At 39.9% G+C, this 204,338-nt stretch overlaps 2 protein-coding genes and 2 long non-coding RNA genes across 18 annotated transcripts; 1 reads left to right on the top strand and 3 right to left on the bottom strand.

Moving 5' to 3' along the window:
* Positions 1-43,797: 43,797 nt before the first annotated feature.
* On the bottom strand, positions 43,798-81,229 carry LOC136103622 (uncharacterized). 4 transcript variants are annotated; one of them, XR_011739783.1, is made up of 5 exons: positions 81,071-81,229; positions 70,354-70,457; positions 66,110-66,203; positions 49,889-49,952; positions 43,798-46,288 (listed from the first exon to the last, which is right to left on the bottom strand). It is a non-coding gene; the product is annotated as an uncharacterized lncRNA (long non-coding RNA). The 4 variants fall into 4 exon arrangements; XR_010651649.2 differs by lacking the exon at positions 81,071-81,229 and adding an exon at positions 72,270-72,647; XR_011739784.1 differs by lacking the exon at positions 81,071-81,229 and having other exon boundaries at positions 43,798-45,072; positions 46,207-46,288; positions 70,354-70,782.
* A 74-nt stretch (positions 81,230-81,303) lies between these two features.
* Positions 81,304-110,790, top strand: SNX7 (sorting nexin 7). Of its 3 annotated transcripts, XR_011739780.1 has the most exons (11): positions 81,305-81,585; positions 87,225-87,407; positions 89,274-89,384; positions 89,803-89,967; positions 90,996-91,197; positions 93,072-93,271; positions 96,335-96,421; positions 102,228-102,380; positions 105,706-105,834; positions 106,816-106,913; positions 110,393-110,790. XR_011739780.1 is itself a non-coding variant. In XM_065841995.2 (9 exons), exons 1-9 carry the CDS (start codon positions 81,400-81,402, stop codon positions 110,471-110,473), a joined length of 1,368 nt encoding a protein of 455 aa, XP_065698067.2. In that variant the 5' UTR covers positions 81,306-81,399; the 3' UTR covers positions 110,474-110,790. The 3 variants fall into 3 exon arrangements, 1 of the variants encoding a protein (XP_065698067.2); XR_011739779.1 differs by lacking the exon at positions 105,706-105,834 and having other exon boundaries at positions 81,304-81,585; XM_065841995.2 differs by lacking the exons at positions 105,706-105,834; positions 106,816-106,913 and having other exon boundaries at positions 81,306-81,585.
* PLPPR5 (phospholipid phosphatase related 5) lies at positions 102,484-189,747 on the bottom strand. 10 transcript variants are annotated; one of them, XM_071810389.1, is made up of 8 exons: positions 188,994-189,336; positions 168,836-168,968; positions 166,296-166,546; positions 157,335-157,511; positions 155,522-155,641; positions 140,587-140,688; positions 105,361-105,428; positions 102,484-102,743 (listed from the first exon to the last, which is right to left on the bottom strand). In XM_071810389.1, the coding sequence occupies exons 1-8, from the start codon at positions 189,222-189,224 to the stop codon at positions 102,659-102,661; spliced, it is 1,167 nt and encodes a 388-aa protein (XP_071666490.1). In that variant the 5' UTR covers positions 189,225-189,336; the 3' UTR covers positions 102,484-102,658. The 10 variants fall into 10 exon arrangements, 9 of the variants coding, with proteins under 9 accessions (XP_071666490.1, XP_071666486.1, XP_071666488.1 ...); XR_011739781.1 differs by lacking the exons at positions 102,484-102,743; positions 105,361-105,428 and adding an exon at positions 144,243-144,458 and having other exon boundaries at positions 140,597-140,688; positions 188,994-189,331; XM_071810384.1 differs by lacking the exons at positions 102,484-102,743; positions 105,361-105,428; positions 140,587-140,688 and adding exons at positions 153,988-154,538; positions 189,672-189,747 and having other exon boundaries at positions 188,994-189,182.
* LOC139828307 (uncharacterized) lies at positions 110,789-116,229 on the bottom strand. Its single transcript, XR_011739785.1, has 3 exons — positions 115,952-116,229; positions 114,995-115,260; positions 110,789-114,114 (listed from the first exon to the last, which is right to left on the bottom strand). It is a non-coding gene; the product is annotated as an uncharacterized lncRNA (long non-coding RNA).
* Positions 189,748-204,338: the final 14,591 nt, after the last annotated feature.

Raw genomic sequence — 204,338 nt, 5'->3', positions numbered from 1 at the left:
TTCAAAACTTCGATGGAAAACATAAGACACGTGAGACAGTATATTATTTTGAATGGAGTTTCTGGAGCAGCCAAAGTTTTGAGCTCATCTACTGCTCTCTCTCTAGTTTGATTCAGAATCTAATTTGTCCAAAATTTCAACCGTGATGAACTTTCCCAAAACAGAAGCAGCAAGCTGCTTCCCACCATCACATACTTGGCCTATATCCCGTCTATCCATATGCAGCAGATGTAAATATAATTTACTGGCACAAGCAGCTTTCTGCACATGGCATCTTTCTGAGTCTTCTTTAGTATCCATGTGAAGAAATAAATGATTATATTGATGCACTCAGAGGACCCAATAGCGCTTCATACTGACCTATAAATGGAGGTCTTTCTTCTTATGCATCGATCAATAACTCAAATAATTATGTCTCATATCATTTTGCTGAATTGTTAACAATTCTAACCAAGGCTATAATGATTCCTTATAGACAACATAAGTCTTACAGGAGCCACATTTTGCTGGCTTCTGTATATTGTAAACCCGCACATATACAGATTTAGTGCAAGCACCAGTTGCATCATTTAATTTAGGACCTGGCCTCTTCCAGTTGTGCCCAATCGTGGCAAGTAAAGCTCACAAAGTCTCCTGCCACATTAAGAGATGCTTTGGAGAGCAGACTGGAGCAAATACAGACAATATTTCTTTTTTCTATCCTGTGGAAATAAAATGGTTAGTAAGATGGTACCTTAATCTGGGAGAAGGCAACTATAAAGTCAGAATGAAATATTCTCAGTAGAGACAACCTGTCTGGTGGCAATGGAAAATCCTGCATGTCAGCACATTCATTCTTGGCTTTATCCTTGTTCACTGGATGTGACTCAAAGGAAATGCTGGGCTTCAGTTTCTTCATCAGCAAGATGGGGATAATATTTCCACTTATGCAAGTCACTTTAAGTGGAAAGCACTGCATTCATGCAAGATAGCTTTATCGTGCCAGTACACCACAGAGTTTTTCACTTTCTGCCTGGAACATTTCATAAAAAATCCCTCCACATATGGAGCAGAACAAGTATTGCAGACTGCAGAAAATGTGATTTTTACGGAGCTGACAGTGCCACTTTCATTTGTGTATTTTCACGTTTCAAATACAGTCAGGTTTGGCAACGAAATTCACGATCATCTGGTGGCTTTTACAAAATGAGCTGACCATGCTGCTCCAGGTTTCACCGTCCCCATCACAGCCCCCTCCACAGCAGCCCTGGCCCCTGCCCAGGCTGGGGCAGCACCCGCACAGCCCCAGCTGCTGCCTGGGCAGCAGGACAGGGCTGGCAGGCACCCAGCAAAGCCCTAAGCCTCACACAGGGGTTTTGGAGCAGAGACAGACTGTTTAGAACTTTAGATTTCCCTCAGCAAGACAGTTCTGCAGCATTGATTGTCATTCCACCACTTGTCCATAGCAGACAGAGAGAGATGCTCTAGCACCTTCCTGCTTTGCTGCACAGAAATGGTGAGACCTGGGGCTTTGGGCAGGCTGCAGACCCTGCCCTTCACATGCCCGGCACAGCCTCACCTCCCCATCAACCACAAGGGAGAGTTTTGCTGTGCCTGGCTCAGCACTGCACTGTGAGGAAGCACACAGCCCTGCTGAACAGCTACCCGTCCCCTTCTGGATGTTAGTACAGTGCTTTGTTAGTGTCAGAAGATTGATATATTCTCAAATAGTTCAACTTTCTGTTCTTCCTCCTGTATGAGCTTGGAACAAGACTGTAAACAAGTATCATATATTGCATAGCTATCAAAGAAAGAAGAATTATATTTTAATTACTGTATTTATCTCAGAGAACACAATGATTAGTTTTTCTGATGAAAATAAATGTAATAAAGGCTAACAGACTTTTGGTAGTAGAGCCATTAAATCTTCCATCTAAATACAGTCTAGATATCTGGGGTGCAATTAGGACAGCCGTGCTGAGTGCTTCTCGGGGTAAGTGTGCGGATGCACTCTAACCTGAATCTAATTCTGCTCAAAGGCCAAAGCAGAAAAGCGCTATTTGTGTTGTAATGATTTAGCAGAAATGGGCAACATTATATTTCTAATGCCTTTTTGTCAATGAGCACGTTAGGACTTTCAGCGCCTGCTACTCAAGACCTAATTGCTTTTAGCAACTCTTTCACAGAAAATACATCATTGTGGCAAATACAGTGCTCATGTGTGAAGCAGTCAAACCCAAAGCAAAGTTGTGGCTATCAGGAGGACATGGCACACAATACAAGAGCTTTCATAGTGAACTTCGAAATTCAGACATCAGTATTAGGCCTCCACTTGTAAAAACAGAGCTGAACAAATAATTCAGAATGAATAATTTATTTGATTAATTTTGTCTCTCCTTACTCAGGGAATATATATAAGCCAATCACACCATCTTGAATTTGTTATTCAAATGTATTCAGTGACTTTCTTTTCACTATAGTTTTTTACTCTATGGATTAATCAGAATATTTAAAATTAAAAATACACAGTTTTCCTGTGATTGGCCAGACATGCCACATGACACTACTTTTCTTCTGTGACAAAGTGAGTATGCCAGCACTTCTGGAGTAATCCTTATGCATGCAAAATTGAAAATTCAGTTTTGACAAATATTTGCATGTGCATCTTTGGAATTCACATACTGCCAAGAAAACTGTCAGTAAAATTCAGCACCTCTTAAATTTGTAAAATGTGAGAACTAAAACATGCATTTTAACATTTGCATTTTTTTTTTTTTGTTCAGTTTCATCTGGAAGTTTTAGAACATTGTATTTCCTCTGAAAGAATGCAGCATTGCCTATCAGGACTCAGTTATCATTTTGAGCCACTTGTCTTCATATCATTTGGCTCAGCCCTAAAACACGGAGTTTTCTAAATGGGCAAATGCTGTATGCATTATGTGCGAGGCCTTCAAAAGTCAGAGTGGTTTTGCACTGAGGGATTGTATGCACATTAATCCTGCATCAAATAATCACTCAATTATTGAATGATTTTTATTCTCTCACCAGGAAAAAGCAGATTTGAGAACAACTCAGTGAAAGTGTAAATGATGATGTTAAGACCAAACATGGGTGAAGAGAAAAGCCAGTCTACCAGATAAAATTTTCTTCTCAACTTTTTGATTAAGAGCACCTATTAAAGGAGCCATCATTTATCAGATGTGTTATTTCATGCAGCACCCAAGTTAGGGATTCCTGGGAACCTCTTATGCCACCTCAGACCTCAACCCTGTGTATCTGTAAACACTTATAAGCACACCTATGTACTTGAGGTAGCAATTACCCAGCTCTGGTGTAACAGATACAGGGGGTTCTACGCACATGTGTGTGTTTGCCTGAGAACTAATGTAACTATCTGCAGGATGTGGTAATATATGCCTTGGTTTATCCTTAAACAGCCTCCAAATGTTCATGTGCAAGGACTTGAAAAAAATCTAGGGTCTGTCTAATCTTCAGTAACACCTGACCCACTGTTGACTCATGATGAGAGTGAAACAGAATATAGCTCTAATCACACTTTGTAGAAGTATTTAGGTGGAAATTCTGCCTGCAGAGAGATATTTGTTAAGGTACCTGTAGCAACCAACAGCAGAGCCTGGCATGACCGCTGCTGTCCCGGCCACATCCTGCCACCTACACAAGGCCACCGTGTCCTTTCCTGCCGAGGAGAGCCTGTTCCGCCTGGGCCATGAGGCAGCTGGCAGACTTTTGGGGCACCATAAAACAGCAACAAACAAAACCTAGCTCAGAGAGTGAGAGGGTTGCCTGCTGGTGAAGACAAGCCAGGGGACAGCTAGCTGGCTCTGTTGAGCCAGCAAGGACCACAAGTGCAACTAGAAAACTCTGGTGGTTAGTAGGGTATTAACTCATTGAGTAAACAGAGCTGGTGCTTCAGTTACCAAACAGGATGATTTAGATGGCTTAATTTACACATCACAGCAAACTTTTCCTACTACAAATCAATAAATTTGGATAGGTTCTTAAAAGAGTCAGCAACATGCTCCTGCATATATTTTTTTAAATAGGTACAAAATTCCTTAATGAAAGACAGAATCCCATCATAAGCTCAGTTTTTAGTTCACCTGCTAGTTGTATTTACAAGGAAATATGAATATGTTAAGGCCTGGAGCTAAGCAGCAGATTTGCAGCTCATTTCTGCAATCAGTAGGACTGCAGGTTCTCACAGGCCCAGGTGTAAAGCCCCCTCCTGCCACCCCACAGTGTCCCAGCACAAGCAGAACCTGCTGAACATTCACAGCAAGAGCAAAGAAACACAGCTGAGATATCCTCTGTGTACACCTCTGCCCAGGGGACAGGCTTGTGGAGGAAGGGATGAACAGATGGACGGAGGTCAACTTCTGATAGGAATAACCTTTACCAAGGTCCAGCACACTGTTTCTGATTTCATGTTCTCCTCCTTCCCTTTGATCTGACTGGGATCAGAAGTAAAAGTCCCAAAATGCCACCAGCAAAGCTCTCCTGGCAGTGAAGGTGTGCACAGGTCCCAAGAAAGCCCATTCTCACTGAGGTACCAAAGCAATATTGCCAGTTGAAGATTAAAAGCATTTAACATAGGCATCCTGGCACTCAAGGTCTCATCTGAGCCAAAGCAAACCTCAGGTGTTGTTGAGTTATCCCCATAACTGACCAGGACAGATGTAGGGTGGCTTTCCACTCGCACCAGCTCCTCTGCTTCCCCCTCATTTTGGTGCCTCCACGTGTGCAGCCACAGAGAGAGGACTGACCTTTCCAGGATTTGAGGAATGGGCACAAGCTGGTGTGGAAGTCTTGCAGCTTTGCTGAGTCATGGAAAAACGCTGCACCAACAGGTCAGTTGAGTGTGAACAGGGCTGTCCCCAGGCACGCTGTGGCAGTAGGGAGTGCTTCCAGCAGCGGCTGCATGCAGGCATGGCACAGCTCAGGGTCCAACCGCAGGAATACTCTGCTCAGTCCAGTCCTTCTGTGCCCAGCTGCACAAAAAAGAAAACAACAACACACCACCAACAACCAGAATTTAAAAAGCTTGAGAGGGAATACTTCTGTGCTTGTAGCTGTGCAATGACTAGGAGCTTTGAAGTTAATTTTTAAGCAGATTTATTTTCTCCTCTGCTAAAATAAAGAGTAAGTTTTTTAAACAGAGAAACAAAATGAAGGCAGAGGATGGAAAAAAAACATGGTTACTCATGCCAAAAGCAAGAGAAGTGTAGACAGGGGTCCTACTGCTTTTGCTACTGGAGCAGGAGTGGCCTCTTGCTCTTGGGTGTGTAGGGCCAGGGGAGCGCAGGGGTTTGCCTGGGCTTGGCATGAGCTAACCTCGGGTACCAAACAAAATTTGAACCCCTTGGCTTGCTTTCTCCTGCTTTTCCCAGTGTGAGTTACCACCAGGCATCTCAGGGGAAATACTAACATCTCCTCATTCAGGTGCAGTGCAAGACCTCTTCTGAATACCGAGGACATCCTTTCTGCCCTAGCAGAGGAATGGTTAGGGAGCTGAGGAGCTGGAGCAGACTCAGATGATCACACCTTCTCTCCCCATTACCTTGGGCAGGGTTGTTAGCAGCCTCAGATCTTGGAGCAAATGCCCCTTGCCGAGCACTGCTGCAGCAGACCTCACTGTCTCTGCAGGTCCAACCAGCCCATACCTTACCAGACTTAGCAGAGACCAGATCTGTGGGTGAAGAACCATGGAGGTATCTCTGAAGAACAGCTCAACCCTTCATCCTGCTCCCTGCCCTGCATACATGGCCCCATACAGAGCCTGATGAACACAGCTTCCTAACTCAGACCACTATTACCATCTAGAAACAATGCAGATAATTAGTGGATAGAGAAAAGAGGCCCCTTTTATGGTCACGTTTCCTGGCAAGGTGCTACCCTGCTGTCCCTCATTGCTTTGCATTTCTTATACTTAATTTGTTTTTTATTTAATTGGGGATTTTTAATATTTATTACTCATGGCTGAATGTTGGGTTATGATATGTCAAACTTGACAAAACTTCAAGGAGAAGGAATGATAAAAAGTATCTTGAAAATCATATTTGCCCCTTAATAATTTAATTCTGTAGAAAGGGAAATCAAAGCATCACAAATTGATTGCTGTGAAACAAATTACAATTATTTCCACACATCCAAATAAATCTACTAATTTTAGGCATCTAACTTCAGGCATTAGATGAAATATGCAAATGCACATGTTGAAATGATGGCCGTGTCTCTAGAGCTGCTCACTTATTTCTCTGTTCTTACTAGATGCTCAACAGTTTCAGACTGCTATTGAGACACGCAGTAAATTAGCTGCTCTTATGCATTGCCTGTTAAAAATATTAAAAAGCATGGCTGTAAAGCACAGCTGACTGTTCTAGGCATCCAACACTGGCTTATCCTTTCTGCAAATGCAGACTCTAATGTCCATTGTCGCTCTCCCCAAAACTGCTTCCAATTAGGTCATCCTGTTCTAGCAACCATTAACAGAAGCCCTCTGCCCTGCTCTACCTTTTAGAAAGACAGTGGCATGCAATGAAGTGTCCCTGTTGAACACAAGTTTTCCACATTCATTTTACGAAGTGTACTTGTTCAGCTGTCACACTGCTTCACATAAGAGAAGTCATCTGATATTGTTACTGACATGCTAGTCTAGTATGGCATTTAATATTAGGCTTTATATAACTCACAGGGATGGCAGAGCAATCTCAGGTAATCAAAATAAATGAAGACAGCCTGAATAATGCATTTGTTAAAGCTAAATAACATACAGTGGACACCTTTAAAGTGTTTTCCAGGAAAATGTGACTCAGGTGCAATATTGATTGAGAAGATAAAGACAGGTGTTTTCAGTTCCTATGTTATGGAAGCAGAGAGGACTTTGATAATGTAACAATCATCTTTTGTTATTTTGCTGCAGTCCAATACAGCTAGAATCAATTTTTCATTGTACTCATTTACTGGAAAAGGGGATAATGGCAAGGACAACACAGCTTTAATAGAAAGAATAAGTCATGATTTAATTCAGATGTTGTACTACAGATACAAGTTGGAAGATATATTTGTATATACAGAAACAGTACAAAGAAGCCTGCATGCTTTTGAATAGAAGTCATGGCTCTGCATTTCTATTTATTGGTAGTTAGGTGGAATGATGCAGCATTATCCTGACAGCAATAAGAAGCAAGAACCTTTTAAAGTGGAAAAAGATAGCAGTAGGATTATGAGCAATCTTTATAGAAAAATAAAATAAAGGGCAATAGTAAAAGGGCACATTTGAGGTCTTCATTACTATTCGTATTTAAGTAAAAATGACAAGCAGAAAAATCCAAAGAAGGGCTAAGTTAATAATCAATGCAATGCTTTTCTGCACAATTGGGATCTTTCTCAAAGATCCCAGGCATTTTTTATAAATTTTATTCTCACGGAAAGTACTCAGGGTGATGATAAAATGATTTTTTTTTTTTTTCTGGCAAAATAGATTGCTTCATGACTTCTTGAATGAAACACAAATCTAAGAGTGATAGTGTTCAGGGCTGGATTAGTCTCCTGGGGTTGCATCCAGTGTATGAAATTTCATAGCTTTTCCAAGGAGTTCAATAGTGCTCTTCTGTGGTGAGACACTGCTGAATGACCCCTGAAAAAAACACCCAACAGACCACACTTCAAAACATTACCACCAAAAGCTGTCAGGAGTTAATTTAGCCCAGGTACAGCCCAGAAATATTCTGCATGGCATATTTCTGAGCAGCGTTCATTAGACTAGCCTAAATCTGAATTTCAACACAGACTTGGGAGGAAATCAGGATCTAAAGTTAAGCTTTAGAGCTGGTTTCTCACTCTGTAATAGACCTGCAGCTGAAACTCAGCCTCTCCTTTTAATGAGCATATTCTGCAGACAAAAGCAGTAAAAATCCTTCCCTGGAATTTTGGGTTTTTCTTTAAAAAGACTCTGGTCTAGTCCTAACTCCTTGTAAGCTGAGCCCACATTCCTCTCTGAGGAGCAAATAGAGAAATGAAGGGTAAAACAAGAAAAATCAACCTCTTCCCCAGCAGCCACAACCTCTCACCAGCATTTCTGAGTCTTTCTATAAGCTGATGAGAGAAATCAGACTCAGCTGCATCTCAACTGGAGCAGCTTAGGGAGACATCTCCAGCCTCCAGAGGACACCTGGGATTTACACCAGTGACCTTGCATCATCTCTGTACAGCTCCTGAGGTGCTGGGAAGCCTTGGGTAGGTCCTTTTGCCCCCTACCAAAGGAGGTACCTGCTGAGTTATTAGTGGGCAAGGTGCAGGGAGCTGCAGGGCCCTGGTCAGTGGAGGATCATGGTGTTTCTGTAGGATCCTGCAAATGGAAATACTCTGCAATGTGCAGAAGATGCAACATGAAAGCAGCACAGGAGAGCAGCAGCTATCCTGCCAGGCAGAAGCAGAGCCATCCAGTTTGGCACAGCTTGCTGCTCAGGGCTGATGGGGGCACTGCATGGCAAACAACCAGGATCCCAAACATAATGAGATTGGCCTTAGACTGTAACAAGATGCCCAAAACCTGTTGATGTTTATAAGCAATCCTAAAGAAAGCATGTTTTTAATTTTCTTTACTGTTTCTCAGCTATTAGACTGAGACTTTATACTTTCCACCCCAAGCCACAGGGCAGGAGCTCTGTGAAACCCTGACCTCTGGGACTCACCTGCACCCAGCTAGTCCAGCTGTGCCAGAAATCCCCCAGAATGGCAAGATCCTTGAGGAGGACTAGTGACTACAGATCTGCTGACTCTAGGGGGGTTAGGATAACGGTATGAGGATAGCTGTTGTGTTTGCCATGTCTTCATAGTCTTTGAGTGTGCTGCCATGGGAACAGAAGATATTTGATTAGGTTTTCCCTGGGCTGAGAAGAGACCAGCATGTCAAGAATACTGTACAAGAGGTCAAAAAAGCAGTCTCACTGCCTGCCCCCGGACCCCGCAAGGCCTTCATTGTTGACCCTTTAGTGATCCATGTTGCTTGAATTGTGGCATATCCACCACCTTTTCCTCACCATCACCATCCATGGCTAGATGTCCTCCTGTCACACATCTGCGGGGATGGAGAGCTATAGCCCCTCTTTACATGTCCTTTTTAAGGTCTTGAGGCATTTGGAGGAATGAGCTCACTGCCTATCCAGCAGCTACAGTATCACCTGACAATGGCAAATGGCCTTTCATATATGTGATATATTCCTTTTAACAGGGAAAGGGAAACCTGCTCTTCATCTTCATTAGAAGAAAAATTCCAGCATTCTCCTTTTCCCCATCCTTGTAGATAGAGGTGCCTTTATGGGTAAATTTCATTTCTTCATCACTCCTTTTTTCTCTTCCTCTCCATTTTTCAATTCTGTCTCCAGTGTCTTTCAGCTGGTTAAAGGTTTCTTGATGCAGATGCCTACTGTTTACTTTAGAATTACATGGTCCATGTATGAATTTCCTGCAAAACCAGATTTTATTTCTTGGGAGGAGTTGGCACTCAAGTTAGCACTGATCAAATCACCTGAACTCACAAGTTCAATTTTTTCCTTAGCCTTCTCTTATTTTAGAATATCTAACCAGCTCTGATCTAGCAACCACCTGAGTGTGGTGAAAACCATGTGCTTCCAAACAACTGCTGAGCTCCCAAGAGACTTTCTGTGCATCACATAGCTAAGCAGAGGTAATTTTAAGATGAAACTTAACACTGCAATACAAAGATTAGGTAAAATCATTAGTAAACTCTTCACACCTTGGTTCTGTGCCACTGTGAATGCAGTCTGTGATCTAAAGCGTGTTAGCAGGCATGCTTCTGGGCTAGAAAGAATCAAAGATTGACTTCCTTACATACATAGGTGTTTCCATTTCCTGGCAAGAAAATAAAACTGATGCAAAGTACACAAAGGACCCCAATATCAGTGAGAATGTCACTAGTAGCGTGATGCATTAAAGAAGATCATTGTAACAAATCAAGTTCCTAAGCGTGACTTTCCCTTTCATGCAGAGAATAGACTGATTCGTTCCCCAAACAATGGGAAATTTCACGGCGGCTCTGGAGCAGATTGCTCTGTTTGCTCCATTACGCACAAATCAGCTTGCCACATTCAGCAGCAAAGGCAAGGGCTAAACTCATCTTATTTATTGTCCACAATTTATGAAAAAATAATCTAGCTGATAGGAAACTAGGTGCTTCAAGAACTTGCTGAGGTGAAAGCATTTCTCTGTCAGCATGGATTCAGTTTCTGTACACTACTATTTTCGCTATGTTGATCCTTCTAGGAATAACTGTGAAGACTTTACAGGATTCCTTTTACAGCTAGAAAAAAAAACCAAAACAACACACTTAAGTTGTGCTGTCAGACTGTACCTTGACTTGAGTTACAGATGTCAGTAGGACATGGCCATTGCATTTCGGGGCATAGGCAGGCCTGTTGTATGACATGTGATATCAGTAGTTCAATGACAGTTGTGGATGCTGAGAGGAAAGTATCATTTCTGCATACATAGCATTTCCTTGCATCCATGTCATACCTGTTTTTGATACTTCTTTTGGCTGCCACCACTTGGCACTAGTACACCATCATCTAAACATATAAACATATAAAAGTACATGAAATGTATTGCACATCACCCATTCAATGCTATCCATGTCTAATGCCAATGCCTTCTGATTTCATAGCCTTAGGAAACATTCAAAAGGTCAGCAAGTGGCTTGAAGCTGTCTGAGACTGCAAGGGAAGTATCTCCAAAGCCTAGCATACATAGAACCCACAGGGTTCCACATTCAACTCCTTTCCACTGTGGAACCTACCAGCCATGTAGTGTGAACATGGCAGCTGCTGCTCTGCAAGAAGAGCCCACATTAACCCACTCCATGCCAATACTGCCATGCCAAAGGGATTTCTTTTCACAACACCATTGACAGAGGGAGATTTCAGGCTCCCAAAGACCAGCTCCCTCTGCATCTTGTTTCAATATCACTGGATAGACTGCAGGAAGATCATCCATGAGACATTGCTAACTGCTCTTTTCCCAAATGATTTTAGTGAAATTTTGTGCCTAGGAAAAACTATACACATAAGGAGATCATTCTTCAACCTGATTAGAAAACAGGCATAAAAAAATTTGATGTTCACTTCGATCAGGAGAATAAGTCTTTCAGAGACAAGTTCTGAGGCTCTTAATCATATTGAGTATAGTATAATCCTAGAAAAATCCCATGGTAATCCATGTCTTTATTAAGAATTTTTTCATTGTTAATACACCAGATTTTGCTTTTACCTGGTTAGCGCTCAGTGATTATAACACAGACATAGTGCTTGCATATGAAAGAGTAAGAAAGGAGTGAGTGTAAAAGTCTATAGAGGAAGGATTGAGCATGGATGGATGTTTGCATTGGTACACAGTATTAGAAATAATTGTTTTTAAAAGCATTCAGGTGCATCTCATTTTCTTCCATGTAACTAAAAAGGAAGCAGTTGATTTGCAAGCTGGGATTTGAAATAGCTGATAAAAAGCCAGAATTTTTTTTTTTATGAAGTGCTGTTCAACAGCTGCAGCATCATGCAGTACTTGTTGGGCAAGTACCAGGCTACCTGCTTAATGTCCAGAGACTGATAACTGTTCCAAATTTGATGAATGACAGGTTGCAAAGGTACACACAGTGCCTAGAGTACAAACAGGCATAGGGATGATATCCTTAAAAAAAAGTGCAAGTATTAAGTCAAAGCTGATCAACAGGCTGCTGTGTTACTCATTGGTTATTTTGGGGGTTCTCTGCAAAGAAAAGGTCCTGAAGGCAGCCTGGCGAGTGTCCACTAGTAGTTGTCTTTAGAAAGCTTCTCTTTGACAGATTCTGGACAAAGTCCTTCCTGAGATATCCAGAGCAAACAGAAGGAGCCAAATTGCATAATAATCCGATATTATATCCCAGGCATCCTCTGATCTCTCCTGTGGAGCCAGTCCAGGCTGCTGCCATCCCTCCCTGACACTGGACAAACAGGCCTGTTCTTCACATCCCTTTCCCTTGCAACAACACAGCTGTAGTTTCTACAGAGGACACTGGTGACACTGAAAACCAGTAGTGCTTATTCCTCTGTGGATAGAATAAAGTGGATAGTCACAGTTCCATCACTTGATGTAAGCACCATTTTTGGGAGACCTGGTCTACCTAGCGTGTGATGACCAGATTGAGAAGGCTCCTTCCATAAGTACTTGCTCTAAATTGCCTTGCAGAAGAGATGCATCTCCTGAGTCTGAGAGCCCAAGGAGACTAAACTCCTATTTTGAGCTTGAGCGCAGTCCTTGCATGCATGATTTTGACTGCAGTCATACTGCTCAGTAGGGCTACATTGCAAAATGAAGATATGACTGTGTGTGGGTTGGCAGACCTGTGTCTTCAGTAGTTGTGTTACCTCAAAGCATAACACAAAGGTGTCAGTCATCACCAGTGACCAGGCAAAGCAGGCACCGAGGCCCATAGGGTGTGCAGCACTAGTGTCTGCGCTATGCAGCTGCCCTTGCAAACGAGGTGCTGTTGCACTTTCAATTTATTGTACAGACACAAACCTGATGTTATTTCATGGGAATCCTGTGTCTGCCCTGAAGAAAAATGTGTGTGGGAGACTTCATGCATTTTGCATCTGTAGAAAAACACAACTAGAACTCTAAAAATACCAAAACAAAACCCACACCAAAAAAAAAAAACCCAAACAAAACAATTCCAATGAAATAAAAGATGGCTTTGAGATAGGTGTATGTTTATATACACATACGTGTACACACAAACAGAGCATGTTGGGTGAAAATTTGTAGCCAAAGCAATAAAGTCTCAGCACCTCTGGACTTTTCTTCTGAAGAGCACCAACACTATTTCATCAGAATAAGCATCCCAGGGAAAGCTGTTTGACTTTACTGGTATTATCTCCCACTTCACTTCCCTAATCTTTTTGTTTTCAGTATTGTCAAATAACAGTGATGCAGAGAGAGATGGAGAATTGTAGCATAAAAGCCAGTTTCCTCTGTCACAGCAAGTGTTATCCCTAAGGTCAAGGATTGTCTGAATCAATAACACACCAATTTCAGTAGCCCCATTTAAATGGTGAGTCAGTTCACATAATCCAACCGCATGACAGACGAAAAAGAATGGTTTAGCAAACACTTTGCAGTCATCTGTTTTTTACAACTTAGTAGTAGTAAATTATTGGATATCAGTCTATTGTGGCAACTATATATCTTTACACAATAGCAATTTTTCTTATAATTTTCTCCAGGTCAGTGGCTTATTGAGTATTTTTATATATCCCATACTTATTTTCAAATACCATTTTAAAATAGGCACTGGAATTTTTCTAGCTACAAAAGTTTTAAGGGACTAAATCCAGCCAGAGTTCACAAGAGCATTTCTCAGGCAAGGACAGCTGATACAAAGAATTTGGCTGCCCCACTAATTCAGAGCACAAATTACTTACCTCCTGCCCAGTCCTAATTTAGGAACAGCCTTTGCCTTCTGAGTCAATTGCATTCAACTGGACTGTCCTAGCCACACATGCTTCTGTTGAGACTGTTAATACACACATAGTTAACATAGGAATTTCATTTCATTTAACCAATTTTCTATCAGAGTAAAAAATAACTTCGCTGCATAATTACACCTTCTTCCACCAAGAGCAGCTGAATCCCACTGGCTGCTGGGGCACAAGGAGGGATGGGAGCCCCACAGCACACCATGGCAAGACCTGGGGGCAGTCAGGAGGGGAACTGGCACTGGGTAGGCCCCCTCAACACATCCTGCCCTTAACAGTGGCAAAACCCACCCAGACACCCCCCAAACAGGCACAAACCTGCAAAACCACAGCCCCCCCCCTCCCTGCAGCAGCTCTAGGTCACAGCCACACTCCACCCACAGCACAAACATCACTTGAAGTTTTAATGCCTCTCAGATGAGCATGTTAAAAATCAGTATCAGCTGGGAAGGAAACCCTACTTGAGAGATTTAGCAGCTAAACCTTTCTTTCTACAGGAAACGCCACCTTCTACCTAGTGGGCTAGAAGTCTCTTACCAAAAAGAGTTACCAAATATGTCTCATGCAGTGAAAAAAATACCACTGGTATAATGAAAAAGAAATTACATAAAGCTACTTTAACTTCTTTGAGAGTTTCTTTGGAATTGCACAAAGATACCATCAATACTTCATTTAAGTGTTTGTGGATCAAAGGCAGAAAAGCAGTCAGTGAACAGAATAACAATACCTTTTTCTAGTACATTGTAAATATGTGTGGTATGTGTTTAAGGATTTGCTCTAGGATCGCTGAAAAACACATGTGAATTTGAATAACATTACTGATGCTCTAGTACAGAAAATTCTACGCTTGTGTCAGAGTGACTCTGAATCAATAGACTTAACAAGCACAAATGTGCTTAAGATTTGGCCTTCAGCAGCCCTCATGCTGCACCCGTGTTGCTGACAAACAACAGGCATTCAAACAAGCTTGGGGAAGAGCACAGCTCCACACACCCCTGTGTTCGGGGCTGGGAGATTTTGCTGATGCTGAGGAGCAAAAGGCTGAACAGGGTGTGAACTCTCTTGTATGGCATGTCTCTTGTAAGGGCAAGCTTTTTATAGGTACCATGCAAGTGACAGCACACTTCCTATTTTATGCAGTACAAGAAAAACATCCCTTCTTAGAATTGAAGAATTTTGGCCAGCCGCTACAGAAGGGCTTTAAATGAAAGAAAAACCTAAGTCAGTGCTGGCTGTTAAAATAGAGAAAAGAGCAGCATTGCAATGCATGTCATACAGCTCTGGACATCTGAAGAAGTGACTTTTTTTTTTTTTACAAGGATCTTAGCAGTTTCATGTGAAATAGCAAGTTACATTTAAACTACTCTTTTCCTAAATAGCTGATTTTACAGGAACATGAAACCTCATGGGAAACAGTCAACGCATAAGTTTCTGCTTCCCTGTTGAAACTTGCCAGCAATGGAATATATTGTGACACCCCATCTCAATCACAAGGAGACCAAAACTGACATTAAATATGATGCAGGGTCTGACTAATACTAGGTGAAACCTAACACAAACATCAAACTGTGAGGATTTTCAAGACTGTGCAGGTGACACAAAATTTGCTAGGAATATTGTGGTTTAGCTGTGGGTATCCGTGAGCATGTGTTGTACTTTCACTGCAGCCAGGTCACAGCAGCCCAAGTTTCCTGCTCATTTTCAGCATCTATAAATCCTAGAGATTAGGAGCTGCTTGGTAAAGCCATGCTCTTAACTCAATTGGCTGCTTTGGCAACCACAATTACAAGTTAAATTTCATCATGCTTAAAAATAATCCTCTTTTCCCCCCTGATCTAAGGTTACCAGTCTTAAAAGAAGGCAGTAAACAATAAGAAATGCAGGAATGCAAAGCCCTAGGCTGGGACATAGGTACAGCCCCTGCTCCTCCTGCCCAGGCATTGGCCCTCAGCTCCTCCGGCATCAACAACAACTTCATTGGTGGCAGTGGTGGATTCATGGCTGAACCTCAAATGTTTTCTATAGCTCCTGTAGCAGGTCTGTAAGCTCCATAATGGCCAGAAATGCTCAAAATAGCAGTGAATTTCTGGAAAAATGAATATTTGTGTCACATTCCTGCTAGGGCAGCCAGAAGAGTTGGCCCATGAAACTGTCCTATTGCTGCTTTACACTTTCTGTCTGCTTCTTTAAATTAGCACTTCTAGAAAAAATGTGCATTACAGCCATACCTTACTAATTTTTAAGAAACAGAACAGAGTCACTCTTTGAGCTGGTCTCAAAAAAAACCAAAAAATAAATCTTAAGAAAAATCACCTAATGAGAAAATCGCTCCAGCTCTTGAGAAGTATGAGTGGTGGTGAGATCTTCCTTAACACCCTGGCAACGGAACTAAGGACTAACATCATCAGTAGGAATTCAAGTAGAAATAAGTGCCTAGACCAACTTAACAAAAAGCAGGGTGAAGAATGCAGCCTTGTGACTTTAGATTGTGTGCTAGATTGCAAGTCAACTATTTAGAGTGCTATTTTCTTCTTCCCTCTCAGCTAAAAACATATGTATATAGTGTAGAGTTATAGCATCATTAAGGCTAGTCCACTTCTGTCTTTTTAGAGACAAACTTTTTGCTTCCTTTTTCTTAACTCCTAAGGCATGTTGAAACATTATGGACTCACAATTAAACTTTAAAACAAAAATATGAAGTCTCAGTCTTCACAAACAGCTTCACTTTTTTATTGTTTTCTGTCATCTACAAATCTGCACTGTGAAGAAAGGAAATGGCATTAAAAATCATCACCACGTCTTCTGAACTCCACATGGTATAGATTATTTAACAAAGTCTTGCTGCTCTATCAATAATAAGAACCATTCTTGTGAACAGTACAGTGCAGCATAAAACTCTCTCACTTTACAGACTGTGTGGTACCACAATGTCCAATTGCTTCTCAAAAGCTACCCACACCACTTCATCTCCACATCGCACTGAGAAAAAGACAAGGTAAGCTGCTGTTTGCTTACTTGTGCATCTTCGGTTGTTGACTCTTCTCCAGTGTGACAAAACCAAGGAGGAGCATATTTCACATGTGAGCATTTTGCTCTTTAAGAAATAAAAGGTCAAAGGGTAGCAGGCAAAAGCTATTTGCCATTCAGTTCTAATTTCCCTCATAAATTATTAAACAATCCCTTATGCATTTCCATCTTTGATAGTCTTGTGGCATGAAGTGTAAGTCAATGGATAAGCTAATTGCAATAAGCAGAAGTGGTATTTAATGCACTGGACACTTTCAACAGCAAAGTAGTTCTAATTAGTGTTTCTAACTGATGTGACAGCAGTTTACAGAGCGCCAAAATAGTTCCTCATTTGTCAAGTGGGTCTGAAGCTTATGGCAGCTTTCTGATCATCTCCCTTGCCGCAGGACCTGAAAGCACCTTCAAAAAGCTTTCTCTCATTGATCTTTAGTCAGATGCTGACTGAAAGGCACACAGCTTTGCCAGAAAGAAGATAGATGCTGCACCAGCAAGAAAATGTCACTTGCTTAATGAAAAAGGGTATCTGCTCATAACCCCTCTGTCCACATGTATATGCACACACATGCACATACACAAGCCCAAACGCAGAGAGGAGGAGTGAAGAGAGGCATTTTTATTAAGCATTTGAATGTGTGTAAAGTACTGTCTGCACAGACTTATCACATCAGATCATATATGACATCCTTATCTATACACACATGGCATCACAATCTCCGACTGGAATGCAGAGATTTTGAAAGGTGCATTAAGCTCTTCCCACTAGACTTTTCACTGAGTATTAGGCATGCCATGCATCAGATGAACTTCACCATTAGTTTCAAAATACAAGAATTTGCTTTCCTCGACTATGATTTTTCTTCTAATATACTGATAGTTCAGCTAACCTGCTGTTCTCTGAGGGCTGAGGCAGTAAATGATGACATCAGATAAAGAACAAGTATTAGCTGAATACAGCGTCAAAAAAAATCAGAATTGTTTTCCCTTTGTTACACTTGCTTTATAGCCATCATTAAATAACTAAATATTGTGGTTAGCTATGGGATAAACTATGACATTTTCTTGTGTAGCTCAGCCAACGTTTGGAAGGGCCCTAAACATGAGAGGAAAGGAATGGGGACTTCGGAAAACCATAAATCCACTGCCAGCTGGGTCTGTCAAAAGCCACTCTTCGCTTAAATACATGAACTAGATATAACAGGAGCTGTGCTGATGTGGTATGACCAGAATTCTTTTGGTGGTACTGTGTATGAATTATCACCTTACTTGAATGCTGGAGATCCACCACTTCTGTGATGCATGTTTTAGAAGCCTCCCAATCCCTGAAAACAAGAAGGGGATGAGCAAAGAACTGTAGCAAGACATCCACGTGGTATTCACACTGCTGGGCTACGCATCTCCCCAGTGCCCAAACCAGATGGCTTCTGGCCAGGTACCTTGGCTCCCAGGGTTGCTCTGGCAGCCAAATATCTGGTGCAAAGCAGCATCCTTGCCCAGCTGTCTTGCCCCAGCTGTCCTCCTTTGCTGGGTTTCTTGGGAACAGTGCTCAAAAGCCAGCAGATATTTCAGAAGTGCTGAGTAGAGCATCCACCAGTCCATTAAGGGAGGATAGGACTACTTTTGGCTCACTGCCTTAGCATAAGTCAGACTTGAGGAATACCCTGTCCCATTGTCCAGCCTCCATGCTTCCTTAAAACAAAAGCTGAATTGAAAATGCATCATTTGTACCATGTGAGGGTTAAACCTGTAAGAAAGGAATGAAATAGTAATGGAAAAAGCATAACTACAAAATCATCATCTTGAGAAAGAAAAGAGCTTTGCCATTACATTTTATATCAAGACTGAATCCTGAAACTGAAACGTCTGTTTCCACAGGCAGAAGACTCAGTATCTAAAAATGGTGATCAAAAGAAAACCAAACAAAACCCCATTTTCTTGCAGCACACCAGCAAGCTTTACTTCAGCAGTTTTTCAGACTCCAAATGTTTGGTGCAGTCAGGAGCTATTTGACTGATGTCAACTCTCTCTCCCAAGGCTTATACCCAGCCTAAAAAAACCTCACAGGGTAAAGATGACTTCTAGGTTTTCTTGATTTCTAGGTATGACTTTACTTTTACTAATTACTAGAGGCTTGATGTGCCATCTAACAGCTTTGAGGCAAACATGACACAAAAGGATGCCCAGCTGAGGATAAGGCCCACTGTCCAAAGAGACGACCACTATCTCTACAGATATTCTATCATTTGTAAATATGTTGTTTGACCAGCTGAAGTAACACTACAGATCAGTCATGGAGGCCAATATAGGTAATTCTCTCCTCTTGCAGGGGACCACAGCTCATAAAAGTGCGTGGAAGGTGATGTCACTTAGTGCAGCACAGGCAATTAGGAGTATGAAAGGGACTGGGTCAGGACACAAGTCAGAAATAATAGAGAATGTGCACTAATTGGAGAAGCTTTTTATTTTATTAGCACTTCCATGCCAAATTAGTCAAATGGCTTAGGCACTTACAGAGGTGACAGTGAAGTATGCGTGCTGTATGCCTGCTGAGCATAAAGCCATGTGCGGCTTCACCTCTCACTACCTTTATTTTCTTCTCCCTCTGCTTTCTGGACATGGAACCCTGGGTCTCATGTAGTCCTTGTCAGTGTCTGCCCTGTCACCTTTCAGAGCAGGTGATTAAGTTTACCTAGTTAACAAATACGTTATTAACTAAGGTACCACCTGAAACTCATTGAGCCAAATCTTAGTGACTGAACCCCAAAGCAGTCTGGCTTTGCTGTGGGGTAAGAGAGGCAATGCATCCTTAAGCCTGTAATGCTGCAAAATCTGCCTGTCCCACCCCCAGACTCTGCACAGCCCACGATAAGAAGTGAAATCAGTGGCACCTCAATAAACAACATCTCAATAGCCAAATTACAAGGCAGAAACCTGGTCCAAACCAAGTAAACATTGGAAGATATTGTCACCTCTATCAGATCACAGGTCCTTCGCAGAGGCAGAAGAGCTGGTGGGACAGCCTGTGGTTACCAAGGAAGTGTTTGCATTTGCCCTTGTTTGCTCTAATTGAAGGCATTTTCATGCTGGCTTTCAGGCTAGGCAGAGGATGATCACTAATCCTTCCTCCCTTTGAAATTCTCATACCAATTTTCTAAAAATGATCCAGAATTCTATGCAGCTTTGTTTAGATGTAAAAATATTGCCAGAAAACTTACTTTTGTAATGGAAGTGTGCTCTCTGCTTCTTCTGATGTTTATAGTTTTGAAAAGCAGATAGATTGTGGGTGATGGCACAGGAGAACCTGCTTCAGAGTCTTGGCTGCTCTTGCTTTTCATTTCCCAAAGAGCTTTGCATCACACAGGACAGAAGAAGCCAAAGCACCACCATTTTACTACAGTTTAGGATATGGTTTTGGAGAGAGCCACATGTCATGGGGGGCAGGCACAGAAGCCCTGCTATATAACTTTTTCCATATTTTAAAAAATCTTATTCTCCTGTTTAGGTCTCAGACCTCCATAACAGTTCTCATCTTTCCAGTCTCTGTTTTAATTATTGCTCTTGTATTTTAAAATTTGTCCTTTTGTCATTTGATCCACTTACTGACTTTTTTTCTCTGATCCCATTCTGTGTTGTCTTAGTGAGCCTCCCTATCCTTTTATCAACTAATACCCTATACTTCCACACTAATTTCTTACTAAACAATAGCTCTTCAGTTTCTTTTGTAGCTCTGGATCTGTTATGAATATTAATAGCTTCTTGCAAGCTTTATTATTTGTGAGAGAGGGTGCTGGTGTTTGAACTGTGGCTTTTCCTTCAATACTCTAGTATCTCTGCAGTTGGGGTTTGGGTCCCTTTTATGTTTTCCTACCAGATTCCTTTCTTCATTTCCATCTTACCCTTTATCGCAGAGTTGGAAGCCATGGAGGACCTTTAAGCATTTTTCTTTAAGAAAACCTATTCATATTGGCATAGTCTACAGTGATTTCTGCCCTCATTGTGGACTATTTTCTGTGCATTCCCTAAAGGCATCAAGCCATTCAGGTGGTAGCATGTAATTTGTTTTGTACTGTGGAATTCCTGCCATGCCTATATGTATTTAGACCACAGGCAAACCAATAAAGTTGTCATAGAAACAAAGCACTTCATGAATAAATCAATTCATAACAAACTTGTAAACTTCGAAGAACCCACTGTGCTTTAACAACACATCTATTATATATACACACTAATCATGTTTGTAATGAACAATGTATATATACTACACATGTCCATTTGTTTTGTCCTGTTGGGCATCTTATAAATATTTTTAACACTTTCTTGCACGTTGTGCGTATCTCCACAGTATGGAAGGACAGAATTGGATGCTTGCATAATAATGTAGCAGCAGGAAATTTTCCATTTCTTTTTTGATGTGCAAGTTGTAGGTTCAGAAAACTCTGAATGCTTTTTTTACCAGCCAGTGAGGATTGAAAGTATCAGTGCAGTAAGTCTTATTCTAGTCAGACATCTTAATGGGGCTTCATCCACTCCTCATGTAATCAGAAAAAATCCCAGTCAATGGGAGCCTAATTAAAAAAAAGCAGATAACATTGCTGAGAGCTGATAAGACAAGTGAAAGTTCAGAGGCTGAGAAAATCCTGCCTACTTTTACTCCAGTTTAGTCTCACTGTATCTGAGGTGGAAATGCTGGAAGAACTGATCATAATATAGTCTGGATACTTCACCACTTTGGACATCATGCTTTCACTAGTACTTGGGTGAGATGGCTGCAAAATACCACCTGATCCATACAGAACTCCATTTCCTGGGTGGAAATGGCCAGGCCAAACTGCATGGAGATTTTTTTGGAGTGTCCCAGTCTAATGGTCCCCTGATTTCACATGGATATTCATGTAGTAAGGCAGGATTTGCTGTGAGTTGCACAGCACATGTGAACTCCTAGGTATCAATGCAAAGCCAAAGGAGAGCTTTTCAAGTATACAAACAAGATGAAAGAACTAAGTACACATTTCAGGATGCAGGGGGAATAGAAGAAATAACACTAATTACTAAAGGAGAATTATTCGCATTGAAATTAAGGCTGGCTATCTTCTTGCTGATAGATACACAAGATTCAGATACATCACCATTAAAAAAAAGCAAAAAACAACAAACAACATCAAAACAAACAAAAGTCAACCAACCAACAAAAAAACCCAAACAAACAAAAAACCCAACAGCCAGTATGAGGGCTCAGAGACTGCAGCAGGTCCCTCCCCAGCACCACACCTCTCCAATCTCTGCAAAGGGCAAGCTGAGGGGTCTGCTACAGGGAAATGCCAATCTGCCTTCTCCATACAGCATCACCAGTGGAAACAGATAGGAATAATGGGCTGGGTCTTAAGCATCTATCCCAGAAAATGTCTGCCTGAATAACAAATTAATAGCATAAATCGGTAGTGATACATCAGAGCACATGAATCTGTCAGACAGAAGGTAATCTCATTCTACTCATACCAGTAATTAAACAGTAGGTTATACTTTCATATCCCTCTGTAACCCATTAATGTTATGTAAACTTGGTTACAAATACCATTAACTATATATACATCTCACTTGAAGGAATTATTCTGAAACAGCAAGGAAAACCCAAACAAATTGGAGCAATACGTTTTATAAATACAAGTTCAAAAACATCTTTTTTCTTTGCAAGCAGTTGAAGTGCTTTTACTAGCATCTCTAGGATATTCACTAATTGCCTAGAAGTTAAGAAAATTCCAAGTATTTTTTTTATATACTGAGGTAAGTACAGGGACACAAACAAAGCAAATAATTTAAAAAGAAAACTCTGCGACAAATTTAGGTGTCCTGTTTCTCTGCAGAATTCTCCTATGTCCACAATGGGAAGGCTACAATAAAGAACTTAGCTCACAGACATATGCTGCAGGTTGGGTGATTTTTTTAGAGTTGTCTACACACAAAGCAAAAACTCCCAGTCAGTCAGTGCCATCCAGGAATATGCTATAGGGAGCACAACTCAAAAGCAAAAATCAACTGCTTTCGAATTCACAGAGTCTTCTTTTAACTACATATTTCATAGATATGTTATTTCCATAGAACAATACATTACCAAGTAATTAGGTTCATTTATGGAATCAAATCAAGGTTGTCTACATTTCTGCTGGGTAATGTTCTCACAAACAATCCTCTCTCCTGGCTCCTCTGATTATTTTATGATTCCTCTTGCTTCTTGTCAGTACAGATTAAAGGTAACACATACTGCTGGGAATAAACATAATTTTCCAGCAGTAGCATTTTGTTTTCCTTAATAATTAACAAGTGCTGCTGACTAACCTTCCAATATAAAATGTGCACCTTAGTGAAAGGGAGTGGACACAGGTTAGAACAGCTCACTTGGGATATCAAAATAAGAAGTGTGATTAAAGCATTAAAGATTTAGAAGCTGACATTAGGGGATGAAAGGTGGAATTACTGTAAATATAAAACTGTTCAGCATTAAATGGAATGTGTTGCACTTGAAACAGTCTTTCAAAGTGCTAACATTTCAGCATTAATTATTAATAGAAACTGACAGCTCGTTTTTAATTTGAGCCTAATGACAAGGTTCCTTAAGAGATAAATACAACACACTGGCTCAGAGGGTTTGTGGATCTTTTGAAAGGTTCTCTAGGCCTTAATCTGTAAATTCCTTATAAAATAATGGTTGTCCTCAGAGGTAACTATCCCCTGGTGACACCCAGCCTGCCCCTGGGACACCAGCAGCCCCTCTGCAGGCTGCTGTAGCTCTCCTCCCCTCCGGATGGACTTGGAGCAGGTCCCAAGGCACACCAGTGGTCTCTCCTCACCCCCCATCCTCTCCTGGCAAGAGCTTTGGGAAATAAGTATCTAGTCTTCTGGGTACTTTTCTTACCAGACCACAAACATCATGTTCATCTACCACTAATCACCTAATGTCTTTAGAACAACTACCCAGCTCCTTTTCCCATGTATCATCATTTTGAATTATGTCATCAAAACAATGAGTTTTACGACTCAGTTCTGATCCCACCTCAGTCACCATCACTCAGAAGTGAAGTAATTGCAGTCAGGGATACCATGAGGACATATACTAAAAAGAAAGGGTAGGAGCCCAGGGTCAGGCTGGATACAGTGCCTTGGGTCAAACCTGCTGTTGCTGCATTTCCCTCATTGATCAGAATAAACTTTTGAAGTGTCAACTACCAATAAAAATATCATTATTTTATTTCTGCTACTGAAACTTTTATGACTATATTCAATGCAAAAAATGCAATTTTGATATGAAATGGAATATAATTCAATCACATATTATATAGAGAAAATGATATTAAATAGAATTTCTGTTAATAGAAATATATGTAGTAACACCTCAGAAGCTCCTTTGAGACATTAGAAATCTGCTAGGAGTGTGAAGTTCTAAATAACCAGCCAGAACGAGGGTCAAACTTAGCTCATTAGCTTTGGCAGGTGTAAAGGCTCATGAGTGACAGCATACTTTCCCTCTGGCCTTGCAAACAAATTGCAGCAAGGAGACTAAGGGAAGATATATGGCCATTGCATTCCTACAAGGGGAAGTGAGAAATGGGAAAGACTGAAAGAAATTGGATGGGGCAAGGAGTAGGGAAAACTCAACAAAAGAGAACATCCCATGGTTTAGGATATGGTTGAGAAGAATGTTGAGAAGTAAGAAAACAGAAGGAACATGCTGATAGTTTTATCTGCTCTTACTGACACATACAGAATTCCTTAGGGGCTGGAAAGAAATGAGGCAGTTTGCAAGCTGGGCTTTCACTGCGCTCAACCCTGTCACACAATACGACAGGAATTAACTTGTGTCTATGAAAAAGCAATATTTGGCAAAGAAGGGCAGTGAGGTCATGAAGCTGTCAAATTAAAGGACATTCAGAGAAGAAAAGCACTTGCATACTGGTTTAATTCAACCATCAGCATAATGAAGAATAAATAAAGGTAATAAGAGAAGGAAATAAGAAGTCATTGCTTGAAAATACCTTGTTATTTCACTGGAAAGCCTGATGATATGGATCTTTTTGGGTTTGGCTTTTCTGTTTACTGAGTGCTTTTGTTCTGCATCAAAGGAATGTGTGCTAGAAGTAGCATGTAAGGACTATCAAAGTTAAAAGGCAACTTTGGGGAAAAACATTTAGCTAAAATACTCAGAACCTCACTTCTGGTGCTATCTTCAAGTTATCATTCACTCAGTTCCTTTTTGGCATATGCAGCTCCTCTTCGATAGCTTACAGGAAATCAGATGAAATCAGATGCTTTCCCCATTAGTGCCAAACAATCTCATTCTACCTGTTCATGGTAGTGTCTACATACGGTGTCTCTGGAGTAATTAAAAATACAATTTGGGAAACAAGTTTTTTTCATTTTGTTGAACTGTCTTGCAGAGAGTGTTCCTATGCATGATCTCACTCAACAACCAAACACCTGTATTCTCATAAGCAGAAAAGCTGAGCTGAGAAATGCTTTTCAGTTTATATACAAAATAAAATTTCTAAATTCACCCAGATGAACCATTTAAAGCAATTTGCATTCCCAGATATTGCTCAGGACTATTTGCCATTTAGGAGTTGTTAGAAAAGTATGAAATATGCCTAATGAAACACACAGCTATAGAAAAGTCAAGGCTTTTTTTGTAAGCCATTCTTTAATGAAAAATGAAGCATTTTCTTGTAAAAATGTTGCCAGTGTGTATATTTCTAAAGCATATCAAGAAATGTACAATCAGAAACAGCATGCTGTTCTATCTTCTGCTCATTTCCTTGAAAAAGTTACTGTCACAAATAGAAATGGTATCTGAAAAGGCTCAGTGAGTGCATCTTTTCTAGGAAAAAGAAAAGATTTCCTCTTCTTGTGAAGATTTGATTCCAGGGATGACAAGGCAGTTTGCCATTTCAGCATGTCTCCTGATTTTTAGAAAAGGCAGGAAAGACAGCTTCAAAGGCTTAGCTCCCAAATATGAAACTCTTTTGTAAATTTGCCTCTTAACTCCTAAATGTCTGTCTTAATAAGATAGTTTCAATACATACATATCACTTGCAACATCAGGATTCACATACAGGCTGGATAGTTGCTTTAACAGCCTCGTCCCATTTCAGCTTTCCAAGAGCATTCTGGGCTCCCCTCAGCATGTTTTACACATACCTCAATCACAAACTGTGGGTTTCCTGCACCCCAACACGAAGACACCTGCTCTACATAACGGGACCACACATGTGCTATGCCTTATTTGGGGGCTGCTCTTACTACAGCATGTGTCAGTACAGTCACTTGCTACAAGACAGGATTTAATCTGTATTTTGACCACATAACAGATGCAAACCAGAAAAAAAGCCATAATATACTACCTACACATACCTCTTGGAGTCTACACAGCCTGCTCCTGCAGAAAGTGTAGACATCCCATCTTTATGACATTTAAAATAAGGGCAGCAAGTACTGATTTTGCACATATCTTAGTACATCAGAGCCTTGCAACATTCTCTTGAGGGCTTTTAAACTAGCAAGGCATACTGTAATTGATCTGCTGTGCATGCAGACTAGAAAATATTCTAAATTTCTCACCTCTCCTTTCCTCTAACCTCACAACCACCTTAACTGAACTTTTACAGAAGGCAACAATGTGACTTTGAACACACAAAAGAAATGGCAAACTTTACTGTCTCAGGAACCGCAACAAACCTTGACTGGCAGAGACTTGAGCTCTTTCCTGACTTTTCCACTACATGGGACAAACCACCAGCAAACCTCATGTATACTTACAGGGTAATGCCTCATGCTAGGATTTAAGAGACAGCAGCAGCTCTAAGCTCATAAGCAACAATATTTTTCAAACAATACATCCATCAACAAAACAAATATAAAGGGTAGTTCTGAAAACAGAAAGCATTGTGCTCAGATTTCTCATTTCTTTTCAGCAAGATTCTATCTTGTGTTTTTCTATACCTACAGTGGTTTTCCATGACAGGTAAAATTGCCTCATTAGCCATCTCCTTGCTTACATTACACAGTCCTCACTCAAGGCCAGACCTTCAGCCAGCACAGACCCAAGCTACATCCCTTGATGTTACTGAAGCTTTTCTGATGTGCTGCAGATGGAGATTCGGCTCCTGCCACACTGGTGTATGTGATAGCCCTTTTCAGTACACGATGCTTTATGGAGGCAGCATTAATGCAGACACGGCTCCCTGCTCTTTGAAAGGCAGACATCTCCTACAATCTGACTCCAACAATTTATATACCTGAAGGGACCCTACTGAAATGGCATCAGGACCTTTATTATTAATTTGTCTTGTCAAGATTAGAAGGTGTGCATTTTTGAAGTAGCATACAAAGGCCATAGTAATGTGAGTTTAACAGGCTCTGCCAAGGAAGGGTAGTGCAAACTGCATGTTTCAGGCACTTGGCAATAGGCTGTGCAAGTCTTTTGGAAGTCATGAGACATGCGGAGTGAGAAGGTGATGAAACCAAGGCATCACAAGACAAGTCTGGTCCCTGGAGACAGGCAGGGAGAGGCACAGGGCATTAGCCTGGGAGGAAAGGCAAGAAGCTGACTCCCAGTCTGTGGTATTGGAGGGCAAAGGGGCATCAGCATGATGTCTGGGAGAGAGCTGAAGCTGAAGACCTGAACATTTGGGGTGGAGTATAGAAGAAATTGGGCTGGGAAGCTGTCAAATAGGGGCAGTAGGTTAAATCACATAGGAGGAGTTAGTAGAGAGAGAAATGGTCCTGTAAGCCACAAGAATCAATAAAATAGAATTTAAAAGGGAAGACGCTGCTTATAGCAATGATGACTAATAAAAATTGAATGGGACAATGAAAGCTAAGATGGAGCAAAGCAAACACATATCATTGCATAAATAGGAAGCTCTAGTACATATCTTCTTGGAGATCAAAGAAAAAAGCCAACATTCACCGAGTGTAAACTGATACAGCTCCACTGAAAGCAAAAGATACCCTTCTAGTCACTGAGTCCCAGTGATGCCTTCAGACTTCTTTAGGCTTCTTGTAAACTGCCCCTCAGTACTTTATTAAATATATCATATCACACATGCAGGCATACAAGGTTAACACCGTGGTCTTCCCCTCAGGTTGAAGAAGCGTCCATAAATTGTACTTGGGTAGGTGGTAGAAGAGGGAGAAAATACTCATATTGATTTTTTCCATTACTGAGATATGCTTCCATAAAGAAAAAAATAAGGAGTCTTATTGTGTAATTGTTCAACATAATGATTTACTGTGCAATACAGCAAAGCTTATCATGTAACTTTGTTGTGAAACTCCCTGATTTACTGTGAACACAGCAGAGCTTATCATGATGTAACTGTTCTGTGGGAAAGACTTGGCACCAGCTTTGGATAAGGTTTCACAGACCATTAATGATGACTGACAAGTTCATTTCCAATGAGTTATAAAAGAGCTCCCTGCATCATGCTGTGTGATATTCAGATATTTTAACTTCAGTGCTGTATAACCACTCCTTACTACCAAGAAATTACCAAGCAAGCACATATATTATGAGACTGGATTGGTTTACATTTCTCTTGTGTTTTATGCATTATTGTTAGAGTCAGCCTTCACATTTTCATGGTCTACAAATGAAAAATTGAAACATTTCACTTCCTTCAGATTGGACTGGGTGAGATATGCACAACCCTCCAACCCAATTATGAAATGTTAAATGTTTTCAGTTTAAGTAAAATATTTTCAAAACAATAAATCTGCATTTTTGAAGGCTGGGTGATGTGTCTGTAAAATATAAAGTGGATTTCTGACAAGTCAGATAAAGGCCAGCATAAAAATAATATAAACACCATTCAGCTAACTGCTCACCTGTTTTCCTTTTGCTTTGCTGGGCTTAGCAGTGTTGCATATTCAGCTTGGGTAAATGTGATAAACCCCTGTTCTCTGTGGAAATCCTATACCTGAGATGTCCTGCCAATAAAATTGGAGTCCAGTACTTACTGCTGCAGGTAAGAGTGGAGATACCATCAGATTTGAGTGGCTCTCAGCCAGTGTCATGCTAGAACTACACAGAAATAACAAGCCTGCCTTTTTTATAGAAAGTATCAAAAAAGAATGCATGAAAATGCCACTTGAATTACATGAACAATATGTTGGATGTTAAACGCAAAACTGAAGCAGTCATCAAGCAGCTACCAACAGTTCAAGCCTGTTCACTGTCAAATATGCATACAACACAAGAAGATAGGACTGAACACTTGCTGAAGCAGTCTGCAGGGGCCAATGGCTATTTTAAATACTCATTTCCTCCCTCTCTTTGTAAACAGTAACTTGGGGATTACACAAGATCAGTTCTTCATCACATTTGACCACACTATGAACTGTGCATTATTCTACAGTGGAAGAGCTCACACATTGATCTTGTAGCATGAGTAAAGGGAATATCAGAAAATGCCTAGCTTTGCTTTACAAGCAAACTAAATTGACTGCTAAGGTGTTTCTCACACTATGCTAGCCACAGTCACAAGAGGAGTCAAAGCAATTAATTTCTAAAAAAAAAAAACCCAACCCACCCAGTTTGCATTGTTCTTGTTGTGAAAAAGCATTAAAACAAGCCTTGCACACTTTAAAGCAAAGAGCAGTGAGCCAGCATAGCCACAGAACTACCCAGGCTTTTTTTTTTTTTTTCCTCCAGGAATCAGTAATTTACCTTTCTTATTCACACTGGAAAACAGAAGGATTTCAAACTCCTGTAATTATCTTTCAACACTGTACAAGGCTGAGGATCTGATTTCACTGACTACGAAGGGGACCAAAGATCATGCTCCAGCTTAAGCACATGACAAACTGTTCTAAGAAATCAGGACCAAGGAAGAGCATAGCAACGTCTGCTGCAGGTGCTTCCACAGCATCATTTGCCCTCCAGCCTCTTCATCTGCTAACATGATTCACTGCTGCTTTGCCACCGGACTGGCTGACCTATTAAAAATGTATCTGGACATACAGCTGTACCCTGTGATGTACAGTTAGTGATGTTCCACCAGGCTGATTTAGGGCACAGGGATATGCTTATCTGGAAAGGTAAAAATCACAAGGCAGGAAAGGAACAGCTGGCAAGTCTTAAAGACAAAGGCGAGGCTCTCCTCAGACACTTTTCCTGTATAATTTATGCTGTAGACATTTTAGTCTGTCTAATTGCCCCATTTCAGTCTAATGTCAGTTAATCAATGACTTTTGCATAGCATGGAGGTGAACTCTGGATGCAGAACAAATGCATAAATTCAGCCTGCCTTTTTGCAGGCTCCGCTTATGGAGCTTCATCTTTTGCATTTGCTTTCTGGAGTTAATATTTCTTCTCTTTTGACTCATCCCCAGCGAGCACCCACGCTCTCCCTCTTTTGAGTCAGTGTTTTTGTATTTTTAAATCACGATTACACTTCTGTAAAATGTAGATTTTTGAAGTACCTCACCACTCCTTTTTACTATTATTGTTTGATTATCCTGCTATTTTTATTTGGAAGGTCTGCTTCCCTAGTCTACCCAGGTGGTAAGATCCCAGATGTATCATGAAACGAACACAGTGACTTTTTGCCTTGATTCCAAAGTTTTGTTTTCATGCCTTTCTTTCCTTTCCTCAATATATTCAACAGTACTTTAAAAATGAGAATATATTGTCCCAAGAGCTTGGAGGTACCAACAAGTTTATGGAGGTTTTTGTTTGGTTGGGGTTTTTTCGGTTTTGTTTGTTTTAATCTGCTGAGCTAATCTACATAGAACAGTTGGAAACAAACAAACAAAAAAACATTTAGAAATTATGTCAATTAACCCCACATGTAGATACCCTGAAGGAGAACACTACACCTATCCCAGATAGGCAGACACCTGTTTTTCCTGTAAACTCACCCTATCAGAATCCTGAGAAATCAAAATTTTTCAGAGGCAATTTGGAAAAAATTGCCAGAGCAGTAGTTTAAGTGTCTGAGCATGACCCTTGAAACCAACAAGAAGTTTTCCTCTGTCCTCCTTTGGACGCTGAATCAAGCCCAGCATAGATTTGGACAAAAGGAGATAAAGTATAGGAGAAATAGTTGGATGACGCTGTTGTTCATATTTCTTCCATACGGTGCGAACTCAACACAAGGTGCTTTTTCTTCCATTTCTTTAAATGGCCTACATATTTGAGTTGTTGTGTTTGAAATTGTGCCACAGGTTTCTTAAGAGCTGGATATTTATTGAGGAGAGGTATTTAGGGGAATTTTAACCTGATTGATTCTGCTGCAAATTGTTGTAGTTCTTCCCTTGAAACACTCCACAGGATTTGGACTGATTCATTGCCTAACATGCTGTCCTGAAGAGAGCAAGCCGAGACAGACCATCCAGCTTCTTTTCAGGTCTCAACCACCACATCACCACACCATCTCTTTTGCCATGACACACACAGGAGGCATGGACCCTAAGAGACTCATGTTTTGATTTATGAAATTCCTGAACAACAACCTGGGTTTGCACACAAAGTAGGTAGACACAATGTGAAGCAGGTGAGCAAGCACATCAGCACTGGTTACCACAGAAACCCCTTGGAAACAGGAGACTGATAGAGAACAGGAGCCCAGCAGCAGCTCTGCATCAGCTCAAGCTTCAGCCAGCTGTTTCCTGGAAGGAACTGCAGCTCCTGCCCCCATGTTTCTGGGGCTCAAAAAGTTTTGAAAACTAGATATGAAAACTAGTTCATGTCCATGTGAACCAACTTGGACACAGCAATTGCCCTTGATATTAGATCTAACTGCTTTTTTACTCTCCTGAGAAAGTTCAGCCTTGTAATATAAAATAGGGAAGAGAGACATAGGGCAGGGCAGATTCCTCTAGATTAAGAAAACTCTATTAACAGATTTATTTACTTTGACTAATGCATGTCGTCTTCCAGCAGGGAGGCAGGAGGTGAGGGCAGTATCAGGGCTGACAAGGAGAGCAGTGCAGCTTCAGTCACAAGCCCCCAGCATCAGGCAAGCTCCTGGTGATGACGCTGGTCTGAGTCCAAGCTTGGTGATCAGTCCACAGATCAGGGTCAGACACATTCCATATATTGCCAGGCACGTACATAGGGACAGGACAGGAGGTCCACACACAGTCGAGTACAGATGAATACGGTGCATGGACAGAGAGCTAGAGAACAGCATCCCTTCAGCATTGCCCAAAAAGAGGTTGTCGGCTCAGGGCTGAGCTTAAATAGTGCTCCTGGGAGGCCCCAGGTGAGGCTGGACAGGGCCGTGAACTCTAATCAGTGCCTCAGGGCACCTGACACCTGATTCATTGTTTCATTTCATTTCATTTCATTTCTAGGCACATTTACAGCAAATTAGGGATTTAGACTGCATTATACCACATGCCTAAAAGAAAAAAAGAAAAAAAACAAACCCAAACCAATAGCAAAAAACACCAAAACAAACCCCAGGTACCCCACTGAAATTATTGAGAGTCTCTATTAAAAACACCAGCTGTGATACAGAGACTCAGACAGGATTTGAAGTTTTATTCGATATTTCCTCATCGAACTCAGCATTCTGTTCAGAGAGCTACAACAGCGAACGATCAAAACCTCCTCTTCTTTACTACAACAGACTATTGTACTGCATCACATTGTTGCTGGTACAGAAAATATTTAATATCAGTTTTGTAGCTGTAAATTACAGCTCTGAAATTTTCCATATGTTTTCTCCAATACACATCGAACTCTTATGTTCATTGTTCCAAAATAGGTGGAATTTGCCATAAAAGGTATGATCAAGATCCCACTAACTTAAAACTGCCTTTTTCTTCAGCATGAACAGAATAGGACTACCTGGGGATATTTTTTTCTGTTGCCAAAAGAGAGAATCAGACCAATGATAGTTTAGCTCATCAGGAAGATGTATAATGTATTTTATCTTCAGTTTTTGAGAAAACCCTGTGTCAGAAATCTGTGTTGTAGGTGGAATAAATTCACTGCTGTATAAAATTAGAAATTATTCTGAGATCACATGTAAAACAAACATGGTCAACAGTAAGGTTGTTTTAAAAGCTATTGGATTTGAGGCAATATTTCTCTTTGAATACGCCATCATTAGTATTTTATTGATCTAAGTGTTCTTGGTATTTCAAAGGCTCTGATTGCAATTTTCTCAAAATATGATGAAAAAAATCTATTGTGCCAATTATATGAGCAATCTGAAGTCTGTAGTGTGCATTGCCTTTACAGGACAAAACAGTCACAAAAGGAAATAAAGCCAGTGTCAATCTTTGATGAAATTAACACAATTTAAAGCTGCTCCAGGCAAAACAATGAAATCTGTAATTTATCAGCACTGGATAACATCACCAGGAGAATTATTTAATGATTAACTACAGTGGGCTGGAGCCTGGGGTGAGGCGTGGTGGCTTACGGCTGCACTTGGAGCGTGTTCTGTCTCTGAGCCGAAGCAACCATCCATTTCCATGTGAGAACAACCCCCAGCAAGGGCTGTCACTAAACCCCAGCCGTTCCTCTGCACGGGACCCATCCAGGGCAAGGGAAGCATGGAAATGAACTCTTTCCACCAGCTTTGTGAGTGTACAAGTGCTCTGGGCTGGCAATGAAAGAAGTGCTGTATTGGAACAGCTTTAAATGCAAAACCAATAAAAGCATTCACCATAGGAAGGGCAGAAGCTGCTCTGTCACTGATGCAGATTTTATCATTGACCCTTGTAGAGGCAGGATTTCACACCAAGTATTTTTTGCTATAAGCAACTGAAAAGGTGAAAGAGCTACATGCTAGTATTTAATATTGTAGTATAAGTACTGGCAAATCACATTTCTGCACTTCATGGGAGCAATCTGCTTCTGTGACTGAACAGATTTCTGTGGCAGAGCTCAATGACGGGGTCCAGAGTGACCGGGGGAAGCCATGGGGAGAGGTGCTATGTTTGCCACCCTTCCATGGGGTGCAGAAACACAGATAGCACTCCAAAGCTGGAGACCAACAACCTGTCTGTACCCTCGGAAACAGTGAAATCGGGACTTACTATTAAGCTACTGGAATCACAGACAGGCAAAATGGATGTAACCAAGAGCAGGCAGCCTTGGGAAAGATCTAACATCTCTTGTGAGCACACACACACGCTGCCCTCATCTCGCCCGTGCTGGGTGGCTCAGCCTCGGTGCCCAGTGTGGGCACTCACCTTGAGCTTCTCCCCACGGGTTTCACCACGCCGGTGTGGGAAGGCTGAGCTGGCCCAGCAGTGCAGGGCACCCACAACCAGCACCTTGTATGGCTGCCCGTGTTCTGGCCAACCCCAGCACTGGCATGTTGGTACCTCAGAGCACAGTGTCCCCAGGGGCTCACTTGCAGGGCCAGACAGAGAGGTCTGTCCTGAGGTCACCCCCAAAGCAGCTGCTCTTGGGGCAGCTGGTGTGACATGTTTTGCAGCAGGTGAGATTGCTGTAGACCTGAAAGGGATGCATTATAAACAGTATTTTTGAAACTGAAAGAGTTGTTGTTTTTTTTGGTGTGGCTGAACTGCTCCCAGCTGAAGCCTGAGCTCCAGGTTTGGACCTGGCACTGTCACTGTGGTTTGGCTGCAGGGCCACCTGCATTTGCCCAAGGTTGCTGGCTTGATCCTGGCATGTCTGTCATCACGCAGCTTTAGGATGAGGATTCTGATTGTAGGTGTGTGGAGACTCCACCAGGTTGGAGTCACAAATCCTTGAAGCAAGTGTATTTCCTCTCCTGGGAGCAGCACTCTGTGAAGCTATGCCTCTGCATGGCTTTCTACAGCAAATGAGCATGGGAGATACCTAATTCCCTTTATTATATTTTGTAGCCTGAAGACAGTGGAAGTGTTGAGCCAGAAATATCCTAGATCAACTTCTGCATCATGGTAATCAAACAGTGCACAGGCTGTTGATTTAATGATGCATTTTTGCTATAGAGATGCTATGAGTATGTAATGTATCTCTATTTTTAAGTATTATACTCATCATAACCCATTGGGATGTTAGCTGTGTTGCTTTGGTCATTTTGTGTCTGAATTCCCTTCAAATTTTGTCATTTTTATATATCCACAGAAATGTCTTCAAACTCAGATCCTTTGTCATCATAACTTCGGTGATGAACACCAACAAAGTTCTTGTTGCTACAATTAACAGAAATAAGGCTGTAAGACTATCTACAACCATATCCACAACACAGATCGTACTATTCCCCCTCTAAATCTTGCTCCTGATTAAAAGGGTGGGTTTTTCCTGAAGAATATGTTGTTTTCCTAGTTTGCTATTAGCCTCCACAAATGACTGTGTGATGCAGTTTCGTGTCTCCAAGCCTACAGTAAATGAGAAACATTTTGTAGAATTTTCTTTTGCTCTTGAATTTTTCAACATGCTCATGGGATAAGAATGTAACAAGACTGCAATAGAATTTTATAATTGGATCAAAACACAGTTCACCCACATATGAGCTGGATTGGTTGTGATAGATGTCAGGAGAAACTCTAAGGCAATACTAAAATTCTTTTATTCCATAACTGCCAAATAAAATAGTACTAGAAGCCTGTGAGCAAAAGCCTCCTGGTTTGGCTAGGTTTAAATAGGAAAAGAGCAATCAGATAGTGGATGGGGCATCACTGAAATCAAATTATGTGAAGCCAGATGATAAGATTGCTGTACCATCCTCCCTGCCTCCATTTCTATTTCAGTTCTGAACACATTAATCATGGCTAGACCATTTGCACCCTGAATCCAAACCAGATGTGTATCCCATCTTGGGGAAGAACCAAAAGCTGAGACCTCTTTCAGCTGTGCGTAATATCTGCATGCAGCTCCTCTAGCTGCTATCAAGACCATATCAGGTCTGGTTTACCACCCAGACACATGACTGGCCAGGGTATGCATGTCCTTCTGGTTTTTTTTCACTCCAAAGTTGAAATACTGACTTGCTTGCTTCCAAGGAAGCAGCAGTGACCTTGCCTCAAGGGTCTGCAGGAGCTTACCTGGCTCCACCAGCCTGTGCTGAGGGGCCCTGCTGGCCCCACACTGTGAAACTGGAGTTGCCAGGGTCCCCCTGCCCCAGTTCTGCTCCCACAGCCAGAGCTGCTGCCTTCCCCTGGCCCCACTGCCTGCCCAGCAGGCTCTCTTCTCTGCACCGTGTACCCCCAACCTTGCGCGCTGTCGTATTGTCCCACACAGCCCCATGTGTCCTGAGCCAGGGAGCCAGGGCGGGCAACCTACAGACAGCTTCCCTTCCCACGCTGGACACCCAGCCCCCAGGAGCTGTGCACTGAGCTACCTTCCCAGTCAGTCCAAGACCTGTCACCAGGTGTTCATCTCAGCTCCAAAAGCACCAGTGGAGTGAGTCAGCAAGGACTGAAATGCTCCCATTTCTCCACGAGGCATGAGGAGAGGCTGTGCTGAAGCGCCCGTGGTCTGCCATAACACCCCTCTGAGAAGCATCCTCGGAGGAGGTCAGCATGGTGTGGTACCACGAGAGGAGGATGAGCTCACGCCGTGCCGCCTGTCGTGTGCAGCAAAAGCCCCGTCTGTCTGTATTACCCTTTCCTCTGCGGAGATGTCATCACTCTGACCCGCAGCCCCTGAGGAAAGCAAACAAAAGCAGGGAGGGCAGAGCAATCGTCAGGTCCCACTGAAGCCCCAGTGCAGCTCACCATCATTGTGTGTGGTGCCTAGATTTTCTGTCACCAACGCAAGATAATTAATTAGATTTAGACTAGATGAGAATACATTAGACACAGTGAGACACTACCTTCCTGCCTGTCCATCCTTGGAAGAGCTGGGCACAGTTTCTTTCCTTATGCATATTCCCTTAATAATATATTTGTCACAAGGATTCTTCCTACACCCATCTGGCATATAGATATTTTTCCAAATTTGTCGGTTTTTATGTTCCAAAACCTATTTTACTTCAGATGCTTTCATAATGAAGCAGCAAAAGCCTGCCAGAGCTTGATATATGGAGCAGAAATCACATCTGTGCCAGGCTGTTTTCTAATCAGATAACGCACTGAATACCTGCAGTGCTTTTATTTCTGGCCTTTGAGTAGATGTACCTGGGTGACTTCTGGTCCTAGTCTAGCGCTGCATTGAAAATTAAATTATGAAATACCATTCTTAATTTTAGCTTTCAGCTAATTTCATGCTTTTAAAGCAAAAGAACCATCAGAATTGCCTAGTGGCCCTCTGCACAACACAAACCTTGGAAATTCATTCTACAAGTTGTGCATCAGCCCAAAAACCTGTGCTTGAACCAGAGCATGCCTTTCAGAAGGGCACATGCCCTCATTTCTCCTTTTAATGCTGTTATTCGCACCACGTAACTCAGACATCTGCTATGAGTGAGCACTGGAAGTGGTCAATAAGGTGGGGACTTCAATGAGTCTATCGGGCCACAGACAGAAGGAGAAAAAGAGTTGTGATGTCCCGTTTTCATCAACACTATAAGTCTGTGGTGGTGCAAGGAATTTCACTGAACCTGACGGTCACAGGGAGGTGCTTCTACTTTTCTCCAAGCTTTCACCTGCCCTGCTGTGGCTTGGCTCCTAGCCACTGCCTGGCTCCTCTGCATGCACACAGCCATCAGGCGGGATGGATTCTGCAAGAGATAATTTCATCTGAAGCCACATTAACTCCCCAGACACAGCGTCTGCTCCTCATGGTACATCCCAGGAGAGGCTTCTCTGGCACAGCAGAGACAGGAAGGCTGATGGTTTGTGGCACTCCCCTATGCCAAATCCCAGGAGAGAGTTCCTCCTACTTTGAATTTCCTCTCTTCATATAAAGCAAAAGGACAATCTGAGGCATTGCTCTCAGTATAGTTCAAAACACAGTTTGAAGTGTGAATTTTTCAATATTTGAAGCTTTGGCTTTTATGATTTATTTATTGATATTCCAGAACAAGCATCACAGAGTGTAGCTGGTGCCTATTCCAAATACAACAACAGCCAGTGAATGAATAGCAGTATTTTCACAGACATTTCGTCCATTGCTATGCAGATAAATTTAGTGTCTATATAATAAGCCAAAGATACCAGCAGATAAGATGAAGTATTTTGGAGAAACACTAAAAAAACCCCTGACTTTGTAACATAATAGTTCATATTGTTTCATTTCTGACAATCGTACGTAGTTTATGAACAGAACCTGGCTTTATAGCGGGTGTGACTCAGGCGTAGGAGGTGTGCAGGGTTTGCTGTCTCTTATCCCTTGAGTCCACCTTGTAATATTGCTGGTATCCGTGTGTAACAGATAGTGTTGTGCACTGGGCTGGAAGATAATAAATAGATGTGAGCTGATGATTTACAAGAGGGTGCTTGGAACTCCTGGAACCACTAGGGAAGGGAAACTGTGCTGGTACAAGGTTGTGCTGTCAACCTCGCAATAGTTTTTCCTCTCTCCTGAGGGCAATTTCTCCAAGATGTAACTTGCTTCCTGCCTCATCATCTGGAAATTCACAAATCAGAAGAATTGTGGTTAATTACTAAAATGGCTGATCCATAGATTCTTAGCTGTCAAAGCCTAGGGGGGGAGGGGTTTAATTGTTGTTTTTCTCTGAAAGGATTTCTCCTAAAGTGGTGGAATAACTCAAATTAATGAAGATTGCAAATAGAAGACTTTTGTGATTATTTCCAGTTGTTGAAAGAACTGCTTATTTAAAATGCATTGCTTTTTTATGTGAAGAAACTTATATTTCTCCAAACAGCCAGAATAAATTTAGCCCTAAAACATTCATAACAAAGGATGAATGCATATTCAGGCTAACACTGTATCTGATCTCTGATCATACAGTAGTTAAGTTACACAATCACAGTGATTTATGGTACTAAACTGTGGAGCCTCATATCTGCAGGGGTGTGGGTAAAGGGGTGGAACCCTCATCAATCAAAAGACTATACTTGTTCAGCATTGGGAAAATTAAGGCAGACAGTAAAACGCATGAAGTAATATAAAAAAAAAATGAAATCAGAATTTCTATTTGCATAGTGTTATTAAGCAATACGGCGCTGATCCACCTTTTCAAAAAGCTTGCCTAGAAATCCACTTATTACTTTGTACCACTTGATATATGTATTCTTCATATTCATGCTGAGGGTATTTGGAGAGTAGTTATATAATACACATACTGCCCTCGACTTAAAAAATAGGATTACAAATAATGGCCATCTTTGCAGTTTATTTCAAGACAGAGATAAAACAAGAAAGAAAAAAACACATGCAATTTTTAAGTGCAGATTTCTGCAAATTTCACTCATTTTATTGACAGTGCTTTTCTTCCGATTCACTAGTATCAGGTAGAAACAGTCGGGCATAACAAGGGGCTAGCACAGGGGAACCGTATTAATCAAACAATGTTTAAAAAAAAGTTTAATTAACTGCATATTTTGTAAAAGCCACATTTCATTACTGTTTGTTAGGAAGACGGAAGCATGCACTGGAAACACTAATTCTAATTATTACTTCAAGTAGGAGTTTTTGGCACAAGGTCAAAGAATAATAGAAGAATGTGTGAATCTGTGCTACAGCGCAGCAGTAAGACTAATCATTTGAATAAAGCCAGTTGCTTTTTCTTGGACTGTCTGTGTGCTGTTCAATGTTCTGGATGAATCTAACACAATCAGCCTGTTCTCTGGTGTATATCCACTTCCTGCTGACTCAGGGCAGCTTGCCTCTTCTGCCATTTATTAAAATGAAACATTCCTATTAAAACACCATTTTTCAGAAAGATGACCAAATAGATATTAGTAATTACATTATTAAAACTATTTTGTTTAAAATGAACTGTCACACTTGTGTGTTGCAAAGCAACACAAACAAATCTATTTCATTTAGTGAGAGATTGCTTTGAAGAGCTGGATTTCTTTCTTTCTATTAGAAGGTATTGCAGAGGGGATGTGATGTGTGCTCCAGGAAACCGACAGCTTTTATAGCTATTAGAAAGGAAGAATACTGTTTCTAGTACTCTCCATGGCAAATAATGTATAATTCATGGATTTCATTAACATGCAAATATGATCCATGGTCTCCTATGTTTATATCTCCTAATAATCTATTAATGGTTTTAAAAGTAAAGGGTAATAGAAACACTTTGTACGAGCAACATTTACTCATGGTTCTCTCTGTTTTTCTCTAATTGTATAGTATAAGCAGGTACAGAATTAAAACAGAAACAAGGGAAATTAATTAACCTACGATTATCAAATAAATATTTATTGAACATAAGTTCACACGCCCAATAAGCTGTGATTCTGTAGTGAAAAACCCCATTATCATTAGATGTCAATATGCCTTAGAAAAATCTGTGCTGAAGGATGGAGTGGTGCTTGTGTCACAGCTATGGCATGAAATGACCCCTAGATTTGGAAATAGCATTTGTACTGGGATTTCAACACCCCCATCAAAAATGGGTGGAACAAGAAAACAAAAAGGATCAGATTAATGTTGAGGACTCAGACTTTTACAGTTTTCTTTGCAATAGCAGAAGGATAGGTAAGATTTCATCCTGATGCAACCTTGTCTGGCATTTTTAGGATCAGCTATTTTCCACTTCCATATTCTAACCGAAACTATAGAGTTGTCAGCCGGAAAAAAATGCCAAAACCCACTTCCTGCTATTGTCAGAGCAGAGTTTATACAGCATTGGCGGGCAGATAGTTCCAGATTTTGATTTTTTTTTTTTTTTTCACGCTCTGAGCACTTGCTGCTTGCAGGTTTGCCTGCTTTTCCTCCTACTCTGCAGTGCTGTCTCTGTGCCATTGGACACCCCCCCCTGCTCCCGAGTGCTGCCGCCCTCCCCACCACCCCCTGCGTGTTCGGTACCCCAGCCTCATCGCCCAGCCCCCCGCCCTTCCATCCTTTCCCGCTCTGAAATGCCACAGAGGGATCTGCCCAGGTAGTGATTTCACTTCTGCTTTTATCATAAACCACACAAAGAGAAACAGTGCAAGACATGGGCACATCTGCTCTTTGTAAAAAAATACATATAAAGCAATGGTGCTGTAGGCAACAATAAACCATTTTAATCAACTAATGGAAAGAAACATCCTGCCAAGGACAGTTTCAATAATTTTCATATTACATCCCATAAACATTGGACAGTATTTTAGACCTGGGTCAAATACCTTTTCTCTGAGGCTGAAAGAGTTTCACTAAGGATGAGAAAAGAAAAAAGTGTCAATCCTCACAGCATCTCTCTTTATTTTTCCTCATATCACATAATGATGGGAGAAACAATGGACTTCTAAACATTTATTAACCAATAAATATTTGGCCTTTTTAAAAAAAAAGTACATATAAGATGTGGAAGCCACTTATTTTGCCAGGTACTTCCTTCTGATGATGCTGACTTCCAGAGAAATGAGAACAAATTACTTTGGGCTGGAAAACACAGACTGGACTTTCACTCAGCATCCTTAGCTCGCCCCCTCACTAACTCTTCAGCCTGCAGATCCTGACCACGAGCTTGTGGCAGTATTTTTATCTTCTACTATGATGACCTTTTTTAGGTTAACTGTGACTAAAAAAGTCAGTCTCTTCTCTGCACTGTGGTATGTCACAAGCCTGTTACATCTTCCTTCTCTCTGAAGCACAGAAGAACACTTACACGCTTGTAATCCTACAGCTGTGTGAATTTGGGAAGCTGGGTGGTGGGTCTGCCAGGAAAGAGGCAGTTCAGGAAACAGTTTATACACTATTCACATTGACCTATACATGTAGAAAAGAAAATTATTTGTTTAGTAGAAGCTACCTGTCAGTATAAAAAAAACAAAACACTATCACATCCACAATGCAAATGCATCAATTTTACACAACAAAAAAAGCCTGTTGGTATATACACTTCACAGTTCATTACGAGTTTCCTTAATTAAATGAATGTAACAAGTTGATTAGACTTTAGAAGCTCTGAGAAAAGTCAGATCCACTTACACTGAAAAGTCGGACTCAAAAATAAATTATGCACAGTTGATTAGACTAAGACAAGCATTTCTCAAACATTTCTCAATACTTCAGAAAAAGTGACATATTGAACTCTATTTTACTGTGAGGCTCAAAATGGCAATTAACAGTCTTAAGCTGCATATAAAACCCAGTATGAACCACGTTTACAAGAACATTGTGTGTGCATCAAATTACGTTATCTTTGGTTTGAAGAACTTAAAAATAATTGCCAATAAGTATTCATGTATAGGACCAGTTTTTTGAAACAAGTTATTTTAATTACTGCTAGTGTCAGGAGTACGTGCAGGCAATTTTATTAGATTTAATACGTTTAGTGAAGCTCCCTGAACTGTAGCTGGCTTATTTCTGTACAGGATGAAATATTAAATATATCTTTATTACTCTTCCTTTCTAATACTGTATTTATTTGTATGTGAAATCCCAACATTTGATGCTTTTGTTGCTTTAATAGAGAATATATCAGTATGAAGCAGAGTTATATATTATAAAAAATAATCTAAACCTCATGTACATTTGGGGGTTTGTATACCACACTTGTAACATAAGCACCCATCAAACTGCACGCCTTTAGGTCCCTCCACATTTGAACCCCCTGGTGTTTGAACCTGGTGTTTGAACCTGGACCCTGATGTAGCAACGTACAGGAGCTGTTCCATGAACGGATGTGGCTGGGAATAAAGGGAGAGGGGGGGAAGGTCCCTAAGAGGTGAATGTCTTGGTCCTGAAAAGTGATAGAAATCCTTACTGCTTTTACGTCATTCGGTTTTTCACTTCTGGCAACATTTTTCTCAAATATGGTGTTTCTCAAACCCTCCACGTCCATATTATTAAAAAAAAAAAAAAAAAATCAAACAAATTATATCAGCAACTCTGTCATGAAATGATGCTAAGAAGGTCATTTCAAGATATCCATACATCCATGCAATGTCCAACGTTGCAGTGACAGTCCAACCATACAGAGAACTGCCCAGCCCGTGACACACCAGTAGGTTGTGCTACAGCTGCCCAGCAGGCAGGTCCCTGTCCTTCCTGGCACACGATGCAGTGAATGAGCCCCAGCACAACGCCATTGCCACCAGCCCTGCGCCCACGGGACTGGCTGCTCGAGGAGCATGGCAGTAAAGGTATAACAACGTGGCACTTCACAATATGTCACATCACCTAACTCCAAAGGTAGACAAATTCCTTAATATGCATTATCTTGAACTTGTCAATCCCATGTGAAGGTTTTAGAGACATCTGCAAACAGTCTTAATTCACGGAACACAATACTTATGCACTTTACTGGTGTGATATAAATTAGCAGTTTCCCACTCTTCATTGCCACAATAAATCCACACAGAAAGAACTGTTGGTATATACAACATCAAAGAGCCTGAAATAGAAGTAGTGAATTGCAGTTATAAAAATAAATTTCTAAAAAGAAGAGAGAAAAGGAGACGAATGTTCTAATCTTACCTTCATCATAATCTTATTAGCATTTCTCAGTGAGTAGTTCAAGTATCAGTCTATACTCTTATGAATCTGTCTCATAAATATGTCAAGTGCAAAGTATAGTTATTTTAATAGTCTGTGTTGGTGGGCCATCATGGATTTAATTAAGAGACAACTAGTGTATGAAATATGACACAAAAGCACCAAACTAAACGGAGAAGTGTTTTACTGCAGATTTAAATCAGGGCCACAGAAGCAATGATGATCTGGCCTTAGAAATTCTACTTAAATTTAATTAATGCAGACCAGCACAGACCTGTCCATATAGGAACAAAAAAATTGAGGCATTAAAAATAATGATTTAACCTATACTGTGTTATTTATAAAGACATTTGCATTATCTCCAACTGCATTATGTTATTTATAAATGTGTGTTGGTTTGTGGCTCTTAAACTAGTTTTAAAAGGCTGGAAATGAAAGTCCAGTAAAATTGTTAAAATATTACTTTCAGCTACCCCTTTTTTGTGATGTCTCCAAAATTAAGCCTTTATTAAGCTTTCTGCCTTATTTTGAAGGGTGTCAGAATGCTAAAATCGTTCTGCTACAAAATTGCCAATATCTCTCCAAGGTTGCGATGAAAACTGCATTATTTTCCACCTAAATCTCCTCTTTCTCCATCTTCCCAAAAAGCAAGACTATAGTCAGCACCGTGAGCATGCAGCATTAGATCTTCAAGCACTGCACAGTTGTCCCTGCCATCATTTTGGAGCACTGTTTTGACTTCATAGGAGATTTGGCAAGATACGATGTTTTTAAGAAGCAATGAGTTTAACACCATTTTAGAAAGAAAGAATCCAATAATTCCATGAAACTATTCCAATATCTCAATCCCATCTTGCAAAATCATTGCCTGACAACAACCTGAGCTGCACTGCAGTTGAAAGCAAGGCTTACGATTGATTACTAAGGGCACAGAAGCAGACTCCGAAAGTATACAGTTAAGTATATGCCTGTCTGGCTGTAAGAACTGATGCCTTAGTCAGCTATAGGGACTACAACTATACATTATTTTCATGTCTATTTTATTAATCTGATCCAGCTAGTACTAGCTACTACATGTTAACTTGCTCAATTCAAGCGACTTCCACTCATTGAGATTAGAATAACCTTTAATTAGTTAGTTGCTCTAGCACACAGGTAAAGTATTCATAGGTTTTATTAACCTTTTATTACTTAAGGAGAAGAAAAAAAGCAGTGGCCAGAAAGAATCATTAAGTGATCTTCATCCCTGTTTTCAGAAACTCTGAGCTGTGGACTCGAGCTGCTCTCCAAACACCATAATTTGGACTGCCAGGAATGTAATAAAAACTGTAAATTGACACAAAAATGAAAGTGCTTGGGAGAAATAAATTCATAACTACTTTTATTTTTTGGTGAAGAAAACATCAAAGGTTTGCAACTCAGCCTGGAAGGCAAAAATGGATAAAAGGATAGTGCCTATAGTTTCAAAATATTTTTCTCTTTAATGAACAGTTGAAAATATCCATAAATCTCTCACAGTATCACTGTATTTAAAAAGCAGTCAAGTCTTTTGTGCCTGACATGTTTATAGTAAATCTATTCTCATCTGTCGTGTTTGCATAAATTGTCCAAAAGTTCATCCTGTCTTGGCTGTCTTTCAGTATTCATTAGTATTGAAGTCATTTTTGGAGTAAATGAAGGGAAAAAATGCCCAGAAATTGAAATAATGCATAGAAAGAACCAGACTTCTGATGACTAACAAGAACAAACACAGCTTTATTCAGCTAAATTCACAGAAATCTGTTTCTTATTGCCAGGGGTGAACTAAACAGTATGAGTTGTGTGTGCAAGTGCGTAATAAATAAATATAGGCAATCAGGATGAAATTCTCAATAATATATGATAAGGTCCCAAATAGGTATTTATACGGACACCTAACTAATCAAATAGCTCCTGTCAGAGGTCTGCTGTGAGACATCACCTGGATTTAGCATACCTTTACACCTTCCTCTGATCGAATCACAGTGCAGAAACACACTGTCAACCCCAATCTTTCAGCTTCTTCCTCAATTAAGGAGACATCTACAACAAAAATGAAGAAAATAATATTGAAGAAGTACTGCCATGTGGGTACAGCCTGAAACAGGGAGCTGGCTGAAATCCCTGGGGAGGGATGGAGAGAGGAGAGGTGCAGCACAGCAGAGAGCCCCCATCTTCCCATGGGAGAGAGGGCTGGGGTGCCCCCAGCCTCCAGGGCTCATCCTGGTTTGGCTGTCCCCCCAACTTCAGGTTTCCACAGCACTCACAACCTGGCCCTTTGGTCTCCCAGCTACAGTGGTTGGACACCCCCATGTCCCCAGCCTGGTGGGTGTTTGCAGGAGGCAGCGCAAGTGCGGCCCCCTGCCCATCGGCAGGCAGGAACAAACACTGAGCTTTCATCTTCTCAACAAACACTCCCAAATTCAAAAGCTTCCACTCAGAAATAATTAGAGCTACTTTGGGCGGCATTGTAACTGAAGCATCTCAACAAATTTTAGGTTACTTTTAGCACAAAATATTCACTCAATAAAAAGCGCTGAAGATCAAGGACATCATTTGCTTAGTGACTCAAGTAATCAAGAGGTGAATAGATAAGAAACAACTGTACAGCTGCATCGCAACTAAAGAAACAAGGGAAAACAGAACTTTGCAGTCTAGACTCCCATGGAATCAAATCTGAAGATGTGCAAGGAAAAATCTACCCCAGTCTACTCCCTGGACATCATGTTCATTACCTTATAAAATAACAGGGCACTATATCTCTCAGCCTCAGGGCATATTTTCTGTGATTGCCATTAAAAGTCTTGTTGACAGTGGGGTTTGTTCACTGAAGCGCGGACATACAATTGTTTTGCAAACAGTTTTAGAGTAACTTGTATTCACAGAAAGCTACCCACACTTCTGTATCAAAAACTATTTGCAGAATTAAATATTTAACGAACAAGTTTGAGATCTGCAGGGATTAAATTAGTGAGATAATTAACTCAATATTTAAGGTTAATGTTCACAAGTAGGTTAATTATATACTTTCCCAAATTTCTGTTTTCATTTCACTCTGCGCATATTGCAGTAACAGTGAAAGTGAGACCACACTTGCAGAGAAGGCAGGAAAGGCAGCACGTATCACCAAAGGTATCAGAGACTAAATGCACACTTCTGAGGGAAATTTTCTCTCACATAGGTCTTAGAGCTTTATAATCTTCATGTTCCAGCAGTTTTCCATCTTTTAGGTTGAATTCCCTTGAATAACACTTCAGATCTGTATTTAAAAAAAAAAAAAAAAAATCCAACACATTTTCTACAAGGCTTGTGGGATTTCTTAGCTTCAAGACTTCAAGACTTCATACAGCTCTCTACAGTTAATTACAAAAGAGACTGAGCTTAGACTGAATTCAGTCCACATGCACAGATCCTATGTACAAGACTGCAGACCCAAAGCAATGTACAGAGCTGGAATTCCCCCTGATGGGACTTCAGTGACATTACTTCGTGCCTACTGCAATGAAAACAAGAGCAAAATTTGATGCAATTATCAGCAAGATGGTTGTAGAGAATCAGGCAGAGAGTCAAATATTACAATAAAGTTTTTTTAAGCTACTTAGTAGTTATTTGTGCAGAAGCAATAGGACATAGCCTCTGGATTAATTTACACAAAGTTATTTTGCAAACAAGTCAAGCCAACGTGAACATGGGCTCTGAGGAACCAGGAAGCACAGCCGTGTAGATGGTGCAATTCTCCTGGCCTTGTGTTCAGTGACAGACTAAGGCTGTTTGGAGGAAACATGATGAAGTTTTCTAGTAGCAGAGCATAATTTTTCAAATCATCTGAACACTGTTGCCTCTTCTGCCTGACAGAGACTGTCCATTTGTCATCTCCTCAGTGTACCAGAGCCCAGGGCCAAATTTCCCAAACCCTGACAGAGGGGTCTGATGGACAAAAATCCCAGATACGGAGTTGAGCTTCAAAATTTCAGCCTCTAAAACAAGTGAAGGCAAGAGCCAGATACTGCCAAACATTATGGTATTTCTTATACAGATCTTGTTTAGGCAGTACGTGTTATTTGTAATCAGTACATCCACCCTAGCAAACTTTACAAGGTTGCTCCCCTTTCTAAATAGACGAAGTGTAAGACACTGCAGGCCTCGCAGCCCAGCTGCCCTCCCCCAGTGACACACAGCCTAGTAAAAAGTTCATATATCCATTTTTAGCATCCTTCCATACGGGAAGTTGTTTCCATTTCATGTTCGATTCAGGGATGCTGAAGGCATTGATGTTGGGGTGCCCATGCTGATGAACCACCTGGGCTCATGTTCTGCCCCCAGACCTCCTGCACAGTGTCATCATCTGTCACCACAGGGTGACGGGCAATTCTTGAAGATGTCGCGCTACCCACTTATGCTAACACAACCCCTGGTGTCTTTGTCCTTCAAAACAGGGTCCATTTCTCCCCAGGAGGAGGGTATTTCCTGGCTTTTAAATTACATCTTCTCCTTTTCCTCATGTTGACTTTGGGCCCTGCCTTTCCTCACACAGAATCCTCAGGAGAGCAAACACTGGTGGCCATTCGCAGCCTCGTCCAGGTCCTTGTTCCCCTCGAACACGGGGTCATAAAGTTGTTGTTGGAGAAGGCCAGCAAAGCCATCACTCTTCAGGGGAAGAGGGAAGCCATGACTGTAAAGGACAGTTGAGTAAAATGGTTTGTGCCAAATTTTCTCCTCCTTCCATTTTGCTGAGCAAAGGATGGATCTGGAAGTCTTATCACTATCTACAGAAGATGTGCTTTTATATACCGCTACGACTACAAAAATCAATCTTGTGAGCAAAAGGATTTGCCTTTTAAACTAGAGCTAGCCACAACAGCTGGCTTTCAGGTTGTGCAACATAAGAAACTCACATCACGCTATGTTGAAAATTTGAATTGTTTTCTGATTTTTTTAAGCTGCAAAATTTTACCCAGCTTTATATTTTTTAAAGTTTACTTTATTTTGAATTTTTAGTTTTATTTCAGTATGGCGCTGTTATTTGCTAAATTATTTGATCATTTTGCCACAGCATTACAAAACACTAGCTTGCTGACGCCTGCTGGACCCTGCTGATAAGGAGGCTCACAATAAAGAAGCTGGTGAATATCAGTCTCTGTCCTTTCGAAAAATTAGTTAAAGTAATTTCACATTTTTACTTTCCCAAAAAGACACTGCAACCATTTCTCTTCCTCTCTTATTTATTGTTCACCCCACCGCAACATAAACATATGCTTCTCTATCCCGCTTACCTACTGCCACAGACAGAGCCCTCTCTGTGTCATTTCCGTGCTGAGCACAGAGGTGGGGATGCTCTGGGCTGCACTGTATTTGCAACACCGACTGCTGTGAGTACACACACAAGTAGAGCAACTGATTCTTGAAAGGCAGTTAGATACCCAACCAGTAATTGTGTGCACAATTACTGTGATTACACACGTAATCATGGTCATTGTGCTTCCAAATGATGCATATGTGCTATTCTAAAAATTCGTTGCTGTATTACTAAAATTAATGGGAGCTTTGCTGTCAATTTGAATTGATGGAGGATCAAGCACTACATATTGTAGCAACAGACTTAATATATTCAAGAGCAAATGCATTTTTTGCATCCAAAATGCTAAATTTTCAGTGTGTATTGAAACAGTAAAAGAGAGGTGAAGACAGTTGCTTAGCATATCTAGGTATATATTCATTATGCATTCATTAATAAATGATCATTTTTGAATAGGGTTCTGGATTTGATTCAAACTCCACAGACATTAAGAGGAAAACAGGGCTCTGGATCAAGACTTCTTCCTTTAATGTTTCCAATTAGCTCGGGTTATACAGCTGTGTGTGCATTAGTTCACGGCAAAATCCTTGCCTCTTGGCTGTCTTGTCTTTCAAGAGTTAAACAGGATTTTGCAAAGAAGATGCTGTGCGATACAGTAGGTATGGTGATATGTAGTATTTCACATCTAGTCTTTGTCCGTGTTCTAACGATGTGCATTAAATGTCTTACTATTGTCTCTTTTTCAGATTAGTTTACAGCCCTGTAGGTTCCAGCTGTTTTATTCTGAAACTCTAAAGCCCTATCACTAGGGAGTTCTGTGTAATTGCCCATAATATGCACCACATTATCCATTTCAGGAACTGTGCTGAAAGACAGCAGCAATAAGGGGTTTTCTAAAGGCAGTCTGGTTTACACTAATGGATCTAACAGGAAGGAAATGCAATTTGAAAGAAGCTGATGCATATGTTCTATTGTTGAATATAATGTTTGATTTAATTATTAACTGTCTGTGATGGAAAGTCAGATCCTGCTCAGTTCTGCTTACAGTTTGGTACTCTGCTACCAGTGAAAACAGACAAGATTCAGTCTAAGGATTTAAAAATTCTTTTTAAAATACTGGTATTTGTGCTTTTATAAAATATCAGCCGAGGAACCTCAGTCACCTGCTTCTTCCACACAGACTTGCTTTCTTTTATCAAGCTAAATGCACAATATGGAAGCCAACTCTCTTTCCGTTTTCACTTGTGTAAACCAGGAGACTGTCAAAGTTAACTATCTGCTGTAATTATTTAAATAAATATGATCCAAATAGAGTTCATTTTCACTGCTGCTCATGCAACAGACCCAAGTGAATTTTTAGGAAGGAATTAAAATGTGCTGGCATGACTTCACCTATCCTTCTTTTATCAGGGATGGAGGATTTGGCAGACAATTTCAGTCCAATTCTATAATTTGTGGTTTGTGATTTCTAGTAAATTGTTGCACTGTATTACAAAGGTCCCTAATTCCATGTGTAGATGTTAACACAGTGTAAGGAATGAATTCATTATGAAGAACTCTTACCTGAAATTCCATTATCCTTTCCTCACCATGGTGACTCCTATCAAACTCATTCATATAACATAATCTGGAAAGAAAAAGGTATTAATGCTAAACTGCTGCATTTTCAGCAGAGTTTAAAGGTAAAAATCATAGCTCTCCTGCTTGATTCAGACAAAACCAGCAGTTTAACAGCACTAGTAAACAAAAGAACTGAGCAACATAATTTCAGTTTTATATTTTGTATCTGTCTGGTGAGATTACCATCTATCTTAAGCAGATACAGGACTGCAGTTGAAATTAAACAATAGTAATGAAATTTGGATTTTGTCCAGAATTATCTTCATTGTTTGTGAGAGTAGCTTCCACATCATTATTTGATCCATAATTTCTCATCTTCCGTTAAACACATCTTCCTGCATGCGATGCCCACAGCATTAGCTCTGTGGGACACATCTTCCTTTGCAAACTCCAAAGGGATTGGTTACTTTTGTCAGGAGGGTAACAAAGAAATGAAGTTCCTAGGAGACACAACACCATGGCTCAAACACCTAATTGATTTAGACAGCTTAAGAAAAAATAGAGACCCTTTCCACAGCGTATCTGCATTCTCGGTGTCAGCAGACTTCAGTCAAAGACTATGAAAGAGCCACTGCAGCAAAATCCATCTCAGATTCATGTGGAGACTTCTGCTTGTAATCTGTTCTCTGTTGTAAGGATCTGAGCAGATTTGAGGCTTTTTAAAAACCTCAACAATTTTGAATGTTTTGGTTTAGAGGAGTACCTGAGAGCTCAGATCAAAATACATCCAGACTGCTTTAGCCCACGACTCCCATCAGAGCAGATTTCTGCTGGGTCTTTCCTGGGTCAAGAGCATCATAAAATCAATCTTCCGTAGGCTGCTTAAAGACTCCTGCTTTCAGCCTTGACAGAAACCAACAAATGCCAAGATGTGAAATTTCTTTCAAAAAGTTAACAAAAACCTGCAAAACAGGTACGAGCCAAGGTCAGCTCTCGTTCTGGCTAAAGCTTTTTCTTAGTTTCACTGTTACTCCTACTCCTAATTAAAAGTTTATTGAAGCACTTTGCATACTCCAGTGTATTGAAGAAGCAATTGTTGGAGTGAAAAGAGAAACTGTCAGTTCTGAAAATAGCTTGGACTGCTCATGTGTCATTCTCAGTAAATGCTGAAATACCAGAAAAACATGGCTCACACTGTGGATTGCATCAGATACCCACGCATGTATAAGCAACCCTCTCCCCACCCTCTTCTGAGGCTCATTTTTACAAAACACATGGTTAGAACTGAGTTGTGCTTTCTGCCATTGGTGTAAGCTACAATGGAGCAGAGCACAAAGGAAATTTATTCCCCCAGTGGATGTAGGATCTGCCTGTAGAGCTCAGTGTGAGAATTAACAGACACCTGTGGTAACCAGCACACTGCAGGGGAAGGGGGGAGACAGGCTGCTTCATTTTCTTGGATCCCCTGACCAGACCTCAGGTGAGGCCATAGACGTGCCGAGCATTGGATCATTTGCCGATCAGGAATGCAAGCTTTTCACCCAGGAGCTGGGAGCTCAGCCTCCCGTCTCAGCCCTGCCAGGGCTCATCCTGCCTGGCAGCCCCAGTGCACCTGTACAGAAAGAGTTGGTGCGACCAGCCTGCCCACCCCATCCCTTCTCTCCATGTGGCTCCCTGCTCTACTCGGGCTTTGTCTCCATCCTGAAATACCATCCTGTGTTTGCTGGCTAAAGCATGTTCAAGAGGGAGACTGAAAAGTGTTTCGGTGACTAGACAGAAGGGCAATTGAAAAAGGGTGCTGTGGGAATCATATTCATAGGGAAAAGGAACGGAACTCACACAGGTGTTTCTCCATTTCTGCTGTGACTTTTCTAGGCAGCAAAACAGGTGAGTATGCTGCATGCTAATCAGGAAAAAGAACATCTGAAATATGCATCTGCACATGAGCATCTGTGCAGAGTTCCTCCAAAACAGTTCTCAAGTGCATTTTTTTTTCCTGTGTGGGCCTCTTTAGTACTTAGTTGTGCCAAGAGGCTCATTTTGTATAGGTGGAGAGACCCCTATCCACCAGCCATCAGGGAGTGCTATTAATATGCAACATCTTGAATGCATGAGCTGAGTGACAAGCTGGCAGAGTTTGAGACTGTGCAGTCCAAGTTTGTGTCTCTCCCTGAAGAGGTGAAAAGTCCCTTCTAAAACTCTCTGCCAAACTGTGCAAGAGATGAAAGAAAGGAGAATGGGCAACCTATTTTTTCTGCTTCTCTCTTCCTAATATCTTCACACTATCATTTCTTGCCCCTGACCACAGTTAATGTGAACGACCGATTTGAGATAGTTTGCTACTGAACTTCAATATGAAAACAGAACACAATAACAGAGCTATTGAACAACTTTTTTTTTTTTTAACTGACTGTGGAACCAATCAGAACTATTTAGTAGACTTTTTATGCATACACTGTCTTTCGGATGTACATATCCTCTATCCTCTGAAACATCCCTACAATAGTGAGCTAAGTTGAGGTCTTGAATTTTAGGCATATTTGTACTTTTGTTTTGGTCACCTAGTGTCACCACACAAGTGTTAAGGAAGTTTTATAAGCAGTTTCTAAACAAGTTCTAAAAGAAGCAGTATACCAAATAATTTAATAAGCAATATTTCCTAGCACAAGGCTCAACTCAGCTAGTTTTTCAGCCTGACTAGGAAGAAGGGACACCTGTAATGTCTAATTATGAACTAGCTACAGTTTGATCTAGGAAGAGTAAATAGGTATTTCTTATTCTAAAGATGGGGAAGGGTGCAGCAGGAGCAGTAGGAATCTGACAGCCACCATCCCCAGCCCTAAAACAAGCTGCTGCCTGTGCCTATTCCCAGCCATTCAGTGGGGCTCGGGAGCTGGATTCTGCTTAAGCACACTACCTGCACCTGCCGAGATGTACACCTGTGCCCACCTGCACCAAAACACACAGGATTTTCACAGCATCATAGAATAGTTTGGGTTGGAAGGGACCTTCAAAGGTCATCTAGTCCAGCCCCCTTGCAATGAGCAGGGACATTTTGTTATCATGCAGTGTGACCATGCTGTGGCTTGTGGAACCAGTGCCTTAACACAGATCTTTGGCCATCACCAGCTGTTCAGCTTTGGGGTGTTCAGAACGAATTAGAGAAATAAAGAGTCAAAAATTAAAATTTGCTTCAGAATCTTGTGATAGAAGAGACAGAAGAAAACAGATGGGCCCGCATGTATCCACCCAGCCTAGCGGCAATGTCTGCTGTGTGAGCAGAGCTGAAACAAGCCCAGCCCAGAGACCTTTCCTTGCTGCAGCCATTCCCACCGACTCCATGTGGCCAAGGGAGGAATTGGCTCTCCACCCCTCTGTGGCAGTGTGGAGTTAGGATCTGGTTTTGCTGTACCCGATCCCAATCAGCCGGGGCCTCACAAAACATGAGTTTCCAACCAGCAACTCCACAGCAGCATCCTTGCTGGAGCCTGGCCCCATCAGCAAGCAGCTCCACGCCAGCCCGCACACAAAGCTAACAGGAACGGCAAACTGGGGTTTTCAGACACCAGCTGTTACCCTGGCATCATTGCCTCTCTCTGCGCATGCCTTTGCCATTCCCTGAATCTCTGCCTGCTGCACAACTCTTGGAATGAGTTAAAATGACTTTTGGGATGTTTTCCTCTTGCCTTAAAGGGCTCATCTGCTTTGTTTTTCCCTCAGTCACAGCAGAACATAGAAAATGTTCTACATGGAAAATGTGAAAAATGGTTTCTATGTAAATTGGAGGTAATGTCAGCCAAATTAATTTGTTAATTTAATGTCTAAAATCATTTTATATTCCCCATTTACAAATTTATATTCTTTCTTATGGGAATGTATTTTCTCCATATTCGATCCATTTTTTAACTGCTCCAACCATTTTTCACCATTCCACAAAGTAGGTTCATTTACAAATGATGCTTATTAATCAAGAGAAATTTCACCTCTTACTTCTTTTTATGAGCTTGAAGTCCTATCCCTTTTCTGGGAACATTATGTAGTATCTTATCAAAAACTCCTTTCTATTCAGGGATCAGGGCCCATAGGGAAGGTCAGAAGAATTCTGCCAAAGAAGTAAATTTACTAGCCACAATGCATCAGCTTGAGGAAAAAACAGTTACAGTCAGTGGAGTGATGTAGAACAACTACAAATACATACTTTTATAACACCATAGATAATATAACCTTGTTTAAAATTCTTTTGTGCAGATTTCTTAAAATTTAGGTGAATTATTAAGACTCTCATAAAATAGGCAATCTATTAATAGAATCGTCCATGCTTATGCAGGAGGGGCTAGCTACAAACTCTCTGTTGATACTTTAAATTTGGGAAATATTTTTTTTATCAGCTTGCCCATACAAATAGTGTGAAGATTTTCCAGGATAAGAGTCACCCGGGTAATTTAAACTTTTGGGCAGACACGTCTCTGTTGCTTAGCACATGTAACCTCCCCAGATCACAGACTGATGCTAGGCACAGGTCTTCCACAAAAGAGAAAATCAAAGCTTTGAATCATACATTCAAGAGCTACTCACTGAGAACTGACATAATTTTAAATAAAATTCCTAGGTATTGAATAAACACCAAGCAGCACGGATGCTGGCAGCAGAAGGTGGTCGGTACCCTGCTTGCCACCTCAGTACTGGCCCCACATCGCGCCGTGTCTGCAACAGGGCAATTCCAGCTGTGGCAGAGCCGGCTCGGGAGCATCCCCCAAGCAGACAGACAAGCTGCCTCCCGTGACAGGCAGCACCAACCCCTGCCCGCTGGAAAGGCCCTGCCTGCAGCATCAAGCATCCTTTTCCCAGGTACACTGTAGTTTTTGCTAGCTACGCACCTCTGCGTATTACCGATATCCTTACAAACATCCCGTGCTTTCTGTGAGCCGCAGTGGCCTCACACCAGAAGGCAGAATCGGAGAGAAAACATCTCCTCGGAATTAAAACACACTGTCTCAGCCCCCTGCTTGGCTTTCCCATGGGGCAGAGGCCCCCAAACACTGCATGTACCCACAGGCCAGGGGCTGTTTTAATGACACCAGATAGGCTCCACTTACCCTGCTGAAGGTGTCTTCTGATGCCAATACAGTGGGGAATAACTTTCCCACATGCTGACTGTCAGCAAGAAATATGTGTATTTCCTTAAAATAATAGAGTCCTGAAAATAAAAGGATATTGATTCAGGCTATCTTGTCAATCACAGGAAAAAAGAACAACCCAGCTAGTATAATATAAGGAGAGTTTGTAAAAAAAAACGTGCCTTTGTTTCTAAAGACTAGCAGATACAGCTGGTTTTAACGTTGGTTGGATAGACTACGAGATTCCAAAAATTTCATCTGAGATAAAATATTTTGCCAGAGAAAAAGCAAGGCCAAGAGAACAACTTTTCCACTGGATCAAAATAAAATGCTTTAATCACAAACTTCATTAGTGCCTTTGAAGGCAACAGCAGGAAAAGCTGAGCAATGTGCTATGAAACTGGACTGAGCTTCGAGGGCACCTGGTACCTCTTGCCTTGTGCGGGTCCCTCAGCTGCTGTTGTCACTCGCATATTGCCCAGGTTCTTAAGGATGCTAAACTGATGAGATACGTGGTTGTTTTGAGATGCCACTGACACGAAAGATCAGCAGCCTTCTTCAGTTTGGGTCTTGCCATGCTCCCCAGCTCTTGCAGCAGGAAGGATGCCACCAGCCTCAGCCATGCTGCCTCCGCCAATGACCCCCTGGACCCAGTGTCCAGCACGAGCATTTGCTGCCAGCCCTGCAGCACAGGGGCTACTGGCACAGGGCTGCACAGACAGACCCACGGCACGCATGACTACAGAGCCTTTATATTAAACAGGGCTTCAAAGCTGCAAAAATATTAACACTCACCAAAAACATAGCAGCATAAAGGTCCTTTCATAGCTCTACACTGCTCTTGCCACAAGCTCTAAGTGCTTAGTGAGGAAGTGACCTTTACGAGATTATTGTTTATGATCTCTTGGTGTGTGCCAGTATAGGCACAAAGAGTATTCCAATTTATTTAAAAGGTTACATATCAAAACTGAATATGCAGTACAACTGTGTTATCACATTGTATAGCTTTTAAACAGGAAATCCAAACCTTGGCATGTATACCTTCTAGGCACTGGGGCTGGATTCCCTCAGTATCAAAACTAAAGATGGCAAAGTAACACGTAACAAAATAATTTATTCATTCTTCTTTTCTTGCTTATAAATTGTCTATGAATCACTTAGAAAACTCCCCAAATAATCCCTGGCTTTAAATTACTCACAAATTTCTTCCAATAAATATTATTTTAGCTTGCAGAATATTTTAACATGGGATTCAAGGAACTCAGCACCTTTGCGAGCAAAGACTGTTCACACTGAATAATTTAGTTGTCTGAGTTTCAGAAACCTGATCTGATTTCTTTTGAGCTGCACAACCCTCTTAGGGTACCTTATGCATCATAAACAATCTCCCCCTCCCCTGCTGCTTGTTAGAGGCACGGCTGTGCCTGCTCAGGGAGCCTGACCCAGCACTGCCCCTTACCTGCCCTCCACGCCACTCCAGTAACTAGGTAGGAAACCACTCCCCACCTCTGAGAAGTGTGCTAGTGTGTACTTCAGTTGTTTGCTCCCCAAGTAAGAAAGTGCCCTGAACCAGCCACAGGGAATGTGCCTTTCACTTGACAAGGTAAAAGATGAAGTCAGGACACATTTAGTCCATCAAAATAAGAGGTTAGACTCTTGTGCACAACATTGGAGAAACTCCCAAAACAAAAAACAAACTACAATTAGTAAGTCCATCTCTAGACTGCAGTTATTGATAACAACACCTCCCACCCCCTGCATGTTCAGCAGCACATCAGGCTGGCAATTACAGGTCCAAACCCTGCCCAGGGTGTTCACCCCCGCAGCACCTTTCCCTTGTTCGAGGATGAACTCCCCTTCTCCAGATGAGCCCGGGCGTCCTGCAGCACCTCCATGGGCTGCTCCTCCCAATGTCCCCCTGCACGGCAGCTCCATGGAGCAGCCAGGCGCCCGTCCTTCCTCTCCTCGTTTCTGGGAACACAAATGTCAGTGTGCCAAGCAGGACACATCCCATCCTCCCGCCCTGCCCACTGGGGTAGGTTCCTTCCCCTGCTATGAAAGCCCTGCTCAACTGTTTTTTTTTTTCAGTTGTATTGCTTAGTAAGAATAGCCATTTTGGCTTCAGGTCTTCCTGCAAGTCACAACGCACGCAAGACTATGCTTAAACTTGGCAAAACACGAGAAATATTTTATACAAACTTCTGATTAGAGTTAGGACTTCTTACCTGAAGTTAGCTTCTCATTAAAACCACACACCACATTTTGGAGTTCCAGTGACAATCTTTGCACGTACACAAATTTTTCTAAGTTACCCTAAACTGTCAGCCATTGTATTCCATCATGATTCTAGTGTCTGAAATGGTTAAAAAAATCCCAACCAAGCAAGGAACAGAAATCCAACAAAACAAGAAAAAAACACATGCAAACAAAACAACAGCAACAAAAAAACACAAACAAAAACCCCACACAAACCAAACCAACCAAAAGGAAGCAAAAACAACATAAAACCACACACTTGGACATAATCTCTGTACGTGACAGCAACAATCTCCTGACAACAAAAATGAGGAGAAATTGGCCTTTAATACTCACTTTAAATTGAAGTACAATGTTCAATGCACAAAAAAAAAATTCCTCAAATAGAAATTTGAAATCTGCACAGTTTCTTATTTTCTTATATCTTCTAATTTGTTTCTGCTTTTAGATGAATCCTGCAATTCACAAGGTAAAGGTTCTATTATGCAAAGCACTCCATCCAGCCAAAATGTTCCTGAAGTCCTTCAGGTATACAGTCCCTTAGAATAGATTGCAAATACCAGGCAACACGATGTGAAATCCAAATCTCACAATTAAATATACCACTGAAAATTTATTTTCTGCAAGTATCTGAAAAGTCTAATTGAAAATTTGCTTTTGCAAATATTCATGAAAGATAATTTCAAGTGCTTGTATGCTCATAGAGAGCAAATTCACAAAGAGTCATAGACATGATCAATTTGGAGTTCATTTCTGAATTTAAATGAATATTCATAGACATTTTTAACTATTCCTTTAACTTCAATACAGACTGATCAGCTCTCCTTTGCACCTAGTTTTTATTAGTGCAAATCAGAATTAAAAACATTGAAATCAAAAGTTAAGCATGTCTGAAAAATGCTTAAAGAAGAACAGAATTAAGCCACCCTTTCTTATCTTCAAAATGGAATAAATCTAGCTTCCTTTTTTATTAAAATTGGAGAATAATTTGTGATCTTTTGAAGTTATTGTTCTGCTGTCAGCTAAAGCTATTTATATGCTTTGATACTAAACATTCCTTTACATAATGGTGTCTCTTCGTTCCAAACCCTTAAAAATTATTCATCTGCAAATACTTCTTTCCCCATTTCCTTGGATTCAGTTTAAACGAAGTTTATAAAACTCTCATAAAATATTCTATTTCAGCTTGCTTTCAAATGCTACAAAGCTGAATATTAAAAATTCTTCGAATTATGAAAAATTTGACAATATCAAGAAAAAGAAGGAAGACATTTTGGACAATAAATTTAAACACTTGCAGGTCAATGAGTTATTGAAACAATTTCCTAAAAACTAGCAGTAGTCACATTTAGTCAGATTACTTATACACTTCAAGTTCTCACGTGACCGAAGAACTCGTGGGAGATGATAATACACTAAAATCACAGTGTTTTGAAAAGCTTTTGTCCTGGAACTTTCTTTTCTTCACATCTTGCAATTTATTCTTCCTTGGTTTGAATCTGAAATCAGTAGTTCCTCATTTTATTTGACTCCAAATTTACCTGAAAACACTGGGATGACCCCTGAAGCTGTTTGGAAAGACGGAACTGTATTAAAGGTCATGTTTTCAATGATATTCTAGGTGATTTAGAAGTATAAAGGTCTATTGACCTATAGAATTCAAAATGTCTCAGTCACTTCTAAAAAGGGCATAAATCTGGACTATTTGGCTCTTTTGACTGTCTTACCATTACTACATCGAAGCGATGCACAATCACATACATTGAGTTACATCACAAAAACTAACAAAGATAATTATCATAGAGCTAATCATGTTTGTGCACTACGATGTCAAGAACAAGCTTTTTCAAAAGCCACTGATAAACCTGCTGCCCAGCATTCCTGAAGAGTAACCGATCTGTTCTTCACCATTTCCCCTGGAAAGCTGAAATGATGTAGAATAGTGTCTTTTAGGAATATTTTCTCCAATATCACAGTACCTTCTAGAAGTTACAAATGCAATATTTGCAGTTGCTATTTGCATTTATATAGAGCTAGTTGCTTCTCTACAAAAGAATTTTCTGGAAATGGTGGGCAACAAAGTGAGAAACCTAAAAAATCCAAAATGAAGAAGAGATGGGCTTTTTTTTTCTTTTCTTTTTTAAACCATTTTTCTTAGATTATCCTAACATCTAAAATCAATATTTTTCTCCCTACTTATTTTCTTCAGTACTCAGCTTCTGGGCATGCTTTATACAAGGCAAAGTGAAAGGCTTGGCTTTGAAGTCACAGAAAACTCACTCGCCAAGTGCATCAGCAATTCACAGAAATACACATGAAGGCATAGAGCGGAGAATTGGTACAGATCAGAGAAACTACACAAGCTGCTATATCAGTTCAGCTTCATTTATTAAAAGGAATCGACAAGACACTCTGTATTGGAGTCTCTGCTATATTACTTACAGAACAACAGGTCAAACTTTATGAGAAATTTCTGTTGCTGCCTTTTGTGGATGCAAAGGTCTTTAATGCAGGTGGATCATTAAACATCCCTGAGATAAAAACGTTCTAATTCTATCCAGCCTGACTGCTCTTCACCTTTATTTCTTCGATCATATTCATCCTTGTTGCAATATTAATTAACTACAATTCTGAAAATATAATCGAAACATGACATTTCCTTAAGTCCCTTTCTATTATTAGAATACTGAGACATGCACATGCCTCCTATGCTGATTAGGTAAGATACATCTTAGCTGAGGAAACTGGTTTAACACAGGTTTTAACTCAGTCTGTAAAACTCTGCAGTATTCTTTCCCATTCAGTACAACTAATTTTCATCCTTGTCCTCTTTGCTTCCTTGTTCACCCCACAGTCATTTACTCAACCATGGGGTTGTGAAGACTGCAGTAGCTGTTAGTCTACAAGAAGAAACTCTTATAGTCACACCAAATATATGATATGCAAATATACCATTGTAATTAATCTGTTTCTTTAGGCTAATTTATATTTTAATGAATTTGGTCATTGGGAATTGAAATACTTTAGCTTCAAAAATAGAGCTTGCAGAAAACCTTCTACTGAAATACATAATTTTCAAGCAGGTTTCCAGCCAGCTCAAATCATTTTTGAGATCCTTTACTTAGTGAACCAACACTGCAATAAATAAGACAGAGATATGACTTTTGTATAATAGCCCATAATTTTGTATACGAGGTATCGGGATAGCAGAGAAAGCCGTGCACCACCGGGGTAGTTAGACAAGCTATTTCTCACGTACAATGTAGTTATAAACCACATTTTGAAACTATTCTAAAACGTCTTTACAATTATTTTGTAGCAGGAGTAGCTTTTTTTCAGAAGAGAATTTAGATTAATTTAAAAGGTGCCATCAAGCTTTAACAGCCAAGTTCTAGTCATAATTGGGAGACACAGGCGCAGCTCACGTGTCATACAGCCGCAGGAAGGGACTGATGGGAGCCATCACACAGTGACACTGGTGGGTGTCCCAGCCTGTGTCATCAGAGCTCATCTGAAGAAGAGCACCTGTACCAAAACCCTCACAGATCTGAAAGAACCGTATATTAAGCAGAGTCCTTACACTGGCATAGGACACAACATTTTGGTGGGAATATCCAGCACTCACTTGGTGAAATGAATTCAGGTATTAATGACATTTCTTCGGGAAGGAATGTACACCTTGTTCACACTGGATGTGGTGCCGACTAGCCACTGTCTTCTGAATTCACACCCAAGCTTAAATGCATTAATTTTCCCTATAGAAAAACACTGAATCTGAGTTTTAGCTAGGCTGAATTTAGCCTGACATCTGCCAAAACTAGATCTTTCCATTGACAACACTCAGTTACAGGAAATCCGAGCTTTTAAAGACCCCACCCCCCCTCACAGTGGGCATTTTAGAGCTCTCCTTCGTGAGCTGGGGTTTGCCGATCTCTGTGCTGCTGGACAGCTCACAGTGTCATCGTCAAGCTACAGTCGCGTGTGGTGGCAGTTGTTGGCTCTTTAAATAGATTACTTCGGTTTGGATGGAAGGAGCATGCAGATTCAAGATCACAATCAGGAGGATGGGGAAAGACAATGAGATTAAGAGAGATATCACTAACAAACCTCACACAATGAAAACAATGGCAGTAAAATCGCAATGACAGAACAATCACTTATATCATATCTGTTTGAGAGAATGTCGATTTTAAAGGTGTAATCAGATCCATTTATTGTAAAGACTAAAAAAATACCGAAACTGCAAAAGTGAAAACAAATAGATCCTTTGCTGTATTTTAAACCAGTAGCATAGCTTTAACCAATTAGAATGAAATCCATCTTACAAGAAATATCTAATTAGATATGGTAAACTTATTTTATTTTAAAAGAAAGACATTGATGACTCCTAATTATACACATACATGTTCTCTGAGTAAATGAGCTACTGTCTAAGCCATCATGCCGACAGTGTCCTTATACAACAGTGTCATCTAGTGGTGCCGACCGGAGCCTGCGCAGCGCCGGGGGGAAGGTGGTCCAAACGAGAGGTAATAAATAACACCGCGGCCGGTTTTTGTTTGTTTAACAGATTGCATTATCTCACATAACAAAATACTTGATGGTTTATTATGTTCATGTTAACGGCAGGCCTTTCAGCATACTGGCGGGAGGCATGAAGGGACTGATATTTGGACACTGGGAGAAGTAAGCTAAAAGCCCATCAGTTGCCAGTCCAACGGCAACCAGGGCTGTGCCAGGTGCCTTCAGCCATGGCAGCGACAACGACAGGTTTAGGCTGTTTCTCTGCCTCGAGGTTTGTCCCCCATAGTCCTTTTGGCCCAGATTTATATTTCTAGTTGGGGGTAGTTTTGTGTGACCTGTGTGTGTGCAGCAGGGAGCCCATCCCGGAGGCTCCATGTGCCACACAGCCCCCGGCTGCTCCACAGCCTCCCCTTGCCAACAGCAAATGGGGAACAGGAGCCCGCGGCTGCTCCCCGCATGACTGAAGCAATACACGTCAATTCATGCCCTCAAGTCCGCAGTCCCTCACATCGACCTTTTCTGCCCATTGTCGTATGCCTCTGTTGTATTCCAGAAAGCTTTCTAAGACTTTGCCATGCATCAGCCAGCTAACTGTGCACTGGGTGAGAACACAGCGAGCCTGGGCTGCCTCTGACTGTGACACTGGAGACTAAACACCCAGTGGAATACATAATTACATTTTACAGACGTGCATCCTGGAAGGATTCGTAATTAATGGGAAACAGAAAAATCTGATGTGATGACAACATGCCCTAAAAGCAGTGCATTACGATGGTCCTGGAAAACCTGCCATCAGCTGAGCCCTATATCTACCAGTAAATCTTATTTTCTGGAAAAAAAACCCCTTATGTTCTGGAACTAGCTGGAAGTCCTGGATCATCGCATTGTGAGAGTACAGTCCTGCCAGGACACCTACCGCAGGCTTTCATGAAGGCCATGTTTTTAAGGTATATGCCTCTGAGATCCAACGCTGATGACAATGGTCAAGATGTGCAAACCCAGATAGCATTTCTCAGCTCCTCTCTGTAACAGGCTGCTCCTCTTCCCAGAAAAGCCTTGGTGCCTGATACCAGCAATCTTGACAATTCAGACATCACTAAAAGGTCAGATTGGCACGCTATGATCTTTGAGATAACCAAATAAAATTTACACTCCATCTCAATTCACAGGAATGCAGTATTTTTTCCAAGTCTACTAATTGAAACACATTCCTGGAAGACTTCAGCCTTTATTTCTTGACAAATAAATATAAAAATTGCGATCATTAAAAGACGGGATTAAATTCAGAAGATATTTTTGAGTATGTTGCACAAAATTTTCACAATACATTATGCACAGATCTCCAGCACCCAGTAATTACAACTATTATTGTCTTATGTTTAACATTTTCTTTGCTCAATGACACTACGGAAAGAAATAAAATATTGTAGAAATCGGCTGTTTTGTCAAGCTTGTTTGGAGGTAAGAAATAAATAAAGGGCTGGATTTTATGCACCAAATCTGATGTTTAGTCAGTGTGGGGTTTTCTCTATTCCTGGCTGCTGGGTCCCACTCACCCAGCTTTTTCTCTCAGTCCAGCACTCCTGAGAAGGGCTGCACTAAGTCAGCATTCTTCGACTGGATTGTTCCAGTGATCAATAGAGAAAGGACAATGATTTATTTATAAAGCAGCAATGCAGCACTGCAAGAATTAGTTCTCTTCTGGAAATGCTTCCCATTTTATGCATTTCCTACATAAAAGAATGCACAATAAACTTCATTGTGAATTGCAGCAGAAAACACATTTTATCTTTATCCCTGATTTTTTTTTTTCTGTTTTGTAAGTATTTTGTGAAGTTTTTTATTTAAAGCTTGTTGTGTATTGATTTAGCAAGGAATAGGTAATAGCCATTATCAATTTTCTCACACTGAGATGTCTTGGTAGAAAAACAATTTTATAACTAGAAACAGAAATGACTGATCTATTGGCTATTATGAGCTATTCTGATTATATTATACATAGATAATATAGCTGATATATGTCAATAACATAGGCAAGTTTTGTATTTTAGATATGCTTCAACTAACATTGGTAGTACTGTTAAGCAACAGAGAGGTCCACATCACAGTATAATATACTAGAAATAGGTACTTTGCATAGGAAACGGGATATATGTCTGAGAGTTCCTTATTACGTTGATTATTACATTCGGGAGAAATAGCATTCAGTATTATTATGGCAGGTTGAGAAATAGAAGTGTATCTGAATCTGCAAAAAATACAGCTCATAACAATCTGGGCACACATCTGATGTTTCACAAAAAAAGTAAATGGGATAGAAAGTATGTTTTACATCTTCAAAAAGAGATATTTTTCCCCCTTTTGGGTTGTATGTTTCTTCATAATCATCATTTTGCAATATAATGTTAGAATGAAGCACAAAAGGGAATTTTTTCCCAACAATTGGAATTGCCATGGCAACACCCCAGATCTCAGATAAAGTTTGGTCCTGTACCGATAGTCACATTAGCATTTGTTTTTCTGCTAAGTGCAATACCGCATGTGAAAAGCACTTTGGTCTACTAGTTATATATAAGAACATGTAATTTGATTATTTCAGAAATGTGAACTGTAAGATTTCAACAGCTCCATAGAAAGCTTCATCTTTAAAATCACATATTTTTGAAATGACACAAATCATCGAAAGGAAACTAGGTATGGCTATCAATATTCAGAGTAGCTGTTTGCATCTCTAGTCTCAATTATGCTGAATTTGAATAACTGTCCACCGTCCCCTTTCCAGCAGCATTTAACATTCCCAAACACGTTAATCTTCAGTCTTTGTATTCACATATATATAAAGAAACAAAGGAAATTAAGTGACACCTTTCAGCTACTAACGAATCAAAGGAAACTATTTTTCCCAAACATCTTCATGAAGATGATTTCCTTACACTACTGCAAATAATCAGTTGAAGGTAAACACAGATATTTATTTTCTGACACTCCAAAATCCTATCCAAGCTATAGAGAAATTTAAATCCTTTAAATTAAAAGTATTCTAACATATCCACAGAGCACATACACGGAAACTTATTTAGGATGCGTTCAGGAGGTTTTTGTCCGGTAACACCACCCTGTAGGCTTGTAGAACAATCTACCAGAAACAAAATACAGAAGGAGAATACACGACTATTTGAGCTGAAACCTGATTCCTCCCCAAGCAGAAAACAAAACCAGAATATACTTTCTATCAAAGCAGCACACAGTTCAGATTTCAATTACTGATTTTCTCAAACAGTGTAGAGACAAAGGCTTTGTTTTCAAAAAAAATTTGCTGGAAATATCTATGAGATAACCGTAATTGTTCCCAAATAAACTGGCTAACAAATAGAGTGCCAAAGTACTTACTATGAATTTTAACAGTTCTGATGACAAAATAAATAGTACAGAATGCAGGATGAGACAAAAATTCTGTTGCAAAAATAAGAGATTTCAGAAAGATTTGATTATCTGTCATTGGGCAAATGTCATGAACCCTACAAACAAAGCAATAAAAATACGTGGTCTAGTATATTCAAGTGGGTATCACATACTCTGTAATAAATACAATAAAGAATATAATAGGCAATGTTTCCAGCTGGAGAAGGAATAACTCAAATGCAAGACCTGCCTCTCCTTTCTCTTTAAGGGACAGCTGGCTAAAGAGCATCGGCTGGGAAAAGATCTTCCAGAAGCACAACATTAAACAGGGCAGTCATAGCTGTCACTGGGAAGATCCTAAATTCTAACATTTTATGAGTATACAGGGTCTACTTGAAATATATGTTGGTGTCTGAAATGCTACTATTTTCCTGTTCATATTGTAGATATAGCTTCATGGCTCCAGGATGACAAGCTTAGCTCTTCAGACAAAACAAACAAAACCACATGCATACACACACACTAAACAAAACAACAATAAACATACCAACCAACCAAAACCAAAAAACCAGTGACTAAAACGAAAAAAACACCACCACCCCCCCAAAAAAACCAACAACCAAACAACCAACCAAACAACCAAAAAACAACCAAAAAAACCCCCAAACCCGAATACATGCAACAAGCAGCAAATTGTATTTAAGAGCAGAAAAGCTAATGACCAAAACAATGTGAAAAAAAAAGCAGCTCAGAGCCAGATACAGTAAGCTGTCATGAGGCTCAATTTCCAAGCTCCCAGGAGAACTTATTGAACTTATTGGGGCAACTCCTTATTGGCTTGCCCCAAGAGGTGTACATTTGTCTGTACTGAGAACCTTGATGCCGTGACACACTTGTGTCCTACCCAAGACACACAAGTACTTACAGTGAGGTGAGGAGTCCTTAACCACTTCTGAGATCAACAACCTCGAGAGTTGCAAAGGCCTTGTCTGATAAATCATTGTGTCCCAGATGAGGTCCTGTGAAACCAACAACATGTGCTGCATTAGAACCAACTTAAATGCAATTCATTTTTAGTATTTACTGGTAGACACTGGGAAAGAGAAGGGAAGTCCTTACTACAATTCTTAAGCATGGTGTAACTTTTCTTTATTCTAGTGATTTCTGTTCTGCAGAACAGGCAGTTAGCTTGATGGTGCAGCAATCATTATTTGGGTTCACCTGTTTTAATGCACAGATTCTCAATGAAGAGACCTTTCTTATATAAAAGGCACATCATTTCTGTTAATGTACAACATCTTCCATTCTCCCAAGCAAGATGTTTACTTCGAATGGGAAATATCTAGGATTCAGTTGAAGACATAGGTATAGTTTGAATTTGCTTTTCCGGATTTCAAACTGTTAGGCATGAATTACTGTTCCCTATGACATGAGGCAATAAATGAGTTAAGCTGTGAAAACTCAGTATTTTGGAGACTGTAAACCAAAACAGAAAACTGGGAGGGACCTGGGAAGAAAAGACAGACAGCAGTGAATCTATACCACTGAGCATCTCTGCGTTTTAAAGCCTTTCCTTGCTGCAATTCTTCTAGTAGTAGTTCTTTGAAGAGAATACTACGCAGGCAGCTGTGTCACTGGTAGCTCTGTCTGCAACCATGCGATTTTACTATGCAGTGTTGTGCTTTAATAGTCATTTGAAAGCATTATTGAAATATCTCACTGCACATTACAATGACTCTTGTACCAGTAACTAAAGCTCTAGTCCCCAGGATGTGCCATTTATTTCAGTGGAGCACAGCTGCACCAGAGGAAAAAGCCTGGGGCAGCAGCAACAGAGCAGCAGAGGGAAGCAGCAGCTTCTGTTTGATGTGAAAAAGGAAACATCTCTTTTAAAGTATTTATTTGCAAACACCTTGCACAATTACAGACATTTCTAGAGCAGTGTCCCATTTGTTTGATTTCTGAATTAATTTTTCTTCAGGTGTTTTGATGAATTTACTGCTCTTTTCCTTTGCAAATAAATCTATTCCTTGTAAAAGAAGTCTAGCAGTTCTGCTTTTAGTATCCAACATGTCCACACACGGAGGTTACACACCACAAAAAACATATGCCCCTTTTCAACTTGCACTTGAGCTCTAACGGAGAAAATGCATCAAGTCTTTGAAATGTCTTTCTTCCTATGCAAAAATTTTGTTTTCATTTTTTCCATTTTAAAAAACCATTACTGAAATAATAATTGAAAACAAAATTTTTGAAAACTATTTCAATGAGGTTTTACAGCAGGCACCATAAACAGTCACAATTATTTCCGTAGAGAAACACAAAAAGGATAAAAACAAAATGCAAGTCAATTCCAAACCCCCCACTTTGTCCTAAAAATCAGAATTACATTTCTGATGGTTGCAAATTTAGTAGGTTGGGCTGGGAATCTACTTCTCATGCTGTCAAAATCGTGTGTTGTGATCTGGAACAGGTCACTTAATCTGTAGCTGCTGTTTTTCTTCTTCCTTAGCTAATTTATACATTGAAATATCAGGACAGACTATAACACTGCTGCCGACAGAGCACATAGAAAAATGAGGCATGATCTCTTAAATACAGTACTCATTATAATAGTGGCACTGGAAATGCTTTACATTTTACAATGCAAATAAAAACATTTTCATTATAAAGGTTAAATATACACGTCACAGAATTACATTTAAGGGCAAGCAAATACACGAAAAAAATCAACAAGAATCTGAATGATGATTAAATTTTATGGGGTAAAATTTTGATTGTGAAGGATAATTTCTGCTTAATGCATAACGGATGCTATGGTGTATTCATTTGCATTCCTCAAATGTGTACATTTTCAGTGTGTACAGTTTCAGTAATTAGAAAAGAAATTTGGATGCTAGTTTCCATAAATAACAAAAATCAAGATGCATTTCTGTCTCTTTTTTTTTTTTCAGACTTCTAATTTTTTTTGTTTCCTTTATGTGACCTGAAGGGATTAAAGTCCAAACCACCCACCTGGCCCTATCCCTGCAAAAATAAGTCACGTGACATGTTGAAATCTTAGAGTCATTAGCTATCTGCAGACATCATCTCCAGCAGTGGAGTTAAAAAAACTAAAGAGAAAAAGACAGAATATATCTGAGGGTAAAAAGCTTTTGTGGGTGTTGATGGAAGTATATGGAAGAAACCAGAAAGAACAGTGGATAATGGAAGATTGCTAGTGCAGGTAGTGGGCTTATCTGTATGACAAATTGATGAAGAATGAGGAGGAAAACTATGTTGATTTAATGCTGGCAATTTGAAGCATAGGCTGCACAGCTGTTTCAGACAGAAATACCAAGATAAATTCAGAAGCAACCCCTGCTCTGACAGATTAATAAAATACCAGGAATTATTCGAGCTTCTTAGAGGAAGGGATCACTAAAGAGCCCTTCGAATACCCAAGATATTGCACATAAGAATAAAAGAACAGCTCATCCAGCCCTTGCCTGCCTGTTATCAAGAACATGCTTTAAACTGATAGCCAAGCTTTTCTAGCAGACATGAAAAAAAAACATATTAGAAGTGAAAAATTAAAGAAAGAAGTGCTACTGATACAATTTTAGGAAAAAAAGGTCAGTGGTAGAGCCTTCAAACAGGACACCTAAGAAAGGTTTACCTAAAATGAGAAAAATATGCCATACAACCTATGTTTCAACTTATTCTTCTTAAACTCATCACTAACAATAGCAATGTTTATCCAGCTGATGGAAAATCCAGACTTTTACACTCCAAAAATAACACAAACCAACTCTGTGTAAACATTTTCACTACTGCTTTAAGCATGTCTGTGAACATTGAGCCCTTCATTCTCTGATAAAATATGAAAGACCACATTTCCCAGAAAGAGGGGCTTGAAGAATCCTGGTTCTGCCAGGTGTTTCACATGTGGACTGCATCCTCAACACTAACAAGGTTAGTCTACCTGGCCATTAGAAAATATATTTCAGCACATTTTACTAAACAGCCAGCCATGCTTCTTGACTGGATTTCTGAGAAAAAGTTTAATTTACTGGGATTTTTGTCCAGTTCCAAGGAGTCCAGCACTCTCAGAAAGGCTACACTGAATCAGCAGCTTTCCACTGCTCCAGAACCCTTTGGAAAAATAACATGGATTAATTTACAGACCAAAAGATCAGAGCTGAGAGTTAGTTCTTTGCTGGGAGAGAAGCTTGCTATAGAAGAATGTTTAGGAAGTGGTAAGACTACAGAGTAGCATTAACAAAAGGAAGTTTGTTTGTTTTGTTTAAAAATAAATAAATAAATGTTTGGTATCTCTCCCCTCCTCCCTCCCAAGAAGGGAACACTTCTTTGCAATACTTCAGTGTGATGGCTCACTAATGAATTATTTACAGAAAGGTAGGACTCACTTTCTCTGCCAGGGGTTACAGAAATGTCAAGTGAAAACACATCAGTCTGCCAAGAAATACCAATGGTGTGGAATAATTCTACTGGAGATGACACAATTACCCCTCTAATGATATGAGCTCTTTTGATGAGTGTATCTGAACTACATTCCTACAAAAGATGCCAAGCATTACCAATAAATTTGATAGTGAATTTGGGGAAAACTTAAAGATTAAACAAGTTCCTCTGAGCAACTTTAAAATCCATGCTTTATTTTTAATTTATTAGCATTGCCTAAACTTATTATTCACCACACAGTCCTCTTCCAGCACTATTTTTAACAGCATTAGCACTCTAAGCACTAATTTTAATACTAAAATGACCTGTGTTGTAAAACTGCCCACCACCTCCTCATCTCATTTCTGGGAAGAACTGCTTAAGCCTCAGCCCAGCAGACAGTCCCAAGGGGTGGGGAAGAGCAGAGGTTGCAGATTGTGACTTGCTCTCTGATATTTGACTTAAGCCTATTTTTCCTGCAGCCCCTGTAGATGTAGTAGAGAGAATGTGTATTTAGGATGCTTTTTGCCAGGCTCTTGGTTCTGGTGACCAAGAAGGAAATTATTTTATTAGAGAACATATTGGGAAAGATCTGTTATGGTTTTTCAGCTCATTTACAACATAATTACTTAAAAAGAATTTAGAAATAAATCTATTTTTTCTACAGAGTTTGCAATTTACTACTTAAATTAGGCTTAGTGCTAGTAAGAGGTCTAAAGCACATACCTTCCCAGACAAAACTTGACATTTATCTAGTGGACTTGATTCTTACGGGAAAATCTTTGTAGACTTGAGTGTGCTCTTAACTCTCTTCTTGAGGATGAGAGAGACTGTAAAGATAATTTCACAGAGTTAGCTGCATTCATAAGTCAGTTGGAGGAGAGTCTCACAGAAACTCCACAACTTGTTCGGCACCTACATACAGTTTTGGTACTTTGTATGAGAAAATTGCAGCCTACAACTTAAATCCCTGTTTGTGCAAATCTTGGTCTGCCTAGTATGTATCAAAATTAAGTTATACGCATGGAATTAAGGAGAAATGCTAGACTGACCCATGCTCAGACACTTGAAAAAAAGATGTCCAATATGACCTAAAGCTACAACATATTCAGAAGTGTTTCAGCCTGCATGTGGTGTAAACTGGGGAGCAATGCCCTTAAGGATGCCTGGTCCCTGATGAGGGTGGGTGTGTGCTCCTGACAACAGCAGCTCCGCGATGGTCTCACGCTTATAATCAAAGCTTGGATCAGCCAAGCATTGCGAGTACAGAAAGGATTCCCTTAAAAATTTATTTTAAAGCCTCAAGGTTGGACTAATGCACCTATAACTATCTGGATAATTTTTCCTTCTCTCTGTTCACCGGGTATTTGCTGTCATATGGTATCAGATATGAGAGCCCATGAGCCAATCCCTCCCTCTGTCTGGTCAGGAAACTGTTGGTCTCTGCCCTTCCCTGCATCAGGTTGGTTGTGTTCTGCTTGCATCTCAGTTGCATTGATTTTTATTTCAAAGCCTCTAGACTCATTCCTGCTAGGCAACCTCCATTTTCCACCACAGTCAGCATCATCGTTTCTAATGAAGACAGAACAACGCATTTTCTTATTTTTAGGGTCATACCTTTAATCTCTGAACAGTGACCCCACGTTGTTCTTAGCAGTTTGTTTCTGAAACTTCTTGCGTAAGGCTGGGTAATTTCATCATGTTTAATAAACAGTGCAAGGTCTAGCTCCACTTTCATTCAATTCATCTTATTCCTGTCCTGTGCTGCTTTATCTCTTTTGAACAGATTCCTTTGCCTGTTAGTCCTTTCTGCAATTTTTAAAAATTCTGTTAACTTCTTTTTAATTATGTGGATATTCATCCAGTTAGACTCTTTCTACAAGGTTTCCTTCTTTGTTTTAGATATTAATTCCAGATAGTTTTCAAATTTTTGAGTAAGAAAGTTCCAGAGCTCTTCCACATTCGAGTTCTGAGCTTCTTAGTTAAATTGATTCAATCACTCACATCCACAGAGTATCGAATTTGAAATCCTTAGTTACAGACCTATTTGTTTTAATCTTGTCATTTAATTTCATCTGAATCATTCTTCAATCAGCTCATCTAGAATATCTTAATTACTTAAATGAAACCTTCAAGTTGGCCTCTTATCGATGAAGTGAAAAAACTGTCAGCTATTACCAGCAGAAATAACCAGTACTATTAGCATTTGTTCTCCAAGATATACTGAAGAGTTAAATACTCTCATATGTGGGGCTGCCCACCCATATGGTCACAACTCCTGGTAGTACTTACAGCTTTAACCACAGGCAAAATGCTAAAACATAAAATGCTTTTAAAAGTCCAACCCTACAATATGGTACAGACTCACAAAAATTAATAGAATGTTTCCAACTATTGTTCCCTGACTTTGAAGTGCTTTTCATTCAAACAGCATAGCTACATCATTGCTACTTCTTTATTTAATCTACCTCGTAAATTAACATGCAATTTTATCTGATTTTATTACCACACCCTGTTCCACACCTGTTTTTCCATTACATACTTGTAATCCCTCCAACATGTCACATCTTGCTGGTCCAGCTCAATTATGCTTGCTTACAAACATTCTAATTACTCTTTCCTGACTACCAGTTTTTACCCACCTGACAGAATAAGATCCAAGAAGGAATCCGTCCCTCATGTTGCAGAAGCTGGACCACCTGACTGTTCTTATCCATGTCATTATTTTCTCTTCTTGCTCCTGTGCTTCTGCTCGCTACTATCTCCATCATCACTGGGAGACACTTGAATTCACTTCTTCTGTTTACAGGAGAAAGGCTGGGCAGTCCAAAAATCTCTCAGCCATACCCCTCATTTCTTATTTTCAGACTCATTTTACCAGTTACACCAATCTCAATCCCCAGAGGCAGATTATCAATGCTATTTCCTTATTTTCAGCTTCTTCAGTATGCAGCAGTACACGTCACTATTTACCTTTTGATCAACGGTGAGATTATTTGTAACCATTCCACTCTCCATTTTGGTTACCTAAAAACTGCCCAATTAATTTGTAAATAGTTTCGGTTTTTTGTTTTTTTTTTTTTATCTTTTTCTTTTTTTAAAAAAAAAAAAAATTAGCATTTCAGGCTATACTTTTACTGGAGACTCATTGTTTCAGCTTCTGCACTGATCTGAACATTACTTGCTTTTTTGTACTACAAAAATAATAATGAGAAAAAATGTTTTATTAACTAGATCATACTGTTATATATGTTGAGTAACCACAGGATTATACAAACCTTTTTTCATCTGGGTCTAAGTTCATGGCTACCATGTTTGCTTCTATTGTTTCTTTTAACCTCCTATCAGGCATGTATTTGTGTTCAGGTGTGCATGTAAAATTAAGAACAAGCATCCATACACCAGCAGCACATTTTCACAGGAACCCTGGGCGAATTTCTTTGTTGCCTTGTGAGTAATTTGCATCGGTTTTGCTAGAGCACAGGAATCATGAATCTTCTTGGGGCATGCTCCTAAAGCACTAAAAAGGCACAGAGATATCAAAGGAGATTTGCTCCAACCTACCCAATAACTCTTATCAAGCAGAGAGGATAGCTGAAGGCAAGAATGGCCTTCCTGTGCTCCAGCATTATATCAAAGATACTTGTGTTGTCCAAGTAGCATAAAGCTTCAGACAAAAAACACACAGCTTATCAGGAATTACATATTTTCGGCAGAGTGGGAACCAAATCAAAGTCTCCAACATCTAATATCATTCCTCCTGGCAGTTTGAATGGCTTTTGAAACATAGAGATGCAAATTCATGTGAAGGCATCCCTAAGCTGTTCCAACCTGCTAAAGAGCTGAAGTGATTCCCAGTTGCTTCAAAACCAGATGAGTTTACCCCCAACCCTTTCCCCTGAACTCAGCTGTTGAGCTTGCCCAGCTAAGAGGCAGTCTAGGAGAGGCTACAATGGCTAAACTGGAGTTCCTTTTGAGCAAACCCAAAGGTGTTCTCAGAAACATTCTATATGGAAAATGAACCCTTTCCACTAGTTGTTCTCTGTTCATTGCCATATCTAATAAATGCCTGTTTTACTTGTGTGTATCACATAAGAAAGGTTACCAGTCCAAAATTCTAGCTTGTTACATTAGTTTCATATACAATTTAGAAATGTGTACAATTAGGTTATGTGTACAATTAAGTCAACTTAAAGAGGAATTCTTACAGAACATCAAATCAACTACTGCAGCATTCATGGCCACAGGCTGAAAAATGCAAGCTAGTAGATAGTCATTTGCTGACTTAAGTGATGACATTAAAAAAAAAAAAAAAAAAAACAAAAAACAACAAAACCACAAACAAAAAAACCCCACACATATTATTCTGTTAAGGCTCCAGAATTTCTGTAAAGCCAAAAATAGCATGCAGCTTTGCTTCACAGGTAAGGAAAGCACAGTTACACACTTAAAGGAGAAGGAACTGACCTCTCTGATTTCCAAACTTTTTCACAGTATGGAGTAGGTTATGTGTAAATATTGCATCACACACCTCTCAAATTCTTCTATATTCTTAAGTATTTGCCATCCTCCTAGCAATCGCTTATCAGAAAGATTAATAAAGAAGAGAACTTTAATGTATTTAAGCTTTCATCTAACATGACAGGATTTAATTCCTAGGAGCTGGGGAGGTACACCTACTCTTCCCTGCAGTTTCATCTTGCCTAACATCTTTTCTCTTTCTCTCAGTGGAATACAAGTGCCAGTGCCACCTGCCATCTAACTACAGAGTTCACTGTAACTCACCAGAGTACAGTATTTCTATGACACAGTCCCTCCATAAACCTTATTTTAGACACAAGTTCTCTTGCAAAACCACTGGCTCAACATCTCAAGTGCTCTGCTCAGTGCACTGGCTCATCCCCAAGTGCAAAACCAGTTGAATAAAATAGAGATCTAACTAATCCCATTGTTTTCCCTCTAAAATACAGACAAATCTGGTCTTTCTCATTTTCTCACAACCCAAAACAAAACTGCTAACAGTTATTAAATAAGACAAAACTGCAGGAAGCATATGACTGCTTGTGCTGCTACTGTAAATTTCATCTCTCGGAATACTTCCTTCCCCATCTGATCCAGAGCTCCTGCAGCTGCAGTCTGACCTTATTGTCTGAAGTCACTCTGTGTCTCTGCATAAAGTATTGAAATTTAAATAGTTTCCTCAGCGATGGTTTTCTAGAATTTGGCAATGGTTCTTCTCAGTATTTGGAGACAAATACTTCTTGATTTTGGAGACAAAGCCTCTGAAGTTATAGACAGTACAAAATCACAGAGACATGCTAAGAAAGAATAAAATTTAAAAAAATATTATTCTTGGGGCTACAAAATTAATGAAGTCTACTCTCCCGTGCACTTGTGCCACACCTCACTCACGTGTTCACTATATTGCTTTCCCACCGGACACATGACATGCCTTAGCTGATCCTAAGCAAGACACGCAGCTGTGACAGAACAGGTAGGAGCTGGTTCCTTGTATTTCATCTGTTCTGAGCACATGGAAACAAATACCCGCTGGCACTTTGCTGTTAGCTAGGAGCAGCTGATATTTTTAAGCACAAAGCTATTTTTCGGGGTTAAATATAAAGTAATGGAATAATAGTAGATCTACCAGACCTAGCACACTATCTGTTCCATATGTATGTAGGCTCTCAGGAAAATTTTCAGTTTTCCCAAGTTTTGCCTAAGTAAGGTGTAAGAGACCAAGCCAAAATGTAAAAAATACTCTTTCATCTATAAATCTCTCTCTGCTCTTTTGAGGGGTTAGCCATCTCTTTTAACAGTGTTGAAACTATTTTGAGCTACTCAGCAACTTTATAGCAAATATTGCAAGGAGAAGTAGTATCTTCTTTTGGACAAACTGCCAAGTTTTCACACAAGGTCTTTTTCACATATTACTATTTGATAAGGAAACTATCCTAAAATATTGTAAACATAGTTGTTTCCATTCTAGGATTATCTCTTCTATTTCAGGCAAGCTCAGTGCTCACAAGGTACCCTAATATTACTCCTTTGTATTTTTTATTTATTCATAAGCCTGCTCCCCTGTCTAACCATATTGTCTGATAACATACCTTGCTCTTATGGTCACTTCTGAACCTCACCAGTTTCCAGATTTTTAAAACTACATCAACTATTAATTGACACGCATCATTTATTTGCAAGGACTTAATAACAGCTCCTCACAAATCGACAGCAGCCTTTGCCTGATGGGTTGCAAAAAAACCCAGTTACACTTTGTGTAACTTGCAAGAAAAGCTATCCAGGAAATAAATTCAGAATGTACACCTGGAGACACTGCAGTTGGCCTGTCAGGCTGAGTGGACCTCCTTCCAACTCCAGCAGACTGTAATTGTTTACTTAACCTGGGTATTGATTGTACTTACACTGCTGGCTCGCTTCCTTTGGCTGCAATCCTCATTTTGGCAGTTTCACATATATCACTTATAAATTCCTCTCTGCAGCCACGTTGTTCACATTCTTTCCTCTAGATCATAACCCACGATCTATGACCACACTTTTATTTCTGCATTATGATTTTTTTTTTAATATTTTCTGATCTCTATAGAACAAAAATGGGCAGCTCCTAGTAAGAATGACCTTGAACTGCTGTCCTTTACAATTAGTATCATACAGAGTTTTATGGAAGAAAACAGCTCAATGATGCAAGATAAGACTGACAGATTGTGTGGCGGTGTAGCTGTAGGATGGCTACATACATATCATTTTCTATCAATAAGTATTATAGTGTTACTGAAGTCCCATGCAGATCCCAATGTCACATCAATAGTTCAGGCATGAATTTGAGGACTAAAAACCTTTCATGTAAAAACTTAATAGTCATCCTGGTAGTCATAAACTAAGATATGAGGCATATGAAGTTTCTGTCTAAAAAAAAAAAAAAGGAAATCTACCTAAACCATCAAAACAAAGATGTCCCTCCTGGACTGGTTTCAGTAGGCTCACCTACCTGCTAGCTCCCTTTGGTAAAGTTTTTTTAGGGTCACTGAAAGCCTGTGTGAATAATAAAAGATTGCTAAATCCATATAAAGTAATTCTATAAAGGCCAATAAACCTTGAAATAAGGGCAAGCTCTGTGCCTAAGAGGTCAAACAATGATCACAGATTTGCACAGTATTTTCAGAGCCTGTTCATTACACTGCAACAACTGAAATACAGAATTCTTCAATTTAAATGGGTTATAAACAGATATCTGTAAATGAGTAACATTCATATCACCCACTGTCATTTCTTTCCAGTTATTGAACAAACAGGGTCACACCTGGTCATTAATAAACAGGTTAACTGAGGTCCAGTATTAATCTGTTTCCTTTTACCTAAAGTTCAGACTTCCCAAACTAGGCATCAGGATAACTAAAAATAGAAAGAACTCAGACCCGTATATCAAAGTAATGCAATAAACCTTTAAAGGCATGTTAAGTATTAATATATTCATTGCATACTTTTGGACTAGAAGACTCTAACATTTCATGCAATGAAGTACAGATTGCTAAATATACTGTGGATCAAAAAACAAGAACAGCAGCAATTATCTGGAAACATGAAACCATTACTTCAGCAGAAGAGACAATGCTAGATTAGAACAGATGGACTCTGACAATAGTGCGAAGTATTAAAAAAAAAAAAAAAAAAATCAATGCTTTCACATCCAATGAAGCTTGGCAACTGTTCTGAGATATTATAAAAATTATGAAACCCAATAACACTTCACCTGGAATATTTTCATGTCTAAAATTTGGCAGTCTCACATAACTTAAAAGGATAGCAAGTCTCTAGATATCGATCAGGGCTTTGTACAGCTCCAATGTCATAAAAATGATCTGCAGCTATAAAAGAGATAACATGATTATGAGTACACAACCTTGTAATTTCCTTTGGGCAGTCAGAAAGCAAAGACAGTCTGATAGTCTCTGAAAAAAATAAGCTTAGAAAATATCCACTGTCTGACAGATAAATTATTTTACAGTATTCCAATTAAAGCACCTTCCAAACTGAGAGTAATAACAACAAAAACGACAGAAGAGCTCAACAGTTACCTTTCAACCAGAACACAAGGGGCAGCTGAAAAGCTAAGGAGCTCACAACTTACCCAAGAGCTTTAATGCTCCGACTCCTTTGCCAGTTCAGGTATGGAACAAAAATAGTTAACCTTATTTTGAGCCATTATATGGAGCTTGGTATAAAGCTTGTTCTAATAAATGGTATGATATGAAGGTCAGCCCTTAATTCACCATCAAAATATCTTCTGGGTGTAAACATAATGACTTCTGCTTATACACTACACAACCCCGACAAGAATGTTACTTGACAATGCATTGCAGGCCTAGAAACGTTCTCATTTGCGTCAAGGTGCCCAATGTCAGCAGATTCACTAATACGCTTATTATTTTGCACTGCAGTGGTGGAACCAGAGTAAAACATCACAAGCCCTCCATGCCTCGCTACCGCCTGGCCAGGGAGCCAATGCAATAAAACAAGATTTAATCCTGTCCATATCACTGTGCAGTCGGTGAAACTCGACAAGTCAACATTAAGTATTCAAAGCGGTATTGTGGCCTAAAGGGATCACATGCAGCCTGCACATGAGAGCGAAGGAATAGCTTGGTTCTGCTTCGGTGTTTGTAAATTTAATTTGTTCAAGAAAAAGCAGCTCTGGAAGGGATTACTAGCTAGGATCAACACTCTTACCAAAGAAAAAGGGAAAATGCAAGTAGGAATAATACTGACATTTTTGTAATACAAAATAGCTTTTTTGGGCTTAAGTGAACAAATAAAAGTTGGAGGCGATTGCAGCTCAGCCCTGGCATATGCGAATACTCCACTCGGTGTTCCTGAGTATGAGGGCCTGGAAAGGTGGAGCATTTCAGGAAGATTGTATAAGTATTTAGAAAACACCATATTTTACAACATGTTAACATTTACTTAGCAAAATAGTGTTGAGTATTGTCTCTGTGCAATAACTATTTATTTAAGTATGTGGAGCAATAATATTCATGGCCTAACACCATCTGAAATATTGACCCCTGACTATTGCTAAAATCTAGTTCCACAGGCTCAGGGAAGGATATTTGTGGTTAAATGTGTAAATCCCAGGTGCCCAGGAAACACAGAGCCTGCCAGCATACACACATTGAAACGAAGAATAACCAAGATCAACAGCAATGCACTTTTGAAATAACAGTACAAGAGAAACCTGTAAACCCCCTCTGGTAACCATAGCTCCATGTCTATGCGACCTGCAATACCTCTGAATTGCACAATTATTCAACTGCCTCGAGTCATCACTGGTTCTACAGCTGAAACTCAGCAACAAATTCTTGAGTCTGTAAAAAGTTCTTTTTTTGCTAAATATTGCAGAGGAGAGGTGCTGGCAACACCACTCAGCTTGGGAGGGAAGGTGCCCTGATGTTACTTTTACTCCCTGGGCCCTTTCACTAGAGATTAGGGACAACTGGAGTGGAGGGTGGAGAGCGCAAGTGAAAGTGATGGCTGAACTGTCTCCTGTTTTGTTTCAGCAGAGGATTAAAACTCCAAATTATGGTTAAATGTAATGCATATTTTCCTAGAGTGAAGGACAATGAATACCTTTTCATCACAGATTTGCACTTCACATATAAAGCACAGAAAGATAAGCACCGCCAGCAAGGAATCTAAAAATATGTCTTGTTAAGCTTGATTAATGAGCTAATAAAAAGGCTATAATAAGAAAAAAATCCAATTAAAGCATCTTGTGAGATTTCTCTCAAACAGAAATAAAGAACCCAAGAGAATGGTAAAACTTTGAAAAATTAGTATGAACCAGATGACAGCCTTAGTATTGAAGCCTACAGTACACCAGATTTATACTTTCTTTGACTGGCTGTTCTTTACTTATCTCTGATGTGTGCTGTCTGGAATTCTGATTCTCTATCAGAATTCTTTTATTTTGTTATTGCCTCACAAGTATAACATCTGAATTTAAATACAGACATATTAAAAACTCAGGCCTTAGGTGCGCTGTATGTACTTTATTCAGAAAACAGATTTTAACCCACTGGAGCATACTGAGCCATTGGCGAGCACCCAGGAAAGGCGCGTCCCATCTCGCTCTGGTGGCTGGTCCAGCGAAGAGAACAAACCTCCCCAGCAAGTGCTCCTCTGTCACCCAAAACGTGTGAGGCCACTGCTGTGTAAAGGTCCATCGCCCCCAACCCACCATTCCCTCTGAATTTTAGGTTTTTCCCTTTAAACAAACATGAAAAGTATCTTAGTGTACATTCGCTAATTACACAGACATATTCTTTTTTCTCTTTGCACAGTTCAATGAATATTTATTGTTTAATTTTTATCTCTTTCAAGTTGCGGTTCGAGACTTCACTGAAAAGCATGAAATACCAAGTAAATTTCCTCATCAACTGCCAGGAGTATTTAACAAATGAACACTTTTGAAAATACTTTCACTTGATGATGGGGTTTGCCTTTTCCAGTTTGACAGCGAGGAAATGAAGGTACACAAAGATTATGTTGTACCTGCCTGTACCCGCCCAGGACTCCTGATGTCTACATTAACAACAAGCTCCTGTTGAAGTGAGACATTTCAGATGGAGCTGTAGAGACAGACGTGCCTTGCTCTTCACCACACAAACGCTGGCCTCGGTAACCTGCCCCGTGCTGCAGAGGAGCTCCAGTGTTCAGCACAGATGCTTTTTGCCTGAGGTGGCACCCACTGGAGGCTACACAGTCTTCCCCTCCCTTCACCTGCCTACTCACTTATCACATGCCCCTGGCTCCTGCAACTAGTAGCACTGCTCATTGCATCCTATTCAACATGGGCAACTTCAAAATCCCACAATTCTTAAGTTTTCACTTTCTGCAGTTTTACTATTCTAAAACATCTGGTGTCCCTCTCTCTGCTCCTCTTCAGCGAAAATGCAGTGCCAATATCGTTCTCACAAGTAAATCTCTGACCCCAAAGTAACCTCTGGCTTCGGTATCAGAAAGCACATCAGACTCCACCAGGCTTGCATAAGGAAGCCTCCAGCTACAAACAACGCAACAGAAGGGCTGGCCGAGGTACAAGGGAGGCCAGATGCAAGGTCCTTCCTGGCTGCTGCCCCGGTGGTGGGGGCACAGGGTGTCCAGTCTGGCCACCCACCAGGAAGGAAAAGACCGACCCGGAGAGAGGAGGAAGCCTGGGCACACCCGTCCCTGCGGGCACTCTCGGGGCTGCCGAGGCCACAGCTGGCGGCTGCGTGGCTCCCCCAGGCTCGGCACACGCTCTTTCCAGTGACCCGGGCCAGCAGCAGCGCTCACCGAGCCCGCACTGGGCGGCTAACCCAGCCCGGCTGCCCCGGCCGGCCCGCCCAGTCCCCCAGCAACCCTGGAAACAGCCAAAGCGGGGAGGTACCGACACGTGGACGAGCCCGACGCCCCCATGAAAACGGCTGTGGCCGTTGTGAGCATCCGCCACCTCCTCCCCGCCAGCGGCCCCAGCCACCGTCCCGCCGCCGCCGAGGGGCCGGCCGGCAGCCAACGCCCGCCCGCAGCCACATCCCGGCCCGGCGCCGCTTCCTCCCGGCCCCGCAGCGCGTCCCTCCCGCCGCCGCCGCTTCCACTCCTGCGCACTGGGCGCGCCCCCCGGGGCGGGCCGGGGCCGTGGGCGGGGGAGCGGCGGAGGGCCAATTGCGGTGCCCCGGGGAGCGGCTCCGGCGGCGCCGCCCGCGCTCGCAGAGGAGGATGGAGGCAGAGGGCCAGGTACCGGGGCCTCCGCTCCCCCCGCCCTCCCCCGGCGGCAGGGGAGGGGCCGGGACCGGGACCGAGCTCCCCGCCGGTGCCCCCGGCGCGGCACGGGGGCCGCTGCTCGCCGCCGCCGACGTGCTGGCGTTGGACGACGAGGAGGACGACCTGGAGGTGTTCAGCAAGGTACGGCAGCGCCCTCCGCGGGTCGGGCCGCTGCCCCGCTCGCCGGTACTTTGGCCTGCCGGGGGAGTCGGGGCGGCGCGGGAGGACGGGACGGCCCCGCCCCGGGCGGTGGCAGCGATCGCAGCCTCTGGCCGGCGCCTGCCCGGGCCGCCGCGCTCCCCGCGCCCGCACGGTGCCGCGCCGGTCCGGCTCTCGGCCGCTGCCCGAGCAGAAGCCGCCCGGGGCTCCGGGGCCCCCCGAGCGCTGCCCCAGGCAGCCCCGCGCCCCCCGGTCCGCCCAGCGGAGCCACGGGCGACTTCTTGGGCATGAAAAGCGGGTTTTGTTACTTCAGAGGAGTTGTGCAAGTCAGAACTGCGCTTACCTTAAATTTGCCAAGTAATCTGGACCCGCTGTAACCTCATAACTTATATTTGTCATGTACTGTGCATGTATCTGTAAATAAACAGTCATATTTAGTAATTGCAGTTGTATTTAAACATAAATATTTCCAAGTTTCAGTTTGAGTTTTCTTTTAAAAGATGAAGGAAAGTCTAGCACTTTCACATAGGAGCTTTGAGAAAGTAACATCTGTATTTTGATGAAGGGAATACGAGTGTAACTGACAAGGTCCACATTCCAAAAGCACACAGCCAGGTACAGGGACATCAATCTTGCGGATACTGCTGATTTTAATTAAACCAATGAAGTGTGGCATGACTACCACATATATTGTTTCTCAGTTTGTACTGATTTGTTCAAGGTGAGACTTAACTCATGCCTTCTCAGTTATAAAAGAAGAGAACATGTCTGGATCTATTTGCCTTATCGAGGCAGCATCTAAAATATAACATAAGGACACAGAGAGCTAAGGTGGAAAAAAATATCTATATGGGAGCTAAGGCCCCATTCACCTTCTGCAACTTCTGAATTGCTGTGTGACAGGATGTGTGACACTACAGAGAAACAGAGATGTTTCCTGTCTGAAAATGTGACACCAAATTTATTTTCAGTAGGACTGGTTGTCACATGAATTAAATGTGTATTTTTTCATATTTCTGGAAACAAGACATTTTTGGTATATATGAATAAAAACACTAGAATAAGAGATTCCTTCTTAGGAACTACATATTTAAACTTTTGACTGTAGTAAAATGCTCAAAATTCATGGACTTTAAGGCCAGAAGGGACTATTTACATGATTTAATGGTCTGTAACATACAAGAGATCAGGCTAAATCTCACCAGGTTATCCGCGTTTTTCTGAAGCATAACTGGGGTCTAGCTAAATCATTTTCTAAGAAAGCACCAGTCTTGACTTGGCATAAAGAGATGAATGATTCACTGAACTCACATGCAAAAGCAATGTAAAAATATAATTTTAGTTGTTTGTTTCTTACTTTGAATCCTTTTGTTTTTACTAGGTAAGCTCAGGCAGGTCTGCATGCAGGCATCTGCCTATCAATACAGCATATCAACAGTTACGCTGCTTGCTTGACAAGAGCGATGCTCCTTTGGAATAAAAAAAAAGTGTAGTTGATACAAGTTGCTGCTGCTATATGGAAAGTACTTATCTTTAAATTTCTGCTACCTGCATTCCTGCCAAATATTTCTTACTTATATTAAATCTTAACTACTATTGATGCATGCCACATAACTTATTCCTGCAAACAAGAAAATTTGTCATTATCTGAAAATACAGCATTCCTTCTGCAGCTTGGACACCTGCATTTAGTGGTCACATATAGACCAGAAACTCACTGTTTGCTTTCAGATGCAATTTGAGGGCTGATCTTTTGAGCTGATCAAAATCTCTGAGGTTGATTTGGGATTACACCCCCTTTGTTCATGCGCCATACATTGCAGGGAAACTCACAGGCTAAACATAACTTCAGACTAAGTTTTTTAAAACCCATTTTTACATAATATACCATTCTAAGACCACCTTGTTTTAAATTGTGCCTTAATGAGGTTTCTCACACCACAGTCTTTAAGGTGGTGGTATAGCATTTGCAGGCCAAGCAGGACAGCAGCAGCGCAAGGCTCAGCGCCTGACATTGACTTCGTCTGTCTCAGTTTAGTCAATGAAATGTACCAGCTACCAAAATGATGAAAAATGAGATTCTTAAAAATTGTCAGCCTCAATACCCTAAGTTATTACTCAAGATGTAAACACAGGGCTTTTATTCTATGAAAATGCATAGACATTTAACATGATAGTGTCATAAACCATTGACCCACTATCCTGTGACACATCTTGAACATTACAGACGAGGATCTTCTTCAGCAGCTCTGATAAAGCATTTCATGATGTGACATGCATTTCACTTTATCCTAGTTTCCGTTACCATGGAAAAAGGTCTGAGGTCTTTTTAGCAGAGACAACTTCTGCTGGTTGAGTTATGAGTCACACAACTACAATGTTTTCAACCTGCTTTCTTCCATTAGTTTCAAAGTATAGAGCACCACACGTATCACAATACCCATTTAGTTAATTTTTCCCTTCCTTGTTAACTGATACCTTGACCTAACATTGACAAAGCTGTCAGCACTTCGGTTAATACTTAAAATCTTTAGCAGGTCTTTCAAACTCTGTTTTACAGGATTTGTCTCCATTTAATAATTACAGAAAACTTAATAGTATTTCTGGAAAATATGTATGTGCCACTTCAGAATTGCATAGAGGCTAATTTTTCTTCCAAAGTGAGTTGGTCAAAGATTTGAGACTGATTTATAAGTGATTTTTTTGGCCAAGGAACTATCCTGTCTTCCTAAATCTGCTTCTCTGAAGAACGCTCCAACAACTAAGCTATTCTAAGACAAACTGTGCCACCACATCCTTTATCTGCAGACCTGCTTTGTATCCCTGGCCTCAGATAACTGCGAGCTCTGGATCCTCACTGGCAGGGTGGGATGGATGAGGCACGGAGGCAACCCTGAGTCAATGATCTGCTCTGGGGAGGAGTGGTGTTTAGGCAAACCTCTGGGCTTAATGTCTTCTACCAAGAGCTGCAGGCTCAGCTGTGTGCTCAGCCTGCTTTGAGGCTGCTCCTGCTGTGTGAGTCTTTTCCTTCCCTTATTTATTTTGGAGTCTTACTGACCAGTTGCAGCCAAATGTGTGAGTGAGACGGGGTAATTGCAAGTGTTAGAGGAAAGAGACCCAGAACAAAGCCATAATATAGCCAGGAGCTCATTGATTTTCTCTTTGGTCTCCTGGCCAGTAAAGCACAGCACACACATCTCTGCCAATTGCTCTGTCAGGAGTGAAGGGGCTTGGAAGGGAGAAGGGCAGGTAGCTGGGGCAGCTGTGGGAACAGACATCATGATTTGGGACAAGGCCCTGATGCTCTTTTCAAGCTATACAATCCAAGAACTAGAACTGTCTGTTTTTCCTGTGCCACAAAACCTCTGCCCTCATTTGTATTCACACAAAACATAGTTCCAACCACAAAATTACAGCTATAGAGAAAATAGAAAATTATCTTTTTTTTTTACCTTGTTTCTGTGATGATGGACTTCTATCACATGAACCTCGAGAACTGCTGGAAGTAAACCTGAAGTATCATGAGGATAAAGAAAGAGAAACAGATGTTTGTTTAAAACTCAGATGCATTCATTCATATGCAGATGAACACTAGAGCTGTATCACAACAAAACTGAAGACCTGCTTATCCTATTTTTTTTTATTGCCTGTGTTTTGCTTCACAAACCACATATTCATAAGCCTTTCCATATAAAAATATACTTTGTGAAACCTGCCTGTATAGAACAAATTTTAGTAGCAACCTAGAAGGAGGAATGAAACATTATGATATTAATGATCCATAGAAAATTAGAAATATGAAACACATTTGCCTTCATCCAATTTAGGCCTTGCAGAGTCATTATTCCTCAAGTTATATAGCCATTCAAGTCCCTTACATGCTCACAGGCTTTTATTTTTTTTCCATGTAGAAGTTTACTGTTGCTTCAGCGCTTCGAACCACATGGGCCACTCTGAACTATCAGACCTCCTTCATATGTAGAGCACAGCCAGCTAGTGCTAGCAGGCACTGAAAACAGCATCTCTATTTATCCAACACCTCTCAGGACACTGCAGTCCTACAGGAACAGACTGCTCCAGCATGGGTCCCCTACAGGGTCATAAGTCCAACCAGAAAACCTGCTCCAGTGTGGGCTCCTCACTCCACAGGTCCTGCCAGGAGCCTGCTCCAGTGTGAGCTTCCAACAGAGCCACAGCTTCCTTTGGGAACCTGCTTATGCTGACATGGGGTCCTTTATAGGCTGCAGGTGGATGGTTATCTGCTCCACCATTAACCTTCATGGGCTTCAGGTGGAGATCTGCTCTGCCATTAACCTCTACAGTCTGCAGGTGGATCTCTGCTTCACCATGGACCTCCATGGGCTGCAGGGGCACAGCTGGCTTCACCATGGGCTGCAGGAGAATCTCTGCTCCGGTGCCTGGAGCCCCTCCTGCCCTCTTCCTTCACTGACCTGTGTGTCTGCAGAGCTGCTCCACACAGTCTCACCTCTCTCCAGCTGCAGTTGCTGGTGTTGCCTGTCTCTTTTTAACCCTTCTTAAAAGTTAGCCCAGAGGTGCTACCACTGTCACTGATGGGCGTGGCCTTGGCCATCAGCAGGTACATCTTAGAGCCACCTGGCATTGGCTCTGTCAGACATGGGGGAAGATTCTAGCAGATTCTCATAGAAGCCACCCTATAGCCTCCCCACTAACAAAACCTGGCCACGCAAGCCCCATACGTTCTTTTATGGTGTTAGTGAAATTATTTTCCCAGTCACTGTACCCTTCAATATTTTAGATTAGTAGATCTCATCCAGCCTTGCATCTAAGGAAGGAAATGAGATTTCTTGCTTCTTTCCAATTTACACTCCATTTCTCAGCATTTGAGTGATCACCATTGAACACACTGAGCAGAGGCAGCTGCTACGGGGACACATTCTTAGAGAGCTGTGGTGGAAGTGGTTGATGCTATCAAATAGTGGTTTGCCACTTCAGCAAATGAGTGGTTTGACTTTTTTTTTTTTAGAAATTAAGCAGCAAATTCATACTGCATCCTTAATTACTGTTTTTCTTTTAAAAAATATTTATTTTTTGTCTCTGTAAATGTTTTCAATTTCAGATTTTACTTTAAAATATACGCAGACTGAAATATCCAATTCCAATAAAAATTTTGGTTCTGATTTTGTCTTATTTTCTTTTTAAATAATATTTTTTTAAATCCACCCTGTTCAGGTTATTTCAGATAACTCAAACTTCACAAGTCCTGAGTAACTGGCTTCTGACAATATTAGTAATGCTGATAAGTATCCAACACATTTACTGGGTGTCAGGATTCATAACTGATTTTACCATTTATAGGCAAGTTCTCTTTCTAACTGTGCAGAACATTATTCCCAAACGGCAGCATTTTGCTCTTTCGTCAATTTCAAAACAAATCTCATTTCTTACATCCTCAATGAAGGAAACACTGAAAAGGATAATAGATTTGCTATGTACTATACAATTCTTTCATCTGCTCTATGTTTTATCTGTTTTATCAGATTATTTAAAAGTTTGCCATTTTAGCATCTGAGACGTGTGTTTGGATGTGTGTTTGTATACAAAGACGTTTTGATATAGATGTTCTCATGTCTTATCTGTAGGATACATCACTGACTGAGGTAAACTCATTCAGTCCTTCAGTGCCAATATCCCCCTCATCAATGATAAACCAGTATAAATTTGAGGATGAACCAGAATTAAAAGATCTCTTCATTACAGTCGATGATCCTGAAAGCCACATTACAGCCATTGAAACATTTATTACATACAGAGTAGTCACAAAGGTAAGCAGCTAGTCACGGCTATAATAGCTTACATTGATAACAGCAGTAGCATTTTCACTCTTGCATGCCATTCTCTGGGATATTACTACCTTTAAATTACACTCTGATTTTGCCATGTGTTCTAGACCACTAAAACTGTATGAAACTGTGTGGTAAATTGTGGAAAAAAAAACAGTAGAAGTCTGCATACATAGATACTTAGGTTCCTTATGCTGAGAAAATAGCTAATTATTCTTCAACAGTAAAATCAGCTCGATGCGACAATAACATTTTCTGTGGTGATCTTCAGCTGGAATATGAAAAAGCAGAAGGACTGATTCTGTTTGAAGACACTATATTAGCCCAAGTATTTATGACTTTTGGATCACTTGCAGGCTACCAGTCTTCTGTCTCACATAAGTGTTACCTGCTATAAAGTCGTTGAATTCCACTATTTTCTAATTGCAACATCCCTGATCACATGGACACTTGTTTCCCATTTACAGTTGCATATGATTTCTGGGGAAACTCCCACAGTCCTCCAATGAAAAAGTAATACTAGGAAACAGCTAAGTGTATTTTTAGCTGTCCTGAATGCAAATTATTTACTGGAAATAAGGAAGAAAGTCAGCCTCATGAGACCAGCCAGCTCTTCTGGGATCACCAGCAAATATTCTGCAGGCTGCATTTTGAGAATTGCTCTGTTAATTTATTTTACTTCAAGTCCTTTTAAAAGATTCATTTAAAACCATATTTTCAAATGGGAATTATTCATCCTTAAATAAGAGGAGATATCAATTCGCCATAAAATATTTAAAGAGTAGGAGGAGAGCTATCGTCATTAGCTTTCTAGCAATAATTTTCATTTTATGCATGTTTTTATAGACGAGAGAACATTTTTTCTTCAGGCAACTGTGGAAGGGCTTTAAGGTGGATTGCTTTTGCTTTTTTATCTATTCTATCCTTTCTTATCATATTTAATTTGAAGTGCTGGTTGGTGATGATAAAGTAATAGTATTCCTCCCACATACCTTGAAAAATTTTTATTCAACCCTCAAAAATGTATAGATTACAAGAGCATGTTTTGAGGTTTTTAGAATTTACTTGCATTGCATTATAAATCTCTGTGCAACAATGAATGGTAAGCAGCACTCATCACTTCAATGCCTAAAAAAAATGCTTATTACAGTGTTGCAAAATTGTCAGACCATGAGATTTATTTTATCACTGCTCTGTCTTCTAGAATCAAGCCACAAAGAGTCCGTGTTTTCATTAAAGGTTTGTTGGCAAGTTCTAACGAAGGGCTATGAAACTGGAATTGATGAGAGAACGCAGAATCCACTAAGCAGTACAGGAAGTGTTATTGCTATGATATGCTGAAGTTTCCATGTTTTGAATGTGGGGATTGTTGACCAGTGTCAGCAGGTCCCAAGGACATGTGTCAGCTATTTGGGTTTTTTTCCCAGAATGCTAAAAAATGCACTTTCCTTACTCGTAGATTACTAATGGCTTTACAAGAAGTGCCCTACAAGTAACGAATGTAACTGTGATTGCTAGAAGGAAAATGCCACACTAAAAAACGATTGAAATCTTTTGGAAACATTGTGGTAGGCTAATTATTCTAAGCCACTCTAGTGTGCAGTTTAGTGCTTGCCTTTTTTTTTTTTACAGTAGAACTCTGATTTCTTGCTAAAATGGGACATGTTTTATCACTTCAAGTACTTTATCATTGCACTTTGTAAAACAGCAAGCAAATAAAATGGGCAAAATAGCATCATGTATGCATTCCCTTCAAGCACTCAGTTTTCTCCAAAATCTAAAACTACTTTGCTCTTTTTTTTCTGGTATTCTAACCTGGGCCTGTTTTTTTTTGCCTCTGGTTTTCAGACTTCTCGTGGTGAATTTGACTCTAGTGAATATGAAGTTCGAAGACGATATCAGGATTTCCTTTGGCTGAAAAGTAAACTTGAAGAAGCACATCCGACATTGATTATTCCTGTTCGTTTGCTAAAACTTAAGTTATCTTTATTTGTTTGTGCGGTGGCTCCAGTTTTATACAGAGATGTTTGAGGTCATTCTTCAGTTTCTGAAGTCTCACAAACTTTAAACCAGCCTATTTTCATTAGCCTTACGTGATAATTAAAAATCCCATAAAGATATTTCTTGTTTGTAACTGTGCCATTAGCAGTAATTTGCAGTAATGTATGTCCTTCCTTCTTAGTTGTACATGTATTCTTCAGCACTGTGTGCTACAAGAACCATGTTATAGCACTGCTGAATGAGATAACTTTATAACAGTTAGGTTTTTACATGGTGGGTGTTACAAGGTATACTATGATTTTTATTAAGCAGAAGAACTATTCTAATACCCTTAATATTATGAAAATATACAATATATCTATTCTTTTTTCCTTAGCCATTGCCTGAAAAATTCATAATGAAAGGAATGGTGGAACGATTTAGTGATGAATTCATTGAGACTCGAAGAAAAGCTTTACATAAATTTTTGAACCGTATTGCTGATCATCCAACTTTAACTTTTAATGAAGACTTCAAAATTTTTCTTACTGCACAGGCCTGGGTAAAATGACTTTATTTTTATTTACAGTTATGTGAAACCACATCTTGTGTTCACAGCGTATATCAGGAGTCGCCCTAGTTCAGTATTCAATAGTGTCCTCCCACAGTTTGTTATGGGAGCGTCAGAAGACGGCAGGGGATTTATGAAATGTTCATCCCTCACGATAAACTTTTCTCTGTCCTTCTGGTAATCATGCGTGTGGCCATAAATATTGCTGTACCTTCCAGGGCAGGTTTGGTTTTGTTTTGTTTTGTTTTCTCTGCATTATGTTTTTTTTTTGTGGCAAATTCACAATATTTTAACTCTGCTTTTTGGTATACACATAAGCCTCCAAGATTATATGAAAAGTAGTATTTTTAAATTAATTATTGTTTTGGCATGTCACTGTCTTTTTCATCTGCTTTTTCTTTAAAGTTATACTAGTCTCATAGTAGAAAAATAAAGCCTTTGAATTTCCTGTTGTAGTTTTGCAAGGTGTGTCCATCCGAAAACTGGAGTTTTGTACTCAGAAAAGCTTACCTCTGAACTTCAGCAAAGGTTATTCCAGCAACATATAAAAAGAGTTACAAAAAAATAGATTATTACTTCTTCCAGTAGGAACATTGTTTGCTCTCCTCAGTGAGTTATTTCTGCACTCATTACCCCTGCTTTCCTGTTCAAAAGGCTAAATTCCAAACTAGCTAACTCACCCTAAAGCACGAAATGGTAAAGGTTCTTTGCCATCTTTAATCATTCATGTGAGAGTGTGACACGTGGCACATGTCGGTTTGCCCAGAAAGGCTTAGCTAATACATGCTAATACAGGGTTCTGACCCTGGTCTGGGAATTTTAAAGATTTATACACTAAAAAGGCACACAGAAGCTTATGTGTATATTTTTGGGTTTTGCTGGTTTTTGTTTTGTTGTCGTTAGTTTGTTTTGATTTTTGGTGGTGTTTGTGGGTTTGGTTTTTTAAGCTTTAAAGTATGCATTATTTTCAGAGAATTTTAAAAGTCCTTGGAAGTGAACACGGCTTGTTCTGTGTTTAGGAACTTTCCTCGCACAAGAAGCAGGGTCCCGGTTTGCTGAGCAGGATGGGACAGACCGTCAGAGCTGTAGCATCTTCAGTAAGAGGAGGAGTTAAAAATCGTCCTGAGATGTTTACAGAAATGAACGATTACGTGGAAACATTTAGTCAGAAAATAAATGTTCTAGACAAAATAGCGCATAGAATTTACAAGGAAGAAAGGGGTAAGTAGAAAACAAGTAACAGTTTTAATGATTTAAGAAATTAATATATTGGAAAAGTAAATTAGTTTTCATTGTGCCAGGCAAAATACTCTGTCAAGCAAGCAGGGCAAAATGGAGATTTGTATTTACACTGTGCTTTTCATAACAGTCGAACTTTTGGCAGAACTTCAAGTTACTTTGAATAACTTGTTAACGGGAAGTGTTTTAACATTTCATTGATAAGGAACTTAGAAAGAATAAAATATAGCAAGTATGGCTATCTTTTTACCTGTGCTTTTCGGAAAGCTCCACGACCTTTTCTTTTGTGCATTCAGTGGGATACAAATAGTAAGAGTTGCACTGTTTGTGCTGTCTCGTACTGGCATAATGCTGTCTAGATTTCAGATATCTAAACATCTCTCTTTTGGTTTAATTCTGTACCTTTTTTCTCTGTTAACCCAGTAGATTTTTTTTTTTTTTTTAATAGTTTTACTGTTGGCCATAACTTGTGTCATGAGAAGCTGTGCCTGTTAGAGTTTTTGTAAGAAGGATGACTTAATCTCAGTTTTCTCCTTAAGTAACAACAGTTCGCGCACCTACTTGGAAAGCTAAATTACTGACTTTCTGAGATGGACTCTGATCACAGACTAGGCCTGTTCAGTAGAACTTCCACTGGTCAGCACTTGAGGAATGTTATTGTCTATATAATATAATTTTAAGAGCTGCACTGTGTTCTTTTATAACAGAGTCCTTGTGCTTGCTCATGCAGTACCAGATCTTGGTGTGTCCTCACTAAACTGGAGAGGTCTTATAAAAGGAAAATACATCTTGGTGAAAAGATTTCCTTTTGCTGTCATTCATTTCAGTGGAAATAGCCAGCTGAGGTCCGTAGATTCAAGACATCAGTGCCAAAATATCTCCTGGAAAACCTTATGAATGTTGACATGCTCCCAAATGCTGTAGGTTATACCTTCTTTCTAGATTTTCCAAAGAGCACCAGGCAGAACAATTCTGTGCAGGGCCACAGTGTTGTGGGTATGGACTTTTGATAGCTGTGATTCAGAGAACATTCCTGCTCACGGTAGCTTAACGTGGGATTCTTTATTACATCTTCCGTGGAGGGGTTTTTTTAATCTCCAAGTAAACATTGCACTCTTCATGCCACATGGCTGCCTTGCATCTTTTCTTGGGCATTTCTTCATCATTAACTCAGTTGTGCTTTCAATACAAACTCAATGTGTCCACAGTACCCTCCTGTGAACAGGCAGCTTCCAGGTCATATCAGCCTTGCCCAAGTTTAGCCCTAGCAAATGGCATAGTGAATTCTGGGTCTTTTTTTCTGCTTACAGGTTATCTCTTGGCCTAGAGACAGAGAAATAATAATTTGAGAGAAATAATTTGTTGGATATCTCTGAGAGATATCCTTTGAGAGAAAGAATTTGTAGGATATCCTTGTAAGTAGATTAATAAAAGCTGCTAAAGGAGATAACACCTGCAGAACTGGAGTGAACTTCAGTGTGTCTTGAAACTTTTGGGACATAGCAAGGCTGCTAGTTTTAATAACTGAGACAGGATTTGGAGCATTATTGTAGCAGAGGAATTTGAGGCATTAGAAGCAAGTCAGACCAACTGCTACCTGGGGCTGCTGTGGCTCATGTCCCTCCGTATGAAGGCAACGTGAATTCAGGTCTAGGGACTACTAAATTACAATACATTAATTGATCAGTTTATTCATAAACAACTAACTGCCATTTACTTATCTTGGTCATTTGAGCAAATTTAAACATTAGCCTCAGTCTCTTGCTTTGTTCACAGTAAATATGAAGTTGCAATTAGTGTCGCTTAAACATCTGTTAATGAACAAGAGAGTAATATGTGTGTATGTTCCTGTCAAGAGTATTTTAATGAAATGAAGGAATACGGTCCTATCCACACACTCTGGTCAGCATCGGAAGAAGATATAGCAGACTCCCTGAAAGGTGTTGCCAGCTGCATCGACAAGTGTTGCAAGGCCACGGAGAAGCGAATGGCAGGGCTCTCGGAAAACCTGCTGCCGATTTTACATGAATATGTTCTCTACAGTGACATTCTAATGGTAAGGTTTCCTTAAGGATTGTTTATGGCTGTATGTAAAACTTGGCTTAGTCCACTGCCAAAGTCTAGAAGAGAATTTGTAACTGATGAAGATGATGTTGCAGTCCCTCTATGGCCTGTTGCTACTAAACATGCACAGCTCAGGACCGCTGTCAGCAGGGAATGTGGTCGGTCCCGTGTCCCTTGCTGATCAGGCAAGAGGCAGCCCCTCCAGAGAGAAGAGCTGGATGGTCGGGCATAGCAGGCAGCGCTTGGTGGCTGTGCTAGAGTCTCTGGTTTTACCATCTTCAGAGAGCTCTGCGTGGTAGCTGTGGAACCCAGAAAGGTTTGGGGAACAGCAGCTGAGAAAGACCTTGTCTGACAGTGCTGAAATGTGAACTCATCGAGTAACAGATTGTGTGGGGGAAAAGGAGGGGAGAGGCTTTTCCCTTTCTAGGAGATGTTCCTAAACCATGTTTTCTTTTTCCAGAACAGCAGGGAACTTCCAGTCCCTGTGCCATTATATAAGCATGTGTTAGTCTTTGCCATAAGCTGACACTCTCAGTTCCCTTTATGTACGTATTTTTCTTACACTTGGAGAGAATGTAAAAAAAAATATAACTAGAGAGTTGATAAACTCAGTGCTGATGGATAATCAACATAATTAAGTAACTGAATTCAGCATGTCATAATTCCCACTCTGCTGCCCCCAGAAAGCAGAAAATGTGTGCAAACCGCTCTTTGTCTCAGTTCTGAGCAATGCAAGCTGCAGTATCTGTTGTCTTCTTACTGCTGGGATCCCAGCTCCTCCTGCAGTGGTGTCTGAGCAGGGGCTGAGTGCGTTACAGGCCACGGGCAGAGCAAGACCCAGGTGAACTGAGCCTTTGCTGGCAGCCGGCGGAGCAGAGCCAGTTTCTCAGTAAGGCTTAGCTACCGAGAGGTTAAGAATTACGGCTGCAATGACTGCTGTCTTTAAAATAAGCTTCACTGAAAGAGGAACCATACAAAACGTCCTGTATTTCACAGGCCTCACTATTTATATTTACATGCAGGCAGATGGAGGTAGGCACTGCTTTGCTTAGAAGTCTGAAGAGATTACCATCCTAGCAATTGCTAGGTCTTCTTCCTCTCCCCTACTTCCAAAATTATTTTTCAGAATTTCTCAGCCTGTTACCCATGAGTGATCGTAGCCTTTGTGCTATTGAAGAGATGCTGCCTGCCCATTGCCTTCTAGTCTGCAGCCTGGTCAGCCTTTCTCAGATGTCCTCTTTTGTCCAGAGCACAGAGAGGTTTCTGTGGACAAACCCCAGAGTGATTATCTGGCTCTTCATGCACACCTTACAAGTATCTCTTGCCCACTGCAACACAGTGGTAAGCTGCCATGGGGCCCTGTCCAGAGGAAAATCTTCCTCCACCAGCTCATTCCTGTTTGACAACCGATCTTTCCTTTCACTCACCATGTTTTTTTTTATTTTTCCTGCAGCTTACTTCCCTCTCGCAGTTTGGAGAGTGAACTACTAGTCATTCTAAGTATACAATAGGGGAAGTCACACACCAGTAAAATCTGCTTTCAGAGGTGTGTTTAACCCCCCAGCACAGGGACCTCTGTGCAGTGCTGCCAAGATCATGTGTGAGCGTGCAGAAGAAGGTGTGGCCAATACAATATAACCCTTGTGCTTTCTAGTCTTGGGAGTTCAGCCTTAAACTGGGGAAAGAGATAAATTCATAGCTAAAATATTTACATCTGGACTGGGTCCTTCCTCCCTGACTCACAGAACAGATCTGGGGAGTGCAGAGTGCTACTGCTCCGCAGGGTACAAATTGCACCAATAAGTTGGTTATGGGTCCACATACAATTATTTGAGGGTTTTGTGGCAGGGAACCATTAAATATTACACACAAAAATGCAGAAGTATAATAATCTGCTTTATAAACACAGTCCCTCTGTTTGGCATTAGAAGTCAGTGCTTGTGTATAGTTGTAGCATATTAATGTTAAAATAATTGGATTTATCTTGTAATTTAAGGAGTATTTGTGATAAAAGTTGCCAAATAGTCTTTAAATAGTTTTAAAAGAGGCAAAAGAAATAGTAAAAAAGAGAAAAGCATTTGTAACATGAAGGAAAGCTGTTCCAGACATATTTGTTTTGCTTCTATGCTTACAGCTAAACATTTTCTATATTTATCTAACCAAAAGATATTCTGAGCTATTGAAACACAGATTTATGAGCATTAGTATGTATTGCTAATCTATTACTCAGAATTATCCGAACTCAGGTTTACCATATTTTTCTAGTGAATACCTGTTCAAAAAGAACATCGAAAAATTATTTGAAAATTAACCTCCTAAATTATTCTATTGTGTTTGTTAAAGTGACAAGATTTTAAAGAGAGCTCAGTCAAATAAGGCAGCTAGAGAAGGCAGAGCTGCTTGTGCCCTGTGCTGTTTCAACATGCCCTATGCTAGAGGTGAACACTGAAAATGTCTTTAGTATAAACAGAAGAAGCAGTAAAACCAGTTGTAGCAAGGTAACATAAAAGACGGTTTTGAGATTTGTAATGATATATGTCATGCTGCTTCTATGTCTTGGGTCCTTACAAAATAATATTGAAGGTTAAAGTCATAATTTCAATAATGCTTGGTATACCATTTCTAGTCATTTATTCTACTTTGTATTGTAACTTTTACTCAAGACACTTTTGTTCATGAGATTCAGCAAACTCATGTTGCTATTTTAAAATATGAATATATAGTAAATTGAGCTGATACCAAGTAAACTGCTGTTGCAGTTTTTCTCATACAATGATACTGTGTATGGCAGAAACTTGCAGCACCAATTTCAGATTTACTAAGGTTCTTGGAAAACATGTAAGATAAAATACAGGTATTGAAGAATAAGTCTTCATAATTTAAGATTTTTTTTGGTGAAAAGTACATGTATCATGTCAAAATTATTAAATGGCATCATTCTGTGATCTTGCTTCATTTAATTTACTAAATAGCCAAGTTGTTTGATGGTTTTCTGAATAGATGTCTAGAATTTGGTTCTATTTACTTTTTTTTTTATTTCCTCTTCTAAATTAAGGGTGTTTTGAAAAGGAGAGACCAAATTCAAGGCGAGCTTGACTCCCGAGTTGATGCTTTAGCCAATAAAAAGACAGAAAAGGACCTGGTGAGTATGTACGGAGAGCTGAAATCTTCCAGGCTGATGCCCCACAGAACATGCATCCTGGGAAGCGCGCTGTGTAACTGGATGCTGTCGCTGTAATTCTCATTCTGAAAAGGTTTGGCCTTTGTTGCTGTGCCTGCCAGGCACAGGCAGTCATGAGAAAGATGCAAAATTCCGTAGACGGGCTGCTGGAGCAAAGGACTGGTATTAGTGGGCAACCACAGTGTTTTGTCAACGCAGACTACACCGCAGCATTATTTTTAGCGTTTCTGTTTACTTCCACACTGGGAGTTAAAAGAAAGTAACACTTGCAGTGCTCTTGTAGCTGCTGCTTCATTGATGCAGGAGATGGAGAGGAGGTGGTTAGAATGAGCAAAGCTGCTCATCAAACTTATTTTAAATAAAAAGTTCTGGATTCTGTTCTTCCAGGTTTTTGTCTTACCTGGCTGTGCCCAGAGATATTTTTTTACTTCCATTCATTCTAGTGAAGGCAGACCCTAGCTGGTAGCCCAAGGGGGCAGACATACCCCAAACATACCCCAAGGCTCAGGGGCCTATGAAAAGGAACTTCTGGGATGGGTATTGGCATTTTTAAAATTAAACTCTCCAGCCTAAATAATGTTCTTCTAGCACATTGTTAACACAAAGTGTTATGCAGTGTAAATAATATATAAAAATGACTAAATATTAACAACTTTTTAGTACACCAAAGGAGGAAGTCCTTGACATTTCAGATACTTTTTAGCAGGGTTGTCGTAATTAGCTTTCATGTAAAGATGAGCTGTGTAGATAGTTTTTGGCACTTGAAATGCATATTTTTATTTGATTTCTCGTCACCGAGCTGAATAAATAAGAATACATTACCACCGTCTGATATCTACCATGGCTATGGTATATTTTGTAACAGTTTGCCTCTGTGTACTGCAGTGGGGCAGTAAGTAAATACCTCTAGTTTTGTTTTTTCCTGAAGTAGAAATTCTGTTTACTTCTATCATCCTCTCGTTTCACAACCTATTTGTTCTCTAATCTGTTTTTGTCTCTGCTTTCTCTGCCGCTTCACCTGCCCTTTGTTCTTAGTTTACATATGAGGTGTGTAGCTCTTAGAAGATGCCCAGAGGACAGTAAGCTGGAGAAGGCCCCAGGCTGGAACTGGGGTGGCAGTGGCAGGTCCCTGTGTCCCCAGGCTGCCTGTGGAGGGACTGGCGGAGCCATGGTGTTTTACCGCGGCAGCCCACTTGTGTCCCCAGCACCCCATGCCATGGGTGTCCCACAGCCTGGCAGCACCCATCGTTTGCATTGCATGTAGAAGCACAGTATCTATAGTAAGAATGATCCTTATGGGTCCCTTCCAACTTGAGATATGCTATGAGTCTAAGAATTTATTCTGCCAGAAAGGAGTGCTGTGCATCGTTTTATAAGTTATTTGTATGCAGCTAGTAATATCAACTTTTTAACATTGTACCCCTTTTAATCAGTTCCTCCCATTTGTGTGGTTTGTTGGCAGCATGCTAAAAACAGTTGTGTTTGCACAGAGCGATTCAGTGATGAATTGCAATTTCATACGGCTTGTTTAGCAGCTCGTCTTGCTGCTGTCCACCATAGAGAAGTCCTCACACAAGGTGCATGCACTCTCTTTTCCTGAACTGTCACAGACAAAAAGGAACATATTTCCTTTAGCACAGTATTGAACATATCATGTTGATTTGATATTGACAATGGGTTACTGCATAATGAGATATTTATATTTGCTTCCAGTAGCGTTTTGAGATCAGTTTGCTCAACTGTTTTTTTTTTCACTGTTTCTGTGTTTCCAAAACTGTGTTCACAATTTTGGTAAAAGCCTTTGGACAGTGTGATTACCCAGGTGCTCAGACCTTTGTTTTATCTTTCCAACACCTCTATTTCTTATTCATTTGAAAAAAAATCCTCTTTCTGAGAGCCTGATTCTCCTTGCGGTCGCATAAGAGCAGAAAAGCAGATGTCTGTTAGTCTAATCTGATCATAAAATCCTGTGTTCTCTGAGTGGCAGCTGTATCCTGAAGAGTTTTTCTTAATTAGAAGTTTAAGGCTTTTTCTATTAAATGATAGTTTGGCCACAGAGAATGGTGTAGTGCTATTTTTAACCATTCAAGTACCTCCTAACAGTTTCTTCAATCAGTTTTTTACTGTGTTTTAATTTTTATTATGTATTCAAATATTTTGCTGGCATTTCTAACCAGACTGATTTCACAATGAAAGGTGGTCGTAACACAGGTACTGTTATTTGCATTGGTGTCAAACCCTTAGTTTGGCTGTATTTGCACATTTCTATTCCTAAGCAGAACTCATGTAGCTTATAATCATCTCACAGATGTCAGATTGAACTTGTCAGTGCAATCTAGTAGCCAGAAATTCCACTGACAATGAGTGACATGAACTCTAATCTAATTTGAAGTACATTTCCACCATAGATAAGGAATCCCAGACTGTCATTCGAGCTGATAAAAGGCTGTGAGATCTTTAGCACTGGTCACGGCAGAAATTAGATGATTTAACAAACAGAAGGTTATACAGCAGGAGAATGCAAAACATGCCCAAGGTGAGTGCAGCTGAAATAGCCTGGAATTGCAAATTAAGCCTGAAGAGATGTCAGTCTCATTGGCTGGGAAGAACACTTTATTGAGCCATGCCATGCCACCAGGCTTTTAGAAAGCTGCATGTGATGCTACTAAAAAGGTAAAACCTTGTCTCTCACTCCAAAATGTAGTCCATGAAGAAGGCAGTTGCTCAGGGCATGGAAGGTTTGAAGTCTGTGATTTTGGAGGCAGGCTCTGACAAATGCTTGGGAGGACTTTGGTGTCCTTCTTCTTATCCAGACCTTTCTTACCTCCAGAGCTCTGGATGTGAAGATGTTGGAGTTTGTGGCTCCATCTCTCCCATGCTCCATTCTGCAGGCATATACACATCCACGCGACTGCATCCCTCTGTGGTGTGCAAGTTTTTAACAGTTTTGGTACTGCCACTAGTGCTAACAGTACTTCTAACAAAAGGTTGATATAATGTGCTCTGACAGAACCAGATAAGCGTTAAATGCTAACTTAAGAATTCTGTGTTCACGCTTTAAACTAAGTAGTAAAGAGATGAAATGCTGAATGTATCACATTCAGAACATATCTTATGTTTTAACTGTTGGCTAAAAAGGGTTAGTATCACCGAGATGTAGGATTAGTTGATGTAGCAGACAGAAATTCATGCTCTTTGGTATAGTGAGGTAGCATAAAATGCTGTGTCACTTACCAGGTAATTTGGCTATTGGGCCAAGTCTCTGTGCACAGGTTGCACTGCTCACGTCTGGTAGTGCTCTGCCCTCGCACTGTCTGGCTCCCACCTCCCTGTCCGCTGGTCCAATATCTGATGAGCACTGTGCTGGCCTTCTCTGGGGATCACTGGTGTGAGATTTAATTTATCACACTAGCTGGCTCAGTGAGATCAATGTAAGAAATTGGATTCAGAATAATACTTAATTTGCAGGATAAATTGTAGCAATTTATACCTTGTAACAGAGGAACATACTGGGTAGGTGATTTTCAAAAGACCAAGCCATTTTTCCTTGATTTCTGCTGTCATGGCAGCTGAAGAGGATGGCATTTTTGTTTCTTTTCAGTTGTGAAAAAGCAGATTTTAAACCTCTCTATTTGAGATGAAGAAGTGTGGCATAATGCTGGTTTTAAACCTTAAGTCCAACCCTTGCCTTGATGCAACACAGTTTCTTTTGGGCTTTAGAGGGTGATGTTTAAATTGTGTATCCAGGCAGGGATGAAGAACAGAATCTGCCTGACCACATCACGTTGTGACTACCCAGTGGAAGAAATTTGTAGTTCCTAGAAAAGGCAAGACAAGAACAAACTGTAAAATAAATGTCTTAAAGATATGAAGAAAAATATAAGGGGAAGCTGCTGCAGCCAGCACTTTTAGGTGGGAGAAGTTCTTTAAGTGTGTAGCCTAGCTCATTCTTGGAATGAAGGACTTTTTTCTTGCAAAAGCAGAAAATGAATTCAACTGCCTTTCCTACTCTAAGTCACCTACAGATATTCACTGCTTTCAGTATTCTGTGTGCATTCATTTTTGGTATTTGAAGAAAAGGCAATTAAGTTGCAACATATCCAAAATACTGAATCCAGCTACCTGTAATTCCATTGAAGGTAATGTCCTCACATTTAAACTTTTGACTAACCTTTTCATATTGAACACAGTATTGGTAGTTGAAATTACGCTTGTCCATAGTTTGATTACTATTCTGACCAGATAATTGAACCTGTGATTTTCAGTAAAACAGGAAGAATATTTTGCATTTTGTTCTTGATTAATAACCACTATTCCTTTAATCTAGAAGTGTGGCAAGGAAAATCAGTGTAGAAATGGAGTCCAACTAAAAACGTTTATTCATCTGTGTATCATGGAATGTGGAGAAAATCCATTCAGATGAGTTCTTAAGAGGTGAAGGGTTCTAGGATGTCAAACTGAATTGGGATCTGAGATTTGTGAATTAAGCGCTGGGCTCAGGTTCTGTGACCATTTCAGGCAGTGCTGCTCAGTTCGTGTCCGATGGTGGCTGTTGCACTGGGACACTGTCCTCCCTGCACGGTTCAAGCTGGGGGCTGTGCACCAAGAATTTCCACATCCTGCTTGGAATTCTGACGTTTCTGCATTCTGCCAATAGCACAAGCATTCCTTCAAAATCCTGGAACCCTGAAGTTCATGTCAATGAAACTATGAGCTCTGCAGAGAGCACAAGGAGCTATCCAACTTTACGGGAGAGTCGTATGAGGGGAAAACAATTTGTCTGATGGCAGAATGCAAGGAAGAAGAGGAAGGTGTATGGGGCCTGAGTTGCAATGGAAAGAATATGAGGAGATTAACTTTTCCTGCTTGATGTTTCTTATGGGTGGTGTTTCTGCCTGACCTCCCCCTGCTGCAGACAGTCCCTGTGCGGTCCCAGCAGAGGATTTTGCACTGTAGTGGCAGCAGATGTACCTCGTTCTGTGACTGGGCGCCAGCCAGAACTCACACAGCTGATTAGTAAATGACAGTAGGTAAAACAATTATTGAGAGGAGTAGAAGACTCATTAACGAGAGGGCCTGCGTCCGCTTATTCATTCCCATTAACCGAAAAGTCACTTTGTGCATCTACAGTAATTAGAAGCAAATAACGTCTGTGGAGTAGCCCTCAAGGTCTTTGATCCTGGATCACTGTGAAAGAGTTTCTTCTCTGCGGAAGTCCTTTGGTTTAATTTATTTATCTGCTTCTGTATTTCTCTCTCCCTCATGTGGTCACACAGAGGTTAGTTCCACAAGAAAAGATGGCAAGTTGGCAAGAGATCAGAAAGTTTGTGCTTTTGATTTCTGCTGTCTTCTCCTCATTCTAGTTTCTCTTGAGGTTATTGAAGGTTTTGTCAGGGTTTTCTCAGTTTTTCTGACCAAATCTAATTTGTAGAGTTGATTCTGCTTCAGTAAAGTCCTCTGTATTTTCCTTCTTAGATGCATTACTCTCAAGTGCCAGTGAAGAGTTGCCAGAGTCTGTAACTTCTCAGCCAATAAAAATATCTTCAGCAATACTTTAATTCAGGTCTAGAATTTCTTAATATTTCAGAAATTGTACTGTTAATTAAGAATAAAATTTAAATTTGTCCTTGGGGGAGGATTTTCTGTGCTAAGTCGAATACCAACCTTGGCTCTGCAGTTCTGCTTGTCTGCACTACAATCACTTGATTTCAATCAGTTTTGAAATGGTGGTTTACTAATATTTTTAATGTTTACAATTCATATTTAGTTCTCAGAAGAGATTGGGAAACTTGAAGACAAAGTCGAATGTGCCAATAATGCTCTGAAAGCAGATTGGGACAGGTGGAAGCAAAACATGCAGTGTGACATGAGATCAACGTTCACTAATGTGGCTGAGAATAATCTCCATTATTATGAAGAGGTAAAACACTTTCTCATTGCAATGTTATTTTTTCATTGATTATTTCAATGGAGAAGTCCATGGGTTGTCTGTAAAGAGGAATTTTTGCATTATAGTTCAAACCTTTGTTAACTTCAGAATCAGTTTTTGCAGGAAGAGGGAGGCAGTTGTCCTTAATTTGACACATTTCAAGCAAAATGTATTTTGTGCCCAAGTCGCTGATCCTGAGTTCATCATCGACAGAGGGCACTCTTGTTTTACTAACCACACCAATTTGGAACGTATTTTTCGGTTCAACATCAGCTGCTATATTTCAGTTTGGAAACCTTTTGCTGTAACTGCATGAAGAGGCCCTCTGGAAAGCTCAAACTTGTGTAAATGATCCTATATGAGAAAAACGTTTAAATGTGATTCCATGTCAGACAGTTTATTCAGGAAGTCCTCATTGTTATTTCTCTGAGGAATTGTCTACCACGAAATAATCAGATTTTACAAGGATAAAGAACAATACAATTTTGAGAAGTCAATATGAAAAGCTTATTGCACTTTTTTAAAACAAAACAATGCTGCAAGTGTATACAATTAAGAAACGGAATCTTTTTATTATTTTCCACTCAAATGCCACAGCTAATATTTTCAGTAAGAATTCCCTTTTACAATAATATATACTAGGAAAGAGATCTTGAAAACATATCACAATATACGTTAAGCAGTCTGTGCTGTTTCTTCGTGGCCAAGACATTGAATGAAGTGCACATTTGGAAAATATCCCAGATGTCCTGATTTTTGAAAAATAAGTTATCCTTATTTTGTGAAAAAAATGGAATGCACTAAGCCATCTATTACTCATAAATTAGTAATTTTCACAGATATATGTTGATATCTGTAACTTCCAATCCTGTGTTCTGAACTTTTTATGGATTGCCCGGTAGCCAATGACAGTGTCCTGATTTTAGAGATCATTTTGTTAAAACGTAATTGAAAAGACAGAGCTCTTGATAATCAAGTCTAATTAATTAACATACAGACTGTGAGATGCATGGACATTGACAATCTGTTGTTACATATTAAGATCAAAATATTTTCTGAAATCAGGCAGCAAGCTTTTGGCATCCTCTCACATTTTCTTCAGTTATTAATGATCCCTGACTTCTATATCAGCAATACGTATGTTAAAACTATGCTAAAGATCTCAGAATATTTTGTTAATGAATGAGTAGCTAGATTAAAACACAAAAATAATTCTTTGGTTCTCTTTCCTATCTAGAAGAAGATTTTGCTGAATTAGAATTTTAATTCAGAATGCCAAAGCTTGTACTGTACATGAAATTACTATAATTAAGTCACAAAGTGCAGAAAATCGTTCAGCTATCTCTGTAACTGCCAGTGGTTCTTCTTAAATAGCCTCTGAAATACTGAACAAATTGGTTTATCCCGAGACATTATTCTTTGTTGGTGCTTTTTTTGAATATTGAATTCTGTATAAAAGGTTTTTGCTGTTAATATCTTGGTAGATCTAATTTTAGAAGAAAACAGCTTATCTTACTACAGCAGCTGCAATAATAGAAAACATTGTGCTAACGGTATCCCTCTTTGTTTGCAAAGCGAGGGCTTACCAATTCTTTTTCCTGTTTTATCAGAAAATCATTATCTTAATTCTGGCATTCAAGACAAATTGATGAAATTAATATTTAGATTGGGAGTTTTGATCCAAAATAAGCATGTTTATTTGAGACCTGTGATTAACGCTGATGGTTAATTATTGGAGAAATGATTACTGTGGGAGGCCCTGATATTACAAACTACAGGTGCGTAAGGCACTCCTGACAGCAGCAGAAGCAGCAGCCCTGGCATCTGCTTTCGCTGTTTGAAAGTGAACTTCAGGAAGGGAATCCCATAAACCTGAGAATCAGAAGATGATTTTTATGCTTCGAGTAGTAAGAAAAAAATCCTACCTTAAGGATAGTATTGTGAGTCTCTACTCATTAAACTAGTTGACAAACACAGTGCCTGTTACGGTGTTTTTCACTTGTTCAGTCACGTTCTCTCTCATGCTCGAAGTTGAATTACTTGTTCGTGCTTTTGATACACCATTTGATGCTTCCTAAGCCTTTCAGTGCTGTAGCACCCCTCATTTTATTTCTTGCCTTTTGTTTTTCCCAAAGCATGTTCTGTTTTTCCCCTCCAGTTAAACTCCTATTCTGCCTCTCCATGAGCAGCATCCCATTCCCTTCTACACAGCAGCATTTCACCGTGCTCCTCATTATTCCTCAGTCTTGCTGACTCCATTCTCCAGGCACACAACCTAACCAGGGTCATTCCTGTGAGTGGCCGTTCTCTGCATCCCTGAAATTTCTGACAGCTACAGAGGAACAAGATACAGACACCTCATATTTTCTGGTGGCTTTTGCAATAGAAATCCAGTCCTTCAAGGCTGGCTAAAACTAAAAACGGTGTGATCAAGTACAACATAGCAGTGTGTCAAATTGTACTCAAACTTCTAAAATGTTATTTCCTCTTCTCCACAATATGAGGAAGGAGTATGACCTTACATTTGTTTGGGTTTTTCCATAACTGTAATTGCCCAAGGATTCTGCTGTCAACTTGTCAAGCATCACTTCGCTAGCATAAAGGAGTATGTCTCCCTTATGCTGAATTAAAGTTCATGTAACGTGAAGTACTACTTTAAAGTGTTACCTGTAATTACGTTTCTCCGAATTTACTACTTCAGAACAAGTAGAGCTATTTCTGTAGCCTTCCAGTTTATTGACTATCTACATTTAATATACTTGAATAAGAATGGTTCCTTTGTTTCTAAGCTGTGGAATCACCAGTCTCTTTGTGTCTCTCAATGCGCTAACTAAAGCCCAGTGTTGCAAATTTACAGGGTGCTCGTATGCAGGCCTGTGAGAATGAAGGCTTTCCTGTGCTCATGTACAAGCTATGTTATAATACATTTAAATACATTGTCATTTAGGAACCAAGAATTACCATGACTGACCAATTGTTTGGAATTGCTGTAGCTGGTCTCAGGAGCTCACAAAGTTCTCTACTTCCTTTTCTCTGCTTCTGGAAAAGAGTTGGATACATGCTTAAGTCTCTCTGTATTCCACAAAGGCTTAAAGCTGATAACATACTGTATTAATAATGACTGTAAATGCATTGCTAAAATGGGACGGATTTTCTGAAAAAAATATGAAAAGGTTTTTATTTTTTAAAATTCAGAACTTTACTCCTATTTCTGAAGTAAAAACCATTGATTTGTCTGTCTTACAGAAAAAAGTTCTTGAATGAAGCATGTGCTAACACTGTACCATTTATTTTATTCCTTCTCCCCATGGCTGAGGTGTGACACTATTGTCTGAACCCTGGGCCAGCAGAGGTACCGCCGAACACCTGAAGTCACAAGCTGCCCGCAGGGTGGAACTGAGGCTGAAATAGCTGATTGTCACCAGGAGTATTTTCATTAAGTTAGGTATAGACGTTCTGCAGAGCCCTAAGGATGCAGCATTACTAAAACCAAAACAAGATACAGAGTTGGTGGTAGTGGTGGTATTTAGCCAGCATGTCCGAAGTGTTCTGGTACAATTTAGCAAAACCAAACCAGGCAATGTTGAACTCCATAGCCTTTAGACATTTACTAATTTTTTCCTTTTGTTTTTTTCATGTGTTTACTATAGTCTCTAGGATATTGCCATCATCAAAGAAAAAGAAACACTGTAATTTTCCTCAGCAAAGAACTTTGTTAATGTTTTCTATTTAGAAAAAGCACCATAATAGGTGGCTAGATTTTGCAACCCGATCCAAAGACTAGTTAGACCTTATCTTTGGCTTTCTACTGCTCATGAGGCGCTCTAGTAAAGGCAGGAAGATTGTGTTTGTCTCATAATGTAGGATGATATTTAATTAGTTTTGGCATTGAAAGAACATGTTTTTCATTGTGCGTGGATGAGATTTTGTTTTAAAGCATAGCCTCTAATTTTATTTTTCTCGTGTCATGCTAATCCTGTTAAATCTTTGCAGCTTAATCAGATAAAAAGCTCAAGTTATCTTTGGTATAGGGAGATTCTTGTTGGTATTGACATGGCTTACTCTTTTCCAAAAATATAAATAATTTCCTGATTTTCTTAACTATTGCAAGCATAATTTAGTCTCTTTCTGTGACCTACATTGTTGTATAGGCATAAATTGATCCAAAAGATTTATTAGTGCAAAACAATACTCCTTCCCCATTACAGCTACTTCCCTCTAACTCCAAAGCCCTTATGTACCTCTCTACCTAGTAAAAGTTGTAGAAAATAAATGAGATTTGTTGTTTGCCCTAGAGGGCTCTGCAGTGATGCATTTAAGTAGTCATTTGGTTGCATAGCAAAAAGTGAGCTGCTCATGCATGGTGATCACATCCTACCTTAGCAGTGCCTGGGAATTTCGCTAACGAACTTCATGTGATTTTCAGAAGTTCCCACATGGCTGAGCCAGTTTGTCTCTGAGAATGTCACTTCAAAGCCAGGATCCATCTTTGAACCCTCATTCGCTTCAACCTTTTTTTCAATGGTAGGAATCACTATTTCTATCCACTTTAGTATTTGTTTCCTTGCACCCAGAAACTATGAAAGTATTTTTTGTCTCTCTCTGAGACACACACAGGACTTGATTTTCAGATTCTACTCCAGAAAATGCCATCATAAATGATATTTATAAGGTATCAACTATGGAAAACAGGGAACTGGAACAGAAAAACACATGGCATGCGACACACTGCTGCTATCATCCCTACTACACATCCTATTTTTATATCTCCTTTTTAGTTAGATATACAGTTGTACTATATAAAAACGTTTTTGCTGTTTTTCTAAAAATGATGTTGCAGAATAGATGTGTGACCTGCAGTAGTAATCAGTATATTTTAGGCAAAGTAGCCTTATTTAAGCTCTTGGTATTTTCTTTTGTATATGTAGGCTTTTTTATATCTTCCACCAGGCTTTTACAAGTAATTGGATTATGAATTTCAATCCTATGTATGCACATTTAATTTCCTGGGTTTTTTTTTCTTTTCCTTGCTGTCTCCTTTTTGAAAGCTGACTGATCCTCTGTTTAGATCTCCATTATCAACCTCCCAGGAGAATGAAGTAAAATCATTCTGTAATAATATTGAAGTATACATCACTAACAAAATGTCGTTTATGCAGTTCATGCTTCACAATATAAAAAAGCTTGAGCCTAAGGCACAGAGACCTAGTTTTGTTTTGATATGGTTAATTATAAAACTTGTCAGCTGTAGCGGCACTGTGATGTCTGACAGTGAAATGAGCCACCATTGCTCTTACATTTTGGAAAATGTGGGGTTTTTATATAAACGAGGCTAAATTAAAAACTGAGTAATTTGTGCAACTGAAAAAAATGCTTTGCATCTTTGTCTGGAAAGACTTCAGTAGATTGTATCTATCTGGTTAGGCAACATATTGTGATTGTATTTTAACACGTGCAGTTTGCCTCACTGTTGCAAAGATAACAGAAAGCCATTTTTACATTTCAGCCAGTGCAGATATATGTATTTTAATCCACTTAACTGAAATTATAGAATGACAAAACATGGAGCTACATGGTATAAGTGAAACTGTGGTTCAGAAAATAAATGTCAGTCATTGCCAACAAAAGACTCTTCAGGACACAGTGATCGTTTCCTCTCCCACACCTAGAGAAACCCTGGGAAAACAGCTGTTCCTGACAGCCTTCTAAGACGGGTAATCCAGGCTGGGCTCTAGCAAACAGAAATCTGAGTCTGAGCGCCACAGCGAAGACACATTGTGAGCAGCTGCCTCATTGACATTTTAAAACCAAGATGCCACCTTCCAGCTCAAGCATCTCAGATAGACTCAGCTGCCAACAGTGGCATGCGAAGTCGGGGAGAATCTAGTGATCAAACCTTAATGGCTTTATACAAAATGTCAAAAAGACCTTTTAAGTCAGAAATCAGTTTGCAGCACTTGCAGGTCACTCTTCATGCTAGCACTATTTCCACCGTTTCTCCCTGATTTTATATTTACCATTTCAAACTAACATTTCTACAAAAAGCCAATGAAGAAAGCAGATTTCCACATGAATCTTATCCTGTTATTCCTCTCTTCTCACAGCAGTTCAAACCATAGATATGCTCTGAACAGCAGCATAATGCGTGGAAAAGCAGCAGAAGTTAGTTGGGGATTTTATCAGCAGGATCAGAAAAGAAAGATTGGGGGAGTAGATTAATGGTTTCCATAGTCTAGGGCACAATATATGAATAACAGGAACAGTCTCTAGCATGCCTGATTACAACTGAAAACCTATGCAGAAATAAATTCCTGTGTACTTGTTTCTCTATGGTCTCTTAGGTCAGTTGGCTGTTTTAACCTCTCACATTATCTTGCACACCCATGTCTTCTACTGTTAAATGGTTTTGGGGACATAATCAGTGCTGACATTTGTTTGCTTTCTCATGTTACTTTTGTGACTCCTAATTTTATGGGTATCCCTGGTTCTGCATCCTTGTGTCATCATGGATTCTCCCAACTCTGCTTATCCCGTGCATCTTCTTCATTTTGCTCTTTGAGCTTATACTTTAACATTCATGACTATCAGATCCTCCCACTTGTCTGCTTGCATGCAGATATGCAATAATATCAGGACCTAGGCTCTTCAATGTAATATGATTAAATCTACATATTTAATAGTAGAGTTTTGAAGTCATTCACTAGAAAAGTCTAATAAGACAGTTAGGTGGCTGTGAGTTCAAGCAGCATGGATACTAGTGTATTTTCCCTGTCTCCCAAGCAATGACAGATGGATGCTAGATATTTCATTGTAACTGGGCATAACAAATTACTGTGGCTTGAATAGCTTATGGCAAAAGTTTTCACTTAGGAACTGATGCTGCTTTCAGGGTACTGATTTAATTCAAAGTTCAGATAAATGGAGTATGCTGTCAAGGTTTTAATGTAAAAGAAGATCATTCCTGAGAAGTTTCAGAAGACTTATTTATAGTCAGTATTTCAGATTCTTCATGAAAAACCTATCTACAGTGAGTAGTAAATAAGCTGCATTGTCAAGAGCAATAGGTATGCATGTATAAGTCAAAATTTTATTAGAACATTTAAATTTCAAGGGTTTTTTTTCAACATCATCAAAACAATAAAATTCTTATATTAATTTGCCTACCCTGTTCTAATGACAGACTTGAAATAGTAGAAACCTGGTACTTTGGGGAACAAGCATCAGCACACCATGAGTTACCTAGTGTAGCCTTGCCATGACTGTCAACACTAATCTATAATTTATAATGGTTTGCCAAGCTGCCAATACTCATTTCAATCAAATTGAACCAAAAGCATTTGGGGATTTTTTTTTTTCATTTTACTGCCTACAGTCTTGGTGCTTCCAATTTAAAAAAAAAAAAAAAGTTTTTACAATTATAAATACATTTTTCCATGAGGAGAGAAATGCTACTTCTTGTAAGGATGATGATTTCCCTACCCCCCCATCCCTGCTTTTCTGGTCCCGTTTCTTTCTCATTACTCAGGGGAAAAATGAATTCTCTGTATGTTTAGAAAAAAAAAAAAAACAACCTGGTTTAATTTAACCCGGAAAGAAAACTGGATATACAATAGGAACCCACAGAGATTACAAGGGAACTGTGCCTAACAGCACGCTTTCTGTTTGCAAGTGATCTTTGCCTGTAACTAAAGGGAGAGATTAAAGAAGAGCATAATTAATGTTAGCATCTTCCACGCTCACACATACAATTACGATGCTCACACTGTGTGCTTGTCATTATGTAAAAGTGACCTTTACAGCTCACTCAGCATGTTGGCTAACATTTTGCATATCACTGAGCTGCCTAGGAAACCATATTTTGCTCTTACCATAGTCCCACAAAAGCAGCTTGTGACAATGCGTATTTATTCTGCTATTTTTTTTTTCTTCTTTTTCTCCTTGGCTACCAGTTTTACAGAAATCTATCTGCTATATTCATATGTATCTGTGGTTTTTTTTTTAAGTGCCTTGCTACGTGGGAGTCCTTCCTAGCATCTCAAACAGTGGATCTTCATGTGGAAGAAGATTCTGAAGAGAGGCCTTGAGTAATATCTCTGCTTGATCTCTGCCTTTTCCATGAAGTGTCTCCCAACCAAAGAAGTGCTTTATATGACATCAGATACATTATTAAATTTAACCGTTAAAACTCAATGAAATACAGGAAACCAGCTTATTTAAAACTCAGGTATTCTAGTCCTGAAATACATTTTGGAACATGCCATATATTGCTTAGCTGTGATTTTACATATTTTTATGCAAGTGTTTGCATACAATTGTTTTCATAAATATTGCATAATTTGGATATAAACTATTTTAAATATGTAAAAATAGCTCCATTTTAATAAAAAGTTTAATAAGGAAAGCTTATCTTCATTCTGTATCTTAGTCTTTAAGAAGCATTTTGGTATTTTGGAGTGCTTGTTATGTTCTCTTGTAATTCCTGTACCTGTAAAATTACCTAGCCTAGTCTTCAAGGAGGATTATTTTAACAGATTGTACTAGTCACCCGACGGCAGTGTGGTATGGAATGATGCCAAACATGTTCCCTGAGCTTAATGCTGCTGAAAGTACTGTTAATTCAGTTTTCAGTTTTCAGCATTTACATGTCTGTTAAACACCTTCAATTTGACATTTTTTAAAGGATAGAGAAAAAACAGACAGTTCATAGAACAGACTGTTTCTACAATCATACAGCATTAGTTGCAGCACTGATCCTGCCAACACAAGAGCTTCCATTTGGAGTGTGCAGGATCAAGCCTTTCACTCCCATGGCTGACCTGTAATCCTTAACTTCCTCCCTCTTTGGATAGCCAGCATGGAAGAGAAAGGGATCAGAAAGGAAAAGAGAGTTTTGCATTAAAATCACGAGCTGATTCACTCATGCAATATGCATTAAAGTGTTCCCATAATTGAATTATTCCACCCAAAAGGTCTGTCAGTCTGCACTTGTAATTCCTGCAGTTGTTCTCCCTGCTAGTTAAGGTCTGAGCAAGCCTAAGTCTGAATATAGAAAGAATGAGGTACAGGAATCGGAGACAGCCTAACCACAGCTCTGGTCTTGCAGAACAGCAGAGCTTCTGCCCTCACCTTCCCATTTTGTGGTGGTAATTTGTGACCTTGCTCTTGTCAGTCGCCTTATGGCTGTGGGGTGTCAGTTCCTGGGCACAGGCTGCACCTGGGTGGCTGTGGACCTGTCCAAGCTGGATGACTCGTTTTGTGGCTTCCATCTTAAGAAATTTAGCTTGCAAGTGAGACCTGTAATAACAGCAGGGCCTTGTCAGCAATGCAGGACTGCTCTTACGCTGCCCTCATGCAGTATTAATGAAAGCTCAGCTCTTTTATTTCAGCTATAAAATAGCAGTTAAGATGCCTGTGCGATAGTGCAGGGAGCAGCAGGCAGCATGCATCTCACCCGAGTGCGTGCCAGGCGCAGGCAGCGCGGTGCCACAGGCTGTGCCGCCGTGTCCTGCCCAGCAGTGCACATGAGGTATAGTAGAACAACGTGCCTGGACTATGCGCTTTCCCCATTGTATCCTTCCTGCTGATTTTTTTTTTTTTTTTAACATCAGGGCTTCTATCAATGCCTTTCCCTGTGTTATTTTTTCCCTGTCTAAACTTTTAGTATTTACCATTCTGAATATCCATTGATTCCACAATCAAATAATTTTGTGATTTCCTAAAGCAGCTACTCAATAATTTCAGCTAATGCCCTCTGCCTCTTAAATTGCGAGGAGATGAAGAATTGTTTCCTATTTGTCTTCCTCGAGCCACTCAGGAATTTACAGACTCGTAGTGTGTCTTCCAAGTGCTCTTTTCCCAGAGGAAAACCTGTAGCTTAATATCATCTTGTACAAAAGGCATTTCACATCTGTGCGCATTGTTTGCTTTTTTCTATATTTTCTAGTTCTTCTGCAACTGGTGTTCAGAATGCAGGCACACTAAAAATGTACATGTTGTCATAATTATGCTTCCATTTTTTTAATCATTCTTTCCTACTGATTCCTAATCTTTTTTTTTAAAGTACTACTGAATGCTGAGCTGCCATTCCATAGAACTGTCCACTAACATTAAGAGCTATTCTGAAGGTTACTAAATAATTTAATTTCCATCAGTGTGTATATATAGGAGGATTGGCTTTTCCCCAGTGAGCATTAATTTGCATTTATTAATACTCAATTTTGCCTGCTGTTTTTAGCTCCAAATCTCAGTAGTGTATGGTCTTATAAACAGGATTCTAACATGACAGACAGCAGTAACACGCTGAATACCAGATAAGTGAAAGTTCAAGCAATTGAGCTTGAACAGGCTTACCTAGAAGGTTATGAACATTTAAGTACTACCAAAAATTAAGTACTGAGCCTCTACTTTAGGTTCCTCTGAGAAAATGTAATGGCTGGTTAGCTGAGATGGGGAATGCCAACAGGCATTGCATTGATTTTACCTGTTTGTTCTGCCAGAGCTGCTTTCTGAGGCGTTCAGAAATCAGAAGCACCATTGGAGTTTTTGCATACTTCGTAAAAATGTGGGCTGCGGTTCATTATGTTAATGATTTATTTTAATTTTCCTCTTTAGCTTGACCATATCTGGGGAGGGGGAAGCTTTAGTAATCAGTTATATAGAGGCTTTCTTGTGACCATGTTGTTATTTTTGTGATTTTCTAGTAGCACTATCATCATAATGCAAAACCAAGGTTTATTCCTTAAGTGCAGTCAAATGTCATTCTTTTTGTGTCATGCAAATACTTTGGGAAATTGTAATTTTAGAAAGTCTATTGTGTACTTAGACTCATTTCCAAAGATTTTTCTTTTATGGGGCTCACCTTCCTTAGGCTAATGCTTAGAAAGTGCTTAAACTATTCAATTACTCAAGATCAATCTGGCTGTTTTTATTGGATTTTTGTTCTGCTGTTTTCAGATATTTTTCTACAGTTTGTTAGAGCCCAACCACTTTAAATAATTCCTGAAGTGCCAGAAGTCTGACTAGGAATTCAACTTTCAGCTGCTTACAGCTAAAAGCTTCTGTCTGGAGGCCTCAACTTTCTTCTGGAGATTTGGAGACTGAAAATAATTAAACACTTAAAAGGCAAATCTGATCTTCAAGAAAAGAAACAAGTGTAAAAACGATGCAATGTTTTAGTGTTTGTCTGCGGAGGGCATGAAACAGCTCTGAGTGGTATAAAGTCTCCCATTCAGTTCTGAGTGGCTTTTGTTACCAAATACTATGTGAGATCACTTTGAAAACAACATTAGTGTTTTACGGTAAAACAGAAAATTCAAACTGCGCCTGCCATTTCCTAGCTAGACAATCACCACCCATACAACACAGAACTGGCACAGTTTATCAGCTTCCCCAGGCAGGCAAATGTGTCCGAGTGTGTTTTCTCAGCCCAGCCACTCGATTTTTCGCAGTGATGCCCTTTCTGCCCAGTGCCAGAGACGGGACCATTGGCGGGTAGTCGTGAGTTACTGGCCGAGTACTTCTGAAGTGCCTGTTGCAGCATTTTGAATTTACGTACAGCTGCTTTGAAAGCACAAGTCAGATAAATACTTAAAAGAAAGAAAGGAGGTGTCCTTTTGCTCAGAGTTCATTCTGCAAGCCGCAGCTCCTGGCTAACCACAAGCAGCTCCCTCAGAAGTGTGGCTGCACAGCGTGTGGGGCTGCAAGGGTTGGTCATCCTGGTCCATGCCTTGGCCATAAAGAGGAAACAATTCCAAGACAGAAGAAAAGGTCAGTTGTTGAGAACATGCTGCCTCTTTACAAGTTAGTGGTTCATACCTAAGACTCTTGAATTAGACTGAAAACACTTATAAAGACAAAAAACCCCACAACAACCAACATACAAAAAGCTTCTCAGCTACCTAACAGGAGCTGTTCCCAGCACAGATTGCTGCTAACAAAGGTAAAACAGAGATGGCTTGTACGGGAAAGACATCAGTGGCTCTAAGCACTGTATTATATTAAATGGTTGCCTGGTACAGACTCCATCACTTGACAAGTGATCTGTGGCAAGACTTGTGTCCAGAGAAAAAGGAAATAAATACAGGCATAAAAAACCAGCTGCTGGTCCCTGTTACTGTAAGCCTGCACCCAAAGTAGTGACTTTTCAAAAAGATTTGGGCTTTATATATTGAAGTTATTTCATTTGCCTGATAGCTATGGGCAGGATTTCACTGATAGCATCACTAAAATAAAGATAATGCTGACATAAATTAATCATGAGACCAACCTTCCAGCAGGTGCTTTGCAGGCCAGGAGGAATATCAAGGGGTTTTCTTTCTTATGCTCACATCACATTTTAATATTACATGTCAGCACTGCCCACTACATTGCACAAACAGTCCCTTGCAGCTTTATGAAGAATGGGTGAGGGCAGAGGTGTATGCAATAGGCTTCTCTGATATGTTTTAGGTTTACTAAAAAAGAAAATGCTAGCTGACTCGAGTGACTAGAGGATCAAATTGTACAGCCTTAGCAGACAGCACTTGGACAGCAAAAAGTTCATAAAGCCTTGCACAGCTTTGAAGCTTTTACTGTGTGAAATGAGCTGTGGATGGGCTTTCTCTTACCTTGACTCCAGTCCCATCATCGTCGTGGAGAGATCCCACAGAGGCGGCTTATTGAATACAGAGTGACTAAGAGAAATGTTGGCCAACAAACTGAACCTTAAACTTCTTCAAGAAACCTCCTGCGTTGCTCTTCCAAGCTGCAGCACTGCAGGGTGCAGCCCCACTGCAGGCAGCGGCTCTGCCTCGCTGGCAGGAGCAGAGGGGCAACAGCTCATCCTGAAAGGGACAGCCACAAACTTTCAGTGGATTTGGGGGGGTTTGAGGACCTGAAAAGTGAAGGCACATCCTGGTTAGGTAAGACACACGATAAAAGAAATGCAGAACTGTAAAAAGATGTCCTTGTTTAAAATATAATCAGAAAAATTATCATAAAACATTGTATTAGTTTTCCTACAGGCAAAAAGCCGTACTTTGAGGTTTAAAATTTTTGATCTAGACTGTGAAATGACAGCAGGAATAATTCCTGTGATAATTGTATTGCTTAGCAGGTTAGTTAAGGAATAAGCATTATTATGTCTGCGTTAATAATTAACCAAGAGTTGCCAGTAAGCCACTGACTGTCAAAGCCAAACTAAGAACCTTCCTCAGAGTCAAGGCAGTGTTGATTACGTGGTGTGGGGAAGATTCACTCTTCTTTAAGTAATTGTTATAACACTATGACAGCTTAAAGAACAACTGAATTGCCTTTTGAATTAACTTCCTTAATGAAAAATAAGTGACTGCAATGTTATAGTGTGTTTTATTTTCTGGTTTTGTTTTTTTTTTTTTTACAAAAGCTAAACATCTCACCAGGCTCTTTTGCAAATGAAAAGAAGACGTTTATTTTTTCATTTGTACTCTGGAATCACATTCATTTCAATTATAAATTAGGCTTTCACCAGGAAGTAAAAAAACAGTATCTGAGCATGAAAAACAGAGCTGAGCAAGAAGGTCCATATGTGTACAACCATCACCAACCTTGCTTCTAAGTGAAGAACTGTTTTTTCACTCGGGCACTGCATTGTTTGGCTGTTGGTTACAGCACAAAGCCAGAGTTGCTCTGAACATCAGCACCTCCTGCCCAGGAGCCTGGAGAATTGCTTGGGCCCCACAGAGCTGGTGCTGAGCCCTTAAGGTTGGCAGCAACTACCTAAATGAGCGTCAGCTCATTGGAGTTTCAGAATCAGTAATGCATTTTCATCTCCTTTTACAGCTTGATAACTTCAATATACACAGCGCAAGAGTCCAAAGTTTCTACCTAGTAAAAGCAAAAAAGGGAGGTTTATGAGGAGCCCTTTCAACCTGAGAAGTATTCCGTGAGTCTATGAAATAAAGTGAAAATGGAGAGTAATTCTGTGAAGAGAAAGAAGACTATTACAGGAATTTAGTACATCCTCTCCTACTTTTGTCTACCAGTAATACCTTTTTCAATAAACAGAAAAATCCTGGCAGATACTCTGCTGACGTAAAAGCAGGGCTAAAGCAAGGTTAGAGAAAGATTTGTAATTGGGTTTGAGAGAAAATAGCTAAGTGAGAATAGCTCTTTAGAGACTATGTTTTCACTCCATAACAGGACAGTACAAATTTTATAAACAGATTAATTGTGACAGCTTAACGTAGTAAAGTCAGTTGTTCAATATTTATTGGTGCCTTCCAGCATGTTGCTTTATTCCTGCGATTGCACGTATTTTGTTACCATCTCACTGTGGGGAAGAAAAATAATCAAGAAATATAAAAGAGGAGGTGCAAAAGCAGAAAAGGCAATTAATTTAAACTTTCTGTGATTATGTTTGTGCATTATGGCACAGAGTTGTTAAAAGAATTTAAAAATATTACATAAATACAGTCGTGTCTCATTTTGTCACATATGGGTACAGCAAATGAAGAAATACACTTCTGCTGAACATTGAAGCTGGAGCTTTTTTTTGATATATTAGCCTTTTCTTCATTTCTGAGTTTGTGCTGAAACAGAGAAACTCTCAGTACAGACCAGCATCAGCCCTATCTAGAATATCTAATACAGAAAGGCAGTACTGGGTCAAACCAGCAAGTCTTAGCCAGTTTCTTTCAACCAAGCTAAAAAATGCCATTCCCTATCTGGCTAAAAGGCAGAGATGCCAATAGAAGACATTCTCTGATTTTTATTTCTTTTTTTCCCCTTTCCGTAAGAGCCGCAAAGCTCCTTCCTGCAGGTCCCACCCTGGTTCTTGCTCACCCACTGAGCACCTCTCCCAGGTTTCATAGGGGATTTCACAGCCACATTAGGAGGGGTACGCAGTCCCGAGGGAGGAGCTGGCACAGAGCCGGGCACACGCTGGGGACAGGTCACCCTGGTTGTCTCAGCCACAGCACTGCCCCAGTGCTGAGAGATGCTGAGGAGCACATCGTTACTCAAAAGAGATTCTGGGAGTGGTACAAAGATAACTGTCATCTGTCACTTGGATTGCAGTCTATACATAGATTTCAGAATATAGAAGATCCAAAAATAGTACAGAAGGAAAAAAATACCTTGGATACAATTAGGATACTTGCTTTCATGATTTAAATTGTATTTAGCTTAGTTTTTAACCCTTAACTCAAAATGTTCCTGTTCTTACTTTATATGGCTTGCTACCAATACCAAATGTATATTGCGTGTGAAATTTTTGAGGGTTGCTATGGGAATTCTGGCTCCATTGCTCAGAAAGTCATTGTCGGCAACTTGACAAAGCTGATCAGCGTTATTGCTATATATGTTTATCTGCCCTTAGAAGCATTTGTCTTATAGATGACCTTTATGGAAAACAATACTATTTCATATCTGCTCTTTAATATGTTCTCTCGTTTATCAAAAATATTTATTCAGAACAAATAAACTGCAAGGCTGGAAAGATTTTCATTGGGAGTCCCTCACCAATAACACAGATCCAGATGCTAGATTGTTCTATTTCATTATTTGTGGTACAGCTATTTTATAGCGAGGATGTAGGAACACATGCACAACTCCATAAAACAGCCAGCGCAGTGGCACATGGTGCAGCCATGTGCCCAAAAAGCTGGCAGCTGACATTTAGCTCACTCATCTGTGTGGAGAGCTGCTCAGTGCAAGGAACATTTCAGTATTAATTTTAGTTTTTCAAATATGTGACATCAGTTCAGAGCAGAATTGAGCTCCCTGAGTAATTCTAACCATGAAAATGTATCAATATGGTGCCTCTTGTGTCTTAGTCTGTTCATTCATCGTGGAATACGTGAATATTCCCAATGTGACCAGAATCCATGGAAATGAATGAAAAGACCAAAGACTGTGTTCAGCTGTTCTAATATGAAGTCTCCCAATTAAATGACATTCTAATAATATTTGGAAAAAAAATTGCTCATTAAAAAGAAATTGGAACAGAAAAATATAATCAGTATATTAACTTATATTTGGTAGTGACCACAGTGTTTCTGCCATTTGTTTCTAAAAGGTTGGGGGGTGATTTGGGGCGGGAGGAGGGGAGAGCATTTTCCATTGTCTGATCTTAAGTATCTCAGCTGTTCTCCAGCAGCAGCAACATGTGTTTAGAAGGGAAGCAATAAAGTCTTAATTATAGGGCAGTATAACAGCTACAAATGCATATTCTAGTGCTACATGTTCTTCAGAAGGATGTAATCAATTCACGCTGCTTTTGAATGATGTTTCATATTGTGATCTTGTAAACAGATCTTAAAATAGCCAGTTTATAAGAAAGCTAAATCTGTATAATTAGGAAAGCTTTTCTTTTTTTTTCCAAATTAATCCCAAAAGAAAAGTGGGAGGATGGAGGTACAGCAGCTTTGATTTTGAACCCCCTACTGAAGTAAAAGAATGATAATAATTTGAAAGTTGTTTTTGTTTTGGTGTTTTTTTAAGAAAAATATACAGCCATTAAACAATATACACAACTAAATGTGGTATGTTAGAGATTAACTTCACATAGTGATTCTGTAATGCTGAATCACCGTAAATTAGTTCAGATAGTGAACAGTGACATGTTGTTTTAGATTTCAGCAACAAACCAAGAAAACAGAGTTGACAGAATTCAGCATTTTCAGAATTTGTTTTGTACTATATCATTTAAGTAGTGGCCAGTGGCTTCTGCTCCACACCGTGATGGTGAGGTCCTGTTGAAAGCTCAGATGTCTTGTAAATTGAATTGTAATCCTGGGTTTTAAACATGCCACCAACTGAGGCTGAAAATGTACCATCCAGGAAAAAACTAAAATAATGTTTCATGACAGCAGATTTTCAGAACAGCAGCAAACCCCTTGTCATGGAGATGGAACTATAGTGTATCCAGAGCATATTTAATCCTTTGGGGTTAACTTTGAAGAAGCTGGGATTAATGGATAAATCTCCATTCCAATATCTATAGCTTTGAACTATGGTGAACTATGGTGTCGTAAGAAAGAAAAGCCTAATATGCATGTAAGGTAATTAAAGTTGCTCAGTGAAATACAAACAAACAGAAAAACTCCAACATTTTAGAGGATCCTGTAGCTGAGTAAAGTCCAAGGGAGTTACACCAGCCCTTTGCCCAGCCCTTTTGCAGAGACATGGCCACTGAATGCAGGGGCTAAATGTTGGTGAATGTGGAACAGCTCTACCCACGAGCCAAAGTGGCACAAAATACTATTGAACCAACTTTGAGCTGCTGAGCCAGGTTTTGGGTTGTAGTCCCTCTCTCCTTTGCCACTTGCCAGCAAAATTGAAGCTGTCAGAAAGCTGACCAACAAGCTTAGACTTTCTGTATTTGCTACATATGAGTTAATTTTGTGTAGCAAGAGCTTCTCATCTGTGCTATGCCACAAAACTTCAGATGAGGATCCCTGTCCGTCTTATCTATTATTTCTTTGCAAGGACAAGTTCCTAAGTGTGTTAACGACCAGGGAAAGAACGTATGTCTCTTTGGGGAATATTACATCTTTTTACAAAATAAACATTTTTCTCAAGTGAATAGAACCAGAGGGGGATTGGACTAGATGATCTTTCGAGGTCCCTTCCAATCCCAAACATACTGTGATACTGTGATACTGTGAAACTATAAATTGCTTTTGCCTAATCTCTTGCAGTTGCTTAGAACACAGTGATATCCCCACTCTGTGGCAGAGGGCAAGAAAAGTTTCTCACTTTTCTAAGTCTTTGACAAAATACACATAGTAGGAAGGAGAAAGGCTGTCAAGTCTCATGGCCTTTTCTGTTTCTGAAGCTTTATCGTGTACTTCTGCAGCATATGGGTATAACTAATTACATTTTCTGAGCAGATGTGCAAAAGATGGATTGATATGCCAAAGCTGGTAAATGTCCAATGAGGAGGAGACTGGTGTGCCCATGACAGAATTTGTAAATGAGACATTTATGGAAATGACAAACGTAAAACATTTCATTTTAATGTGTTATTCCTGAGGTTAAAAGAAGTCCAAGTCCATTGTCAATGGAGAAAAATGTGTAATGTGTCTGTTTCCACTTATAGAAAAATCAGTTTTTTCAAAATCCGTTTGGAATATGTTGGGGTTTTTTAACTTGTTTCCTCTTCTCTCCCATTTTCTACTTACTGTTGAAAAGGGAGGTGAATTAGAAGGGATTTGGAAGGAAAAAAAAAAAAAAAAAGAAAAAGTTAAATCCCTCTCTCACACAAAAGATTTAAAAAATATTCATTTTTCAAATGTTAAAATGAAAAATCAACTGATAAGACTAGTGAGAATCTGTACACACTACAGTGGAGCAAAACAGCAAATAAGGAATTAATGATGTTGTTAGTTGATGCAGCATGTCAGAACAGATTTGACTGACCACTTAGACGTGCTTAATGGCACAGCAGCTACTGCTGCTGAGTGTGCCTTCCTGAAGCACAACAGAACCTCATGGATTCTGTCCTTAAAAATACACAGTCCTTTTGTCCTAATTCAGTATTAAGCTGCTGAGAAAAGTCACCCTGCGAAATGAAAGTAACGTTATTTGATATTCAAAATGCTATTTGTCTCCAAATGTTACAGCCCTTTTGTAGATCAGTACTTCTGATGATGTCATTCCCTTCAGCCAGACCCAGGTATGTTCCCACCTGGCTAACTCCAGGCAGCCTTCTTTTGTTTGCTTTTTTTTTTGTTTTAAACAGAGCTGAAGGAAGTTTGAGAAGTTTGTATATTCTCTGTAGAGGAAGAACTAAAGGGGAAGAGCATTTTGCCTCTCAAAGTGATTTGCAGTTGACATAGTTTTTTATTTATCCCGTTAGTCTCTTAATTATTATTCACATATCTCAGAACGGTGTATTCACTTTCTCAAATTTTCCAGTGCTTTTTCTTCATAGTTAATTTTCTTTCTTTATTTCAAAATCCTTCATGTCCCTCTGACACCATGTAATATTTATTACATTAGTGCTAAAGCTGCATGAATAATTTATCAACTATTTTGCCTCTTTTCCTATTCAAGTATGGTCCATAATGATTTACTTGAAATATTCATTATTTGAAATGTGTTGCTGAATAATTTTTGCATATAATTCTTGGCCTGTGTATTGTTCAGAGGCGCAACCAAAAACCCATGTGGCAAAAGCCCAGTTTCCATCCAACCATGGAAGCTCTTCTTCTGATCCAGTGTTTGGTGCATCTGCTGAAAATGTCCCCACTTGAAACTGGCTTCCTGAAAATCCTCCTCAATGCTCATCGCTCATCCAGCAGTGAGAGTGCTGTCTACAGGGAGCTTGTTCAGCTGGCTGACGGGCTGCCCGGACTGGCTTCATTCAGTTACTCTCTTTGCTCCTCAGCATCACCAAACAGCACAGGTTACCCCAAGTGACAAGTTCCCTAATAGTGAAATGCTGTACGTATGACGTACACAGCCAGCCTTCAGGAAGCCTAGAAGAGATTACACTGATGCTAAAAGCACCGACAGTGCTAGTGAGTTTCCCTTGCAGCATGGATGCTGGCAGCAGTGAGAGATCAGCATCGGCAGTGCTGGGGTGAAGGGATGCAAACAAGAGGCTTCACTTATATGTAATGGTTGGACTTGACAATCTTAAAGGTCTTTTACAACCGAAACAATTTATGATTCTATATTCAGACACATACTTTTTAGGCACCAGTGCCAGCCAGGGTATGAATGCTGTGTTTACATGGATGACGGATGCCACACTTTGGGAAGCAAGGGACTGGGCTTTCAGGAGTTTGAAATCTGGCAGGACCAGCAGGTCCTGTGCCCTGTTCCCCACCTGCAAGCAGCCGGTCTTGCAGTCCCTCTCTGCTCTCCTCAGGGGAACAGCCATTTCCAAGCAAGTGTCCCAGCTATACATCCTGCTGTTAATGAGATGCTCAAGGGAAGATCCTTGGACAAACCCACCCTTTGTATCCCCAGCTTCCAGCTCATTTCTGCACCTCATAGACAGGAGGCAGTACTTTCTTGGCTACTTTGTCTTCTTTGGTGAGAAAATTGGTGTCAAATAGTAAACAAATTTTAGTGGTTATTTTTTCCAAGCATTTGTGTAAGCATATATGTACATATTCCAATTCCATAGATTGCCAGCTTTTAAGACCAGGGTGTGTTTCAGTTTTGTTGATAAAGCACCTAACACAGCAGTTTCTGCTCTGAAGTTGGGACTTCTACTTGCTGCTACAGTGGAATTAGTATTTACCTCTGAACACGTATTTTTGGTATGTTCTAGGGATGCAAACTATTCATGTTCATAGTAGGAGCAAATAGTCATTGCAAACTAAGAGCTAGGGCCCAGAAAAGTGTCACCTGTAAAATGCAATAAAACTGTTTGGAAAATAATGTCAGGTATAAAGTTTGTTCTCAATGACATTTCTTTTGCAGTGAGGAGTTTGCTTTTAATTTAATTGGTAATTAAAAGTTCAATAATTTACTGCTTAATATTCCCAACTTAGTACTAACTGAACATTGATACAAGTACTGCTGAAGTCCCTGGCCAAATTGAAGAAGGAGTGGGGGACAATCTTTCAGGGTATCAGTGCTCACTCTGTGCTTACACCAGTTTTCCACCTCTTTTCATTAGCAATGCTAAGCAGGGCTTGCTGACCCTCCAGATTAGCTTCTCTTGAATAAAAAACAATTGGAGTTAAATCAGTGTGTCTCTCCGCCGCAGTCTGTAAGAGCTGCCAGCTGTACCTGTGCTCTGCAGAGGCTTTGGGAGTCTGTCCAGGGCAGCAGGGAGTGAAAACCAAAGGGGACACACAGTATGTTTCAAATGGAGCCGTGCTTTGAAAAGGACAGAGAGAAGGTGCTCTGTTACATATCAAAGCAAACGAGTGGGACTAACTTGGAAGACAGTGAGGAAACCGAATATATTTTTTTCTTTCCGAATTTCTACTAAAACCTGGATACATAGAAATATCTATAAGGAAGACCACAAAGTAGACAGTTGGTACTGAGTAGTCTGTAATGACTGACTATAGAAGCTGTGACGCTTTGGATTAATGTCATTTTTTTTCTGTTAGGCTGAGCTGTCACCCACCATAGCCAGATTCTGTGGATGAATGTGTATCCTGTAATTAATTATTACTTATTGTTTTTCTGTCTGACCTCTAGAGTTGGTTTTTGAGTTGAAAATTGCCAGAATCTGATTCGCATTCAGTACTACTGACAGTGGGAATGATCAGAAGAACTCGCTTAACAAATATAGATGATAAAATAAAATGTCACATTTTATTACATACTTTTGTTCCATCTGTCTGAGCAATTTTAAATGCCAGATTTAAAGAAGTGCCAGCAGGCCACGTCTTTCAGGGGTGCTTGCACATGGTTACACCGGCTTTCAGCATTTCCTTTCTATTACGAGGATAATTTGGTGGCACGGTAAACTCCTGGAAGGGACCGAGAGCATGTGCGTTTGCAGTGGGACACTCCCTGTGCTCCTGCCCCTCTGCCAGCTCCTGGGGAGAGCACAGGGAGTCACCACCTCCCAACGTCCCTCTCCCTAGCTCAGATACTGTTTTTTTGTGCTATTGGCCTAGCAGAGAAGCTGCATCACTGATCCTGTGCAGCTTTTGAAGGTCACCATCACTCATCTCTGTGCTGCTTGCTAGTAAGACACCTCTGTTAATGTAGGCTTTTTCTACCACTCCTATTTCTCTTGTTTGTGTATCAAATATTGAGGCTTCAGAAAATTTCAGATGATCTTTAAAGTGCTTGTGTTTCCATCAGTGAGGCAGAGCGGCTGGTGGCAGGTTGTGGTGCTTTTTTCTGCTCGGGTGAGCAGCTCCCACCAGCCTGCTCCTATTCTGTTCTGGTCCTGTTCGGGACAGTACCTACCCTGCCTGCCAAGGCTGCCAGCCCAGCTGGACACATCAGGCCCACCCCATCCTCCTCACCAAGGAGGGAAATGAGTCCACCTCAGCCCTGAAGTCCCTCAAAGACTACGGGTTTTAAAGTTCAGCTCACACTTGAAGCATTTTTGATGCATTTTCTGCTTCAAAAATGCTGTGAAAAAATTAACAGGAAAAAAGACCTAGAGGAAATAATCCAGCACAGAAAAACAGATTGGGAAATGGAGCACAAGGAGGCATAATAAAAAATGTAGGGAGTCTCTGATCAAAGAGCAGAGTGAAGAGAAAAAGGAGATAATGAATAAATAAGTAAATGATACACACTCCATGTCCAGCTCCCACTTTCTGTGCCAACTCAGTGGCACCCTGGCTCTGATGCACAGGACTGGCACTTTCTATACTGAGCATGACTTCATACATTAATGATGACATAATAATATGTCATACCAGAATCTGGTCAGTTGGGGTCAGCTGTCCCAGCTGTGCCCCCTCCCATGTCCTTGTGCACCCCCAGCCTGCTCGCTGCTGGGGTGGTGTGAGAGGCAGAAAAGACCTGGGCTCTGTGTAAGCACTGCTCAGCGGTAACTGAAACATCCCTGTGTTATCAGCACTGTCACCAGCACAAATACAATCCAGCCCCACATGCTACTGTGAAGAAAGTTCACTCTATTCCAGCCAAAACCAGCACAGCTGTCCTGCTTGTATTCCCTTTGAGAAGTTGGCAACTTGGCACAACATGTAAAAAACCAGCCATGTTTAGGACTGGAGAACAGCTAGACAGTTCTTTCTACATGCACACGTGAGTTTCAGATGGAGACCTTAAAAGGTGCAAAATTTCAGCCCACAGATCCTTAGCACTTACTGAGAAAAAGATTCTCTTCTTCTATCGCAGATTACCGGCTACTTGGAAATATACACCATAAGTTTTTGTATGGCCTTCCACGGAAATAAAATTGCATTTCAAAGTTGAAATTTGCACTTATTTTCAAATGTTCATTATATATATATTTTTTTTTTTTTCTTTTTTTTTAAGCGTATGTTATTTCAGTTCATTGCAGGTGCATGTGGGGACATAGGCAAAAGTGCGAAGACACAACTAAAGCCATTTATTCCTCCTGGGCCTTAATTTTCTATATTGCATTAGAGTTGGACTTCCCAATAGACAGAAGTTAAACTTTCATATCTGTTTCTGTGAACTGGAAAGCAGGATGCTAAATGGCTTTGGCTGCCTTTGAGGGACCTAATGTATTTTTCAGCCTTTCATTTAAAAGCTGGCTGTACAATGGTAATGGTCAGAGGAGAAAATGCCAAGCATTTATCAAGTTAAGGCTCATTTTAAAAAATATACCAGGAAATATGTACACTGGAGTCAAATATGCCACATATTTAACCACCATTGAACATGGTTTTGCTGAAAGAGAAGACACTGAATTTAACAAATACTTCATCTTTCCATACTAAATCTTTGAGAAGACAATGGTTTTTTTTCCCATGGTTAAACTTTTATCTTCATGCTTGATCCCTGCAAATAAAACCAGAATCAGGACCCTTGTTCCTGAAATAATGTAGGTTATAAAGGGAGTTAACTCGAGTATTGGGATTTGAACATGAAAACTTTGCTAACTCCAGGCTACTATTAGTTTTGCACCCTGCCAGTGAGTAAAGTATGGATTAGACTCACAGAAATACCCCCAACTGTGCCCATGCCTTGGGGCGGATTTAGATCAGACTGATTGTTCCATTAAGCTCCCAATCTGGTGAGAAGTCACACTAGTAATTTGCATCTTCATAAAAGAATTAGCAGAGTTGTTGCTTTGAAGTTCAATTATCCATGCGCATGTTTAAAGCAGAATATTGAAAATGCACTGTGCTGTTTGCACAGCTGCAGAGAGCTAAATATACGGGATGTTTGCAGGTTTGCTCTTGAACCTTTCACACAGCTAGGGAAACACAGGGCTATTGTGAAGTCTGCAGAACCACCATGGGCAGGCATTGAAGCAGAAGGGAAGCTCTAAAGAAAGTTTATAACTTCATTTGTGGACACTGAGGATAAATTCAACAGGCCACTTACACGTTCATATTATGAGGTACCAGCTGCAGCTCTACAGTTAAGGCTGAATTGACATTAGAATTTAAATCAGGGGTTCAACTTCATTATTTATGTGGATGATGTGGTTTCCTTTCTTTTTTTTTCTCCTCTTGTTTAGAGATTTACAGTACATGGTCTTAGACTACATGATGGATTTCCTACTAACTAGAAGATAAATCAATCAGTTAAGGGTTAAAATTAAGCTATGAAATAGATCCCTTATGAAATCAGATGTTGTTCAGAGTACTACTGATTTTTCCACATTGTTATCACTGTTAAAACTGAGTCATATAATATAAAAAATTAGCTGAAAACCACTATTTAAATAAATAATAAATTCTTATGTAATTGCTATGATCACCAGCTCATTTATACTTACAGGGATTATTACAGCATCAAGGCTCACACAGCCGGTCATCCCCCCTTGCCAGCACAGACGCTCATTGCCACAGCACTCCAGGTTACAGCTTTCCATGCCACAGTGCTCCAGCTGAGGCGGGCAATAGTCCATGTAAAGAGACATCTTGGCCCAACCACTGTGGCCCTCACACCTTGGTGATCTCCCACCCACCTGGCTGCTCAGCTGTGGTGGACCCTGCAAGGCTCCTTCCCTGCCCCAGTACGAGACTTGACGAGACCCAGGTGTGCTCCCCAGAGGGCCAGGGGTGGCCAGTGCCCGGTAGTTTGGCATTTTAAAGCCTCTTCCTCTAGACCTGCCTCAGCTCTCCATGTGGGAACCCCTTGTGCTCCAGCCTGGGCAGTGCTGGGGGAAGCCTGAAGCTGCAGCTCCCACCCGGTGTGGGCCCAGGCATCACCCGTGGGTCTGGCAGCGATGAGATCACTTGCAAATGCATCTGAAAAACAGGGTGATACTGGCCTGTGCAGCTTATGGAGAGAGATTCCACAGCTGAACGGGGCTTTGGAGAAGCCACATCAACTAGATTATCCATTACGAAGCAGTATACATTGTGAGACAAACATTAAACAGATTGGCCCAGGTGAGCTGCAGCTACTGCTGTCTTTGCAAGGCACTAGACATATGTATTATTTCATGTCCTTCATTCTTATATAATTAACATCACATTTCATGGACTACTCTTGACCGCTTCCTGCCACTGTACTACGTTTTGGCTGCTGGTGTTTTTTGCAAAGAACAGGAGGGATCGGTGCAAAAGAGGCAGGGATGACACATAGTATTTATTTGTGACTGAGGAATATATTTTGATATGACTTTTATATTTACTTCTAGTGACTAATCAAAGTTCCAGCTCAGCATCTGAGGATCAGCATTTCCAATTTGCTGGCTGCCTATCTCTTAATCAGAGCAACATCTTAACATCAAGGGTTCTGCAGCCTGTGGCATTTGTTATGGGAATGTACTGCTTCAAAAACCTAAGAGAAACAGACAGATCTGATCGCAAGGAAATAAAAATATTATAGCTCTGATGTTATCAAAATTAAATGACTGCCTTTGAGCACACTACTTTTCCTGTAGCAAAGACAATTACAAAGGGAAATACACTGAGGAAGGTTTTTTTAAATGCAGAAAGTAGCTAAGGAAATCTCATGTATGAAAATACAGGACATTTTGTACGATTTCATTGCCGAAAGGAACAGAATTCCTTAAACTTGCAACTGTATATGTAATTAACCACATCAAAATGATAACCCACAGGAATTCAATAGTTTGCCCCAAAACATCATCCTCTTGGGTCTTGTGGCAAACTCTTTGTTATACAACAAGCCTAAAATTTTAGCGAGTCAGGTCTGCTCAGTTCACGCACAGTCTATTCAAACAGCTGTGTCATTCTAAATGAAGAACCCCAGTGGAAGAAATAACAATGTATTTATTTTATTGAAATACTACAAATCCTCCTAAAACTAAGTTTGGGGTTAACCAGATTTACTGTTGTGTATTACTTTTTGTTTATGAATTATTGGAAAAGCACTAGATCCTGGTGCAGTCAAAATCCCTTAGTAAACTGTAGTTCAATATAAAAATTGATCCAGTCTCTTTCCACAGCATATGTCTTCCTTTTGGAGCAAGTGTAAATGTTATGCAACTTAAACTGAACCACTGCAAGGAATGTTAAGATTATAGCTGATTTCTAGCAACTGCTAAACACCTCTAGTCCTGAAATCACACTTTCCCTAACTGCACTACAGTCTTGAAAAATTTCTTTTCAGTGATTTACATTATTGTAATCTATAGAATTGTTTATTGTTTCTCTGTTTTTAGCACTGCAACAAATAATGTCTTTTCACTGTATTGTAATTTCTTTAATATTCAATACTCTTCACATTCCTATTGGGGGGAAAAAAAAGTTTTCCATAGTTTTTAATACTGGAAGGAATTCTGTCTGGCAAAGAAATCTTAAGAGGTAGCAAAAAAAAAAAAAGCTCTAGGTAATTCAAAGAAATCCATGTCAAGCCTGCAGTCCACTCCTACACTTGCTTATCCCAGTGGAGAGAGATAAAAGATGGGTTTTGCAACATATGCAAAGGACTAATAGATCAAACTAATGTTGAGTTGATACTATAGAAAGATCAGACAATGCCCACATCCAACTTCTTTACAGGTTCATTACTGACCTGTCATATCTAAATTAGTTCTTTCCCATTATTACTTATTAAATGAATATTTGAATTATTTCTTAAATAGAAATCAAGAGGGGCATTTGCATGCCAAGTTGCTAAATGTAGAGCAACTGCATCTTGTCTACTTTAACAGTTGCACAACTCAAGGGGAAGGTTACCGAAACACCATGGGAATGACCCCAACATCCATTCCTTACAGTATGTTCTGCTATAATTTATGTTATTTTCCTCAGCTGTTTACAACCTGCACAGTATTTGCTAGCTACACAAATCATGTTTGTCAAACTTGCAACATTATTGCCCTGTTACAATGAGACTTCACCTTGTATTATATTACTAACCAAAACCACTTCCACAAAACAACCTAAACCAAGTCTTTATGAAGTGTTTGTATATTCAGCCAGGCAGAAAGTGGAAATGATGCCACATTACTGATTTGCTCACTTCTGATCCGAACAGTCCAAACTGTAAATACTAACCATTTTTATTAAGTCCTTTGTAGCCAATTCACAGATCTAAAATAGCTGAGAGAGAATTTTGAAGTGGAGACTAGACCCAAGATCCATTTAGTCCAGTATGTGGTCTCTGGTGGGTATCGGCACTGGATTTTTCACAAGAGGTTGGGTAAGAGCAGATATGAAACAACAATCCTATAGGAAAAGTCCTCTCCTCAGGACTAAGATTGCTTCCTTAGCCTAGTGGTTTCATTATATTGTAAATAGCTTGAAATCTTATATATAGTAATTATGAACATTTCCATCATCTATACATCAGATTCCTTTTTCTGAATCTTACTAAGCTCTTAGCTTCAGCAAAACCCTGTGGTAGTAGCTGTCTGCAGTTAATTCTAAAAGTCATCAGTTTTAAGCTAGTCTCACACAAAAAAACCTTTGTACACATAGTAACAGCTCCTGAGGAGCTGGAGCTTCTCCTTCCTCACTTACTTACTTCTACCACAGCCTCTTTTACCGGTTGTCAAACCAAACTAGATTCAGGCTTCCTTTGGAAGAAAATGTCTATTCTGCAAAATTATTACTACTCAAGACATACTATTTGTTCCTCTCAATATTTTTCCTTTTCTTTGATAAAGTTTTCTCAAGGAAATATTTTACTTCTGTTTCCACAAAGCAAAACTCAAACACCCTAATGAGGATGACTTTATTTTTTCTATAGCCTCATTTGTTGAGCAAGGCACACTCGGGTAACAACCACCACAGCCATGTTACAGCTGTGAAACCGAGCGTGGTGCTGCCAAAAGCCCAGCTTTAACACTGGGGTTCTCCAGTGGCTGGAAACCTGCTTCAACGCAGTACTGTGCTTTCTGTTCTCACTTGGGCTCCAGCATCAGCCAGGGCCCTGTGCAGAACCACGGGATAAAATGTCTGACATACCTGAATACTCATTCATCAGAAATCAGAGACATGCAGAATGCTGCTGCTCATGAGGAAAATAATATATTTCAACAGTATTGTCTAATCTGCCCAGAGGAAATGCAGTTATTAGAAAATACGCAAAATGCCAAGGCCCTTGGAGGGTGCTAAACAAAACAAGCCCCTAGTGAGAAAAGCCTCAGAGCGCAAAGATGTTTGTCCTGAAATGCACACAGAGGAGGACAGCAGCAATAAAGAGCCCAGTTCCAAGTTCAGAAATGAAAAGGGTGAACCACAACTTGCGGTTACATCAGAAACTTTTATGAACCATCCTTCCTGACAGAAAGTGACTTCTGCAAAACAAAAGTATTTCAGATCTTTCCAATAAAATGTCTAATGAACACTGTGGGGGCCGCAATTTTTGCTGAAATGGTAACTCCTCCTTCAGAAGCTCTGGAGCCAGGACTGCTCCAAGCCCCACGGAGCAGCTGGGGAGCTCTGCACAGCACTGCTGGCACTGCTGGGGTGGCGCAGGGGCACGGTCAGACGGGTCACACGACACAGCTGCTTCCAAACCCAGCACAAGGGAATGGGCGGCAGAGGGAAATCGGCAGGGTGGAAAAATTAGCAATCAGAAGCCCAAAGTGACCCACGCAGAAGAAGAGATAAGTCTGTTGTAACACTCATGAGCACCGTGGACATAGTTAGAGGTGGTTATGAACTGTACACAGTACTCACAAGTGTCAGCAATAACCATTAAAATCAATAGTCAGTAATATGTTGGAAATAGCTGTAAAAAGTTTGTAAGGTGTATGACTGGGTAAGGATAATTTCTCTGTCTCATTTCTTGCAAATATTTTTCTTTCTACTCCCAGCCCCCTTGTAAAGTGAATCTTATTTTCTAACTCCTGAAAGGGAAAAGGAAAAAACACCAACCAACCAACCAAAACAAAACCACAAAACAAAATAAAACAACCAACCAAACAAAAAAACACCAAAGAACTAACCAACCAACCAACCAACCAAACAAACAACGAGAACCAAAAAAAAACCTAAAACAAAACAAACAAAAAAACCCAACCAACCAACCAACCAACCAAACCAAACCAAACTATTCCATTGGCAGCAATTTGATTTTATTGACAGGGAGCCAATAAAAACAAAACCTCCGCATGCTCTGTCTGGTTCCTCACCCACCAAGACTGTTTCAGGGAGGTGATGTGTGAAGGAAAACTATATAGTTTAATTGGGTATTATTATCTATAAACTACTAGGTAGGTGCTGAGGTGTTCTGAAATAACCTGTGGGAGGAAAAAGCACCTGCAGTAAAGAGCAAGAAGAACATAATTCTTTGCTTATTCACTACGTAGAAATATTTTAAATCTTGTTTTTATTTCCAAATGATCTCAGCCTGCAAATGTACAACGCACCATTATAAGAGCTGTAGATGATATTAAGAGACCAAACTGCAAGTACACTTTGGAGCACTGCACTGAATCATCGAGGAGTGGTGGAGAACTGTTTTTCCAGTACTTTAAATGTGTATACATTACCAAATAAAATAAAAATATCATGTATTATTGAACTTATATTACAGCACAGTGGGTAGGTTGCATAGAAACTAGAAAAGGATAACCAGAATAAATCTGTAGTTAAAACATTTTAATAAAGTTTATAGAGTTTAATTTGTTACCTGAAAAAAAATGACAAAGATGAGCTATATATACAGGATCTACCCCTGATCTCAGAAAGAATTGTTTGTTTTACAGGAGATGCACAGCTTTTGCATTATTTGTTTTTGTTTGTTTGTTTGTTTGTTTTTTAATAGTTTAATCATTGTATGCTTCTCTAAATTAAATAAAATGTTCAATTATTTGGAGAAAGAAGGATAAATTATAACAAATACATGAGAAAGTGGTTTTAATAAAAGCCTGCTAGGCTCTATAAATGAATGGTGGTGAGGGCTGTAAAATTTCATTTTAAAATGAACTTTTGAACATCAGAGAAACATTCTCATGCTTAAATGCAAGCACACAGATTCTTCTCTAAGATGGGAGTACTATTCTGCAATGGAGTGATGGATATGCCATAATATGTCATAAACAAAATTTAATTTTTTTTTTCCCATTAGAAGACTGCTTGCAGGCACAAAGATAAATTTATTACAGCAGAACCTTTGGCGCTTTCACACTTAATGCCTGACAGCATTTTCATTTTAAATTTGGGGTTTTTTTCCATGGTTTGTAACTTGATAAATTTGCCCTGGACCAAAACATGATTCTCAAGAACTAATGGTAGGGATCTCATTTAATCAAATTACATTTAAGTATGTATTTTTAAAATAGTGGAAAACCATTTTCCATGAGTGAATCATGAAAGCATGTGACAACCGTTCAGGATGCATAGGAAGTGACAGGATGGTCCAAATCCCGTTTGTGCTCCAGAGCAGGTTAAATATTATAATGCTTTTCCAGCAGCATAATGAGAGTTACCAGTTTGGCCCTGAAAATCACCATCCCTGCATGTAGGAGCCATTGCTTTATTTCACCCCTAGGAAAAACTATTGGCACTGGGAAAGCACAAATGATCATCCATGCTGCAATGTCACAGCAACTGAAGCACAAAGGTCTCTTTGTCCTCTGAAGGGAAATCCATCGCCGAGTAACTCCTCTGAGATGCCTGCTTACTAGCTGTGGGATGTCATGAGCTTTCACTTCCCAGTGACTTGCCCAGGTTTCTACAGATAACCTATGTTAAAAAAACAAAACCTCCAGCCCTCAACCCACATGCCAAACAACAATTCCACTCTCCAAACATAATATTCATCTCTCTTCTGTCCTCCTTCCAAAGGATGTTCATCTCAACTAGATGTTTTGAGTTAACATCAGAGCTATTGGCAAATTAATCCTTTGTGCTGTTTCCTTTCTGTTTTATTCAAAGGTGAGTAGGGGCAGAATATTACTAAATAGCGCATGGTAAGTGTGTGATGGCTGTATGCTGAAAAACTAGGTTTCCCAGCTTGAACTTTGCACAGCTCTTTTCTTGCTGCCCTGTAAGCACTGGAAATCTCTTAACACAGTAGAGGCAAAATGAAGACTTCTTTGCATCAGAAGCAATATTCTAATATTGTGCTTAATAGATTTTAAAAATCCAGAAACTTTGATTTCAAGACAGGGCTCTTCAGAATCCATGCCACTTAAAATTCACAAATGAATAGCACAGACTGTGCTCTTCAAAGGCACCCAAAAGTTAATCCTCTGAATTCCCATGGCAAGCTAAAGCATTTGACATTTGATTTCTACAGACTCTTCAGCAAATCCCTCAGCTATGGTACATAAGTACCTTTTCTTGGCCCAAAGAAATTGCCTCCTGCCAAGGCTATTTGATGGCCTAACAGAGCTGGCTGGGCAGCACCAGCGCTGCCGCCAGCACCAAAGCCCCAGCAGGAATTGGCAAGGCCACTACATGGGGGAGAGCAGCTCTTGCCATGCTCTGGGCACACACTAGAGGGATGAAATCCTGTCCTGCATTTTCCACTACCCTGCTGCAATGAGGTATAATCTCTGCTTGTATACTTTTCATTCCCGGGAATCTTTCCAGGCTAATCTGTTCTGCACGGACTGTTTGGGCTGCCTCTGCCCCTGCTAAGTCAGTGATGAGGCACTTAGTGCTTTCAGTCCCTGCTGCCTGTGTCCAATGAGCTCATCAGGAGCTTGAGACAAATCCAAAATCTCAAGTTGAGCTCCTCAGCATGTCTGGAAGCCCTTTACTGAGTCTGTCCCACAATAATGTATTTCCACAGCTCAGCAGTCTGTGCAATCATATTTCCCTGCATAGAGTGAAAAAACTAAGACTTTAAAGCTGACGCTTGCAGGGTCATTCCAGCATCAGCTCATAAGTGCCAGTACATTAAGCCCAAATCCAAGTGTCCAGCATATTAGACTGCTTCATCCAGACATAGGCACATTCATGTAGATGTGGGTAGTTAATAGCTTTGAAAAAATACTGACAATTGAAAGTTCAAATGCATTTGAAAACTTTGGCCCAAGGTCACAGAAAGGTAAAATTGCTACCAACGGTTTGGAAAAGCCCAAGTCAGCTCTGCTAAGTTAGCTCTACTAGCACCTGTTTGGGTCTAAATATAAGATAACAGTAATCAAAACCAGATCCATCAGTATAAAAGTAGCTATAAAATAAAATTATGTACTTTTAGAAGTAACATAAATTCTAATAAGCATTTAGAGAACTTCTTTGAGTTTACAAAATGAAAAAGAATAACTCCATATAAAACAGAAATTAAAATATGATTTTTCTATGAAGAATGACTTTCAAAGCACAGGTTACTAATTCTTATATTCAGTGCTTTCCAGACTCAATGTCCCACTTAAAACACTCTTCCCATATGTCCAAGTCTGTACTCCCTGTCTCCCCCCTTGTGCTTTCATACTTTACAATAACGTGTCTTTCATGTATTTATTTCACCATCCTTCAGTTAATCCAATTTTCTATACTAAGACATACCAAGGTGTGACAAATCTTAGTCACCAATCTCTGCCACAGACTCAACCAAACCCTGAAAGGCATTGCTGAGTAGGTTACAGAATATGCAAACAGGAAACCTAGCAAACCACTAGCTGCCTTTCAAAATGAATTCATGGCTCTCCTTGCTCACAGATGGAGCTTTCCTTGTAATATTTCTCCTCATGGTTCTCCTTCATGGTTCATGAAAGCATTTCCAAACAGGCTAAACATGAGGCAAATGTCATGCTCAAAAAAAAGTCTGGACACAGTTTATGCATCAATCATTCCTGTGAAAGCCACCTAAGGACCTTGGTAACAACATCCCTGAAGGCAGAGAGCCCAGTCCAGCATCCAGCACTGCAGCACTGGTACCAAGTGCCTGGCCCCAGGATTGCCAGCCTCTTGAGCCTCTACCATTTTTGCTCAGTGACTACCTTGGATTGGCTGTTTCAGTGGTGCACAGCAACACTATACCAAATTGAAGAATAGCAAGTGAAAACTGGATCAGTCTGTTGGTGGCACTGAGTAAATTAAGCCAGGCAGAATATACCTGGAGGCTAGCCAGGACACAAAACGTACTACAGATCTTCTCATCAAAATCACTAAGATCTTGGACTATAACTCAGACTAAACTCCACTAAGAAAAGGAAATGACATAGCTACAAACCTATGCCTGCACCAAAGGTGATCTTTACAATATCATTTTTAAAGGACAGAGGAAGAGAAAGATGTGCTCACATTTTATTTTTGCTGTTGTCTGAAATGTCCTGATTCTTTGATACTGAGACAGGAGCTGCTGCTTTGCTGCTGAAAAGAGCAAGTTTCCTGAGGACTAGGTTCCCCAGGGCGATGAGCAGTTTTTAATTAGAGTCAGGGAAGACCAGCCAAGGGACCAGCCGCTCTTCTATCACAACTAATGCATAACAATCAAATTCGCTGTTTTGGCTGAAAAACTAGTCAAACTACAATGTGTTCTAATTATTGGGGTTACCACATTGGTCAACATCAAGGAAGCCAAAAGCACCTGCCATTTTTATACATGTTTAAGTATCTTATAAGCAAGCATATATTTCAGGGTTTTTTTCAGTTGTTTGTGTCAGGTGAAAGAAATAAGAACACAGGAAAATAAACAGCTACTAAATGGTATTTTTGTTTTGAGGATATATAGCTTGAAGTGTTTCCTCTATGTTTAGTCTTTGCCACTACTAGTACCTAGTAAATCACCAGAAAGAAGAAATGCATTATTTTTCAAAGTTTCAAGAAAGTTCAATGTGTCTTCAGTAATTGTTACTGTCTCCCACTAATTCTCAAATGTTTATGTATCTGCCAGCTCAAGCCAAGCTCTTTGGCTTGCAGGATCTTGCACTTCCACCCCCCAGGCTTTGGTTCGTAAGGGTAACTCTGAGGGGAGGTATTAAAAGACACACAATGCAACCATTACAAAGAAAAAAAAATAAAAGAAAACTCCCTCAGTTCCTTGAAACCAACTTCCCCTTCTCTGGAGTCTCCCACGTGCTTCAGAAATATCCATGGGCTGGGCAGGTGTAGCAGAGAGTAGGTGACTCTACTAGAATGAAAAAAGGTCTGCTACCATGACTTTGCTTTTAGATACTTCAATGAACAATTGCTTTAATAGATGACAAGTATGAATCTTCCCGTAGAACATTCTAATAGCTACGGAGTCCTGTAAGGCAGAGTACCTTATCTGATAAATGGAGCCCTACATTGATATTCAAAATGCTGAGTTAGCATTCCCACAGCTGTAGAAATACTTTTCTCATGTGCCCTCAGCCTCTGTCTGACAAACCCTTCTAGACTTCTACAGAAATAAGCAGCAAGAAACATCAGGACTCTGATACCTAGAGTCCAACTGCATCTAAATGGCCTGTTCATTAATCTAGAAGCCTCTCAACTGCTGTAATTAGAAACTGTAATGCTATTACCCGCAGAGGCAGTTTCTATTGCTAAAGTCGTAAATTGAGTGATTTGGTTATAATCTGTCTTTGTAGGAGCACGGGTGTGTGGTAAGGGAATTGGTGAAAGATGGATTCAGCAGCCATTACCTCCAGCTCCTAAGATACATTTTATTTAGCTGATATCAGAAGTTCTGGCTGCACAACCATATTCAGCACAACTCCACTTGATTGCGCATAGTGATCATGATGAGCTCCATTCAGGGAACAGCAGGTCAGAAAAAAAATCCCTGTTACATAAATATAGTCAGTAAATATAGTCAATTTATACTTTTGTATACTGATCATAGACTGCAATTTCCTGCATAGGATGGCACAGCAAAAGGCTTAGTCTCAGAAAGAAAAAAAAAAAAGAAGAAATCTATTTGCATTTCTTTGTGTTTACATGGTTTCTCTGATAAAATATTTGGAAAGCTCCCTTCTCAGTGGACAGGATTTTTTAAATTTTTCATCTGATATGATTAATTACTTTAGTAATCAACTTTTCCCCTTCAGAATCTTAATATCTAAATAGGTCTACATTTCTTTCTCTCTCTCTTTTATATCTTCGTTGTTGTTGTGGTTGGTTTTTGTTTTCATGCCTTCCCCTTTCCACAGTAATCTCAGTTTTAAGTCATCAACAGCACAGTTCAGCAGCATAAAAGATGCTCATATATCCTGGCCTGGTCTTTCATGTTCATAGGCTGGCTGGAGCTGCTCAGTGCTATGTCCACTGTTCCAGGTCTGCAGATGCTGTGCTCAGCAGTGGGACCTCGAATGTCTCCTAGACAGATAGAAGTGTCTATAGAAGATGTATGACATTTAAAGATCCCATGTGGGATGAACGCTCCATTTGATGAAGTGCCTTGCAGACCCAGATACAGTCAATTCATAGTGCAAAAACAGTCTAATAGATATAAATCACATCACACTTGTAGCCAGATATGTAGAATAGTAGGCAAATATAAACAGTGCTACTTCTGTTGTGGTCTTTGTTAAAATAGAACCAAAGCCAAAAGGCCAGTCACTAAAGGAAGGGAGTAATATGAGGAAAGAGTAAATATTGTGTTGCTTCCTTGGTCAAAACATGGTCAGTCATATCTGAAGGATGATGTCAAAACAGATGAGGCAATACCTGCATTGACATGTCAGCATGCTGCACATTTGCATGAAAAGGCAGACAGTAGAAAACAAAAAAGTGGCAGGGACGCTGTGTGTTTCTGGCATTACTTAACACACTTTGACCCTGCTGATACAGAAACAGGAATGTATGGGCAAAGCAGCCGCTACTGTGACAACAGCACTGAAGACAAGTACAGGGCTCCAGAAGGACCATAGCTGCCTGAGATAGAGTTTCCTCAGGATGATGAGTGGCCATGTCCCAAGAGCCATGAGGACACAGCTGCCTGGACCAGGAGGTCTCTTCCTGTGTTACGAAAGTCTCACTTTTTTCCTTGCCCACACCTCTGCACTGAAACCAGCACTCACATTCTGTAATGCACAATATCGCAGAATGTCATAGTTTCACCACTGCCACAGAGAGACGAGAGCCTAGGTATCAAAAAGTACAAGGCAAAGCTATCTATTTGTTTATTATATCATCTAACTCAGATCCTAAACTGCAAACCAACACCAAACAATGAGGAAGATGACATGTTTAAACACTACTGAAGTGTAAAACTCAGCAGAGAGGAATGGCGCTGGAGGGAAATGGAAAATTTTTAAAGCTAGATTAATGTATGCTGCAAAGCTCTTTATGCCATCTGGTAATACGAGCACTAAAAGACCAATATGGAAGAGTGAATAAGTTCAAAAAGTAATCAAGAATAAGAATCTGGCATACAAAAAAAAAAAAAGACAGCATCTGTTACAGAGAACGAAGGGAAATCACATCTATCTCATACTCAAGTAACAGGAATTGATGGACTGAAATCCTATTTTTATAGCATACTTAAAGCTTCTGGGAGACACAGCTGATAAATTCAGATGGTAATTCCACTTTCCATCTGGCAGGTGAAAGAGCCTTCCCCAGTTCCAGGGCTGACCACTGATCTATGTGAGTTTACTGCCTTGTGCTACAACCAGGTCTGTCAGGAAGAATGATACCAACGTAACAATGCACATATGCAAATACTCATCAGCAACTAAGACCATGGCCCAGTTTCCCACAGCATGCTCTCCTGCCCACAGCACTTGGTGTCCCTCTCGCCCAGCAGGAGGGAGCATGGCTGGGTATCTCGGCTCTAGCTGCAGAGCAGCAGTGACAGGGAAAGCTGCAGCTCTCCTGTCCTCTCCTCACAGCTCAGGCAAAAGCTGTTTTTGAAGCCTTGCTAATGATCTGTGAGTGCGGGCTGGAGTGGGGGCGAGAAAAGAGGAGAGATGCACAGGAGAGGACGTACTGGATTCCCACCGGGTGGCCTACATTCGAGGTCTAATTCTGCACCTGATCGCGGTGGGGTATGAGTTTCAGAAAAGGATCTCTCAAAGCAGGAGGGCACAAGGGTGGTTGAAGGGGAGTGACGATGATTTTTCCTTTGAATATCTCTACACAAGAAGCTTGCTTTGGAAAGGGCCATTTGTCATATCTGGAGGGCTGCTCCCAAATACCACATGTATTTGAAAGAATTAACAAACATATGGTCTGATTTGTAAATGATAAAAACATACAAAATCACCCCTACCACCCCCTGCTATGTATTCTATTTAAATCTGGAACAAGTCCCCTGACTCTCACCCAGAGTTACACAAACCAGAACAGACAAGAGCAGTATCTAGTCCTTTCTTGACCAATTTCCTTTTCTGACATATTGTAGAAGGCACGATACACACAGCCATGCACATCTTTGCTTTCCTGTTAGTCACAAATTCAGGCCATATTTGTGCCCGTAAACATGACTACCAGACCACTATCTGTAGGATCTGCAGTGTCATGAATTAATCTCGTGCAATCTGTTTGCTTTACCAGCTGTATAGGAAATTCTCATCCACTGTCTATAAAGTCATAGCACATTATCTTCTTTTGAAATTCCACTTGTATTCACATTTAAACCCTTAGCTTAGATTATCTCACGTTTATTATAAAAGTTTCCTTAACCCTCCATTTTTTCTGGAACAAACTCATTTTCTGTTGTTACTCTATTCCCATTAAAATAATTGGTACCTCAACACATTTTTCTACTTTCATATTCATACCTGCACCTGAAAAATCCATTTTATGTTGGCAAAGGCCTAAGTCCAACTACACTTGCTGGTTATTACATAACGTGACACGGAGATGTGTAACATCTAATGAGAAAGACAAATGCAAGAAGCACAGTGAAAAAGTGAAGACAGAACACAGAGCTATTTAACAGAAGGAGCAGGTATACTAATGACCAGTGAGGATGAAGAGGAAAGTTTTAGTACTGTTGTCTTTTGTGTTTCTCAGCAATTTCCTTCCAACTGAAACCACAACCACAGGGAAGTGAGCAGTATGTTTGGAAATCAAATCACACACTTGACATCAAGGAGGTCAAAAAGAGCCTTGTAGGTGATCAAAACCTTGTGGTATCTCCCATCACAGTGCTCAAGACTTGTAGAAGCTGGCTCTTCCAGAGAGCCTGTAGAGGTGACCCTTCCTCTCAGCTATGAGAAGCTTTTAGTTCCAGGTGTATAGCAGTATACAGGTAGACATCAGTTACATCCCAATTTTCAAAAGAAATTACATCCATGAGAGAGATTTTCTTACCCTCTACGTGCATATTACCAAATTTCAGAAGAAAAATGCCATTTTATTCATCAAAAATGTAGAATACAGTATTTTACCTTCAATACGCAGGGAAGGCAGGTCATCAGGCAACAAGCGAAAAGCAGCACCATAATGTCCAGTGCCATGGGAGTCCCGACTTCTCTTAATCTGACAAAGAACTGAAGATCAAACATCTTGTGATTATCTGTTCTTCTAAGCAAAATCGTAAGTGACTGAAAAGTATACATTATGAGCAGGCAACATTCCCATAGGAGGCCCAGGATGACAGAATTCTGTCACATAATCAGCTGACATCAAGTCCCTGCTTGATTTTTTTCCTAAAAAGGTTCAGCATGTGAAAGATCTCACCCTCCATTGACAATACACAGTTTGTTTAGTCTTTCTGTTCCCCCTCTTCTCTACCAGTGTTTGCCATCTTTGAGTGTAACTGCAAAGAATAAATATAATACAACACGAAGGACATTCTCTGTTTCTCTCCAGAAGACTACATGCTCCAAGACTATGTCCTGATAATGTTTTCTCTAATTGCAAAAAACCAAACCAAACCAAACCAAAAAAAAAAAAAACAAAAAAAACCCAAAAAAACCACAACAACAACGGAAAGAAAAAAAAAAAAAAGAAAGAAAGATCTGTCACCTTGTCTTGACAACGAAGTGAAGTATTGCCAAAAGGCAAAAGGCAAAGTCTTGTTTTATTCCTGTTGTTTCCTACTAGGATTAGATTCCAGTCCCCTGTCTTCAATGAGAGCCAAAGGGGCCTTTGTTTTCCTGAATAAGAACTTCGTTCTCATCTCATCAGACTTATTTTTAGAATATTTGAATAGAATATCTTTAAGTTGTCAGTTGCTACTGTATAAATAGCGGTTGCTAAGGAAGGAACAGTAGCTGTTTCCTTAAGCAACAGTAGCAAAAGAGAGTGAAAGAGCAAATGATTTATTAGCAGAAACAGTAGACTAAGAGCAGCAGTTCTCTTCTATTGCAGTGTTTTAAAAATGTAGAAATGCCATCCACTAAAGTATTGGTATTTTAAGTTAGAAAAATATAGCAAATCTACCTCAAATTGGCACATTTTCTGAAGAGTGTAAGGGATTTTTCCTGCTTCTGAAATTCTCATTTTGTAGCTCTTCAGTTTTATAGTTGTAGACATATTTACTCTATTTTTTAGGGTTATTTGTCTACTTTAGAGCAATTTGAGTAATTCACAACTCAATGATCTCACATTCAGAACGACATTAAAGATTTCAAGTAAGGCTACAAGTTCCCTGTAGCTGCAGAGAGCATGTATTTAGGTACATCACCGTTATTTAGTGAAAGATTTATCAGAAAAAAAGTGTTTGGTTTATAATTTTTTATTTCTTGAGATCTAAAAGTTGCCAGATGAGAACACTGGTGCAAAGAATTTGGTTTTGGGGACTAGAACTCTCTACTGGTGCTTCTACTGAAGCCCCCACCTTAGTGGATGGATTCAGTAATTTCACAGTTGGAGATTACCATTGTGCTATTCTTTATCACTTTCAGAGAACAAGAGCAGTCCACTGCACCCAGTCCACTAATGAAGCCACTACAGCTGCATAACTGAGAGATTTTGCTGATGTGATCGTTTCAGGAAACCGGCTGCCACACACTGTTCTGGCTGTAGTCACTAAGGGAAGACATTATGACAGTAGAGCTCTTCTGGGGAAAAAAAAATTAGGACTTGTCCTCACGGGGGACAATTCAGTATGGTTTATCTGAATTAGCCAGAGATTTGATGTGGATTAGTTAGAATCATATAAAACCTCTGGGTGTATACCTTTATTCAGAATTAAATCATCCTAATTCAATTAACTTCTAAATGTTTTACACAGGTAATGATAACAGACCAAGAGTAGAAGACAGGCAAAAGTATCTAAAATGATCTGCTACTGAACACAGTCACTCTCCCCACCTCATAGCAGAATGAAACTTCAACAGCTGACAACTGGAATAGAAGAACCTGAATTCAATGATCTGACAGGCAGAGAACTGAATGTCACCATCATCTTAAATGGTAGTTGGAGCCTGGGCACTAGCTGGTTATATTGCTTCCAGCTAGAGAGGTCATCAAACATGCCTGCATCACGGTACCCTTTTAGGCAACTGGAAGCTAAGCATCTTTGAAGCTAGCCTTAATGATAGCTATCTTACCACCATATTGTCTGGGATAATGCTCATCAGATGCTGGAGTTTCATATGGGATAGGCTGCACTTCCTAGGATTCTCTACAGAGAGAGAACAAGCTCCAGGATTGAGCAGGGAACTACATACCTAACCCTCCTTGGAAGTGGACTGGTAAATGATGAGATAAATATAGGCAGCTTAGTATCAAAAGCAAACCTGTTAAAAAGTCATACCTTAGCATGACAACTCAGCAAGTGCTGAGGAAACAACCAGGCTTACCACACAGTCACACCTTGGCTTCCAATTCCCACCTTGATAAGAGCATTTCTGGGGTGTTCACAGTTTCCTCTTCCCAGAAATTAGGTCCAGCCTGGAAACTCTAAGGAGCTTTTTCAGCCATCCTCAGACAGGAGAGGATGACAAAAAAGGCAACAGACACTCTGAAGCTTTTCTTTATTTTCCATTGTGGAGCTCCCCAAAAGCCAAAAAGTGTAGAAAGTGGAGGAGATGGTCAAGAGCTGAAGCCAAGATAGGTCTCCATTCATTTGGCTTTCCACTTGTCCAAGTGAGAACTGGGCATCTGCTGGCTCCAGCTACAGTCATGCTTACAGCACACTTCAAGGTGAGGGCCTGGTATCTTGCCTGTTCTATCTAGTTTCCCAAAAGTACTTGAGGACAGACGAAAAGTGCTGGTGCACAGCAGGGAAGTCTGGTTGCTGGGGCCGAGCCAACTATGAGGCAGTGCCTGGTGAAACTGCTCTTGATATACTTGGAGGGAGGTGCGACAAGGCTGAGAGGTTTGGAGGTCTGCTTGCCCTTCTGCCTGCAAAAGCTCCTGTGTGTCCCCAAGGCCAAGGATATGCAGAGGGCCAGAGATGTATTTGATCAAAACAGACTCAGGTTATCTGTCCCTAAAATGCAGTACGCTCTGCCTTCTGCATGGCAATCCTCAGAAATACCAAAAATAGACCTCAGAAGAGTATAAAAAGCTTCCTGCTAACATAATGTGCAAATGGACTGTCACACTCACTGTGATCTTGGACAGCAACAAAATTAGAAGGCAACAGCAAAGAAAACTGCAGCTGAAAAATACCAACATTTTCCTCTTTTAATACATATTGTTAAAATGAACATTTTTAAAAGCTGAAGAGATGTGAGCCCAGATGCTATTGCCGTATGTCTTATGCAGTTCATGATTACGAACAAACAGCAGAATACATATAAGAGAATCTAAAACGATATGGATACGAGCCCAGCTGGTGTCCCCATATGCCTTATGAATTCCATTTTTAGGAACACAGCAGCATTTAGCATTAGAGATACTTCTTAAACATCTCATTTATAAATAGAGTGGAGCTGTTTCACTGAAGCACACGCAGAAAGGTCCATGAGGATCAGAAAACCAGCTGCATTCAAAACCATTGAAATGGTTCAACCACAGTGTTTCTATTAGGAACCACTCTGCACCAGAACCCCTGAATGAGGGATGATGCTTGTTTGTCATAGGTTCCTCACCAGGATTTTGTTAAAAACAACCATGAAAAAGCCATTTTAGCCAGAAAATACCAACTTACTTTTGTTTTGGCAAACCTCCTACGTAAACTTTTTCAGGTCCAGAATGGAAGAGTGAAGGCCAAAGCTCCAGTGCAGTGAAGAGGTGCAGGAGGGGTAAATTCTTGTCACTTCTGAAAATCCATCAAAGTAGGGTCTGGAGCTTGGCTGGTCCATGTTCTGGGGAGAGTCTTTCACCAACTGTCTGTGGATTCTTCTGGAATACAGCTCTTCCTCTCCTGCTTCTCAAATTCACCAGAAATACCTCTAAGGGAAGGTAGTTATCTGTGGGAATTCCTGGTTAATTGTGAAAAATATATCGCCAAATGCAGCTGACTTAAAAATCATCATTTCATTATTTGTACATTATCAAACAAAATATATATAGAGCAGATATCTATAAAGAATACACTACATAGGAATGAAAAATTATTTTATTTAAAAATACATTATACAGCAGAGTGTCTCTCTTTTTGTTTTCTCACTGCTGGTTCACAGAGATAATATGATAAATTTAACCCAAATATTTGACTGGGAAAGATCCTGAGAGAGAAAGAGACCAGTTACAAGCTGATGATATACAGTACACTGAAAAAGAGTCATCTCTTTTAACATAAAAGAATCTCTTGGTAATCTTATAAATCAGATATAAAAAATGCAGGTTTGCTACCATGCAAAAATGAGTGAAGATTTCATTTAAATCTGCACACAGAGAAATCATTAGTACCTTGGACCCTAAATAATTAGACTAAGAGAAAGGTAAGTGTGCCTAATATGGTGATACAAGCTTTGGACCTACTACAATTTTGTAAACACAGTTGATAGTCTAATAAAGGTGGATTTTCAATCACCTAAGTAATATCATTGTAGCTAAGGGCTCTATTCTAGGACTTTTCTCCCCACTGATATATTTCTTTATTCCCTAATTCTCAGCTTAGCACAGTGACTCTGTGAGATAAGCTCTCTCCACTCAAAGATGACTTGGCCTTGCCCTGTTTGCCAAGCATCACTTATGTATTTGCGTTTTAGTGAAAGCAGAGGCTAAAATAAGTAGTTAAAAGCAGGTACTACCTGGATGACTATGTGGGAATAGTTTAAAATTAATCATAGAAAATATATACCTGATTCTACAGCCTTATGTTTCAAACATCTTCAAATGATGATTAATGACAAGAAATACACTGCATGATGGAAAATTTAAGATCTAGAATGTTTGACAGCCTGAACTGACCATTACTATTCTCGATGTGTCTATAGTGCTAGTGTGGTATCAGCTGTTGCCAGAGGAAAACTTTCTGGCAGATGTTAAGAGCATCTTCATCAGCTACAATACTCAGATCCATTTGGTGCTCAATTTTTATAGGACAACTTCACTATCAATAGACAAAGTTGTCTTCTGAAGGGGAGGCTCAATTTGAATATTCACAGGAGTAACAGATATAATAACACTGCTTGATGTTGAAGAAAAAAAATCAATTTGTCAACACTGTACAGACTGATGGGATATTTTTTGTAATAATATGGCCCTGAAACACAAACAGAGATAGAAAGATTTGAAGAGAGAAATTCTGCCTGTCCTGCTCACCTGGGATGAAGAAAATTAATGAAGCCATTTTGTTTTTTCCATGAGTTCTCCAACATGAAAATGGAGAGTAGAAACTCAGACGCACTTTTCTCACTAAGCCAGTGACTCTCTTCTTATCTTGGCACCCATTCTCCCAGCATAATATCAGGGTGTACAACAAATATGAGAAGCTGCAGGCTTCCTTCAATAAATTTGTTCAAATGATTTATGAACAGCATGGCTTCCCATCAGATATGCTGAGCTAAGAATTGAGCCTTTAACTTCCCATGGGATATCATTAGTAATAAAGAATATATCAATGATCAAACTTTCTATATTATTTTCATTTCTTTTAACCTAGATACATATATATCATCCAAGACATTCAAGAACTACAAAACAACAGTTCTACTACAATTATGTCAGGAAAATATCCAAATAAATAAACTTTTAATTATGATACAATACTTATTACAGTAAAAATTGGCATTTTTTTTCTCTTCAAAAGCAGAAGCACCAGTCTTACATATAACATACTGTTTGAATGATATCTTACATGGAATACAGCATAATACAATGTGCAAACAGCATTTTCATACAGAACATAATATTTGTCTAGTTTTTATACACTGAAATTGCCGCAAATGGAAACAAGATCATGCTGAATTAAAAATGTAGATTTTAAAAACTCAAAGTCAAATCAAAATATGAAGTACTGTTGGAATAGGTACATGAACCATTAAAAACAATGAGAAGCCAAAACAGAGGGTATTGTCAGATAAATATAATTAGTGCTCAGTTTGCCCCATTCCATCAAAAAGTAAACAGTTACTATTTTTTCTTGAAAGTAAAGTGACGTTTTAATATTTAAGAATTCTTCAAAATGTTGGTATCATTTTAATGATGTAAAAATCAAGTCAGAAATAGGACTTCTAAAAATTTCTTATTTTGATACACTGCAATTATCATGTGTGGGCTGTGAAAAGAGATGAAGTCCAATGGAGTGAATACACATCAGCGTCAACATCATGTGACTTCTGCAAAGGCCGTGATGTGGTTCTACGAGTTAAAGGAAAAACAAACAGATAAAAACCCAGAAACCACACAGATAAATATCAGCGCTCTTGTGAAAATGTTTGCCTCCTGTGCTTCAGGGACAGCCTTATACTTGGAGACTATTGCAGGATGATGTAAATAAAACTGGTTTTCACTGCAGTGCTCTCACTCCCACAGAAATTCTTTGTTAACTGCTGAAAGACTGCATACCTAAGTATGCTGAACAAAGTAATTAGGTGTGATGGTTCTACAAATTTTAGTTTCCAATTGGGTTTTTAAAATTAAGTAACAATGTGAATAATTGAGTAAGCTGTACTTTTATTCCTACCTTATTCATAATTAAAAGCAAAATTCCTAGAAACTAAAGTGATAGTTTCTGACAGATTATGATATTCTATTTCAATGTTCATACTATTTTAATGTTGCATTTTTTTAAAGATTCATTGCTCCTCATGAGTTTGATGGCACAGAATCAAATGGTGAAATGCTACAGCAAAATTGCGTTTAGCAGTTGAGAGCTTATATTCAAAATTTCATTTTTCAGAATCACTGCAGTGTCCTCTTCATTTGCAATGTTATTCTCCTCTTCCCTTCAATGGGATGATTCTTATGAACTCAAAGATGTGTATCAGAATGTGGATATGCTACACATGACTCTACACATTAAAACTGCAGCATCCCCAAGAGCTTTGCTACTTTTTCATGCCCTAGCCTAAGCAAGTGCCTCTGCAAGCATTTGGTAGGTGAAGACTCAACTGCACAGTGATGTGCAGGACCCAAAGGAATGGTACATTCTCTTCAGACACACAGTACCCTTGACTGCCACCAATCTTCTAAAACATGCAATGTGTAAAATTAATAAAGGGAATCTTGACATTAAGCCATGTGTTTGTTGCCCAGCACAAAAACGCACAGAGGGAAATAATACCAGGCAAAGCACTGCAGATTCCTCTGATCACCTCCCCTCCTGGAGCAGACCAAAGTGAAAAGGGAGGAGGTGTAAGCTGAAGAGGAGGAGGGATGTAGGTAACTCATGGACAGTAGGATAGAACTCCCTTTTTTGTCCCGCTTACAGGAAGCTGTTCTAAGTCCTTCAGAAAAATCCCTTATCACATAACATAGGCAGTGCTGAAGAGAAACAGTGGTCACCACACAAGTTTCTGTTTCTCAGTTCTTCTTTAAACTCTCTGTATATTTGTCTATCAGGAGTGGCAGGAGGCAAGGAGGCATCTCTGATTTTCCCACTGCGGAAAGGAATGTAGCAGCACCCTGAGTGGAAGCACAGGAGATCTGCCTCTTACTTCCCCATCATCAAACATGCTGTCAGCTTTGCTTCCTCTCTCACTGTGCCAACTGCACTGTGCCCAAAGGAGGAGCTCTGTTCCCCCTCCCCTGTATATGCATTTTAGCTCTAGTCTTGCTTTATTTTATGACAGCTTTCATAAGAGACCACCACCAAACAGTAAGCATCTATGTACATTCTTCTCCAAACCAGAATGAATACATTTTAAGTAAATAACAATGATTAAACCACAGCCAGCAGATTTTTTAAAAAGCATTAGATAAAGAATCCACGTGCAACTTTCTGTGAAAATATTTTTAGTAAACAGTATTAGCAAATGTCATTGTTTCCAGATTTTGATTCTGCAGGAGAAAAGCAAAATTATATTTTCTAATTAGAAAATAAAACATTCACGTTTCAAATCCTTTTAGTTGTCAGGCCGTCTTCTGCCCTTAGTACAGGAAGGACAATACATTGGGCAACCTCAACGGCTCTGGAGGCACTGTGAGGCTGTTATGACATTTTCTTACACAGTGTTTATTTTCTCTTATTTTGACCTGAATATTATCCTGTCAACTTAAACCAGCACCAGTCTAAAATTATTCACTTCATTGATAAGTAAGATGGTTTAAAGATGAGGAATTCTGAGGAAAAAAATTCCTCGTTACTTATTCTAATAAATTCTTTCAAGTCCTGTTACATGCTATTTCTTTCTCTAAGTGACGCACATTTGTCTGTGATGCAGAGAACCAAATGCTCTTTCATTTGGCATTAATTCAGGGCTGGGTAACTATTACTTAGGAAAGGAGAATGTGGTTCACACTCCTGCCAGCTATACTTCCCAAAAGAGCAGGTCACCATCCTTGGAAGGACATGCAGATCATGGCATATAATAACACAGAAGAAAATCCCGCTTCCTCAATAAACTCTCAGAGAGACCTACTAAGCCACTGATTGGAGCTATTGATTTGAACCTTAGTGAAGACTTGTCAATTCCTTTCTCACAGACTCAGCAGGGTGATGCATAACTAAGTCAAAATTAATCACTTGCTGATGGCAAGAATCACTGATACAGATTCATGCAACTGTCTGAGTTATTCATGCTTTTTCATATGTTATCGTCTCTGACTAGAAATAAGTCTTGCTGAGAGTCTTTACAGGAAAAAAAAAAACAACACACACACACAGAATAAAACAAACAAACAAACAAACACACCAAAAAATAAACCACACACACACACAAAAAAACAAAACAACCAAAAAAACCACACCAAACAACAAAACAACAACCAACCAAACAGCATCCCTCTTGAATAAATGCATTTCATCTCTCTTACCATGCTCTTTTGCTTCTGCTTAGATTTACTGTGACAAAGTTCAGTGTGAGATACAAAGCACTATCAGCGCACAAACTCACACAGATGCAGGAGACAAGCAAAAAGCCATGCACCGCAGCTCAGCTCCTCCAACTCCATGGGAAATGAATTTCCCTATAGTACGCAAAAGAATTAGAATGTGCTGAGGGTCTGCTCAATGGCAGCAGTTTCACAGACAGGCGTGCCAACTTTTGTACGATTCATTCTAAACTGACAGGATCAGCTTGGTGTCAGCAGCACATGGACAAAGCATGCTTCACGGTCATGCTCTCACACCACTATCAGGACAACGAAAGCTAGAGGCTAAGCCTTGAGTGCAGATTTCTGGGGGAAAATGAGCCATACCTGTATCTCTTCTGTTAATATTTTAATTCATCGCTGTTTATAAGTGATTCTATAATGTTAAAGCATTGAAAAAAAAATCTATGACAACTTTTTTTGTGGTTTGCAGTTTTCTTTATATATATTAAATATTTTTGCCTGACATTTTTTGTTCCGTTCTCATGAATAAAGTTAGAAATATTCAAAAATAAGTCATCATGCCAAAAAAGATTTGTCAATTTTTTAGAACAGGAATTTGAAAAATTGTTTATAGTACTACACACAGTGGAGTTTCTTTTGTTAAAAGAAATAGAAAGTACTACCGTAGTAGTTCAGGCAAATGATAATTTATCATACATTAATGTTATAATACGGGTCGCCGGGTCAGCAAAGTCTATTTTATGCTTTTACTGGCCAAATCACATTTTTAGAGGTAAGACTGAGTTCAAGTGAAATTCCCCATCTAAAACATGAAAGACCTGCACAGAACGCTGCCGCCACACTGCATCTGCCCGTGCTTCAGTTCCACACACAAACACTCGTGTGCGCTCTTGCGCACATCCGCTTATTGCCTTCGATGAAGATGTTCAAAACAGTCCATTCCTGATATCCAGGAGAAGAACCTAGTGATGCGTGCTTTGAGGGAGCTTTGTTGTAAAGCATCTTCTTGATTGTTACTAATACCTTGATTCTGTAACACCTACAACATGTATATTTGAGGAGTCACACTGAATATATTGTTCCTTTTCCTATGTTTAAGTATTATTTTATCTGAATGTTTTATGTGGTGATCACAGTTTGCATTCACACAGAAACAATTCTTGTACAATCCCCCAGAAGTAGATTTAAGCAGACAAGTAGGACCTGAATTCAATTTCAAATGCTTGACATTCAAACAAAATTGCTTATGGTCTTTTATGAGCTGCCTCTCCTGGGTATGTGTTTCTGTGCATGAAACAGCATTGTATTGTATTTCCTTTAACATACTGTATTATCAAGAGAGAATGATTATGACAACAGAAATCTGAAAATCTCCCTGCAAGCTAACATAAGCACATGGACTCTAGTCAGGCTGTCCCAGAGATACACATACATGCACTAAAACATGGTCTGTATGGAAACCTATGCACACCTTTGGACATCAAGCACAGCAGTACTTGGATACTTCTGATCTAAAACATCTTCAAGGAACAGAAATAGATACAAAGCCTCTCCCCTGTTTGCCCATAGTACGATGAGCTAAAACATCTCTGTGTTCTGCTCTCAGTTTGTGAGCTCAGTGACAGGCCACCAGTCTGCCTGGAGAGCCCAGGGACTCCCCAGGCCACGCTGGGTGTACACAGGTGCACACACCACTGAAAGGCTTCTTACTACCAAAATACTTAAGACCAAGGAAAAAGCAGTAACACTGAGAATTAGTATTAGAAACATCCTTTTCTGACACTGTGAAGAAACTATTCTATATCTCATGAATAATCAAGATAGAGTAAATAGAAAAAACATTATGTACTAAAAACAGAAGGGGTAAGCTTCCCCAGTCTTAAAATACTATCAAGGATCCATTGCAGTATCTATACTTACTGTTGTTAAAATGTTTTATCACCACCATTACCTTTGACATGCACACAAAAGAACCAAGAACTACAGCGTCAAACCCAACAAGACTTTTGAGACAATCAACTCTGATAGTCACTAGCAATTGGTATGGTAGGCAACAAGAGCGTTACATATTGTGAGACGAATTCTAAATGCTTATCACCATTAAAAGTTAGAAATGGCTATGCCTAAGAGAGAGGAGAGACACTCTAACATAAATACCCTAAACTACCTGTTTCTAGTTCACAGTCATACTGGAGAGTCAGTCCTGTGGGTGGAGTATAAGAAACCTCGTTGCAACAAGGAATGGTGGCTGTGTTTGGGGACATGGTTTGGGCATTGCTGACAGAAGTAGCACTAAGCGGGAACGACAGGCAGAGGCTTCGGGGATAAATGCAGCTGAGCTGTCAAACAGAGCACTGTGGAGAACCCACTGTGCAAATAATGTTGAACAGCTACAGAAAGTACTGATGATCTGACACAGTAATCATCTCACAGGAGACAAACCATAGTGCTTCTCCTAAACCCAACACTTCCTTCCAAAACCTCTAACCTCAGCATTCTATCTACTGCCTCAATTAGTCCTAAAATGCTCCACGTTCCCTTAGCATTTGCTTTTTTTAAAGCTAGAATAGTAATGTTTTAAAAAAGGCTAGGAGAGTCAGCAACTACTACAGGACGTGTACAATCTCTCTGTAAGCCCTGGCCATTTTTAGGTGACTTCAGTATGAAGTAACATCAGCCTCCCCTGAAAGAGGAAAAAATAGTTTGTGACTGCACTGGACGAAGGTGAACTTTAAACTCTTCCAGGTACCACGAGAATATTCCTATTTCCCAGTAACCCTTGCAAAAGAACAGGAATCTCCAACCTTGCCCGCGGTAAGAAGAGAGCCAGCTAACTGCAACATGAATTGTCTTGTAAGAGATGAAGAAGGTCAGAGACAGGAGAGAAAAAGGAACAGATGGATGAGTGATGAGGTTTCTTGGCTTTCATTCTTCTCATTAATTCTGAGGATGAATGTAGTTAAGGTGAAAGCAATAAGTCTGCATTGCTGAGCCAGCTCTGGCAAGGATTCTTCAAGGAGACACTCTAACTATATGGCTCATTTGAGTGCAGGAGAAGTGGATACCCATGCAGAACAGCTTAATCATCTGCATGCACCACAATTAAACAGAAGCGTCATGCAAAAATGATCTACCCCCATCGTTAACCAGCAGCAGCTCAATTCAGAATATTACAAGTACACATATTACTATTTAAGTGCACTTCAAATGTAGCTCTTGACCTCCACCAGATCTCAGACAGTGGCAGCACGGACAGCATGCAAAGCATGCCAAGAGCATTCGTTCTCCAGCAGGAAAAAGCACTGGAATAGCAAGCAGCAGATCGGGAAACACAAAAATAAGGTGCTTGGAGGTCTGTGTGATGCACAATGTGCTTATTCATTTCCAGGTAAATTTATAACAAAATTGCAACGTCTGAGGCCCCATCTGGTAGGCATTTCTAATTAAGTCATTCTTTAAGACAGCATCTTTGAATTGCTCGCTCCCAGATACACACATAGTTCTTATTTTTAAATACCAATAACAGAGTTGCATTGTTTCATGCTTGCACTGTCTTAGCCCATTATAACTTCAGTCAGTCAGGATTTGTGCTACTCTTGGTGCTAATTTCTGACAGTAAGCTGACTTTAACACTGGCACAGGAGCTTGCACAGATTTAAAATAAGCCACATGTAAACATATGTGCTTTCAGAATATAGAACAGCCCTAACTGAAATGTAGTGAAAAGTAACTTGCACATGGCTAAAGCAGGCAAAAGGCAATTATCACACAAATTATTTAGCAACTCTCTCTCTCTCCAGAGAAGAGCAAAGGATGTAAAATAAGAAGGGAGTTAAAAGGAAAAAAACTAAGTTACTCATTCTTGTAGTGATGGTAGTTAATTGAAATGGTTCAATTTAGACCTTTGTTCCACATAAGTATTACTCTTCATGCCTTTTATTTAACAGGGCCCAGCTTCTATCTAAAACTTTAGACTAAACATTAAAAAAAAAAAAAAATCCACAAAAACTCAACATCTGAAGCACTCACATGTAAGTAATTTTTTAATCAATTATTTACTACTTCAAATTTAAACTTTCTGAGGGTGGAAACAGGAGAAAACATTTCCCAACAAATAGCAAACTCCCATCTCTTCCTCTCGGTCTGGAAAGAAGAAAGGCTTTGCAACATAGACAAAGATGAACCCACACACTGAGATATCACCAGGTGTACCACTCTGCTGGCAGACTTCAATATAATTATCCAGAGAGAAGTTCCATGACGACATATGTTCTTTCATATAATAAGAGACCTTGGCAGTTCACAAATGTGAACTCAAGCAAAGTAAACATTCCTGCCACCACCTTCTACAGTCTCACAAAGTTTTCCCCACAATATCTCAATCAAACCTAAGTCAATTCTGAGAAAAAGAACAGTGTTCATCATGAGTGAGAGGGTGTCAAATCAGGTAGAAACACTAGGTTAACATGATCTCTTTTTTCCCCGAAAAAAAAAAAAAATTCAACAGCTAGATACTGTGCATTTATTATGATGGCTTTTGACCCACCGAAATGGCTTCTACTGCAGGAGAGCCTAGCACATAAATAAGACATGCTCTTACTCATGTGATATGTCCTAGGCCAACTGACATCTTGTTTTGTTTTGACATTTTACAGAAAGTTTACTGAATGGATTATTTTGAAGATACACATTCATCATCTAAACACTTGTTCAAGCAAATTAGACTCTGACCTCCTTATGGCAACATAGCAGCAGAAGTAGCTTAGACATATTTGGTTCAAAAAGGCGTGTTAGATCATTCTCAAAAGAAATCTTCTTTCCCTTCAGGGAAAGGCATAACAAACCTAGGGCTAGCAGCCATTCTTATACAAGGACAACTCCTACCTCTTCCAAGTGACTAAGAAAGACTGGGAAGTGGTTAAAAACATTTCTTATGTTTAATATAAAAAAATATAAGTTATAATTCGGAGTTAAAAGAATGCCATAGAAACATACTTTTGGTCCCCTTCCCAGTATAGAGTTGTTCACTATCTTCGAACATGGGCATAACACAGGAAATCTTAACAAATAATGACAGATGAAGTTATTAGAAAAAAGTTGAATTGCTTTCATACTTTGCATTAGTAGTTCAAACCTTCCCCCTGGTAAAAACACCTAACATGTTTTCTTCATTTCGTTATGCTATCTATTTCAGTGTTTGTTTGCTCCCAAAATTGTTCAGACATAATCTTATCTAACACTTACATACTATAGGTTCATCTTCAAAAAACGCAACTTTTTATTACAGGAAACCACAATAAATTTTAAATACATCACAATACTTACTCTGCAAATTCAGGAGATTTACTCAGGCATATTCAGGAGATTATCACTAGCAAGTCCTAGCCCAAAACCCCATTTGCTTTGGCAAGAGATGGTGGCTTTTGTGCAGTTACTGTATGTCCCATGTTACTTGTTACTCTCTACTATCGTAACATTCATTAAGCTCTTTGCCCCACTAGTGCAGATGTCAGATCCCCAGCATTTCCAAATGGATGCCCTGCCCTGAGGCCAGCATGTAGCTGATGATAAAAGCTCCATAGTTGATCCACAAGGGACTGGACCCCACGCTCTACACTAGCCTGAGGACATACCCCAAAGAAACAGGATAAATGCCACTTGTACGTGAATGATGAAACCCTTGGGCTCAGGGGTTAGATTTTCTTTCTGAGCACTTCAAGCTCCATGGACTCTCAGCCAAAGTGTTAATCAAACTTAATTGAGGAACACAAGGAAAGAGGGCCTCAGATCTACGCAGCCTGACTCCATGGACTTAACAGTGGCTACAGCGGCAAACTGGACTGATATGCAGTGACTGGTCTTGGAGGTGACATGAAGAGTCTCCCAAGGAGTGTCTGAATTCTTCCCTTCTTTTTCCTTCACTGCCATCTTTCCTTACTTTAAATCTGATTACCTTGGCGCTCTTGTCAAGATAGTTTAGGATCATTCTTCCAGGAAAACTACATTTTATTTAATTGTTTTTTTCAAAAAGTCAGACATTACCTTTTCTAAAGGGCTTTCTACTCGGGGTATGCTGATCATGGGCATCTGGGCCAGATTATCCACATGAGAATGTTCATGTTCTGGCTGACGTCCTCTGAAGTTATTTACCACACAGACAACCTAGAAGAGATTAGAAGATAAACAGAATACCTAAGGAACAACTCATTTTTCAAGCTTTGATCCTGTCATACATAATTAGGCAGAACTGACACCACCTTTAGTCACAGTTCACAGTAGAAACACAGAAATGTGAAGTTCATGTTTTACAGAAAATCCTTAATTAATATTTCAAGAGAAAAGATTTTCAACCAATTTATTGTTACATGCATCATCTGAGAATCAAAAACCCCTCTATCTAAAAGCAAATCCATTACCTAAGCTGAATAATAGAATACCAGTTATTAGCTGTGTCATGAATAGATGTCCAGAACACATGCAGCAGAATATGGTAATAACCTTCAATTTCTATGAAAGGCCAGTACCACCTAAACTTTGAGCAGCCAAGACTTTCTCAAACAGAGAATAAGAAAGGGAGAACAAGAAGGCAAGGATCATCCCCAAGTTTGAATTCTAAACTGCTCAGGGCAGCAGTGATTCTCCCACAAGTATATAGCAACATGATATATACCAGTTAGAGTTTCTACTAATTCAGACATACAGCCGAGCTGCAATGTTTGCCCATTGTATTTTCCTCACAACACAAAGAAATCTGTTGCAATGCTACTAAAAGGAGTTTATGCAATATTTCTCACAATATATAAGAAAAATGCTGGGACAGATTTCTATTCTGTTTTCTTTTATAATTTTAGGGGCACAAACAGAATGGGAAAACTTCCTACAAATAATCAACCAAATTTATAATAAAAAATAAAGAATAATCAACCAAATTTATAAATCCTGGACACCTTGTGTGGAAGGGAATATTTGGAAGTGCGAGCAGGTACATTTTACAGAAGACCGAAAGCTACAACTCACATTTCTCAGAGGAGTAAAAACACCCACCTCAATCATTACTGTGAGAGTTCTCAGCCAAACCAAGTCTTCAGATCCAAGATCTTGAGATCAAGACCTTGAGATCCAAGAATCAAGCTCAAAAGTGTGTTCATGGGGGAATAAATTCAAAAGGTGTTTTTAGCACTATTACAAGCTGCCATGCAGACAAACTTGCAGGCAGTAAACAGCAGTGACTATTCTATGCCATAGTCTTGCACTGAAGTTACCAGTGAAGGTAACTAATAGATTAGTGGCAGCTTTATGACACAGATACTAGTCATTGTGAGCTGTGACTAACGATCTGGTTTTGGAACACAATTCCAGAAAGAAAAAGGCTAAACAAGGGTTTTTTGATGCAGAATAACATAACATTTCAATGCAAAGCTGAATGAGAATGAAATAAATTCAATAAGGTTACTTTAAAGCCAAAAAAGAAATGCTACTTATTCTTTGATCGGTGTAGGTATTACTATACTGAACTTAATACTTCATTCTCAAAATCATAACTAGGTGTTATTCTGAAAGATATAGAGTTGCTTAGAGGAGAGCTTGATGCAAAAATTATTGGTTCAAGTGCTACAATCTGGTTGATAAGGAAGCCAAAAGAGATCATTTGATCAGTCCTTTCTAGACTTCACGTTTCCAAGTGTATGTAAATATAACTAAGAAAACTGATACTTAATTAGAAACAAAAATTAAAAACACCTCTTTTGTCATTTAGTTGTCTGAAAAGTCAAGGCTGACAATATTTTTTTAAGAGATACAAAGTTATACACTGATTTTTCAAACAGAAGTATTAATAACATAGATACACACTTACCAAAAATACTGCTATAGATATTCCAATTACAAATCCTGCTATTACATCTGACCAGTGATTTCGATACTCTGCTACTCTGTTGATTCCAGTAAGGAAAGCCAAGCACATTAAGCCCAAACACAGAACAGGTTTTGCAAGCCTTGTTCCTCTGGCTTTTACTGTGTTGGTGATATACATCTGAAAATCAGAAAGGAAGAAAGCATAAGACTGATGGATATCTCCCACTAATTGGTGAATAAAATCTCTACATTTTGCTTGACTAGACTATGTGTATTTGTCCTTTTTTTTTGGCGGGGGGGCAGGGGACGTGTAAAGAAACATGAAAGAGCACTAGATAAAGTTACCACACCCTTTTCCTTGGGATACAGAAAAAGAATTAGACCATACAACAAAATTACATTTTATGTGAACCTGGAAAGCCCCCAAAAGAACAGGCGCATTACACAATCCTATTCCATTACTCCCAATCTATGTGTTTATTCCTGCATAGAGGTACAGAGACTGAACAAATTTTCACTGTGCAGTGTTGACAATAATAGAGAAAGATCTTTCCCCTGAGAGGGGATACATCAAGGCCTTGTTTTTATTAGCAAATGTCTTTCCTCCCCATACACAACTCCTCCATGTGACTAACTAGAGACTTGTCAAAAAGCAGTGAAAATTGAACTAAATGCCAGAATCTACTTTTATAAACCATGTGTGATAGTTTCAACCAGTGCTGAACCAATGCACCCCTGTACTTCACAGACGGTGACTGAGGATGTTCAGTACCAGGCACTCCCAGCACACAAACCAATCTAAATGCAGAACCTTTTATGCATCAAACTCCAGCAAATCAATCTGCCCTGCTTGCAGGCTGACTCTCCCTGTGCAATAGGACTGAATTAAAAGCACTGCCTGATGACAGAGCAGCTCTTCTGCCCTAAGGGTGCATTACTGACTACTAGGTTTAAGCCAGCACTTTCCGAATTCTGATGGGTCAATGGAAGAAACAAATACCAAAGCTTTCAATTTCCATTTTGTTGAAAGCTCCCCCCCTGAAAAATTATACTTCAACTAACAAGATTTTTGAGGAAAAACTATTTACTTTCTGCAGAAGATATTTCTGCAATTAAACCACTGAAATCCCTAAACCCTTCACATTTAGACTAAGAGTTGAAGTTTTTAGGTTGAAGAATGCAGATATTTTCTATAGACTTTCACTAGAGACTTCCAAGTGCATAACGCCATCACTTTGAACTGCAAAGGGAAACGGATGAATATGCATCAAAGAACCACTACCTTTTTGGCCAACAACTGGGTGGTCCTTTGTGGTTTTTTGTACTGTCTGAAACTTCAGCTGAATTTACTGTGCAATCAGTTATGAAGTGCTGCAATAATCCACTCAGGAAGAAGTTTAGGAAGTTATGATAAGTGAAGGAAGTAGTGGTCAGAGCTTGTCTGAAAAGAGCAACATCTGCCAGTAATTTTGTTCAAAACACTAGAGAAAGATCCACAGCCTAGAGGACAAATCAAAGCTTAAGTTTAAAAATACTGCAACACATACATCTTCAGTGTACCTTATGTGATGAACAGTAAACTAGCAGCAAACTTTTAATTAATCCAGACAGAGCAAAGGTTTAAAAAAAAAAAAAAAAAATTGGGGGTGTATCTCCAAATCATATTTCTCCTCTCTTCTTCCTAGACCATTTAAGAAGCAGCGTTTCTCCCTTTGCTGACTATCCTTTTAGTTTAGCTCATTATATTTTTGAGGGCTCTCTTCAGTGAGTTACTCTTACCACATGGAACGCTGATAAAACAACTGGAACTTTAATTTCCAGCTTTTTAGCCCCACTGGTTTTCTTAGGCTACAGAAAGAGTAGTGCATACTGAGTTACTCGGCAACCCTCCATTTTAGTGAGTTTCACCATACTACAGGATACACCACCTTTATCCACATTCACACATGTGAGAATGTCCGGTGCTGGGGAAAATATTCCAGTATTTTGAATACGCAGCAAGGTCATCAAATTTTAAGCAAAGCTTGGGTGAAGTTGAAACAGGGAAGTTGGCAGGAAGCTATCTTGCATTTAATTCTGCTTTGTGGCATATTAAATCAAAATTACTATCAAGAAGGAAAAGTTAACTAAAAAAGAGTGTAGTTTCCTTAAGGCATGTCTTGATATATTTCAGTTACCTACACCACCTGGTAATCACCAAAATGATTATGTCCATTTTTATGAAGTTAAAACACTTTATAATATCAACACTTGATTCTGCAGTACTTCAGTCAAACTTCAACATTTTTAATATAAAGCTAAACTGAAAAGTGCTCTCCAGAGTATTTTTGTAATCTTTCCACAATCAAGCATGTCCTTCAAATCCCTACTCAGACAAAGCACTTAGTAGGATGAACCAACTGCAGATTCATGCTGTGCCTCATGGAATAATAATGACCTCCATTTGCTGAGTCCCTTCCTACATGTGCAGTCAAGATGATCATGCCTGGTCATCACATTATTTACAATAACATGTGGGTTTTGCCAGCATAGGCACCATTTCTGTCTTTTCTTTAACAAACAAACATCACTGATGTTAAGAATAGACTAAAACATACATTAAAGAAACAATAGAAACACGATAAACTGAAACACTGTAGCAAAAACTCTGTATATTTGCAAAACTCTACATGGCAAAGGTAGACTCTTTCAAGGCAGGATTCATAGATGTCCATTTTTAAACTTGACCTCTTGTAGCTCTAGTACGATATATTAACACAGCCAACTCAGTCAAAGACCTGATTCGCATTAAGCATGAAATATGATTAAGCAGTAGTTTTCTTCTTGATTCTGGAAGAAAAGCTATAAACCAGAACAGTCAGTAATCAACAAAGAATAAACCTCTTAAAAAGATGACAGGATTTTTCTTCTCTTACTTTTCATAAATATTAAATGCAGTATCAACAAAGGAAAATAGCTCAGTGATTTAAAACATTAGTGAGAATGAATGACAATATACATTCTTACATGGTTAAAAATGTTTACTGAACAAGCCCATCTCAGTTCCTTTCAAGAACAGACGTTTGGAGAAAAGGAATCTAATTAAAAAAATCTTTTAACTTAGTCAACAACAAAACCAACAGCAGTTGGATTTTGTACATAAGGTCAAGGATTGATACAGTAATTGGCATTAGTTTTGCAGGCTGTACATTCTCCTGCAACATCAGATCAGCGGTGAATTGTCTCTTGAAGAACTGCTGTTATTGCTTTTCCTTTTCCCTGAAATAAGATTTTAGTATGAAAAGATAGAAAGAAGGTACCAGCAAATAGACACTGTCAGAGTCATATAAGGAAGTCAATGTTATCTGACCGTTCTGTATAACAATCACTAAATTTGCAGGAAAATGCAAGCATTTCACCTTCAGTCTTCAAGATGCTAGAAGTGAAGTCGTCAGAGAACCTCATAAATTGAAAGAAAAAACTTTAATTGAAGTTGTTTTGAAAATATGTATTTGAAAGAGTTGGAATCGCCACCAAAGACAAAGCAACCTGTGAGATTCCTGACATGACTGTTTCAGATCGTAATATAAGGAACAATCATAGTGTTGGCACTTAACTTATACTGGGAAAGCTTTCAAAAGTGTCTTGTTGCAAATCTGACTCATGTGAAATATGTCCTAACTCTAGTGAAAAAAAAAAATATTCCAAAACATGTAAGAGAAGAACAGCAATTGTATGTCAGTTGCAGGACAAAGTGGCCTCGTGGGCTGTGCTGCAAACTCTTCCTAGTCATCTTCTTTCAGCTGTCTCTAGGCTCATTCACACCAACTTCCATGCACACAAACACACATGTAACAGGTCCCAGAGTCCCATTTTAGTTAGAGTGGAGCTAGTCATCAGTCTGGGTGCACCAGCTGGGAGGGAGGTTAATTTTCCCAGCTGATTTCATCAGCCTGGGGCCCAGGGATGCAGGGAGGAAGATCCTCTCTGTACTTGCTGTTTCAGTCCTCCCTGAAGCAGATGGTCTGAGGGACTGACAAAGAGACAGACCAGTCCGTTAGTGGGCAGAGAATAATGACTCATCAAGTGACAAGCAGAAAGAGGAATCACTGTATGGGCACCTATCCCAGGCAGTGCGCCAAATATGAAGTATCTCATGCTTTGTTTTGCTTTTATACTGCGCTATCATTAAGGAAAGAGCCTTGAACTATTAAAGTAATATAAATAATGTTACGGATGTTCTACCTGAGGAATGCACAACTTTCAATATTCATCATATCTACAAGAAAAGAGATACTTGGAGATCAAAAAGCTGAAAAAGTAGTGGGCTATAGTGGATGGTAATCTATATCCAGATTCAATGTTAGAATACTGTTTGACAATCTTCAGATTTCTTGATTAATAATTATTGGGGCAAACCATTTCCACATCAAACCACAGTCATATTCCCAAATCATCTGGGCCTTTCTGCAACTGCCCACTGAAGATTTTTTTTTAGTGCTTTTGAAGCCTCCTCCTGCTTTCTCCATAAGTTTTGCAGTAGTTACTGATGACCCTAGACAAAAATTGGCTTTGAAAGTCAGGGGTCTGGGTTGGCAAAAATGAAGAGAAAGCTCTAGAAATGCTGGATGTTTTCCACTATATGATCCCCACAGCTCTAGCTCTAAACAACTGCAGAAGGAAAGAGGTATCTTTCAGTGTACCAGGACTGTTAGATGCACCCAAATATTAATTAAAGCTGATTCAGTCTGCAGAGGTCATTATCTTGAGCAATTATATTGTAATGAAGAACTGACTGACAAGAAATATCTAGAGGTCTTTAGATAAATCCCTGGACCGAATTGTAATGTTCTTTTACTATTCAGCCTGAAAGTAACCAAAACACCCCATGTATAAAGCCCATAATATATGTTGTAAAATTAGAATCAAGGGATTCTTTTATTTGTTTCACCAGATACTGAAAAGAAATTCCACTTTCCTAATACTGCCGCTGAAAAGCAGCCAAAAAAAATCCTTTAATTCTTTAATTTCCTAACAAAAAATGGACAGTCACTTAAAGGTGAAGGAGAGGTGAAATGACACCAGGCCAACACCTAAAGACAGGATCAAAGAGTGACACTAAGCAGAATGTCCCCATGTTACCAGCACTGTGACCCAGACTGCCTTGCTGTCTTTTCCCAGTGACTCATAAACAGAGCAACAGCAAACAAGATACAGTAGAAGCCCAAGAGCAAAAGCCTTGCAGTAAAGATGATCAGGAGCCCAAAAAAAGCTCTGCAGAGAGGAGAAAATTATTTGTCAGCTTTACCTGCCAGCCCTGCCTGAGGCTGTAGCTGAGGTCCAGGGTTCACAGCACAAAGCAGCAAAAGCAACCTACAGACCTAAGGGATATGTCAGTTATCAAGACATTAAACCTGCTCCTTTGTCATTACAAATCCAAAGCAAGTCTGAAATGTATGTGGTAACACTAAGTTCAAACACTACCCTACAGATGGGTTGGCTGCCAACTGTTCTTGTCAAATGCAATAACACAATAAAAAGTAAACATTTACAGAACTAATTGAAATTTGTCTTGAACTACAACTAGCAATGACCTAGATCTGCAGCACCAAAGGACAACTGTTAATCACAAGTCTTTTATTTAAATCCATGGTAATAGACTGACTAAATCCTCATATATCACTACCAAAAAAAGACCCATGACTTTTCCTTTCTGTGTCTCAGTTGTGGAAAAAAAACAAGTATCTGCATACTTCGCAGCTTCAAAATATATCTCTAATTGTCCAAGCTGTGTCATTATATGCATATGAAAATGTGGCTTATACAATTACATTTAACTTAATAAACTTGCAGTGTTTGCCTTAATACCTATGTTAGCAGGTAGTATTTCAGCTGAGAAAGGGTGAATTCCAATACTGAAAAGAAGTGAAAGCTGACGCAGTCAACTTATTAATGTAATTCAAGAAAAAGCAAGCAAACAAAAGATCTAAGACAAGTTGAGTAGACATCTAAGGAGAAATCCAGGTAGCAGCCAACTTGGTTAGAGATTCTGGAACAGATTTACAGTAGTTCATTTTGAAGACTCTGGTACACTAATAAAACAAACCTACAAGTCTAAAGAAGACAGGTAATGCATCCTTGAAAGTGCCTGGGTTTGGAGCAGGGTAGAGACTAACCATAGTGCTGCCATTCAACATTTCCATTGTTAAGTCTTTCTTGATAGGTACTGAGGGAAAGTAATGGAGGTAAACATTACAGAGAGGTCTAAATATTAGCAATACAACCGTTTGAAAAAGACTGTACTTCCAGCAGGAGGGGAATTCAGAGTTACCATAGCAGCCACCCACTCTCAAAAGAGGGGAGGGGAGGGGAAAAAGGAAGACTCAAGAACTTAGATGAAAAAAGAAGCTATTGTTAACAAGACAATATGCACAGCTGCTAGGTGATAAGGACATGGTTCCACTTAAATGGAACAAGATAGGGGAATTATCAGATAAAGCATAAGCTTTAAGTGGATTGATGGGTGAAATCACCCAATTCTGACATTGTTTTTGTTGCCCGCTCAGAGAGCAAGGACTCTGGATCAGCTTGCTGTCTGCTTATGTCTTTAAGCTTGTGGTTTTTTGCACAGCTGGCTGAAATGTTCAGGGAGGCTTCTGTAGCAATCTGCCCCCCTCCCAAAAATTTCTGTTAACCAAAAAGAAAGCACATTCTGTATCAGAGATTATATGCTCAGGAAATACTAGCTGAGTAATCCATGGAAGCCTTTATGTCCATACTTTCAATAACTGTTGTACCACAGCTTATACAAAGAGTAGGCTCTGTTTAAATCTTCTACTCCAATGAATAACGATGAGAAAGTTGTTGTTCAAGGCAAACTATCCTGATAAACATCATGACAGTATCAGGATGAGACCCCAAATATTGGAACATAGAATTTCTTTCCCTGGTGTGTAAACAGTATTTTTAGTTGCAACCATGCAACAGGATTAAAAAACAATAAATAAATAATAATCCCCCAATATTGCATCAAGGACAAAAATTTGCAGACTCTACAACTCAGTTGATACATCTTAGCAAATAATTTTATTAGGCAGCCTATAGGAATTCAGAAATTCTAAGAATGGTTCATAGTGCTATAGTTAATTGATGACAGTGTCATGCATCATGCAGTGATATAGTAATGACATAGGATATATTTATTTTCGAAGTTACTGAAAGATTATGAACTCATGAAATAGATCACAGCGGTTTTAATTTTTGATGTTGCTAACTGCATATTGACCACAGACACGACAAAGTTTGCATAAAATACTCTTGCTTATATAAAAAGCCATTGAAACTAGGTATTACACCTTACTAATGTCTACATTTGTTTTTTAAAATCTATTAATATTATTTTCCTTCCTGCTTTGCAGTAGCTGAACAGTTGGTTTCCTTTAGTTACTGTGACTCATAGCAACAGTGGAAATCCAACTTTACAGATGGATGAGAAAAATAGGAGCAATTAAAATGAAGAATGCTGAATATTTTCTAAAATAGCTTGTGCCAAATTTAGAGGTATGTTTCAGTGAAGCAAAGCCTTAGATATCTCCCCAAATAAAGACAATACTATTAGGAGTCTTACACTTGCCTCAAGTTAGAATAGAATTTTATTGCTCATCTCCTATTTGCAGATAACACTTTCTTGTACTAACTGATGATCCACATCTCTTAAACAGACATCACTCACAAGGAATTTTTGGTAAATGTTACTGTCAGTGCTGCAGATTTTAAGCAACTACTTCTAAAGCCATACTCAGAAGCAGAGTTGGCACACTGTCTGTGGATGGGGTTGGGATCTTTGCCATGTTGGCAAGTATCAGTTTCCAGATTAATCAGGAACTAGAAGTAAGCTTATTAAATATATGCTTAAAAGCAACACACAATCACATATATATACATATGTATATATGCGCATGCACACACACACATGTATAGGCAGGCGACTGTTCAAATACTGAGGGGATTCAAGGGATGACTCCAGCAATGACCACAGAGGCGCACACACACTTGGTGGGTTCCCCACCAACACAATGAGCCCTGGGCCCAGCCAAAGGGCAGCAAAGGACTGTGACCACCAGTGCAGCTTGGGTAAGAGACTCCCACAGGCACATGCCAGGGACAACTTTGCTAAGCACAAGATGTACTTCTGCTTAAGACCAGAATGATGCACACTCCAAACTAAGCCATGGAGTACTAAGCAGAATTACTTGAGTGAGATTCATGAGTCATTCTGCCTCTCCCCTGCCTCCCCACACTTCTCAGTAGCCTCTAGAACAGCTCTGCTGACAGGCAGTAAATACCAGTTTTTACCCCAGCCCTCCTACCAGAGAGGAGAGAGGGAAGGAGGACTGGATAATCTTGTAGCCCACTTCATTGCAGAATAAGAGCCAAACGGGCTTTGCATGAGCACTGAGGTACCTCTAAACACCAACTCCAGTACCTAAAGGCATGCACAGATCTCAGGAAACCTGCACAGATCAGATACTTACATATGCACACTCTTCCGCTTCACACCACCAAATACAGCTCTGTGCAATTCTGTTTATGTGTACTGGGTTAAAACATGAAAAGGAACCACTACCAGTCACAGGCAATCCCTGCCCTTTCTCTTTACCACTCAACAAAGCCTCCTCTCAAATTGCCTGGAAATGGGGAAAAAGTAAACCCAGAGCTTGATTATCCTAAATCTATAACCCTTTTTGGACAACTTGCCCTCTCTCAGGGTTGCCTTAGCTTTCAAGGCTCAGAGAACCACTACATCTGTAACTGTCAGAATTAAGTCCAACGAATCAAATTCTCAAAAGCCTCATAGAACATTTACACATATAAAATCAGCCAAGAGTTGTCTTATTTTCTCCCCATTCCTCCCTCCTCCCCTCACACTGTGAGCTGTTTGCTCTCAAAAATATAGTGACATTAGATAGTACAATATACTTACAGCCAGATACATAGCTGCATATACGCTTAGTGCTGCTTCTTTGGATGGGAATGTCTTTCTGGCTTTCATGATAAGGTCTGGATTTCCAGTACAGGCATGTACGCTACTGATGAACTGTGTATACTGTTTACATCCAAGTGCTGTGTAGTTGGGTTTACAAAGTGCAAGAAAATGTGGTGCAAGATTCCCTGTTACTACTTGTCCAGCATTTACAAAGATGTCCGTTGCAAACAGTCCAAATGCGTAAATTCCTAAAGAGGGAAACAAAGAGTTAAATTTCCTGACAATTTCAGTCCAGGGCAACATATCATAGTATTTATCATAGTAATATACCAGCTCTTTCCATTTAAGAACCTGAAAAACCCTCGTGTATTGTACCCTAAAGATCCTGGTCCATGTAGGGGATGATACTTTCCTACACAACTGCAGCAGCAACACTGCAATGTACCCACACACACAGTCTTCCTCCATCCTTCGGAGAAACATGCTCACCTCTTGTGCAAGCAGCCCACTTTCCCAGGCCTTCCAGCCACGAGTCAGCACTGCTTGGGTTCGCTAGCTAGACTGGTATGTAACTTTCGCCCATGTTCACTAAACAGAAGTGAGAGAGGCAAATTTTCCAGCCTGTAAATCTGTTTGAGAGCCAAGGAAGTCAGGCCAGGATGGAGAAGTAACTTGAAAAATAGTAACACGTACTGGACAAACATTTTCTTTTCCCTTGCAGCTGTAAAGAAGCTGAAGTACTGAATAATTCAATATTGCCATGCACGAGTTATCTTCATCTACCTTCTACTGTGTACATCTCTATGCATGGCATATTAATCATAATATCACCACAGTGAGTTAAAATCTATATATTTGAGGAGCTGCTTATACTAAAGAGTTGTTTGGTTTTGTTTTTATTTTAATCAGACATATCAGCAAAGCATTAAGCACAGGTACTTGTTCATTCGAACGGAAATGCATCTATCTGATTACTTAAAAGAAAACAGAATTTTGCAATTCTAAGGTCCCTTTCTATCCTTTCAGAAGCAGAAAATGAGCTATGGAAGGAAATGCAAACACAGCACCCTGCCTGGGAGGCAAAGCCAGCAGGTGTGTGTCCAAATTCCACCTGAGCTAGAGATTTCCTCTTGTATTTCCACAGGCAAATCACCTTACCTTTCCCATACTTCTATTCACTGTGAATATAGCATCAGTTCTAGCAGTAATGGGGCACCATGAGGATTTTAATGGATGTACGCTACAGCAGACAGGGTGTCACAGAAACACGTGTTTCTAAAGGTTAGGGTTTTTTCTCCAGCAAAGCTGGAGGACAGAGGATGATTTCTGGGATCCTGGCTGGTCAGCCATGTCACACTAATGTTAATTCACCCTGAGCTGCCAGACACTGGTGAGCAGTAGATTGTGCCTGGTTGAGTGGCTGCGCAGAAGGGCCTTTACAGCAAGCCCCGAGGGTGTGCACTGCCCCAGCATCGCTGGCCACACCACTTTGTGTGAGCAGAACGGGTAGTGACACCTCATCTGGTAGAACAGCATGGAGGTCACTGTTCATCCCTTCCTTCTCTCCCAATTTTTTAAATTTTTGCTTCTGTGAGCAAGAAGGTCCCACCAGGTGGGAAAGAAACCCAGGAACTGATTACACAGAGAGTAACTGGAGCAGGAGGAGCTCCTCATCGTCACTTGCCATCTCCTCTGGATCTATGCAAGACAGTCTCATTTTCACTGAGTTTTAGCAGTCAGTGTGACACCGAGCAACCGTGCTCTCAGAAGGCAGGCATGGCTGTTACACAAGCACTGCAAATACAGACACAGCTGCTCATCCCATCCCTCCCACTGCAACTGGGGCACGCAGGAGGATTAGCTGCCCCAAGGCATCGTTCCTCCAGCTGTTTCTCTTAGATACAAGTAAGCAGAAGTGAGCCATGCTACGGTTTCCCTGCATGAATTAAAAAGCAGCATCTGGGAATACACAATAGACATTTTGAATGGTGGTGCTTCTCCCTCCAAACACACTTACAATGACATAGAAAGGATGACATCTCATACCTGCTAAGGTCCATGGGTGACTTACAGCTGACTTCAGTGGAGCACGGCTCTTGTACAGTTTTCTGATAGAAACTATAATGCAGTCTCTGAGCTAAGAAAGTACCTAAACTGGGCTTGGCTTCAAACACACATTTATATCCTAAAGTCCTCAACTTTGGCTGCTATGTGTGTGCATAGCCAAAAGAAAACTATCAACTATAGGCATGGCACAAGGGTATCTCCCTTCTCCACGCCTGCTAGTTGTTTGTCCTCCTTGTGGTCTCATTTTTTTTTTTTTTTCTATTTTTACTGCTGTTTCTACAACACTTTTTTTTCACCCAGACTTCCAAGAAGCTTCATTTGCTACACAAAAGGAAAGAACTCACTGTACCTGAGTTAGGACTGCACATGAACTGTTGTGTGGTTATCTGAATACTTTTCCCAGGTCAAAATTAAAACATAATGCATCACTCCCACCATTTAGAAAATGAAAGCATTAATTTTGCTCATACCAAGGAATCTGATGGTCCTGCGCACCAGTGGATTTATATAACAACAGTCTCCAGTTAATATTGTTTTTTCTTGGTTTTCAAAATCCTTTGTAGCTAACTGTAGACAAAACACTGCAGTTTCTCCAACGATAATCTTAGGGAAGCAGAAAAAAGGGGAGAGAAATGGTGCATCAGATTACAGCAAGTAAAATGTACTAATATTACAGAGAAAGCTATCTCATTTTAAGGAAAAAAAGACCAAACCAGCACAGAAGACAACATAAGTGAACCATGTTCTGTATGTTAATCTTCTTACGGGAGAAATATGCCTTGCTTTACTTTATTTGCATTAAAAGAAAATAAATTTCTCTAACCAGGACTTGTAATCAATATAACATAACCTAGTTTTCAGGATAAGGGCAAAGAGAAATAAATCTATTAGTTCAAGAACAACAGATCACATAATGCACAAGATGTGGACCAAAGTAAAGACCTAATCCTGGAAAATGCTGAACATTTCAGTTCCCACTTGGCTTTCACTGACACTCAGCACTTCACAGGGTTGAGCTCTCAATTCTGGACCAAGTCTGGGGCTGAGGGAGAAGGAGGCATGGGAAAAGAAGAAAAAAAAAAAAAAAAGTAAAAAATAAAAATATCACAACAGAACTGCTAACATCAAAGGATTAGTTTGCCAGGAGGTACTTAACAGGGTTTGTTTCATATTTTGTCAGCTAAGTTTATCAAGTCTGGCTTTAGCTTTGTTTCTCATGCCTGAACAAAGTGTCACCACTAATATTTTAACATTAAGCATGGCCTGTTTCACACTCATTACACCAAAATGAATAAAGTTCGCATTTCTATAGATCATTCACATTACAGCTGGGAAGAAAAGAAAAAAAAGCTAAAAAAAGAAAAATATAGATCTTGAATGTAAAATATCCCCTCTGAGATGACCTTTAGTTTACTCATGACAATCACGGTAAGGAGACTCAACAGCCAAAGCCATGCCTTAAGCGTATATCTATCAAAACCTGTGATACTGAAGCTTTATGGCAGGTAGCACAGGTATGGTCAAAAAGAGTAGAGCATTAGGGCCAAACATTGACCACTGTATTCCAACTTTGATTCACTGTGAGCCTTAAAGGCAAGGCTCTTCCACTCTTCTATATGAAAGTAGTAAAGCTCATTGACAGGCACATCAACAGGAATGAAGACCAGCAAACTGAAGTCTCCATACTACACAAATACAATAAATAATCTCATCAAACCCGATTAATTGCATAGGTTTTTTACAAACCTTTGACCCAATAGGAAATTATAAGCGTTTTCATATATCACAATAGGTCTGAACAGTTCTACACACAGCACTGGCTTTCAAAAACACCTCTGGATGATGTCTCTCAAGCACAGTTGTCAACAGGAAGAATGCTATTAATGACCTTACATAGTTAGTTGTAGATCTACATAGATGACTTTGGGCTAAATTGTGACACACAGAAGGGGGAAGTGCTTCTTGTAAACAATGTGGCACAAAAAACAAATTACTGTGGTGGCAAGTGCATAAAAAGCAAAATTCAGTTTGTCACAGAAACAGCCATCATCTGTCAGTTTAGACTGGCTTCAGATCCTAGTGGAATTTTCAGATGAAACACAAATTTCCAAAGCTGAACTAACAATTATCCTCTTGCTAATGCAAGCAAATTTTTAGCATACTGAAGTAACACATGATCGGTACACATTTGAAATGTAACTCAACCTTGAATTCAAGTTCATTAAAATTATGACAATGATAAGGAGAATTCAGCCCAGTGACCCCTAACAGCTCTCAGGAAAAGAAAGAAACAAAGAAACAATTTTAACGTGATTCATAAAGGTGAGAACTGAAACACTAAGACTTTCACTATGAGTCACAGTAACTCCCTTGTTTCCTCTAGAATACTGAAACATCAAGGACTAGGCAATCTGAATACAGTCAGATTCTGTTAACTAGTTTGGGGATTTTTTTGCCCAGTCCAATTCATTTCAGTAAAACTATTGCAGATTTCCAAACTCTAGGAAAAAACAGAATCCAATACAAGGGAAACACCTGTGATATACAGAGGTGTATACCTCTTGCAAGAACACAAAGTATGCCAGTAAGCTCAGCTCTCCAGCTCTGAACAGTCTTGGAATCTGCTGATCTATGAATACAGGTTGTTCTTCTTGGCTGCAGGGAAGCTGGGGTCAGCAAACGGAAGAGCTGCTCATTCATTCATAGGAAAGGAGATCCTCACTCCCAGCAACCTGTCTTCATCAGCTGCATCTAGGTCCTTGCTGCTGGCAACAATTTTTCCTTGTTACATCTCCTGTCTTTGATGGTGACCTGGATGAAGAAAAATCTCTGCTCCAAGAATAGCAGGGAGCAGTGTTCAAGTTCTTAGCTGAACAAAACCAGCTTCAGAGTGGGTATGTAGGTGCAAGGGTCAGAACGATGCAGAACTCAGCCAAAGAAAAAACTTTTGCTACACTAGGCCTAGTGCTCTGTCCTCAGAAGTAATCAGAGTGGGATATGTCACTGAGTACAACACGCATTCATCCCTATGTTCCTGTGACTTTGATAGAACCCTTCTGGAATTTGGCAATAAATACAGGTTCTGTACTTTTTTCTACTGGCAGCTCAGCTAAAGCTGTTCTCCTTCTTCCAGCCTTCAGCACAAGCACTGCTCATCTCAATAATCAGCCTATTGATGTTTCAAATAACGGAAGGAAAATCTTTTTCAATCTCAGTAAGTCCCAGGAGAGATTCTGTTTCCCAGTGCAATTCCATCCCCTTTTTCTCTCTGGCATCACTGGCAATAAGAAGCTGTACAGAGCGGAGAAAAGGGAGGGTGATGTCCCTGTTGCCCTTTACTATAATTTGCATGTCTGCGTATTCCAGGAAGGAACAATTTCTGTACTCCCTCTGGCGCAGCGACCACCATTACCCCTTGCACTGCATATGCGAGTTGCAACCAGTCAAGAATTGACATTTAAAATAACATAATTACTTGTGTACTTCTTGGCTAAGTCTCGGGGCAAAAAGTTTTTGGAATATTCCAAAACTGATAGTGAAGGACTGCAACTGAGAATCTGAAAGCTCTGACAACATAAATTTTTGGACAGAGCTACACATGTTCAGATATAGAAATATAATTTACAATGAAAAAAGTGAGAATATTAGAAGTATCTTTCACCCTGTTTTAACAGGGTCATATCTCTTTAGATCGCTGTACAGATTTCCTAAACAATAATGTATGTTAAAATTCTTAACTCACAGATATTTTAACAGCTCTTAAAAGCAGAGACCATCCCTATGGCTGAGGAAACCTTTTGACATATAATTACAGCATGTAAAGTATAAGGAAAAGAACAATATCACTTGAAGACTGAAAATGGGAAGTACCAGCTCTCTAATATTGTAAAGAACATATATAAAAATAATTTTCACAGTCCTCAGATAAAAATGCAGTGTACATAACTGTCACAAGAAGGAGCAAGACAAGAATGATTATCCTACGGGCATCAGCCCAAGCTCTGACAGGTAGTGACCATGTCCTTGTTCCACTACGGCTTCCCTCTGTAACCTCCAGGCAGGTCCTTTTGCCTGGTTCACACCATAAAGTTCATTAGGAACAATAGAAAATAAGTCACCCTACATAACAATATTTAACATCAATGCATACTTCAGAACTAGCATTTAGATCATCCTTTGTTTTCATGGAAGCATGGAAAAGAAATATTAACCCAGCAAAATCTAAATTACAGGAAATGTTCTCATAACCATCTCCATGACAATCATATCCAGTCTGCGATGTGACAACCCATTTGACAGCCAGGAACAGAGTTTGGGAGGAGCGAGATCTAAAATTAATATTTCTCCTTGTTTCATCTCTCAGGTCCTGCTGAACTTAACTAATGTATTTTCATGATGGTTTTGTACTAGTAATATATTTATTGCCAACCACCCAATACCTATCCCTTTCCTTATTTTCTGCACAGGGTACTTGAAGCATTTAGCACACATTCCCTACAATGATTCCTTCCTTGCAAATAAGTTCAGGGTTTTTTCCGTATTAGTCATTTTTCTGAATCCAGGCAAGCTGTTCCTAGTTTTAGCACTGCATGTCAATTTAGAAATCTAATTTGTCCTTCTCAAACTCATCCATCCAGTATATCCTTATCTTGGTTCCAAATTCTGAGCTCTTTTTCAACTTGAAATGTCAAACCTGACTCATTCCAAATATTAGATCTACAGCAGCTCTGACCTTGTTGATTTTCCAGTAAGTTGACTCCACAAACACACTTTCCCTAGTGTCAGTTATGGTTTACAACAGCCAGCAGCTATATAAATAAATTACCTTAAATTTGCAGTTCTGAAATACTAATTAAGTTTATTTTATGGACCACCTTCTCATATATGACGTAATTCCATGTAAAAATCCAGGATTCGAGTAATAATTAAACATTAATTTGGATGACAAGATATCTGAGGGTATATTCATGCATTTAAACAAGATAAATCCTGAAATTCAAGGCTGATAATCTCTGTTTGGGATTAGGAAAGAAATTTCGGTGTATAAATTCATAGATCTTTCCAGCTAACACCTACTTTAGGGTATACAAATGTTCATGGAATATTTTATATGGGCCAGGGAACATGGTAGAATACACGATTCCCTCCCTCTGTGCCAATTCTCAGGGTTATAGCTACAGCAAGCGCTCAGATACACAAATAACAATGAAAAGCAGTTATTGCATTAAAAAGACCATTAAGCATTCATGCATATTCTGAAGTTATCAAGTTAAAAAGAACACTGTAATTTATCTTCTGACTTCTTTTCATTCATTGTATTTCTCTCATTTAGGCATGACTTGAAACCTAACCAAGGTTTCTGTGAGACCATCTTCCAGACATAACATGGCAAGGGTTTGTCCCTCTGGGGACTGAACATCTTGGGCAGTTCACAGCTCTGTTTTTCTCTCTAGAATGAACTTCCTTATACCTCCTTATCAGGCAGGAAAAGAAGTTAGAAAATGGAGCTAAAAATCTTGGGGATGATCTCTGTATCTCTAGGTAAGTTGTTATCATGTAAGTTGCATGGCGGCCTCATTCATTTCACTTCTGAGCTCCCACTTAAAGTGTGGGATAGATTTCTTTTTCAAAAGAAATGGCTTTCATAGACTTTTTGATCCTGTTCTTTTTCTTTACTTTAGCAAGACCATGGGCTATTTCTGGCCTATTTCCCCTTTAAAAATGCGATCAACATACCACAGAGCATAATGGTCTCCAGAGTTCAGAAAATCTAGCTGCATAAACCTCAGTCTTTAGTGATGCTGTAGATAAGCCCCACTTTCTGCTTTAAGCTAAAATTGCTCTGTGAGGTGACAGCCCTGGCAGGAAAAGCAGCAACAGTATTTCCAGCAGTAGCAATTTCAAGTTCATTATGCAGAGCTTTCCCTTGAGGCCATTTTCTTTGTGTTTTTCTTGTTCTCATTGCTTCTTGCTTGCTTAAACTGACAGCAAATGCCCTGGTTGATTTTCACAGCAGCACATATTGTATAGTAAAAAATGACCAGTAGTTTTGAAGAAAATGAAAAAAAAGAAATCCTAGATAAATCTGTCTGCTGTTGATTAAATACAAAATATTCCCCTTGCATTCAGCATAGAGATACAGGGCCATATTGCATAGCAGCTTCCAAAAGTCTGGTGAAAAGATATGAAAAGCAAATCACTTTTCTAGAGAAAGATGTGTTTGGGGGGGGGGGGGGGGTGGAAATCACACAAAAGAAGCCCCACTCAGCATTTTTTCCCAGTAAATTTTGTTTTAAAGATACATACTCTCAATTTTTTTGATAAAAATATCAACATTTTAATAGGGTTCTTGGTCTATATTTTATCATGGCCATTCAGGAAAGAGAAACAGCAGTATAAGTTTATATATCTAATAGGTAAATATTATCTGCCTTACTTCTCTCTAGTGCAGAGTATGGCTACACACTATTAAATACTAACGTTGTTTCTGAAAGGGACAAATAACCGTTACTGCTCTTTGGAATACATTGTACACATAGCATGTAAGAGTGGCAAAGGTTGCTCACTTCATGAAGACGTTATTGCTATTTGAAAACAAGAGACACATAATAACCAAGCACTTACAACCAGGGTGCTTCCAATGATCCCCATGAGCACATAATCACAGAGACATGGCCAACTTCATCATTCACTGAATTACCTCCATTCATTACCTTACCATATGACAGAAAAAAAAAAAAAAAATGTGAACTATTTTTAAGTACAGTGTCTTTAAAAGCTTCCTCTTTTTCCTCCCTTCTTTTCCCTTTTTTGCCTGAGTCATTGATGGTGCAGGCAAACGGCATCTCCTTTAGAGCCCACCTGCATTACCCAAGGGGCAGAGCCTCTGGACAGCTGCACGCTGGCACCAGGGCTGGAACCACACACTGCCAGAGCAAAACCTGGTTATGTAAAAGATCGTTTTGAGAAAGAGTTACCAAGTGTAACTCAGAGAAGGGCCTTGTGCCATCATCACGGAGGGCCAGAGCATGAGCCCTGGTGTGTGACAGCAGGTCCTGCATTCGATGCTCTGCGACAGAAGCCAAGGGGTGAGCAAGCAGTCCCCCAGGGCGCGCCAGCCTTGCCAGGCTCTGCCTTCACAGGAACATCCCCTCTGTATTCAACCTGCTTTACCCACTGTGTTTGGCATTACACCATCCTCTGCTCAGGTCTACAAAACCACTGCGAGATTAAGAGTATCCAGCTGCTCCACATTGCGGTTCTCTGGGGGATTAGAAATGGCCAGGACAGCAGGAACGCAAGCTCAGTGATGCTAACACGGCAGTCTGGGGGCCAAGTCAGTGTCTGGCACCTGGCTCCAGAGCGATCCCACTGCTGGCGCTGTCACAACACTGAGACAAGTGTTCTTGGCAAACACATTCCAAGAGGTAGTCGATAACATACTTCAGTGAGAGGTCTTTTGCCCGTGCACCAAGCTTTTCTAACTTTAAAAAATTAACACACAAAAGCTAGAAAAAAAAAATAGAGAAAATTCTTGACATCTAAATAAAGCAGTAATTTTGATCTGAAGATGGTGAGGGGAAGAAAAAAGAATTAATTCAAAACTGCCTTCTAAAAGTATCTATTCACATTTTAAAAGGCAAAGTTACTTCAAGCTGAAATACTCCAGATAAGGTTCTCATAACAGGGAACTCATACAGGTTTTAAGTTGTTCTTGTTTCCTTTTTGCAAAAACGATGATGCCATAATCCAGTTTCCAAGTTCCACACTTCACTCTACAAACAAACCTGTTAGAAAGCTAGGCTGTAATACAACCAGAGATCAACTGATTTTAGTCTCCAGATTTCTGACTGATACCTGAAAAAGGTAGTTGTTACATATAATTATTTCATTAGGGATTTTGAAAAAGAACTTTACATCACTTTTTTTCCTTTTTCAGGTGCTTAGCTTCAATCTTTATAATACCATAATATTTGTGAAGGGAAAACAAAACGTCCAAAGTCCTACCATTTATCTTCCCTATGAGAAGATGAATTCCTGAGAGCATATTCAGCCTTGCACTCAGCTGTATCAAGGAAGTCTTCTACTGCATTGCAAGTGACACATGTGAAAAAGACTGTGGTTCCCTATGGCCTGGCCCCTTGTTTCTTGCCTGTCCAAGAAAACAGTATTTGTTCTGTCTGTTGAGGGAGATTGATTTCTTAACCCTTCTGTGCATGTTGCAAACGTTATTCCTTGATGAGCACAATACCAATTTTATGATACCCACCTGTACCAATGACCATTTCCAACAGCAATGTTACTTTACGCTTTAAACCTTAGGTGCTCTACACAACTGCACTTTTCTACCCAGGAAATTCAAACATAATTAAACTTAAATGGTCTTTCATCCTTGTTTGAATAAAAATTGATCACATAAAAGGCATCTCTTAAAGATTCTGGTCACAAAGTAGTGGTTTTACAGTCAGTATATGATGGAAGCCACCTGTTCTCAGAGCAAGGAGAATATCTGAATTTCCTGCTTTTCACCCTGTCTTGCACAAAAACACACACACATAATTTGTTTTTATTTGTGTTTGTTACTGTCAATTACTTTTTGATTCATAATGACAAATTTAAGCAGACAGCTCAATAAAATGATTCTACACCTTTTTAATTAAAAGTCATCTGCACAATAAAACAGCTTTCTTTGAAAGCATGTATCTAGTTTCTAGTATCTAGTTTCACTCCTATTATAATGGCCTCTGTAGATGCACCTCTTCCTTTACAATGAGCTTAAGCTACAGTATTACTGCCAACCCATCAAATACACTACAGTCATTATCTTTTTCCAGGTGAAATCAAAGGTTACATCTCCACTAAATTCAACAGGGGCTGAATTAGTCATGAAAGTCTATGGCAAAGTGGGGAAATGGATCTTAGTTATGAAGATAACGAAACTAGGCAGCCAAACCAATTTCACATTGCATGGAAAGCATCAGATCTAGAACTATGACTTTATTCTGAGCTGTTTCATATCAAAGTTACTTGTGCATATTATATACATTCAGCATAAAACCAGCAGTAAAGCTAGAGAGTAACAAACCCTGACAGCATTAAGCCACATTTCTAGCGCCTGTGAAAGCCAGGAATCAAATGCCCAAATAAAAGCTTCCAAAGTAGAGACTGCAACTTGTATTGACACTTCAGTGACACAGTCAAATCAAATGAAACCGTGGCTCTGTCAAAGTCAACTTGTGAAGCTCCAACGACTCCAGGCAGACCTATGATGTTACTCCCAGGATGGTCACTAGAGATGCTGATCAGCAAGAAACACCAGAAAGAAAGAGATCAGAAGTCCCTCTTGCAGACACTCCCAAACAAATAGCAAGCCCAGAAACAAAACAATGTGTGACCATTCACCTGCTTCTCTTTCCTCAGACTTGAAAGCTGTAATTTCACAGTGAGCAATTATTTCTCCTTAAGAATGTTGTTACAGTAAATTAATACACTGAAGTGATGTTTATTAGAAACAGAATCTTAATGAGGGCATAGAAGTGGGAGCAGAGAACTGTTTATGAGCATCACAAGTTTTAATAATTGCTTACCTCTTAACAATGCAACGGTAGGGAATTAGCCAGCAAGCTCTCTCACAGAACATTGCATAGCAGTACCACATCCCATTTGTCTTTATTTGATACATATACATGTAGAAACACTGCTTCAATAATGATATTGCATATCCTGTAGATCAAATATAGGGCATTTACTTTAGGGTTTTCTGCAAATACGATTTGCACCACTACTGTCACTCTCTGAACTCTGCTACACAATGCCTATTTTACTGCTCTGGCCACAAATCCAGATGGCTGCAGATGTGCAGCTGGCAACACTATGTTGTCTGACCCTGTTCGGGAGTTTGCACAATGCAGTGCTTGAATGAAGAGGAAGTCCCAAGTGCCCTCATTAGCACAGCAGCCAATGAGCTGAAACAGGAGCAGCAAGAGTGGGGAATTTCAGCAAAAATTTCCTAGTACAGGAAATGCCTACAAGACAGAGGGGAGATTGTATACTTTGCTGTGAAGACAGCAGAGCATAAAAACAGCTCTTTTAGGCATGCAACGGTATTCTGAAAACTAATTGCGAAGTCTCCAGGCCAAAGTAAGCCCAGTGTGCTTGTATCTCCTTCCAGTGATAAAATAGGGCATAATGGTTTACCTTAACAGGAATCACCTCCTTTGCATAGAACCATAAAATAATAGTAAACATGTTGCTGGCTTTATCAAATATCTTCAAAAAAGCTCAAGTGGTGAGAGAAGAGTTTTAAGGATGAATTAGTCTATTTAAAAATTTTAGATCTTATGAAGCTTTGACACTGGCTGTCTTCAAGGCAGACTTTATAAGAGCTGCCATTTGGTCTTCTCTGTGAAGAGAATAAAGGGGTGTTAGATAAAATATGTAATTGTTATGTAAATGTACACACATATATTGTGGTTTTAATCAGTGATGGGTATAATCTCTCATTTGAGCAACTTAAGATACTACTAGAAAGAGAAGTTCAAAGCATGCTGTTTTGAATGGTGCTTTCACACATTCAGTGATATGGTTACTTTTTTAGGTATTCTGGTGTGGTAAACTAATTCACACAGTACTTTTTGCCCTTGGCATTCAAGGTTAAAAACACATGTGAACTAAACTATGGATACAAATCAACCATCTAAGCATGAGTATTTTCTGGGAGCACATCATGTATACACACTTTCATATGTAAATATCTTGAAGTTTTTTAAAGAAAGTCTCTGCTTTATGATTTCCTTCTGCTTTTCATCATACAACAATTTCAATCAATTCATAAATACAAGAAATACTGAATAAAACTGGAATGCTGGCTCTGAAAATGAACATGGTTCCGTAAAAAATTCTATCAGCACCATGCTCATTCACATATACTACTCCATCTCAGGAAAGCCTTGCTATTTCAAGTAGCACTGAAGCATGCGATTAAATCCCACCAATACCACGATAATTAATTAACAACTAGTACATACCTAGCTCTTGTATAATTCTTTTCATGCACAGATCTCCCAGTGCTTTACAGAGAAGCCTAGTATCACAATTACCGTGACAGCCAGGCAGTAGAGGCTAAACGTATATCCTCCTTGGGTGGCCAGATCCTTTTATCAAGGCAAAGCCTGATAAAGCTCACAACCCAGCTCCAGACATTCGTTCTGCCAGCTGCACATGTACACGAGGTGCTTATATACACCAAGGTCAGTCTGCCTAAAACGTCTCACCTACCTTTGCTAAATGCTCTGGAAAGAACCCCCATCACTGAATGAAGCACTGACTTCAATCAAGCGTGAGCAAAAGCGTGGCAAAGTGAAAGCCATCATAACAGCTGAACTGTCCTCACCACCGTTCACACGAGTGCGCTCGAGGCGTACGGTACAGTGCAGCACCAGCTCCTCATTCCTCCCTCAGGCCTTTCAGATGCTCACACTCACATCTGTGCAGTTTGAATGCACAAAGACAGCAAAATCAAGCCTGACCTCATGGCAGAGCCCAGATACACCCCAACAGGTCCAAGGACAACCCCATAGGAACAGGAGAGGCAGAAACTGAGCAGCCAAGAGGCTCTGGACACCACACGAAATCTATGTAAGCATGATCAAACTACTAATAAATATGTACTGAGACATGGGCATCTCCACACATTGTTCTGCATAGGGATGAACCTATGCACAGAGCCACACACTTCTGCAAATGGGGAGGTCAGACTTCAGACATCAGCCAGGAGCAATGTGACCATATGAGGTCTCCACGTGTCTGCAGAGACATGTTACAGACAGTCTGTGCACCCATTCTGTAAAAATCCAAAAAGGTAGCATGTATTGGCCTAAGTCTTAATTAGAGCTGGTCAAGCTCAAATACTTCACCTTGTGCTCCCCACAGGCTGCAAGTTGCACATGGTTGGTTACAGCAGCTCAGCTGACCCGTGATTAACAAATCTTTAAGCAGAATTAATTCAGTCATGTCTGAGCCCTAAATTGCTATGGACATGTCACAGAAATCCCTATTACTATCCAAAATAACTATAGTGGGAAGCTGAGTTCCACTTACTGTTTTCTAACCTTTAATACCTGATTTACAAAGAGGGAAAGTACAAATTGACCAAATAAAGTCCTCATAATATTTTTCAGAGTTTGAATGACCAAAAAAAAAAAAAAAAGTATGACTCAGGTCCCTTTTAAAGATGGTATGGAGCCTCCCAGTCTAAAATAACAGGTGTTTCAAAATGCTAGGTAGAGAAAGAAAAAAGAATCAGAACAGCAGGATACTGTTGCGCTGACTTCTGCTCCTGAGAGGGTTTTTAAATTATTATTATTTAGAAAACAAAACAAAACAAAAATTTAGCTTAGGAATGAATGCCTTCATACATACTCCTTAACCCTACGTGGGTCACAGGCAAGAAGTGATATCTGCAGAGAAAGAAAAATGCTATTTGTAAATAAGAAAAACCTTAAAATATAGCTATATTACAATTTTAATTGGTTGTACATTAGTAAGTATATAAGGTTAATGAAATTTTCATATAATGTATAATAATTACAATGGATAATTATGATACATTTATACAAGACATGCAAAATTACAGGTAGCAGTGTACATTGTCCAGGATGATAAGCAGAAGTGGAATCCACAGCCTCCTGAATTTTCACTCAGTAGAACCAGAGGGTTTTTTTATCGTGCCTCATAAGCCAGGAAATGGCATCCAGGATGGAGAGTCTATTTTGAAGTGGTACCAAAACAATTTGTTAGATTAATAGCAGATTAAAAAAAAAAAAATCTTTATATCTATATAGTAATTTTTCTACTAGATATTTCTTAGTGCTTTACATTAAAAATAAACATATTCCCACCTGCAAGTGAATAGAAGTGATCTTAGTAAAGCTAGCTTGCTGATCAGAGACAGCAAGTGTTAGAACTTGTGCTTTCCTAATCCTTCTCCAAGACCATGTTCACTGTATTATGCACAAATACTAAGGACTAGCATGTTCACAGTGGATAAGCATCATTACAACAGCATGTCACATGTACATGTCTTCTAAATACTATAGATGTGGTATATCCTGCTCAACTAAGCTTTTTATTTGCAATCTATGAGGTACCACACCTCAGCTAAATAAGAACCATTTATGATGGAAGCTGGGCCATCACTGAGTTCAATGTATCTGAGGGATGCTGCAAGAGCATTGTAAAGCTTTTTAAATGCCACACTGCTTTTTAGGCTGAAAAAACACACCTAAAGCTACTTATAATTCTACTTTGGCTGTCATTTATTATGCCTCATATGGACACTTATGTCCTCAATCCTGCATGATGCACAATGACCAAGAATTGTTTGGTTGAGAAACTGATTATTACTTCAAGCCTACTATTTTAGATTACTAACAATGCGTACAAATTCCCTAATCGCATTGGATCAGTTGGATTAACAATTTCTCACTTAAACATAAGTGCATCATTTATAGGACAAGCAGGCATTCAGCTGTTGCAAACAGAACGCTGTCTGCCTTGTTCACATCTGCTTGCCACTTTACTTCCAGAGAGCCCATCAAGGGATGAAGCATATGGCCCTGATATTGTTAGTGTTTGTAAATAGCATGCATAGCAAGCACAGCAGAAATTACACATTCAATTGCAAGTACAAACATAACTTCTGCAGGCACTGTTCATGTAAGCCACCGCAGCACAAGAGGAAGACAGCTAGATAAAGAAGAATTCCCAAGTAAAACCACAATAGTTCTGAATCTTTCGTTGTTTTTCCTGGTTACAGCTCTGTCAGATTAGTGGTTTTATGCTGGGATAAAAACAGCATCAGACTATCAAACCATGTATTTGTCTTGCTATGTGTCCCAACAGGCCCATACTGACATCTGGCACACAAAGTTACTGCAGACTTTAACATTGTGATTTATTTTTTATTATTAAGTAAAGTTGCAATGCAATTTTCCTTTCACAAAGGAAGAGCATGACATAAATTGTGCCTTAGCTTTAACATCTCCTGCTGGCATTCCCCCCTTCCAAAAAAAAAAAGTGGCTCTCTGAAGTCCCCAGCATTTGCACATTAAAACCAACCAACCAAAACAGTATTTTTTACATGTCTTTCTTCTCACTTGCCCCTTAATGCCAGAATATCAGAAGACCAACTATCAAGGAAAAGCAGTTGCAGCTGTGCACACAGGTTGAAACAATTGTGAAGACAGAGACCAAATGGGCCCTTCAAGAAAAACATGATCATAGAGTAAACAAGGTATTCTGGCAATTCCTTCTTCATGAAAAGTCTTAAGAGCTGTCAAATGCACCAAAAAGAAAAGGACACATATATGAGTTTTAGCTAACCAAAGATATTCCAGGATTATTGAAACAGGTCACATATCAAAAAGCTAAATAGAGTTTTTCATACAAGTAAAACCATTTCCATTGGATTTCAGAGGATAAATTTAGTCTACCCAATTCATACAAGTCTACATGTACAATTCAAATGTTCTGTTGCATTATCATTGTAATTTAAAAAACAGCATTGGGAGATGTTCAAGTATTGCAGCTAGTTACCTAGCAAAAAGGCTTTACTGCTCCCAAAAAGAGCATGAGGACAGACTGAACACTTCGCTGGGTGATTCCTCTAACTACCTCTAGAACATGTACCTAAAAATGAACACTTGAATACCTCACTACACATTCTTAGAATTTTTCGCCCTGTAACACAGAGGTGCTTGCAACTGTGCATCCTTGAATTATTTATCAAATTTCCTTGATTTCTTTCTGGCAGAACTGTCAAAACAGCTTAATGTCCTTCAGGGTGCAGAGAGGCCACTTCTAGTTTGAGTAGCGGAGTGGGAGAAAACTCTGCTCAATCCTGACCCTGTGCTCTTGTTTTTTCCAATAGTATCAAAGTGTCTTTGTCTAAAGTGACTTGGTACCAACCATGAAGTAGAAAAACAATCAGTCTAAAATGGATGGAAGAAACACTTGCGAAGGTAATGCTTTTTTTCTGACAAAGGTCAGGAGTGAAAAGCACCTAGAGTTCTCAACTATGAGGTAAATGTAGAGATTCTTGGCACAGCAAATTCACAGAAAATAATTCCAGAAATATTTATTTTTCAGAACTTTAATTCTAAATTGTTTTTCCTTAAGTTATAACCAACATGTAACAGAAATGGATCACAATCCAACAGCCTTTTTCATGTACAGCACTAAGTTTTATCAGAGTACAACAGTTTCACTAAACTATAAGTTAACTAAAAGTTATTCTAACAAGAGCATTTTGAAAACTCAGTCTGATGGAATCCGATCAGTCCCTGATGCCACAGCACATGGAATCAGATACCAGAAGGAAAAGAGGGACCAGCAAGTTCAAAAAGGAAGAGTGAAATAGAAGCAAGTCCAATCACATCAGCTGGGAGCTACAAGCTGGACACAAGCAGCACATCTTCAGGTCTCTGCATATCTTTCAACTACTCTCAAACTGCTTAGACCTGGAACTATTAAAGACATCAGCAGAGACATCAAATAAAGGGAGACTTATGAAATCTGTGCTGATCCTTCAAAACGTAATTTCTCTTTCTCATTACTCACAAAATGATCTTGCTTTTTCTTAAAGCATCAGAGTACAGTAAATTTGATACATGGTCTTGCATCTCTCACTTTACAGTCTTTTTGTCAGGTTTCAAAATTCCTTCCTCAAATGCTCATAAAGTAGAAAGTTACTGACTAAAGCTAATCTGAAGGCAGAATGCCTGATTCTTAACATCCATTCCTTGTTTGGGATTCATCCAGTCTACTAAAAACAAACAAACACACACACACACACAACAACAAACAGAATACAATACCTCATGTCTGAATGGCAGATATTTTTTCCATGATGATATTAAGAGGATTATTCTAAAACAAATGAGTCTTTAATTGGTTTACAGGGGAAATTATGAATATGCTAGGAATTCATGTAGGCAATAGAACAGTGTATATTTTATGCGTAAGTATTGTAATCATCCGCTTGTTACTTGGAAATAAAAACAAACATTTGCATAATAAAACTGTTTACACATCGTAATGAAAGTGTGTCACTATCTCCTCCTGGGTTTTATACAACAGTCATTGTACATCTTAGGTCGAATACTTTGAGTGTTACACCCATTGTTGGTTAAACATTTTTGACATTTTATGTAATCCATATTAGTGTGTGGACTCATTAAAAGAATCCTTGAGTGCAGTTAATAGTATTTTAGAGAGGTAAAAATTATTAAGATCTACCAGACAGAAATAATGCAGAACTGTTCCCTCTATAGATTCTGAAAACATAAGACACTAGCCTCACAGCTCTACAAATCACTTCTACTGGAAGCTAAAGGATTAGACTGACATGTATTTCCCAAGTTACATCTGTCATAACAAGTCTAAAAAAGCAACCAGCCCACTGAGCAAGAACTGGCACTTTGGGAAATGGCTTAAATAGCACTGAGCTCTCAACAAGCACTTTTATGCTTATTACATATTTGAAGAGACTTAAATCAAGAGTGTACTTCTTGACACCTTCGTATTCGACTTAAAGATAAAAATTAAAAAAAAAATAAAGAAAAAATAAAGAAAAAAAAAAAGAAAAAGTTTATTGACAATTCCTCAGTGTGCCAAGATTTCTGGATATTAGTGCTATAGACAGTACAAAGATGGGAGGGCAGAGCCAGCAGTACTCTTTCAACCTTGAGTCACAAAGCCATATGGGAGGAGGAGGAACAGAGCCCACTGGGACACTGCCTCTGTGGGGGTCTCATTCTTTCATCACAGAATCTCACACTTTGGGCACCTGCACTCTTCTGATTGCAATTTCAACCTCATCTACATATTGTAGAACATTTTCCTGTTAGTCTACCTAATGTTCTTTCTGTAAACACATCTACTCACTCAGGCACTACTTTACCTGTGCCTAAAGTTATGACTTAGGAGATCTTCCACCAAAAATATTCTAACCCTGGAATAGGCCATATATTTTGTTATATGTTAAGCTGCAGTTGTTTTCAGCCTTTTTTAAAAACAAAACCAAACAAATCCAAACACTTGGGCCCCCAAAATTCTCCAGTGGAAGAACTCATAAACTACATATTTAACAGGTAAGAAAAAGTGTATACATCCTTTAGCAATAATCCATAAAATACATAAAGCCAATGTTGCAATGTATCCTGTTTCATTTCGTGGAACCTAAATAAAAGCTGGGAAAGGAAGAAGTTCTTACCCTACAGAACAGCTGCTGGATTCCTCTATAGGTTTTCTACAATTGCTGTTAAATCTATGAATCAAAGAATGGTGTGAGTTGGAAGGGACCTTAAAGATCATCTAATTCCAGCCCACTGACATAGGTGGACACCTTCCACTAGCCCAGACTGCTCAAAGCTCTATCCAACCTGGCCCTGAACACTTCCAGGGAGGGACCTCCACACCTTCTCTGGGCAGCTTCAAGCAGATACGTCTATTAGTGAAAATAAACTGATTACTGTTGAAGTCAACAGCACAACGATTTGACTTCTTACTAGCTGCTACCTGACCTAGGAGATACTGTAGAATAGAATAGCTCAGCTGGAAGGGACCTACAATGATCATCTAGTCACCAACGATCATCTGCCCGATAACTTCAGAGCTGACCAAAAACTTGGTTAATACAATGTAAATGCTTGACCAAAGAATGTAGATACACAAACCACATAAGTCTCAATTGCAGAATAGAAAACTCCCTTCCTTCAGTCACCATTTCCCTTTCATATACCAGAGCACCTACCATTCAAGCACTACAGGAGAGCAAGCAGCCTCGGCTTCTGCCCCAGGACTCCCCTTTCCACATCAGACTCCTGAGGAGCTGTGACCTAACAGCCAGCAGCATTGTGTGTTTGGATGGCACGGGGGCAGATGGACTCAGGAAAGGACATGTGGCAGCAGTGCTGCACCAGGGCTACAGGAATGTATTAGTAGGAAGTAGCATTTTCACGACTAACCCGAAACTTTCCAGGACTAACATGATGCCCATAGGTATATCCCTTGCAAATGACCCACCTCATTATTTACATTTCAGCATATGCACGTTGCTGCCCTGTGACCAGACACTCAGCTCCACCACCTGGCTGGAACTCGGGTCTGCTTGCTGCAGCTCTGATGTGGCACAGGAGTTTTGGAAAGGCAGCTGCAGGACAGCCTCACAGCACCAAGAGACTCACTGTCAATGTGATGCTCACCAAGGCAGATCCAACTACCAGGACTTTACTTTCCAGTTTTCTAATAGCAGGCATGTGGAAAGAGGAAGGTCACTGGAAGAACTTGTTCTCTGATTTTAGAGCAACTTCATTAAAACTTGATGCAGTGGAGCCATTGATTGAGTCACATTAAGAGTACTCCAGTTATTAAGAGAACTTCAGTTACCTTGAAGCACTGTATGGCTCCAATCCAACAAGTCCCATCCCTCAAAATAAAACCAGTTACTGTGAACACCAAGGTAAAGACTCTTTGTTGCTCTACCTCAAAACTCCAGAAATGGTATTAGCCCCCCAAAACGAAATAACAGAAGAAAAACAAACGAACAAAAAAACCAAAAAAGCCTCTCACAAATCATAGTATTTAATAAACTATATTCCATGACAATAGTGATTACAGGGGGGAAAAAAGTACAATTTCATTCACAGAAGTTGCTTTGTTGAAGAAATATTACCTTCACCACTTCTTTCAATGAAAAGAACAAGCAAAGGCAATGCCCATACCATACACAACTGAGCAAGAGCTATCCCATGTAAACACTAAGTCCAGGAGGATTTTCCAAGGAGAATCAGAACTGAATTCTATCTGAAGCCTGAAAAATGTTGCCTCTATTTAATAACATTAATGATTAGACTTAGTGTTGTTGAAATAATGAGACTGACATTCCCAGGAGCTGAATTCTCCATTTAATAAAATGAAAAAAAAAGGAAAAGAAAATGCAACATGGGCAGCTGCAATGTGGTTTTCCATGCCCTGACCTCCCAATGAATGTGGTTTACCTGAAAGACTGGTGACTGGGACAGGAAGCAAGCTTAAATATTATTAAATTCTATTATTAGCTTTTTGGCAAAGCTAATTAAAAGACTGCCAACCCAAAATGTCATGGTGATTTCTCTGACGTAATCATCTAGCACCCAGGAAATGAATGGAAGCTACAAATCAATTTTGCTGACACACATTAGGAAAAAGAGATGCTCATCATGAATACCTGACATAATCTTTATAACTTCCTGAGCCAAACAAAAGAAACAGAATTAAAAGCAAGACAGACACCACATGCAAACCACAGAAAAACATCACTAACAAAAACACCCCTTGAAAATCTCAACAGCATTTTGGCAGTTCTGAAGAGCAAACAAGTAAACTGATAAATAAAATGGTCAACTAACTGATGTTAAAATAAAAAGGAAAATGAAAACAAAAGGCTACATAACATCTTTTGCCAAATGATGTAGTTCCATCTGTAAGGAAAAATTAAAAAAAAAAAAAAAAGGTCTTAAATAGTAAGGTTGAGCCTGACCATGAGGTTTTAGGTTGGATACCATCTGAGACCTCATGGTGCTATGATGCAGAAGGGAACTGTGTATGGGATTACCATAGTATCACCTTGATGAAGACTTCTGTTCTAATATTTTTTATATTTTCCTGAAGTGGAATTAATCCGTGAAACTACTAATATCTTAGGAGGCCTCTTTCTATTGCAGGTATTTGGGGTTTTTTGTTTTGTTTTTATTCCAGCGCTTACAGTTGATTAAAATAAAGTCTTCAGAGGGAGTTTCTGTATGTGTAACTTCGCATACACCCGGTAAGTCTACATATAATCCATCCCCAATGGTTAAACATTCCCATCTCGTTCCCTCTGTCTTAGCTCCACAGTATGGTCAGGGATTATTAAATGATGCTCATGCCCTTGTTACCTGACAATACAAATAGTACATTCAACAACTTGAAGGGAAGACAACTCTTAGCTGTTTTCTGAAAAACCCAAAGTAAATCAATGAAATAAGTCTCCTTTTAGATACATCTATTTAAACCTGATTGACAGACAATCACATTAAATTAGAGACACATAGGTTTAATTTGCACATACATCAGCAATTGTGATACATGGAGACAACTAAATCAAGCAGAACTGCTCTCTGTTCCTTACACATATGATTTTACTTCCAAAAAAATAAACTGACAGAGGGGTTTTCTAATTGGTACTGGGTAAAATAGTATTGAGTGGTTGCTAACATGCAGGTTTCCCTCAAGTAGCCCATCTACCTGCAACCAACGAACGTTTCAAAAAACAGATTATTTTTACCGAAAGGAGTCGAACGGGGCTGGCAATACAGGCACTGGCAGTTACATAAATCAGTGCTAAAAATAAACTTCAGAGGCGCGGGGCGGGCAGCGGCCGGGGTCGGGCCCGACAGCGCTGCCCACCGGGGCCCGTGGGGCCGGGCTGCAGCGCCGGGAGCACGGAGGGTCCCCGCCCGCCGGGCCACCCCAGAGCCACCCGCCCGCGGCGCGGCCCGCCCCAACAAGTTGCCAGAGTGGGGGCGCGGGCTGACCCCGCTTGCTTACCACCAGCACGGGCACGCCTGCGGTCAGCGAGTAGAGCAGCACCGGCGGCACGGCGCTGCGGTCCTCCGGGCCCGGGTAGGGCTTTCGGTACGCGCCCTCGTAGCAGAAGAAGCCTTGCACGTTGACCGCAAAGGTGTCCGTGTACTCGAAATAATAAGCCAGCATCACGGTCCCAGCCATGATCACCATCTGGAAGTAAAGCATGCTGGTGAGCGGAGAGGGCACTCGCATGTACGTGGGCTCCGGCGGCCGCGGCAGCCCCCCTTCCCGGCGGCGCGCTCCGCCCGCTCCCCGGCGGCATCCACCGCGGGCGGAGGCGGCTCGGCGGCGGCCGGCAGCGCGGGCAGGCCCGCGGGGCGGGGAGGGCAGGGCAGGCGGGGCCCGGCCCGCCGCTCCGGTACCGGCTCCAGCGCGGGCGCCGGCTCGTGCAGCGGGCGGAGCGCGGCGGAGAGGGGGCGGCTCCGCTCCGCTCCGCCCCGCCCGGGAGCAGCCGCCGCGCCGGACCCCGGCCCCGGCGGGGAGGAGGAAGGGGGCTGGGGAAGGCTCTGTACCGGCTGCGAAGGCCAATTTGAAAGTCCCCCGGTCCCGGGACGGCTCCCACGGCGCGGCCCCGCGACCGTGATTAGTGAGTGAACCCGCCCTGCCGCCTCCTTCTCTCTACACGGAATACACACACACCTGTACGACGGGCGTGTGCGGGCAGGGGAGCTCCCGGACTTGCCCGCCGCCCCGCTCTGTCCCTTCCCGTCCCCGCACGAAGCCGCCGGGAAGCGGCGAGCACTGGGCACTGTGCGATCCGGCGGTGCCCCCCGCACCGCCCGCAACCACAGCTCGGACGTGTTCGGGCAGACAAACGGGGCACCGCTATTTGCCGGGTGGTAAAGGCTCTGAAATGTAGATCCATCCTCTTCTGTATATGGATAGCTATTAAAGTAATTAACGTTTAAAACTTTCATTTAACATATACAAAGAAAATAGGCAGCTGAACACGATGCTGTCCTCACCCAAGGAACGTCCCAGAGTGAGAGAGTCTGCTCTAGTGCAGGAAGAAATCATATATACACGAACACAAAAGAGTTCTACTCAAAAATACATATATAGCACCAATACATACACTTAAGAATAGATGAGCGTGCCCAATGCTTGTACAGATTCACCTGCATGCGGGCTCTACTCTGGATTACCAAAACCAACAGACAAAAAGTTACTTAAATGTACTCCCCTCTGCCCCAAAATGTTACATGGACAGGAAGCAGTCCATAAAGGGACACCATAGCCTTAAAGATTCCACTTGGCTTAGTTAGTAAAAGCTGTTAGAAATAAAAAATGAGATTTGATCATCCTGTTTTATAATGTGTGATCATTCTTCTAGCATTCTACTTTGGCTTTGACTGTTCGGTTTCCTCCCCTTTCTGGAAAATTTTGTTCATATTCAGTGATGCTAGTCTCTGTGCATTTATTTTTAATCAGCCCTTGAAGAACACACTCTTCATGCCTGGATTCCACATCCACTCTATTTTTATGTGTTCTTAACATACTCCACAGAAGAATCTAAATCATGTCATTCACATTCCACTCACCAGACTTAGCTGGAAAGCTCCCTACCGTTGTGAAAAATACGTAGTGAGACATGAGACATCTTGTGGTGAATTCTGCCTAGCACAGAGTTTATTTTCCCCATTTCTTTCGCACAGTCCAATATCCATCACCATACACATAAAAAGCTTAATTTCACTCTGGAGCTTGCATACAAATACTTCCATTGTTAGGATATAAGGCCTGATACAAAGACTTAAGTCAACAACAAGACTGCAATGAACACTAGACTCAGCTCTTCAGCTCTATTTGACTGGATGGCCCAGAGAAACATGGTGGCATATTTATTTTTAAAAATGGAACTGCAGAAAATTAAGGTTTTTCCAGCAACCAGCTAATAAAATACTCCTGCATTTTGCTATTACAAGCCAACTTCTACTTATAGATATACCAATGGAACTATTGCATATAGGAATTAGAGGATATAAAAAGCCCTGGTTTTACAAAACTGTTTTGAAGCTACTATCAGCTCTGAAGGATATTGGATTATACATTTTTTGAAAGAACCTCCACAGGCCACGTAGTCCAATCACCTGCTCAATATAGGTCCTATTAGGTCAGGTTGCTTGTTCCAGTCAACTGTTAAGTATACCGAAGGATGCAGATTCCACAGCCTATCCAGACAACCTGTGCCAGTGACCAGCCACCAATATCTGAAACATTTTTTCCTTATATTAAGCCAGAATTTTCTGTGTTCCATCCCAGGCCTTCTGCCTGTTCTTCTGTCACTGGGAACCTGGAAAGAAGAATCTGACTCTCCCTTTCTTACACCCCACCATGAGGTAGATGTAACAATAGTGAGGAATGCCCTTGGCCTTCTCTCAGTAAAGGCTAAACAAAATTAATAACACGGGTAATACAGGAATACAACTCTAGCCTGAGTGCTGATACACACGTGCTAGCAAGTATATGCTGCCTGCCATCAAATGAAGCATAAGTCTATCAAAGGAATTATTAAGAGCCATTACATTGAAGGACTCTGTCTTTATGCTTTCCTCTTACTGTACAACAGTGACACTGTTTAGGCTCTAATATGTGGCTTCCAGTCACTTAAAAACATGGTATGCAACAGGCTGGAATTAGATACAATATTCACTTGTATTATTTGGCTTGATCTGGTGACCATGTTTCAAACACTACAGGTGGGCTGGCCATTTAATAGAGCTACAAACCAGAGAACACGGGACTTAAGTCAAAGAGGAGTTCATTAGTAGTCAACTCAGAGTCAGTTCAGAGAGATCTGAGTCAGCTCAGGTCACTGATGAAAAAAACTAAAACATGAAAATATCAGGTTCTGCTTTCAACTTGAAAAATGGTGCTATGGAGACAAATTGATTGATTATCAACATGATGTTTCACTGAGGAATCGAGAGAACTAATTATTCCCTTTCTCCAAACTCCAGTTTAGAGTAAAGGTGAGAAAAGTAGTCAGGTCACCTTGTTGAATAGCAAGGGGCTTTACCACAGAGTTGATGACCATATGCCAAAAAGCAGAAAGTATATTAAAATGTGAATTTTTTTCTTCTTTGAAAGCTCTGTAAACTTATGACTGTTTCTGAAAATAATTATGAACTGTGTATTTATTTTTTGACAGGTAAGGTCTGGTCCGGCACTGTCATCCTTTCTCAGCCCCTTCTTCTTTTCCCATTTTGAAGATTTTTTTTTCCTTAGAACAACTATGAAAGACTTGCAGCTGATAGATTAAAATATGGATTAGCATCTGTCTGACTACCTCCCTTATGAAGAAAGGCTGAGGGAGCTGGGTCTCTTTAGTTTCGAGGAGACTGAGGGGTGACCTTATTAATGTTTATAAATATATAAAGGGTGAGTGCCACGAGGACGGAGCCAGGCTCTTCTTGGTGGTAAACAATGATAGGACAAGGGGTAATGGGATCAAGCTGGAACACAAGAGGTTCCACTTTAATTTGAGAAGAAACTTCTTCTCAGTGAGGGTAACAGAGCACTGGAACAGGCTGCCCAGGGAGGTTGTGGAGTCTCCTTCCCTGGAGACATTCAAAGCCCACCTGGACATGTTCCTGTGCGACCTCACCTAGGCGTTCCTGCTCCAGCAGGGGGATTGGCCTAGATGATCTTTTGAGGTCCCTTCCAATCCCAAACATACTGTGATACTGTGACTTGCACCTATTGAAAAACCTATATGCACTTGATGCTTGCTACTGTTCTCTTCATATAAGTTGACTGTTGCACCATGTAGACTACTATTTGGTGTAATAATAAAGGTTAGAAATTCTTAGGAATGTATAGGTAAGGCAGGTTCAAGCTCCACAAGATGCTCAGAACATTACAAAAAAAAAAAAAAGACAATAATTCAAAATATTGCTCTATGTTAAGACTCATAAACAAATTGCCAGTGTTGCAGACATTCTTTATAAGCATAGCCTGCACACCAGTGGCTTGCCTTCATGAGTCTGCAATTACCTGGTTGAGTAAAACCAGAGCTGTACTTCTTATTACAACGAACACAATGTTTATTGGCTGCACAGTTGAATATACAAACATGTATTGAATCAAACAAGTAGAAGCACAAGAACACAATTCCCAGTGACTAATGGAGCCAGCTAAATGTATTCTGCAATCATAGCATTCCCTGCTGATTTACATCAGTGATGAGCCATGACAGCAGACGGGCAGAGAAAAGCCCAGAATCAACAATTTTTGTTTCAGAAGGCTATTAGTAAAATTGTCAGTTGAAACTCGGGTGACAGACAGATTGTTGTTAAACTAACTTTCTTGGGAACAGTGCCACTGATCTCAGAGCAGGAGTTTCCCTGATAGTCCTCATAGATTTATCTTGTTCTTTTCACTTGCTGCCTAATTTTAAGTGAAATATCAGCTCAAGAGACACAATGTAGAGCAGAGCAGACAAAGGAAAACCATAGCTGCACTGCTTTCAATACTTTGACATCATGCCCTTCATTACAGGGAGGTATTTCCAGTTCCAAACCAAATTCACTAACCTTTCATGTGTTTACATCACCACTTTTTATAGTATTTTCTAGTTATAAAACATGGCTTTGGCAAAAGGCAGTAAAGAAACAAAGCCAACCCAGCAAAGCCTTCTCAAAGGGAAGAAAAATAAGAATTTATATCAAATCATCCCACTTCACCTTTCTGTTTACCTCTTTCATGCTTTATCAGAGTGACAGCAGCTGGCAACCCCATGGCTGTTTCCCTGTTACGTCTCCACACTGCTACTCTAAACCAGCCCTTTCTGAAGGGAATATTTGAGCTGTGTTGACAGCACAGCAGCAGGGAAGGGACAGAATGAACTGAAATATTTAGAGACCTTCTAGCTTTATCCAGGAAGGAAATTAGGTAAAGGCCCCTAATTTGGCAAACACCAGGAGGGAGACTTACTTGCATACAAGCTTTAGAAAAACATAGTGTAAGACTTAGATATTTGAAGCAAGGTCTACTCTGCCAATATACAGGAGTCTCTTCCTCTGGATTTAATAACAGATATTGTTAAGACATAACTAAAAGGAGATTTAAATTGTTTAATTAAATTGTTTAATGATATACAGTGATTTGAGTCTTAAAGCCTGGGGCATTTACTGCTAAAATTTATGCTTGCAGGACCATCATAATGCAAGAGAAAAATAATTTTCTAGCATTTGGAGCACAGCACAGAATCCAAAATGGGGGCTTGCCCAGAACGCTTGCAGGATGACTCAAATAAAGTTAGGCACCAAATCTAAGCTTTTCATGTGGTCTTAGTGAGTAGTTCATGGAGAGAGACAACTCCGGTAGGTGACTAAGCTCTACTACATTAGGGCAGGATGAATCACCCTCTGAAAATGTCATTCATTCCATCCTAAGAAATACCAGGCTCTGGTGATACCACTTGCGACAATAATGAAACAAGCTTTGGTGACCAGGTTAGACTGGTACCCTTCTTTGAAAGGGCTCTAGTGACAGGTCATCAATTTTACTCTTAACTTTCACTTGCACATAGCTGCATTGGCTCCAAAATAGGAATTGTACCTTCCAAGAGTCACAGAGGGAGAAAAAAGTCAAATTAGTAGAAGTATAAGCATTAATATTGCATTTGTATTGCAGTATTATGTAGAGCTAGACCCTGTTTCCATAGAAGACAACATTTTCCCCAGTAAGCTTGGGCACTTCATGCAATGCAGTGCAAGTATATGAGAGAGTGAGCAGATGGAGATTAAACAAATGAGGAGGAGGACAAGGAAACAATGAAATGATTGAGTTTGATATAATGAGTAGCAGTCACAGCACATTAGTTGCCTAGTCAGTGTTTACATCAATAAGATAATTAATCTTCTCAAAATTGCTTGCTGTCTTCAAATTAAGAATTATTATTGTCTTCAAGTTCTTATAAGTTAGAACAGAAACTTGTGATGCCAGTGGGACACTGTGTACCTCAGGCCTATACATCTTGAGAACTAAAGCTTGTAGTAGCATATCTATGACTATACTGTCAAAATAAAAAAACACAGAACACGGTTTTGTCAATGTGAAATTAAATTAAACACTGATATTTGAAAGCTCAAATAATGACTATTTAATCTGACCTAAGAACAGCTTAGGAAAAAGCCTACCACTTATAAAATTATTGTCACAGCTATGAAGTTATCTCCACTGGTAGACACATTTTCAATAACTCCAATGTTATACAAGCTGACTGTAAACTTGGCAATCTTTGGCATAACTGGCTCCATAAAAATCACATCAGTAACCTCAGGATTTTGGAGTAAACTTCCTCATCTCATTCAGCCAGAATATAATCATTTTTATAATTTCTTTTGACGACAGAAAACACCTTTCTGAGGTATGCCTTAGAATGTTGATGTAGCAGGTTACTGAAGAGTAGCTGACATAAGCAGTGCACTAGCCTATTCATGGTGCAGTAGTCAAGTGGAAAAAGAAGTAATCACGCAGACCTGCTCTATGCAGTACACTGTATGTGTTTGTACAGCTGATTTTGTACATAATCCAAAATTAGTTCAGACATTTGTACAATGCCTGAAGGTTTTACAGACCAATCCTAAAACTCCCCGTACATGCTATTGAATTAATTTCTCTCATTTGAATTTGGCAGTTTGTTGTGGTTTAATTTTCCTTCTCTTTTGTACCTTTTTATTATAAATAGTGAGACTAATTAATACAATTTACCAGCTAAATATTCTGTACAGCCCTTAAGGGGATGCACTTAAAGTAAATGTTTGCCCACTCCCCGAGACTCTATGTTGTCAGCATAAAACTTCCATCAATTTGAAAACAAGTAAGTATGAAGGAAGGAAACAGCCAGCCTACCCAGCCACCTTTCCATGCTGAGTTATTCTCTCACCCACAGCTTGGCCACCTATAGGAACAGGACCCTGGCAGTGCCCTGTGCTTTTATACATACTGTAAACACAGTCCTCAAAGACCTGTGAGCAACAGCTGAAGCTACCAGAGAGATGGAGTTAAACTGTTTTAAATGGAAGGAGATCTCGTTCACTGGCAGGAAAACTTGCACGAAAAATTGCACCCTTTCTGCTTGCAGGGTCGACATTTTATAGCCTGGCCTCTACCTGGACGAATTCACCCTCTCGTTTTTAAATTCAACACTTAAACAGAAGTGTGATTAATGCTTAGCTCTACACACTTGCCATCATTATCTTCTGCTAATTCCATGGCTGGGAAAAAAATATTCTGAGATATTGAGGAAGGGAAAGGCAAAACCATCCAAAAATGTGTAAAAGAAACCAGACTGTCACGTTGGCATGGAGTCTGCATGGAATTGTGAGGTCTTCCTTCCAAGACTGAGGATTCCTCAAGTCGGGCCAGCTGCATAGTAAAACTTGCAGAGTTCTCTCTTCCCACAACCAAGTTTGGCCCTTAGCAATTGTATCATGAACAGGTAAGGTATACAAGACTCCAAAGATACTTTTAAACACAAGTCTGTACATAGGATTAAATTAACCCACTTACTAACTTTTTCTCAAAAGTGAAAGACAAATAGGCTAATATAATAAATTATGCACCACAATCACTGCATACTTCCAGCTCTGGTTATCGTTTAATGTATGCAGCTCATGCTGGCAGGAGTCCAATACACTGTCAGTAGTGGTTTCTGCTGGATAAGCTCACATACGGTTGTGCAGTAGAACTACTTATGTTCTTACAAATTATACCAGACATTTCTCATTAGCATTACACCTGAAATCCCATTCCGAAGTTGGATATTATCCATTAGTTCATAAAAGTAAGATGAAAAGCATAGAAAGAGCAAGTTCAGGATACCTTTAGCCAGTGTTTCAAGGGAGAAAAAGGAAAAGAAGAAAGCTCACAGAATTTACCAAACAGAACTACAGACACTATTCATTGCTATCACGCAATTGTCTAAGAAAGCAAGAAGCAGACCTGATGTGTTTCTTAGATTATTTTTAAAAATTGAAATACTAAAAACATTTGAAGTCCAATTCACAGTGCTAATGCTATCAGAACCTGGGTTTTCTGTACCCTGGTGTAGCCCTCAGCATTCACAATCCACAGGGCTACAAGAAACATGGGTATCACACATTTCCATTCAACACAAGACATTTATGTTGCATTCATGTTTTCACACATATTCTTCTTCTGAAAAATGCCCCTTCTTTTGTTGCTTGTTCATGAGCATGCAGGGAAAGAAAACTCAAGAAAGAGGAAAACTTACAGCCTAATGACAAACAGTAATCAGCTACAAAGACATAAAGCATTCACATAGCCCTGTGATACTGCTGCAAATGACATCATCTGAGGGCAGCGAGGACACAGGAATGCCCTGCACTAGTTTGTTTCACACAGCCACATTGTTCATGCCCGCTGCAGGATAGACACCTCTGCACTCCAAGGAGCCTCCACCTTCTGCAGAACATCACCTCTATGCCGCCCCTTCTGGCTACACAGCTAAGCCCAGAGCAGAACTAAAAACACAGGCTTTGTTTAAGGCATTAAGCCTGCTCACATCAAAGTTGGTAAGTTTATTTCTGTGAATGACTGGATTCCTACAAAACAATCAGTGCAGGAACCATCCATTTCGATTTATCGCTATTCAGATACTTTCCTCCTAACAAGATATCTCCATTCAAAATTTCATTGACAACACTCTGAGGAACCTGACCTAAAATCGAAGTCATCCCTGCTCTGAACACGAGTAGTTTACAGGACCACAAGGAGTCCTCTCAAACCTAAACGTTTCTGTTACTTACTTCTGATTTACTGCGACCCATAGATTTGCTGTCTTTGGTCTTAACAATGACAATCCATTCTAATGGTGATTCACTGCAATTATTGCAATTCACTTGATTATTGTAATTCATATCTAAAAATCATATTTCCTCTAAATTGGTGAATTGGTACAAAGTGAAACTACCCATCCACTTACCTACACTGGTAGTAACAAAGATATCTCTTAATATTCCCCTTTCTAAAGGGACAGTCCTATACATACACACATATGTATATGCTCCAATAAGCTTCTACATAAAACCTGTTACAGGATTGGTCCTTCAAAAAAATAGTCTGAGAAGATACCCCTTTGACTTGGTCATAATTTCTCATCATAATCACCTTCCAGGCAAAAAGCGTCCTGTCAAGCATTAGCAGGAGACTCAGGAAGGCAGCAAGGAAGGAAATAACTTAAACAGTGAAAAGTCACTTCTGAGAGACATAGCAACAGCCTTTGCTGTTTTGAGAAGTGAATCCTGAATTACAAGGAGCAGCTGGAAAGGTAAAGAGCAAGAGTAATAATAAACTAATACATAAACCAGCCTTTGAAGATCCTTTGTGGCAACTTGCTGTCGTTGGTACCACGGATTATTAATAATCAAAGTTTTCAAGTTGTTAGGCTAAAGGATAAGAAATTTACTAGATTGGAATATGAATATCACTGATATAATAGGGGACACTGTCAAATCATTATGTAACAAAAATATGTTTGCTTGGTTAATACACGTCTTTACTTTGATCTCTGCTTTTGGAAATCCTTACTCATTCAATGCCTTATCCATCCAGCTAGCCAGCTTAACTCCAGACAGCTTACAGTACTAAAAGAAAGAAGTGGCAAGTGATCATGCGGGAAAAATTGACTAAAAAAGCAAAAGAGAGGAGAAAGAGATTTGCGTAAGGGTACATTTACAAAGTTAGCAAGAATGTCAGAAGTTGAAATTACAGGTTTCTTGTGGGAAAATACAGTAGGTAGGTGATTCTGTAGGCTCCTGCCAGAGCAAAACGATTAAAAGGCTCAACAGCTCACGCAGGCAGTCAGTTGCTGGTGTGAGCGCAGGACAACATGAAGAGAACTTGGTTGTATCCAGACAGCCGTGCTCTTCACTGGCCCGGCAGGTGGCAGAAGGTAAGAAGGCTGTATCACTGGGACAGAATCAAGGGCTATAAAATGTCTTCAAGATTCATTTCAGGAGAGGATTAATTTGATACCTCCCAGAACTAAGATCAGCATCTTTTCTCTTATGACCACCTGGTGACTTTACTCTTATGGCTTTAAAGCACTATGCAGTTTTTACAATCTTCACATTCCCAGAAACTATCATTCTTAGAAGCTTATAAGGCTCATTTACTGTGAACTGACATCTGTGTGGTAAAATTGTAAACATGAAGTACAGCTGCCTCAGACATGAGGTTTGGTCTTTCCCCTCCATAAGAATTCTGTTGATGTAGAGAAACTAAAATCAGTAGGAGATCTGAGTACAGAACATAAGGGCTGCAGAATCAGATTCTCACTAGGCTAGCACAAAAAATTAACCTTTGGGAAATGGAGTGGGCAGTTGCTAAAAAGATACAACCATCTTAGGACACATAATTTTTATGGCATTAACCTTTGCTTCATAGAGCAATGCCAATACCCAGCATGCTGAATACTGCTTCTATAGTAACTAGGACAGTATCCAAATTGGATTTAAGCAAATTATTTAACTTATTAGGCAACCTGATGTCCAGTGTTTAATTCCATTAAAAACATCTAAAATTTCAGTTAGGAAAAAAAAAAAAGGCATCCCACAGAAAAGGGAACAATATCAGATTTGTCCCAGCTGACCTTGGCACAGCCAAAGTCAACAGTAAGTTTAGGAAAACCACACATGGTGTATTATGTATGACTCTAAAAAATGCATATAATCCACACAGGTTTTAATCACACACTCTCTACTCGTTATCTAAACTCTCCTACAATAATGTTGCAAGTGGCAACTCCAGAAACAAGGGTGATGCAAACAGGGATGCAGAGATGCTTTTGTCATATTATCTTCCTCAAAGATATCTTGGAAGGAGAAATTTTCATTGCTTCTGATACACAGCAATTTAATCCAACACCAGTAGCTGTATCTTACTAGACTTATGTAATGAACAGATACTTCTAGATAATCTTTTCATTTCAGTTTTCAAGAAAAATATCACCCGTGTGGGTGTTTTAAAGAAATACAGAGGAATAAAGCTTATAAATCAATTGGGATAGTTATGCTATACAAGTTCTTAGAAAATACTTCCACTGTCTAAAAATTTCCCTAAGCATACTAAAAATATTCCACAGAGAAAGTTCAACTCCTTGTTCATACCTAATAGGTACAGAACTCATTATGCCCTCCCTTCTAGGACAGCCAGTAGGAAAGGGAAACCACAGTGCATTCACTGGATGCCAGGATGTTTTTTCTCCCTGCATTTCTCATGGTCAGGGCTGGAAAGGTAGCTGCATCAGAGAGGAGAGCAAAAATTTAGGGAACCTCTTCAGACTTCAAGACAATTCCAGAAAAAAATCCATTCATGGATTAATTTCTCCCAGATTATAGCCCCCTTGTATCCTGCTGTCCTTGGCATCTCCTCTTCCTGCTTTCCCGTGCTTTGACCTATTTCTTGTAAGTAAAACAGGCGATATCAACGGTAGGAGAAACAGTACCTGCTTCATGGTTTTGGCTACTACAATTGCTTTCAGTACTAGCAGGTGAAGGTGAACAAAGAGGGGGAGGTGGCTCGTTTCTGCATTGCCTGGGGTGACTCACACAACCCTTAGATGCAGGACATTTGCTTGCATCTGATTCTCTATTACGTAAGTCCTTAAACAGTTACCTGCTACAGTGAAATTGCTTACTATTAGAGGATGTTACTGGTTTATGAGAGCTAAACTCAGAAATTGCTGGGGAAGATTACATTACAAATGAAGAACATTTATTGAACTACTATGCTTTATCCATCCCAAAGAAGCAGCAGCTTTCAAATGCTTGCCTTGTCAGTAGAAGACATTAAAAAGTTTCATTAGCACAATTAGTGCTTTTCATCAGCATCAGTTCTTTCTCAGTCGCATTGCTCTCAGTGAATGATTAGTTTTGAAATCGTCTTCTCTCTGAATGTTTATCATCCTGTTAAATATGGTTGGAAGTTTAATTTTACAGGGCATTGTAAAATAAAATGTGTTGCTGTTCTTGCAATACTACACAGATAGCCAGGGCTCCCTGGGGACTGCTTCTAACAGTGCACTAGCCCTGTCCAGCAATAACGGAACAGGCATGTATTGTGGTGCATACAATTTCATTGTAAAGCGTACTAAAGTGAATTACAGAAATAAGCAACTGAAAATAACTGTGAAATATCTCTTTTCATGTAAGGTAATTTCTATCCAAAAGCTACTTAAATGAACAGTGCAGTAAACGTAAGCTAATCAGGATATGGCAATAACATTCACATGGCTCAGGTTCTGAGCAGGTAAACTTTTCTATTTTCACAAAGGAAGAGAAGAATCTATTGGAATGAGAGACTCACAGAATTTCTAGACATTCATTTCCTTCCATGCACTTTGTCAAATGATGGATATATCAAATTCAGCAAGATTTTAAAAGGACCAATAGGGGTTTTTTTTTGTGTGTTTTTGGAATGGGATTACAAGACAGTCAGTCATGACAACTGCTCTGTAAGATGTTCTCTGTAACACGTAATGACAAAGGCTGCCCAAGCAATTCACTTCCTCCTTCAAAGCTCATGTATTTCCCTAAAGAAACTTTGTGCCTGTTAGGATTGTATGTGTATCTGAAGTCATAAATCAGGAGTAGTTAATGGGATGCAAGATTAGAAAATAACAATCATCTCCCTCAATTCAGATGCTCCAAGAAATATACAGGTGAGTGATTTTTTTTTTTTTTTCCCTGAGCCAAAATGAGTCAAAAATGTTACTTGTAATTGAAGGAACAGCTTTCCACCAAGAAGCAAGCCAAGGACAGCCAAAGTCACTGAAAGCTATGCAGAAGAGTTTTCAGCTACAGTTTGTTATGGTTTGTTTTGGTTTTTGTGTTTTGTTTGTTTTGTTTTCTTTTCTTTTATTTTCCTAATAAATCTCTGTATAACTTCACTTCCATCAAAGACTATGTGTATTTGATTCTGTCTTGGGTTTTTTGCATTTATCTGTGATATTTAAACCAGTCCATTTCTTTAAAATGGTTTTCATTTTCTTACAACATAATTAAAAAAAAAAAAAAACAGCCGAACATATTTTTAAATTATTGTTAGTTTTGTTGTTGTTACTGTGGTAGAACTACTATCACAATTGTTATAGTTTCTGTAAGTCCTCTCGGGACCTACATTTTACTTTCAAGTGGCTACGGAGAACCTTAAGAGCTAGATCATGAAGAACAGATCAACAATATATAACAGTATAATTAGAAACAAATCTGCATGACATTTTAATACTGCACTTCCCTGCTCATGTGCTGTTCAATTTCACATTGAAGAAAAAAGTTATCAGGCATCCATACTCCATACCTAAAGAGCATTGCAAGTCTTTGAATGGGAATAAATACACAAATAAATTAGTTATAAATTTAAATAAAGATTGACTGATGTGTTGTGAATTTGAAGGCTGTCTATTTTGATGGTAGATGTGAAATCCTTTTTACTGACTTCCTTGTTGGCTTTTCAGTATCAACACAAATCCATACAACTTCAGTTCAGCCACTCACATGCAACTAGTTTCTGCATACTATGCTACCTGCTTTACTGGCCAGTTTTTAAGACTCTCAACAAGGCACTTAGACACTAGAAACCAAAAAAAAAAAATAGAAAGAAAGAAAAAGGGGGGGAAGAAAACAGTAGGCTGAGAAAATTACACAAGAGAGAGATTATAAATAATGTCCTTCTTAAGCAAAAAATAAATCCTTAGAACCCAAAGGATAAAGGAAAAACTAAGATTGATCTCCTACTGTTGAATCAGCTGTAAATTGTCTGAGTCATCTTGATTTTCAGCGATAAGAAAGCTCACAATTCACTAGAGAATAAACAGCATAAAGGGCTCTGCATAGTGCATAACCAAGGCAGAGACAAATGTCAGCCAGGATCTCCTGAGAAGCATAAAAAAGCCATTGCTGTATTGCTACAAAACATATCCCCAACAAAAACTAGAAGAGGGCAAAGCCAGTCAGTGGAGTTAAGCACAACTGAGAGCTCTGTGCTAAGGAGTCACAAGTCCCTTGCACATTAAGGTAAAGTTTTCACAAAATTTAGATAGATATTTGATCACTGTAACTGTGAAGTATCTGAAGTACACGGAAGTCTGGTACATATATTAAAGGATCTGTCCACTGCCAGAGTTAGTAATATTCTAATTCCTTCATTCAAAAAAGGTAAGTTTAGTAATTTCTAAAAGTTAATATCAGGTGAAAGAATTACACCTTATCTAGAGATTCCAGTTAGTATATTCATATGCACAAGTGGAGGGGGAGGGGGGAAGAAAAAGAAAACAAACAAACAAAAGAAGATAAAATAGATTGTTTAAATAGTACCACTTCATGCTTTTAGAAGGAAAATGCTTAAGCCTAAAAGTGCAAAAGTGTGAAAGATTAGTAAAAGTTTGCACCTGGTGATATTAAGTACAAGACAGATAGATTTAGGGTAGTTAGGACTGTCCAGCAGGCATTTTTGGCAGCTAGCAGCCATGTCTAAAGAGAGAGAGCTACAGTTAGCTCAGAGCTGTTACCTGGACAGCTGTTTTCAGCATACATGTTAGAAAGAAGATACTTCACTAAGCAACAAATTAGTTAAAACATCTCCGAGAAGGCAGAAATAAATATGATTTTGTAGAACAATGAGTAAGGTAGGGAAAATTTAGGTCAAAGGAAAATTGAACAATACTCTTGGACAATAATTGGCCTTCAGAATCTAAACTTATGGTCTGTCATAATAGCTGTCTGAGTTTATATCGCTGGAGAAACTAACTTTTGATATTACATGGCTTTGAGGAGATTCATCTCAAAATCTGATGCCTACATGAACTTCTTTAATGTTAAAGGTACTAGCAGGAAAACAATAAATAAACAAGTACAGCAACATACCATAAAAATTCAACATCTGATACAGAAAACCAAGTACAAAAGATACTGTGTCAATGATGCCTTGAACTAGAAGAAGCTCTTGACAGCAATAGCACGTAACAGAAGTTTGCACCACTCAGCTTCTGCCATGCAGATTTAGTTTTTGAGCTTTCAGAGTCTTACAGAATTCACATTTTTTTCCTCCAGCTTGGGTAGTCAGATCCAAACTCCCAGCTCCATCCACAAGAATCAACATATAAAAAGAGGTTTGTCTCTTTGAATTAGACTAATGAAAGTATCTGTAACAGATGACAGAATACCCAAGCACATCTTTTCTATAATTTGTGAATTGGAGAGGAAAGAGGTTTTCAGAAAGGCTGACAGCAGTAGCTTACAAGACTGTTCTGTAGAGAAAAGCTGACATTTTGAAAGG

Source organism: Patagioenas fasciata, chromosome 6, assembly GCF_037038585.1.
Source record: "Patagioenas fasciata isolate bPatFas1 chromosome 6, bPatFas1.hap1, whole genome shotgun sequence".
Lineage (NCBI taxonomy): Eukaryota > Metazoa > Chordata > Aves > Columbiformes > Columbidae > Patagioenas > Patagioenas fasciata.
Note: the sequence above shows the minus strand (reverse complement) of the source record. Positions and strands in the feature narration are given on the sequence as shown.

Coding starts and splice junctions, on each gene's coding strand:
- SNX7 (XM_065841995.2), top strand. CDS start 81,400: ATGGAGGCAGAGGGCCAGGTACCGGGGCCTCCGCTCCCCCCGCCCTCC. Junction 89,385..89,802: donor ATCCGACATTGATTATTCCT/GTTCGTTTGCTA, acceptor TTTTTTCCTTAG/CCATTGCCTGAAAAATTCAT. Junction 89,968..90,995: donor TTCTTACTGCACAGGCCTGG/GTAAAATGACTT, acceptor TTCTGTGTTTAG/GAACTTTCCTCGCACAAGAA.
- PLPPR5 (XM_071810389.1), bottom strand. CDS start 189,224: ATGCGAGTGCCCTCTCCGCTCACCAGCATGCTTTACTTCCAGATGGTG. Junction 105,429..140,586: donor GCCTTCCCTGCGTATTGAAG/GTAAAATACTGT, acceptor ACTCTTTTCCAG/AAGCAGAGAAAAGGAAGTAG. Junction 102,744..105,360: donor ACAGCAATTCCAAACAATTG/GTCAGTCATGGT, acceptor TTTCTCATATAG/GATCATTTACACAAGTTTGA.